The sequence below is a fragment of the Numenius arquata genome, chromosome 3 (assembly GCF_964106895.1).
Source record: "Numenius arquata chromosome 3, bNumArq3.hap1.1, whole genome shotgun sequence".
NCBI classification, from domain to species: Eukaryota; Metazoa; Chordata; class Aves; order Charadriiformes; family Scolopacidae; genus Numenius; species Numenius arquata.
The window spans coordinates 40,932,957-41,188,885 of NC_133578.1; the positions used below are offsets into that span (position 1 = coordinate 40,932,957).

General features: G+C 46.1%; 5 protein-coding genes across 9 annotated transcripts; 1 reads left to right on the forward strand and 4 right to left on the reverse strand.

Annotated features, from left to right (window-relative positions):
• Positions 1-3,365: 3,365 nt before the first annotated feature.
• RBM44 (RNA binding motif protein 44) lies at positions 3,366-12,142 on the reverse strand. The gene is made up of 13 exons (XM_074145847.1): positions 10,646-12,142; positions 10,474-10,532; positions 9,086-9,262; positions 8,200-8,374; positions 8,094-8,119; positions 7,054-7,126; positions 6,650-6,752; positions 6,183-6,314; positions 5,437-5,510; positions 5,262-5,335; positions 4,547-4,943; positions 3,628-3,773; positions 3,366-3,513 (listed from the first exon to the last, which is right to left on the reverse strand). Exons 1-13 carry the CDS (start codon positions 12,140-12,142, stop codon positions 3,366-3,368), a joined length of 3,081 nt encoding a protein of 1,026 aa, XP_074001948.1.
• A 3,311-nt stretch (positions 12,143-15,453) lies between these two features.
• On the reverse strand, positions 15,454-152,681 carry LRRFIP1 (LRR binding FLII interacting protein 1). 5 transcript variants are annotated; one of them, XM_074145088.1, is made up of 26 exons: positions 152,501-152,681; positions 94,555-94,641; positions 84,329-84,346; positions 80,154-80,201; positions 78,553-78,597; positions 77,969-78,019; positions 72,818-72,850; positions 71,620-71,667; positions 67,862-67,918; positions 63,013-63,093; positions 61,690-61,734; positions 60,567-60,632; positions 56,125-56,202; positions 42,593-42,625; positions 41,311-41,436; positions 39,878-39,949; positions 36,860-37,030; positions 35,893-35,985; positions 35,311-35,403; positions 34,052-34,144; positions 33,421-33,562; positions 23,694-23,740; positions 22,633-22,750; positions 22,106-22,185; positions 21,351-21,455; positions 15,454-18,440 (listed from the first exon to the last, which is right to left on the reverse strand). In XM_074145088.1, exons 1-26 carry the CDS (start codon positions 152,588-152,590, stop codon positions 18,330-18,332), a joined length of 2,031 nt encoding a protein of 676 aa, XP_074001189.1. In that variant the 5' UTR covers positions 152,591-152,681; the 3' UTR covers positions 15,454-18,329. The 5 variants fall into 5 exon arrangements, with proteins under 5 accessions (XP_074001189.1, XP_074001190.1, XP_074001191.1 ...); XM_074145089.1 differs by lacking the exon at positions 61,690-61,734; XM_074145090.1 differs by lacking the exons at positions 77,969-78,019; positions 78,553-78,597; positions 80,154-80,201; positions 84,329-84,346 and having other exon boundaries at positions 152,501-152,668.
• A 25,953-nt stretch (positions 152,682-178,634) lies between these two features.
• On the forward strand, positions 178,635-187,394 carry RAB17 (RAB17, member RAS oncogene family). The gene is given in 6 exon segments (XM_074146082.1): positions 178,635-178,791; positions 180,153-180,304; positions 180,742-180,867; positions 181,016-181,109; positions 187,169-187,230; positions 187,233-187,394. Coding segments are annotated over 6 exon segments (753 nt in total).
• On the reverse strand, positions 183,577-184,172 carry PRLH (prolactin releasing hormone). The gene is made up of 2 exons (XM_074145830.1): positions 184,073-184,172; positions 183,577-183,749 (listed from the first exon to the last, which is right to left on the reverse strand). Exons 1-2 carry the CDS (start codon positions 184,170-184,172, stop codon positions 183,577-183,579), a joined length of 273 nt encoding a protein of 90 aa, XP_074001931.1.
• A 1,781-nt stretch (positions 187,395-189,175) lies between the features above and the next one.
• Positions 189,176-217,150, reverse strand: MLPH (melanophilin). Its single transcript, XM_074146081.1, has 17 exons — positions 217,041-217,150; positions 212,526-212,747; positions 212,168-212,304; positions 210,208-210,246; positions 209,050-209,144; positions 207,756-207,884; positions 206,187-206,382; positions 204,737-204,897; positions 199,917-200,000; positions 197,988-198,176; positions 194,957-195,151; positions 192,145-192,300; positions 191,935-192,027; positions 191,391-191,456; positions 191,156-191,213; positions 189,620-189,717; positions 189,176-189,202 (listed from the first exon to the last, which is right to left on the reverse strand). The coding sequence occupies exons 1-17, from the start codon at positions 217,148-217,150 to the stop codon at positions 189,176-189,178; spliced, it is 2,055 nt and encodes a 684-aa protein (XP_074002182.1).
• Between the last annotated feature and the right edge of the window lie 38,779 nt (positions 217,151-255,929).

A 255,929-nucleotide genomic window follows, 5' to 3' on the forward strand; every position in this document is an offset into this window, starting at 1 on the left:
AGTATAGAATCTGCAAAACCCTTTCCAAAGGGAGATGATCGATTCTTCTTAATCGGAAAGCCATCTATATAAAAAGAAAACAAACAAACAAAAGCATCGGCTAAATTTTGCATGTACACGCTCGAATTGAAATAAAAGGAAGAGAAGCAGTTTTAGTACCTCAGAAAACCACTAGAAGCTCTAATAATTTTGCTATGTCCTGTAGAAGTATACAGAATAGTGAGGTTTCCTACCTTCGAGAATCACATGAAAGAAATTACTACAATAAAATAATAGGGTTTTATGCAGCAAATCATGCTTGGTGGTAATTTCTTTATTAATTCAATTAATTAAAAAGTTATCAAATAATCATTTAGGGGTATGTAGAATCTACACATTTCTTTATCTTTCTCAAAGGACTGTTTTAGTTATGCTTTGATAAGACTCCTCTCCATTGGTCTGTTTCTAAATTTTTACTCTGCAAATTATTCATTTCACAGAAACCTTCCTAATGTGGACATTTGATACTGATAAAATTTAAGGAAACATCCATTTTTGATGCTGCACTGAATAATTTTTATAGCATCACAAGTCCTGTTAACTGCTGCCTCCCATTAGGCTTTGAAGGTTAAGTGCACTGTTCAGGTAAATATGACAGCAGCTCACTAATGAGAATAAAAAGGACTTTCCAGTCCAAAACCTAACTTCCCATTTCTAATGAAGTTACTCCTTCAAAATCAACAAATATACAAGATCTACAAATATTCAGATGTGCAACTGTGGGTTAAGTCAGTCAAAGAAAAAAGCAAGGTTATATCGTGCTTTACTTTAAAGCTGAATTTAGATTGTTATACATTAAATACTATGAAATACACATTGACATAAAAGTATTATCTATACAACTCTGAATGTTTCATCAGCTTGGAAGAACATAAGGCTCTGAAATGGTATTTCTCGGTGGACACTTAACCCTTCAGGACAGTCTGAAGCTATAGACATACCAGAATTAGTATAGATGAACTTTGAGCAGAATCATCTTTGCTTAAATACATTACATACTTGTTTCTTACTACGGAAAGCTGAGAATTCTTTTTCCCTGTAGCTTACAAATGCCTTGGCTATTTCACAGCTCCCTCACGATGAAAATGAAAATGATTCAGATCATCATCTCTTCAGCAAAGCAACAGAAAAAAAATACCATCATAGGAACAGTTTTGAATGTAAAGCCCACACACAATTAAAAAAAAAAAAAACAAACTAAAAAAAAATAAATCCCTTGACAAGGAAAGGACCACACATTTGAGGCTGCTAAAACTTTACTAATTGAAAATACTTTCAAGTATAAGGGTTTTTTTTATAAGTTTATGTCCGAATCTGCAGTCCTGCGGAAGTCAATCAATAGGCTAATATGAAGACTTTTCTTTTTTAAATTTTATTTAGATTCATAGAGGCATCTGTAAAAGCTCACGGGTCAGTCAAATGCCAAACTAACAAACTTAGGTTACACTGATCCTTTCAGAAGGAACTCGGCCAAACACACATATTGGTTGAGATTCTTTCCCGCTCTTCCTCGCTATGGGAGGTATAATCTTATGCTGTATGTAAAATCCCATCCTATGTCTCTGTGTATTCAACGTAATCTAGAGTCAGGCTTTCTGAAGGCTTTTTCCAGTCCCTGATATTACTTCCCAGAACAACGACTGAGACAAATGGCCTATAAGCATTTATTTGTATATTTAATGCATGTAGGGAAGCTCTTCTAGCCCAGGCTTCTCCTTCATCTTAAGACTTGCTCTATTCTTAATTACACTTCAATTATGCAACACATAACAATTCTGTTCAAGTTAAGGCTGTGTTATGGTTTACTGCTGCACTACAGTAACACGTGCATAGGCACCTGACCAGGAGAATTTAGTCTGATAAGCAACATTCAGTGAGAACATTTATGTTTACCTGGACACATAAAACCCCCAGCATAAATACTGCTCGTCTTGGAAGAGCTAGTATCGATTAAAGCCAAACTAACTCCTTGACATCCTTGAAACAAGAGACCAAAATCAGAATATTTTGAGACCAAAATCAGAATATTAAGACTTTGATACAGTTTTGGGAAGAAACTGTACAGGAGGATAAATATCATACAACTGGACAGATTGTGTTTGTGGGCAAAAGCGAAGCTGGAGCACTGCTAACAATCACAGAATCACATGGGGTTGAAAGGGACCTCTGGAGATTATCTAGTCCAACCCCCCTGCCAAAGCAGGTCCACCCAGAGCAGGTCCCACAGGAACGTGTCCAGGTAGGTTTGGAATGTCTCCAGAGAAGGAGACTCCACCACCTCCCTGGGCAGCCTCTTCCAGGGCTCTGCCACCCTCACAGGAAAGAAGTTCCTCCTCATGTTTAGGTGGAACTTCTTCTATTCAAGTTTGTGCCCATTTCCTCTTGTCCTGTCCCTGGCCACCACTGAAAAAAGACCGGCCTCATCCTCTTGACACCCTCCCTTTAAGTATTTATAGGCATTGATCAGATCCCCCCTTAGCCTTCTCTTCTCCAGACTAGAAAGACCCAAGTCCCTCAGCCTCTCCTCATAAGGGAGATGCTCCAGGCCCCTCATCATCTCTGTAGCCCTCTGCTGTACCCTCTCCAGCAGTTCCCTGTCCTTCTTGAACTGGGGAGCCCAGAATTGGACACAGTACTCCAAGAATGCACAGGACAGTGTGAGAAACCTGGCAGTGGCACCGCCAGCAGCCTTAAAGCAAGCAGAATACCAAGCTTAGTAGGAGACTGCAACAAGTGCCAACTCAAGGATGTCTCCTACAGGGAAACATATGTATACCCCCTTGAATTCCGGGCCGTGGTTTTAGCATGTTCAGCTTGCTGCAGCATCCTGCTGAATTCAGTGCTCTGTCATCACACAAGATATCCTTTAACATGGAAAAACTAGAAGACATACAATCTTACTCGGTTAGATTTCTAGTCCAGAACTGAATTTCATACATCTGACAAAAATAATCAATTTTTAAACCAAAATTGAACCTATGCTGGAATTTCTTTCTGAGCTGCTACACAAGGACTGGCCATTAGGTGTCACCTTTGTCGAGAATATGTATGATGACGCGCTCCACTAAACTAACCAAGATTTATGGAAACTGCATTATTGATATACTGGAATTTGTATTATAGAGCGCATAGACCTAGCAAGCTATCTGTTTACAGATGTTCTGTAAAACAGCTAACAATCCTTACAAACTATTGTTTCAGTGGATTCATTCAGGTACTTCTTGCAGAGCTTTATACCGAGTTACTTACTAATCTAGTCAGGCTACACAGCTACACAAATTCAAGTGGGTTTATTTCCATGTATTTCTGTAGGCTAGAATACTCACTTATTTACATTGCTTTTCCCACTCACAACTGGGGGTCGATTTCTTTAGAATTACAGAGGTCCTTTTCACAATTGTATTGATGGACAAGCCACTTAGGATACCTTTGTTATTTTTCCTCACCTCCAGCAAAGCATCCACAATTCTGTCTCTGTACGAATAAAAGAAAGAAATGCTTACATCACATTTTGCGCAACACATTTAGTTACCACGGATATTGGATCCATTACAAATCAGGGCAGAAATGAAATCCAAATACTGTCACCTGCTAGCCTCTGGATGAATTTCTTGAAGTTTCTTCATTAATTTGGTAAAGCTGCTCAAGTTCAATGTATGGGGAGAAATAAAGGCATCGTATGAATTAGTGGAGAAAGGAGCAGAGGTTTGGGGCCAAAAATTTTCTCCAGTATCCTAGAATTGCATCAAAATAAGCAAAAAGTGAATGGGCAAGTAATACCATAAACCTTTACTACTACAAATATACCTGTTACAGAAACAAAAAAAAAAAGAGAGATAGAGACTCAGATCAGTAAGTTATTCTAATACAGCCAGTCATATTATTCAATCTGTAAATTAGAAATAGAACTACTACATGCATTTATGTGTAACGGACAGTCCTGCTACATTAAATGACATCCATTTTATATTTCCCAAAGCAGTAGCATGCTTAAAGTGAGAACTCCAAAGATAGCATATTTATATAGTCATGAGAGCAACAGCAGCAATTACTAACTTTGCCTTATCCTCCAAGACCCAACCTGAGCAATTACAAAAAGAATGTATTTATACATATGATGTTTCTTTAGATTTATATTTAAAACCCAGGAGTTTCCCTTCTAATATCCTAAAAACTTCCTGTGTAAAATCACAAAATGTTCATGTAAAAAAAGTGTTAAAAGTGGAAACTCCCAAGAGGAGAAAAACGTGACGAAAAATCCAGTGCAAATGGCTGGGTTCCCAACTGGCTTAGGATTAAGAAAAAAAGATGGAGTATGGCAATTTGATGCAGGGGCAAATAAACAGTGCTCTCACTTTTCTGCAGCACGCCAGAAATTTATTACTGACTCATAACATGTTTTCCTATCCTAACATCATTCTATATATACTATATGTAGCGTGTTAGGGAACGAGAACTTTTGAGGCTCTTTATCTGTCATATAAGAGCCTTAGTAATAGTTATTCACCGTTTGATTAACTCGGAGCAAAAAATGTACCGAATCTTCAGCAGATGATTTCAGTCCAGGGCACTTTGTTTCTGAAGGTACTTTCACACAGCAAGAAGTTTTTGAAGAAGTTACGGGAAGGAGATGCGTTTTCTCAGAATCAGAGGTGGCATCAGGTGCTTTCACAGACTTAGAAGCTGAAGTGAGCAGCTTATCTTGATCATTTCTTTGACAGTTATCAACAGGTTGGATTTCATGCCAAAGCTTATTTGTAAGTATTTGGGAAACCAAAGATTTGTTCTCTGATGAATTATTCACAAGTTCAACACTTATCGTTTTTCCGTTTATTTTTTTCTGGTCCATTTCCTCTACAGCTAACTTTGCTTTATTAGTCTCCTTAAAGCAAAGGAATGCATATCTAAGATACAGAACAAAAAAAAAAATAAAAAAAAAAGGAAACTAAGTAAAACACAAATTACTATCAGTAAGAATAAATAATGGTTCTCATCTTTCAAATATTAACTGTATTTCAATTAAACTCAACAGAAAATTTCAGACTGCTTAAGTTCTCCTAAGATGAGAAGCTGCCTGGAATGACAAGTTTTGGTCAACCTATCTGTACCTACATTAATTACTGAAGCAAAATTAAAATAAATTAATAACTCTCTCCTCTCTCCTGTAATTCTCATAGTTTGACATCAAAAAAATCTGAAACAGGTAAAACATATTAACATACCTGTGGTTGCCAGAATCCACACAGGTAAGAATATCAGAAATCTCATACTTCTGGAAATGTGATCTTAAATCACCCTACAAAATAGAAGCATATTTTGGTTGCAAAAATATAGTATGAAAGAATTCAGAAAAGAGGCAAGTCATTAATACTACTATGTGAATAAGAACAGGCTTACCTCTGACACTGAGGAACTTAGGCCACCAACACGAATAAAAGAACACTCATTTCCACTCTCCGTTATCTTCACTTCTAATAATAAGTGTAAGAAAGCAGCGTTAGTAACTATTCCTGTTTCAGTTCAAGCTAACATTTTCTCTGTAGATTTCGGAAAACATAGACAGAAAGCCTTTAAAAAACCCCCAAGCGAATGAAGAGTACCTTCTAACAGAAAAGGAGAGCATCCTGAGAAGTGGAACAGTTCAGTTTGTGAAATCTCCTTTCCCTGTGTACTTCCTGAGGTTTGAAGAGGCAGAGGAGGTACAAATCAGAGAGAACGCTGCTCTGAACTAACAGGTACCAGTGCTAAAGCACAGATAGCGTACTGCAAGTCCCAACCACGGAGCACTGAGACTTCTAACCGTGCCCACCACTGACACCCAAGCCTCCAAACACTGACCATTTCCAGTTAAGCCTTAAGAAACCAGTATGAGGAAAAAGCAGAAAGAGGAAGAGAGAAAGAGAAAGATTTCAAGCTACATGATTTACTAAATTGTTTAACATAGGTAAAGTTTTCAAGGAAAAACGTGGATGAAAATAACCAAATATCTGTACAAGCATTCACTGCAAGGCAGTGGAAAAGTAAGTCTGAAAACCCAGCTAGCATTTTTTCCAAGTTTACTTATGCTTGTTGAAGGAAAAGAATACTCAAATAATAAACAAACACCATTAGTAGGTATGGCAGCTTAAATCACATGACCTCACCTCTTAAATCAACTGTGTCTTGTTTTTCTTGTTGCTTTTTTGTTTCTTTGGATATCACAGAAAAATCTGCTACCGTCAAGTCCTCTTTAGCATCAAACCAATATTCATTCCCTTCTTCATTTTTCACGCAGCCTTAACAGTTGAAATAAATTTCAGTGTGTTAAAATTCAGACTGTGATATGTCATATGAATGAATATAAAATTTTTTGAGGCTTCCATCTACCTACGTGATTTGGTACCATGTTATGAAGAAGAGATGACACACACTAGTTTTCGTTTTTGATTTAAGTAGCAAATTTTTTTTCAAGATATGAAGTATAACATGGGGCTGATATAACATTAAGCATTCTTTCACAGAAAGGAAAGTTGAGTATTGACATACGTGTCTTCCACATGGTTTGGGTTTTTTTTTCCAACAACTTAACTAACAAGTAATGTAATATTTGTACTAGGAGCAGATCGCTTACCACGTTCCGCATCCTGATCTTTACATTGTTCTTCAAATGTCTTGGAGGAAGCAGAGTCACTTGGCTGACTGCTGTCAGTTAAACACACGGTCTGTGGATTGTCCTATAAATGCATTTCAGTTATACCATAGCACTTGCACCTGATTATACATTATCTTGCTGAGCTTCAGAATATTAAACAGGTAAATTTTAAAAAGTTAACCTACCGATCGCCTTCAAGAACCCCCAAGTTATTTTATTTTGAAAGGGCGATAAAAATTTTGCTCACATCAGCTGCATTTGCAATTACTGGCAGAGAATCTCGGTTTGAGCCCTGAAGACTGCGATTGTATTTGCATATACCTAAGAGAAGACTAGGTTTTACAACATAACATCTAGGAAACTCAGTAATGAAGAAGTCCTACCACGCTGAAAGAAATTTTCCTTTCTTGCAGTTTTGGTGCTTCAAAGTCAGCTTTTCTTGTGCCTGAAACAGAGCTAAAACGGATCCAAGAATTTCATACAAAATACGGCACAACAATTTTAAATTCTACAATGACACCAAGTACTCTGAAATATTAATTTAAATATTTCCAAAAACTCACAGTAAAATAAATAAAATGTACTTAATAAAAAAAACTTTGGTTCTCATTTTAAGCTAAGATTTGAGACCTGTATATATAACCTGCTTATAAAAGCATTGGTTGCAACCTGAAACATAAAACTACATTCTAGGTTTATGTTAGGTTTTTTCCTTTATGCCTAGATGGCTTTCTGTGTGATGTTTCAATATATGTTTTTACAATTGGAAATCTCTGTGCATTTTTTTTTTTTTTAGTAATTTTACTAGCGCTTAACAAGAAATTTGAAAAAGATCTCTAGTTGTTTACCCGATGCAGTAAAAACTTATTGCCAAATTTGTTTTAATCTTCACTTTACATAAAGTAACTGGACATGGTTCTTGAGCATGCAGTAGCATACATCTGCCTGAAACATGAAATTATGTTTCTATCATTCTTCATAACTGAATGACAATCTTAGCAGAACAGCTGTTTATATGCCTCATATTATCTTTGTTGGCAGCAAAGTCTTTCTGTTTTGGTGGGGGGGTTTTGTGGCGGTTTTTTGTTTGTTTGTTTTGTTTTTAAAGACAGAGCATTAAGACTAGAAACAAAGATTTTAGTAGTGATAGTAGTGAACCAGGAAAATTACCTGTAAATTGAAAACTTTTGCTATAAAGATAGTAAAAATACAACGGCATAGTTTGCACATTTAAACACTACAGAGTAAAAATCTCTTTGAAATAAAACCACCGTACCCAAAGTGCTATGCTAGTCTTTCAGCTGAACAGTTTTGCAGCAACAAGATACATCCTGAAATAAAGACATTCTAAGTTTAATATATTTTAAATTCACTTCTCATTTACTTTGAACTTTAATAAACACCACAAACGAGGACTACTTACTTATAGTACAGATCATCTCTGAACAACTGTCAAAAGAGAAAAGATTTGCATTAATTTTCTGAAGAAAACCTTCTATATTAAAAACAAAAAGCAATTAAGAAATTACCTTGCATGGGACATAAGAAGAGGAGATTTGGAACAACTTCATCTCAACTGATAGTGGTGGAAGTGCATTTAAAGGTACACCATTTTTTATTTTCATTCTCATAGTGTTGTAATTCTTTTTTAGCTCTTCCAAAACCAACATGAGAGATGAACCTAAGGCAGCATTTCCATTACATCTGTCAAAATACATATAAGAACATAAGATCAGACATTTCATTTATCTTACTGCTTCCAGAACTGCCCAAACATTTTACAGCGCTTCAGGATTCCTCCACATCGCACAAGAAGAGGAGCTCACCCCTAATGCACAGGGGAGCTCTTTGGAGCCATACTCTGCTTGACAGCATTACGAGGTGCTCTCCTGAACCCCCTCCTTAGCTATGGAGCAGACACTGCAGCGATGAGGTTTTGTACCTACCCATGGCACAGCAAAGCATTCAGAGGCATGACTTCTTGGCTGAATTCCAGGTTCGTTACAGGGCATACGCTTTATCAGATAGAGACTCTGCAATCGCCACCCCCTTCCTGCCTCACCTCTTAACAACTCCGTACCTCTTCTCTTCCTCCTTTACAGCCTCCTTCCCAGCTCCCCCTCTTTGCACCTTGTCCATCCCTGAACAGATTCTCCGTACTATTCCTTCTGTACTTTTCCTCCTGTACAGAAGGGCATTCCTGGAAACACTTTTTTGCTAGGTCTGACTGTTACAGAAAATGTTAAGCTGAAAATAATACTTACTAATAGTTAAGGTAACGTAAACCCTTTTGGACAACAATGCTAACTATAAATACTATTACAAGCTATGGATTGAATACATTGGTAGCATATAGCAATTAATGCCTTTTAACCAAGTTACCAATTTCATTTCAAAGGACATTAGAATACGTGCCTGCTAAAACACGTGTTTTCCTCCAAAGCCAGCTTGTAAATCTTCAAGCAGTGCCGATAGCACATCTGATAATGAGCGTTAAGAATCTGCAGTTCTGCTTCAATCGCTCTCTGCAGGAGTTTTTGACAGTCGCTTGATGCAGAATTCTTCACAGCCTGTTTGTCAAGGTGTACCAGCCTTTAAAATAAGATAATAATAATAATAATAATCATCATCATCATCTTGAAGCCCTTGAACAGTCATTATGTTTTATTTTGAAACAAATAGCTTTCCAAAAGCTATTTCTGATACAATTTAAGGGAAAAAGAAAGAAAAAAGAAATCAGTTCCTCCTATTTACTACACAGGAAAAAGGATGTCTCACAGTGCCTTTCACGTTTTAATCAGCCTTAACTGAGAGGTGGAAACTCTATGAGCACCATAATAATTTCTATCTAAGAAGTGCAGTTGTAAGAACAAAAAGAAACTTAGCAACTCTCTTGATCTACAGACAAAATAATTTTGTTTTCACACTCCCCAAATCTTAAGTTTGAAAGGATCTCTGGAAGTCTGCAGCACAAACCACTGTTCAAAGCAGGGCTGACTTCAAAATTAGCTCGAGGTCTTATCCAGTCCAGCTTTGTTGTTGGATTTGGGTTTTTTTTTTGTTTTGTTTTAAATCTCCAAGAAAGGAGACTGTACCATCTCTCCGACACTGTTACAATACTACTCTCACTTAGTATTTCCCTCACTGTAACTGCTGTCTCTAGCCCTTCCAAAACACACCTCTGCAAATAATTTAACTCTGTCTTCTGGAAAACCCACACCTTGATTGCCAAGAACTGCAGGGAGGTTCCCTACCTCCCCAACCTTTCCTTCTCCGGACTGACCAAACCCAGTTCCCTCAGCTCTCCCCACGCACCAGGTCCTCCACCAGCTCCCCTCACCACCTCCATGGTCCTCTGGTGGACCTTCCCCAGTCTGCCGATCTCTTTCTTGCACTGCAAGGCTTACAGCTGGAGATACCTTTCCAGATGCAACCTCAGGAGCACCAAACCGAGAATGAACACTTCCCTCTATCTGCTGGCTGCACTTTTGCTAATGCAGCCCCAGGATGCGGCTTCCCTTCTTCCCTATATAGGAGCCCTGCTGACTTACACTCAACTTGTTCTTGGCCAGTCTGCAACTGCAGACCAAGCCTGCTTTGGTTTTTGTTCAACTTCAGGAGTTCTTCAGCTCATTCTTCTCACTTGTCCAGGTCTGTCTGAAAGGAAACCTCCACCACAGGAGCCGCTACCCAGCAATCTTTCAGTACCATCAGTTTTGCTAAGTCAGAGACAACTTTCAATCATGAAAAAAATATCTTATCCAGCATCTAGAATTCCAAACCAAGAACAATTCATGACCCACCTGTCAGCACTTATCTTTAAATCGCTGCTACAAAACTCATTTTTTGATTCCTGCTGTTCCTAAACAAAAAACATTTTAAGAAGTTACACATTTCTGAGCAACTTTAAGTTAAAAAAAGGCCTATATCTCAACATTATTTAGTTGGTTGCGGGTTTTTTTGGGGGGGAATTACCTGAATTTGTGAACTTCTTTCAGCTGTTGCAGTATTGCCACCTGAGTGTTCTTCCACTGTGTCAGTAAGCTGTGAACGCATTTTCTCTGTGCTACCTGCCCCACATGACCAGTCCGTATTGCAAGCCACATCTGCGCAGGTTTCACGGTGCCATTCCACAGGTCGAGATTTGTTCATCATTGTTATCTCTGTATTAATAGCCCTGGAGGAGAGACAAACCTGAGCACTGGTGCTCCTGCTTGTCATAAAGCAAGCTCTAAAATCAGAACTTGCATCAACAGCCTGGTTAACTGTAGAGTCACTGGCAACACTTTTCAAGGTTTCACGATGCTCCAACCCTGAGTTCAGACAGCTGGTATTTCCATGTGAGGATTTATCTGCAACTTCTTCCCCAAAAACGGGATTCTTGCTAGTGAGAATTTCAGAGAGTGGAAGCTGGGTTTCGGCATCCTTTGCAGTGCAGCTGGCACCACACACGCACACACCCGATTCTTCACAACTGTAGAAACTGGAGTCCTCCGCACATTCACAAAATTGCATGGCTACTGCCGGGGCCCTTGCCCTTCGTGACAGTAAAGGATTGTCTCGCTTCGCTGACATGCTGCGAACGTGTCCGTCGTTCTTTCCAGACACTTCTTCACTTGTAGCCGTTTTGGGTGGCAGCGTGCTGTCCATCAGTGGGATGTCTTTCACCTCTCCATTTTCTAAACTGTCACGTACAAGCAGATCTGGACAGACCTTTTCTTTACTCCTGCAAAAATGACTTTCCTGTATACTTCCACAGACAATACCACGATACTCTGTGTGCTCTTCCTGACGATCACAAGTCATGCCATTGCAATCCGGCAGAGACAGAGAGTCCTGAAGCAGGTGGGGAAGCTCTGGCATAGCTGCTTCTGGGTAGGTTTGGTCACCTACTCCACACTCAGAAGCAGGAGACCAACCTTCTGAAACGTCAATGAGGTTTTTATCCTTTGTCACTCCACCCCCTGAAACTTCCTGAACTGGATCTATCAGATTTAAGGTTTCGATTCCTATGGTTTCCCTTTGCTCTGAAAACTCACATGAGCTATTCCTATCGTCAAAATCTTGCTCGTGAGCACTGATGTATTCCAGCTGTGAATCTTCACCTGAATGGCTTTGTCTGCAATCATCACACACCCCACAATTAGAGTGTGTATTGTCACATACCCTTCCCAACGTATCAGCTTCTTTCTTGCTTTCATCGAACCCTGTGCAGCAAATTCTCATTCTCTTTTTATTATACATTTCAATATCTGCATCCAAAGATGAATTTAAATAAGGTAAGCTTTCCTCTGACAACTTTAATTCTGAAACATTGACAGAATGTGCCTGGCCAAAACCAGAGGGGTTAGCTCCTGCTGCAACATCTCCCACAAGCACGTGCTCAGCTTCCTCAGAGTAAGAAAAAAGACGCGAGGTCTGACTGAAGCATCTTCTTTTGCTTTTAACATCGCTGCTTTTTTCAAATTCCATGGTACAAACACTAAGTTCTCCTCTGAAGAAATCCACCACTCACTTCCACTGCAAACTCTCAAAGTCATCAGCTTGTCTCTTCCTATCAGCTTCTCCCCTTAATAAAAATTAAGAGAAGATCAAGATACTCCATGGTAGACAAAAGGACACGACTGTTTAAAAAACTGTTTAATTAAACAACTTATTTTTACCTACTGCATGCTAGTATAGAAGCTAAGAATTATACGGTACATTCTCAAAGAAACCCTAAGAGCTCAAGGAAGTTTGTTGAAATCACACAAGCAAGAACGGCAAATTCTTTTAATCGAGTAAAAGCACCCCCAGAGACCAACCAATCCTATTTTCTTACACTCTCGGGCAAAGTTTCCATCCTCTTACCACTTAAGCATTCCTTGCCTGAATCATCAGAACCCCTGTTGATATGCAGCGAGCTAATGTAAATACATTCTATGCTAAGTCCATGACAGCACACGAGGTGTTCCGATGTGTGTACTGACTCTGCGAGTTAGGATGCTGATGGTCATGGATTCAGTGACCACAAACTGACCTCACATCATTCCTGATCGTATACCGGCCTGTAAGCACTCCTTGCCACAGAAAGCTTACAGCTTCTTTATCCATTACCAATATATTTACTGTAGGGAATATCCTTTAGTTCAGAGCTATAAAAAAAAATAAATTTAAAACTACTTAAATGAGTGAAGAGGTAGACTTAAAGCTCTGGGCATCCCAAGAACTAAAAACCCTTCGGGTGTCAGACAGAGGGGGAAATGGAAGCACGTTCCTTTTAATTCTGGGGAAACAAGAGGAAATGGCTATCAAACGCAGAACTGTATGAAAACCTGAGAATCTTCCAGAAAGCCTAAATCATAGGGGGAAACGGGAAGGTGGTTTCTTAGATCAGAGTGCTTCTTTTCGCAATGCGCCAAACCAAAGCAGCACACCTGCTCTGGACTCACGACAAACCTAGTTTCATAGCAAGCATGAACGAGAAGCAGAGAAAAAACAGGCAGGGATGTAAGACACTCTTTATGAAGATTGTTTCTTCTAAGCAGTTGCCAGTTCTTCTCTGCCTTCCCCCAGAAGCTTATGAAGAAGAGGCATACGTAGAAACATTCGACATATTTCTCAGCTACGTATGCTTTCTGAACTACTTAAATGAAACATAACAATTTTGTTACAGTCACCGGTCTCTAGCCCAATTATAATCTTGCGTAAAGCACAGCAAATTGCAATCCTGCCCGGAACTCTTTGCCCTGGGATGGCGTGAAGACAAACCAACAGGCCCAAGGTTTACATGCTTGTAAAGACATAAGTCGTTGTGGTTCATCCTCCAGAGGAAGCTGGAAGTTCCAGCTTGGTGAAACACAGCCCATAAGGAACCAAGCAAAGTACCGAAGCGAGAAACAGGCTGCTGGTACAGCACGAGGGGAGACTGGAAACTCAGGCCCGTTTCTTGGCTACCGCTCTGCCCGTTCCAGATACGGCGGGTCACACCGTTTGTATCTGCACAGGAAGGTTTGCAGAACGGACCCCTAAGAGGTAACTTCATGACAGCCCTTCCTCGCAAGGAAAAATGGCTGGTTTCTTGAATCTGCATCCGCTGATTCTCGGCCACTAGGGATCATCATTAAAATGAGATCATTTAAAAATCACTTAATAAAAAAATCATTTAAATCATTTAACAGAAGCCATCAATAGAAGCCAGTCACCCTCCAAAAAAACCTTACCGTGATCTCATTATACGCTTCTACAGTTACGTTTAACAAACGCTAGCTGTCTTACTACACTAACTTGCCTTCCTAACTGAAGCTTTGAGCAACTGCATCTGTGAAATTAAAAACCTTGCCATAATGCTACCAAAGTGCATCTCAGATGCCTACACACAAATTACAACATATATATCACAGAGAAGTGATTTTTTTTGCCCCATTTTTTTTTTTTCTTTCCTTAAGAAACTAGAGCCACGATAGCTGTAGGCATGCCCTGCATAAATAACCACCACCTTTTTGTGACTACTACTGGCGCTACTAGATACTTAAGAACAGCCAAGCCGGTTAGAAACCGGCACTGATGTTAGAGCACAGCTTTCACCACAGCGGAGCCCCCGGAGGGGCGGGGTGGGGGGGGGAAGGGGAAAGCCCTCAGAGCAGCCCAGCGCGCCCGCTCGCCCAAGGGGCATCGCCAAGCGGGCAACCGCAGCTCACACCGGCCCCCACCCGGCCCCAGGGATGGCCGATCAACCTTCCTGCCGCCCAAACGAAGCCGCCTCCCTGCCTCCCGGAACGCCTTCGCCACAGGTCGGCCCGCCGACGGCCTCCGCACCGACCGGGCCAGGCGGCAACGGCTCCACCGAGCACGCGCTCAACGGCCGCCAGCCGCCCCTCCCCACCCCTGCCTCCTGCCCATTGGCTGCGGTGGGAGGCGCTCGAGCGCCTGATTGGCCGGCGCGGCGCCCGCGCCAACGGCGTCCTGCCCCTAATCCCACCCCCGCCCCCCCCTCCGTCGACGCTCAGCGGCCGCCATGTCACCTCAGCGGGGTGCCTTCTGCCTCCCTCACGGCGCTTAGCAAGAAAAGCCCGAACCGCAGCCTGCGGCGGACAGCAGCGTGTCTTCGTGTTAGAGTTAGTGAAGTCTATCGGCAGCTGGAAGGCTTTCAAAAGCTGAAGGGGTGTATTCAAGGTAATGGAGAGAAACGCAGTGAAGCGGGGCATGTTACCTCATAAACACCAGTTTCTGCTATGGAGGTTACCGGTCGTAAATCTACGCGTTATAAGTTTGTTCTGGGCCTCACTCCTTTTGAACACATACGTGTAGAGTTCTTAATTCAGTGTGCAAAACATGTCTTGGCTGCCTACAACAAACTAAACCCCAAACCCATGTAATTCATTGTTTAGAGCTCTTAAAAAAGCAGAGACAAGCACTAACCCCCTCCCCAGTGTATTTCATATAAGCGGCTGCTGTGTGAAAACACCCATGATCAGCGGAAGATGAAATTCAGTACTAAAACTGACAGGTTTTTGATGAACCTAGTTGCCTCTTGTGAGGGATTCTTCCAGGAAGAGGAGCTATTGGGCTACCTGTATGTTCACCACAAATACTTTTTTAAATAGAGGATTAATCCCATTAGCAGTACCGTTGAAGTTTCTCCTGATGGGAGGCTGTCCCCAAGTGCACCCTACCATTAGGATTGTTAACATTCAGGGATATGCCTCACACCAGTGCCCTTTGTACATTTTACAACCAGTTTTGCTCACATCTGTGTGTCTACAGTAATGTATCAGAAAGGAAAATGAGCCCGTTACACCGGTATCATCCAAAAAGTCTGTATTTTCCAAGAGAACTTCGACCAGTAACATCATCATGACAGACCACTCCATAAAAACTACCCCAACAAGTGACATTTTTATTGGCGAGTTCTGCTAATGGATTTCCCTTTCCACGCTTGTATCTCCAAACAGGTTTGATGTAAAAAACAAAACAATTCAGGTAACATTCCATTTTGCAAACAATAAAATTATTTAACACTTAAAAAAGAAAACAATAGCAGTTTTAAATACAAATTCTAGGAAATCTCGTCCTGGTTCCCCCACCAGGAGCCGTTCCTCGCCACGGTACCACCACCTCGGCTCCGCTCTGCCTCAGCGGGTACCAAGGCTCTCCCATTTGGAGCTCAAATTAAAAGGATGGGGCATGTGCTAGCATTACCATTCCAAGCCCTGTTGTTGTACATTCTTCACAGGAAAACATAAAAACAGTTTGCAGTAAGCCACCCGGTACTTCCTTTATTCTAAAGCTAAGTCATACTGAAAGTTGGGTTGGGGAGGGGAGGGAGGAAATGTGGCTTCAACATTCAGCTACTTTAATCACACACAAAGATTTCTACTAAGAGCATATCCAGGTCGAAATACACATCTGATTTCTGTCATGAGGTTAATGCTTAATGGGTTGTGAGATGCAAATCTACTTCGAAATAATAAACACATCACTTCTTCATGAGCAAAGTTATTATTTTTAGCCTTTTGGACCAGTGCGTAGTTGCTGGGTTGTTTCTCATGAATCTTGCTGGGAGAGACAGTTTTCACCCCTACCACATATAAAAAGATGACCTGGTGGCAATCACACACACCTTGTCATCAGTTAGGAAGCTGTTGTATTTAGCACGCTTGTTTGCATTCTAAAAAAATTTCTTAGTTTATTCCTTAGGCCTCAGAGGCTTTGTACACCAGAAATTACACAAGTCAACCACAGAAAATTGCAAATTTGTATCCACAGCAATTTTGAGGTATTCCACAAGAAACCTGGCTCTGCACCTGAATGTTCCTCTCAAAAACCGAAAAAAGAGAAAAAGAACCCAAAGCCCTAGCTGGAGTGGACATTTCATTTCAATGATTCCTTTAATCCCCACGTTCCACCACATCTGATCAACAAGGACATATTTATTTCCCCACGGGCACAAAAAAAAAACCTTCATCCTTTTCCCTATGGGCACAAAAAAAAAAGAAAAACCTTCTTCATCCTTTTCCTGGAATATTAATTTCAGTACTTCGTTCCTAAATTCCCAAGTGCACTCAGATGAAGAGAAAGGTGTTATTATCTAGCCAAACCAGAGAAACACATTCAGACACTGTTTTTTGGTTAATTTAATTTGTGAAGGTGCTCTAAGAAGATACCAGCGATCCCCTGAACATCAAAAATAGCAGCGGTTCATACTCTAAACTCCAGTCTGCGAGGAAGAGGCTGGGGAAAGATCGGGACTGGAGAGGCTGAAGACCAAGTTAAGAAGAAATGGTCTCCTGGGTCTGGATTTGGCTTGATAGAACCGTATCTAATGAGGCAGTCAGCATCGACAGAAGGTTGCTCCTGTCCAACAGGAGATGCTGTTTCATAGCGTGAGGAGGTTCCTAAGGGACTGGTTGCCTGCCTTACTCACGAGCTTTTTGATTAGGGCTGAAGTGGGAAGGGCAGCTTTATTCTTCAGGTAACTGCTGTTCTCCTTTGAGTAGTACATTCAGAACAATTTCCAATAAACCAGAGTTGTAGTGCTAGCTGTGTATAATAAACCGCCTGCGACATTTTTATCGGTTAGGTTATTTTTCATGAAAAGTGGAAAACCTTTACAGTGACCTCAGCAGGAAACAATTTGCTACTTCTGTATTTGTAGAAAAACCATAGGCAGGAATATTTTCTAAAGTGCTTCTTTACTTATCAGTTACTTCTTTAAAAATTAGATTGGCATTTTGTAACGGCGTAGTTTCCTAGCAGTTCATGGACCAGTAGATAGTTTCTGATGTAGAAAACCCATTACGTACTTTGTTTAAGCAAATGACACTTGCTTTGACAAATGCACCAAAGTGAGTGATCTAAGTGCAAAACCCACCATTTCTTAAAACACGGCCTTATGCTGGTTTATTAATGCAACTTTACATCCTTTAAAAGTAGTTTACTTCAATTCCAAGAGCAAGGATTAAATAATACAAGTTGAAAATTCAATGAAGCTATTGCCTATTTACCCTGAAATAAAATAGTCTTATGATTCAACTGGTGCAAAAATCCCTCCAAACACCTTTGTTTTATTGGCAAAGTCATTTAAGGTCACTTTTGCTTCCAAGACCATCTTCTTCCATGGTTTCCACTGAAGGAGTTTTGCTTTGTAATGGCTTGTGGTTCCACAGTGATTTGTAAATGAAAAACCTACTACGAATAACTCTACCGGAGTCACTAAATTACAGATACTGTCATGAGAAAGTCCAAAACTTACAGTGTTTTGTTTGTTTGTTTTAAATTTTCAGCAAGACACAAAATTCCAGTCCAGTTAAAGAGTTTTCTTTGAATACCATTTTAAATGGCAATAAATGGCTGCTGTGCCTTCTGGATGGAGAACTTAACGCGACGCCCGACGTGCTTCTTACATGGTAGGCAGATATCGTACTTCAAATGTACCCAAAGAACGGTGTAGAAGGGCTCCCGCAGGCACAGCCATTTGGATCAGCTACTCCTAGGTATATAGTGCAGTAGGTTTGAATCTGCGGAGAGAGAACCACAGCTGGGTGGCACGTAGCAAATGTTGGGGTTGTCTGTTCTCAGAAGGCATGACACAAAGCATCCCGGACAGCAAGAGACAGAAGCATCTGCAACGTTGTTCTGATTCTGTCAAGTAGTCATAGCTTCCATCGGGAGGTGGCAGTTATTGCTGAGACAGTAAAGCACTCCGGTTGGCTTTCATCTTCTCCAAGCGTTTCACTAGATGACCATTGCTGACTTCAAGCTCTTCTGTTTTATCCAACGCTGAACGCAACTGAAGGAAGGAAGCAGAAAAAAAAACACCACCACATGACACTCATGCTTTCCCTTTCCAAAGATAAAGCAAGGTTTGTAGTTACCAACACTAACTGGCCCATAGTGCTGGAATTTGCCTCTCTCCATCATTTATCAACAATCCTGGTCAACAGGGGAGGTACCAGATGACTGGAGGGTGGCTAACGTGATGTCCATCTACAAGAAGGGCCGGAAGGAGGATCCGGGAAACTACAGGCCTGTCAGCCTGACCTCGGTACTGAGAAAGATCATGGAGAGGACCATCTTGAGTGAGCTCTCACAGCAAGTGCAGGGCAGCCAAGGGATCAGGGCCAGCCAGCATGGGTTTACAAAAGGGAGGTCCTGCTTAACCAACTTGATCTTTCTATGACCATGTGACCCACCTTCTAGATGGGGGGAAGGCTGTGGATGTTGTCTACCTGGACTTTGGTAAGGCATTTGACACCATCCCTCACAGCGTTCTCCTGGAGAAGCTGACGAATCATGGCATAGACAAGTGTATTCTTCACTGGGTAAAAAAACTGGCTGGATGGCCGTGCCCAGAGAGTTGTGATTAATGGGGTGAAATCCAGTTGGTGGCCGGTCACCAGCGGTGTCCCTCAGGGCTCAGTTTTGGGGTCAGTCTTGTTTAATATCTTTATTGATGATCTGGATGAGGGGATTGAGTGCACCCTCAGTAAGTTTGCAGAAGACACCGAACTAGGTGGGAGTGTTGATCTGCTTGAGGGTAGGAAAGCTCTACAGAGGGACCTGGACAGGTTGGATGGATGGGCCAAGGCCAATGGGATGAGGTTCAGTAAGGCCAAGTGCTGGGTCCTACATTTTGGTCACCACAACCCCAGGCAACGCTACAGGCTTGGGGAAGAGTAGCTGGAAAGTGGCCCAGCAGAAAAGGACCTGGGGGTGTTGGTGGACAGCCGGCTTAACATGAGCCAGCAGTGTGCCCAGGTGGCCAAGAAGGCCAACAGCATCCTGGCTTGTATCAGGAGTAGCGTGGCCAGCAGGAGTAGGGAAGTGATGGTGCTTCTGTACTCAGCACTGGTGAGGCCTCACTTCAAGTACTGTGTCCAGTTCTGGGCCCCTCACTACAAGAAGGACATTGAGCTGCTGGAGCGTGTCCAGAGGAGAGCCACCAAGCTGGTGAGGGGTCTAGAGAACAAGTCATAGGAGGAGAGGCTGAGGGAACTGGGCATGTTTAGTTTGGAGAAGAGGAGGCTGAGGGGAGACCTCATTGCCCTCTACAACTCCTGAAAGGAGGTTGTAGAGAGGTGGGTGTTGGCCTCTTCTCCCAAGGGAATAATGACAGGACCAGAGGAAATGGTCTGAAGTTGGGGCAGGGGAGGTTTAGATTAGATATCAGGAAGAATGACTTTACTGAGAGGGTGGTCAGGCACTGGAACAGCCTGCCCAGGGAGGTGGTGGAGTCACCATCCCTGGAGGTATTTCAGAAGCAAGTAGATGTGGCACTTCAGGGCATGCTCTAGTGGCCAAGATTGTAGGGGGTTTTTTTGTGTGTGTGTGTATGGTTGGACTCGGTGATCTCAGAGGTCCTTTCCAACCATGACGATTCTGTGATTCTGTAATTTCACTACAAGATAAAGCAGTTGCAAATTCCTATTAGCGGAGTTAAAAGTAAATGTTTCGTAAATGCCTGTGCTGTTGCTTTGATGTTTTCTAAGCACAGTGCCAAGAATCCAAGGTATTTATAGAATGTTGAACAAAAGGCTCAGAGTTTGCCTCAACTTCAGAGGCACAGATACTCAGAGGTGACTGCTGGGTGACATATGTCTATCTCGCTGCCTGGCTTTTACGTTTCTGGTTCCCGGAACTACATCCACAGCCATGACTCTGGTGCCTTAGTTTTCTATAAAACCCACCACAGGATGGAGGTAAGGAGAGAGAGGCGGGCTGCAGAGAGCAATATTTATAGGCAGTAGAGCAGAAGGAGAATTTAGAAAAAGCAAAGAGCCACACTGGAAAAAAAAAACAACTCGGTAGGTAGGTGTGAAAGAAGCTGACAAACATATTGAAGCTGGTTGTAGCAGCTACTTGGAGAGAACATGAAGGTTGGTAAGACAAATGAGGTCAAAATTACAGACAGCTTGAAGATGCAGTGTTTTAAGAGAGAGAAACGTAAAGAGAGTCTGCAGCTGGACACATTACAGCAAACAGGCACCATTGGATTGACAGAGCAAGAGAAACAGACTCAATACCAATGATTTGCATACATTTGGCACTCAAGTTTAGACTCAGAAACTTGAAAGTTTAGAGCCTCATTCCTGGTAAGGTGCGGTGCTGTGCTTAAATAATGAAGCGCCCAAATTAACCTTACAGCAGCATTTCCATCTTTCTACTGCTATAATTTCCAAATCATATGTTCTAACGAGATGAGTGATTTGTATTTCCAAACCCAGAATTTGTAACCCCTGAAGCAACGAGCCTTCAGGTACAACAAAGGACAAGGGCAGCAAAGTAGAAATGGGAATTCTTCAGCTTAATGAATGTCAAACCACACGAACATTTGCAGCTGCGAAGTAGCGTGCGAACCTGAGCATTTGAAGGCTGGTTCTAGATTCAAGTTGTACAAGTAGAACTTGAGTTTGCTCCAGAGAACCAACTTTGGTACAAAGCAAGGCATCACAAGTCAGTTTAGGAAGGAACAGTGAAAAGGCAGTGGGAGTTGGCAGTTGTTAACTGTTACTCCACTTTGAGTGCTGGAAGTTTGGTTAAACATTTAGAACGAATAACTAGAGCAATTTTAAAAAGTAGATGTTTACTCTTTGCTCTGTCAAGAAGGGTAGTTCCTCCTCTAAAATGCACCAGACAGGTCTCCCCCGCTGTGGTGCGGGCTGACTGCTGGCCTATGACAGTTTGCTAAATTTAGAGTTACCTCTCTCTGTAGTTTGCGTTTCTCTGCTTTCAGTTCATCTTCTACTCTTTCAGCATTTTCAGCAGCAGTTTTGTATCGGGCTACCTGACCTTCCAGTCGTATTACCTGAGGTGAAGGCAAATTTTTTGAATTAAAAGCTGTAACAAGAAGTTACTCTGAAGCTTTACTCTTCCGCTAGTAGTTAAGAAATAACCAGAGAGATGTTCTCTTCTCTTTAATAAAGGCCTATTTTGAGGAGAAAACAACATATATATATACAGCAGGGAAGCCTAGCCGTAGTAACTTACTCCCGACCTGACCTTTCATACATATCCATATTTAATATGCTTCCAGCAACAAAAAAAAAAAGTCCATTGACTAAATTTATCTTAGCAAGAGTATTGCTGACATACTGTGGACAAGAGCAAACAGTCAAAACTGAAAAGTCTCGTATAAAATGCATATACACTGCATCATATGCCAGGAGCCATTTAAAAATTGTATCCTGAATAGCTCAGTAAGTGCTCTCTATATACATTTGCCTTTGAACGTTCTTCCTTCAGTAAAAATGCATAATGTATTCACTCTTCCCGTACATAAATGAAAGCATTTTAGTCTTTATGACTTAAGTGCAGTAGCCCTGATGCTCAAACACTTCTGCTTCTTATTTTAAGGGAAAATCACAGTAATCATGATTTCATTCACCATATAACAAACTGCACTTTCTGTTCGCATTCTCACCACGTTTAAACAAACAGAACAAGCCAAAAACTTACGTTCTGCTCCAATGCTGTTATCTCTTGCTCAGACTTTGCTAGTTTAAATTTGAGATCACTGATCTGTCTGTTGGCATCTCCTAAAAGAATTGCAGATTTATCAGGGATGTCAGAACAAGCATTAACAGTGTCTAACTAAAGTCCGTCATAAAATTTCCAGGCTACAGGAATCTACTTGGGGCAGCGGTAGAGTAGCAAGTACTCTCTGTCAAAAAAAGCGCTCAGCAGATGGGCGCTATTCCCACTCTCACCTGATTCCCTTCTGACCACTCTGAAAGCAGAATTAAATCAGGAACTCACCCCAGCTCTCCTGGGGAACGTAAGGGAGATTTCCAACTGCAATCTTGCTCAAACAAAGGATAATCATTCCCTCACCTCTAGTAGAGGTGCACGGCTGGCTCCCAGTTTGAAGCTCCCTTAGAACCGAAGGCTCCTTTTTACTTAGAGCCATGTAGTTATTGTACTGATACGTTTTCTTGCTCACATGCAGGACACAAAAGTTCTCTTAAAATCAAAATGTAGCTCACTTTGGAGGTCAATCATGTGCATATCTGTCCCGTTTTCTAGAACTTCATCTTCTGACTGTGTATTTTCCATCTTGCCATTCTTTTGCTTTTCTTCCAGTTGTCCCTTTAATTTTTTAACCTGAAGGACACAAAATAATCAGTTATTAAAATACGGGAAAATTGTGGCTTAGTTCTCAAATTCACTCAAGTATTACAAAACAGAATATTATCTTTTTTAAACCTAAACTCCAAAAAAAATTCTTTTGTTACAAAATAATTTCCAAGAAATTCTTTTGGCAAATGACTCATCAGTGCTTATGCACAAGTTCAGGACCAACCATACCAATTGGAAGAAGACTATTTTATTGGAAAAGCCATAAATGTTCTGTAAGCACATTCAGGTAAAACACCTTAAAACCAAAAACCCTGTGTGGCTGTGTATAAAGTCTCAAGGCAAAAGATATAATCCATAGGTGAAAGCATAGAGCAACCTGCACAGAAACAGATCAGCTGAAATTTTTCTAATAAGCTTTATATCTGCTATGGAATATCACAGTACCAGCAATAATTACTTTAATTCGTATTTACTCATCTATTGCAATTCCTCCAGCATTTCTTTTCAAATGGCCCACTGCCCACAGACCTAGCAATCGGGAAGGCTTACTCTTGGAGATAAAATTTGCTCTTCCCTTGGGCTTGGCCAATCTGAAGTATTATTTCTCACAAACAATCACGGAGTTTTAGGTGACTGAGGAGAGCAATCCGCAATACCCTGAGCGCTCCGTGTGACTGGTTAGCAACATGGAACACACACACGGCGTCCTATCTTTCTTTTCTTCCCCTACATCCTGAGTTAACACGCAGGATAAATGTTTCAGAGGAAGAATAAAGTGGCAAGCAATGCTGTAATTCCTCAGCAAGAGCAACCCAGCACACATTCTGAAAGGCAACGGCACTGCTGTTCTATACCCTGCGTTAGGGCTATTTTTATTTTTTTATTTTTTTATTTTTTTTTTTTAAATCTCTACTATTCTTAACACAGATTTAGTAAACACACAGCATTTCAGTTTTCCTGGGATTACCTGGTCTAGTAAGGATTCTCGTTCATCAATGAGTTTTTTCAGCCTGTCTGAAAGAGAAAACTGAAAGTTCAGTGCTGATTTGATTAAGCCGCACATTTCAGAGTGCATCTGATAAAAGACTGAACCATTAAGGTTAGTGAAACTAATGATGAAGGTAGTTATGCACGTACCACAGGAAATGAGGCCACAGACAGGACTGGGAAGGGGCTGCAGCCAGGGGAGGTTATGGCATTCTCACAGAACATGCTTGTCACGGCAGTAGCAGCACCCAGCTGCATGCAAAGAGGCTAATCTTCTACCTTAGGTTAGCATGCAAGAACTCTAGGGTCAAACACAACTGCAACACAAAAATCTCACAGATCTTTACAGTTTAACGTAATGAAAATACTATAAACACCTGTAATAATCACAGCTAAGCACATTCTCAGCACTTTAAATCTTCACTTCTTTTACTAAACAGCATGGCAATAACATTTTGTGTTATCTCCAGGATTATGACCAGAAAAAACATTTGCCCATTAACTTATTTTTGTTTCAAACGCAGCAGCCTGGTAAAACACTCTTTTTCTCTTTAATCCTTCACAGTCAGTTCTCCTGGTCAAACATCAAGCAGATGATGGGCAACCTGGACCAACTGTTGTGTCACGCTTGAACTCGGAAGTGCTACAGGTCAGCATATGGATATATGTGTGGCATTGACTAATAAAGTGCACGCTACAGAGTGAGACAACCGGAAAAAAAGAAATAGAAGTAAGTAGACAAATCACTGGGGTTTTTTCTTCCCTATTAAGGGATGTAAAACATGAAAGCATTTTAGCAGGTACTCACAGATTTTCTTATCGCTAAAATTACTTTACCTCATTCATTAACAACCTTAGTTTGTTCAGGTACACACCTCAACAGAAGTAAACTGGAACACAGGATTCAAATATTTTTATTAGAAGAGGATGTAATGACCTCAGACAGGCCTTACTCCTTAAGTTTGACACGTATGCTTACTGCAGAGCTCAAGTCCACATTTAATGTCTGGCCTGTTAAGTAAGTAGTTAAAATCCAAACATCACTCAAGAAAATGCACTTGCTGTAAACCTAAGGAAAGCAATTGACAAGTTTCAGATAAATGGCTGCTGGGCTTTAATGGGGTAAATTCTGTCGATAGACTTAAGTATTTTTAAAAAATCTTTAAAAATATCAACACTGTAGTCCCCATTTATTGTGAAAACCTGAACAGGCCAAAGTCTTGTGGTTCACCATTTTTTCTTGTTAACACACAAAATGAAGGGAATAAAGAGTCTACATTGAATCAAATCATGGGGAAGACTAAAGTTTTCAAATGAAAGTCCCTCTCTATGGCAAACGTGCACAGTCCATTAGCTAGTAATAATGTGGTAAGTCATTCCCCTCCTGGGTATACATTCTAGAGCACGGAATAAAACCTTTACCTTGGCTTCTGATGCAATACCCAAATACAGATCTTAAAGCGACATCCCCGTTCAGCAGTTCTATGCATTCATTTTGAACCTCTTCCAGTCCTATCCTTTTTATTTAGCCATTTGTAACACTCAACATTGTTACACCTGAGCGCTGACTTGAAAAAACAAAATAAAACAAAATAAAACAAAAACAACAAACAAACCACATTTTTGTAAGCTATCAAGAGTAACAAAAATTTACAAGTATAAACCCCTTCAAAATAATAAAACAATTTCACATGTCTATATAGGAAGGAAAAGAAGCTTAAGACGGAAGTTCTGTAAAAGATGAAAGAAAGGGAAGAAAAATAAAGGTTGATGAAGAAAGCAAGGATGCCAAACAATAAAAGAAAGGTCAGAGATATTCAGACCTCTAGACAGCGTTGGGAGTCACGTGTCAGCAAAGATCAAGAAATGAAGTTACTAAGCTCTGGAAAGAGAACAAGGACTGATACAGAAGGAAACCTCTAAACCACTACAAAATTAGCCCAAGCTCATTGACTCCAAACGGGCCAAATAATCCACCTTGAGCCTGAAAACAGCTCAGTGATGCACACAGCTAGGTAACTTTCATTAGCACAACCACTGCTGAGGGCTGAAATATGCCTGCCTGAAGAAAAGGACACCTCCTTCAGTTTCCAGTAAGGAAGCACGTCAGCTTCTCCCAATCCCCTTCCCTGCAAAATGGATGTTAGCATTTCAGAATGAGCCTTCAAATCTCATCTCACCATCAGTTTTCTCTTCCCTCATTTCGGACATCTGCGCACCCCAGTGGGACAGATGACATGCCAGCAAGAGCACAAAAAAAAATAAATTAGTTTGCTAAAATTGCCATGTATGTAGAAAGGTTTTCTGCATGTATAGATGAAGGTCTCTTAGGTTTCACTTATCTTAAAACCCCATACTAACACAGAAGACTTACTTTAGCTTTAACAGATGTCTTTGCAGAGCCACCTTGTTTTTGCATTTAGGAGAAAGTTTTCCAACAAGTCAAGGGTCTGAGGACCTTGAGAAACAAGTGAGCAGAAAAAAGCCATCTACTGAATTAGGACATGAAGCAGCTAATTACAATTCTCATCTGTAACAGCCATTATCCTTATTTCAAATATGAAGATACTACAACGAATAATAGGAGTGTACCATTCAACTCAAATTTAACTTGAGGAGCTTAAAGGAGAGCTGATGTGAGGAGGTGGGCCCCCTGGGAAGGCCTGGGAGAGAGCACGATGGACTGGGGGTGGTTACCAGCGTCTTCTGCTGTTGTACAGGTCTATCTGTAAGTCAAATAACTATTCTCATTACCTTGGTAACACAGTTGACTCAAGGTGCTGCTTCAGTGGCACAGTTGACCGATCATCTCCTAATGACAGGAGGACTGTTCTTTTCCATAATAAAGGAAATATTGACCAAGACCTTTCGCTATTACTCGCTGAATAGGGAAAAAACCGAATGTTTCTTCAGCTACTGCTTTTGAAAAGCATTTCAGGCTAGGTCTGAATTTGCAGCAGTGCACAAACCTGGGCTACAGGCTACATGCGCCAGTAGGGACTGAACAGCAAACCCAGTATTTGGGTTCATGGAGCATTTGGATCCTTGAAGCTATTTTGAAAGACACAAGTCTTACACGCTGAGAGTGGTGCTCACTGCAGCACACACCAGCAGACTGTTACTGCTCAAACAAAACAGGTAACGTAATAGCACCAAATACAAATCTTGATGTCAGTTCATCTCATGATTTCTTGGTTTCATGTTAAACTTCATGAAAAGACCCATTTTGATATTTTGCTGTCTTTGAAAGTCAAAACCCACGAAAGGGACAAGCTAGATCTTTTCTTGTATGTGTTAGATGTTGCAGGAAAAATGCCCAAACCAGTTTTCAATTGTGTAACTTTACGAAAGATTCATTTTCTAGGGAATTCCTCCTGAGACACTGTCCTCTCCTTCTCTCTTATGGCACACATTTCACTCAAATGCTAGTTGGCATATAATATTTATTAAATTTGGAATATAGATCTAGCAGTTCCCTGTATCTTCAAGATGATTTATCCCTCCATATGTATATACTCAAGCAAAAACCAAGGAGGTAAAGAACAGCATGACCTTCTCCTCCACGGTACTTGCCCAATTCCAGCAGTCAGGGACCAGCTGCCAATGGAGGTACCAAGCAGCTAATGTTCAAGAATGGATTTATAGTACATCAGCGATTCTTCATTGCCTGATCACGTTCCTGCTCCTTTCCTAGTTTCACTGACGGCTGGCTAGTTACTGTGGGATAAAAGCTGGTACATGGACAGTTAGTTAAGACTAGAGTCGTCATTATTTCTTCTTCTGTGACTTCGCTTTAAAAAAGAATTCTGTCACGGATGCTTTGTTTTCGGAAGTGGAAAAGCTAGTTAAACACAGCTCACCATTAATTCCCTCAACCATCCAGAAGGATTTCTGTTAGAAACAAACTTGTACAAAAAATACAGGAAATGCTGGCATGTGCTCTAATTTAACTCAGAGTTGTTTACAGATCCATCCACGAGTATAGATGAAGCCCGGTAAGCACATTTAAGTATATATTTAAGTGTATTTAACATTTAAATATACATTTAAAATACTTTCAAGATTAAATCATATATTACTGTTGCTAGACAAATCTTTAAATAAACACTGCTACATAGTAAGAAGGATTGCTTTAAGATCTGTGACTCTTTAGATTAGCATTTAGTGTAAACCCTTAAGAAGAACAACTGCTAATACTTACAGAAACCACACTGGAACTGTTGTTAAGTTGGAGAGAAGCCATATGAAAAGAGTTACAGGTTTACAGTCCTGTTGGAGGTTTACAGTCAAGGTTGCCATCACATATTAAAGGTCCTCAAACACCAAGGATGCCCGTTCCTAATAAGCCAGCTCCTTCTAGCTATGTAGCCCAACGCAATAAATTTAACAAAGCTGCAGAAAAGTGTTTTTTGAAATTATATAGATTTAAATAAATATTTATGCAGGTTTATAAACAGTGCTCTGGACAGGCAATTTAAAGGTATAAAATATGTTTATTTCAATTATATACAGCTCAGTACATTTTGATATACATCTTGAAATTTTGCAGTCTGTCTGTACTCCATCAACTTTGTAACATCAACACAAATACAGCCTTCCACAGTGCCCCTAGCCCCCTCCCAGCTCCTCAACTTGCACTCCCTTGGGACATTCATTGCTTAAACCAACTTTAAATGAATTTTTAAGTATGCAAAACATACTCTTCCTCCCAAGCACTAGCAAAAATGCAAGATGAATTATACCAACCAATGGAGAGTCTAATTTATGCCAGCAATTCAAAGCAATCCAGCTTTTCAAAAAGGCATGGGGAATAGCATACAGAACAACAATTGTCTTTGGTCTGATATCCAACAAGAATTAAGACATGCAAAGTTGTCCTCTTTCCAGAAAGGAAGAGGTAAGAATTTTTCAGAGATAAAAACATTCCTTCAGAATCATAGTTTGCAAAAAACAATGTGGTAAGGAAGTGCAATTTTAAACAAAAAAACTTCTTGGAAAAATAGATCTTTTATATATTCATAGCTAGACAGTACTTCTTAGCAAACCTAAGCACACATTACAGTGTGTATTGACACTTTTTTCAGAAAAAAATAAAAAAACCAACCATGTGAGACATGGTCTAAAAGGCCTGTCATGGTGCAAAGTGCCTAGATGAAGTAAACATGTATACATTTATTCCTTTCAGCAAATTAAGACCTGTATGTTGCACTTCCTTCGAACTGTATATTGTTCTTCCAAAGTGTTTAGACTAAGTATATTCACAGTGTTCTAACTATATTTTGGAATGTGACCATATTAGAAATACACAGAAGGTGGAATGAAAATATCTTTTTTTTTTCCATAGTAAAAAAAATAGTAATTACAATAATAAATTGGTTCCTAAGCTTTAATGATTCAGAAAGAAGTTCCAACATCAGACCAGTGTTGCTGATCTAGAGTTCCTTCATGAAGTGTTAATGTACTTACTGCAGATCTAATGCACGTAAGTACACAAAGGTCCAATACACGTAAGTACATTCAAGATACCTATCTAGGCTAGAAAAAAAAGAATTTCCTATAGAAATTCCTCAGTAGCAGTTACCCACGCTAAAAGTACTTTAATTGCAAGATAGTCTGAACAGTCGATTTGTGAAGCTTGCTCTTTTGGTGATAAACTTCAAACCTGAGACACAGCACAACCCACGCAGGATTTCTTGTGGCTAGGTACATCAGTGAATAACTTAATACTTGCATCGTTATCACTTACATAACATTGTATTATGATGAGAGCTACCTATAAAGAAAAAAAACTTTAAGAATATTCTTAAGGTATGATGTATTGTGCAAAGTGCATGTTTCTGTATTAGGACTGATCAAATGGCATGTAACTCGTGTAGTCTTGAGATTTTGAATTTATGATATCGTACAGTCATCTCTGGATTTACCCTTACCCCTTCTACCACCCTGCAAATCCTCCTTGCTTTCATCCCGGTTATTGCCAGCACTTTCCAAATCCTGTTCTGAAACATCTTCATCCAGTATTTTTTCCGTTTTATTAGAATCTGATGCTTTGATTTCATCTTCCGTCACGTCAGTCTTCTCATCTGTTTTCCATGATGCTTCCCCTTGCAAGCTGCCTGTTTCTTCAGGCTCGTCTCCCTTTTTATGCTGCAAGCTGTCATCTTCAGTCAAGGCATCTCTGGTTTCTGTTTTGCCTGTTCTTTCTCCAGCTTTGTCTGTTTGGGCAGCTTTTCCAACAGCACCATTTGCTCCACCACCACCTTCTTTCTCTGTATCAGCTTTGTCTCCATCACATTTTTCATCAGTTTCTAGTATCTGTTTTGACTCTTCATCAAAATCAAATGCATCACCATCATCTTCCAGTCTTTCCTCTGCTTGACCCTCCAATTTAACTTGTTCACTAACATTTTCATCCTGCTCAGCTTTCTGTGCCAGGGAATTATTTGCAGCTTCCTCAGAAGCAAATCCACCACCATTGTGACCTGCAAGCTCTAACCCTTGCTCATCTTCTGCCAGTGTTTCTTTATCGACTTTGTTTTCAGCAGTTACACTAACATCTACAGTTGCCTCCTCTTTAGATTCACCTTCCTCTTGTTTAACTACATCTTGCGCTTGACCTTCTAAATCAGTATTTTTTTCTCCCACTTTATCACTTATTGTTTCCTCACTACACTGAACTGTTTTAGCTTCCACCTTTGCCTGTATGTCTTCTACCCGTTCTGTCCTGCTTTCCTCTCCTTTCCCGGACTCATCCCCTGTTTCCAATTTGGACTCCTTAATTTTGTCATCTAAAACACTTGGGTCTAAACTGGTTTCCTGAGTTGTCACCTCTTTCACAACACCTGTGTCTGGCTCTGCCTGCTGCAGCACACTTCCTTTTACCTCCGTAATACAGCCTACAGCCTCCACAGATGCCTTATCTTGCTCGCCTGCTTCTGCAGAATCTGAACACATCTCCAGCTCTTCTAATAATACTTCCTTCTGCCCATCCTTCTCAGCCATAGAATTTTCAAGTTCAGCTTTATCTTGCATATTTCGTTCCTCTGATGATGCCGGAGCACTGTCCTCTGAAGAAACTGGTTGGATGTGTGCCTGATCGCCTCCACATTCCTTTTCACTTGTATCTGCTGGGACACCACTTTCACGTGACTCTGCCCCCTCCAAACCCACAGACTCCGTTTCCCTCACCTGACCCTGAACTGTGTTCCCAACCTCATTTTCTTCTTCAGCGCTATCACCTCCTGTTTTATCAATTCTGCCATCAGTGCAGTCTTTGCTTTCAACAAGCTCTTCCTCCAAGACATTTTTAACCTTCTCCTCAGCACTTTCTTCTGAGCGCTGGAGTCCCTCAACATGACTCTCCGCATTTATCTCTTCACTACACAAGCCTGCTACCGTAACCTCTGGTAGCCCTGCCTGGGTACAAACCAACTCACAGCTCTCACTCGCAACGTCGGCTTCCTGATCCGTTTCATGACTGCTTGGGCCATGGCTAGTTGTAAGATCCTCTCGTTCTTCCCGTTCAGACGCAGCTTCTTCCCATTCATGCTCTGTACCTAAGACACTAGGCATTTCCTGAGGAGTCTCAAAAGTCTGATGACCCTGCAGAGATCCCACCTCGAAGTCCTGATTCGGCCTTGCATTTAAATCGTGGTGTTCAGCCTCTGTACTAACAGGCTGTTGGACTGCTGTGCCTGTGGACTCGGTCTCCTTTCTCAAATCATCCGTGTCACTATCATCATTTGAAGCAGCGCTCCCTGATACATGTTCGGTAAGGCTTTGAATTTGTTCTGTAAACCTACTACCTGGTAACATCGCTGTTGACAGGGCATCACATTCTTCAACCATATTTTCTGCCTCTGCATTTTCATCAGCATGCAATGTCTGTACTTCCTGCTCCTCAGACTCCTCTTTGTGTTCCTCACGCTCAGTATTCTGCAAGATTTCTCTTTTCCCCACATCCTCCAAAATCTCATTTTTCATGTCCACTTCATTGGCTTTGCCTAAAAGACCATTGAGAAAGTTGAAGGGACCACACCATAGCACTGACCTCCCCACTTAAAACCCGAAAGAGAATGAATCAAAGAATAGGTTAAGAAAAGATCAGCTTTTGCCAATTACGTGAGGCAAAGCAGCAATTGAATTAGTAAGGGTCCGGGGTTTTTGATCAGTGAAATTCACCACCACCCTTTCAAAGCAAGAAGTCTCTGGTGCTGGCTTGTGTTTTGTAAAGTAAAATATTTATGCTCTTGGCTGTGTGAATTACAGCTTTTGTAGATGAGAACAACTGTTTCAAGCAGTGCAATTCAACAGTAATACTTGCAGATGTAACACTAACAGTAAAGAGATTATTCTCTCAGCAATATTATCTCCAACTTTAACCCTAACGCTACTCTATGCATGCAAGAGTGTGTCTGATGCCATTATGATGAAGTAATCAAAGATTATTCAGTAATATTTTACTCCTAAGTATCATAAACAGGCATAATCAGTGTATAAGACAAACACTGAATGTAAAATCTGTTTGGCAAGCAAGTGGTTCAGCTCTTTAACATTACCAACACGGACCAAAGCTCAGGCACTTACTGCCCCTTACAGCCACTTCATCCAGCCAAAGGGATGGGGACTTCGGTGGTTTTGGTTGTGCGTGTGTGTGTCTCTAACAGTTTTCCTTCAACTTATATTTAGAAGCAACAGGTATTAGAACAACAGTGTTTGTGGTTTCAGCAGTTAGCTTTTGGGTCTACGTTGTACCTATTTCCAAAAAAAAAAAAAAAACCAAACCAAAAAACCCCAAAGCAAACAAAACCCAAAAACCAGAATAAGAAGAGATAGAAAACACGTTACATTTAAAAATACACCCTTACCTTGGTTTTGGTGTTCCATATTGTTTCCACACAAAAACTGAGTGAGGAAAAAGCAGCCAACAGCTAACAGCAAGATCGCTTGCAATCGCAATAGTTGGCTGCCTGTTGCTATTTATTAGTATGTTCATTTAGAACAAAAACAACAGAAAAATCTATTATTTCCTTACTTTCCACTAGTGTAATGGTCCTCTGAGAGGCCATTCATCACACCTGCGTAAGAGCAAAGTTTTTGCCACCCAGATTTCCCCTTCCTAATACTATCCGTCTCAGAGTTATCTTCTTTGAATTTACCAATGGTAATCCTGTTACGGCAAGTAAAAATGTTGAAGTGTTAATATGTAACGGTCAATAGTACTAGATACCAAGAACAACGAATTCCTACATTTGTGTGTTTTAACAGCGCCCAGCACTGTTGTTCAGCAGACACTTCGAGTTCTCAGGTATATAAACGAACCAACATAGAAGTTCTTTATAGATTTTTGCTGATTCTTTAAGACATGTGCTGAATAGTATTCAACAACAGTAGGATTATTCTGGGACAATTTTCAAATTCAGGGTTTAAATAGTAATCTAAATGATTGCTACTTATCTGTAATGTCATATTTGTATTCTTGTCCTTTGACTCCTTGAATGGGAAATGAAGTCTGCCTTTGCGGGAAACTGCACAACATACTTGAAGTGGTAAATAAATATTAAGCAGAAAAATGCATAGGAAGTGATTTGACAAGTAGCATGCTGCGTGATGTGTTAATTGTCCTACTAACAAACGCCCAAACTCCAAGCAAAGATGAATGAATGGACAGACAGACAGACAGATGGGAAAGGATATACAGCACTTACCTAGCATCGCCTCGCCTCCTGGCTTTAAAGCCTGAGTCGTGCCTGGAACATTTTTAGAAGAATCCAAGTGGCCTTCGTTATCAAGAATGTCTGATGTCTCCCCATTGGTGGCTACGTCAGAGTCTGGGATTATTCCATGTTTCTGTGGAGAAGCAAAAGAAATGCTTTAGAGCCTGCTGCTCAGAAAGGGGAGGACAGTTCAGGCGTTCTTGTCCTTGACATTCCGAATAAACAATTGCTTCAATCCTTCCATTAAAAATGGCTGGAAGTCAGAAAAGAGCACAGAGTATTACAGTTCTCAGTTTAGCCATTATGACGGAAAGCATGTCATCCCAGCTTTTTTTTTTTTTTTTTTTTAAAAAAAAACAAACCAACATAAATCTGCTGTGCAAAATGTTCCTCAGAGAAGCATCTCCTACAAAAGCAACTGCTTAATCCTACAGGCTATACTGAGGGCTCACTGTCAATATTAGGGGGAAAGACCTTATATCGAAAAATCCCTGAAATGGCAACTTATAGGCAACGTGAAAAGAGAATTCTTGCTATTAAGCTAGATTCAAATTTTCTGCCAAATGAACAGGAGTAAAGAGCCAGCAGTTAAATAGAAATGTCTTTTATTCCTCTTTCATACCTTCAGTTGCTCCTTCAGCACAACCACTTCATCTCTAAGGTCATCCCGCTCACTCCTTATGGAATCAAAGAAATCTTTCTGCCTCTCTAATGCCTGAGTTCCCAACACAGAGAGAGGGCGAGGAGGTGTGAAGAAAGGAAGGGAGACAAGTAAAGACCATGAAAAGCAAGTGTAAAGAAAAATGAGCAAATTTAAGATATTCAGAGATTCATGGAAGTGGCACGTATGAAAAAGGTAAAGTTTACAGATTAAAGGACCAGTTTACATACACACAGCTAAACTTCAAATCCAAGAAATGCACAGCTTATTCAATAACCAGGCATTCCTACTAAAGACATTCAGAGCCCAATTCTTCATTAGGGATCCTGCAAATGAGGATCCACTTTTCATTGTTACCTGCTAGACAAGTTAATTCATATCTATTACTTCAGCGTGCACATTGAAGACATAATGCAATTCCCACGTGTTAACAGAACGGCACGAAAGCAGCACATTTTACTAGTCTTTTTATTCCATGGGTTACCCTCATGGGTGCAGTACATTTCAATTAATTTGAAAGCTGAAAAATAAGTCACCTTTAAGACTGGGATGTACCACGTGCAAACGCATATTTTGCTACTCAACCCCCCCCAAGTATTCCTATATAAATACTCAAATAGAACAGTAACAAAAAAATCTGGAAATTTTGAGTTTCAAATTCCTACAAGTTACGGGTCATTGCAACCATAGGCAAATTGTTAGATTTCTTTCTCCTTCTATATTCAGGAAGTCTTTCAGTGCTCATCATTAAAAAAGAAAGACATGCTTTTATTTAAGAGTGGGTGTCCATTTGGCTTTGATAGAGGCTGGTGGGAAGGGATTAGAAGAAAGGGAGGGTTAGAGAATTTCATCCCAATAGCCCATAAATAGCTCTATTGCTTTTGTATTACACTCCAGTTTCTGCTCAGTCTGCAGATTAAATCTGAATAAGCAAAAATTCAGTGCTGATGGAATTGCATTATAAATAGCACTTCCTTTCTCAATATGGCAAATATAAATGGTGCACCACAGCAAATAAATTACCCTAGGTTTTCAAGTCAAACCAGCTGCTAATTTTTTCTTGGATTTTATGATACTGCTAGTTCACTGGTTATATAGCAAGACAGCCACACCAAGCAAAGTCGCTAAGAGGATTTTATTCATGAGGTTTTGCAAAAGCAGGATCAGCTGGACAATGACGGTGCCACTCTGAACACATTTCAGGAGTTGACAAGTCCTACCCCTATTTTTTTGTCTTTCCATTCTATTGTCTCCTGAAGATCAGAAATTTCCCTGACATAGTTCTGCTGTTTCTTTTGCAGCTGTTGGATTTCCTGAGAGACGGGAGCAAAACAAGAAGACAGAAAGCAGGTAACAGGTTAACAAAGAAGGTCAAGATTACAGTGATGCCAAAGAATGAAAAAAGTCAGGCGCTAAAGAGTATCTACACGCACAGTTTCTAACATCTCAGCTAAACCTACGCTCCTGAAGACAATCTTACTGTCCATAAGATGACTTGCAACAAAGTTAGACACTTTCATCAGTGTTCCCCTGCTTCTCTACAAACAGCTGTATGAAACACAGCTTATTTCATGTTACAGACAAGGCAAAAAAGGAGTCCAGATTCAGATAATACCCACAGAAGTACTATTTCTACTAGTCAGCTCTGAACCTGTTTGGCCTGAAACACCGGTATTTCTTCAGGTGAGAAACTTGAGTAGGGAATAAAATTCTCCGCGCCTCACCTTCTACACTCCTACTGCGAACTGGGAACACACCAGTCAAAGAAGTCATTAAAAAAAAAAAAAAAAAAAGTTACTTACTGCAAGCATTTCTTCTCTTTGCTTCAAAGCCTCTTTGATTTCCATGAACTGAAACTGCAATATGCTATGAGCGTGCTTCTCCCTCTCAAATTCCTATGAATAATGAAATGACATATTTATCAATCAAAAATAGCATCCCATGAAAAAAGAGAAAATAAGCCTAAACACAAAGAAAATGCTTACTGCAATGCAATGCTTGAATATTCCTCTAATCACATTTCCACAAGAATACCATTTTTCCAAAAAACTATTATTCCATGCAATCTAGAAGTGACAGGCATCATTTAGCCAGTTTTGTAAGTTGAGCAGCAGGCTGGCAGTGAATACCCTCTTACACTCAAATCCTGCAGACTTCACAGATGAATGGATGAGAATTTAACCTACTCTTTCCCCGTTCCTGTGTACTAAAAGTTAGCTAGACGTTGTGGGCTTTAAAAAAAAAAAAATACACCGTGTCTTCCAGGAGCTATATGTTTTGAAGTAACACTACAGTCAAATGCTCCAAGCTAAACAGCCAGTTCTGAAGAGCTAACACAAGCCACAGCTTTAGTATTTAACACCAACTCACTAGCTCTCAGATGGTAAATTCATATAAAACTTAATTCAACGCTCAACCATGTAGCTGCCTTAACTATATAAACTGCACACCTCTGAACAAGCACTCTGAATTTACTTTAAAGAAGGAATATAAAAAGACGTGATAATATTAATGCACCCTTACCACACAAAACATTTCTTCACTTCTTCAGAAATTGCTTTGTAAGACAGAAACTTAGGGAAGATGCCCGTTTGTATGATCACAACCACATAATATGCTGCTATTCCACTTGCTTTAACAGTAACTAAAATGATAACTTCTTTAAAATCTTGAATAGTAATTTGGTTGCCACCCCCAAGAGGTCTCTGCGACATCCCCTCTCCCCCCTTTCTTTCCCTGTTAAATAACAGGCCATAGCTATATACATACTTTACTTTTTTCTTCATATTGCCGCCTGGATTCTGCCAGCTGTTCTTCTAACTCTAAGAGCGCATCCTTTAGGGTATCTACTTGGTACATGAAATTTGTTTTTTCATTGTCTAGTTGAGCATTCGACACCATAGCCTTTTTATATTTCTCTTCAACTTCGGCTAGAGAGTCCTGCAAAGAAGCAGCAACCGCAGTCAGAGTCAGTTATAAAGGATACTTTGCCAAGCAAGACCTTCAACAAGAAAATTAAGCATTAACCACAAGCGTGCTGAGTAGTCCTAGGGGAACCGGTGCTAATCATGTGCTAGAGAGGCTTACCAGCTGTCCCAAGGCGAGCGTAACTTCCCCTGCGTTCCCACCAGACGGCTGTTTACAAGTAAGGAACCTTACCTCAGGACAGATAAAACGTTCCCTGTTTGTTCTCTGCTGCTTCAGCTTCTGCTTTCTCAGAGTTTTCTCCCTTCTCCCTCCTCCCCCTGTGCCTGCACGTTGGCAGCTCAAAGCAACTGCTGAAGATGACAAGTTGGAATTTTTTTTTTTTTTTTTAAAGGTAAACTGGCCCTGATTTAACATCATTTTAGATGATCTTAGGGCCTTAATTTAAAGGCAGTTTGACAGCCTCTTCACAAAAGTTTCAGGGATCCTTGCAGTGTGGGAACCACTAAATACACTGACTCAGGACTTAGAATTTGTCATGAAAAGGCTGCAGCTTTTGTGATGTGATGCATCATTTTTCATGAGGTTTCCTATATCAGATCCCTTCTTTACTCTACAGGACACAATTCCCAGGGGCTGAAAAACCTCTGCTATCAACTTGACCTGAATATAAGATACTGAGGTATTTATAGCGACAGATGACGGCAAAATAAAGATCAGGATCATTTTCCACGTTGCGCAGTCAAACTTTGCAGTATTTACTACAGAAATAAAATGAGTTACTTTAACAAAACAGTGCAAATATGCAAACAAGGAAGGCACTCATGTCAACATTTTAATTTATAGATAAAGCATTTTCTCTCAGAACTTAATCCTAATAATTACACCTAAAGCACAGGCGAGGTTCATATACTTCCCTTCTCATTCAGTCAATGGAACTGGGGATGGTAACGGTGAGATGATGACAAAATTTAAGTTTGAACCAGCTTAGTTTACATTTCTATTGACAAATGAGAGAATGCGTCTTTAAGGCCATAAATCTGCACAGTTCCAAACATAAACTGTGTTTTGGTGCACTTTCCAGCCCAAGGATGAGAAATACCCAGGAAAGGAAAGCAGCCAGGATTTGGAAACAGCGGTAGAATTAAACCTCAGGAATTAGCTGGAAAGGAAGTATATGCAAGTGAGAAGTTATCTGCTGCACCATTCCTTCCGCATGCAATGTTGTGTTTTCTTAGCGTCAAACAGTGCGGCTCAGGCATAAATCACCACAAAAGGCAGTCTAAGGGACACAAATTGAAAAACAACCTACATTTTTTATGCAGCGTGATTATTTTGCTACACCTGCTGCACAGTGATCAGGGAGAAAGAAAAAACCAACCAGTTAGGTTTTACAGAAAAAGGGCCAAACTACTCTTTTTCCATTAAGAACTCACAGAATCACATGGGGTTGGAAGGGACCTCTGGAGATCATCTAGTCCAACCCCCTGCCAACGCAGGTCCACCCAGAGAAGGCTACACAGGAACATGTCCAGGCAGGGTTGGAATGTCTCCAGAGAAGGAGACTCCACCATCTCCCTGGGCAGCCTCTTCCAGGGCTCTGCCACCCTCACAGGAAAGAAGTTCCTCCTCATGTTTAGGTGGAACTTCTTACATTCAAGTTTGTGCCCATTTCCTCTTGTCCTGTCCCTGGGCACCACTGAAAAAAGACCGGCCCCATCCTCCTGACACCCTCCCTTGAAGTATTTATAAGCATTGATCAGATCCCCCCTCAGCCTTCTCTTCTCCAGACTAAAAAGACCCAAGTCCCTCAGCCTCTCCTCATAAGAGAAATGCTCCAGGCCCCTCATCATCTTTGTAGCCCTCTGCTGTACCCTCTCCAGCAGTTCCCTGTCCTTGAACTGGGGAGCCCAGAACTGGACCCAGTGCTCCAGATGGGGCCTCACCAGGGCAGAGCAGAGGGGGAGGATGACCTCTCTCGACCTGCTGGTCACACTCTTCCTGATGCACCCCAGGATGCCATTGGCCTTCTTGGCCAAATCACTTAAGATGGCAGCATCTTCACCTGTTACAGCATTGAGCTGAAGACACAGTCAGCAATTTATGCCGATAAATGTTGCATTCTATGCCTGGATGTCTATATATATATTTGCAAGACTGCCTTTTCCAAAAAAAATGCAGCTCATGTTGCTGCTTACTTAGGAGGTGGTGGTATGCAGATGCACCAGTTAGTTGTTGCACCAGAATTCGTTTATGGCTTCGTGAAAGTGGTAAGGACCTCTTTTGTCCCAACTGAACTGCTGCGAGCGTTCATTCTTCACGTAACAAGCTTTGTTACGTGAAGGTTCGTTACAAGAATTGTTTAAGGGTGTCTTCTGTGATCTAGACGTGCAACCAAAACGACAGTCACCACCTCTTATCCACAATCTTCCAGAGGTATGCTGGATCTTATCAAAACAAAAGCATACAAATTTTTAAATTCCAATTTTTCATAGCACTGTAGGTCATGAGTTTTAGTTCATCTGCCAATACTGAGAGGCTTCCTAGATTAGGAAACTATTAAAAAGAAAAAAAAACCTAATTATTTTAATTTGCTAGCCAAGTGATTGATTACCTTCTCAAAACAGCAAAGACAACATGCAATAGTAATCAGCAGCCTTCCAGTTAACGGTCGGAAGCGTTTCTCACCACAATCAACGGAGATCAGAAAAGACACTTCTCCAGTTAATGAAATGCTTTTCACACATTTTACACCCCCTCCCAGAAGGAAGCATGCAAGGTCAGTTCTAGGTCTCACGCGGCCTCTCTGAACGTTTAGCTGGTGTTAATGATCACACTCCCCAGTCTGCAGCAAACCAGTACCTTCATTTCTTTCAGTCCCTGCATGTATTTGCCTTCTACATCCTGAATCTGGTCCTTTAACTCATAGATATCCTGAGGGAAACGGTGAGAAAGGTGAATGATGCCACTGAAACTAACGGGCAGAAGCGCAGCTGAGGGGGAAAAGCAGGTATCCAAAATTCTCATTTAAATATTTCTACCGCACAGGTTAAAGGGTCTGATCCTAACCTGAAGCCTTGCCAGACATTGACATTTCTTGGTTAGAAATTTATGCTAATTGTGCTGCTCTTGACTGGAAAAAAAAAAATTAAGTCTTCAACGTTAAGGACAAGATGCAGACCCAACTTCAAAGCCTCCAACAACTACATGCCCCAGCCATACGGCCCGTGTCTGTCCCTTTCGGTGATTATCACCCTCTTTGAGGAATTCTGGTATTAAGGGCTGCCAAAGCAAGCCTGAAACACGGGCTGTACTAGAGACGTAGAAAAGCCTGTATGAAAACCATCCCTCATACTGAATTTACCTCTAAGTCCTTCCTCACAGCCTCTCTCCCTCTTTTGTCCTTGGTCACCAGTAAATGGCTACCTTTCAGTCGTTTTACAGTGCTGAAACTGGCACAGACCTGCTTGTATCCGAGTTCCTAATACAAATCCCAGATGTTTTAACTGGCTGTGATTTCAGAACAGTTATATGCATGAAAGTTAACAGAACTCAGATTCCACATTTTAAGATAGCCTTCAGATTGGAGCATTAAAAGAAAAAAAAAAACAAAACAGATTACAAAATCCAATTTAGCAACAGACTAGCACTCGATACGAAGACTGGATTGCAGAGCTATTTGCTATTCAAAGGTGTCTGACTTCACAGAATCCCGAATTAGATGCCAAAATACCGCCCCCTCCCCAATTCAGCATCCAGTAAGTGCAGTGCTTTATTTCAATCCTCCTACCAGTGTGCTATATTGGGTCCATTTCCTATTTCTTTAGGTTAGGATGAGATGCGGCTGTTACGATCAGTCTGATTCGATGTCATACGCCACGGAACTTCACCCAAATATTCCTGCAATACACACTAGCTTCCCAGCAGCATCTCTCTAATAAAGCTATTTACTTTTCGTTTACGGCACACAATTAATTTTGTCAGAACTGCCAAAAGGGGGAGACAAGACAGTTTCTTTTTTGGAAAGAAGTCTAAATCATATTTAATAATATCCTTTAGGTAATATTAATCTATTTAACAATAATGCAGGGGACAGTCCTAATTAGTATTAGCCTGTCAGTCCCAATTCTTACTGCTAATTTCTATCATCACTAATGGGAACACCAGCACTGCTTTCAAGTAATCTTACAGTTTATTAATTTATCAAGTGCAAGGCATAAAAAAAATCTGATCAAAAGAGCCACGGCTAAGAGACAGAGTCCTAACAATTTATGCTGATTTTAAGTATTTCTTACCTTAATTTCTCTAATAGATGCCTCCGTGTCAGCTGAGATAGATGTATCTCCACTGCCTCTTCGTGAAGAAGTCCCACCCAGAGAAGCTAAAGTAGCTGCTGATAAACTTGAAACAGTACGTGCTCCCTACAATAACACACAGTTAAAAATGGTTTAATTTTCTTTTCTAGATACATCATGGGTTTGTAGTTTGGTTTTGTGGGGGTGCTTTTTGTTTGTTTTTGTTGTTTTTTGGTTTAGGTTTTTTGTTTTTTTTTAAATACACACATTACACCAACCCTTGCATTTCTAAATTAATCAAATTAAATTAAAATGTAACTCTGTAAGAAGGAAAAAAAAAATCAAAATACCAAAATTTAACACGGGGAAACTAACATGAAAAGGCTGATGAATCATAGAATGAATCATAGAATGGTTAGAGTTGGAAGGGACCTTAAAGCTCATCCAGTTCCAACCCCCCTGCCATGGGCAGGGACACCTCCACTAGAGCAGGTTGCTCAAAGCCCCATCCAGCCTGGCCTTGAACACTTCCAGGGATGGGGCAGCCACAGCTTCCCTGGGCAACCTGTTCCTGTGTCTCACCACCCTCACAGGAAAGAATTTCCTCCGAATGTCTAACCTAAATCTCCCCTCTTCCAATTGAAAACCATTACCCCTTGTCCTGTCACTACAGATGTATTTGAACGCAAATACATACATATGATCAGATGTATTTAAACACAATTGAAATAGGAGTTTGCACGGCTTAGCTTCTAACTCTTAATTCTAAATTAGACGAAGTCTTTAGGGGCTAGTATCATCTTGCCAGATATTTTTTCAAAACTTGTAATCATACATTTTGTGGATGCTTTTGACTATCCCTCAAGCTCCTCTCATTGCATTTATTGATTCTGCAGCAGTAGCCACATTAACTGTTTTAGTGTAGTGACGGTTCTGCATTAAGCCAGTTTCTCGCTACTGCAGTATCCATCTCTTTTTTTATTTATTTATACGTAATACCATCATTAAAATCTAATAAACAAAATCAGTATCCAAGTGGCTTAGCCTAAAGCAGTTTCAGCGAACTGTTATTGAAGGCCAACTACTTAACCTCTGAATAACCACAGAGGTTTAAAAGTTTATCTTTAAAAAAAATGTAGTAGTAGAAAGCTCCATTAATTCAAAGTTTTGCCCCACAGGGAATTTTCTAGAAGACTTCTGCACAGTCACTGCGAGTTCTACCTACCAAAAAGAACATGAAAAAAGGTGTTATTGGCGGAATAACTCAGAAGATCCTTCTTACCTTCTCGAAGTCTTTTTCTGGCCTTTCCTCAATCTGTAAAACAAAGATATAGAAAGAAACGTTATATAATAAAGGAGAAGCGAAGGCAGTAAGGTATCAGAAAGGGAATTCTTAAACGTGTAGAAGGCTTCATTAGCAATTTCTGTCCACTCAAAAAGCAGCCAGCTCGCTCAGAACAGCACTGTCCTTGCTGGCATGTCAGGACACAAGGCTGGAGAATTCACCTCAAATTTCTAAGCAGTAGGTAATGGAGTGGAACACACTTATAAAAAAACCCCAACAATTTAGTCTATTAAATAAGACAGGGGAATACTTTTTTCCACATTCTACATCACAGCGTTTCAAACACGAAGATGGCGCTTGATCTATGAGCTAACAAAGCTAGAATACAAAATGCTACACGGGCATGAGCTTCAAGCCCCAGATGTTTTTCTCTGGACATAAAACCAGCTTTATGCAACAGCTGTGCTGACATACGCAGCTACTCCTATTTACTTTAGAACAATTTAAAAATACGCTTCCTATATGGACCCCAAATAGAAATTCACTTAAGTAAGAGATTACGTTTTTAAATCGAAACATCAATAGATTTCCAGACCAAGACAGTTTCTTGACGTTACATTTTTTAATAGACCATATCTAAAAAAAAAGGGCTAGCTCTGTAGCCTGCCAGCACATCCTCACCCATTCCAAAAAACAAGGTACCAAGGCAGACTTGAAGGACTGTACTGTGTCTGCACCGCTCCCGTAAGAATGGGGAAAAAAAAGGGGGAAAAAAAAGAAAAAGAAAAAAAAGAAATCTAAAGCTTAAAACCCCTGACAAGTATACTCCGCTCAAGACAAAAGGCGACTGTGTCTTCAAAGATCCAAGTAAGGCTGAGACTACAAAAACCTGACACTCAAGTCAAATATCAGGGACCAGTTCAAAGTCTAAATAAATAGCTTTTTTTATGGTTTCAGTACTGCACTGGAATTTACTAATTCAGAAGAGAGATCCTGCACTAAAACTAGTCTAGAAGAAACAAAACAGAGCCAAGGTCACATTTAGGAGTACGGAAAATTACCACGGATACAGAGAGCTTAAATGCTTAAAACAAAGTTATAGACCAAAACCCACATACAACATGAGCAGATTTTTTTTTTTTTTTTCCCTTGATAGGAACCATCCTATCAACTTTTTCCTGCTCTGAAACCAAACAAAATATGAGTGGTGTTCCGCAGGGGTCGGTACTGGGACCAGTACTATTTAACATCTTTGTCGGTGACATGGACAGTGGGATAGAGTGCACCCTCAGCAAGTTTGCTGATGACACCAAGCTCGGTGGCGCAGTTGACACGCTGGAGGGAAGGGATGCCATCCAGAGGGACCTAGACAGGCTGGAGAGGTGGGCTCGTGCAAATTGCATGAAGTTCAACCAAGCCAAGTGCAGGGTCCTGCACCTGGGACGTGGCAACCCCAGGCACAAATACAAGTTGGGTGGAGAATGGCCGGAGAGCAGCCCCGAGGAGAAGGACTTGGGAGTGCTTATGGATGAGAAGCTCAACATGAGCAGGCAGTGTGCACTGGCAGCCCAGAAAGCCAACCGTGTCCTGGGCTGCATCAGGAGAAGTGTGGCCAGCAGGTCTCGCGAGGTGATTCTGCCCCTCTACTCTGCGCTCGTGAGACCCCACCTGGAGTACTGTGTCCAGCTTTGGAGTCCTCAACACAGAAAGGATAGGGACCTGTTGGAACGGGTCCAGCAGAGGGCCACGAGGATGATCAGAGGGATGGAGCACCTCTCCTATGAAGACAGACTGAGAGAGCTGGGGTTGTTCAGCCTGGAGAAGAGAAGGCTCCGGGGAGACCTTATAACAGCCTATCAATACCTGAAGGGAGCCTACAGAAGAGCTGAAGAGGGACTCTTTGTCAGGAAGAGTGATGACAGGACAAGGGGCAATGGTTTTAAATTGGAAGAGAAGAGATTTAGATTAGATATAAGGAAGAAATTCTTTACAGTGAGGGTGGTGAGGCACTGGAACAGATTGCCCAGGGAAGTTGTGGATGCCCCATCCCTGGAAGTGTTCAAGGCCAGGCTGGATGGGGCTTTGAGCAACCTGCTCTAGTGAGAGGTGTCCCTGCCCATGGCAGGGGGGTTGGAACTAGATGATCTTTAAGGTCCTTTCCAACTCTAACCATTCTATGATTCTATGATTCTATGATTGTATACACGCTCCCAAGAGCGGAAATTTAAAATCAAGTGTTTCATCGTTATTCATGTTGCTACTCAGAGGGGGGGGAAGCGCGTTTCACAACAGAATCTTTTTATAAGTACCTCCATCTAAAACGGAATTCAGTTTAAAAAGAAGCGAATGAAAGGAAAAGCTCAGCAGAACTCAAGAAGTCCAGAAGATGTTAACTTCTTCTGGGAACGTGCACCACCACAGCCAAGATCGTTTCCCGAAAGACTTCTAGAATATTAATGGCTTCCCCAGATCAAGAGCCTAAGAGCCAAAGGGAATAGTGTTTTTTTAAATGGCTGGAAAAAAAAAAAAAAATAGGAGAGATCCGATTCAGGGGAAGCTCAGGGATAGCTGAGGTTAACTTTGTAAGTTTAATTGAAAACACACTCAAAAACTACAGCTCTTTCCAATCAGTTCACATTTCAATTTTTCTTTGAATTACACACGTCAATGTGTGGATGATCCCACACATTATTTTTCATATTACCTATGGTATCCAGAGGAAAAAAATCCCAGAACAGAAAGGTACCTATTACAAATCAGCTTTTTACACTGACAACACATATCGTATCATAAATTCCCTATGACTAGCACTAAGAAAATTTAAGGCTTGGTCTTTTACCGAGAGTAAAATAAGCCAGACTTAAAGAACCAGATACGAACTGTGCAAAGACATTGAATACACAAAGTACTTGGGGAGGAGGGGGAATTATCTCTGCATTCGGATGCAGTAAGAGAAGGTCACTAATGAAGGCAGACACTTCACTTCAGACCCAGTAAACAAGGAGGACTGACTTTTGCAAATAGCCTATTATTATTTTCATGCCAGACAGTTCCAAGTGGTGTACTGGCAGCCTTCTAGCCCAGGCAAACACTATGCTGTTGTTTTTCAAGACAGCTGTGACGCTGTAAATATTGGTGTGCTACCAAAGATTAGTATATATCCACACACCCCCCTAAATCTGTCTCCGGAAACGCGTATAGAGCCTTTCGCAAAGCCTACCTTAGGGGTTCAGGGCAACTCAAAAATAATATTCTCCCTAAGCCATTCGCAGAATGCCCTCTGCTTTCTGAAAAAAAAAAATGTGCAACCTGTTTTTAGTAAGATAAAGGAAGGAGCAAATCTCGGTACTGTTTTAATGATACATCACATCTCAAATAAAAGCTTCCATTTACAAAGAGGGAAATGTTGAAGACAATGTGCTGAGAGACGCACACGGTGGACATTTCTGCCCGGCACACTCATAACCACACCTGTGAAGCTTCCCACACATTCAGTGCAAAACAATCCTTAGTAATTCTCCGGGGTGGCCTAATCTTTAATAGTTAGAGCTGTTCAGTACCTTCTAAAATCGGGGTGGTTTAAAAAAAATAATACAAAAACCCAGGCTTTTCGAATCACCCAAAACCCCAGGGTGATCGCTAGGGCATCACCCTAGCGATGCCCTCATCCACGCATCCGTTTGGAGCCATGAACGGAATACTCCTCAAAAACAGTAATTACCGCCACCAGTTTATTTAAATATTAACATTTAAAAATTTAATATGTTTTGAGAAAAGCCAGTTCCTCGTTTTAACGTAGTAGCCTCTCATTACAAAGATGCCTTCTGCTACACAACACTTTTCTAAGCAAAAAGTTAAGTCTGAAATGAGCAGCAATGAATTTTATGGTTAGGTGGCAGTGACAGACCAAAAAGCTGTCTTGTAGAAAAAGAGAAGTCTATTTTAGATGAATATTTATAGAGTTTTCATTCTGCTCATCTTTAGATTAATATATTCACAGTATCACTCCTTTAGGCATCCTGGCTTGTATTAGAAATAGCGTGACCAGCAGAAGCAGGGAGGCGATTGTCCCCCTGTACTCGGCACTGGTGAGGCCACACCTGGAGTATTGTGTCCAGTTTTGGGCACCTCAATACAAGAGAGATATCGAGGTGCTGGAGCGGGTACAGAGGAGGGCAATGAAGCTGGGGAAGGGCCTGGAAAACAAATCATATGAAGAGCGGCTGAAGGAGCTGGGACTGTTTAGTTTGAGGAAGAGGAGGCTGAGGGGAGACCTCATCACTCTCTACAACTACTTGAAAGGACACTGTAGAGAGGTTGCTGCTGGTCTCTTCGCACAGGTAACTAATGACAGAACGAGAGGGAATGGCTTCAAGCTCCAACAGGGTAGGTTTAGACTGAACATTAGGAAAGAATTTTTCACAGAAAGAGTGGTTGGGCATTGGAATAGGCTGCCCAGGGAGGTGGTTGAGTCACCATCCCTGGATGAGTTTAAGAGCCGTTTAGATGTGGTGTTGGGGGATATGGTGTAGGGGAGAACTTTGTAGAGTAGGGTAGATGGTTGGACTCGATGATCCCAAGGGTCTCTTCCAACCTAGACGATTCTATGATTCTATGTATCATGCTTTCCAACAGCACTCAGCCACCAGAGGGAACTCCAGGTTCTCAGCTTCCACCCGGTCCCCGACAAGCCCTTTGGCGTTTGATCCAGTAAGAAAATCAAACGGAGAAAGTTCAGGAAAAAAAAAATAATAAATGCTTATTTTTATTGGAAGTTGCACAAAATTCTCGCCCCAAAATACTTGCCTTCCGTATTATCATTCAATAAAGAATACTGAAATGATTAAACAGACTGCAAACAACCTCTCCTCCTTCACAGTACTATACTCAGAATAGCCCTTCATACAAATATACTGGTTTTGGGACTTTTCCACATGAAAATAAAAAGGACTAAGAGAGAATACTTACTGGCAGAGGACATCTAAAGACGAATTCACCTAATGATACTAGAACTGTAATTTCTAGAACATTATACCATTTTTCATTTCCACAAGGGTATGAGTCTATCTCCAATCGCAGATTACCTTCCTATTCACCAACAATTTGAGCAATTTGGACTTGAGTGCGTAAAAAAAACAAAAAGGCAGAAAAAGGAAGTAATTTTCCAAGGAACTCCAGCACGCACATCATTGTTTTGGCAAGGGGAATAGGTTGCTCTCTGCAAAATAAATACAACGGGATCAGAGTTCAGCCTCTTCTGACAGCAATTTCGGAATAAATCCAGAGCCGTGTTACAAAAATGTCAGCAATATCAGAGGCTTACCGCAGCTGGAGACTTAAGAAGAGCAAAATTATCCCACAAGTCTATATATGGATATAGTGCCTTTTTTTTTTTTTCGTAAGATAATAAAAACATTTTAGTATAACGTTTGAAAAAGTATTTCTCAGTATTCCCCACTCAGCTAGCACGTTAACCCTTGAAGTTCCGCCACCAGTGAGCCTCCAAGCCAAAACTGTAGCCCCCCCCCCCAGCCCTGTAACATTCATCCAACAAGAGGACTCTCAAAAGACCTACTGAGGAGAGCAGGGACCCAGGGACAGTTAAGCATTACACACCAGATGCAAGTAAAGAGAAAAAAATTACTCAGGTCTTTAAATCAATGGGGGGATCGGGGAATTAGGCACAATTTCCAGCTTCCAGCCTACTCAACAAGGGGGGAGAAGAAGGGAAATTTGACAAAACGGTTGCAGTTGGGTAGCAACTGAGAACAATTTCGGTGGGTTCAGTACGTGGTTGTCAGGGCTCAGCTCCGTCTCTAAGATCGTGCAACTTAGATCAACTTCCTCATGTGGTTTTTTTTCTACTTTGATTTAATTAAGGTAATTTCCTGCTCTTAAAGTGGTACAGCACAGTTTGAAATGGAAATACGGCCCACACTGAAAAAAATAAAATAAAATCTTGCATTAGGTAGTGCTGAACACAGGAGGTACCTACAAAACCTGGAATTAAAACCCAAGAACTCCTCAATCATAGAATTATAGAATCATAGAATCGTCTAGGTTGGAAGAGACCCTTGGGATCATCGAGTCCAACCATCTACCCTACTCCACAAAGTTCTCCCCTACACCATATCCCCCAACACCACATCTAAATGGTTCTTAAACACATCCAGGGATGGTGACTCAACCACCTCCCTGGGCAGCCTGTTCCAATGCCCAACCACTCTTTCTGTGAAAAATTCTTTCCTAATGTTCAGTCTAAACCTACCCTGTTGGAGCTTGAAGCCGTTCCCTCTTGTTCTATCGCTATTTGCTTGTGAGAAGAGACCAGCACCAACCTCTCTACAGTGTCCTTTCAAGTACTTCTAGAGAGTGATGAGGTCACCCCTCAGCCTCCTCTTCCTCAAACTAAACAGTCCCAGCTCCCTCAATCGTTCTTCGTACGATTTATTCTCCAGGCCCTTCCCCAGCTTCATTGCCCTCCTCTGCACTCGCTCCAGCACCTCGATATCTCTCTTGTATTGAGGTGCCCAAAACTGGACACAATACTCCAGGTGTGGCCTCACCAGTGCCGAGTACAGGGGGACAATCACCTCCCTACTTCTGCTGGTCATGCTATTTCTAATACAAGCCAGGATGCCATTGGCTTTCTTGGCCACCTGGGCACACTGCCGGCTCATATTCAGCCACTTGTCAATTAGAACCCTCAGGTCTCTTTCCTCCAGGCAGCTTTCCAGCCACACTTCCCCAAGCCTGTACCGATGCATGGGGTTGCTGTGGCCCAAGTGCAGAACCTGGCACTTGCCCTTGTTGAAACTCATACCATTGATGTTGGCCCAATGATTCAATCTATCTAAGTCTCTCTGTAGAGCTTCCCTAAATCAGTACAACCCCCTCCTACAATCCCCATCTTACCAGGCTGATCAGCTGTGCTGCGGCAGGCAGTAACACAGAGCATCCCTGCGTGTTTTTCCAGTGAGGAGGCACCTTAACACCAGCATTTAGCAAGAAGTCAGCAAGGGAAAAAATCACTGCTGAACTTTGTCAGGTCTAAAGTGGGTTTGTCAGAAGTATCTCCGCTCAGGAATGAGCGTTATGCCAAACATCATTGCTTAAACAAACTTATCTGTCTCTGAAATGCAAGTTAGCACTGCAGCAAATCCCCACCCCGGAGGGACTGAAAGCACACCCAGACTGTCAGTGGCTGGGCTACCACACAAGGTACAAGCCTATGGATGGGCTGAGGCCAATGGGATGAGGTCCAACAAGGCCAAGTGTCGGGTCCTGCCCTTGGGTCACACCAACCCCCTGCAGCGCTACAGGCTTGGGGCAGAGTGGCTGGAGCTGCCCGGCAGAAAAGGACCTGGGGGTGTTGGTCGACTGTGGGCTGAACATGAGGCAGCAGTGTGCCCAGGTGGCCAAGGAGGCCACCAGCATCCTGGCCTGCATCAGGAACAGCGTGGGGAGTAGGACTCGGGAGGTGATGGTCCCCCTGTACCGGGCACTGGTGAGGCCCCACCTCGAGGGCTGTGTCCAGTTTTGGGCCCCTCACTACAAAAAAAGACACTGAGGGGCTGGAGTGGGTCCAGAGTAGGGCAACGGAGCTGGTGAGGGGTCTGGAGAACAAGTCTTATGAGGAGAGGCTGAGGGAGCTGGGGGTGTTCAGCCTGGAGGAAAGGAGGCTGACGGGAGACCTTCTTGATCCCTACAACTCCCTGAAAGGAGGGTGTAGAGAGGTGAGGGTCGGTCTCTTCTCCCAAGGAACAAGTGATAGGACAAGAGGAAATGTCCTCAAGTTGTGCCAGGGGAGGCTCAGATTGGGTATCAGGAAAAGTTTTTACATGGAAAGGGTTATCAAGCCTTGGGATGGGCTGCCCAGGGAAGTGGTTGAGGTTCCATCCCTGGAGGTACTGAAAAGACGGGCTGACGTGGTGCTCAGTAACATGGTTTAGTGATGGGTTGTTGTGGGGTTTTTTTGGGGTTTTGTTTTGGTTTGTTTTGTTTTTTTTTTTATCAGAGTTAGGCTGATGGTTGGACTAGATGATCTAAAAGGTCCCTTCCAACCTAGACGATTCTATGATTCTAAGAAGGGAGAGAGTTAATATGAAAGATCATCTTCTCCGGGTAGCAAAACATGCCCTCTCTTATCGTTTTCCCTTCCTTTGCTCAGAAAGCCTTCAGATAAATACTACTGCGTTCTCTTTTGAATGTATAAATAGCTGCTTGTCACTAGTAATTTATTAATTTTAAAAAAAGAAAAAAAGTCCCAGCAATTCATATTGAAAAGCCCATCTCAGACAAAGCACGCCACTAGCTCAGGCACGAGATTTACCGCCATCTGTGCAGATGGGCCCGATGTTTGCTCTCAGCAGTCTTAAGACGTGTACTTTATATCACGTATTAATTCCTTCCTATTCCACGACACATTTGCCTATCTGCAGCAAATGCAAGGAGAGCAAACAATAATTACTAGCGGGGGCGAGGGGGAAAAACGTTAACGAAAAATAATCAAACAGCAAGCTCCGTGCAGATATATTGAGTTCTTAAAAATGCATGCGAAGAAAAATATTCCCATGTTGCGTTTAAGCATCTCCCCGGCTTTTACCGCGTTACAAACACGGTAACACAACTGAGAACAGCCACGCTGTGCGCAGCAGGAGAACTGCTGTCGCTTTTTGCTCGCTGTTTAACGAACAGCGATAGAAACGAACTTCTGAGAAAAGATTTTAGGGCTGCAGTAACGAGATACTGTAGGCTTTAATTCAGAGTTAAATGGAATCATTCCCTGCTCTCAATATGTAATTTCTCACGATAGTTAGTCAGGCTTGGGAACAGTTCCATTTTGGTTTTCTGCCTAATAATGCCCATAATCATAAGAAAATCATATTTAACTTCAGTGTTAAGCACTCATGATTACAGTACACGGATTTTGTAAACTATCACACTCAAGTGATGTAAACAGCTGGAAATTCAGTTTTTCAACCCAACAGGTACTCCCCTTTCCTTCCTCCTCCGCCAGCCATTTAAAAAGTCAACTTGGAAGCAAATCTTTACGTGTGTAAATGCCGGAATAGATATAAAGCAGAATCAAGAAAGCACCTCTCTCGACACATTAAGGCATGGAACAACTCAGTTTTGGGGGTAGGTAATACTAAAATAGTTTGGACATAGACTATGGATATAGCCAAAAATGACCACTTCTTTTCTTCTCCTAAGTTATCACCATCGTCCAAGGAGGTTTTTATTCTTCCTTTAGGAAGTCCAAGCAGGTGACATTTTGGGAATGCACGAGCGGAAGCGATACACTGCTAAGCCCGCTGAAAGACAGGGCTGTGTTTCAGCATCTTTACTGCCAAGATCAAGTACACAACTGGAAAAGTAGGGCCTGGAAAACAAATCATATGAAGAGCGGCTGAAGGAGCTGGGACTGTTTAGTTTGAGGAAGAGGAGGCTGAAGGGAGACCTCATCACTCTCTACAACTACTTGAAAGGACACTGTAGAGAGGTTGCTGCTGGTCTCTTCGCACAGGTAATTAATGACAGAACGAGAGGGAATGGCTTCGAGCTCCAACAGGGTAGGTTTAGACTGAACATCAGGAAAGAATTTTTCACAGAAAGAGTGGTCGGGCATTGGAACAGGCTGCCCAGGGAGGTGGTTGAGTCACCATCCTTGGATGTGTTTAAGAGCCGTTTAGATGTGGTGTTGGGGGATATGGTGTAGGGGAGAACTTTGTAGAGTAGGGTAGATGGTTGGACTCGATGATCCCAAGGGTCTCTTCCAACCTGAATAATTCTGTGATTCTATGAAATGTTATCAAAATGCCTCCACTCCTCTATTAGCAAAAGGCAAGGCAAGTGATTCCTTACTGTGAGTTACATGAAAAGGTGTTGTCAGTTTAATACAGGGGGGAAAAAAGGAAAAAAAAATAAATAATCACAAGGTGCTGCTGCATTGAGCCCGTGTATTAATTAGAACTTTTAAGAGCAGCACTACCCTGTTCACAGGGCTTGTACTAGCTCGCGTTAGGAGAAGTAAAGCCCCTGCACTGGGGCCTTTTCGATCCACTACGGCGTTAACTCTCAGCTCTTCAAGGCCATGGAAATAACAGCAGCTCTTTATGCCCTGCAATAAACCACTAATCAAAAAAAAAAAAAAAAAAAAAAAAAGCAAAAAAGAAAAAAAAGTGCCTGTTCTCTCCTTGCAGAGCAGACTCAGCTTGGCACCTCTCCAGCGGCAGCGCTGACACAGATAACCAGCCCCTTGCATACAAACAGTCCGAAGTGTAAGCAAAGAATTAAAAGACAAAAAAACCCCCCAACAATCCCCTGTAGCTCCCAGGAGGGGCAAGCTGCATTCTGTGATGACCGTAAGCGACTTGCGTGAATGATTCGGCCTGCGTACTAAACCCACGTAATGTAAACCAACATCAACGTATGGGAACCCAGTTCTTACACTTAAAGAACTTTAATGGAATCCCTGGTTATTGTGATTATTTTCTGCTTTGGGGATAATTGAAATTCAGTTTGCAAAGCCATTTAAGAACTATTACTAATGTAAGATATATACTGCAAAAACGCATAGCTCAAAGACTCAGGCTCAGGGACTGATTAAAATACTGATTTATTTATAGGTCACCAGCTGCCATACATTGTCTGATGAAAATCCTTTTTTTTTCCTTAGTGAAAAAAATAAAATCATCATTTTAGAAAGTAGATGTACCTCTGTCTTTCAGAAACGCCAACACTTTAGAGCACATAGCTCTATCACTTCCATTTGCTTTCGTTCCAGCCAGCTTATTCAGCTCTTTCTCACTTAGGAGAGGGCTCACTGGATGATCAAAAGACTCACCTATTCCTTGCCTGATGACAAGAAGCAACCCTGCAGGGAGAGTTCAGGCACCTTTCACCACTGGGATGCAGACCTACTGCAGTGTCTTAACTCCAGGAGAAAACCCCCAGAGCACACAGGTTTTCAAATCGCAGGCTGCGTTTGAAGGGGGAACCAGCACGATGGGGGTCACCAGATACAAAGCCATTCCCTACTGCAGACTACGTGCGTTTACTGAAGAGGAACACTCCAAACGTTCACAGAATCATTCCGGTTGGAAAAGACCCTTGGGATCATCGAGTCCAACCATCATGTTACAGCTTGCTGTGTTACATGCCGCGGTAGCTTCTTCAACTATCCAGATAACCCTTTTTAGTTAGTCCTTAAGGAAGCATTTACAGCACCTAGGTTTCGTCTCCTCAGCAAAGCAAGGAAGGCAATAGAATGTTATGGCTAGAGGAACACATTGTATGCGTTAATTTATGGTGCTGTCACCCTCCTCATCACTTCCTATCTTGGGGACAAGGGCAAAGAAACAGACGTCATCTACCTGGACTTAGGCAAAGCGTTTGACGCTGTCCCGCATGACATCCTGGTCTCAAAATTGGAAAGTTATGGGTTGGATGCATGGACCACTCGGTGGATAAGGAACTGGCTGGATGGCCACACTCAAAGGGTTGTGGTCAATGGTCCAATGTCCAATTGGCGGCCAGTGGTGAGTGGAGTTCCTCAGGGGTCGGTACTGGGACCAGTGCTGTTCAACATCTTTGTCGGAGACATGGACAGTGGGATAGAGTGCACCCTCAGCAAGTTTGCCGATGACACCAAGCTCGGTGGCATGATCAACATGCTGGAGGGAAGGGATGCCATCCAGAGGGACCTGGACAGGCTTGAGAGGTGGGATCATGCAAACCTCATGAAGTTCAACCAGGCCAAGTGCAGGGTCCTGCACCTGGGACGTAGCAATCCCAGGCACAAATACAGGTTGGGCGGAGAATGGCTGGAGAGCAGCCCTGAGGAGAAGGACTTGGGGGTGTTGGTGGATGAGAAGCTCAACATGAGCTGGCAGTGCGCACTGGCAGCCCAGAAAGCCAACCGCATCCTGGGCTGCATCAAGAGAAGTGTGGCCAGCAGGTCATGGGAGGTAATTCTACCCCTCCACTCTGTGCTCATGAGACCCCACCTGCAATACTGCGTCCAGCTCTGGAGTCCTCAACACAGGAAGGACAGGGACCTGTTGGAACGGGTCCAGAGGAGGGCCATGAAGATGATGAGAGGGATGGAGCACCTCCCCTATGAAGACAGGCTGAGAGAGCTGGGGTTGTTCAGCCTGGAGAAGAGAAGGCTCTGGGGAGACCTCATAGCAGCCTTCCAATATCTGAAGGGAGCCTACAGGAGAGCCGGAGAGGGACTCTCTGTCAGGAAGTGTAGCGACAGGACAACGGGTAATGGTTTTAAATTGGAAGAGGGGAGATTTAGATTAGATATTAGGAGGAAATTCTTTCCTGTGAGGGTGGTGAGGCACTGGAACAGGTTGCCCAGGGAGGTTGTGGATGCCCCATCCCTGGAAGTGTTCAAGGCCAGGCTGGATGGGGCTTTGAGCAACCTGCTCTAGTGGAGGTGTCCCTGCCCATGGCAGGGGGGTTGGAACTGGATGATCTTTAAGGTCCCTTCCAACTCTAACCATTCTGTGATTCTATGATGTGGTGGGTAATAATACGTGGCAGGTCCAAAAAAACCCGAGCACATTAAAACATCACTAGGAGGAACGCTTCCATGAAGCAAAGCCAGTTTGTCAAAACTCAGTGCAACATTTCAAAACTCGCTCTCCTTGGAAGATGAATTCTGTTATAGACCAGTTTACCGTAAGCTGCACATTTCCTCTAAGAGACACGGTACTGCACTCTGCTACTGTCACCACGCTATCAGGGCTTGCTCTCAAATTAGCCAGGAAAGATGTTCAGAGTTGGGAACAGCTAGATGGAACAATCGCAAAGAGAAAGCAGAAATACGCCATTGAAAAAAATAGAAGACATTTACTTTTTATCTGTAAAAAGCAGGGGGAAAAGTCTTGTGTTGGCAAAGTACAGTCACAGGGGCTGGATAAGCCTTTCGCATTTGAGCGCTGTTCAGCCGTAACTACTTGGGAATTCATGATGCTAGACACGCCGGGAACACGTAATCCTCCCAGCACTACACCATGCTAAAGACTCTGCAGGGCCTGGTAATCCACAGTCCAACAAATACGTTCCAATCCGACCTCTGGATAGGCCTGCAGCTTTGCAGCAACACGCCACCAAAATACTGCTGAATGGAGAGATGCTGAACTACTTGAATGCTACAGTAAGATTTCGGGTCCCCTGGTTTTAATAACCAAAGGAGACGCAGCACTAGCATCAACAACCCAGTCTTTTCACCATACACTTGCCAATGTGCTTTACACCTGACTTAAGAAATTTGGCATCGTTACATGAGTCCAAAGTGTGCTTCTATTGTAAAAACACGTGCATCTGCATATAAGCTACTTGGATTTTGTAATTTCTCATCTGATTCACTCCTTTGTCCTAAGCATTGCCAAGATGGTCCAATTAATACCATAAGAAACTGTCTCACGAGGGACAGTGACTTCTTAGTACAAAAGAGACTTTGAAGAACACAGGAATTAAACAGTTTAGGGATAAAGAAAAATAGAAGAGCTCACCACTGGACTGGCCCGAGCAGAGCTGGCTCTTGAAGATGCCCGAGATCCCGAACCAAGGTAGCAGCTGTACTCAGAAGGCTGCCGCAGGTAAAGCAAGAACAGCAAGGGGAGAAAAGAGAAAAGCGTTAGAATTGGGAAGGGAAGCAAGAGAGGATTTAGAGCACTACATCTGAAACCAGTTACAAAAATGGTTACATGCAGCTGGACAAAGGAATAGCAGTGAAAGTCAGAGAAAAGACGCCTCAACTTTTCATTTAAAAATTAAGGAAGCAGTAATTCCAGCTCACGGACCAAGTAGAGTTTTGATTCCATTCTTAGAATGACAGAATACTAATGATTTATCTATATATATTAAGATACCAGTCACAAATAAACAACTCTTGGTCTCTACACAACAGGCTCAATCCTACTACTCCTGAAGAGCTCTGAGGTTCTCTGGTGAGCTTTCTTCCCACGTTTCCAACATTGTGCACCTATAAAATGAATTCACGCTCCACAGGCCAAAGCAAGAAACATCCATCTATGCGGTGATTAATGTAAAAACTGAGACCATCTCAGAGACCGAGAACCTGCAGTTCCAGCACCTGCAGTCCTCATCTCCTGCCAAAGCAAGTATTTCGGTCTTTCTGAAAAAGCAACCATCTAAGCAGTGATGCAGAACAGGCAGGGCTGACTTGTTGCTGACAAGGACAAAGAACGCGTCTAAGGCTGTTTTATTTCCAGAGGTTATCACGGAGCGGAAGCAGAGAATGGGAATGAAAGTTTAGAGTGTCAGGGAAACAATTAAAAATTATTCTGGAAATGTGTTTTAGAATTATTCCCTCTATTTTCACAGATTTCAGAGCAGCAGCTTCACACTCAATCTTGTATTTAGATGCACTTTATAGAAAGACACGTAAGCATATATCAAAAGGGAGCTTTTGATACATTCATAACAGGGAGGAATTAAACTCGAGGTTTACCTGACGTTGTCTTTTTCCTATTGCTACTACCTTCAAGGCCGCTGAAGGCAGCCTTTGTGAAGAGGCCTTGCAGTCCATCAAACCTCTCGTGCAGAAGCCTGTACCGACATGAGGGCAGAGGCAGTTCAGGGACAGGAACAAGCATGAGGAACTGCTCTTCTCAGCAGCTCAGGCTGTGCTGCTGCTGACCTTTACGAGTTTATTTTATAGGCGCTTAAAGACTGTTTCCCAGGTGTAAAACCACTGAAGTCTAAAGAATTATCCTAGTTTTGAGATGCATGTATTCTGTTGGTTTTGGTTGTTGTTTTTTTTTTTTTTTAAATTTTTTTTGAAGGTTTCTTTTATTAAGTGTCCCGGTTTGGAGTAAAACCGAACCAATTTTCTGTTCTGTAACTTTACATCCTAGCTCGGCCTCCTCTAACTCTCTGAAATTAACGGCACATTGTGGAGAAAACTGCTCGTTCTCAGAGTGATAAGACCCATGTTTGTGCTCCGTGCCAAGGGATGGTGAGCAGGGAGGCCCTTGCTTATCCTTATTGCTGTAACAACCAAGGGCAGCCAATTTCCTTATTTGCCCCCTTAGAGGGTGGGAAACGGAAAAAACATAGAGGGGTCACATCGGTGGGGAGGAGGGGACAGGAGAGGTGACCCAAACCTGACCAACTGGGGTATTCCATCCCATCTGCCCCACGCTCAGTGTAAAAGCTGAGGGATCAAAGGGTCAGCCCCTTCCCGCGATGGCCGATGTCCAGAGAGGACTCTGTCTGTCCGTCTGCCTTTGATCCCGATCCATGTGTTCCTGACTCCAGAGCTGGAATCCGGTTCCCATCCGTCGCTGAGTCCAGTCTGGGACTTCCCCAGTGCCTGCCGGTGACGTGACTGTCATCCTGGGAGCTTGACACGGTTTTGTATATATTGTATCTATTTCATTATCTTCTTCTTTATTTTTATTTTAATATTAATTCTTCATTAAAGTAGTTTAGTTCCTTCTAAACTTCTGAATCTCCTTATCTCTTTCTCCTCCTCTCTCCTCTTTTGTGGGGGGAGAAGGGGAGGGAAGGACCATCTGTCGGTCTGGTTTTGGTAAATTCGGCTGAAACCATGACATTAAGTTACCTGCCCACTACAGGAATCCGCTGGATTCCTCAGCTACAGAGCAGCCAGGTCTTCACCGAGCTATTGGAGGAATGTTTCAGCATCATTAGTCACGCTAACGAACCGGCACAGGATTAAATGAAAATCAAGCTTACAGTGCTAATAAATGATAAGAGGGTAAGCTGGAAATAACCTCAGCTACAGTACAACCATAAGCTTAGTTACTAACCACAAAGCATTACATTCCAAGGTACCACTGCCCTTAGCAAGCCCCTGAAGCAGGGCAGGACGTGACCGAGCCGTGTCCTCGGATGCCTTACGTGAAGCGACACCGGCTCCGTGCACCTGAACTACTGAGCTTCATTTCAGACATGAGGATACGCAAAATTTAGAACTGTGTTGAAAGTACTTGCAAACTGTGTGCAATCACAGCCACTTAAAGTTCTAAATTAAAAGCAAAAAGCACTCTCGTAAATATTTAGATTTTGTTTTCTTATTAAGTAGTTCTGGCAGAGAAGCCTTGCACCATCGCTAGTGTTTCACGTTTAACATAAGAAGGGACGTAGAATAAACTTGAAACACGTGTCGAGGAAGAAGTATTAACTACTGATGAATCTCATCCGAATGTTTCACAGGACCTACTTATTCCATAGTTGTTCTCCGTGTATCGCAGGGCAGAATATGGAAGCAAGTGCCGCTTGCTCAGCCCAGACCAAGCAAGGCCAGTTTCAGCCTGGCCCCATGCGTTCACCTGCCATCTGATCATCCAAAAACCATCCTTTGGGGACAGCCACCCAAATGGCACACCCTCTGTGTGTTAAAAGCGCTACGAGGCTCAGAGATGTGGAAATAACCACCAATAACTCAGCAGCTGTGACAAGGCCGTTCGTTCCCTTTGAGGCAAAAAAGCTTCACACTTTTAACTCTCTCATCACTCCAGGCCACCGTGCAACAGAAACTGGGAAGGCTGGGCTACACACAGGCTTCCAAATACCTGTGGCACAGGGTGGGATGGGATGGAGGAAGGAGAACGAGCATCCGAGTTTTATTCAGCGTTCCCTGCTCAAGCAATTAACAGTGGCTGAAAGGTGTTTGGGCTCGGAGTCCACTGTAAAATGACTTCTCCCAAGAGAAGAAGTGTTATCTTCCGGACCCCCGAGAGGCTTATCTCCAACAAATGAAGACATCCCATACAGACGAAAGGGCTACAACCAGCTCAGCACAGCCTCACCGGCAAGTTCACCGATTTGCAGGCTGCCGAACAGATAAGTACCGATGAATTTTCCAAGGCAGCCAAATGAAAACAAGGCAGAAATGTGAAACAAAAAGCAACCTGGAACTTAACGTCAGTAGCAGCGAGATGCACAGCCCAACCAGTGAATCAGTGCGACTGCAAGAGGATGCATCGCCCTTTAAAGACTAACAAGCACTTAGGAAGCATTCTTAAAAGCTTTGTTTCCTTCTCCAAGCTAGTAAAATTGTAACTTTTAATGTTAAATTAACATCAATGCTTTGTCTTGAGGCTTTTTTCTGTTCAGGTCTTGGGTTACGTTTTTTGTTTGTTGGGTTTTTTTGAGGGGTTTGGTTTGGGTTTTTTGGTGGTTTTTTCCCCTCTTCTAATCAGCAAAGGAGTTCAGAGGCAGAATAAGCACTGGGTCCACAGAGCACAATTTAAAAATCAAACCAGACCGGTTTATTTTTTCCCCAGCAGTTACAACAGCAGAAGATGTACTGCCCGGCCCAGACACCACCATGACACAGAGACCCCATCTGAGAAGAGGTGAAGGCATTTTCTGCCTTCCGATCTGTAAACCAAATCCTGCAGCCTCTCTTTTTTGAAAGGAAAGCATTTATATTATCATTCCTCATATTGTCTCCCCCCAAAAAGTGACAGAGCCCTCCACTCACAGGAGCATGTGTTTTGAAAACGTTGTCACAAGTTGCCTGAGACACAGGGAATTGATTTTATTGATTTATTAGAAAGCCCTGTTTTATTCTCAGTTTTCAGAAGAAGAATTAAGTCTCAGTGAGGGAAGGGGCTTTACGTACCGTCTTTCCAAGGTGTTTTATCTGCAAACCAAGTGCAAGGTAGAGCTGAATCCCCCTTGCCGTAGGGGAGGCGAGTGCCCCGCGCCAGGCTCTCTTGGTGATAGCCAAAGCTGGTCTGCCTGAGGCCAGGCATTGTAAGAGCAGATAAATCACCACTTATTATTTCACGGAAGCTCACGGAAACAGTGCTCGTACTTTTGCCTACAGCAGCAGGCTGTGAATCTCACACAGTCCATCTTAAATGTTCCTCAGCCCCGAAAAGGCTGTGTTTGGGTACACACAGGTTACTGGGGGGGGCAGAGACAAGACAACAAGGAAATGCAGAAAACATCTTACAGCACGAGAACTAGAGGCACTATACCGACGACTCCCACTGTAAACGCTCTCGTCATACACAGACGCCTACAATTAAAAGACAGAGTCAGAACAGGACCGGCAGACCTAGTTTCTCATTTTGGTTCTGAAGCATTGCAAAATCACAAGGTGCAGGGCCGAAGGACATCGGGGAACGAGCAGAATGTGCAAGGGCAGGGACATCTCCTGTACACAACCACAAGCAACATGCAAGGGAAGATCTAACACAACCCGAAGTCAAGTGAGCTGGCAAACGCCACGAGGGACGTGCAGAATCCAACATCCACCCTCCCCAGTCCATCACACGGTCATGCACTTCTAACCTTCCTCCCAATCACCACTTCAACAGGTTATGCTGCCTTCCAACAAAATGGCTACATCAATTCTGAAGTTGTTGGAATCTGGTTTGTTTAACTTTCATTTCTGGTGCTGGCAAAATATTGGGGTAGAAAAGTGCCCACACTTAGGCCCGATAAGTTTCACTTACCGGCCAGTTTACCAAATTAATAAAAAAGGAGCAAGATGCATATTGTAAGACTCTGGCTCCAGTTTAGCATATAAATGTCTGGCTCAGAAAACACAGGAAAATACCTTTACAAGCATTGAGAATAAAATTTGAGAAAAGCTCGTTTTGAAGGGAGTTTTTTTTTGGGAGTTGGACTAGATGATCTTTATGGTCCCTTCCAACTCTAAAAATTCAGTGAAAAAAATTCAGTGAAGGTTAAAGAAGAAGAGTGGAAGTTGGCTACAAAAGTTTTTTAAATAGAGTTTTGTTAGCTGTTTCACAACCAGAAAGAATTGATGTTGCCTCTCTCTGGCCCGCTCCCGCACGTTGTAGCTAATACACCGCAACCAAGACAGCCGTCTCCATCCAGAGAGAAAGCCGTGGCAGCATCCCAACCCCACGAGCAGCGGTTGCACAGTTCTGAGGGGAATAAAAGGAAGGATCAGCAAATCCAGGTCCATACAAACAGCATTGCACACGTGCATTCAGGTGAATCAGACGCCGGAGTGTGAAATAACTACACGGAGGTGAGAGACAACGTATGCATGGCTGAAGGAGCGTGGCTTCAGTATTTGTGTTTAGGGCATTAGTACAACAAACCCTGTAACTTCTGGCTGGCAGGGCATCGCTGTACAGCAAGGAGGGCTGAGGAAGACAAGCACAAAACTTTTTTTGCATAGAAAATGAAACATAAAAAGAGGCGCCTACAGCAGAATTAACCATCTTGATAAGAGATTAGGGTCATAAACTACAACAGAAGGAAACCCAGTAGAGAGAATATTAGTCATCTGCGCCATAAAAGCATTAAATCTCAGTTCCCAAAGATTAAGAATACAAAGCAGACACGTGCATTTCCTACAGGAAGGGAGGACACGACAGTATGCAAAAGCAAAACAGCATAATTTAATTTTAGGTTGTTAAGTTGTTATTGTCTTGCACACACTTGTGTATAGCAGCCAGAAAGGGTGTTTCTCCTCTCTTCAACCACAGCCAGAAAAAGAGCTACACACAAAAACCAGAAGTGTTTTAAGATATACATTTTAAGTGTTCCAACACAGCAATATTATCATCTCTTTTGTGTTATTTCGTTATTAAACAAAAACGCAGAGAAAACCCAAATAATCCGGGACAAAATTATGAGTACTTAAGTCAGAGCACCACAAAACAAATTATTTTCCTGTCAGTCACCATCGTCCACAAGATGCAGCAGTTAAGTTCAGAGAGCGCACACTGCATCCAGCATAACGAGGCAGAAGAGGTACCCCAGCAGCGATCCCCAGCTCACGGACAAACGTGCTGCTGCCAAGTCACCCCGCTCATCTGCAGTGTCCCCATCACCGGCCACCACGAAGCAGCGGGCGATGTCCTCCTGCTGCCGTCCGTGGGGCAGGGCTGGCTGGGGACCACTGCTGGAGCACTGCTTCGCTAGCGCCGGGCTGGCTGGGCTCTGGCCACACACAGAGGACAATCCAACCTCTTGGGTTATTTGGAAGCTTCAGCGATTTTTCTTCTAGCAGTCTGCAAATTACTTGCTTGTAATTTCATTTTACGCAGATGCATTTTAAGCTTTCTAGACCGACGAAGTCAGCAGAGAGTTGCCTCAAATAGAATAGCGAGCTTCATTTAATTAAGATTTCCCTTATTTTTCCAGACCAATTGAGGCCAAAAGCAAACAAAAGAACTGTAGGAAAGGGAGGAGCAGCAAAGGAAAACTAATTGTGCTCATTTTAAAACAGCTTTCCATTACTCACTCCATTCTTAAAAGGTCTGTTTTGGTTTTGTTTTGTTTTTTTTAAGTTTCACTACAAAGAGCTACAGAGGCTCTTGAGAATTGGTCCAAATTCATTCCTAAGTACAAGAGGTTGTATTATCCAAACGAAGTCAGAACAAGTCCAGGCCAGGTAAAGCCAGAGGGCAACAGACCCAGTTTCCATTTTGGGAAGAAGGTTGAGATGTGGAAGCATAGCCGCTGTTGTGAAGACCCAGATCAGAGTAGTACGAAGCCTGCATTAATAACAAACAAAAAAAAAAAACCAGCCTTGATAACTCAAGCTTTGTAACATGAAGGACTTTCTAAATTCCTTTAAATGGGAAGCAAAAAGTAAGTTAGGTGATTACAAATAGCAAGGAGTCAAAGTGGTCAGAGACGCAAAAAGAAGAGAGAACTGCATTAAGGAAACTGCATTAAAGAGATGAGAATGTGTGAAAATTGCGTGCCCTTTCCATTTGTAAGGCAGAGATATTTTTTTTAAACAAACAAAAGGCCCTTCCTCTATCCCTACAGCATCTTACGCACAGAATACCCGTTTGGTTAATTTTCCACTGAAAAGGCTTTAAACCCTGACATTCTCTCCTCCCTTCTCACTGCTGTGACCCAGTGTGACGGTAAGTACGCTGCCAGGACGTGGTTTCTACGGGACTTGGGAGATGGACCACATTTCCAAACGTCTGCAAATCATCCGCCTAAAGTTTCACCCTAACCCTAGTTAAACGAAGCCGTATTTATCAACACACTTCCAACTTCTGTCAAACAGAACAGATAACATCTGTTTTACCAGACGCCGGAGGTGTTAGCTTCCAGGCTCAAACTCAGAATAAACGGCTGCATCACAGCTTCATACCTAAAAATCCAGTCTCCTGCCTTAAAGGATTTATTACTTTGCACGCGCAGAAGACAGCGTGGATTGCCACTGCCCATCAAGCACTGGAAAAACACATTGGTCAGAGAGTAGGTCACCGTCTCTAGGAATTCTTGAGGGGTTTATTATGCCCTGTGAGCTAAACCCACGAGAGATGCAGGAGGAGGCATCAGGACAGCTCTGCTGGCAGCCAGACAGCAAAGCCGGGCACCTACTGGGGTGCACCCGTCAGGAGAAGCGAGCAGCCCACTGTCAGATACGGGCAAGACTGAAGGCAAAGAAAATTCTTCTGTAAGAAGTGAGAGCGTCTAAACTAAACACCTCCTTTTCTGCAGCTGCCCACCTGGAATCTCAGCGCCAACCTCGCGCTTTGGGTCCACCTGTTTGAGTTTCCCCAAGAAGGGGGCAGATCTTAATTCAATTCCCAAGTTATCTAGTGTGACATACGCCACTGGAGCTCAGCTTTTTCTGCTGCCCTGCATTATCCGTGAGGATTTCTGCTGCACAAAAGCTGGCACACAGGGCTCGCCAGGGGACAGGAAGGCTGACGGCAGTAGGATATTTATAATGCTGAGTGGATCTCACTATTTTGGCTTCCCAAAACCTCCAGGAACAAGCAGCAATGTATCATAAACAACTTAAGTTGTTATAAACAGGTTTGTTTTTTTTTTTTTTTTAACGTGCAGGGATACTCGAATTTGCAAATCAAGGTCTGTTCTCAACGCAGATTGGAAATCCGTAATACAAGACATTATGCATCTTCCGGAGCCAAAGGAACCAAGAAAATAAGAGGCGTACTAGGATGACTTCGCATTTCCCTTGTTTTCAGAAAAACGTCAGCCTAAAATCACATCTGAAAAGTGATAAAATAGTCACTCTGCCAGGCCAGGGACAGACGCAGCCCCGAGAGAGAGCACCCAGCCACCCCGACCCCGTGCAGGCCCGCGTGGGAGCGAGCGTGTGAGCCAGCGGGCAGGGCCGAGAGAGGAAAGGCTGCCTCCCCCGGCGCCTACCCAACCTGGGCAGCCCATCCCAAGCCTTGATAACCCTTCCCGTGTAAAAAATTTTTCATAATATCCAATCTGAACCTCCCCTGGCACAACTTGAGGACATTTCCTCTTGTCCTATCACTTGATCCTTGGGAGAAGAGACTGACCCCCACCTCTCTACACCCTCCTTTCAGGGAGTTGTAGGGATCAAGAAGGTCCCCCCTCAGCCTCCTTTTCTCCAGGCTGAACACCCCCAGCTCCCTCAGCCTCTCCTCACAAGACTTGTTCTCCAGACCCCTCACCAGCTCCGTTGCCCTTCTCTGGACCCACTCCAGCCCCTCAGTGTCTTTTTTGTGGTGAGGGGCCCAAAAAACTGGACACAGCCCTCAAGGTGGGGCCTCACCAGTGCCCGGTACAGGGGGACCATCACCTCCCGAGTCCTACTCCCCACGCTGTTCCTGACACAGGCCAGGATGCTGGTGGCCTCCTTGGCCACCTGGGCACACTGCTGGCTCATGTTCAGCCCACAGTCGACCAACACCCCCAGGTCCTTTTCTGCCGGGCAGCTCCAGCCACTCTGCCCCAAGCCTGGAGCGCTGCGTGGGGTTGGTGTGACCCAAGGGCAGGACCCGACACTTGGCCTTGTTGAACCTCATCCCGTTGGCCTCAGCCCATTGATCCAACCTGTCCAGATCCCTCTGCAAAGCCTTTCTACCCTCAAGGTTTCCCATGGGTGCGTGCACGCTGGGGGGAATGGTTGTTCTGAAAGGCCTCCACACATCTCCCTTTTTTGCTATACTCCAGAGCTCTCCTTTCCCAGCTGTCCTCCAGACATTTCTCATGGTGGCCTAGACAACCAAGATACTCTGCTTTTAGTAGTCAGCAACTACTCAGCTTTCTTACAAGCCCTAATTAATCCTTGCATCATCACTATAAATGAAGGAGGTGTTAGCTCCATTTACAAATGGAGGAGCCGCAGCAAATTAAACCTGTTTGATCTTGACACTGGACTTCTGTCACTGGGGGCAAACAGATCTCTGGAGAAGACAACCACGGGTATATACCGAGGGGTAGATCGTTGTCCGGCCTCAAAAATTCTCAAACCCTTTCTGCTTCATTCTGCCCGAATGCCTGTACAGTAAGGCTTTAACTGAAAAGAAAACTGAACCCACAGAACCCAGTTTAAAGGAATGACTTTCATTCCCACCTAGAGAGCTCGTAATCCGCCGTTACCTAGGCACACGGCATTATTCATTTTTAAGGAGTCTATAAGCAAAACGCGCAAAGGCTGATCTCCATGTGGAGATTGCTCCGTTTTGCGACTTAAAACTGGACACCTATTGCGGGGAAAAAAAAAAAAAAAAAAATATCTATTTTATCAGCAGCATCATGGCTTCCTTGCTGACCTGAAGAACTCTGCCTCTTCTGAGGTTTTCACTGTCACTTTCCCAATCTTTACGGTTAGGTTTGGGGTTTTTGAAGAGAGCATCCCTAAAGGTGAATGCCAGCCAGGCCGTCACCACCTGGCTTGGTGTTTCAGCTACTGTAAGTCACCCCCAAACTCCCACCCTCCTTCTAAATAATGAAGAATTTAACTACACTTAGTAATGAAGACAGCAAGGAACTAATGACATCGCTGTAATTATGCTCTACATGCACTAAACTTCCATGCTATGAACCCCAACACCAAAATGCTTTTAAATTATTTAAATGGAAGCCAACCAACTTCTTTCCCCTAGATGACTTTCTTAACAGATATTTTGCTCTTCCTGCAGTACTTACAGCTCTGGAGTATGTTCACTAAGGAATAAGAACATAATTTGTCAGAAGCACTACATAATAAAGTTCCTTGAACTTGTCAAACAGTTCAGCACGAGTGCCAGCAACAGGACATACTGTTTTCTTAACAGTTCAAGCAACAGTATTTCATTTTCTCTTATTCACATATACCAGCTGAATGCATAGAACCATATGGAAGCAAAAAGTTAAAATGGACATAAAATAGAAGGTCCCACTTCACTATTTAGACAAGCACCTGCTTAAGTTCATGCTTCCAAACTCACTGAAGTCTACCTGATGTTTAGCACGACGTATTGCTCAAACACTTCACTAAATGGAGTCTTAAAAGTAGTTTATTTTTCCCCTAAACATAGAGCTTTAGTCTGCATACCGCTAAATTTCTTTAGAAGTCTCGGTAGCATAAAGATCAACAGGCTCTGAGCTTTTGTCTGACTTTGTTAAGATAAAGGCAGGGAAAAAAAAAAATCCCAAACAGTTCCCCTCCCTGCCTCCCAAAGAGGCTCTGCTTGAGACAATACCTTTAAATAATTAGCACAAACCCCAATATTTAACAAAGCAGGACAATTAATTCCTATAATTGACACAGAACACTCGTGCTGGAACAGAAGGGAACATCGTGACCCACTAAACACACAACGGAGTTAATAAGTAAGCTTTTTTTGACAAGAACTCTTCTAGAAATAAAAGTACATCAATGGTAAGTAGCTCAGTAGTAACACTTGCGCTGGCTGTTCACATCCGGAGGGGTTTCCAGAAATCCTAGGACACAGTTTATAACAGAAAAAAAAAAAAACAAAAACCAAAACAAACACAAAACCAAACAAGAACCAACGTTTAGTGAAGCAAACTTCAAATAAACAACATACATTTCGGGAAAATTCAAAACCCAAAGTCCACGTTACTTATGCAAATCTCAAGCCCCAGACTAAAAATCTAGGCGAAGCTTGGGAGTTTCAGTGTTAGAGCACAACGTGAACAGATCTGCACAGGTTGGAAAACAATCGTTCTATTGTCCCAGCACACGGAAATCCTCTGTGCCAGGTGACACCAAACTATTTCTTGTCACAATTTAGCTTTTACCCAATTTTGTTTACAAGTTAAGCAGCTCTGGCTTCCAAGTTCTACTTGTAACAAATGCAAAGACTTCCCTTCCCACTCATGGCCTAATTTTTTATTATTTTTTTAAGACAGTTTATTGCTGCACCTCCGTGTCTGACAAACTGCAAAACCCACAACACACAAGACAGGAAAAACCTGCTTTACCACCGAAAAGAATTTGCTAATTAGCTTTAAGCCTATTAAGTAGAGCAATAGATTTTATAGCAATATAAATCATCTACTAACCCTGCTAGATTTTCTACTCTGGGATGATCCGTACACGTCTTCCTCGTAACCATTGGTCTGTTATGGAAGGAAAGGAAAAAGAAAAAAGGGGAGAAAAAAAAATTGACACAGACCCAAAAGGGAATTTTTAGCAGAAGTCATCACTTTGGAAAAGCAAAGGCAGAGAGAGAACTTTTCAAAGGAACAGGAGAAGTGCAGGATTAGGTCATGATTTCAAACACGAGGACATGAACATTTGTGTGTCTGTCAGTATCTGTACATCAGCCAAAAATGTCAAGGATACTCCTGCTTGCCTTTTCTGACCCCTTTTTCTTTTTTTTTTTTCTTTTAAGAAACACTTTTGCTTCCCCTATTATTGCTGCACTACAGCACCTGTCTCTTCAAACACTCTGCGAAGGGAACACAGGACAATAAGGGGACACCAGGGATGAGAGACTACAATAAAAGAAATTTATCACTGTAGTTATTTATACCTCTGGCAGGTAAGAAATTAAAAAGCAGAAAATTATAGAAAAAAAACTTAATTTTAAGTTTATATTTGAGAAATTCTGTTTAGTAAACACACAATGCTGTATGAAATATCTTCTTTTTAGCTTTCCCCAATTACATCAAAATTAAACCCAGGCAGTGACCATCTGCCACATCCCACTCTTTCGGCTGGCAGTCCAAAGACTAATCAGAGATTTCAGTTGGTTCAGCTGTCCTCCATCACGCTCAATAGCCTGCCCTGTTGTTATTAAGATGTTTTCTCTCAAAGGAGAAAAAACAAACAGGCTCAGAACAAGCATTTCACGAGCAGGGTGAGATGCTTCAAAGTCCCTACGGCAGCAGGGTCAGGGATAAAATAAAACGATCGCTACAGTGCAGTTTTCAGTCTGGAGACATGGTGTCGAAGAAAAGAGGATGGACCCAAAAGCGACCTCAATTGATACTCTCAAAAACTCAGATTTCTCAAGCAATTCGATATTCTGGCATCACTTCACAACAAGGCCTGAAATACTGAAAATGAGGAAGCACTCTGTGCATTTGCAGTGGGTTTTGTTAGCAGAAATTTAAATAGAATATCTATTCAAATTAAGTTTTTTAAAACCAAGTTTTAATGCGCTCCATAAACGAAAACCCACTAAACCCAATCTGAACCAATTTCCAAGCAATATATTTATCATATACTATACAGTGGCTTCCATGAAAAATTAAACAAACTGATAGAAACCAGTTTAGACCCAAGCTGGTAAAGCAGCTTCTGGGAAAAGCTTAAGATTCTCTACTGAAACATGATATTATCACCACAAATGGAAGGCCAACATCCAGTTTCTTTTTTCAGGAAGAGCTGATTTTAAATACTGCTACAGCCTTCTCACACAGCTTGGCTTCTTTCCAGTTTTTACTTTTTTTTCTTTTTTTTCTTCAGCCTCCTTGAATTTCTCTAACAAGATTAACAAGAATGATTAAAATGAATCTTCAGCAACTGAAGCCAACGCTCCAGCTGCAGCCTCAACAGCCCTGTGCAGACCAACTACCTCTCCTGCCCCTTTCATTACTACACTGAGGAATTAAATATGCCTTTTTCCAGCAATATAACATTGACTAAACATAACCTCAGATCATCATCCGAACCGTTCCTGTGCAGAATCCTTTACTTTGTAATAGCATATTTCATCCCCCCCCCCGCCAAGTGTTGTATTCCTCATTTATTTTTACTATTATTCAGTTTTGACAAGTTGTCTCCTATTCATCATCAATATTTTTATTCTAACCTCATGTGAAACAACCTTCACTTCCTTTACTTAAGACAGCTGTGCAACACAGACTCCTGGAGAACTGTTTTCCCCTTTAGAAAAAGATTCATAGATTCATAGATTGGTCCAGGCCAGAAGGGACCTCCAAAGGTCATCTAGTCCGACCTCCCCGCAGTCAGCAGGGACACCCCCAACTAGACCGGGTTGCCCAAGGCCTCGTTGAGCTTCACCTTGAATATCTCAAGGGAAGGGGCCTCAACCACCTCCCTGGGCAACCTGTTCCAGTGTTCCACCACCCTCAGAGTAAAGAAAATGATGATGCTGTCTTAGATGGGAATAGACCAGATGAGAGCCTTTCCAGCTGCCTCATTCTCTAACAGTTATTTTTCAACTAACCGTGCATTTCTTCTATAAGAACTAGATCTTGCCCAAGGTTTCGCATAATGTCATGTAGAGACACACCAAGAGCCGAGTTATAGTCACGTCTAATGCTTTTCCTATATGCCCTTAAATAATTAGCCTGCTTAGGGAAATTATGTTGAATTGAGATGATTTGTTTTCCACACATCCAGGTTAACTGTTCACTTTATATTTCAGGCACTTCTAAGTGTATTTGTTTAATTTGCCCTGTATCTTTCAGAATTCAAACTGAAGCCCAGGTCATTTCCCTTTTGTCACTATGACCGATCCTCTCCAGAAACCTTTCCAGCAGGTATTTTTGAAGGCAAATACTCCAGACAACTCTTGAAGGACACAGTCAGTTTTATCAGATCTTGTTGATCTTTGTTCCATGTCACATTACCATGCTAAGTATCCGATCGTAACCTTCACGAAAACTAGAACAAATAAAATTGCATACTGGGGAAGCTAAAATATTCAGATTTTACTTGTTCTCCTTTCATGTGCGATTGACCCTATTCTTTCCTGTATTTTCCTCTTGCTTCTAATGGATGCAGAAAACTTTCTCGTTGTCATTATGCCCGTTTATACTTGTAACATTTTTTAACTTTACACTGTGTCTAATGCTACTCCTTCAGCCTTTTCTCAATCCCGCATCCAACTTCCACTTCTCAGAAAATTCTCTGCCGATTTCCAGTGTGCTGAAGAAGCCGAAGCCAGCCTGGCAATCTCTTTTTGCCATCAGTAGCCTTCCCTCTGCAGCAGCAGTACACCGCTTCGCCCTCTCTCGTGTAATCTTTCCCTCCCTGGAATTGCTCCCCATGAGACTCACTTAAAATCCTGGCTGTGTGGAAAGCGCATTACCCTTTACCTTCCATCCAGGTCTGGCTTTGCGATGCTCTAAGTAGTGCCTTATTTCTACAGGTGCCAGTAAGGCATTGATACTATGCAGAAAAGTATGAAAGATGCAGCCTTTACTACATATATATATATATATATATATTCTACCAGCATTACCTATTCTGGGTAATGTTGATCTGGGTAATGTTAAAGCTCAAGTTAGGTTTTGAGTTTTTCCAAGATGCTCTTTATCTACAACACTAATGGAAGCGGTTTGGATTATGCCACGTTTTGCAGATGAAGTGATGCCCAGGGACTCTTTGTCAGGAAGTGTAGTGACAGGACGAGGGGTAATGGTTTTACATTGGAAGAGGGGAGATTTAGATTAGATATCACGAAGAAATTCTTTCCTGGGAGGGTGGTGAGACACTGGAACAGGTTGCCCAGGGAAGTTGTGGATGCCCCATCCCTGGAGGTGTTCAAGGCCAGGCTGGATGGGGCTTTGAGCAACCTGCTCTAGTGGAGGTGTCCCTGCCCATGGCAGGGGGGTTGGAACTTGATGATCTTTAAGGTCCCTTCCAACTCTAACCATTCTATGATTCCATGATTCTATAATTCTATTCTCACAGACCCAACAAATCCTGATAGTTACACCACCGTATCCTTGACATGAGGCTGGTGAGCTCTTACAGCCAACACATTTGCACGTATTCTTTGTCCTATCCCAGGGGTTTTTGTAGGCAAAAAAAAAAAAGGCTGCGAGACGGTCAAGATACATACTGCTTTGGAGTAGTTCTTCTTTTTGGTCCTCTCATTCTCTAATCCAGCCTGCAGTGAGATTAAGAATGCAGGATGAAAAAAGATCAATAGTTACGCGCACCCGTCCGTAGCCAGGCATGCATATCAACATGCAAAACCATCAGTCCAATTTCCCTCTAGCTCTACACAACACGGCTCAGTAAGCACACATGAAAAAAAAAAACCAACAAAAAACAAACAAAACATAAATCAAATCTCAAAGTCAAATGACTGGTTATCAAAGGATATTGTTAAAAGTGATGATAGTGCTGTTAAATTTAGTAGCCACAGTTAAAATCGTTCACGCTTGCTGGGCTGTCGATTAAAAGAGCCACCAGCTGTCTATACTTGCTACATCGATACATCCACGCAAAAATCCAAATGCGTTTGAACTATTTCTGTATATAGGTCACTCACAAATAGATATATTGCATTCCTAATTTGAAACAGCGCAGGGAACACAGGAGAGCAAAAAAAAAAAAAAAAAATCTAGAGTCCGTAAACCCGCTCTCCGCAGTTTGCTTTCTGCGGAAAACACCTCTCTCTCTGAGACACCTCTATTTCAACACAGCTGAAATAGTAACAGTACAAAGAAAGTTTTTAAATGGATTTTAAAGTCCCAATCTTCATTCTCCCTTCCGTGCCCTTTCTATCTGTCCAAGAGTCAGCTTTATCTCAATGTGTTCAATGCAAATACTTGCTCTCATCCTATTATCACCTATAGAGTTTGATTTTATCCTCCCAAAGAAAAGGTAACGGCTCGAAACACAAGAGGCAGCGTATTTGTCCTGTTACCTTTGCTAGATCTACTCGGAGTGAGTTTGTGAGAATTTTATTCCTTGCCAGATTTATGCTAAAATAAAACCAGACACGCGGTCTGTTCATTATTTGACCAGGTAACAGGGAAAGCCTGTTACGGGAAAGAAAAGCTGTTCTGCTCTGTCCTGTGGTAACTACTGAACTAAACCTAGCTTAGATCTCTCTAATCATTCAGCGCTTTTCAGCTGAACTGCATCAGAGTGGCAGGCGAGGGAAGTAGCATCTTTGCATCACAGACCACGGACCGCCTCAGCATCACTTTAGACCATCCCTTATCTCAGATCAGCTCTCACAACTGATGTTAGTCTCTTCTTCGTGGTTAGTTTTTAAACACACACTGCAACTCGCAGACTATTCTCACCACTGGGCAGGAGCTGGCATATTCCAACTGAGACTGTAAAGGCATGAGAGGAAAGAAAAATCAGAATGCAAAGGAAAACACTGAAGTGAGTTATGGCAATCAACAGAAGAATCCCCCAAAACAAAAGAAACCAACCAAACGACAACAACAAAAACAAACACAACAGGCAGAGAGATGTAAATCCCAACTAAAGAATTTGACAACGCAGGACCTCTTGCACAAAGCCAGAAGTCAGGAACTTTGGAGCAAACAAAACAAGGAAAATGCACAGACTCCATCACGAGCAATTAATCGCCCAGAAATATTTCATTCATGCTGGATGGTCTCGGACTAGAGTGAGCCAGCTGAGAAGTGAGAAAATGAGGACACTTGCAGTGGAAGAGAGACTGAAGAGACGCTCCAGTGTCTCTAACACAGGATAATGTTCAGGATGAGCCACAGAAAAGCTATCAGAGATGCCCCTTCATCGCAGCTGGAGGGGCAGGAGGCTGAGGTATACTCAAGCTAACCTTGTATCAACACAGTGGGCCGCTGTTTACAGTACAGTCACAGCTGTAGAACTTAAATCAATTTGCTACCCTGGTCTAATCAGCACCTCAGGGGGTTTTGCAATCCATATTGATGGTTGTTCTGCCAGAAGCATCCAAGCTACCTCCCCAAAAGCTACCTCAGCAGATCTCTGGTGCCTGCAGTTCAGATATCCGCTTAGAAAACATTCCAGGAGAAAATGCAAAAACTCACACAGCTTAGGTGGGTAGTAAAGTTTTAGCATGAAGTAAGTTTCTGTTATTGGCTCATTTCATTGAAAAATTCCTGTACCCAAAAGGAGCATCGCTTCAAAGAGCAACCCCTCAGGTCATCAACCCCTCACAGTGCAGTGAGCCTGAGCGCCAAAGATGCGAGATCCATTTTCAGACAATGAAAAGTCTTATACAAAATAAATAAATTAAATAAATAAACAAAAAAAATAAAAACAGATGAGTATACTAGGTGATTCTACCCCTCTACTGGTGATTCTACCCCTCTACTCTGTGCTCGTGAGACCCCACCTGCAATACTGTGTCCAGCTTTGGAGTCCTCAACACAGGAAGGATGTGGACCTGTTGGAACGGGTTCAGAGGAGGGCCACGAAGATGATGAGAGGGCTGGAGCACCTCCCCTATGAAGACAGGCTGAGAGAGCTGGGGTTGTTCAGCCTGGAGAAGAGAAGGCTCCGGGGAGACCTCATAGCAGCCTTCCAATATCTGAAGGGAGCCTACAGGAGAGCCGGAGAGGGACTCTTTGTCAGGAAGTGTAGTGACAGGACAAGGGGTAATGGTTTTAAATTGGAAGAGGGGAGATTTAGATTAGATATTAGGAGGAAATTCTTTCCTGTGAGGGTGGTGAGGCACTGGAACAGGTTGCCCAGGGAAGTTGTGGATGCCCCATCCCTGGAAGTGTTCAAGGCCAGGCTGGATGGGGCTTTGAGCAACCTGGTCTAGTGGAGGTGTCCCTGCCCATGGCAGGGGGGTTGGAACTGGATGATCTTTAAGGTCCCTTCCAACTCTAACCATTCTATGATTCTAGTTCTCTGACTAGTTTTATAAACCCTTGGTGGACACAAGGTGACGAGTTTTAGTGTTTTCTTCATGCTAAAACAGCTCAGAAACCAAACTGTGAATTCTAGTCCTCAGAGGTAATTTTTGTTCGGTGGTGGTGGTGGTTCATTTTTTTTTGTTTTGTTTTGAACACACAGCAACAGCTAAACCTTCAGAAATAGTCAAAGACAGGTGTGGTCAAACTACTAAAATCATCTGCTACAAACCCACACTAAGAAAATGATCAATGGTCAATTCATTGTGAGAAAAGCAACTAAAAGGCGTCTAAGGGTAAAACACTGAACTTGCAGGTTTACTTTCTTCTACAATCCCAGTGACACTTGGATCAGGGAAGGAAGTTCTGTCAAAACTCTTTTCCTGTGCATGCCCAAGTGTCTGCTTACGCAAGAATATTCACCCAGTGCTACTTTACGAGGCCAGGAGGGAGTCTGTGCAACATCACTAGAAATACCAGGGTGAAAAAGCTTCAACCGGATCCTTCTGTCAGAAAAGGACATTCTTTGCAGAGATATGAGGTATTTATGGGCCATCCAGCTGGAGACCGTTGTTCACCAGACCAGCAGTGGTTATTGCAGCCTGAAGGCGTGCTGGCAGCCCATGGTTTTTACCCCTTTTTTGAGGGGTAAAAAACAAGTCAGAAAAACTTCTTCTCAAGAAATGGTGGGGAAACAGAATGGAAGGCCTCTGCTATTTAAATATATAACAATGAAACGCAAGGATCATGTTACAAAACCCCACCAAGAGGAATCAGCAGTGGATTTCCATGAACAAAGGTGTTTCAGATGAAGAGGGCTCCTGCTATAAATACAGTGCCTCTTGCCACATCAAGGGGCACGCAGTTACAGCCACGGTTGAACCGCCTATTTGTATCATAATCACCTCCTAAATAGAAAGAATTGACATTTCAACTGACCTAGAGATTTTTTTTCCCCTCCAAAAGAAGCTTTCATAAACATGCCCAAGTTTAACTCTAAGTAAAATAAACATTGGTTTTCACGTTCAGCTGTGAAGATTAGCTTTTCTTCGTTGAATCTTTGGAGCTTTAAGGCATCTTCTAGCTTGGGAAAGCAATTGAATAAGTTTGCAATCTTAAAAGATTTTAACAGCATTTCATAAGTAGTAATAAGTATTCCACTAAAAAAGGAACAAGGCAACGCTCAATTTTAAGTACATCTGATGCTACCTTACAGTGAACTCCGTTAGGAATCATTGAGCAGACTCTGCAGCAGGATTTTTTTTATTATTTTTTTTTTTCTTCTTTATTTTCCAGAACTCTTCTAGAGGCATATGAGTTGTTTCACTCAATTCTGTTCTTTGGGGGATATTTGGTCAGGGAAAAAAAAAAAAAAAAAAAAAAAAGGTAGCTTTAGCCTAGATAATTATTAGCAAGTTTTTTAAGGAGGAAAAAAAAAATTAAATTATGACATGAAATATCCAAGAAGCCAGAAACCAAGGATTATAAATTAAGATCTTGCTATGAATGATACAGGTCTTGCTTGTTCTCTAAAAATAGAATTGATCATCCAGTTTAACCACGTAACTAGCACCACTGATGAGTTAGGAACAACATCAGTAGAAGAACAAACAAACTGTTTTTTTCTCAAACACAACTGGTTTAGGCACAAATGACTCCGTAACATGAACTAGCTGCAGCTGATTCGAGGACTGCCGAGAGCTCCCTCCACAGTGCTGCTGGAGATGGGTTTCAGTTTTGTGGTTATCTGAAAGCTTCTCCGTAGGTCTCGGAAGCAGCGCATTCTGCTCGTCTTCCGAAGACTATCGACACGTGCTGAGACAACAGCATTAGATGTTCAGTGCTCAGCTGCTTAAACTACCCTCACAATTACAAGAGCTGATTGTGTCTGTGCTAGAACGGAGTTCAGATTTGTCCACACATGGTATTACCTGGACAAATACTGTAGGGATATTTTGAGAGAAAGCTTTTTGGAGCACCCTGTCCCCCCACAAAACTCAAGCCTGCAGATGGAATTTCAAATATCTCTAAAGCAGTTTTAAGGAGAGCATCCACCTGCAATTCTAAAGCACAAAAGATTTATTTCTACTGATAATTTGCTTTTGGTTTCCTGAGCTCATGAAACATTGATCACAGAGTAAGACAACACTTCCTCTTCCCAAATTCTCGGTATCAGTGATGAAGCAGGGCAGCTTACAGGGTGCATATAAGAAATAGCTGCAGATACCACTGTTTTGGCTGAGTACTTTCTGCAACAGTAACGGTGAACAGCATTTACCAGAAAGGTTTCTATAGAGTCACACGCTCTGCTTGTGCTCCTACATAGTGCACACAAATCTAACAATTCCCCTGGTTAAAAGAATTCAGGCCTGTAACCAGCGGCGTCCCCCAGGGGTCAATACTCGGTCCAGTTTCATTCAACATATTTATCAACAACCTGGACGAGGGGACAGAGTGTACCCTCAGCAAGTTCTCTGATGATACCAAACTGGGAGGGCTGGCCAACACTCCAGAGGGCTCTGCTGCCATCCAGTGTGACCTGGACAGGCTGGAGAGCTGGGCAGAGAAGAACCTAATGAGGTTCAACAAGGGCAAGCGTAGGGTCCTGCACCTGGGGAGGAAGAATGCCAGCAGACACCAATATAGGTTAGGGGTGGATCTTCTGGAAAGCACTACTGAGGAGAAGGATCTGGGGGTCCTGGTGGATAGTAAACTATCCATGAGCCAGCAATGTGCCCTTGTGGCCAAGAGGGCCAATGGGATCCTGGGCTGTGTAGGGAAGAGTGTGGCCAGTAGGTGGACGGAGGTCATTCTCCCCCTCTACTCTGCACTGGTGAGGCCACACCTGGAATACTGCATCCAGTTCTGGGCTCCCCAGTTCAAGAGAGACAGGGAACTACTGCAGAGTTCCAGTAGTAGGGCAACTAAGACGATTAAGGGATTGGAGCATCTCCCTGATGAGGAAAGGCTGAGAGAGCTGGGGCTCGTTAGCCTGGAGAAGAGAAGGCTGAGGCTTACCAATGCTTATCAATGCTTTATTGATTTAATTTATTATTATTTCACCTTATCAATGCTTTAAGTATCTAAAGGGATATCTGAGGGAGGATGGAGCCGACTCTTTTCAGTGATTCCCAGTGACAGGACGAGGGGCAACGGGCACAAGCTGGAACATAGGAAGTTCCATTCAAATATGAGGAAGAACTTCTTTCTGGTGAGGGTGACAGAGCACTGGAACAGGCTGCCCAGGGAGGTGGTGGAGTCCCCTTCTCTGGAGATCTTCAAGACCCTCCTGGATGCCGTCCTGAGTGATGTGCTCTGGGCAATCCTGCTTTAGCAGGGGAGTTGGACTAGATGATCTCTAGAGCTCCCTTCCAACTCTGACAGTTCCCTGATTCTGTGAATTATTGATCTACATGCACTTTAACAAAACAAAACTAAACCCCATATGCATTGAACATGGAAGATGGTAAGACCTTGGAAGGATGACGTTACCAGAGTACTGTAAGCAGTCTGGTGGTACAGGAGACAGCAGCATCAGTACACACACACATGCACACTGAAGTTGTACAATTTACCAACCCTCAGGCTTCCACGGCTACCCACTGACATGTGCTCATCTTCATCCGAAGCCTATCAAAAGAAAGTATAAAGACAAGAAAACCATGAAAAGAACACAAGTAACACAGGCAGTGAGGTAAATGCAGATGGCTCTGATGGGACAGAAGTAAAGAAAAGACTTACAAAATAAATGTCTTTAAAAAAGAACTGCATTAGAACTATAAGCAGAAAGTAAACCCTGCCCAAGAAACACTGACGAGCATTTAACTACAGGATGAATGACAAGCTTACTTGGGTGTTTTCTGCTCTATGCTCTCGGCCCATGGTCTGAATAAACGAACGTTAAACGCTCCTAGCAGGTTATTTCCCCACCTTCCACCCCCTGCCTCCCTTTATTCTAGCACATTTGCAAAACTCCCCGGAGTGACTGGGGAGAGGGTAGAGAATTCAGGAAGTGGCTTTGGGGTTTTCACTCAGCTGAGGCGGGGAGGGAGGGGAGAAAGCTTGTTTTGTTTTTTTCTTCTAAAAAGGAACTGCCTCATATATGTCTGTTTTCTTAATTTTAAATGTCTAGCTATAAATAAAGAGCAAAAGCAGATACTAACCGAGGCATTTCTTCGGGCTCTACGGGAATAACGCTCACTGTCTTCCTACCAAGGCAGCAGAGAAAAACAAAGAGCGAAGCGTTGAAAAGACAGATACACCGGAGCGCTTTCAGAAAGACACAGTGAAACTTCAGCAATGCTTAGGAATCAGTTAAGGTTAAACCAAATAACGGAAGGTGACACCCTGTCTAGTCAGAAAAATCCTTTTTTCCCCTTACTCGTGACCCCAACTTTCTTCCCCTCCGTTTCATTCTGCTACACATGTTCATTATTTTTACAGAAAAATGTACACAGTGACGACTTTATCTCAAAAAAGTGTTTCAAGGGCATCTCTCTGTATCTGGTAATCAATATACTTACAGTGCTTTTGTCATTAAGCTTTCCAGTTTGCAGTCCTTCAAAATAAATCTCAAAAATCTTCTATCTGAAATGATGTGGAAGAGCAATGGTCTCTCTCTAGTTAATATTCCAGAGGGGGAGAGCCTGGCCCCTTCTTCCAGATGAAAAGCAGCTGTGCTTTGCTGACAGCCTCTGTGACACACAGCATCACTGCCTGTTGCAGGCCAAAGGCTGCCTTAATGCTGGAAATGCTATAGGATCTATTAGGTTTCACCAAACTGATTTTACACAGAATTTAGAAACAGCGATAGAAAGTTTTCAACATTGTAGTTAATGGTTCTCACAGGTGAGCTGATTTCTGAGCAAGGGAATTGTTAACAAGGTGGAGCTAAGCTCACCAAGCAAGGATTTGAAGAGACTTAGTAACTTATCCATGAGATTGGAGCATCGTGGGTGGATGGTTGGTCCATACGACTTTCAAGAAGGCATAGAACAAACCAGCATTTATGCCGATTAATTATCAAGGGCCAAGGAAGTCAGGGAGTTTGACTTCCACGCTGGAAGTCAACTGTTCAAGTTTGCCTTTTTCAGTGTGAGCTACTCAGCTTGTAGGGCAAGACCATAAACAACTGTTTTCATCTGGTACGTTTACAAAATCAGTTATGTTTGAAAGACATTTGAATTTGAAGCCAATGTCTTCCAGCCCTTTAGCAACCTCTTCAGCTTACACTATGGGTGTTAAAACAGTCCGAAGTTGCTAATGGCCAAGTCCGTATCTGGTATCATCTCCACTGGCTTAGCAAATAGTAAAATCCAGGAGGTTGCATTATTGGAAAAAGCAAGCATTGCCACAGCAGCAGCAATAATGCATCTGAACAGCGCCCAGAAAGAAGCATGAATAAAACTTGCCCAAAATTTAACTGAAGACAGATTTGAGAAGACTCAAGTTGTAACAAAATCCACAAGAAGTAAAAATGAGTAAATATATTCCTTGTATCACAAGTGGATTTAATGGGTCTACATGCTAAGTTAATCTTCAAGCAATAGTGTGGAGACAGAGGCGTGTAACCAAACCCTTGCCAGTTTTAAGCTGACCATAAGTCACGTTTCATCTACTGATGTGGACTTCAATAATCCTTGTGATAAGTGCAATTCACTTTTCCAATATGTGAAAATACCTACTTGGAAGGATTTCAAACTCTACGAACTATACAAAAACTTCAACACGTAGAAGTTGTTTAGCTACGTTGATCAAGGCCTACCATCCATTGCTCGATGTCTCCCCATTTAGTATCCAGACCATAATATTTCTACAGACAGAAAAGGGAAAAAACAGAATTTAGATGAGAAAGGCAAACACAGAACGTTTAAAGACATGCAGTGCCAGGTTTTGGCCGAGCCACACAACTCCACACACACACACACATAGACAAGCGAGGGAAAAGCTGCGCCCAGTGCCACCAGAGCAACGAGTGCCACTGGGAAAAGCTGCCCGGCAAGGGGAAAAAGGGGTGTTTGGGGTACAGCTGGGGTACTGGACAGCTTCTCCTTTCTCAGCAGTGGAAAAAAACCCAAACAAACCAGTGCTGTGGGGACAGGAGCAAGGAGCGTTAATGAGTCTTGAATTCCTGACCCATTTAAGTCAAGTCTCATTACACGGGAGCCAAACGCAGAACACTTTCAGGATAAAAAAAAATAAAAATAATGCTGTCAAATCATGTTTACCGTATAGATTCGTCAAACCGGGAAGACAAGTTGAATGCAATACAGCTAATCTCAGTGCTGTATTCTTTATTTGCTGTATTCAGAAATCCCCAGAGCTCCTTTTCAAGAGCACTACACTTCAACCGTCCTGACCAGCGGTGGTATCACCGACAAGGAGAGAAGAGCAGACAAGACTGGAAAGCTCTCTGCGTATCAGTACCAAACGCCACGGCTTTTCCTCAGTACACTGCCTCTTCTGAACCGTTTCGCGGCTCTTAATTTCTTTGCATGACATTGGGAACTTCCCAATGAACTTGCATTCCCACCAGACAGCAAGTTGTTCAAAGATCCGTAAGTTTTATAGGGCTTTTCTTTCTCCCCAAACAAGCGCGTCGCATCTAGTCTCGGGAATTTTGCCTTTACAACCACAATGTTGTATGTGACCATATGTGACCATAATGTTCCTGCGCGAAGAAAAAATCACCGGCCTAAAGCACAGGAATCGGCAAATGGAAATCCTGCTTAAAGAAGAATAATATGTATTTTAGAAAAGGATTTAGATTGTGTGCTTTGAGGTTCACGTATTTGTGGAAAAAACAAGCCTGTACTCGCCACCTTTCCTAGAGGCCTGAGGAGGCAGGAATAGTCAAAACCTTAGGTAACAATCAAAAAAAAAGAGAAACCTGTTCTGTATTATACTCTGCATTTAGCACTCGCTCAATGGTATTCATGTAATTTTACTTTCACCCTTAAAACCTCATTCACTATTCGTTAATAAACTAGATCAAGCAGCTGCAAGTACTTCGATAACTGTATCAGTTTATTCCCACTTCAGAGTTCTTCCTCATTAAACGACAAAGTTATTTTCGTGTTAAGGTCATCTTCATTTCCATCTTAACAGCTCTGGAGAGAAGACTGTTACGAAGTAGAACAGGCAGCAGGGTGCTCAACTGCACATCCCGGATAGCCCCAACTGTACAAGGACCTTGAAATGCTGTCAGTTTTGGGGTCAAATGGGGAAAAGGAGGAGCTCGCAGCAATCCCCTTGATTAGGAAAAATATTAGAAAATAAGTTTTCAGGCCAGTAATTTGAAAACAGGAAATAAATTCACTGCGTTGCAGATTTAAATAGTATGCAAACGTCTCTCCGGAACAAGGAGGAGAAACAACGGTTCAACAAGCTCTTCAACCACATCCCTGTGAGAACAGGAAAGCATTCCCTTCTGCTTTCCCTGCAAATCATCTCAGCCTATGTTCAAACACGCCTAATACCCCTATACGATGCCTAGCCAAACTGCACACGAGCGAAGCATTTCCCTCGAACTACATGAAATTAGAGTGAACGACATGAACCGTTGTTTCTTCCGGCATTACACGCTTCCTCACAAATGCTCAGGCTAATTCCTTCCAGGCAGAAGGCGTAACACGTACGACAGCCCGTTTTAAAATTAACTTTTTTAAAATTAACATCGCATCCTGAAAATGACCCCTGAAAACTGTATGAACTCTAGCTGGTCAGGATTGTGTACAAGATCAGAACCTACAAATTATATGCTTTGTAGTAAATCAGGTCAGGTAAGGTCTTATTAGGGGCTTGCTTTCCCCCCGGAGATGCATTACATTTTCTAACACTGGAAACCAATTTAGGAAAAAAACACTTATGAAAAGGGAGAATTCCTGTTCTCACACGTAGGAAGGATCCATAAACACGCTAATATTTTTTTTAAGGTCTGCTGCTTCCTTTTCCTGCTCTCTGCTCTCCTTACTTTCCGACCTAAGCTTCTGAATTCGGTTTTGCAAAAGGGAGATAAGGAAATACCCCTTACAAGACTTATTATTTCACGAGTTAAGTTCCACTTACCGTCTTTTCCTCCACCAGTTAAAGTTACATAGCCACATGCTTAATACCCCCACAAGAAAAATGTTAATGAATGCAATTGCCTTGAGGCTATTTTTAATGTGTAATCTTTTAAACGGCACATCTCCCATTGGACTGAACTGGCACCATTTGAGGCCTCAGGTGTGTTCGTCCCCTCGGTCACTTCCCATTTCTTTCTCTACGGTGACTCTTCTGCTCTGGACTGAATGGCCGAATGGGTTAAAGGAAGAAATGGTGCTTAGCCATTCATTTGCTTTTTAGTTAAGAGGCTTTCGCCAGACTCAAGTTCCCTTCTACCCCGAAAAGTGATATTACAATTAAATAATTAATGATGTTAATACCATTGAGAGAGAATTCCAGATCAGATTTGCTCGCTAAGTGTCAGTGAAACTGCTAGACTTGCCAACTCGCCAGGGGATGTTGTGAGGCTAACCCACTTATCTTCTCATCCATGTCAGGACACCAACAGTAAACAACCTCCTCGTCTCCCATGGGGCTGCGTTTGTACCAGAAGATTAAATTAGTTCCTATAAAGGAGATTGATAACGAGCCTGTTGATCCACGGGCAGATGTTAAAATTTTGAGTCGCTCAGTCCGCAGTCAACTCCCCAGACAAAACCACGAGTTAAGATATATTTGTTGTCAAATTGATGGGGTCAGGATTAAAAACCAGTGCACATGATTTGAGTGGCTATCTTCACAGACAGATGCACTTATAGAGAAGAACAGCATTTCCAAGAAGCACATGCACTTGTAGGGCAAGCGAGTGAAACGTGCAGTTAAGGCTGCTGGAGTGCCAGAAGCAAAACCAAACAGGCTGTGGCTTTAGGACGCGTTTATCATTCGGCAAGCAATAAAAATATCTCGGGAAAAGAGGAAATGTTCAATAAGGTAGAAAACGGCAGGCTTGAAGACAGCTTCCTCCCTCCCTGCAAAATCTCTTTGGAGCTATTTCTCTTTCTAGGTGCCACACGGTTCACATGCTGGAAGTACAGAGCAACCAGATATTGTAACGCAGAACCCAAAACTGTTGTTACGCAGCAAGTGACCTCAATTAGAGCTATTATCATGATCATCATCTTTGCCATCATTTGAAATTATGAAAAAGAAACTGACTTTTAAAATGAGGTGAGAGAGGATTAAACAACATAAAAGCATTTCTAATGCTTCGGTCACATTGGAAGAATTTTCACTGAATTTCACTGAATTTTTTAGAGTTGGAAGGGACCATAAAGATCATCTAGTCCAACTCCCCTGCCGAAGCAGGATTGCCCAGAGCATGTCAGAGCATGTTACTCAGGACTGCATCCAGGCAGGTCTTGAAGATCTCCAGGCCATGCAGTTTATTTACGAAAACATTATAAATTCCAACACAGCATCCCCGATTTGCTTCAGTGACCTTCTGCTACCAAAGTCATCTGAAAGCCATTCTTCCCACTGTCACCCCTTAAGTGCTTGCCCAGCCTGAACCATTTGCAGCAATACCCTTGGCCTTCAACACGTCTGTCTGTCTGGATCTTGGTGACACAGGGAGCAACCACGCTCTCCTGCGATGGCTGGTTTGCCAAATTACTCTTCCGCCCATTGCTTATTCTTTGCCAAACAGTCTGTAGAAAAAATTATATTAAGTGCCTGACCACACACATTTTACACGGGTCGTCTTCCCCCACTCCTCTTTATTATCCACCGCACAAGACTATAGAAGGGAAGGAGGGAATGGCACGGAAATACAAAGCCTGGGGTGCATCTTCCGTTCCTAAAGAAGTTTTGGGTTTTTTTTTCCTGAAACGCTAGCAAGGCTCGCAACGTGGGAACACACGCATGCAAACAAGAATGAAAGAGCGCAAGCCCTACCTTCTGAACTTGATAGATCTAGGGGAAAAGGGAAAGGAAAGAAACAAGGCAACAAAAGCTAGCGTGAATGAATCAATAGCAACACAATGGTCCGTAGTTTATTCTAAAGGGAAAAAAAAGTAAATCATTCGTACACACTATATACAGCAAAACACAAATACAAAAAAGTGCACATTGAAGTCCTGTTGAGTTAGGCAGAATGAAAGCAGTGTTTACATTCCAGGCCCTCTCCGAGCGCCCAGCTAAGACAGCATTTCCCGTTTTCATACCCCTTCGGCTCTTGGAGCCACACGCAACGTTTGCTCCCCAGACATTGCACCAGACCAGAGCCTAACCCAGCCGTGAGCCAGGACCTCTCACTTTTTTTAATCCCCATCCTTCAAAGTAATAGATGCCCAAACATTCACCCAGGATGACAGTTGTGCATCTACCATCACAACAAAAGAGAGGTTGGTAGCTGGTCTCTTCTCACAGGTAATTAGCGACAGAACAAGAGGGAATGGCTTCAAGCTCCAACAGGGTAGGTTTAGACTGGACATTAGGAAGAAATTCTTCACAGTGAGAGTGATCAGACACTGGAACAGGCTGCCCAGGGAGGTGGTTGAGTCACCATCCCTGGATGAGTTTAAGAGTCGCTTAGATGTGGTGTTGGGGGATATGGTGTAGGGAAGAACTTTGTAGAGTAGGGTTGATAGTTGGACTTGATGATCCCAAGGGTCCTTTCCAACCTGAATAAATCTATGAAAAGCAACAGGCAGTAACTACAGAAAATCTATTCTTCTTTTAAAGACAAATTTTGTCCTTAGCTGACAAAGCACAGCTACAAAAGCATCAATGCTATCCATCTTTTACCCATGTATAGCACAGCATCAGATCGTTAAAAGTCTCTGAAAATTTCTTGCACATATATTGCCAGCATTGGAGGATCTCTGGAGGTTGCTTTTTCAATTTTTAATGTTTCCATGGAGTCTCACACCATTTGCAGGCCCTAATAAATGCACTGCTGACTCTACAAAGTTGTTCCATAGCCTTGAACCATTTTAATAACACACAAAAGCATTACAGCCACTCTAATACATCTGAATTTTGCTTACGTGGAGAACCACCCTTGACTGATCGGCTTTGTAAATCCACGTGGTAACAGAAAACATGGTTGGGTTTCTTTTTTTTTTTTTTTTCTTGCATCTTTCCTAGCATTTCTAAAGTAAGAAATGCTTCTTGTTCAAAAACATGTAACCAGCTACACAAATCCAGAAGGAAATTGCAGCTTCATTCTCCCCAGCTGTCTGCTGAACACCCAGCTTTGTATCTGTAGGAAACATATCACAGCTCTGGTCTGGAAGCCCACAGCTGCCTTACTGCTTATCTTCCTAGATAAGTACTGATGCTGAATAAACACCACCCCCGGCAGCCCTCTGCTCTGCGAGTCCAACCCAGGGGGAACGGTACATTGCTCTGACACCAATCTTCAGCTGGTCAGCAGGCAGCAGGGTAGTCAGTCTCCCATGTTTTGGGATATAATCAGTGGATTCTTGCCATGTATTGCTCTTCTGGGCCACCCCAGGTGAACCCAGATCCCAATCACAGGATCACAGAATCTTCATGGTTGGAAGGGGCCTTTGAGATCAAGTCCAACCATACACACACACAAAAAAAACCAACCAAAAACCAACCCAACCCAACCATCTCAGGCACTAGAGCATGCCCTGAAGTGCCAGGTCTACATGATTTTCTTAAATACCTCCAGGGATGGCGACTCCACCACCTCCCTGGGCAGGCTGTTCCAGTGCCTGACCACCCTCTCAGTAAAGTCATTCTTCCTGATATCTAATCTAAACCTCCCCTGCCCCAACTTCAGACCATTTCCTCTGGTCCTGTCATTATTCCCTTGGGAGAAGAGGCCAACACCCACCTCTCTACAACCTCCTTTCAGGGAGTTGTAGAGGGCAACGAGGTCTCCCCTCAGCCTTCTCTTCTCCAAACTGAACATGCCCAGTTCCCTCAGCCTCTCCTCCTATGACTTGTTCTCTAGACCCCTCACCAGCTTGGTGGCTCTCCTCTGGACACGCTCCAGCAGCTCAATGTCCTTCTTGTGGTGAGGGGCCCAGAACTGAACACAGCACTCGAGGTGAGGCCTCACCAGTGCCAACTACAGAGGCACCATCACTTCCCTGGTCCTGCTGGCCACGCTATTCCTGATACAGGCCAGGATGCCTGGTTCTCAACAACTTTTTTGCCTCAGTCTTCACTGGCAACCCCTTTCCTCCTAGCTCCCATGTTGATGGCCCACAAGTCAGTGACCAAGGTGACAAAGTTCCTCCCACTGTAAGTGAAGACATAGTACGTGATCAACTGAGGAACATGAAAATATACAAGTCCATGGGACCTGATGAAATACACCCCAGAGTCCTGAAGGAACTAGCTGATGTAGTTGCCAAGCCACTTTCCATGATATTTGAAAAGTCGTGGTGGTCAGGTGAAGTCCCTGCAGACTAGAAGAGAGGAAACATCACACCCATTTTTAAAAAGGGTAGAAAGGAGGACCCTGGGAACTACCAACCTGTCAGCCTCACCTCCGTGCCTGGGAAGATCATGGAACAGATCCTTCTAGATGCCATGCTTGAGCACACAGAGGACACGGAGATGATTCAAGACAGGCAGCATGGCTTTACTAGGGGCAGGTCCCGCCTGAGTAACCTAGTGGCCTTCTATGACAGAGTGACTAGGTCAATAGATAAGGGACGACCTATGGACGTGATCTATCTGGACCTTCAGTAAGGCTTTTGACACAGTCCCTCACAACATCCTGCTTGCCAAATTGGAGGGATACGGATCTGATGGGTGGACTGTTCAGTGGATAAGGAATTGGCTGGATGGTCACACCCAGAGGGTGGTACTCAATGGCTTGAAGTCCAGATGGAGAGCAGTGACAAGTGGTGTCCCCTCAAGGGTCCGTGCTGGGACCGGTACTGTTTAACATTTTTATCAATGACAGACAGAGGGATTGAGAGCACCATCAGCAAGTTTGCAGATGACACCAAGCTGTGGGCTGTTGTCGATACACCAGAGGAACAGGATGTCATCCAGAGGGACCTGGACAGGCTGGAGAGGTGGGCCCAGAGGAACCTCATGAGGTTCAACAAAAGCAAGTGCAGGGTTCTGCACCTGGGAAGAAACAATCCTCAGTATAAATACAGACTGGGGGATGAGGTATTAGAAAGCAGCCCTGAGGAAAGGGACTTGGGGGTGCTGATGGACGAGAAGCTGGACATGAGCAGGCAATGTGCACTTGCAGCCCAGAAGGCCAATCACATCCTGGGCTGCATCAAAAGAAGTGTTGCCAGCAGATGCAGAGAGGTGATTCTACCCCTCTACTCTGCTGAGACCTCCCCTGGAGTACTGTGTGCAGGTCTGGAGCCCTCAATATAGAAAGGATATGGACCTGATGGAGCAGGTCCAGAGAAGGGCCACTAAAATGGTCAGGGGGTTGGAGCACCTCTGCTACGAGGACAGGCTGAGGGAGCTGGGGTTGTTCAGCCTGGAGAAGAGGAGGCTCCGGGGAGACCTCATAGCGGCCTTCCAGTACCTGAGGGGGGCCTACAGGAAGCCTGGGGAGGATCTATTTACAAAGGCCTGCAGTGACAGGACGAGGGGCAACGGTTTTAAGTTGGAGAAGGGGAGGATTTAGATTGGATACTAGGAAAAAGTTCTTTACTCTGAGGGTGGTGGAACACTGGAACAGGTTGCCCAGGGAGGTGGTTGAGGCCCCTTCCCTTGAGATATTCAAGGTGAAGCTCAACGAGGCCTTGGGCAACCTCATCTAGTTGGGGGTGTCCCTGCTGACTGCGGGGAGGTCGGACTAGATGACCTTTGGAGGTCCCTTCCAGCCTGGACCAATCTATGAATCTATGCTGTTGGCCTTCTTGGCCACCTGGGCACACTGCTGGCTCATGTTAAGCTGGCTGTCCACCAACACCCCCAGGTCCTGTTCTGCTGGGCAGCTTTCCAGACACTCTCCCCCGAGCCTGTAGCGCTGCCTGGGGAAATGCTGGGAAGCAGAGCATACTTCTTTCAGGCATTGCCCCCATGGCCTGATCGGGTTCCCCTTCGTGATCGTGAAGGACAACTGCAGAATCCAGCTTAACAACTCAGAAGCATTAATTCCTATTCCTACAAGTGCATGGGGGATAACGGAGGCCCGCATTTGAAGCTAGCATTCCCACACACTAATCACCTCGCTTTCCTTTTACTAAGAAAACCTTGAAGAGAAGAATGAACTAAACCCTCTCACAGTTCCCAAGACTGCATACTGACTCTGACCTTTCCCTTCTCCGTTGCATACACAGAGCCCCTTTCATCCGTGTATAGAAGCCAACCACCACCGGTTCTGATGTGGCGATTACCATGTAGGTATTAAAGCTTTAACTTTCCCAATGTCATTGTTTCACCCATGCTTTGGAAGCAACACCATGGAAGTCTTGCTTTCCGAACCCCAATGCTTCAGGCTCGGCATGGCGAGTGTTCCTGTTGAGCACAAAGCAAGAGACAGGAGAGGTCTTGCATCCAGGACCCAGGTTGCCAATGGGTAAGATAACAAGAAGGCCCTTGTCCAGGGCCAGACACGGCGGAGGGCGGTGGAGAGGGACACGGGGACAAAGCCAAGTGCGTCACTGTAACCCTTCCAACTTTTTATGAAACCTGGAATTTTTTTGGCCAATCGTCAGCTAACTGGCATTACAACAGCTCTGCTCCGAAGTCACTTATCTCTCATCAGTGTGCTGTCCCAGCTTAGACGGCATGTTACAGGAAAAAAAAAAAAAAATCAAACACCCTTAAGCAATAATCTCTATTGCAGGAATGCCCCCCACAAAGAGCTTAACATACTCGACAGATATCTAAGCAATCAAATGCCTTAAATAGCACTTTCCTGTACTACAATATGACACCCAAAAAAAAAAAAAAGTGTTTTGTCCACAGTATTAGCAGCAGACAGCTTTCCTGGTTTTCTCATCATACGAGGTTTCCCACAGAAGTAAAGTCTTTCTTAGAAATAACTTTTGAACAGCACAGAACAAGCCAGTGAAGCATGTTGAGATGGCAGCAGAAGGCAGAAATCCTGCTAAAAACACCTTCAACATTGCCCCTCTTCAAATTTTCCTGTGAATCTTCACACTGGTTGTAGAAGAAAGATACAGCTTAACCAACAGAAACCTCCTTAATTTCTTCCCTGCGTACGCTAACACCAAGTTTAATAGTCAGCCTCTCCCCTCCCTTTCAAGCCATGAGAATTCTGCTTTTCTCCACTTTTTCCTGCGCTGCCTGGGATTTTAAACAGCTTCGAACAATCTTGAATGCCAGCTGTGCCACGGGACCCGCTGGCACCAAATCCTAGGAAGGGAAGAAGAGGCTTAAGTCACAGTCAAAAGGATGGGCGAGCACATCAAGAGTGTTTGCGAGTCTTTTGCCCACATTAACTTGGCTTTAGTACATTTAGTAATTTTACTATATGCTCAAGGAACTGACATAGGGAAAAAAAAAAGAAACCCACAACAGAAAGTACTGGTAACGCACTTTATTCCCAAGAAATACGAATATGAAGGAGGAAGAGTACGTGCAAATGAATATGCTGGTACAGAACAAATTTACAAAACAGCAAAGCCAAGTTTTGTGCTGTGTCCTTAAAGCGAGAGCTGAAAACGAAGCTAGGAGACAAAGCACAATGCTCTTGCATTGAGCTAAACATACAGGCTCACCTGCTGCGTGAACTGGCAAGCAAGAATCTTGTCTTGCAGATTAAGGAGTGGGAGGAGATCATTCTCTTTTCACTCCAGGCACTAATATCAGCTTAAGTTGTGGTCTCCAAGTGCCAGTCCTCGAAAAGACATTTAAAGTCTTGCCAGCAGAACACACAGAAGGTACTCCTACATAAAACGTTCTCTGCAATTAGCCCTAATGCTGCAGCTTTTATGTGTCTTGAAACATCGCTGTTAAATATTTCTTGGGAAAAAAGGCTTTAGAAAAAAAAAAAAAACAACCCACAGAAAAAAATTCTTCTCTCCATTTTACCTGGTAGCCTCACAAGAATTAACAATTTGTCACTCAGAAAAACTGAGTCGACAACTCCCGACTTGCTCTTCTGCATGAATTAAAAATAAATATCTGGATGCACACAAGCGTTTGTCTCAGGACCAAACATGTGTCTACAGTACGAGCCAAAGGGACCAGCTTTAGAGCCTGCAACTGTAAAGCCAAATGTTTAAAGACCATGGCAGCACGATACGGTAAAAAACACAGGACCCATCACTGCTCCGACTCCCACCAGCTGGGTGGGTACCAGCGGTATGGAAACAGGCAAGGGAGCGAGCATCATCTGTTACAATCGTCCTTTCAGCTTAGAACATGCATTGGCACTGCCATTGCCTCACATGAGAGCCCTCCTCTACTGACTTACTATACAAGGACGCATACCAGAAGAACCTACCGTGACCTCCAGATTAATTATTTACACCTTTGGTGGATAACAACAGCAAAGCAGCACAGAATAATAAATCAGAAACATTCAAACAGTTACATTTATTAGACCTGTGCCCTTCTTAGAGTCTCCCAGGAACCCCTTCTCTGCTAAATATGTAAATATTTATATACATAAATATACACACCTATATATGATCCAAAACTGACCACTACCCTCATCTTCATAAATCAGCATACATCAGATGACTATTCTTGTGCTAATTTTCTTTCTTCAGCTTCAGAAAACAATTTACCTAGGCTACTTTCCTGTTAAACTTGTAGTCCTTACCTTCCTCTCCTTGGGAAAAAAACTAAAACCCAAACCCCACGACCACCCACAGCGGCACACTTATCCTTCTTTCTGCTGCCAGGTGATGAGACGATACCTGGAACACCACCTGCAATCCTGCCCCACCACAGCGCAGGGCAGCAACTTTCCCACGTCTCGCACTGCAACTCAGAGAGTGTCTTCTTCCAAAAGCCCATCTATTTCCGCCGTATAATTTCTCCAACTATGGTTCTACTACAGCAGCATGTTGCTTCACATTAAAGTTTCCAGAAGAAGTCTTAAAAGTCACCTTATATATTCAACCACTACTAAAGCTGTCCCTCCCAGCACACAGCCACGAGATGAACAGTAGTGGCCACGGGCAAGATGTACAACAGCCTAGGCAAGGGGGCTGAGCCCCCACCTGTGCAGCAAACACGGTCACCACCATCTAAAGCCAAGCTCTCCACCGTGAGCTTCTTGTCGCGTGCTCCTTCGGAAAAGGATCTTACCCGTACTGTGGCTGATGAGAAATACAATTTTAAATTTCCAAAGGAATAGACTACGCAACAATTTCTGCCGCCAATTGCGTGTGCTACATGAAATGATTTCTGCCAGAAGAAGAGCTCGGGATGATGCCGTGTAGCCCTCACCGTTTACCGATGAGCTTTACTACACAGCTGTGACTAATTAATCTTTGGTGTACTCTTCACGTATGGCCAGCCTACAGAACCAGCACAGGGCGTTTTAATGGCTTTCTGATGAAGAGGCAGCTCATTTTACCTACAGCAGCATTCGTAAGATACAGAACAGAAAGAAAAAATTAAAAAAAAAAACCTCTCAGACACCTGGTGCTTTTGCATTGACATTTCTTTTGTTGTGGCAAGCAGAATGTTAGTTAAAACATGTACGTAGACTCACGATGCAAAAGTCAACCAACCATTTTAAAATGAGGAAAATGAAGCACATTAAGAAATGGCGTTAATACTAGATGGTGGGCAGACGAGAAGCCAATTTCCAGCCCAAATCCAAATCATGAAAACACCCTACTTCACTGCTAGCAAGAGCTATACTGCCACGCTTAACAGCTTGTGATGGTAACATCTGGAAACTTTTAACCCAAACCAACAACATAAATATATTCTCAAGTAATCCACACTCCACGAGAAGCCTGTAAGGGCATGTACACTGCTTTAAGCATGAACAAGTACACACACATGCAATAAATTGATTTATTGCTTTAACCCCTGAAACTGGCTCTGAAAAGCCTTCTGAAGTAGTAAAGCAAGTGCTTTAAGTTCTGGTTGTTCAACATGGCAAGAGTGGGAATGTGCTGTTTATTTCTCTGAAAAGGAAAATGAAGATAGCAGACAACAAGCTGTACAGACACCAGTATCACAGGACGTTCTCCTCCAAGGAAGGGCTAGGTGCCAAATCTCTCACGTTGACCGCTGCTTGGGATTTTCTGTATTTGTTTACTTTTATTATATCTGCAAGGTACTTGAGGCAATGAAAAACTTCCTGCAGCCATCCTTACCAACTCTACCTTCCACCTGGGGGCTGAGATCAAGCTATTTGAAAAAAATTACAGAATATCCAAGCTTGCGAAGTATTAAATAAATGCATAGTCACATTCTGTAATTTATGCCAATGAATTACAAAACAGATTGTAGTGGATATGTGGCTTAGTTTTCACTGAATTTAGTATTTCAGAGCCACATCCTGTACCATGCAATTTCTCTCTATACAAAGACGTTTTCACAGATTTTCAGATCGCTAGCTCTTCAGTTATTAACTGCACAAGCACGCACACGGGCTTTAGCTTTCATACCAAAATTTCAGTTTGCTAGGACACCCTTTGCAGCATCAGCTTTTAATCTTCAAGGGGGTCATCAGATGCACCAAAGTTATCTGCAAATTAGATGGTAACACCACTGTCAGGAGCCATGACACCCATATTTACTTTGCTGCCCAAACAAAACACCCAGTGGTTGTTTACCGTGGATCTCCCAAAGGCTGCTTGGCGAGTCCCATCACTCAGGCTGTAGGCACAGCAGGAAGCTTGACAGTACCGACACTTATCTGCACTCCAGACCTTCCAACTGCGGTCCCGGTTGCAAGAAACATCCTTCAAAAAGCAGCAGCTGGAGCAGTAAGAAGTTCCTCTCTTCCACAAGCACTGTGCTCACAGCAACGCTCCTCCGCAGCTCTTACTCCTGGGGCGTTTGCAGGTACATCTAACCCTGCCGTGGCTACAGGGAGCTAAGACACATCCAGACGTGCCGCAACTAGACGAGACACTCCGGCACACAGCTGAGCACGGGCAAACTGCCCAAGTGCTTCTTTTGCAGGCGGATTACTGCAGCCTGCACCGGCACTATTCCACTACCACGTCCCAATTCACCGTTTAAAAGTGAAACTGAATCCTGCTCTGCACCCTAAAGCACAGATGTACATTTATTCTTACTACGTGTTCCCATACCCTGCCCCCAAAACTTCTTACTTCTTCCCTTTCCTTCAAAATCTATTTGAGAAAATTAAATTATGAGTGCTGTTACACCTATCCCGCTGTCTTACTAAATGCACATCAACACATGCAAGTTTTAAGCCATTCTGTTCTCTATCACTGGTTTGGTCCACCTGTGCCAACCCATGCTTACAGCCCCATTCTAATAGCACTGCTTTAGCTTCCAGACCTTCAAAATGCTGCTCTCTGTTTCTTGGAGCAGAGAGAACAGCATTTAGTACAGCGCCTACCTATCAAACACAACAGGAGCAGAACAAGCCTTTCTGGTCTCAACAATCATTCCTAGACTGGAAACCCACCAGCTCCCACACGCTGACGTGCAGAAGCACGGTAAATTTGATGGTATACAACAACTAGCTCTTCCAGATTTTGGAAAAGACCACACCAGGCGTTTAATCCAAACACTTTGGGGAAAGTAATGTTTTGCCAAATTCAGTTTCTATCATTGCTTCTGCCAACAGCAAATCATCATTTTTACAAGCAGGGGCGACCACAACGCCAGCTTCACAGCAATGAAGCAAGACAACTTGCCAGCGAAGAGACATACAAGGGGCCGAGAGTCTGCCATATTCATTAGATTCCTAACGAAGTGATAAGAATCCATCCCCCCAGTGCACACGGAAACAAACTGTACACTTCAAAGTGTATTATTAAACAATGATTACAAAGTCACCCCCAGCGTTTTCTGTGAATAATTATACTGACTTCACCAAGATAAAACTGTTGCTACAATCCCAATTTTTTTTTCCAGGCTACGTCCCACAATCCCACAAACTGAGCCGCATTAGCTCCACACGAACTATTAACATTTCAGACAAACACAGATTAACCCTTTGTTCCAGAACCTCAGATTACATACGTAAATATTCAGGAAAAGATGATGATGAAACACCCCCCCCCCCCAAGCCTTGGTCATACCTCTTTCTGCTGCCTCTCCAGTTCTTTCATGCGGATCTCCCGTGCCTCTGCCCGCGCCGCTCGCTTCGCTGCCAGTCTTGCTTCAGCCTGCAAAAAGGAACACAGCAACGAAATAAAAAGCTGGACAATTCTTCCTGAAACACACCGGTTAAGCAGGGGAAAAAAAAAAAAAAAAAAAAAGGAGATGAGACTCGGCAGGACTGTAAACTCCTCTGTAGGAGTTAATTCCCTACTGCAAGTCCTGGCCCTGCCTTCTGTAACTTGTTATGCTTCACAGGCGGGTAATACACCCTTGTGTAGGCACTACCCTCAGTTAGCAGTGGTGTTTAATTACTATTTGTGTGGATAGAGAGGAAACAGCAAGATTTATTGAAGAAAGGCAGGTTTTGCTCTCCCCCACCCCCCACCCCCTGCGGCGCAGGTTATTTTTCACCGGTGAATGAATTTGACCAACAGTAAACACATTACAGGCCATTTTTCCTTAACCGCTGACACTGCACTCAACATCCATGGGCACAGCAGCCAGGTAAGCACTGCTGTTCAGCAGGACTATGCACCGCTAGGGCTGAAACCATCCAGGCCGGGGAGCAGGGAACCTGAGAAAAAACGCGCAAACTCAATTAAAAAGTCTCCAGACGTCCATATTCAAGTCCAAACCTCTCCGGTGTGGCCGCCCGCCAAGAAGGGGCCCTCTCGGGAGAACTACAGAGCTTCCTCGCTTCAGCCCAGGTGGAGATGCTATACAGTAATATTTTAATATTCTGCTTTTAATCGCGGCCAAAACCAGTTAGTCGTATGGGGGGGGGAGAAGTGGAGGGAAATAAAAGTAAAATTAGCTTGAGCTAGGTACGGTGCGACTGCAAGGAGCTCACCCTGCGGAATCCAGAATAGCTCAGCAGGGAGCAGAAGGCATTGCTCAGCTAGACAGCCTGGTGGTACACCCAGCTCCTCTGCTTCCGAAACCTTTTACTGGAAGTACAGCATGCAATTCAGCAGGGGAAAAAACGCAATAATACCAAATCACAGAATCTTCATGGTTGGAAGGGACCTCTGAGATCATCGAGTCCAACCATACACTAACAAAAAAAAAAACCCCAACAATCTTGGCCACTAGTACATGCCCTGAAGTGCCACATCTATACTTTTCTTGAATACCTCCAGGGATGGTGACTCCACCACCTCCCTGGGCAGGCTGTTCCAGTGCCTGACCACCCTCTCAGTAAAGTCATTCTTCCTAATATCTAATCTAAACCTCCCCTGCCCCAACTTCAGACCATTTCCTCTGGTCCTGTCATCATTCCCTTGGGAGAAGAGGCCAGCACCCAACTCTCTACACCCTCCTTTCAGGGAGTTGTAGAGGGCAACGAGGTCTCCCCTCAGCCTCCTCTTCTCCAAACTGAACATGCCCAGTTCCCTCAGCCTCTCCTCCTATGACTTGTTCTCCAGACCCCTCACCAGCTTGGTGGCTCTCCTCTGGACACGCTCCAGCAGCTCAATGTCCTTCTTGTAGTGAAGGGTATACAGAAGGATAGAGAAAATCAGAACACCAACACTTTCACCGGCACTTGTAAACAGAAGGAAAACCAGAAAAACCAAAAAGTGTAATTTCTTTTCCCTTCTGTAAGTATATTCGCCGCTCAAACTTGGCAGAAAAGGGCCACAACCTTCGAAACCACAGAACATGGAAAAAAAAGCCGAAAAAGGAGTAGGGTGGATGAAACTTTCAGTTAACGGAAAAGACAAATGAAAACCAAGCACAAGCTGGTGTATGGGAGGACCAGGAGCCCTGTAGTGCTCCAGATCTTAAGTCCTCACCAACAGTAACGAAATCCAAAATACACAGTCACGAGGCTGATATTTGAGTCTGCAGCATCCACCTTCTACAAAACCCCACCACAAACAGCCCCAGTCCCTAAATACTGCTGTCATTCAGTCACCGACAGCCTCCCCCCTTTTCCTGCTTTGCCCCTCCAACTTGAGCTGGTAGGCAGGCAGCACCCTGTTGTGCAAATATGGTCTCTCTAAATGAGCCAAATTTTCAATTCTTGCAACACAGACAACTTCAGCCTGAAAGAAAATTACTTGTAACAACAGAAAAACCTTCTCAGAGGGTAAAAAATGCCCATGGCAGAAAGAGCAGAAGGTTGGTAGTGTGCAGAGCACTGCTGTCTTTAGTCCGTTGCCCGAGTTTTGGGGTCAGTTCTGTGTCCAGTCCTCTTCAATATATTCATCAATGACCTGGATGAAGGGATGGAAGGTACCCTCAGCAAGTTTGCTGACGACACAAAACTGGGAGGGGTGGCCAACACACCAGAAGGCTGTACTGCCATACGGCGAGACCTGGACAGGCTGGAGAGTTGGGCAGAGAGGAACCTCATGAAATTCAACAAGGACAAGTGTAGGGTGCTGCACCTGGGGAGGAATAACCCCATGCACCAGTACAGGCTGGGGGCTGACCTGCTGGAGAGCAGCTCTGAGGATAAAGACCTAGGAGTCCTGGTGGACAACAGGATGACCATGAGCCAGCAATGTGCCCTTGTGGCCAAGAAGGCCAACGGCATTCTGGGGTGTATCAGGAAGAGTGTGACCAGCAGGTCGAGAGAGGTCATCCTCCCCCTCTGCTCTGCCCTGGTGAGGCCCCATCTGGAGCACTGGGTCCAGTTCTGGGCTCCCCAGTTCAAGAAGGACTGGAAACTGCTGGAGAGGGTACAGCAGAGGGCTACAAAGATGATGAGGGGCCTGGAGCATCTCTCTTATGAGGAGAGGCTGAGGGACTTGGGTCTTTTTAGTCTGGAGAAGAGAAGGCTGAGGGGGGATCTGATCAATGCCTATAAATACTTAAAGGGAGGGTGTCAAGAGGATGGGGCCGGTCTTTTTTCAGTGGTGCCCAGGGACAGGACAAGAGGAAATGGGCACAAACTTGAATAGAAGAAGTTCCACCTAAACATGAGGAGGAACTTCTTTCCTGTGAGGGTGGCAGAGCCCTGGAACAGGCTGCCCAGGGAGGTGGTGGAGTCTCCTTCTCTGGAGACATTCCAGCCCCACCTGGACACATTCCTGTGCAACCTGCTCTGGGTGGACCTGCACTGGCAGGGGGGTTGGACTTGATGATCTCCAGAGGTCCCTTCCAACCCCATGTGATTCTGTAACTAGGTAACCGTGGAGAGAAACTGCAAAATGCACCCGCAGCCTCATACCCGGAGCAGACCCCCATGCTCGCACCCCAAAAATCCTCTCCTCTCGTCATCTCGTAGGGTGCTGTTACTTACGGAGCCAAGCGATGGCAGGCTCCAGGCTGCGGGCACGTACCACCACAAGCGTTTTCAAGGGACCGTGGCTTCAACAGCACTTACCAACCTGAAGCAGCTTGTCCAAAAATAAAAAACAAAACAAAAAAACCAAACCTAACCAACCCCACAGCCCTGCTGCTGGGCAAATAACTAGGCAGAACCCCTGCCAGGCAGCATTATGATTTCCCTGACATGTTTGAAATGGTTTATGGCACCCACTATTTATACAGCGTTTATACAAGCTGCGAGATGTACACTAAAAGGCAAGAAGTGACAGTACCAGAACAACTATAATATGGACTTGACATAACCCATTTCTCTATAGCTGAAAATGAGCTGCGGAACCTCCAGAAGCACCGCTTCCCCGGGGAAGGGGAATCTTGCTCCGAGGACTCCAGCTCATTAACGATTTTTTGCGGGGGGAGAGAGAGGGGGAACAGGAGACACAGCTTTAGACAACACCTTCGACTCCTAGTGGTTTAGAGATACGTTCCCTCACCCTGACGCGCACACTGTAAAGCAGCCTTAAGAAACAGCACAAAAATCCAAAGTAAACAAAAAAAACTTAACTCTGTACATATATTTAAAACCTGCACCTGACCTGGGTGAGGAACAACAGCAGTGCAAACAATTAGCTGTATTTTTCTCCTACGGAAAACAAAGGACCCTAAAATCTCCATAAGCAAAATCACACCAAACAGCACAGAACCCTGCGTATTAACTCCCCACCTGCCAGAAAAAGACAGAACAAGATTATTTTGAGGTTAAAATTATTGCAGATACCGTCCTTACGAATTTCAATAACCAGCTGAGCTTTCATGCTAGAAGAACTCTATGCCTGTACGGGAAATTCAGACATTGTGCTTAACACACATAAGTAGCTCTCCTCCTGTTTTCCTTGTACGATATAGGGCCAAAGGATTTACATGCTTGCTAGCTACGCTGCAGAATTCTATCTCCTCCAGAAGTGCACACTGAAATGAAGCAACGTCAAAAATGGAAGGGGGGAGGAAGGAGAAGAAAAAAAAAAAATTAAAAAAAAAAGAAAAAAAAAAGAGTTTAGCAAGTAATTCTCAAGCCTTCCTGAGAAACGAGGCTTGCCAGTTCCCTAGATACCGATACCAACTGCAATAAGTTAAATTAATTTTCCTTTGTGCAACGTCCTAGTAAATGACAGGTTGCATGTACGATACGTTTCAGTTTTAAGCGTCAATCCAAGGGGTGTCTCTAATTCATTCCATTTCAGCTTCGCAGTCCTCCACCTGCTCACGCAAAGCCAATTTGCAAGCCTTTAAGATATACAAGAAAAAGAAAACCACATTTTCCCTTACTATCTTTGATTAACAATGGCTTACATCTTGCAACGAGCATATATTTTATTTATGACATTTTTCTTTCCATGACCACATGGCTCTTCAGCATTAAGTAACTTCCAATACAAACAAGAGAAACAATATATTCCGGATTCTTTTAAACAGCTTTTTAACCTTTAAGTTAAAAATCTGCCATTAGCACATACTGGTCCCTTTGTAAGAAGCCAACAATTTGTTGTTCCACCCAGAGCACTAGTATTTTAAAGCAATTCATTTTTATCACATCAAAACAACGAATGACAGAATTGTTCAGGCTGAAAGGGACCTTGGGGGGGTCTCCAGTCCACCCACCTGCTCAAAGCAGGGTCAGCATCAAATTCAGACCACGTTGCTCAGGGCTTTTGTCCAAGTTGGCTCTTGAAAACCTCCAAGGCTGGTGGCTCCACAGCCTTCCCAGACTCCTCCTTTGATGCCTGATCATCTTCACCTCCTCACAGTGAGTTGTTTCCCCCCTTCCGTCTTCCGCCCCCCCATCACGTCAGAACCTCTTAAGCTCTCTTTTAAGTTAAAACCCACCTTCTCATCCTCCCTCCCTGCACCCCCAATAAGGAGCCTGGCTCTCGGCTTCTCAGTAACCTTATCTTGTATGTTGGAAGGCTGCTGTTAATTCCTACCTTAAGGTCTGGTATTCTGCATCAAATACTGTCAGCAAACTGGCTGTTACATTACAAAACGTGGTCACAAGAGTGTCTGGGTGCTATCTGGGTGATTACACAACTATTTTCATCGTGGTTCCCAACAAAAACCACCAGCACGCTTATGCTGGACAAAGGTGGTTTGTAAGAAACAGGCCATCCTTCCCTAAAGGGTTGTCAAACCCACAGCAAAATGAGACTATGGGTGACAAGAAAGAGGCAAGAAAAACAAATTCTCAGCTCAACGGTCTGATCGATACGATAAGCAATGGTCTCTGATGGTATCAGTGATATGAAACAGCATTGCCGTAATGATTAAGCACGGCCCAAACACTTCCATGAAATAAAGTTTTATTTCATTTCCTCGCATAAGGTTGGTTAGGAAAGATTTAACCTGCTCCTACTCGTCATCCATCTCCCTTTGGCACTGCAACAAAACAGGACCACTAGAGTCCATGGGAGGGTAACTCAGAGCTCCTGAGTATTCACAGGTCCCCAGGAAAGTCCTCACGTGACAAAGAGCAAAAACAGTCCCCCGGTTGCACAAGTCCAATATCTTGTCTCAGTGTTCCCAAACCCCACTCACCCGAGGCTACGCACGAGCCTTCGGAGGGCGTTCCCCAACACGGCAGAAATGTATGACGCTATAATCAAGTTGGTCATTAAACGACCAGCCTGTGCCCTTCATAATCCTGTGTCTACCCTGCTTTAATTGATAGAGTTACTTAACCCAAAGGAGAGTTTTTGGTATTCTGTAGGTGGCACTGGTGACAAGCCAGGCCCTGCTCATGAGCTTAGAGGAAGTACATCAAATCAGGGCAAGGACTGAACCCACACCCAACCACACCTAATTGTGTACCATTTCAGAAGTCCAACTGAAAATCTGGTAGCAAGCCTAACGTCCAGCAAATTCTGCAACAAGTGTGGGAGACAATACGTACGAATCCTGGGCTGCATCAAGAGAAGCGTGGCCAGCAGGTCACGGGAGGTGATTCTGACCCTCTACTCTGCGCTTGTGAGACCCCACCTGGAGTACTGTGTCCAGCTTTGGAGTCCTCAACACAGGAAGGACAGGGACCTATTGGAACGGGTCCAGAGGAGGGCCACAAAGATGATCAGAGGGATGGAGCACCTCCCCTATTAAGACAGGCTGAGAGAGCTGGGGTTGTTCAGCCTGGAGAAGAGAAGGCTCCGGGGAGACCTCACAGCAGCCTTCCAATATCTGAAGGGAGCCTACAGGAGAGCCGGAGAGGGACTCTTTGTCAGGAGATGCAGTGACAGGACAAGGGGTAATGGTTTTAAATTGGAAGAGGGGAGATTTAGATTAGATATTAGGAGGAAATTCTTTCCTGTGAGGGTGGTGAGGCACTGGAACAGGTTGCCCAGGGAAGTTGTGGATGCCCCATCCCTGGAAGTGTTCAAGGCCAGGCTGGATGGGGCTTTGAGCAACCTGCTCTAGTGGAGGTGTCCCTGCCCATGGCAGGAGGGTTGGAACTCGATGATCTTTAAGGTCTCTTCCAACTCTAACCATTCTATGATTCTATGATTTTCCCCGTGGAGAAGCATAACACCTACTGACAGGGGTGGCTATCCCAACAGCAAGCCACAGGGCACGAATATTCGTAGCAGGACCTCCACTGTCATCTACAGACCTTTGGACCAATACGCGAGAGCGTCAGATTTATTATGGACCTCTTCCTCAAAAGCAGGAGCACAACTCAACTCGTCTGAGTTGGTCGAGCCACACTCTTGGAAAGTCTTGGGCTCCGGTTTTGTATTAATAGTTCTTGATTTCTTGCACACCCTGCGAACAGCAAATTTAACTTCACGTTTCTCTCTCTCTCTCTCTGCTGACTAAACCAAAACAGGCTCTGCCTGGCTGACTTCAGCCTTCATCCAGCCCCAGCGCTTGTCAAATCCCAGACCCAAGTCACCTCTAAGGGCAGCAGCAGAGACAGGCACTGGACCTTGCAAGAAACGCAGCCTGAAGATCATGAAGTCACCAATAAATTCGTACAGACTTCTGAAATTTGGACTAGAAAAGCTAAAATTAAAGCCTCGAGGTTGTCAATATAAATAACTATTCAACAGATTCACGACGAAGAAAAAAAAAAAAACAATCACTAAGATTGAAGGAAGTAATCTTAAAATCATTTAAAATTCACTAGTGACTCAGTGAGCAACACAGGCCTCAATCACAAGTGACAGATCACTGGCGAAAACAGAAGAATAAAAATATGAAGCCTAATAGCGCTCATTAAAAAGCTTTTGCAACTTCCCTTTTATGAAGCATTGCTCATCTGATAAGGAGAACCGGCAGCTTCAGCTGTACTGTGCGTGTCACACCAAAACCAAAAAGTCCTCAAGGGGCTTCTGTAAAGCCCCGTCGGCAAAACCAGAGGGGGTTTTTTGCATCACCACGCTGCTGGGATGAACATGGAAATCCCACACCAGCTGAAAAATACATGGCCTTAATTTATGTAACGTGCTCAAATACTACAGATACACACATCCTGCATTTTTGTCATTTTATTGCAGTTGCCCCGAATGATTTACAGCCTCTAAGCCTCAAAACAAGCATGCTGTTGCACTCCAAAACGCTCACTGCTTTTGTTGCTTCGCCTGCTCAGCACTCAACACCCCTGCTTAAGGGTCGTTAAAATAATAAAAAAAATCCAGTCCTACGCAGCAGTAGATCTTTATCCTGCCTTAAAAGAGTTCAGTACGCTTAGCTCTGAACAGGGGGAAAATTCAGGAGGCTGTAACCTGGTTCACTACTGAGGTACAACTGTATCTGGAAAAAAAAAATAAATATATATTTATATAAAAAAAGCCAAAGGTGATATTTGATATCAGCTGGAAAGGGTGAAAAGCATCTCCTTCTCCTGCCCTGCAGCGTGAGGCGGCGGGGAGAAGTGGGCGTAGGAGATCTGCTGCAACTGCTGAGGAAGTCGCCCCCACCATACACCCTTTTTAAACACCACTCCTCAAGAGGAGGCGAGGTCTGGTTGCACCCGTAACCCACGTACCCAGCGCGGCTGGGGCCGCCCGTAACCCACAATGGCTACGGAAGCCACGACTTCCTGGCCCCAAGCGCAGCGTGGGGGAAGCTGCGCGTTCATTACCATTTTGATGAGAGGAATTATTTAGGTGACTTCGTTAGGTAGAGGCTAATGACACACATCCTGAAGGTGCGCATTCTCAGAGCTTTTCCCTTATGGAATGTCCAAGAGTTCATTGTTCAACTGGAAACCCCAAGAAACAGCCAACAAAGGCAGGAAATTATGCTGCTTTTTTTTTTTTTGAGCAGTGAAAAATGACTATGTTGACTTGCCACATGGCAACATAGGTAAGAGTTTTCATAGAATCACAGAATCGTAGAATGGTTAGAGTTGGAAGGGACCTTAAAGATCATCGAGTTCCAACCCCCCTGCCATGGGCAGGGACACCTCCACTAGAGCAGGTTGCTCAAAGCCCCATCCAGCCTGGCCTTGAACACTTCCAGGGATGGGGCATCCACAACTTCCCTGGGCAACCTGTTCCAGTGCCTCACCACCCTCACAGGAAAGAGTTTCCTCCTAATATCTAATCTAAATCTCCCCTCTTCCAATTTAAAACCATTACCCCTTGTCCTGTCACTGCATCTCCGGACAAAGAGTTCCTCTCCGGCTCTCCTGGAGGCTCCCTTCAGATATCGGAAGGCTGCCCCGGAGCCTTCTCTTCTCCAGGCTGAACAACCCCAGCTCTCTCAGCCTGTCTTCGTAGGGGAGGTGCTCCAGCCCTCTCATCATCTTCGTGGCCCTCCGCTGGACCCGTTCCAACAGGTCCGTGTCCTTCCCGTGTTGATTTTTCACGACTGACGCCGTCCCGTCCCAATATTCTGCACGTAAAGGCTTTTCCTCGAGCGTTATACAGCCCTTCGCTCTATTTACATTAAGTCACGTGCTTCACTAGGCGAGAGAGATCTTCCACGGAATTATACTTCCAAAGAATTTAAAAGTGTATTTAGACAAGCAGCACCCCGCGTGCAGTCCTCCTGCAACATACCTGAGCAATACAGCTACAGGGTTGAAACAGCCACTGCCTTTCCCCATCTCCACTTGAGCGACCAGTGACCCGAACCGGCAAGTTCCAGGAGCTCACCAGGAGTTATCACGCGCTCCTTCGCACGGAAACGAGGAGACCTATAAATGCCTTCTATATTTAGAGGTCAAACCAAGCGCGTTTACCTGACTTTTTTTTTTTTTTTTTTTTCTTGCACCCAAGCTATTAATATAAACATACTTTGCACCGCTTACTCAGACGACAACGAGCCCGTTGAGTCACCTCAGGCTCGGCCGGTCCACGTCCTCACCTTTCTCTTTAATCCGCAACCCACGCCTCGCCTGTCTCTTCGATGCAGATGGGTCTGAAAAGGCAGCGTGTTCGTGAACCTTCGCCTACACGTAAACATAAAGATTCCCTTCTAATACCCAGGTACCGGCGCTGCCGGTTCGGCGGAGGGGCCCCTTTACGGGATGTCAAACCAGCTCCTCTCCCGTCTCCGGAGCGACAGTTTGTGTCAACGGATGACCGATCAACCCGCGAACAGCTTATGGTCACCACAGGGCTGTTTCCAAACTTCATTCGGAAAACACCTACCACCAGGTTCGGTTGGCGTGTCCGCTCCCGCACCGGAGCCAGCAGCAAGCAGCTCGCCGGTTTAGTTCCGATTTTTAGAGGAAAGCTTTCAGAAAACCCCACTCCTTTTTGAAGAACCGCCTGTCCGCCAGTGGTGGCACCAAGTGGCCTGTCGCCAGCACCAACCCCTGGCGATTACACACCCGGGACCCCAAAACACACACACACACACACCCCCCCCAGGAGCCTGGATGCCCACCAGCCGTGGCACCGGGGATGCCCGCGGTGACGGGGCAGCTGTGCCGCCAGCTGTCCCCGCTTCCCCACGGACACCCGTGGGCATGGCGCGGGTCACGGGGGGTGGTGCTGGTGGTGGTGGGGTGCCAGCACCCCCTACCCCTCCCCTTACCTGCTGCCGGGCGGCCGGGCTGAGGCAGCCGCCCTCCTCCTCCTCCTCCATGGCTCCCTCCCCTCCTTCCCGCCGCCGTCTGCCCCAGCCGCCGCAGGAAGGCGCCCGGCCCGCCCCCCCCCCCTCGCCTCTCCGCGGGGGGCGGAGCGGGGCGCTGCCGGGGGCCGGCCCAGCGCCCGGGGAGCCGGTGCGGCTGCGAGAAGGGCCGAGGAAAGCAAAAAAAATATATATAAATCACCGCCCGGCAACACACCCCCCTCACCCCCCCCCCTCCCCAGCATGTCCGCCCCCTCCGGGCAGCGCATCCCGGAGGCTCGGACCGCTGGGACATCAACGGCGTCGCTGTCGCTAATTTGCGGCAATTATCTCGGTAGGGTGGGCTGGGTTGCACGGAGCGGGGCCTGAAAACAGGTGATCCGCGGCGGGTATGCCGGGGGGGGTTTTATTCTTTTAAGAAATAGCGTTAGACTCTAAGCGATTAAATAAAAAAAAAAAAAAATACAAGAAATACAAAAATAAAAAAAAAAAAAATTAAAAAAAATAAAATAAAAAAAAAAGGAGCAGAAGAAAAGGCGGGGGGGGGGGGGGGGGGAGGAACCACCCACCCAAACTAAAGGTCTAATTGAGGTCTGAGAGTACTGCGGAAGAGCAAGCAGGAACAGCAGTTGGCCAAAAAGATGAAAATAAAAAAAAAGTAAAAATAATAAAAAAAAAATAAAAAAAAATTTTAAAAAACCCCAAAACCTATAAGCAATAAAAAAGAGCAGAAGAAAAGGCTGGGGTAAAAAAAAAAAACAACACCCAAAGAAACCCAAACCAAACACCTAATGAGGTCTGAGAGTACTGCGGGAGAGCAAGCAGGAACAGCAGTTGGACAAAAAGATGAAAATAAAAAGAAATTAAAAAATAATAAAAATTAAAAAATTAAAAATAAAAATAAAAATTTAAAAAAACCCCAAAACCTATAAGCAATAAAAAAGAGCAGAAGAAAAGGCTGGGGTAAAAAAACCCAACACCCAAATAAACCCAAACCAAACACCTAATTGAGGTCTGAGAGTACTGCGGAAGAGCAAGCAGGAACAGCAGTTGGACAAAAAAATGAAAATTAAAAAAACAACAAAAAATTAAAAAATTAAAAATTAAAAACAAAATTAAAATAAAAACAAAACAAAACCAAACCTTATAAGCAATGAAAAAAAACAAGGAGCAGAAGAAAAGGCTGGAGAAAAAAAAAAACCAAAGAAACCCAAACCAAACATCTAATCTAAAAAACTAAACACCTAATTGAGGTCTGAGAGTACTGCAGAAGAGCAAGCAGGTACAGTAGTTGGACAAAAAAATGAAAATAATAAAAAAAAACCCTAAAAAATTAAAAATTAAAACCAAAATTTAAAAATTAAAAAAACAAAACAAAACACACTATAAGCAATAAAAAAAAAAAAAAGGAGCAGAAGAAAAGACTGGGGGAAAAAATCCAAACAAACCCAAACCAAACATCTAATTGAGGTCTGGGAGTACTGCGGAAGAGCAAGCGGGAACAGTAGCTGGACAAAAAAAAAAATAAATTAAAAAAGGTGTGTGTGTGTGTGTGTGTGTGAGTTGTGTGTTTCAGAAGGTCTCTTGTGACAAGCTGGTTGAGCCTAAAGGGCTCTTAAAGGAAAGGGGGAAAAAAACCCAAAAGGATTAGAGGACACAAGTGCTTTTAAATGACACTAAGTGGGACAACACCCCAAGAACAAGGCACAGCCAGAGCAGAAACCCAGCTTCCATCGAAATCAGTGCCACCTCTTGATTCCACCTGATTTTATCCGTACCACCTCTCCATCCCCCCAGAACTCATCCCAAGCCGTGCAGACCTACCCCCCTCGCAGAGACCGGAGGGCAGGGAGGAAACCACCAGGGCAGGGACAATCACCGAGGCTGAAGCATCACGCTTTTTATCCCTTGCAACAACAATAGAAAACGAGGAGAGTCATCTCTTCCTGGCACCGGATTTTCCCCGGTTGCTGAGACAAGCAAAACAGGTCGCTCCTTAGCAACGACACCCCGCGCTGGCTTCTCCTGCCTGGTCAGCCGGCGCAGGTTGGGGAGCCCTGCAAAACCTCCACCCAGGATCTGAGCTCAGTTTTTCCATGAGCTGCCAGCCCGGTATGGAAAATCCATCTTTTCTTTTTTTCCACGCTGGCAAGAGCACACGCTGCTGTGCTGCTGACAGTATTTTAGTTAATTCGGAAGCACTGGCACTATTTTACATTCGGGGCCAATACTTCAGCTGGACGCATTGATGGTCCCCGGAACGCCAGCCACGTCCCACTGTCCCTGGAATGGTGAGACACACTTTCTTTAAACAGAATCATAGAATCATAGGATCATCTAGGTTGGAAGGGACCTTCAAGATCATCTAGTCCAACCATCAACCTAACTCTGATAAAAAAACCCCCATCACTAAACCATGTCCCCCAGCACCATGTCAACCCGTCTTTTGAACACCTCCAGGGATGGTGCCTCAACCACTTCCCTGGGCAGCCCATTCCAAGGCTTGATAACCCTTTCCATGTAAAAATTCTTCCTAATATCCAACCTGAACCTCCCCTGGCGCAACTTGAGGCCATTTCCTCTAGTCCTGTCGCCTGTGACTCGGGAGAAGAGACCGACCCCCGCCTCTCTACACCCTCCTTTCAGGTTGTATAAAAATATATGTATAAATAAAAGGCATTAGGGTTGTCCAACTTGCACCTTGGCCCTGGGAGAAACCCGGCTTAAGTGCGGGAAAGCTTTGCATTTGTAAAGTAGACTGTGGTTTTACATTAAGTAATAGAATCACAAATAAGGTTGGGTTGCAAAGACCATCTAATCCATGGGCAGGGACATCTTCCACTAGATCAGGTTGCTCAGAGCCCTGTCCAGCCTAAGGTTGAACCCCCCCCCAATGACAGGGCATCCACACCTTCTCTAGGAAACCTGTTCCAGTGTCTCACCATAAATAATTTCTTCCTAATATCTGATCTCAATATTCCCTCTTTCAGTTTAAGAACCTGTTACCCCTTGTCCTGCCACTACAGGTCCTGATAAAATGTTTCCATCATTCCTATAAGCCCCCTTTTAAGTACCCAAAGTACCCAATAAGGTCTTCAAAGCCTCTGTCTTTCATTCAACTCTAAAACCACCTGTTGGGCCAACAAGTTATTTTTTTCTCTTCATTCGTATTTTCCTTCATTACAGGGTAAATGACCCAACTTGGCTTTAAAAACCAAAAACTGTCTTAAATACACTCCAACGTGTCATGAAAATAAAGAAACTAATAGATATATAAATAATACATGTTCCTGTGGAGCAGGAACACGATCACATGCCTCAAAGGTATTGGTTTTAATTAGAAAAAGTCGGGCTTAAGCTGCTCTGAAAGTTGGTAACTGGAGATTGAAGGATACACTGGAGCCCCGTGTTCAGTTTCTCGGTGGTAAGCCTGCTAGCCAGAGGGTAGGACAAGTATGCCTGCAGAGCAAGATACGTGAAATAAGAGGGGAAAGGGAAGCCAGCCAATATAATCTGCCCAGCACACTTCATAGACAGTCAATATTCAGCCCAGATTTAAAATTACAGGCGTTTTATCTATCTTTAACAGACACCTATTTCACTCCCCTGGCATGGCTTATGCTGAAATCAAGAGCCAGGCACGCGTAACATGCTCAGGAAATGCTTTCCTATTCAGGTGGTAGGACATACAGCCCTAAGCAAGAGCCAAGAACAACAGAAACCTACAACAACTTATGGAATATACCCTGGTGTGCCCTGCAGTGGTGCTTTCTGCCCAGCTGGTTGGCTTGCCTGGGGACACAAAATAAATAAATAAATAAATAAATAAATAAAATATCTGTGAAGAAATATCTGGCACTCCTGGACTACGGGAGCTCACCCCAAGGTAGCTGGGGGCCAGGCACTGAAGCTAATGCTTCAGGAAAAAAAGGTCTTACCTTATATGTAGAAGTTTTAACTTCTACAGAAGGAAAGGAGACTGACGTTAACCGTGTGGATCTGAAGCATCGTAACAACTCAGCATGAAGAAGTACGCATACTTTCAGCTTAGCTTAAAACAGACAATTTGTTCTGGTTTTCTTGGTTAAGGAGAATTAAAGTCCCCTTACATTCAATGGCAAATGCGTACAGTTTTTGTACTATCCATCACTTGGAAGATACACCAGAGATGTGAGAACCTCCTATAAAAGGCATAAATTACTCAGGACACCCCCACACACACCTTTTTCTAATTACTTTCTAAATCAACATAGAAGCCAAGATGTTTGGTTTTGTTTGGTTTACTTGAAGCACTTCACACCTCAGGATAAATTCAAACACACAAGGGTGCTATGGACCTGTTGGGTAGGAACTGCAGGATCAGGAGGTCTTTTTAATACTCGTGAACTTCCACTTTTCTGTAATACAGAGCTGACAGCATTCAAAATACACACTTTGGCACGTCTGAATTGGTTTTATATGAAGCGAGCCTCACCCTGCTTGAATTTCCAAACAGAGCATGACAGATTTCCTAAGAACAGGAATTCTCTATATACCCACATATACACTTCTCTTCTTCCTCTCTCCTTCCTCTTCCTCCTGGCGCTCAACACTCCACTGGATCCTTCAGACACCGCTAAATAAAAAGCGAGCACGTACAGTTCTGTAACTACAGGAGCTGAGCCACAATCTAGGAAAGCCAGCGACGCATTTTACTTAATCAATTCCCAAAGCTATTTAGCATCATTAAGCTGACAGTAGTTAGCTCTGACTCCTCAACGCTTCCAACCGCTGCTATCGTAACTTGGGGGAGCGGGGCGGGGGGGGGGGCACCCACAGCACCTAGAGAACACCATCTAGAAGTGGGTATTAATTTAATCTTTTTATTTCCCACCTCAAAAATGCGGTGTACATTTAAGTCATACCTTCCCCCTGCTCGGAAAGGCATCAAGAGGATCTGGAGCTCTGCTAAATAGCATGCCTTCAGTTGCACGGGTCTTGCGTCCGCGCGTTTCCCATTTGAAAGAAAGAATTTTCCCATTTGTCGTGACACGAATTCATGGAGACACCTAAGCAGGAAGAACGTTCACGATGGAAATCCACATTAAATGCAGTACGATTAAATCCAGTTGGCATCCGGTCACGAGTGGTGCCCCCCAGGGCTCGGTACTGGGACCCGTTCTCTTTAACATCTTTATCAATGATCTGGACGAGGGGATTGAGTGCTCCCTCAGTAAGTTCGCAGATGACACTAAGTTGGGTGGGAGTGTCAACCTGCTGGAGGGTAGAAAGGCTTTGCAGAGGGATCTGGACAGGTTGGATCAATGGGCTGAGACCAACGGGATGAAGTTCAACAAGGCCAAGTGTCAGGTCCTCCACTTGGGTCACACCAACCCCACGCAGCGCTACAGGCTTGGTGCAGAGTGGCTGGAGCTGCCCAGCAGAAAAGGACCTGGGGGTGTTGGTTGACTGTGGGCTGAACATGAGGCAGCAGTGTGCCCAGGTGGCCAAGGAGGCCAACAGCATCCTGGCCTGGATCAGGAACAGTGTGGGGAGTAGGACTCGGGAGGTGATGGTCCCCCTGTACCGGGCACTGGTGAGGCCCCACCTCGAGGGCTGTGTCCAGTTTTGGGCCCCCTACCACAAAAAAGACGTTGAGGTGCTGGAGCGGGTCCAGAGAAGGGCAACGAAGCTGGTGAGGGGTCTGGAGAGCAAGTCTTGTGAGGAGAGGCTGAGGGAACTGGGGTTATTCAGCCTGGAGAAAAGAGGCTGAGGGGAGACCTTATTGCTCCCTACAACTCCCTGAAAGGAGGGTGTAGCCGGGGGGGGGTCGGTCTCTTCTCCCAAAGAACAAGTGATAGGACAAGAGGAAATGGCCTCAAGTTGCACCAGGGGAGGTTCAGGTTGGATATTAAGAAAAATTTTTTCACTGAAAGGGTTATCAGACATTGGAATGGGCTGCCCAGGGAGGTGGTTGAGGCACCATCCCTGGAAGTGTTCAAAAGACGGGTTGACGTGGTGCTGGGAGACATGGTTTAGTGATGGAGTTGCATTTTGTTGTTTTGTGGGTGTTTATTTTGGTTGGACAAGATGATCTTGAAGGTCCCTTCCAACCTAGAAGATTCTGTGATGATAAGCTGAGCATAAGAAAAACAGGTAACGAGAGTTAGAAGGAAGAAAAAAAAAGCTCAATTTTTCAGAAAATTGCAAGTTAATCTTAGGTATTTCTAAGCAGAAAAAAAAATAAATAAATTACTGTGCTTAGGACAGCAGCTCAGTTCCTGATGGCACAGGCTCCTTATCTCTCCTTGGGGAATACACCTCACCTTTGCATGCACAGAAAAGGCATACTGGCACACAACACAATGCGTTCCTCAAAAAAAAAAAAACCACCAAAAACAACAAAAAAAACACCCCAGGGGCCTAAATCCTAAAAAAAAAAAAATAATAATTAAAAAAAAAAAAATCACTTTCACAGAACTGCAACCCTCTACCCGTAACTACATCAAGGAGTTGTGTCAAAAGGAAGAGGTAAAGATCATACAGTCATCTTCGAGGTATGTTACAATCACTGACAATGCAAACAAATTCCAAGGAAGTCTGGCTTCCAGCACAGGTCACACCTAACATTATTTTCGTCTTCAAGGCGTGTGGAGCCAGAGCTACTTAAAGAGCCACAGAAGCTGGGCTTCGAGTAGGAATAAAGCAGTCAAAATTTTTACAGACAGGTTTAAACACTGAAAAAAAACCCAAAAAATGCGACATAGAGCACACCGGCTCCGGCTTGGCCCACCCAGTATTAATTCTCAAGCGGTATCAGCCTTGCAACGCTGCCGGTCACTTCCATGTGTAACTCGGCTTCTTCCATTTATCTCTAAAAAAAGAGATTCTATTGCGTGTTTCCTTGATTCTCTTCAAGTAGTATCTCTTCGAATTTCACGAAATGTCCCTCCATATCACATTTACTACTGGTCTTCCAAACAGGGGGAAGAGACAAAGCAAGTCTCATTTTCATAGAGTCATAGAATCATTCAGGTTGGAAAAGACCCTTGGGATCATCGAGTCCAACCATCGACCCTACTCTACAAAGTTCTTCCCTACACCGTATCCCCCATCCCACATCTAAGTGACTCTTAAACTCATTTGTGCAGAAAAAGGCTGCAAAGTACATCACCTTAGAAGAAAAACTTGGTTACTCAAGTTTTTTGGTTTGTGTTTTTTTCCCTCTTTTCTTTTTTTTAAGTTCGTAACCTTGTTCTTCTAATGTTCAAGAAAGTCTATAAAAATATATTAAAAAAAAAATAATCTATGGAGTAACACACATCTGAAGGCACAAAGAGAGAAGAAAACCACGTGTGCATCTCACTTCATCATACCTGTCCGCTGCGGGCACCCTGGCACCCTTGCAGCTCAGCTGGCGAAGCTCACAAAACCTTCTCGTAACCCGTAACCAAGGCAATGAACTCACAAGTATACACAACTAAGTGCTTCTTAGGAAAACAACGTCCGGTTTTCATCACCAAGACGTACTGCCAGTATCAACAGATCGTCTTCTATCGAGGGCAGGACGCGACTCGGCGAGGAGGAGGAAGGGAACTGCTGAAGCAGGCGCGGGGGCTTCTCACCGCGCTGAAGTCAGACAAAGCAAATCGTGCCGGTGGGGAAGCTTGGAGACTCTCAGGCAGCCCATACGTGGCACGTTTATCATTCGGCTCAGGGAACCCCTTCAACTTGGAAAAACCCCAAAGCAACGCCATTGTGAACGTCTGGAGATCAAATATATCAACCTGTGTCCAGCTCTGGAGTCCTCAACACAGGAAGGACAGGGACCTGTTGGAACGGGTCCAGAGGAGGGCCACAAAGATGATGAGAGGGATGGAGCACCTCCCCTATGAAGACAGGCTGAGAGACCTGGGGTTGTTCAGCCTGGAGAAGAGAAGGATCCGGGGAGACCTCATAGCAGCCTTCCAATATCTGAAGGGAGCCTACAGGAGAGCCGGAGAGGGACTCTTTGTCAGGAGATGCAGTGACAGGACAAGGGGTAATGGTTTGAAATTGGAAGAGGGGAGATTTAGATTAGATATTAGGAGGAAATTGTTTCCTGTGAGGGTGGTGAGACACTGGAAGAAGTTGCCCAGGGAAGCTGTGGATGCCCCATCCCTGGAAGTGTTCAAGGCCAGGCTGGATGGGGCTTTGAGCAACCTGCTCTAGTGGAGGTGTCCCTGCCCATGGCAGGGGGGTTGGAACTCGATGATCTTTAAGGTCCCTTCCAACTCTAACCATTCTATGATCAATGCCTCGCTACTACGGGAAAGCTTCAGCAATTTGAAATACAGGCATATGAAAAGTTACATGATCTGCCCATTTTGGAAGAGACAGATTGAAGAATAGCTCCCATAAGCCACTAAATTCCTGACCCAGTCCGTGACCTAGTCTTAGACATCTCTGTTCCTTTGCTTAATAATGAAAAAACAAAAAAAGCCATAGAATTTAAAAACATGAGACGAAAAAAAAGCTTTGGTTAGGAGCATCTCACAGAACCTGGGTATACAGATATCTGAAAAAAAAAAAAAACACCACAAAAATATATGCAAAAGAGATCCAGTAAGAGACTTTTACTTGTTAAAAAAAAAAAAACAAACCAAAAAACCACCAAACCTGCTTCTCTGCTGGTGTATCCACAACATCAGGCTTTATCATCTCCCAGGCTCTACCTCAAACCTAAGAAGCTTTAAAGAGTTAGAAGCTTCATTAACTATTTCCACCGTGAGCAGAAGTTCTGTAAACTGGAAAACCCAACAGTAATTTCAAAAAACACCACGCAGAAGGGCAGAGGTTCTGCACCTCCGTCCTACCCCCAGTAGGGGCATTATTAGGTGGGGGAATGCAAGAAATGTTTGAAAACTCTGGGAGCACCACGGTTACCTCATCAAACTCCCCGACTCAATACACGAAAAAAAGGCAGCCAACATCCAATTCACAGTACAGGCCATGTCCAAAAAAAAAATTCAGGCTTGCAGCTAAGCATAATTATGGTTTCAGCCCACATGCTTGACTACATTCACCGCAGAGAATAAACTAGTACAGCATCTTAAAACGTGCAACGCTCACACCATGCGAGCCTGCCAGACTGAAGCTTGGTGGGAAATTAAATACGTTTTTTCACGGAAAGTTTTTCTCGCAAAGGTGTTCCAAGACCGATTTTTAATTTTGTTTTTAAAGTCTCTCAGAATACCAGAGCTTTGGTTTTTTTGTTTTGTTTTTCTCCTCTTTCTATTAATTCCCAAGTGCCAGGAGCAGGGAGTACGAACAGGCAGACGCTCCCCCCTGATATGCTGTTGCGAGTTATCTGTGTTTAACGGGTCAGCATTCTTGGTCTTCTTGCTTCACATTTTGAGCCAAAGACTGGGAGGAGGAGAAGGAGGAGGAGGAGAGGAGACCCACGACTAATGAGGAATTTACACATGAACATTGTCCTCTTTGGAGAAATATTTGCTTATGTGTTTGCCAGGAAACCCATCTCAGAGATATAATTTAAGCGTGTGACCAGAGGCTGGAAAGTCTTGTTGACACAGACCTTTTCCCCCCCCCCCCCATAAAGAAGGAGAATGTTTATTCTGCAGAAGGCTGCTGTGAACAGCATGTACAGCTCTACAATTTAAGAGACAATTAGGGAGTTGAGTCCTGCTTTATAAATTAGATTGCCATAGAGTCACAAGGGGCCGCTGCTAAAAATACAGCCTAAACAATAACTGAACTCCATCATGAGCTTACATTGGGTTATCAAAGTAAATCCTGCCACAAAAAATTCATCTCAAAACACCCGTTAAAAGCGAGGTATCCTGTAACCATTTCCAGAGATCCCACCAGCAGTGGGATTATTCCTTTAGTAAATATTTGGTTGTTTGGCTTTTCTGTTGTTGGTGGTTTTTTCATTTGGATTTGTTTGTTTGGGGTTTTTTTGTGTTTTGTTTTGGTTTTGGTTTTTTGGGGTGGGTTTTTTTTATTATTTTTTTTATTTGGGGGGGTGGGTGGGTGTTGGGTGGGTGTGTTTGTGTGTATATGTGTGTGTTCTTTTAGGAAAAAGTGCCCAAAGCACACCCTTCAACTGAAACAAACCCCCTTCCATGAAGAGTTCAAAGCAGCTTCAGAGGCAAGATTCAGAAGAAAATTAGCGTGACAACTCAACATTTCTGTAGAATCCTGTAAAAACAGAGATTTTCATAAGCACTGTAGCTCCAGAGCCTGCAGAATGGGAGGATCACTGCTTACAAATAGAAAGGGAACCTAAACTCACAGTTTGTACGTATAGGGCATACCACTTGCGCTGCTATTTAGCAATAAATAACTTGTCCCCTTTTCCATACTCTGAAAAACACGAAACGGGGAGGAAAGAACAATTCCAGTGTAGGATGTTGGCTGGCAGCTCTGCAGCTTTAAATCCCAACCAATTTTCTATAGGTAGTGCATTTGGCAAAGGCCCAGCGCAGTATCAACTAACCACATTTACGTCACTTCTCCAATTGGTATTTCCTCTCAAAATAGCTCTACTCAGTAAGTGGTTGCTCCCACCAAAGAAGAATTTGGATACCACTCTACAGCTGTTATCTCAAGGAACAAAACCACCCGTTTTACACACCCTATATAATACCGCAGTCTTTAGATCAAGACTATTGCTCATATAAGAACAGTTTTGAGGGAGTCAACATCGGCCTTGGAAACAGCTGGATCACTCATTCAAGTATATGAATGGGAATTGTTGAGTTTATAATGATACCTACAAGGAAAAAATTCAACAAACCCAGTTAACTGACAGTATTAACAAATACAAACTGGAATTCCTCAAGAAAAGCATAAAAAGCTTCCCAGTATTGACTCCTGAAAGACTTACTTGCGTGAAGATGCATTCAGCAGCTTCTTCCACTTGCTTCTTTACCCGACTTCTTTATACGATAGAGAAATTTCTCTTTTACAGTGACCACACCGATCCTTTTAGTTCTCCCCCTATTAGATATGCAGTGCTTTGCGGCGACTGTTTTCCTTGTTTAAGATTTACATAAAACTGAACCTCAAAACAGGCACGGAGAATGGCTGTATTCCAGAGTGCTTTTTAAATACTGTATTTCTGTTTGATTATAGAAAAGCCTTTGCAATTAAAGTTGCATAGAGTTCACTGCAGAGCTTTAGAGACCTTAAAGCAATCTGGCTAAAAGAGGGGTAGTATGCAAACAGAGGGTACCTAAGGGAGATAAGAGCTCGTAAAACCCATCCCACAGTAAGGCTGTGGTATGTACACTTCAAAAGGCTTTAAATACTTCTGTATTTAAAAATTTGTATGTTTGGCTTTCTGAATTTCTTTGGAGAAAAAAAAAAAAACTGCTCACTTGCTATAATAGAATCATAGAAACGTCTAAGTTGGAAGGGACCTTCAAGATCATCTAGTCCAACCATCAGTTTAACTCTGATAAAAAAAAAAAAAAAAAACAAAAAACCCCATCGCTAAACCATGTCCCCCAGCACCATGTCAACCCGTCTTTTCAATACCTCCAGGGATGGCGCCTCAACCACTTCCCTGGGCAGCCCATTCCAATGTCTGATAACCCTTCCCATGTAAAAATTCCTCCTAATATCCAACCTGAACCTCCCCTGGTGCAACTTGAGGCCATTTCCTCTTGTCCTATCACTTGTTCTTTGGGAGAAGAGACCAATCCCTGCTTCTCTACACCCTCCTTTCAGGGAGTTGTAGAGAGCGAGAAGGTCCCCCTCTTCAGCCTCCTTTTCTCCAGGCTGAACACCCCCAGTTCCCTCAGCCTCTCCTCACAAGACTTGTTCTCCAGACCCCTCACCAGCTCCGTTGCCCTTCTCTGGACACACTCCAGCCCCTCAATGTCTTTTTTGTGGTAGGGGGCCCAAAACTGGACACAGCCCTCGAGGTGGGGCCTCACCAGTGCCCGGTACAGGGGGACCATCACCTCCCGAGTCCTACTCCCCACGCTGTTCCTGATCCAGGCCAGGATGCTGTTGGCCTCCTTGGCCACCTGGGCACACTGCTGGCTCAAGTTCAGCCCACAGCTGAACCAAAAAAGGCACTAGGATTATCCAGGTAGCACAAATGAATCAGGAACATCCAGAACTGGTTAATTTTTGCTTAAGCCAAATAAAAAGTGAAAGACGGAAGATTTAGTCACCACCTTAATGACCACGCATTCTTGCTAGTTTAACATCTTTGAGCAATACCACAAGTTTAAAAAAAAAAAAAGAAAAAAAAAAGAAAGAGTTAAATTCTATTTCAGACTCTTGGTGCTCAAGTACCATTCATTTTGAGGGAGGCAGCAAAGCTGCAACCAGTGCTTCCCCAGCGGGACTGGTCCACGGGCACCCAGCACATGAGAAGTTCAGCCCAGAGACTCTCAGTAAGGGAGGACACAGGCAAAATTAATTCACTAATTGGTACGTGTTACCGAAAAGCAGAACACGCTTGTCTTGACCATGCTGACAGAGAAAGCAGGCACAATAACCAAATTTGGAGCCTGCAATAAACAGCGGTATTCCATCCAGCTCCTTTACAGCATAAACACAGGTTGGGGAGGGCTCCGGGACCGCACAAATGTCAACATCATTTCGAACACGGACACAAGCAGGTTTTTTTTTTTTTTTGTTCCCAACTGGTAAAAATATTTGAAATACAAAGAGGAACTGAAATTCGGGGACTGCTACAAGCAGCATAATCTGTGGGTACCGCATTTTGGTCTCTGTTGAACTGCAAATTTCATCTGAAGAGAAGCTGGCAAATCTTGAACACAGCTCTGCACTGACAGCACATTAAGATGGGGATATAAACCTCAGCAACTGCTTAAAGCAATGCTCAAACTACAGTCAAGAGGAAAAAAAAAAAAACCCAAAAAAACAAAAAACCAGAAAACACATTTTGAAATAAAGGTTACTGATACTGTTTTAGTGACTACCCAGTCTGTGACAAGAAGTTATATAAAGCTTTAAGAATGAGCATAAATACAAGATTAAGTTTTGGGTTGTTTCTTAAATCAGGTGCACCTGCTCTCTGGTTTATTCCCCTTAAAAAATAAATTTAAAAAAAAAAAAAGCACAACCAAAAACCTGCCTTTACTTGCATCACAGTAAGAACAAAAACATTTGCAGAGAATTACGTGTCTACCAACATCACTGCACCTTCACAGAACTGCAGGCTTTGCATCCAGACAAGTTTCAGACTAATTTATTCTTTTAAGGCCAAGTAAAATGAAAATCAGAAGTTTCAGGAGACCCACTGAATATTCCCCCCATATTATATGCTCTTGAAAAAGGCACAGAAGCAGTAATAGATTTCAAATGTTATCAGATATCCAATAGCTGGAGCCACTCGGTCGGACACTAATGAAGTGTTTGGATCTTGGCTATGCAAGTTATATGGTACTGAGAAATTCTGCAAACAGGTAGCGTGAAGTAAAGAAGAGACGAGATAAAGGGGGAAAAAGTGCTGAAAATAGCTGCAGACCAAGCAAAGCCCCCCAGTGGGAAAGGCAGAAAACACTACATAGATTCAATAGATGATGAACACGGAACAAGAGAGCGTAAAAGGGAAGGGAAATAAGATCCTAGTGAAAATTAAAGATCAGGAAGGGGGGTGGGGAAAAAAAGAAAAAAAAAAAAAAGGCCTAATAAAGGCATAGAAGATGAGCACCAAAGCCTCGGTGAGCCAAGATTTAATAGCCATATTCCAGTTGCTGTACACAACAGTTCAACACCAGTGAGGTGATTGGAACTGAACAGCTTCCAATGCTAAAACAAATTGTATCATTGTTTTGAAGTGGTGCAAGACTGGAATTAGATCATGTGAACCGCTGTTATTTCAGCGTCGCACTAATGTGAGACCTTTCCATTTTGCAATAGGCCAGAACAATTTGTCTCTTGAGTTACACTGGGAAATTTTTGAAGAGCTTCAGGCCAAGAACTAGTCAGTGAAGTTGCACAGGTCTTTTGCCATCAATTAGGAGCAACTTCGAATTCCACTGTGATTTCGTTTCTTGTCCAGAGAACAGAGATTATATGTCCCTCTGGAGGAAAACAAATAAATCAGGGTTTTGAAATCTTCAGACACAACACATTACATCTAGGGATTTTACGCCAGCAGAGCAATTGAGAAACTACAAAAAATTAATCTTCCGCACAGCTACAGCATTTGTATTTATTGAGTGTACAGGAGAGCACACAGGAAGCAAAGAGAGCTCTTTTTCTTTTTTTTTTTTTTAAATTTCATTTTCAGGAGCAACTTGCATCACAGAGCAGCTCTCTGCAGACAAAAGCAACAGCCCGTGAAGTGCAACTCAGAAGCGCTGACTACGGGAGAGGAGATATGAGAGAGATCTTAATACTGCCAGCATAGCAGGCACTTGCCAAGTCTGGTACAGTTACAATACAGACTTCTCTCTGCTTTTACAAAAAAAAAAAAAAAGTAGTAAATCATACTACTTACTAATCGCACAGCATCATAAATTCTTGAAAGAACAGTAAATTAAATTTAAGAAGTGAATTAAATGCTTTTATAGATTTAGTCCTCTTGATCTAAAAGAATGTTCTCATTTGTAGAGGTATGCAGTGAAGCAAATCTTAAGGTCAACACCCCATCCAGTAGATCAGAAGAGTACTGCTGATTAATTATTCCATCTAGAAAGACCAAGAATGAACTTCAAGCTTGTTTAAATTGGCCTGAAACCCACAAGAGGGAGCAGCAATCAAGCAAAACAAACATTTTTGTGTTTCTAAAGAGACAGTACTTCATCACACAAATCTCTATTCCCAAGTGCTCAGTAGAAATGTTTAATTATCTGACTATTCAGTCATTGATGATGTGGATGAAAGTTAGCACCTTTTAACGTGACCTTTGGGATAACAAAGAGGGTAACAGACCACAGTACAAGGTATATTCCTCTGTTTTCCTACCGAGGACAGCCATCCTTTAATTACTGCCTTTACCAAATGCGTTTCAACCACCTACGTAAAGAAGCAAAACAACAAAAAGCTGCAGGGGGGTGGTATATTTAGAGTTTGTGCTAAGTTTTCAGATCCCCCCGGGTCCCCCAAAACCTCACAAATCCTACCAAACTTTATTTTGCCAGTAATTTGTATTTTGTATCCTCGCTCTTCTCTTTATCAATACTTTTGAAGATTTCCAACAAAACCTCCACAGTTTTTCTTTAAGTACCGGCCTTTCAGAAGGTAACAGCTTCTGCATTCAGCATCACTTCAACGCAGCAGGAAAAAAAAAATAATAAATGTATTTAAGAGGTTTGAAAAAGTTCACAATATTGCTTCTTGCAGGCTCCCATAAGCAAGGCTGTCATATGTTTGTAAGTGAAATAATAGAAATGAATGAGACAGCAGGGTGCTCCGCTGACAGTTAGATGGTTTGTAAGCAGGAGAACCTCAGAGCTCAAAGCAGAAGCTGAGGACTCAACCAAATGCTTATTTAGAGGCAGAACCTCCCGCATCACTTTGTCTCCTACCTCCCAGCCCAGTATTTCAGGATCTATTAATAATGTATTGCTTTTTCTTAGTTAAGACAGAGAACTGTGAAGAGAGCGCGTTCAGCTACAAATTATTGCAATAGAGAGGGGAGACTGCTGATGAGTTTTACACGAATGCTTCGAGACATGATTTTTTTTTTTCTTTCTTTTCCATCATTAGTTCTTCTTGTGGCTCCTGAAGGGTCCCCGTTGGGACTTCTTCTCATCCCACCCCATAGTTGCTGCTACTACTCTCCCTTCCCAGCTTTTCTCCCTCTGGGTTTATCCACGGTGACCTCAATAGGTATTTCACCATATGCACACACTGCTCACCTGTAAAAGAGGTTCCTGCTTTTCAGTAGGAAGCTGAATTTAATTGAAACTGTGCCTTGGATGATAAAACAATCGGGATTTTATATTCATCTGCAAAATCCCAGTGGATTGGAAGCCAATATCACACATGGAAAAAAGAAAAAAAAAAACACACCATTTTTACACGTTCTGGGGTTCTTTGGGAATAGACCTTGCACACAATACAGACTTTAATAGAAGCTCTGACTGCCCCTCATGCTTCCCTAACTTTTTAAAATTGTCTGTTATGGATGCAGGATTACTTGGAGCCACAGACATACAAAACATAACTGGTCTTAGAGGCATATCTGCCAGAGAATACGCAATTTGCTGGTAATCATTCAAGAATGTTAGTGTCAAATATCATTAATAATCACAACACAGTTTACCACTAAAGCTAGAGCAGGCTTTTAGATTATATGAAAAAAAAAAACAAACCAAAAACACCACCACATAAGGAAGTCATACACCAGAATAACACCCATTTATTTTTCTTAGCTCTGACAACAGTTCGTGATTCCTGGACTGTAACGTTTCAGAAAATACTCACAACAACTTCTCCAAAGCTCTAATGATGCTTAGAGCCATATCGCCTTGCACAGTCAGATAGTACAAGAGTTTAAACTAACTAAAATTTGGAAAGAAGACTTCAAAGCCTTCCACGGTGCCAGAAGCAATGACGCTTTAATAGGTAGCAAATCTCCACGGCTCAACAGCACCAATTAACCAGGGAAGCCAACGAAGCTCCTTGAAACTTGAGATGCTGCCTGAAAGGAAAAACATCTCTTTGAGGTCACTGAGAATTCCTTGTGACCTTTTGCAAATGCAGATAAATCCATTAGTTTGTCCCTGCTGAACTCCAAATGTCCACCTGCTCTTCCCTGGCAGTTACAGGAGGATATTGAGCCAGTGTACTTTTTACAGTTGTGAAGCACTCCTGTGTCCTGAGCAGCCTGCTGATAAAAAAAAAAAAAAAATAATAAAAAATATACACTTGCCAAGTCAATTCCAAAAAATCAAGCAGCTGAGACTCAAGGGCACGAGTAGCAAACTTATTCAGCTATGCACAGTGAGCACCAGTGAAGCAAGCAGCATTACCTGACTATTTTAAATGAATCTTCAAAAAAAAAAAAAAACCAAACAAACCCCAAAAACTAAGAATTGCTGCTGATCAAAATATTACCTAAAAAACACTGTACGAATAATTTTAAGCTAGAGCTGCTGAGAGTAGCTAGATGCAAACTGAATTATGGAAAGACTTACTTGTCTTGAAATCCAGCACAAATCTTTAGTTAGTGGGGCATTTAAAATACACTATACAGAACCTGGAGACAGTGCATGTGTCTTATGGAGTAAAACTTGTTAAGGAAGGAAAGTGTGTAAATATAGCATACAGCTTGGATAAATTCCATCTACATGTAACTGAGAACGCCTACTTTCACCTCGCAAAAGCATTTAACACTACTTTAGGTCTAGCCAATGCTGAGGAACAGACTTGTGAGCTATTTATATGCAGAGATAAAGGTGCCAAAAAAGGTTTTAAAAAACCTTGAGGCCATCAAGCCTCAGTCTATTTAGGAGATGTAGTGTTCCTGCTACACAGCCAGTTCTTCATATAGCTACTAGCAGAGAACAAGCAGAATAAAGTAAATCCCGGGAGCGATGCACTGCGTCTCTGAAAAAAACCCCACATTTAAATTAAAAAAAGACAGAATCTAGAAGTGCTGAGTATTTGGCCAGCAAATTCTGATGAGATGAATCCCACCCTTTAAGAGCAGGCACCTGTCCTCAGTGGCAGGAGGAGACTGTAGCAGTCCTATGTATATTTGCTCCTTATTAAAAAAAAAAAAAGCTAAATGCCTATTTAGCCCAAGCAGAACTTGGTATCCAAACCTGGACTTTGAAGTTTCAAGGTAAATGCTGAAGATTCATCCATTAAGAAAATAAATAATTTTTCTATAGATATTACACTATGTGTTAGTTAACAGCAGGTTTAAGATTTCCTCTAAATAAAACATGTGGAGCTGCAGGATTTTACACCATTACACAATTAATGAAACGGTCACTTCACAGCAGATAGCAGCCTCACAAAATCTCATCACCACTCCATCCATACGGAGGGGAAAAATGCTGTAGAGTTATATCATTACAAACTACACGGGGCTTTTGAAATTCTGGCAGTGTCAAGGTTAACTGAAAACAACCTTCAGTGTTCAGAGGACACTCCTCAGTTATGTTACTGGCTCAACAAGAGCCACAGTCAGCAAAATCCATTTCACTGAAAGCCCGTAACACCACGACTGGAAAAGCTGCTGGGAAAAGCAAGGCTAAATCTTCTATGGGAGAAGCTTTGCCATAAATCCAGCTATATACCAGGAATAAGCATGACGAGTAGTGCAGGGTTTGACAAAAATGCCATTATAAAACAAGAAACTGCTCTAGAAGCACGTGAGCATCTCTGAGCATTTATCAGATCACCACAACGTGGCACACTACACCTGAGAAGACACTACAGCTAATATCCTGGCAATTACCTGGACGCAAGGAAACGTTACACGCAAGAACAACTAAGCAGTATCAAAGGCACGCTTAGTAGCTAGAAATTAGGATGTCAAGTAATATTTTTAACTATACCAGATATCCCATTTTTTTTTATTTTTTTTTTAGCTGAACAGCAGGAGAAAAATCTCTCCACGGATTATTTAAGAGACAAATGAGTGCGCGGTAGCATCCTAAGGAAGCTCTACACACAGAGATATACCCGTATCTCTACATACGGAGATACGCCACAGCTCTGTAGCTATGCAAGAAATACCCAATTGCCTGCAAATTTTGAGGAATTTCGGCAATGTTTAATTCGGAAGGAGTAATAGATCGCTTCATATTAAGCGCCGATCAGGGTTTGCTTTACGGCAGGCTACATGCTGAGCACTGATACTGGACACCGGGTAAGCAGCAGCCAGGACAGCCAGATGCCACCGAGGTCCCCAGCCCAACCTGTACTCCTCACCGGCCAGACCTTCCACTCCAACCTAGGAATAAGGATCCCCCCACCCCAAATACTGCTTTGAGGGGTGGGAGGGAAGGATGCCCCTGCTCTCCCACATTTCCAAAGAGTAGCTGAGACGTGCAGTGGTTTCAGTAGGGAAGATTCAACATAACATCAGTCTTTAAGAAAAGCCTTGGGGCTGCATGCCTTCCAGTTGAGGATGCTGCAGCTCCTCTCCGTTCTGCTGCTGCCCCGCTTCCCTGCGGAGACTGAAGCCCGAGATCAGGCAGGGGCTACACTTGGACACAAGCTCCGAATCCGACAAGCCCTGCACTTCTTCCCGTACGCACTGATGGCATTTTACTTCCTGCATCAGATACAGGACCCCACTGAGCTTATCGCGGAGAGCAAAGCAAATACAGGCTTTGCGGGTAAATTGCACCCCAGCTTGACTTCGGAGGTGCCACTCATAAACACGAGTTGGAGAGCCCTGCCACTTGAATACACACTCCAAAGGATGCCGATGCCTACAAGCCCACCTCTCCAGCGGCCACTTCTGAACCAGAAATCATTTGTCATGATCTCACCTACTCTGACAGAAGGTTTTTCCCGCTAAACACACAAGCAAGCTGACTAATTTTAAAAGACTGATAGAAAACTGCCCTTAGTTTGTTCACCAGGCTCAGGTTTAACACTTCTGGAGATAAATCATCCAGATCAAGTGTAATGGAATATCACTACAGCTCTGTTGCAATGTTTACTCTTCACAGATAAGTATCTGTTTCTGTTCTCTTATTTATAAAATATCCTTTTAACTGTTCATCTTTTGGTGGCATCCAGAGACCAACTGAGATCACAACTCACCTGCCTAATGAATTGTGATGAACAATGAAGATCAAGTGTAACACTGACACCATTACTGGGTCAATAGGATCCAACTGATCCGGCTCATACCATCATCCACATCAAAATAAACTACTTAGTTGGTCAGGATTAAACACGATGTTTGCTCTATATTAGATGTTTCATGCTGGTTTGGCTTTGCTCTCCAAATGGCGTGTAGATAGCACAGCAGGTAACAGCTTTAGTATGCTGCTACTAAAATCCATTCCTCGCTTTCATGCAGACTCATGTAGCCTAAATACCCTGGAAGAAGAAAGCCTTCTGCCACAGTCATTGTATAGTTATATACTCCCACCTCCTTACAAAAAAAATAAACCATACAGTTTTTCATTCCAGCCATCTCTTCTATGAAGTATATACAAACTATTTATCATCTTTCCCTTCTTGTGTACTTTTTGCTAGTTCCATAAATTTTACATAAGTGTACTGTTGGGTGTATCGATCATTCTCCCCATATAAGAAATTGTATCTATTCGACCTTTGAAGGTTTTCTGTGGTATCGCATCAGCTGAAATAACAGCCATTCCTCACCACCACCAACCCAGATGAAAGGTTTATTTCCCCTTAATGATGTTCAGGATTGAGCTTCTGCCATGCTCTTACATTAATTTCACTGCAGCAGAAAGAACTCTAAATATCATCATCAATTGTCATCAATCCCATAAAAACCACTGATTATCATCAATCCCATAAAACCCTCTACCCAGAAGATCAATGAGGCACGCACAGCCCAGTCCACAGAGGCAGCAGCAGAACCTCAACATTTGCATGGTGAAAGCTTTGCCATTTCATAGAATCACAGAATGGTTAGAGTTGGAAGGGACCTTAAAGATCATCCAGTTCCAACCCCCCTGCCATGGGCAGGGACACCTCCACTAGAGCAGGTTGCTCAAAGCCCCATCCAGCCTGGCCTTGAACACTTCCAGGGATGAGGCAGCCACAACTTCCCTGGGCAACCTGTTCCAGTGCCTCACCACCCTCACAGGAAAGAATTTCTTCCTAATATCTAATCTAAATCTCCCCTCTTTCAATGTAAAACCATTACCCCTTGTCCTGTCACTACACTTCCTGACAAAGAGTCCCTCTCCGGCTCTCCGGTAGGCTCCCTTCAGATATTGGAAGGCTGCTGTGAGGTCTCCCTGGAGCCTTCTCTTCTCCAGGCTGAACAACCCCAGGTCTCTCAGCCTGTCTTAATAGGGGAGGTGCTCCATCCCTCTCATCATCTTCGTGGCCCTCCGCTGGACCCGTTCCAACAGGTCCACGTCCCTTCTATGTTGAGGACTCCAAAGCTGGACACAGTACTCCAGGTGGGGTCTCACGAGCGCAGAGTCGAGGGGTAGAATCACTTCCCATGACCTGCTGGCCACACTTCTCTTGATGCAGCCCAAGATGCTGTTTGGCTTTACAAGAGGAATTTACACGTTTCTCCTGTGCTGAATCCGTACCTCCTGCGCCGCTTCCCCTTTCACAGCCCGTGAGCAGGCACTGCTTGATCCGATACTCCTTAGGGCACTATCACACACTGCTAGCACATTGGCAGCAGCCACCCATCCCGCTCCACCCTCCGGAGCGACGACCGCTCCGGTCTTAACTAGATGGATAGGAAGGACAAGGGACAGATGGCAAAAGCGTCCTCACCATGTGCTGCTTTCTGTGGGAGACGCACTGCCTCACAAATCTGTTGCACTAAGAAAAAAAGCCTGACTTGCACGGCTGATGGATGCCAAGGGATATTCCTATCTGACAGCAGATTACTGTTCCCTTCACCTCTGTTCAGCTTCCAAAGTCAGGAGCAGTGGCACAGCTGACCAAAGACTCCCCGTCACTCCTTGTCCATCCACAGGCTGCCCCAAAGAGTGGGAGGGAAACGATTTCTCTGCTCATTCCCCTGTAGTATCTCAGTAAGAAGAGGGGAAAAAAAAAAAAAAAAAAAGAAGTTAAAATTGGCCATTTTTCCATCACATCCGTGCTGTGAAGTTTCCCCATGACAACGCAGCTGATTTGCACAACAGTATTTCTGTCACTAACAAAAGACAGAAAAGATCAGGAACAAAAGGAAAATTGGATAAGAAATGGGTAAAAAACCCACGACGACACCCTAGGGCTGGAAATACCTTTCCAGTGTTAAAAAATGGAGTCTGACTTACAAAGAGTACAGGCTACACAACTGGTAACGACCATGTTCTCCCAGTTCTGTGACAGTACCTGACAGAGGGGGAAGAAATGAGGCTTCGAGGTCCTGTTTATTATAAAAATCTAAGAGCTGGTCTAGTTGTGAGACTTACAAGGAGAAAACAAATTTAAGTGCTGACCTATAGTTCTAAAATTAGCTTCGTTAAATGTATTTACTACTAGCAAATGCCATTCTGATGACATGAAAGCCAAAAGAGAACTCTGGAAAGCTGTGTGCTCCTCACGGGACACATCACCCTCCAAAACTAGATTTCTTCATGTCTAGAAGGTATTGATGCTCTTCATAAATAAAACCACCCAATAATTATTTTTTAATGGGCTTTTGAATGTTGTCATAGCATCAGCAGTACCGAAGTCCCCCAGCCTTGTAGTCCCTCAGTGACATAAAGCACCAGCGCCGCTCTGAATCCAACGGAACTGCCTATAGCATTGACAACGAAAACAAGGGTTAAAGTGTCCATACAGAGGCAGAGCTCTGCTAAATACAAGTAGAATATTATATTCCTGATCTTAAAGAATTATCAGAATTGACAGCCTGTAACCAAGTTTTTCCTAATGCAGAAGCTGGATATAAAAATAGTCTTTTCTCTTTAAATCAGCCTTTCATTCTTCACAGTGACATTTAAACCTTTTATGCTACAGAGGCATTTCATCCTGAATTCAGCACAGTTCTTGTGCTTTTTATCCTTCAAATGCCTTCACCGGAACACTCAGGCCATTACAATAGATTCATACTGCACTGCCCCCAGGCATCCTCAGTCTCAGTGCCCCAAGCAACGCTCCGTCTCCACATTACTGGGCTTTCTAGGAAACTGTTTCAAAGAGAAACTGAAATAGTTGTATGTAAAAAAAAAAATATATAAAAATAAAACATTGAGAAGTTCTATTTTTTATTATTTTAAAATATAAGCACTGATTCTCTTCTTGTCACCACTGTCACTGACAATTGCTAAGACAGGATGTTATGAGAACCAACCTTTTAAATATGAACTTTTTTCCTTGGAGTTAGATACTTCTAACCAGGTTTTCAGTCTCATGGGCAGAAACCTGCAAGAGTCAATTACCTAAAGCTTTCAGAGAAGACAACATTGGGATCTATGCAATTTTCTCATCGTTAAACCTTTGGTTACTGAAAGGAGGAACCAGAGCATTGGGCTCTTGAACTCAGACCAGCCTCAAATGGGATGAAGCCACGCTGGAGAGAGGCACTCACCCACAGCATCCCATCCTAAGGTCTCCAAGGCGAGTCTTAACCACAGGACACAAAAAAAAAAAAAAAAAAACCACAGACAACTACAGAGATGAGGGCAAGCATGAGGTGATTTTGAAGTCACTGAGACTTAGATACTCAAGAAAATATTTTTGTAGGTTTGAGCATTAGATTATTTCCAGTTTGCTGGTAGCTGACAGGTTTCAAAGCATTCATGCTGCTCCAGAAGGCCTTAAGAGCAAAGTGATCTGAAGTAAAGAGTTATTAAGCTCTATTAATGCAGAGGTATTTCCAAAATATAGTATATAAAAACAGGCAGTGGCTTGATTTTTCCAAATCTATACTTATCGCAATATCAGCAAGAGCCTTGTTGATTTGAAAATCAACATATTTGAAATACCCATCAGCTATATCATTAGTAAAGCAGAGTCTAATAATGTTTTCATTTTGCGACAACTTATAAACAGACCTCTTCAACAAATTCAACAAGAGAAGAACCTTGGCACACGGTACAGTGAATTTCTAAGCCAGTTCTCCAGCGAAATCCTGGTGAATCCAGTCAAAACCCTTTTATTCTCATTCCCTTGTTCAGCATTATTTTTTATATTTAGGAACTGGCACAGTTTGTTCACACACCTGAGTGGAGTAGCTGTTTGTAATAAACAGAAGGACAGCTTCATGAAAACAACCAACCGGTTCAAGTCAGTCTCTTGCCCAGACTGTCTAAGCAGAAGATAAGATCTGTAGCTCCGGGAGCAGCAAAGTTGTTCAGTCCTAAAAAGCAAAATCTATACAGGCTAAATTCTTCATGAACACTTGACTTCACCCGAAAGAGTGTTTTTATTCTCAGCTTCAGGGCTGGAAGCGATGCAAGCATGTGTACTGCAAAAAGCTTTCCAGAAGCACAGCAATGTATTCTTGCTTCCACTAGGACAGTAACGGCACCTGCCCAAATTTCACTTCCTTCACACAGAAATAAATAAGACTCAAGCACGCTAGACACAAACAGCTCAACCAAATACAAAGGTATGAATGTGTTTTTCAACCCGTCTTCCCAATCCTTTCTATGGATGTATTATAGCCTCTCCAACACCACATTCTGCATAATTCCCACCAAGTTCCATGGGAGCAAGATTCAGGACTTGTGCAGACCCATGAGAAGATACAGTCATCTCCAAGAATTAACTGGCAATTAATTGTCTCAGCCCTTCTCCCTCAACACTGTGTGAATCTACGTACCTTTTCAGGGATGACTGTACCGCACTCCCAAGCGGAGGTGGAATAGGAAGCTCAGATCTGAGATGACAATTTATCTTGATGACTTATCAACTTTGCAGATGACATACAAATTCCATCTTGAGTTGCCAATATTAAAATACCAAAGTATAAAGTGTAAGCAAAAAGTTGAAGCTACAGTTTTATTGATGACAAAATGGATTATTATAAAAATACTATAATTTATCAGTGAAAAAAAAAAAAAAAAAAAGAATGACTGACTGTTTCCTAGTCCCTCATGCAACCAAGAGAGAAATGCAGGCAAAATGACTTTAGGAGCAATGTCACCGAAGCTTTTCCATAGTGCAGACAGAGGAATTTCAAACTTAACGTAGGACATCAACCATATGTTTTTTATGGTTAAAATCTAGGAATGAACATCCTGCATTTTGATGAGTTTAATGTCTTAACGAAACTGAAGAAACACCTAAGAAACAGGACTAGGACAGCTTTACTATCTAGAATTTTAGCACCTTCTTAATTATGCGAATCAGAAAAAGTTGTAAAATACCCTCCTTTCCTTCCTTACACAGGCTTTGTAGTGAGTAGGTGGTGATTAACTTTTCATTAAGAAAAGTGCTAGCAAACAGCCTACTCACAAACCTGCCTGGAAGACTAAGATTATTCTAACGTAAGCAAGAGTACCGCAACAGGCCAGGATCCTGATGTCCTTACAAACACTGCACAGAGAAATGGAGTATAAAAGTCTTCTCGCCAAGAAATCTCCACCAGCGAACCACCCCAAGATTAACAGGCGAGTTTCTTTTCTGCATCTCTTCCACCCTAATTGTTTCTGTAAGCATCCGACTGCAACAGCATCTTCCTTTGTATCCATACACACCTGGCAGCTAGGGATGAGTTTACAGATCCCACCAAAGGCATTAATTCCCTTCCACATTATCATTTTGAGTTTATTAAAAGCGTTCAGGCGACTAATTTATGCATTCAGACAGTCACAGATTTAAGTTCGGCCTTCCTCGTGTCAATGCTGCAATCTAAGGAGAAGCCGGTGGAATACAAAGAGCAAAAAAAAGCGATGTGAAGTTACCTAATTTGGCATACGCTTTTGGTTGAAAAGTGTCAGCTGTTGGAAGCACAAGCTGTCGGACAAACGCTTCCTCTGAAATACTATTTAGCAATGGTCATCCCGGTGCATGTGCCAGCACCGCCTTGCTCATTTCCAGAAATCTGCCTAAAACCTGAACGCTTGGGTTCACAGAATTGTTACTAATTTGAGAGGTCCTCACCGAGTGCCTAAAATTGAGTAATTCTTTTAGTTTCTAACGTGGTGGTAATAAGAGAGTTATTTTTCCATGTGCTCAGATATTTATACAGCCTTATTTTTGGTATGGTAAGTTGTTTGAGGATTTATATTCAACCTATGGCAGAGGAAAAGGAAAATATGCTACATCATACATTCCCAGAAAGCCAGCTATGGCTTTGGATGCCATACTTCACGTATTTAGACTCAGGCAGAAGTAATTTTACCTGAATAAGCTGCAGCTAAAAAAATAGCACCATTTAAGTCTTATTAACTAAGTCTAATCTAAAAATTATTTGTCTTATTTCTGTTTTATGAAGAGTGCTTTGACTTTCATTGGAATTCACCTTAAAATTAACCCACTCTGTGTTTCTTTTGTCACATTTGTCTTAGCAAGAGCTTAAAGGACAGGACATCGAGCTTCAACACCAATATATTGTCTGAATAAAACCAGAGACTCCAGAAAGAAAAATCACTTTCAATAGCAGGGAAATCCCAAATAGTAAACCACTATCATCATGACCTTTGGGGGGGGGAACAAAAAAAACCCAGGGATTTAACTACAAAATTAGTTTCAGAGATTATGAGCTGCCTCTTTCAGAAAAATGGCAGCTCCTTTATAAGCAACTACTGCTTCGCCCTCCCGTCACCCTCCATCTCTTTCCTTTTCAGGCAAAATCTCAACGTTTTAGAAACTGCTTCTGCACTAAGCAAAAAGTTATCAATCAGCCTTATTTTCGTATTCAACCTTCGCCCGCAACTCAGCGGACTGGACAACGCACAGCATCTATATCGCTCTGTAGTCACCATCAGCCCAGCAATCTGCTTTCTATTACGGACTGCGCTGCATACAGATGGAATTCATTAAAATAAGCAGTGTGGCAAAAAGCAAACCATTCACACGATAGCAGAAGGCTGCAGCTGTTGACCAACTCTGCCATCTCCAAATAACTCTCCTAACTACAGCGTGTAACACAACCCTGCCTTATTTGTTCCCCTCTCTGCCAGGGAAGGAGGGCAGGAAACACCCTCACCCTTCCCATCCAACAGGGGAAAGGGAGTAGATCAGGTTCAAAAATGACGTAAAGTAACTTATCCTTCAAGGCTTCAAAAACACAAGCAGAGATATGAGCACTGACCAGTCCTGGTATGAAAATTCTTTAATGGGGCCTCTTCGCTTGTCTGTATCTATGGAAGACTATGTAACACACTCACACTGGGAGAAGGAGGAGCAAAAAAAAAAAAAAAAAAAAAAAAAAGAAAGTGAAAGTTTGGTTTAACTTTAGAAACTGATTTGCACACCCCATCCCGTGAATCACAAGAAGCCTCGCCAAAGGTGTGGGATCTTAAAACCCATTCCTGTTGCCAAACACACAAAGTCTTCACTTTCACGAAAGATAAAGCCACTTTCAACTCAATTCCATTAAAGTTCAGTGTTGAAAAGCCAAACACCATCACAAACAGCAGCTTTAAGGATTTGACACGCTAGGACACTACAAAACTATAGTTTCACACAGATTAGGAGAGTTTATCTGAGTATTATTTTTTTTACACTCCAGAAAATCAACACTATTTACATTAGTAAGTACACCCTAGCATATTTACTATTGTGAAAATATTCTATACAGTTATTAATCTGGGTCCAGAGAAGAGCAACAAGGCTGGTGAGGGGTCTGGAGAACAAGTCTTGTGAGGAGAGGCTGAGGGAGCTGAGGTTATTCAGCCTGGAGAAAAGGAGGCTGAGGGGAGACCTTATTGCTCCCTACAACTGCCTGAAAGGAGGGTGTAGCCAGGGGGGGGTCGGTCTCTTCTCCCAAGTCACGGGCGACAGGACTAGAGGAAATGGCCTCAAGTTGCACCAGGGGAGGTTCAGGTTGGATATTAGGAAAAATTTTTTCACTGAAAGGGTTATCAGACATTGGAATGGGCTGCCCAGGGAGGTGGTTGAGGCACCATCCCTGGAGGTGTTCAAAAGACAGGTTGACGTGGTGCTGGGAGACATGGTTTAGTGATGGGGTTGCATTTTGTTGTTTGCATTTTGTTTTGTGGGTGTTTATTTTTGTCAGTTAGGTTGATGGTTGGACAAGATGATCTTGAAGGTCCCTTCCAACCTAGAAGATTCTGTGATTCTGCAATTCTGATGCACAAGGTGTGTAAAGAATACTATTTCCTCAAACTAGAAGCATCAGTAAAATTTTGCAGAAAGCTGCCACTTTCTCTTTGAGGTCTTGTTTTTATATCAGAGTTCTCCTGGAGCCTATTACTCCTCACCAACATAGACCTTAATCTTTACTTCTCTAACATGTAATTTCCTTTAATTTTATCTGGAGGATATTCCTAAGGCTATTAACATTAATTATAGGAGTCAGAAAGGTCTTTTACAGTAATTACCACTACAAATCAAAGCTCTGAGTAGTTTTTTCTGCTTATTTTTTTTAAAGAACCAATTTGATAATCTATTGTACTGAATTGCTCAGCACGATGGAGCTACTTCACTCAATACAATAAGCAGCTGAAATGGGCAAACAAACATCTTTGCGGACAAGTTTTAGCAACCAAATACAAGTTAGATATTTCCCCTCCTGTTCCAGCAAATCCCCAAATTCACTTGGAGATAGGAAATGGAGACACAATGGAGATACAACACCTTCTGGGAAAGCGTCAGAAAGAACTGATGCTACTCTTAAAGCCTTTATAGAAATCATCTTACTTCCACGTGTCTGTGCCTCAACTCACATTTTGTAGCAACTAGGAAATCTAGTTTTTTGGCTAAGGAGTTAGCCTCAAGTGACACCTGAATGACTGCAAGCTGCAGGGTCTACAGGGGGACCGCTGTAATGGGAAAAGTTGATACCGTTACCTTTGAAAAGGAGGAGAAATAGAGGGTCTTGCAGCTGCAGAGGAGGGGGGGGCCACAGGGAGATCTCAAAACCGGTATTCCAGAGGCTGGTTCAACTCTCGTCGTTAATGCACGGATTTACTGTGTCATACAGGCTTCACAAAACTATCTCACAGACCAAACTCGCAAAACTACTGCCTGGTTCCACCGTAAGGTAATATAAGTACATCTGTGAGGCAGGGAGGTGTAGTCCGAGAATCCTGCAAATGCCCTTGCCAGCTTCTGAACAGCACCAGGCATGAGGAGTCCCCCCTCCTATAGGTGTGTGAGGTTTTTTTCAGCTCCCAGCTGTCATTTTCATTGTCTTTTATGACAAAGCTCTAGCTTCAGGTGGCAAGCGGTTGCAACATAATCTTATAAAAGAAATTAGCTAAGCTTTCAGCCTGCCTACATGAAGGAAAAAGAAAAAAAACCAACTGCTATCACAGTACAAAGCTCTAATCTAATTTTTCACTGTTACTCAGCCTTTTTACCAGAAGTAAACGTAGAGGAACTTGGAGAGGCCGCTCAGAGACGTGTGCCATTTGTTACCAGCAACGGAGCTATGACCTTGCTGCCCTTTGCTCACACACACTGCCCACATCTCGCTTTGCTGCCCGGAGAGCGGGAGGAACAGATGATGCTCATGGTTCTGTTCCGGAACTTTAGCAGGACGCCTTCCTAGCTCTTCTTTTCAAAAAGACTACTGCTAAACAATCATGGTCCAAACTACAACTAGATCTCTAGTGGTCTCTAGATCACGGTCTCTACAACCAGATCAAGCGAAGAGCTGGGACGCCAAAAAGCTTGGATGGGAGGAAATGACTCCAGTCCAAGCGCAGTGATAAAAGGTCCGCTACATACAAAAGCGGCCAGAACTATCAAGAGCCTCTTGGCTTGTCCTGTTTGCTCTTTCGCCTCATTCATTAACTCGTAAGCCCTTCCCATTCTTTTCTCCGAGGTAAATATTTAAATCTATATAGTTTGAACTTGCCAAACTTCCCCCCCCCCCCCAGGGGAAACGAGGACTTCTCAAATGTGTACTGGAAAAAAAAAGATATGTTGGAGAAGCAGAAAAGCTGCCAAGCACAAAAGCTTGTTTTCTCTAGATTTTAATAATAAATCAGTACTGCTTCCAAATATATACCTTGTCTTCTAGAATACAACATCCATCGCACTAGGGAGCTCGTACTCACGGTAAGTAGGTCCAGTGCAATTCTTGCTGAACTCAGGCTGTGGTTTATAAAGTGCACTTCCATCCAATATAATCATTTTATAATAGATTTCAGATGCTAAAGACCAATACTAGATTAAAACCATCCTGACAAGGAGATAGGCGAAGGACTGCCTGCATCAAGGTTAACTTTCCGATCAATTTATCTCAATAATAATCCCTCAATTTTGGCTTCCTATCTTGCCAAATCCAGGCAGGAAAAGGCAGGTCTTCCACAAATTAAAAAGTCTTTCTCGTAGTGCTATCACTAATGCCGAAGACCCTGAACCCAAAACAGCTCCTGCAGATCTCTAATCTGTTTCAGAATGGGATTGCCAACTACCCAGCAACAGATACATGCAGAAAACCTCTACCATCTGCCTGCGACACCCGAACCGGAGAGATTGAGCCAGTTCACGTTTTGACCTACTTCATCCTGCACTCCAAAGGGGAGGGAGGAAAAAAAAACCAAACTAAAAAAAGAAAAAAAAAAAAAAAAAAACACCAAAAAGCAAAACAACACAAAAGAGACCAGTTTTTCTGCATTCAGAGAAAAGTTGTTATTTTTTCCTCTTTGAAGGGGTTAACTTTGTCATCTGATCACAAGCGTGAGTCAGAGGCAGGGAGGGGAAGAAGACTGAACTGTTAGGACAGGAAGCTCATTCCTATGACACCCGACTGAGCTAAACCACAGGCATCGCCCCAGCAGAGCTGGAAGCCCTGCCAGAGCCGGCACTGCTTCACCTCTCAAGCCATGGGAAACAGCAAGATGAGGGAAGCAACTGCTTGGGAGTTAAGAAACATGTAAAGACACACCATAACTGAGTTCTGCTCTTACCTCTAGGCTTGTCAGGCAAGACTTAAGCACTATTTTTCCCCCCATCTCTTACAGAAGGGCAACTGCTTTATTGGTACGCTGGATGGACCTTGATGGTTGGACTCAATGATCGTAAAGGTCCCTTCCAACCTGGACGATTCTGTGATTCTATGACTTACAGCATTATGCCCCCTCCCTTAATGATGGCATAACTTCCAAGGAGCTGTTAAAATCAATGCCAGTGCTTTGCTTTCAAAGATATTTCAAGGCATAAGATGCCAGCCTCCTCCTCCTTTTTGCATGATCAACGTATTTTCCCTTTTTTTCCTTTCTGAAAAAGTGTTGCAGTTGTAAAATGTGGCATTTGACTGTCCCAGAAGCACAGAGTTTCCCATGGTACTCTGCCAGGATCACTTTGTTCTTGGTTTGCGTCAATATCCAAGAGAGGAAAGTTCACTTCTCCATTTCCATTCCAGCCATAACCCTTCCCCTTGGAATTCCCAACAATGCTGTGGTAGAAAAAGCCACCAGACAACAGAGTGAAACAGGCTCTTGTAGTTTTCTGCACTTCGCTACAGTGTAACCAAAAAAACGCTAAAACTTTTTGATTTGATGAGCTGAGAATATTCCATAATGAAGACAGCTGACATGAGCACGAGATGCATGAAAATGAGAAAGTAGCTGCACAGAACATTGATTATCTTCTAAAAGCAGTAAAATTAAAAAGCATTCAAGCAAAGCAAATGCTGAGTACTTTGACATCTGACTACTGAAGCATTTGATGGTATCACCGTGATTCTCTCTCATGCCCCTGAACTAGCCCATTCCTAAAATAAGCACTGCTTGACAAATCAAAAAGGCTTCTAGGAAGCTGTGGGATATTTTCTTTGTCTTGGGGTTTCATTTTTATGTAGCATAATCTCACAGCATAAGCAGCCAAACAGGATGAGGAGATAAACCATCAGAGTGCGACTTCATTGCCCTGCTCAGACTCAGCCCTCAGTTTGGAGCTCCTTTGTTTAAGACAGAGCTTTATGCTGAAAGCTTGATTTATTTTATTATTTTTTTTTAAATGGAAAAAAAGAAGAGCGTGGTACTGAGCATTGCCAGTCATACAATCTTTCAAGGGTCTCCGCCTCTAATAAAACTTGAGAAAGCTTCTCGCAGCGTCAAACAGCAGCGGCACAGCCAGGCTCCTGGACGAACCGCCTTCGAGAACGCAGGAATCTCAGCATCTCGTTAACGAAACAAGACCCAGGAGTAAGAATCATGCATAAATAATTATTTCTGCTCTTCAGAGATAAGAAGTTCAAATTCAGCAGAATTAAGACCAGCAGCTGACGAGTAAGAGCACAGAAGCTGGCCAAGCGCCAACGCTTTAGGGAATAGAAGTATTTATTGCAGACCCCCACCCACCCTAGGTATTTTCATGCACTATAAAAATAGGCCTGGTTTAAAAACTATTGTGCAAGAAAAGTTATTTCAATTTAATTATTAAGAGAACAGGACTGTCAACAAGACCCTTACGTTATATAAAAACAAATCTCACTTTTGTACTTGCCAAGCTGTTCCCTGTATAATCAGGTCACACTTCAGACAGAATTCGCTGCAACTCTACAGAATCGGAAATCAAATCCGTTTATGCAATTGTTGTATTGGGATGAACACTACATCTTGTTGCACCCAGTCTGCCCGTATTGCTGTTGTAGAACCGAAGCAAAAGCAGATTGAAGACAGTCTGACAATAAATAAACAAGTCACATAACTACCGTATTAGACATTTCGAAAGCAAGTATAGTATTTTGAAGGAAACAACTCAGTCTATGATGTTAAATATCTGGATTACCCTTATGTGCCCTATCATACTTTGCCTCTTTTTCCTCAACAAGCAAATCCAGCCAGAGTAACCACTTACTGCATCTCAAATGGAATTCTGTCAAGCTTAGCACATTAAGAGAGTACTAGAAGTATGTTGTTTCTATATATAAACGGGCTATCTGGTTCACAGTATGCCCAAGTAATATGGTCTGCTTGACACTGAACGCAAGTTCTCCTGGGTGGGGAAAAAAAATAAGTTTTCCTTTGGACTTAGTTTCCTATGACCAAAGCACAGTAGAACGTTCTCAAAGAACAAGCCCGCGTGTAGAACAGAAACAAAAATATGAGCCGGTCTTTGGAAAGATTTGTCCCACCTACCACTTAGACTTGATTATTTCATTTCTCTAAGTTAGTAAAAGCCTTTCTTACAGCACGTCACTCAAAGCGGCAGAAATGAAGACTTGAGCACAGAAGTAGACAAAATACTTCAGGAGTTACAAGGGTATACTACACAGAGGGTTACCTGCCTACTATCTTAAGCTGCAGCATCAGACCTTGTCAGCTGCTCTTTTGCTCTTCACGGGCATCAGACCTTCCCTCAGGCGGCCTTTGCTTCCTTCTCCTCCATCTCCCCGCGTCTTTTCTTTTTTAAAAAACAACATACTAAAAACACATCCGAGAAACCTTCATGCATTCACTAATAGGAGAGTGTGGGATTTATCCGACATAGAAATAAATACACCTAAGGTTTCCACCCACCATCTAGGCGTAACACAGCTACCCACGACACAGTTTATATAAGTCTGAAGCCCTTCCCATGATGACACTTGGATTTGCAAGGCTGCTAGCCAGGATTTCCTGCAATGCCCACAGCATTAAGTCCGTGGAACTTCCTGAAATTTAGTGTCAAAAACTTGAGCAAGATTAATTTTTGCAATGACTACTGACAAAGGCTGCAGGTAGGATTTTTAACACGTCTAGTTTTCAGCATGCTTGTTCTCTGCTTCAGCACGTGTCCCTCCAGTGTTAGGGAGCACTGGCTGGTTCAACATAGCGTTGAACCATCTCATCTCCTCATCTCAGGTGCTACGTAGCATGTTCTTCTAAAGAAATCCCTTGGCAGCGTTCACGTCAGCCTTACTTTACCAGACTGCAACATGGAACTCAGTTATGTGGATGCTCCATTAACAGTATCTGATATATATCAGTTATATAGAGATATATCTCAGATATATATATATAAATATCAGTACTATTTAAAATGTTAGGGAGTCTAAATAATTCTCATTACCTACACTAAGTACTTAGGACAACAGTTTTCATCCTCAATCCTACAGCTCGTTGACAGCAGGAGGAAAATCAGTGTGTTGTGACGCCTCTCGCAGTAACATAGATGTGCAGAGTCACCTCCAAAATGTAATAAAAAAAAAATAATTGTTAAAACAAGGGTAACGCTGCAAAGCCACTCAAAAATGTGAACACTCGATACTGTTTTGAAAGAGTTATCAAATAGTTAAGTCCAAGACAACTTTTTAGTAGCGAAAAAGTTTTCATACGCACTTAGCAGCACTTTTCTTTCCCAGCTATGTATTTGAAAATAGGCATTCTTTTTCCTCATTTAAGAACCTTTTTCCCTGGAAAGAGCTGACCTAGAATTCAAGGTATTTAAAAAACAAATCACTGTTTATAGTACTTTAATCAAGTGGGATATATAAGTGGGAATAGTAACATGCAAGTATCAAGTCAGCACAAAGGGTTCAATCTTGGTTTATACAGCACTTTCAATAAGTGAGAAATATCTACAGCTACATTCATCTAATACACAAAACTATTGCCTCACACCTTACAGTTACCCTTCTATTTTCTGTCGCATAAAGTCAGAGATCAGATCTCTTCAAATAATAATTAATTAAAAAAAATCCTTAAGGCTACATTCCTGCCTGGCTTCAAGCAAATGAAAGACAAAACAGATATATATTTTTTTTTTAAGCATGTAGCATTAAGATTCAAAACTGGAGACGACCTTTAGTGCACCTTTCCATGGGTGGAATGTTCTCACCCCCACGCAGATTTAATTAAATTTAGCTCTTTAGACTGATTAGACTTAATAAAGCAATCTGGTAATAGACCAATCTGGTAATAGACCATTTTATTGTGTTTACACTATGGTGTTTTTTGGGACTACAGTATAACGGTTACAAGTCGCAAGGCACTGTTTTTCATTATTTCAACTACGCTGACTTTATATCAAATTTTAAAAAAGGACCTAGATGCATTGTAAGTGCTGGAGAAGATCAGAACTCTAGTACATAGACTGTACGAAGGACCCTACAAGAGACATCCCCAGAGGAGACTGACAATTTTTACAATAGTTCTCTTGCATATGGTAAATGCGTGTATATGTTCTATTTTTAAAATCAAAACATTATCATGTCATTCACTACTTTATACTTCTGTTAAACACTGGAACATTTGTTACCTGCGCGCAAAAAGCTTTTGGGGATAGCGAGGTGGGAAAGAGTCGCATGCAATTCTTCAAGTTGTACCACCTTCCTGTGGAGAATTCGTGCTTTTGATTAACTTAGACATTCTGCTGTAACACCCAACCTCCAGCTCTACCTCAGGCTACCTGATGGACGAGTCGGGAGACTTCAAATACAAGCTGAAATTTTTGATTCATAACATCAACCAAAGAAATGCCAAAACCTGCTTAAGCAAATCTGATTTAAGGAAAAGTGTCAATATCCAGAGAAACCACCTAAATAAAAGTCCGGTGAAAACGTCTTTTTTTGTTAGCACAGCTGTACCCTGCAGAGTATGGATAACAGCTTCTACTGCATCGTGCTTTTCCAGGTTTTCTGTCCTTTAAGCACAAATATCAAACTTCAGACATTTAGGAATAGCACTCTAACCATGTCTCTTCAGAAGAGGAGCCAAGCTCTACATTCAGTTTGCAGAAAACGCACACAGAGGAAACTTCACAGAGAAAATGTTTTAAAAATTCACAGTTCTCAAGGAATTTTAAGAGACCTGTCAAAAAATAAATACTTTAAAAAAAAGAGAGAAAGAAAAATCACACTATCATCCATATCCCACCATTACAACTAATTAATTTTTTTTTTTTTTTTAATTCCATGAAATACTCTTACCTGGCCAGTAAACAGGAGCTACCTTCTCATGCTTGCTATCATTCCACAACCCATTCCCTGGTGGGAAGAGGAATTCCCTAAGAGAGCCAGGACATGTCAAGACAATTTGCCCCAAGCAAGTCGGCACTGAACGACCCATCAGCTCAGATTAAAGCTAAAAAACCAGCATTGTTTAAGAAACGATTGGACAGCTTCCGCGTGGGGGTGGGACGGGATTACCGTATCCAAACTAGGTCTGAGCTATAACGGATTACCTGGAGAATCTGTGTCCTAACCCTTACTAACAAATGAGTTCGGTTTGAAACACGCTACCAGGCTACACGCACCTTGTTCAGTTGTGCAACAAAATGACCTTCACGGCTATTTATTGGAGTTCTTGAAATCAAAGAATGCCACTTGGAATACATCAACCCCAAGTCCTTTCTTTGCTCCCTCCTTTCCCATTTCCACCACCCCCCCCCAACAGCAATTACCACCCAGCAGATACAATTACAAATTTATCCTCAGTCTCACAGTCTATTTAGCACTCAAATTGTGTCAATCAATTAGTCCAATGTCAGGAACAGCTGTGTTTGAAAAATGGCAAGTAACAAGAAGTGGTGAGAGATAAACCAGAGGCAAAAAGCTCAGCCCTCCCAGAATCACGTTCCATCAGACGAAATTACACTGGAAACCCAATTCCCTTCAGGTTTAATACCAGCTCCTGAAGCACACCAAGCAGTCTTAGAAGCGTTATACATAAGGTTTTTATACCCGATTCCTGTATTTGCAGAGCTCATATCCAAGATAATAGGCTATATATTTTTTTTGTTTTTTGGCACACTGTATTGATTTTATAGCGGGAAGACTGAAAGAGCAGATTTGTTAAGCCAGCAGCCCCGGTAGCAGACCTCAGAGAAGCAACTCCAGGTAACACAGATCTCTGTAAGAAGCCGGCTTTTGGCATTAACAGGTTGAGCCCCTCTGAAAAAAAAAAAATAAGGATAGATGGCTGTAAGAGCATGGCTCACAACAAAACCACTGATCTTTATTTTCTGATGCTAAATTTGTAGATTGCTTTGTCAGGCAACAAGTTCTGCATTACCAGATGCCTTTCTGCCAGCCTGAAAATTGTTGTTAAGTTTGATGGCATATATTTATTCCATCAGTGATACAAAAGCATTTCACCAGCACATACAGAAAACCTTTCTTCACTTGCTCTAGTTCACCAAATAATTATTTTTTCCCAGGGTAATTAGACAAGAATACACAAATATTACTAAAAAACACTGTGTCACCCTCTATAAATAAAACACTGACATTCTGTACGTATACCAACATTATCCCTTGTATCCACACACAAGCATACTATTTCCCAGAGCCCCTAGATTCCTCCACAGTTCATGTAAAGGTTAGGTCACATCACTGTTTCAATGTACTCATTTCATATTAGGGCAGATTTAAATTTCATATTTAATAGACAATGGAATAGCATTACCTTTGGGTAACGCAAAAAAAAAAATGTCCCAAAAGCCCACTTCAATTTTCAACAGATGTTGATTCAACATATTTGTCAGCGTAAATCCTCTTAGAGCTCAGCAACACATTCAGCAAAGGAACACAATCAAGACCAGCACACACACATTTCATACGGGAGAATGGACATTTTAAAGAACGCAGCTTATGAGAAATGCACAGTCGCACAGCAAAGGAATAAGGTTGGAGACATTAAAGTTTAAACTGACTTCTTTTCTAAAGCCACGTAAAGTTCTGTCTAATATTTTCCTAGCAACCCAACTGAAAGAGCTTCAAGTTTGCAATGAGAGAGAAACAAGAAGCGATTGCACAGATTAAAAAAAAAAAAAAAAAGGTAGGTTTTTATCTTTTACTGTTTATAGCCAGTAAAAGCAAACATGATTTCATGTTTCCATGTGAAGACTGTGGTACACTGGCACCACTATAAACAGCCGTATCTGAACTATCTGAACCTAAAGCAATGTGTGTTTTAAAAGGAGAAAAAACGTGAAGCCACAAGAGTCCGACAGGAGACGGGAGCCCAGGGACTTTTCTGCATGTGAAGCACACCAAGAGCCTTCCCTTGCTCTCCTATCACCCTACTATGCTCGCTGATAAATGCTCCATAATTAGAAGACCCAAGTGGGGATGCCTGAAATCCATCTGACCTAAGGGAACAAGTTTAAAAACCTGACCCAGCTTTTAGCGTGCCAGATACTCCTGTACTCCGTTTCTGTCTGCTGGGAGAAGCTGGCAAAAGCAGACAGAAGAGACAGACTCAAATAAATTTGGTATTCAAACATGGGACTAAGGAAAGGATATTTTGGGATGTAGGAAGTACTCAAAAGAAGGCGTCAAAGAAAAAAAAAAAATTACATTTAAGTCAGATACTGGGAAAGGTCAGGAGATATGGAAGAGCAGAGACCAAGAGGGAAGAAACGTTATTCCTTTACGTTCTCTGTGCAGAGCTCCGCGTTCAAGGCATCTGTGGGATTGATTACGAGAACAGTCTGCAAAGAAATCACCAGTGGGACCGCTCAGGACAGAGGCACCAGCACTTCATTGCAGGCAATGTTAAAACACAAGTCACTGACCAACCAACCGGCTAAACCAGTAAACACACAAATAATCTGCTTTTGTGGAACTCGCTTTCAGTAAATTTTCCATTCCGGGAAAGATAAATCAATCTGACAGTAATTACATCTAAAAACTGCAAGTAATGACGTTACGGTGGGAAACACCCAACTCTGAGAACCTATTTTTGAGGAAGGCAGAAGCAGCTGGAGATACAATCTTGCTTGTTTCTTTGGTAGAAGAACACAAGTTGAATAATCCACTCTCATTCACATAAACCTTCTGACAGCAAAGAGGAAAGAAAATTGTTGCTCTGAAACTTAAATATTGCTTTTGCATTTCTTTACACGCCAATGATAACAAGCACTGCCCTACCTAATTACCAAGTATTAAAAATAGGAACACAGCAGTAGTGATGCACCTGGCAATTTTGGTTTACCAAAGGCTCCGATTTCTTGTACAGCAACATATAATACAGAAATAAAATCTAAATGTTTTCTCAAAGAGCACATGAAGCACTGAAGAACTAGAAGGCATCCACTGGAGAAAGGGAGGCTGAGGGGAGACCTCATTGCCCTCTACAACTCCCTGAAAGGAGGTTGTAGAGAGGTGGGTGTTGGCCTCTTCTCCCAAGGGAATAATGACAGGACCAGAGGAAATGGTCTGAAGTTGGGGCAGGGGAGGTTTAGATTAGATATCAGGAAGAATGACTTTACTGAGAGGGTGGTCAGGCACTGGAACAGCCTGCCCAGGGAGGTGGTGGAGTCGCCATCCCTGGAGGTGTTTAAGAAATGTGTAGACCTGGCACTTCAGGGCATGCTCTGGTGCCCGAGATTGTGGGGGTCTTTTGTGTGTGTGTGTGTGTACGGTTGGACTCTGTGATCTCAGAGGTCCTTTCCAGCCATGAAGATAGATTCTGTGATTCAGTGGTTTTGGCAAGTATAGTGCTAGGACTAAGCTGTACCACAAAAGAAACTCTCTCATCTTGCACACAAAGCAGCACGCAGGAAGGAGAAAAGGGCCGTGAAAAAACGAGCTGTGACAAACCAGCAAGGAGCTAGAAGCAATAGGAAATGAAGAGGCTTCCTCACCACATCCGAGACTGGAATACAGCTCGGATTTGGCACTATCAGATCACTTTCCCTGTTGGCTGTCTCCGGCTCCCCTCTTAAATGCTGCGGTAGTATTTAGGTGGATAAAACCATAGGCTGTGCCAAGCGACTGGCTCGCAGGCTGCAGGCAGGCAGAGAGGCAAAGCAGATGCGACTGAACAAATCCCCCTCTTCTCAGATCACACTCAGGACGTTTTACCAAAAGCACATCACCAAGCAATCAACTTTCCAGTCCTAGGTCAGAAGCTTTTAATGAGCAATTAGCTCAGATGCTCATCTTTAGTGGTACCGAACAGTATCTTAAGTCCTGAAATTAACAAAAGTTATTTCAATCTATTCAGTAGAGCTTCCAAGTCAGAATTAGTCACTCAAAGTTTTAGACCAGAGTTGTGCCATTTATATGCAATTATACTCAATACCCAAAACATCCATCTTGCCTTAACCTAGAAATAGCTAGTTTTGTTAAGACTTCATTTTTTTTTTTTTGGTGTCAATTAAAAAAAAAAAAATTATGACAATAAAATCCTTTGAAAAAGGTTGGGTTTAAGACAACCACCCCCTCTTCAGAATTCCACACCCTAAAGCAGTACAGACTATTGGAAATTCACTTACAGGAAAGCATGACACATTGAGGGGATGAACTAACAGAGAACAGGATCGCAAGCTACATGCTGTAGCGCAGGTCAGATCTATCTTGGGCACGTTGCTTCATTTAACCAGGGATACGCTCCCTTCTGCCCAGTTTTTTTGGTTTAGGCATACATCCACGTCCCAAAACAAGCGACCCTCAGTTTCGGAAGCAGTGTTAGGCAGAGTTAGCCCTGTGTCTTCTCTCTCAGAGCCCTAAACTCTCAGCTGGTTCGGACATAAAATTGCTCCTTACTCTGCCCATCAGGAAGTACTTCCCAAGCCTTGCCCTTCACACTTCATACTGCTTTGTTACGTTTGTTTAGTGGCAAAATCAGAAATCCATCCAAACACGCACAGGAAATGCCTTTGGCACCAAGTACCCTAGGTAAGGACAGCTGTCAAACCAGTACAGCAGTCAGAGTTACAGCACGTTCCTGCCAATGTGAAAGTATTCTGTGCTTTTTCCCAGCCTCCTAATACATGACTTCTGCACCCTCTGTAGCCTCAAAAAAAATCCAAAAAACAACCTAGCCCCAAAACAAAAAAAAAAAACACAAACAAAAAACCCCAGCAGCTTTTAACAACCTGACCAGACCTTCCACATGTTCATAACAGAAAATGATGTCACGTGGTCATTCAACTACCTGAAGTCATTTACACGCTGCAAGCACTGTGTGACAACTAGTTCGGTTCCTCCTAAGTAATCTGAAGGTTTTAATTACCAACAGTAAAGTATTGCCTTATTTAGTATTTATTACGCCACACCAAGCTTTAGTTAAAGCTTCTACACCCAGGACTTTTAAGAGTTGCCGTACATTTCTTGCTACCTACCAGCAACACCGGTGGTTCTCCATCCTCAAAATACCAAGAGTACCTGCCAATGAGCCCGAGCACATCAGACTACTCAATTTAAGAGATTACCGTTTCCCATTGCTAATCTCATTCTCCTGTAAGAGGTTACACTACTGACAGTGCAGAGGACAAAGAAGCATACAGTGGCTCTTCACCGGGGGCAATCTACCTTACACCATCTTACTTTTAAGCTTTTAAAACCAGAATTACAGGCAAAGATGCCAGGCTGGAAGCCAGCAATCCAACAGTAACCTTAAACCGCAGTGACGTGTGCCAGAACAACTCACCTCAGCCAGCCATGGTATGAAACGTGCATTCACCAGGAATTGGCCAACACTAACTTGCACAAAGACCAAGCTCGCCCATACAAATGCCTTCTAAAGATATGTACAAAGATACGTGTAAAGATACGTACATTTTTACCTGATGTAAATGTACATATTGGTTATTTTTCCAGCTTTAGCTGGGAAAGTTCTACAACCTACTTCTTGTTCCCTGACTGAAATTAGGTGAACAAGAAAAGGAGAGTATCTTGGGAGTAGATGGTTACGGATGACTTCCCATAAGAAGCCTCACCTTTACTGTGATGAAAGCCCAAACACCAGTTTTGTTTTGTTTTTTTTACCATGTGCAAGGCCAGCTACTCTTCTCTAGTAAACTGAATGATGAGCAAGAGCACCAGGTAACACCAGAAGCTGAGAGATCCAAGATGAAATGCCTGTGCATCTATATCCACTTTCTCTTCCCAGAATCATCTCCTGTATTTAAAAAAAAACAAAACAAAAAAAACACCAAACAAAAAAAAACCCAAAAACCCACAAAACCACACAACCTCTGAAAGCCACCTTACACCTATCTGAAGGAAATTTCAGCTTACTGCAGTCTCCCCACCTCCCATTCCAGTGGGCAACTTCTCCCCCAAAAAGTATTTCAACACAAGCTAGACAACAGCTGATATTCCAGAGCTGCTATTTTAAGGTTTGCCTATGAGTGTTTATGTCTAGCTAGACAGATTCACGGCCCCTGGCAACCTGCTGACTTGACAGGAGGGACAAATACCTTATTTCACAAGCCCAAAATGCGGTGTGGATTACGCTCCTTGAACCAAAGGATGGAAAAAACCAACACCCAAACCAGCACTGAAAGCCTCGCGAGTACACTTGAGCTCCAACTTTAGTCAGCAGCAGGCCTGGAAAAACATCCTTCTAGATGAGGTAATGATTAGTATTACATCCTGCAGACAAGTTCAGCATCTGGGCTTGCAAAGAAAAAGGCTGGGCTTCCCATGTTGTTAATCCTAACGGTAGTCTCTTGCTTGACTGAAATAGGAATCACAGCTCCTAAACAGCTGTTTCCTCGGACAGCGAGAGAACAGCTGAAGAGGACTCAGGCCAGGCATGGCCACAAAAAAAAACAGACAACTAATTATTTAAAGTCGCAATAGGCACACTGTGAGGCAGACTGTGCACTGGGATACAGGCTACAATCACCCATTTAACTCAAATGAGACGGGTCTTAAGATTTTTGTTCCACTCCTTAAACCATCCAAAGCTGCTCCTTCACGCATTTCCTTTGGGATGGATTATAAGTGAAGCCAATGCCATTTGTTGGATATATATATATAAAAAAAAAAAACATTAGGAAAAAGGAGCGTTCAATGAAGAAGAGCACATCTGCTACATAAGATCACCTCAATTTTGGAACGATTCTCAACGCCCTACTGCCAAGCATTGCCTACAGAGTCCTCCTTCCTTCCTACATTTAGGTCAACCAGGCTGAGTCAAGCCCTCCATGAGCATCCCTTGCTTTCCTAACTTTCTATTCTAGATAAGAGACCTGCAGCCAGGCAGGCTTTTTCAGATCATTTGTTCTCTTGGGCTGATACATTAACACTCATAAAGGCAGGAAGTAATGAATTTTTTAAAAATAAGTACAAGCAACTGGTGCGACATAAAACAGACTGTTTCGAAAGGTTTCTCTTGGAACATTTATCCGGCCTACAGAAGTCTCCACGCATCTCTTAAATGCCACATACTGCTCAAAAAAGTTCCACCACTATACTAATGAGGCACACAGATCTTGCATGGGCATTACTTAGTATATCCTTAGGGAAAAATCTGCTTTAAATGCCCTGGTTTGCACTACAGTTCAATAAACTTTGCATGGCTTGTGTTCCCATATATAAATATCCATTCTGCTTGTGTTAGCTTCAACTGTTACCAAATCGTTTCTATCTCTATTTATGCATGTCACCTAAATTGTTATATAAACCAGATAATTCTCCCCACAAATTATCCCCTCAGTTTAAAAGCCAGGCCTTTAGATTCCATATATAATGATCATGGCATATCTTCGCTAGTCCTGAAACTCCAATTCGGGCTTCTAAAATTACTTAGTGCCTTCTTACTGTAACCAGTAAAGCTGGCTGGCTTTACCTGCCTTTTGAGCTATTTCTCAGCTACACTTCTGCACCTTCATAGGAGTGTAACATCCCAGCTTTTGAATCAATAAGAGTGAAAGTCAATGCCCAAACTAAAAACTTCAGTGAAACAATCAAGCTTACGGTCTATAAACTGATTGTGCCAATTACTAAAAAAAAAAAAAAAAAGTAATTATCTATGCGTAAGTATTTAGTTGACAGCTTTTGAAAGGGACAGAGTGTACAAAGAGTGAATAAGCACCCCTCATAACATTACTGTCTTTAATAGTAAAAATAAAAGTTATGTTGCTTCAATTACTAACTTCAAACTAGCTACCAGCTAAAGAATTCTACTCTGTAGATTGCTGGATGAAAAAGAGAAGACTTCTAACAGAGATGACGCAAGGAACGACTGTTTTTACAAGCAGTGTAACACACATCTGTTTGCAAAACAAGGCGTAAATGACTTTCCTAATAAACCCAAGAAATTTACCTTGACCCTGTTCTTCCTCATTCAAGAAAAGAAAACCCTGCAACTAATATTATCTGCCTATAAAAGCAGTATCTCATTTACACAGATGGGAGTTCCTCATTGGATTGGCAAAATTCTTTCTGCTCATGTAACACTTGACTATTACTGTAGCTAGCAAAGAGCAGAGTGGAAGTTGGGAGGAAAAATAAAATAAAATAAAATATTCCCCCAGAAACAATGTCTCAAGTTATCACATCAAATCCATCTAATTCGAGCAGGAAGGCAGTCCCTGTAAGGTTTAGCATCCCAGGACTCTGCCTTCCCAAACCAGGCGTACCGCAGCCCGAGAGCACGGAAAGATGACCTCAGAGCACACGTACACGGTGACTGGTGGCCGTGCTGGCACAGACCTCGAGGAGTATCACACTGCTAGGCTTTGCAAACACTGCTGGCGTGTATTCACAGAGAGGAATAAAACAGCCCCAAAGTTTCCATTGACCTAAACACAGAATAATCTACTGGCGTCAACGCGAGGCTGAAAGGGGAGAAGCCCACCATCCATCAGCTTCGCTCTCCTCTGTAGGAGCTGACACCCAGAAAAAAACAACCTCAGCGACACAAGCTAGGTGCGCGGACAGCAAATCCTGAGTGGCTGTCACCTGTTCCAGTTAGAAACCGAGAACACCATGTTCTTATTTCAACTATATGCACGTATTTGCCATCCGTTTAATTGCCACGTAGGTCAGAAACCCAACAGGCAGATTTAGTGGTGCGGTACTACCCTTTCCTGATGGGCAAGGTGATCTACAGTAACCGCATCTTCTACCTCCGCTCTAAACAAAGTGATAAACTACTTGCCGCTGACCTATTTCAGAAACTGCCTCAAGCATTAAAACTTACTACTACTGCTCAACATTACTAATACTGCTCCTAAAACCCTGTCACTGCAATACGCTTCGCTTTTACAATTTCCTTCCGCTTGCTCAATACTTCCTCCTAAGACAGTTCTCCCATCCCACGGGGGCGAAGGCTGCCTTCTTCACTGCACAAGGCTCTCTTTCGGTCCACACACAAGACTGCACATACACAGCAAGACATCCTGGTTGCAAACCCCCCCCCAGAAAAAAAATAAAAAAAATTCTGCTTCAAACAGCAGGAGTTTAAGAGTCTTTACAAGTCTTAATATGTCCTTGCACACGGGTACAGCAAGAACTGTCCATTTTTTAAGACATCTGACAATTACAAAGTGCAACAACTAGAAAATGTCAAAGCGGCACGGCCCTTTTGGAGGAAAACCAAAACCAGACAAGATGCACACATTTCGATTTACTCCCAGAGATCCCCGGGTAAAAGTACCTCTATGAATAAATCTCATTTGGATGCTTTTCCAGGCTCTCATCCGAACACAGCAAAATGAGATTCTAGAATCTGCTAATAACTTGCAAGCACCTGTGGCTTCTGGATGACAAAGGAAGATCAAAGGAAAAGAGAAGAGTGAAAAACCTGCGCACAAACAACAGGTCTGTGTCTCAGCTTTGCCAACACCTGCAAGGAAGGCTGCAAGAGCCAAAATGCCAGCAACCCTTGTACCCTTCTCAACATGAAGACTCTCAGCATCTTTACCAGGAGGAGACACAAGGCTTACTTTATATTTTTAAGAGTTCTTAAGATCATAAGGAAAGTTTAATCTGGGATGCCTTGTGTGGAGAACAGACAGTTAAACAATGAAACTATTATATGTGCATAAAACCCAAGACAGAGTAACGCAAAGAGTTAAAATAATATGGGAAAATGCTGAACCTTGAACTTGGCAGTTCACAGTTTTATCACTCAAGGGAAAAGATAAAAGGCGTCCTTCTGTTGGGCTTTCTGACCAAATGGAGTTGTGCTTTAAACAATCCTCAGAAGAAAGGAAAGAAAAAAAAAAAAACCCACCAACACAAAACTACACAAAATTTAAGGCCTCAATCCAATCCACAATACAGTGAAAAGCAGTACGTAAGCTAAAGAAAAGTGAAAGGAGAGAAACATGCAACACTGAAGGACAACCTAGGCCCTCCGTTACGGATTGATGTTTCCCTTGATAAAATGACAGCACAGCCAAGGCACACTTGCGGAATTCAAACCCTCATCCCAAAGCCATTCCTAGGATGTTATCATGACTCAAACTCTAATAGACAGCACAATCCCTCTTACTTGCTATCTTATGTCCAGGACATGAGACATTCTTCTCCTCCCACCTCCAACTCCATCCCTAGCAACTTTCCTATGTTCTCTTCATACTGCCACAAAAATCGTGACTTCTGGAAACACACTAAATCACTCACACAGACATGAGTCTACTTCACGTGTTCCAAAGATGCTACAGACCACTACAAAAATGGTACACAAGACTAGTAAAGGCTTCCCATGTCAGGGCTAGTGATAACATCTGAGGTTCACAATGCTACAGCTAACTCCATCCAAAAGCCAGCTGCCACCAAATATAAGCTGCACGTCGGCATTTATCTGATACTGCTGCAACTGTGATTGAGGAAAGGAAACCAAGAGAGACTTAAATCTCTTCTAGAGGAGCCACTTATCTCGCAACCCATCTTGGGGTCAGACCACCAGGAGGCGGGGAGCAGACACACATAACCCAATCTAGGGGAAGAGGGTGGCCACCTTCAGCAGCAGCCAGCATCAGACCAGCTTAGACATGGTGGAAGAACAACCCCACAGCTGCTTGTCCGCATCTCAGGCTGGGGCTGCTCACCTCCCCCTTTGGAAGGCTGTGGGGAAAAAGGATGCAGAACAACGTGTGCCAGAAAAAAAAAAAAAAAAAAAAAAAAAAAAAAGCCAAATTCATGGAATCATGGAATTGTTGGAGTTGGAAGGGACCTTCTAGAGATCATCTAGTCCAACTCCCCTGCTAAAGCAGGATTGCCCAGAGCACATCACTCAGGACTGCATCCAGGACGGTCTTGAAGACCTCCAGAGAAGGGGACTCCACCGCCTCCCTGGGCAGCCTGTTCCAGGGCTCTGGCACCCTCACCGGAAAGAAGTTCTTCTTCATATTTGAATGGAACTTCCTATGTTCCAGTTTGTGCCCATTGCCCCTTGTCCTGTCACTGGGAATCACTGAAAAGAGTCCGGCTCCATCCTCCTTCAACCCACCCTTTAGGTACTTATAAGCATTGATAAGGTCTCCCCTCAGCCTTCTCTTCTCCAGGCTAAAGAGTCCCAGCTCCCTCAGCCTTTCAGGTCACGTCACCCTTTCATGTCATGTCATCCTATTCACCCTTGAACCAACGCACCCGTACCCAACGGGCAAGGGCAAGGAGGTAGAAAGCAACGGGCCGCCCGCTGGTTTTAACGGTCTGAAGGCAGATCAGGCACAACGCGGCGTCCAGCGAGCAGCAAGCCCAACTCAGCAGGAGGGGAGCGCGGTTCGTTCCAAGTGAGACGGCACGCTTCTGCCCACACCCAGCTGCAGCCTTCTGCTTTACGTTTTATTCGTTTATATGTATCCATAGAGCAAAAAAAAAAAAACCAACCAAAAAAAACCAAACAAACAAACAAACAAAAACCAACAAAAAAACCCCGAGCGGCCTATTTTCTGCCTCTCGGTCACTAGCACCAGACAATTAATTTCCCCCCGGCTGAGGGGCTGGAGCAGGGAGGGATTTCTGCCGGGGCTGGCGCCGCACCCCCTTTCCCCCGATACCCCCCTCTCCTCCCTCCTCCCCCCTACCCCCCCCAAGATGAACACTTCACGGGCTTCAGACCGAAGCGGTGCCCTCGCATCACAAAACAGGCCGGCACCGCTGAGGCGAAGGCGATTTTTTTATTCCTTTTCATCAACCTGCCCTTGGACGGCCGCGGTGCCGGCGGCCCGGGGGCGCCTGCGCGGCGGCTGGGGTGGGGGGGGGAAGGAAGCCGGGGGTGGGGGGGGGGGGAGGGGGGGGGTGGTGTCTCGCCGCCCGCCGCTCACCTCACGGGCGATCTGGTTGAGCGCATCGTCCTCCGCCGTCAAGCGCTCCCGGTTCGGCAGCCGCTTTCGCCCGGCCCCTTGCGTCCCCATGGCGGACCCGCTCCTTCACCGCCGCCGCCGCCACCAGCCCCGGCCCTCCCGCCGCCACCACCACCGCCGCCTCTGCCCGCTCGCCGGCGCCGGCGTGAAGAGCGGGGCCGTCACCGCCCCCCGCCCCGCGCATGCGCCTCCGCCCCCCCCCGCCCTGAGGGGACGGGCCGGGCGCCGCCTCACGCCCCTCACCGACCCCCCTGAAAGCGGGACGCGGGGCTTAGGGGGGTTTGACCTCGTTCCCCCGTCCTTTTCCGCTCGCCTCATCCCCCTTCCACCGCCGCAGCTCCCTCAGCCGTGGGCGGCCCCGCTGGGGACCCCGTCCCCGCGGCACCCGCGCCCCTGGCCGGGCACGGCCCTGAGCTTCCCGGCTTCCCCCGGTGACCTTCCCTCCCGAGGCCTCGCCTCCGCAAAGCTGAAGAAAAATTCCCTGAAATCGGGGAAACGGGCGTGGAATCCTCACCAGCTGTAAACCGGGGTGGTGGTGGTGGGGAGTTTTCTGCCAGAAATACGGGGGGAGTGGGCAAGGGACCCGTCCCCTCCTGCCCCGAACCTTCACCCGGCCCCGTAGCCCCGCGGGATCCCATCAACCGTGAATTTTCCTATTAAGTGTAAGCGGACGTGATTAATTCTAGTGTCAAATCCATCAGTGCCTAATTAATTCACGTTGACAAGGAGCATGTATTCTCTGGGATTCCTGCCACAGCCCTTGTACCTCAATTTTCACAATAATTCCTTAAATATGAATTATAAGTCTCTCAAGCTCAGGGCACCAAATGCATTACATAGATCCGTGTCTGAAAAAAAACCCACCCACCCCCTTACGGGCAAAGACCATCAAGCTGCATTTAATCTGTGCGACTTAATCCTACCATCGATTCCAACTTGGTAAAGGTAAAAGGCACCACTCTGGTCAGCCCAACGTTTACCTGGCAGTTTTTGGTCTCAAAATTGGAAAGTTATGGGTTGGATGGATGGACCACTCGGTGGATAAGGAACTGGCTGAATGGCCACACACAAAAGGTTGTGGTCAATGGTTCAATATCCAATTGGTGGCCAGTGATGAGTGGAGTTCCTCAGGGGTCGGTACTGGGACCAGTGCTGTTCAACATCTTTGTCGGAGACATGGACAGTGGGATAGAGTGCACCCTCAGCAAGTTTGCCGACAACACCAAGCTCGGTGGCATGATCAACATGCTGGAGGGAAGGGATGCCATCCAGAGGGACCTGGACAGGCTTGAGAGGTGGGCTCGTGCAAATCGCATGAAGTTCAACCAGGCCAAGTGCAGGGTCCTGCACCTGGGACGTAGCAATCCCAGGCACAAATACAGGTTGGGCGGAGAATGGCTGGAGAGCAGCCCTGAGGAGAAGGACTTGGGGGTGTTGGTGGATGAGAAGCTCAACATGAGCTGGCAGTGCACACTGGCAGCCCAGAAAGCCAACCGCATCCTGGGCTGCATCAAGAGAAGGATGGCCAGCAAGTCACAGGAGGTGGTTCTACCCCTCTACTCTGCGCTCGTGAGACCCCACCTGGAGTACTGTGTCCAGCTCTGGAGTCCTCAACACAGGAAGGACATGGACCTGTTGGAACGGGTCCAGCGGAGGGCCATGAAGATGATCAGAGGGATGGAGCACCTCCCCTATTAAGACAGGCTGAGAGAGCTGGGGTTGTTCAGCCTGGAGAAGGGAAGGCTCCAGGGAGACCTCATAGCAGCCTTCCAATATCTGAAGGGAGTCTACAGGAGAGCCGGAGAGGGACTCTTTGTCAGGAGATGTAGTGACAGGACAAGGGGTAATGGTTTTACATTGGAAGAGGGGAAATTTAGATTAGATATTAGGAGGAAATTCTTTCCTGTGAGGGTGGTGAAGAACTGGAACAGGTTGCCCAGGGAAGCTGTGGATGCCTCATCCCTGGAATTGTTTAAGGCCAGGCTGGATGGGGCTTTGAGCAACCTGCTCTAGTGGAGGTGTCCCTGCCCATGGCAGGGGGGTTGGAGCTAGATGATCTTTAAGGTCCCTTCCAACTCTAACCATTCTATGATTCTATGATTTTATGGTTTTCACATACAACCACTGAGATTTGGGTCATCCTGAAATTCAAAACCGTGTCAAACGGTTTAATATATCATCCCTTCTTCCCGTGAGGGCATGTATCAGAGCATAAAGCAACTGGTGGCTCTATTAGGAAAAGAAAAAAGACATCCCAGTTTTAGTAGAATCCCTTTTCCCCGGAGGGTATAGATGCCCTCCATCAATCCCAGGCCGGTACTTGTTCTTGAGAAACTATTTAATTCTCACTCGTTGCTTTTTATACGAGTGACATCAAGGTGCCTACTTATAGCCGGTGCCTGTGCTGAAGTGATGGTCTCTGTGTTGTTGCCGTCTGCTTTTCCACAGCCACGCTGCCTGCCAGCACCCAGCACCACACGTGGAAACGCACACCTCTGAGATGCAGAGTAGACTTCAGAGTAGATGAGTGACTGAGAGCTCCTAAGGAATTCCTCCTGATCAGCCACCCCAGCAGGTAGGTCCCTGTCCCGGTTTGAGCGACACAGGACTAATTTCTCGTCTAATGCCTGGGAAAACTGCACTTTCAGAAGACTCTAGTGTCTGAATTTGTGAAAATATTTACTTTATAGCCAGCTAAGGTATGTGGTTTTCAAGATCTCAGTGTGTTCGAGCCTTGCCAGGTGCAAGGATGAGGAGGAGCGAGACCCGGGCAGTTGACCCAAGCTGGTCAGCAGGATTATTGCATACCATGAACATCACTTTCAATATAAATTAGAAAGTTTGCTGAGGAGGTCTCTCTCTCCTGAGGAAAAGGACTTCTGAGGACTTCTGAGCACTTCTGAGGAAAAGGATCTGGGGGTTCTGGTGGATAGTAAACTATCCATGAGCCAGCAATGTGCCCTTGTGGCCAAGAGGGCCAATGGGATCCTGGGCTGTGTAGGGAAGAGTGTGGCCAGTAGGTGGAGGGAGGTCATTCTCCCCCTCTACTCTGCACTGGTGAGGCCACAACTGGAATACTGCATCCAGTTCTGGGCTCCCCAGTTCAAGAGAGACAGGGAACTACTGGAAAGAGTCCAGCAAAGGGCAACTAAGATGATTAAGGGATTGGAGCATCTCCCTGATGAGGAAAGGCTGAGAGAGCTGGGACTCTTTAGCCTGGAGAAGAGAAGGCTGAGGGGAGACCTTATTAATGCTTATAAGTATCTAAAGGGTGGGTTGAAGGAGAATGGAGCCAGACTCTTTTCAGTGATTCCCAGTGAGAGGATGAGGGGCAATGGGCACAAACTGGAACATGGGAAGTTCCATTCAAATATGAGGAAAAATTTCTTTCCGGTGAGGGTGCCAGAGCCCTGGAACAGGCTGCCCAGGGAGGTGGTGGAGTCCCCTTCTCTGGAGATCTTCAAGACCCTCCTGGATGCAGTCCTGAGTGATGTGCTCTGGGCAATCCTGCTTTAGCAGGGGAGTTGGACTAGATGATCTCTAGAAGGTCCCTTCCAACTCCAACAATTCCATGATTCCATGATTCCATGATGGCTGTGATCCTGAGAACTTCTTGCCTCGGTGCTGGACCCCTGAGCCCTTCCCTTCCTCCCAAAGCCGCAGCGCTCGCAGTATCCCACATTTGCTGTCTGTTGCCAGGAGTGCACAGCCTCCTACGGATAGATTTGGCTGACATAATCCTTGCATATTTTATATTGGTATCAGGATTGATATTGGTTCTTTAGTATTATTAATGTTAATTATTTAGTCTTATTCTATTAAATCTGTTTATATTTCAACTCTGAGGTTTCCTTGTTTTTTCTTGATTCCCCTTCCTGGGCGGGGAGGGGTCATCGGCTGATAGAATAATTGTCTAAAAGACAATATATTGTAGGTTCCTCAAACCATAACAGTCCCCTCCTCTCAGCCCTGGGATCTGCAGCCTGAACAGGAATCCCTCCACTGTTGACAGTCTTCTCCTGTTTAGCATTGCTTTCAAGAGGAAACCTGAAGCCCACCCTCTCCTTCACCCTGCCATTCCTCCAGCCGTGCTTCAATGTCGATGGCTTTCTCAGAGCAACCAAACACTCTTTTTTCTTTTTTAGACAGCATTTGGGCTGTGCATGCACTCACCACTTACATTACAGTTGTTTTGGGAACCGTGGCTCTTCTGATGACTGGGTGGTGGTATTCCATTGATACCGCTTCTTACCTCTGGGACTGTGTAACTTTACATGAAACAAATGATTATTTTGTCAGCAGAAGCAGATAGGTGAGTTCCCCACCTTACTTGGGCACTGAAAACAAGTGTGTCACATCCTGAGATTTGGCGTGAAGCTTACTCTGACCCCACACGAGTGGAAAAATAAAAGGACCTGCTCTGCAAGGCGGTGCAGGGGCCTTAAAAGCGAGCTCTGACCCTGCTACGGGGACAACGCCTTGCTGTATCTGGCTTTCCTAGATATCCTGCAGGCTTCCCTTCTTCGGCTACCTCAGCTCCAACCTCACCTCCCCAGGACCTGGCTTAGCACTATCACCCTTTCAGGCTCCGCATAACTTGTTCCCTGAGCCCTTATCCTTGCATCTGCCCTGCCCTTTGACAAATTCGGGCCAAATATGTAGGGCAGTGCCTTATTTTTAGGTCCGTGGTACCCAGGGATTTCAGCCACCTGTGCAGCTGCATCACTGTATCCATGCCAGGAATTTCCCGTTCAGTGGTGCAGTAACATTTGCATTACTACTGTTCGCCTTCCAGGCTGAAAGCCTTACAGAGGATTGGCCTTGCAGCCAAACTGGGGCTTGTCCTAGACAGGTTTACGTCCCAAAACCTACTATTGAGAGGGCTTTGACAAAAGAATGAAAGAAATAAATTAATTTTAAAAAAAAAAAAAAAAAGCAGAGAAATTGGGAGAGAAGCAGCCACTAGGTGACTACAGTCAGACTTCAAATCATGTTGAACGTGCGCTGCAGTGTAAGAAATCCTTCTTTTTTCTTGCATTCCAGACACTTGTAGTAATTTTTTTCCTTTAATATAGTCAAAATAAGCTATCTTGTTATAAAAATACTGTACATACAGAATTTGTCCAAATAAATATGAAATAATGATTCAAACACGTTAGTTTTGGCTACACTGTGAAGTGCAGGGAGTGCAGCTGAAAATGAAATCCTGAAACGTACGTTTCTTATTTTAACAAGCAACAAGAACTTGAGGCTCATTTTGTCTGAGAGTCAGGACTGTGATTAACGATACCCGGACAAGACTGAGTTTTCTCTGCCAGTTTCAAATGGTCTCTATTTTAAAGAGCGTAGTACGTACCTCATTCTCCAATATCCCATGTGCATGGAGGCTGTTTCATGCCGAGCACGCCCCGAAGAGGTGATATTCCCTCTGTGCTGCTCTTAAACCAAACCGTCTTGTGAAACCTCACTCTTGAGGGTCAGAACAAGCAATCAGCTGTTAAAACTGCTGCTGGCGTACTCCACAGACTGCTTTTACCTAATAAAATGGATGTTCTTATATTCTGTGCAGCAAAATACGATTACATCTCTATTAACAGCGAGCCCTGGGATAAGGGAATCCAGTGGCTAGCTGAAGGGGTTAAAAGAAACCACAAGGGCACCTCTCCGCTCCACCATGAGATCATGGCATCTGCCAACGCAGAAATGAAGCCTGACAGCTTTGACAAGATGGCCGTTAGTCCAAGGAGAGTGGAGCGCTTTAATACCTTGGAAAACCTACGCTCAGGAGGCCAATATTTCGTATTGTCAAGATCTGTGAAAGGAGCAGAGCTCCATTAGCATCGTAACATTTTGCAAACATAACAGCAGAGGTATCCAGCAGGGTCTGTGGATTTATTAATGGGAAAATATTACATCACAGACAAGTATGTGCTGGCGCTGAAATATTGCAGAAAAAAAACACCGGTGCAACTAAAGGGCTTGTACTTTATTAGACCTCCTAAGGAGCCCAAGAGCATCCTCTTCGCCAAATCAGACCTCCTGGGAAAAGCTTTCAGACGTTGTTGCCACATTTGAGCCATGTCAAGACAGGGCTCAGGAGACTGGTAGCGTCCATGCAGATTTTGGCCGGATAAGATTCACTAGTGTGGCTTCATTCCTTCAAGTCAGCAGAGTCGCTATTTGCATCAGCAGAGCTCTGGCACACTGGGAACCTTGCTTAGCTTCGTCGTGTCTAGCCTGGGGCTTGTAGTCACACAGCGACTCATCACAGCAAAGCCATAACTGATAACTGCCTTCCCAGGTGGTCCAGAAAAGACATCAGTGAGCTTGGATTGACCAAGGAGGATACCGTCCATAAAGCGGTGTGCTTCCAAGCCAAGCTTTAGAAGGACTGGAAAAAAAAAGTAACACCACAACAGCAGCAAATTATTATCTTTTTGCCTTTTTACCAACCGCAACTTACTTGCTATACCAAAGATGTAGTTTTTTTTCTGAAGAGGGCTTATTTGTTGTCTTCATCTTGCAAAAACTCCTCGATGACTTATTGGCCTCCTCTTGCCACCTTGGCATGTTATGAGAGATAGGTTTTCATCTGTAAATTTTTCACAGGTCACTGAAGATGCCACTTCAGGGATTTTGAGGTCTCTGAATTGGATCCCTTTCAAGGTTGAGGAAGACTCTTGCTTTGGAGGGAGTTTTTCAAAGGTTAAGCTTCAGGTTGATTTCATTTAATATTTTCATTAGTGCCCTGACACAAGTAGGGCAGCACTTATAAAATACACTGATGACACAGTGTTATGAGCATTACCAATAAAGGAGGATAAAGTCATGTGAGAATGGGAAGAGATTAAGGACTTGAGAAACAAGTAGAATGAAATCAAACAGACAGCAAATATGTCAATGACTAAATTCATGATCTCATCTGCTGTAAACGAGGAAAGACAAGGAAGTTCTGGGGTCATGAACTGGTCACAGGTTGGTTGTGTGCCACCATCACAACACAAACACCAAAGAATTACATTTAACGTTAGAGCACTTCGGGCAAGGGTCTACCAATGCAAATATTTATACCATTGCACAAACCATCCACAAGACCTTACCTAAAATGGTGGCTGCAAGTCTGCTGTTCCATGTTAAGAACTCAAACTTGCATAGCTGTAGAGAGAAAAACTCCAAGGATAAGCAGCAGGAGGACCTTTCCTGAGATGAGAAGGGGTTGGCTCGTCTAGCCAAAGGCGTCTCTTGTCTTTAAACTACTTGGGAGAAAAGGGGTGGGGATGATTCTATGTAAGGCTTAGAGCCAAGTTAGAACAAAAGCATACAGCTAAACAGGCCATATATAATTGTAGTCTGGAAATCGGAGGTTTCTTGCCAAAGTTCTGGACACGCATCCAAAAGCAATTTTTTGGGTAGCTGGGGTGAAGTATGTTAAGTCTGTGGTAAGTGCTATACTGAGAGTCTGTCTGCTTTAACAAGCACTAACCCAAACACCATGGGCTCTCTGCCCTGCCGTTAAATCTGAACATGAATATCTATCACAACTGACACTGCAGTAGCCCCAGAGAGGTTGTCCTGGCCCCACTGATTCTCCTGTTTGGAGGACGTAACCCAGCCCTCACCCAGACCAACACTGCAATCGTGCAAGCTCTCCATGACCATGTCAAGCAGGGAACGTACCTGCAACTTGCAAATGGTCACCGAGCTCACTGAAAACTGCCCATCTTGGGCTAAAAACGGGAACTCACTCAACGCTGCCTCTGTGGACCTAATCTAATTAGCGGCAGGCGTTGCAAGTGCTCAGAGTGTCTCAGTGTGAAGCAAAGTGAAGCCAGCTTCACAGCAGCTGCAGGGAGCCAAAGCTAGCCCAGGCTGCTGAATAGCAAAGGCTTATCGCTCCTGGATCACAAAGAGCCTGTTATGGTCTGCCCTTTGCTATCTGCGCTCCTACCTGCTATTCCCAGCCTGCCACAGCACCCCAGCGAGCTGCAAAATCTGGCTGTTTCTCCTCCTTTGGGTTCCCCTCTTGCCATGTAAAAAAAAGCTAAGTTTTAAGAGAGCCCCCGGCTATTTGCAGAAGAAAATACATCATACATCTCTTCCACCTAGCCTAAAAACACTCCTTGTTTCCTACCTCAAGTGTTATGGGGATAAAACCCATTCCAGGCCGTGGGATGCTTGGGTATTACAGTGACAAGACCTGCATATCCCCCGCCTTTTCTTCCCAGAGCCTGGGCTGAAGGCAGGGAAGAGATCAATATACATAATTAATTTGGGAATAGAGCCTCTACATCTGCCCAAAAAAATAGTCTGAACTACTCAGTCCTTCAGCCAGACAAAATCAGGATGGCTTTGGTGAAAACAATGCATTACATCAGCTGAAGCAGCTGAGGAACTGGCTCTGCATCTCCTTGGGATTAATATATCAAAGCATTCCTCCTGCCACTGTGGCGGTGTCCTCGCCCTCTGACAGCACGTAGACACGAGAGCGAGGTATCCCATGGCCTCGCTACAAGGGCTCGACGCTGCCTGCTTATTTGATTTTCTCTGAGGTTTGTCTGCTCCATGCTGTGTGGCCTCATCCACTCCCATCCCAAATGTTGCAGAGCTAAGCTGAGCCATATTTTCCAATCAGGCCCTCCAGGTTTTCTTAAACTCCAGTTGTTTTGGACCATGGTAAAACATAGCCGCAACACATGGTCTAAAAACAACCATTTGTTTGTAGAAGACCAAGTGCTTGCACTAATTAGTCATACTGTTCTGTAAAATGTCATATGAACATCATTTTGGAGAAGCTTATGTGAAACCACATCACAGTTTAACTCCCTGAGTTGGAGCGGAAGAGGGGGAAGGAGGTGCCGTTTGTTGTCCCTGTGGAAATCCATCCAGATTCACCCAAAGTGCAAATCGGAGGCAAAACATCCCTTTTCTCAAGCACAGCAGAACTCAACCATGCTCTACTTCTCACCGTCTTTCATGCTTGTCAGGGAAGAGATATTTTCCACTCCCCTATTTTACAGCAAAATGAGAAAATGCCACATCTGTTCTCAGGGAATGGTTCCAGCCGCTCCACATCAGACAGAATCACATGGGGTTGGAAGGGACCTCTGGAGATCATCAAGTCCAACCCCCCTGCCAAAGCAGGTCCACCCAGAGCAGGTCCCACAGGAACGTGTTCAGGCGGGTTTGGAATGTCTCCAGAGAAGGAGACTCCACCACCTCCCTGGGCAGCCTCTTCCAGGGCTCTGTCACCCTCACAGGAAAGAAGTTCCTCCTCATGTTTAGGTGGAACTTCTTACATTCAAGCTTGTGCCCGTTTCCTCTTGTCCTGTCACTGGGCACCACTGAAAAAAGACCGGCCCCGTCCTCCTGACACCCTCCCTTTAAGTATTTATAAGCATTGATCAGATCCCCCCTCAGCCTTCTCTTCTCCAGACTAAAGAGACCCAAGTCCCTCAGCCTCTCCTCACAAGAGAGATGCTCCAGGCCCCTCATCATCTTTGTAGCCCTCTGCTGTACCCTCTCCAGCAGTTGCCTGTCCTTAAAGAAGAACACCTGTGTCTGATGTCTCATGGTTCTGCATGATGAACTGAAGCTGTGCATCGCTACCCCATCTCCTGTCACCTCTCCAGCCACCCACCTACACAAAACAGCAGCAAACCGGCGGTGTCGGCTAGTAATTCCTGGTTTACCTAAAAGCCATGCCGGTGCTAAAGGATTTCAGATTCCAGCTGTGATAATCACTAGTAAGGCAGGAAGGCAGGTCATTATAGTTTCCTGAAATAAAGAAGTTTGCCTAAACCGGGAAGTGAAAGAAGATACTGGTAACAAAACATTAGAGGAAATGGAGCCAAAGAGCTTCAGATATTATAGTGTGTTAGAGTTGGTGCATCTGATTTTAAGTCATAACACGTTTTTCTGGCATCCCTGGCATTCCTGTTTTTCCATGCACAGTGACTGATGAAAGGCATGTGGAACTGAGTCATTGGCCCAGGACGCTTTCCCTGCCCTCTGCCTTGCTGTGCCACCCCCCAGCCGATTCATCCCTTAGCGACTGCACCCCGTCCCAGCCCTGCAGCGGTTACCCCGCGCTGCAATTTTCCTGAAGGCTTTTCCACAGTATTAATTATTGCGGCGCTAAAAACCTTCTGATCCTTCCCTGTAGGAATGTGAAGGAATTAGCTCCTCTGGCTCTCCATCAGCAACGAGCCAAAACAGGCAGGCAAGTGTTGTGAAATTCTCCACTGTTTAGTTTTCCTTCTGATTGTAGAAACAATTAAAAGAAGAATTTTTTTTTTTTTTTCCGAGTTGCCGCAGAACCCTTTAGTTTCAGCTGCATGTAAAAATAAAGAAATAAATAAAGCACTGAGTACCCCAAACTGGACAGAATACAAAACGTGCGCTTGCATCTAGAAACCACCAACTTCCATAGCCAGCTAAATGGCTTGTCAAGGAGCAGGCTGGAAATATATGCCAGAGGCAGGAACAGAATGGCCTCAGCCACAAGTCTCTGCTTTTCCTTTCTTTTGCCTCCTGCCTTTCCTAGCTGTGCATTTCCCAAAGGACGGCTACACGATCTATAGCTACTTATTGCAGGGCTTCCAGCCTTAAGCCACGTAGGGCTGGGCGCTGTTAGAAGGAGGCATCTCCCCAGGGTTTGACAGACACTGCCTTTGTTGCCCAACCTCAGTTTCTACAGAAGTTTTCATCCTCCCTGACCTCGTAGCTGTAGTGGCAGAGGGCAAACACAGGAAAGACACTTCCCTGCGGTGGCCTCTTTTGGGGTGGTTACTAGTTTAAGTTTCTGAAACATCCTGGGCGCATTAGTGGCTCAGTTCGACTAATTAGAAATTCCCAAAATAATTTTTAATACATTTTTCAATTATAAAAGGAGCTGCTCTAGGTAACAGCAGATAATGGTTACCCCCTTGAGACATCTTCATTCCTTCCTAGTTTATTGGCAACAGTTGACTCATTTCACCTCTGCGTAACGCTGACTGCTTTACTACTCTTCCAGCAGTGGCTGGTGTAAAATGAGGTTGCTCAGGCTCATACTGATGAAATAATTTCTATTCTTGTGCTTTTACAGGCCATGCCTGTAACACCCAGTCCGTGGGACTGAGAACGAGCTGAAACCCAGCCAAACGTTTAGACGTGACCTTAAAAATCAAGACTACAATGCGGCCACCAGTCTTCTGCAAGGCACGGAGAGGCCAAACCTGTCATAAAATGCCCTACAACCACATCTGTACTATACAGCCAAAAGCTGGGTGGGGGCTTCAGGGAAAATAAAGTTACACACACACCCATAGGAGCTTTCCAAGTCTGTGCTAGACAGCATTACTTAAATATTTCTCTTTCCAAGCACCAGCAAACCGTCTTCAGTTGCATTCATTACCACTGTCTCACAAACACCGACAGATGAAACACTTCTGGGGGAGATTACCGAGCTGGGAGCAACTTTTGGCTGTCAGTGAGCTCCTCTGTAGCCCTTCGCGTAGAAAGGTACCGCCTACAGCTATTTTTAACCAAATTTCCTACGGGAACATGTGTGATCACTCTGTAAGCGCGCGCCAGTCCCAGACTAAGAGCTTCAGCCAGCTGGCGAGCTGCCACCAAGTTTATCGGAGAGGTCAAGGTCCATCCCAAACTCGATATCCCCACTAGCAAAAAGAGCAGGACACGGAGCTCACGGTAGGTACCCGAACGTGCGTGTGGAAGAGAGCGGTTAAGTGCTTTAATCATATAAAGCGCTGCACGACCTGCACCTTGTTAGATAATCATAGAATCATAGAATCATTCAGGTTGGAAAAGACCCTGGGATCATCGAGTCCAACCATCTACCCTACTCTACAAAGTTCTCCCCTACACCATATCCCCCAACGCCACATCTAAACGGCTCTTAAACACATCTGGGGATGGTGACTCAACCACCTCCCTGGGCAGCCTGTTCCAGTGTCTGATCACTCTTTCTGTGAAGAATTTCTTCCTAATGTTCAGTCTAAACCTACCCTGTTGCAGGTTGAAGCCATTCCCTCTCGTTCTATCGCTATTTGCTTGTGAGAAGAGACCAGCACCAACCTCTCTACAGTGTCCTTTCAAGTAGTTGTAGAGAGTGATGAGGTCTCCCCTCAGTCTCCTCTTCCTCAAACTAAACAGTCCCAGCTCCCTCAATCGTTCTTCATACGATTTATTCTCCAGGCCCTTCCCCAGCTTCGTTGCCCTCCTCTGTACCCGCTCCAGCACCTCGATATCTCTCTTGTATTGAGGTGCCCAAAACTGGACACAATACTCCAGGTGTGGCCTCACCAGTGCCGAGTACAGGGGGACAATCACCTCCCTACTTCTGCTGGCCACACTATTTCTAATACAAGCCAGGATGCCATTGGCTTTCTTGGCCACCTGGGCACACTGCTGGCTCATACTCAGCCGCTTGTCAATTAGAACCGCCAAGTCCTTTTCCGCCAGGCAGCTTTCCAGCCACACTTCCCCAAGCCTGTACCAATGCATGGGGTTGTTGTGGCCCAAGTGCAGGATCTGGCACTTGGTCTTGTTGAAGCTCATACCATTAATGTTGGCCCATCGATCCAACCTACCCAAGTCTCTCTGTAGAGCCTCCCTGTTCTCATAATGATGTCTCTCATTTCACAGAACTGTTTCCTTCGTTTCCATACCCTTCAGGAGCTGGCTCTCCCTTGGGATGGTCAGGTACCCGAGCTAGAGGCAAAGGTCTCTGTGTTGCAGGTAAGGTGGGCTGGACTTGTGGAGGGGGTCCTTCTGGCCCAGGTCTGCTGAGAAAAACAGAACATGAAGTTTGGGATAAGCAAAGTGTTAGATCCATACATTTTTACTAGAGAAAGCCACATGTACCTTTCACAAAAGCTGTGATTTACTTATTAGACATACGGCAAGAGCCACTCCGTGCACAAATAGGGGACTATTTTTCATCCCCCTTTCCACCCCACCCCCAGCACCTGCAGCAGGGGCTGATCATAGCAACTCTCAAGCAAGTTTTGAAAAATCTCCTATAAGTCGCAAGGGATGGGGACTAGCAGATAACCAGCGCGGGCAGGCAGGTGCCAGCAACAGTCCCTGGCCAGAGCATGGCTCCTCTCAAGAGTAAGGAGGTGTGTGGCAGACATTCCCCACCTCAGCACATCCCTGTGCTTCAAGGCTATTTATTGTGGCCCATCAAGTGTAATTTCAAAGGTGTAAACAATATTACCTGTCTCGTCAGAGGGGGAGCAGGCAACGCTGTAGGAAAGCCTTTCTTGTGGTTCACACTTGTACTCTTTTTGTAATTTAATCCCGCTATACTTAAAATGTTTATTGTAGTCAGTAGTTATTTTCCCTCCTCGGTCTTTAACACATGCTAATGTTCACCATCACTTTTCATCTGGGATCCATTAATATTAAACTTGTTTAATGTTTCCAAGCCAATCTCTGGAGTGTTTTAGTGATGTTAATAATTAATACAGGAAGACTAGCATTTTAGAAGCCTGGAGCAGTTCACGGCAGGCTCGGATTCGAGCCTCAGTGTAAATGATCTGTTCCTCATTACAACTCCACCAATCTTCAAAATACTTCGTAACTCTCTACCAGTGCAACGGTGAGGAGTCCAATCTTTTTTCATTAACAAAGGCACAGCCCTTCCTCCTCTCAAAGCTGACAGAGCAATCTTTTAAGGCTCCGTTGCAGCGGTGACAAACCTTGCCTCTGTGATCATGAGAGGGCTACCCTGGGTCTTCAGGCTACCGTGGATCTTCGGGCTTCAGGCGTTGGCTTCTAGTTCATCTTGTTGCATCGGTTCATGACATTACTGCAGGCTTCCTTTTTTGGAAACAGCAAAGACCAGGATGGTTAGAAAAAACATTTCCATTCCACGCCAGGCCTCTGTGATTAACCGTGTGTTTTCTATGAGAACCGTCATGCGAACAAGGTATTACGTGTTTAACAGCACAGGCACGGCAAGCAGTTTTGAGAACATCATTTGTTGTGGCCGCTGGATGGACCCAATTATTTTGAATTCATTTTGCTTATCGCGGTTTCAGGTGTTTCTTTTTGAAACAAAATAGACTTTTAAAAATAGAAGGGCCTCAGCTTATTTTCGAGGCTTTGTGTCTCCTGGCTGCTGCCCAAGGGCTGGGTTGGCTCGCTCAGTGAGAAGCAGCTTGCCCACCTCTCTCAAAGTTGGCCGGGGACTCCCCGGAGCAACACTCTGCATTTCGGAGTCCTGCTCAAAGGAGCACAGCGTGGAGAGCTGCTCTGCAAGAGCAGGGTCAGGACTACAGGTGAACTTTGATCCACGAGTTCGTTTATAGCAATACCAGCTAAACCAAAATAGCTATGTCCCAAAAGCAAGGCATGCTATATACGCTCTCACACAAGTGACTGGTTCCTTTGAAGCTGGCGGTGCAGAAACAAGTTGTCTGTCCTACAGCTGGTCCAGGAGCCAAAATCACTTAGGCAAGGTCACAATGAAAGCCACATTTCTATGACCGTTAATTCAGGGCTCTGCATGCCCATTGCCAGCTGTCTAAATCTGGCCATAACCTCACTTCTGTCCAGCTAGCCAGAGCTCACAATAGACACCGAATTGGCTTTCCAGCAGCATCAGGATGATGGGTGACACTCTTGGAAAGCCTGGCAATACAGAGGCAGCCCATCAGAGCCTATATATAGGGCAGTCTGCAACAGCAGAGGCTTTACACCAGGTCAGCAGTGGCCCGCGGCCACCATGGGCTCCCAACGCAGCCCAGAGCCCTAAAGCCACCAGACCACGGCACAAGGACAACAGCAGGATTCAGAAGCTATCATGTATGCACCCCATACTTTCTAAAATGCCTGCATACGTATGCACCTGCGTTGTAGATAGGTGGCTTTCTGAAAAAGCAAACAAGGACTTCAGGCCACCATGTCTAGTGAGCTCCTACTGCTCTATCCCTGTTGCGGCAGCTTCAATCTCTACAGGTGTAACTTTAAAGCAGCTCTAGCAAACCCCAGATTCTGGTCGAGGCCAGAAAAGTTTCACAAAGCCCTTCCCATGTAAATAACACATTTTTTTCTGCTCCTCCACATCCCCCGGCAGCAGCAGGAAAAAAGACCCAGCATTTTCTTCAGAGAGCAAAAGACACAGTTGGGCAGCAGTGCTCACGGTATAATCCAGGCAGCTGAAACACACTTGGGTGCTTGTGGCTGTTCCTTGTCAGATGTGGTGGGTTGAGACCCTGGCTGGATGGCAGGTGTCCACCAAAGCCACTCAATATCACTCTCCTCCTCAGCTGGACAGGGGAGAGAAAATATCACGGAAGGCTCATGGGCTGAGATAAGGACAAGGAGAGATCACTCAGCAATTGCTGTCGCGGGCAAAACAGACTCAACTTGGGGAAATTAATATAACTTACTACCAATCAAAATCAGAGTAGCGTAATGAGAAATAAAATAAAAATCTTAAAACACCTTCCTCCCATCCCTCCCACCTTCCCAGGCTCAACTTCACTTCTGATTTCTCTGTCTCCTCCCCCCGAGCAGCACAGGGGGACAGGGAATGGGGGTTGTGGTCAGTTCATCACACGCTGTTTCTGCCGCTCTTTCCTCCTCAGGGGGAGGACTCCTCACGCTGCTGCTCTGCCCCAGAGTGGGGTCCCTCCCACGGGAGAGAGTTTGCCACAAACTTCTCCAACATGAGTCCTTCTCGTGGGCTACAGTTCTTCATGAACTGCTCCAGCGGGGGTCCTTTCCGCCGGGTGCAGTCCTTCAGGAACCGACCGCTCCAGCATAGGTCCCCTGTGGGGTCACACATCCTGCCAACAAATCTGCTCCAGTGTTGGGCTCCATGGGTCTACAGGTCCTGCCAGGAGCCTGGTCCAACACAGGCTTCCCATAAGGTCACAGCCTCCTTCAGGTGCATCCACCTGCTCCAGCATGGGGTCCTCCATGGGCTGCAGGTGGATATCTGCTCCACTCTTAATTCTCCATGGGCTGCAGATGGACAGCCTGCCTCACCATGGTCTTCACCACGGGCTGCAGGGGAACCTCTGCGCTGGCCCCTGGAGCATCTCCTCACTCTCCTTCTTCACTGACCTTGACATCTCAGGAGTTGTTTCTCTCACATATTCTCACTTCTCTCTCCAGCTGCAATTGGGTTTTTTCCCCCCTTCTTAAATACGTTATCACGGAGGTGCTACCACCACTGCTGATGGTCTCGGCCTTGGCCACTGATGGGTCTGTCTTGGAGCCAGCTGGCATTGGCTCTGTCACACAGAGAGGAAGCTTCTAGCAGCTTCTCACAGAAGCCACCCTTGAAGCCCTCCTGCTACCAGAACCTTGTCACACAAACCCAATACATCAGACCTGCCAAATTTAGGAGTGAGGTCACAGTCACCTGTCCCCATGTGAAATGGTACAGCAGTACTGCAACATGAGAAGAAAACAAGAGCTTGGAGGTGCCCAAGCATAAACAATGCCCAGCTGAGCAGGGCTGCCGAGACCACAGCCGTACTCTTGAAACACGCTAAATGAGAAGAAGTGGGAGCATTTCAGATGAAAACTGACCCATCAGGAACAACTTCAAGGCATTTAAGGACCTCGGGGGTCCAAAAATGCTAAAGCTGGGGCTAAGCAGTTAACGCTTTCTGAGGAATACAAGGTTCTGGTGTTGGTTCAGCAGTATGGGAGCCCCCATGGAGATCCGACCTCCTGCACTGGGCTGCCTGGACAGACCACACCAGGGAACACATGTAAACCGAGTGGACGAACCAGGGGGAGTGGGAGAAACAAGTCAGGGGAGACAAAATAACTCTTCCCACAGGCAAAGAGCAGACAAATGGCAAAGCTGAGGTTTCACTCTTTGTTTTCAGCTCAGGGTAGTGCCCTTCTCACTAGACCTTGCTGCCTTTTCCACCCAACCGGTCTTCCTTAAGCAGGGGATGATTTACAGTGCTCATATCAATGAGCTAACGCTTTCTCACAGCACTCAGAGTCAGGAGGAGCCGAGTGCTACACAACCCCTGAGAAAGAGCTCCCCACGAGCTGTGCTCAGAGAGACTGTGTCCTTGTGCCTCCTTTTACTCAGAAAAAGAGGGAAGGGGAGGCAACCTTCCCAAAGTTACACAGCAGGCAGAGCCAGAAACTCGAGGTTATTGGAATTGTTCTTGCACGTCTAGGAGTTTTATTTTGACCTGTTCTGGCATTCCTGCGCGCTACTGTGTCGCCATTTCCTTCACAGTTAAAAATCAAAGAGCGAGGCTGAGGTGGAGCAGTGGGGGAAGGTCTACAAGGGGGTTCCAGGTGCTCAGATCATGCCTTGCTGGCCTGGAGTGTTTGATCCATTGCGGCCAGACCTGTCCTACAGATTCTTGTGGCGTAATTACATCGGGCAAGCGTAAGATTAAATGCAATCCCTAATCTCAGAAAAACAACCAATGCCCGGGTTTTACCTGTAAAGGTTGTTTCAGGTAAGGAACCGTTCAACTGAGCAGGCGCATCCCTAGCTTTGTGCGGGTCACTCCTGGCGCCACCCGATTTAGACGTGGCCCGAGTCCTTATTTGCAAACCACTTGCTGGTGAAGAAGGTCTGATCCTCAGCATCCAGGACAGCAAGATATCTGCGTGCTCAAGAAACGGGCAAGCAGACCAAGATAGTGCAAAAAAAGTGCAAAAATCTCTGGCTTCCTGACACTGCAACGGCATTTATCCCAAAGGCTGACATCCTGGTTGGTTGGAGAATAGAGCCCACCCAAAGAACAGCAGGCTGTCCAGATGCAGTTCTGGGCAGGAGAGCTCAGCCCATCTCTCTCCTCACCCTCGCTGACTGGTGTCTGTGTGGTTGCCCGGTTCAGAAATGAGACTCGGGAGCAGAAGTCCCTGTTATCTTAAATCCTTGATGAGCTGTGCCCTCTAGTGGGGTCTGGCTCACCAGGAGCTGGAGAAGGGCCCGTCCAGGAGGCAGATGTCCCAGCCCACGCAAGGGGAAAGCTCCCCTGGGCTCCAGAGGACTCAAGGGCATTTACATCGTCCAGGCCATAGTGCTTTGTGCAGGCATCTCGTTTACACCATCTCCTTTTATAAAAGCCGTTAACAAAGGCATCTGAGACATAACATCTGCTTGGACGGGTATGAAAATAAGAGCACATGAGGTGGCTGCTTATCGCAGCAACGCAAATTGGAAATGAAGTTTCTCCTGAGCAGCTGCAAAGCAATCCTTTCATAAGGCTTCAAAGCCTTCCAGCCAAGACTGAGGGCCTTGTTTTCTGCTAATAATTAGCTGCTTCGTTTAGGAGCATGATGTTACCATGGCTTGTAGGTCCAAAGCAGTGGGTAAACGGGAGCCGACTGCCTTTCAGAAGAGAAGGCTCCGGGGAGACCTCATAGCAGCCTTCCAATATCTGAAGGGAGCCTACAGGAGAGCCGGAGAGGGACTCTTTGTCAGGAAGTGTAGTGACAGGACAAGGGGTAATGGTTTTAAATTGGAAGAGGAGAGATTTAGATTAGATATTAGGAAGAAATTCTTTCCTGTGAGGGTGGTGAGACGCTGGAACAGGTTGCCCAGGGAAGTTGTGGCTGCCCCATCCCTGGAAGTGTTCAAGGCCAGGCTGGATGGGGCTTTGAGCAACCTGCTCTAGTGGAGGTGTCCCTGCCCATGGCAGGGGGGTTGGAACTGGATGATCTTTAAGGTCCCTTCCAACTCTAACCATTCTATGATTCTGCGATCGCTCACTGCTGCGGGTAAGACGCTCAAACAGTATAAGCACGAGATCCTTGCAGATGGGGGTTACATACCTCCAAAAATCAAAACGAATATTGATGGTCATCTGCATTCCTGGGCCAATAGGCATCCTAAATGTACTGGGACAGTCCAGGTTTGTCAGAGGTTTACGTTTTCACAATGGAAAGTGTCTTGCAGCAATCCCAGCCTAAGGTACTCATGCCCCAAGCCCTTCCCAAACCCTGAAAGACCTTCCTACCCCTCCACTGTGCCAACACCACTGTTCCTGGGGTCACACAGGGACTCCCACCGAGGAACTAATGTACCCAAAGCCCTGGAAGAAAATAAGGCTTTAAGCCAGCTCATTTCACACCATAGCCTTGTGAAACAGGTTATGGGAGAGGGACGGGAGCACCTAAACTGCTTCTGTGCTGAAAAAATTATACCAGCCTCAGACAGTTTGAGTTCTCATAGGGTTGTTTGGAGTATCTTCAAAAGATCCCCAAATCCTGTTCTAACCTCTGTAGAGCTGATGGAATGGGACCTGGGAAGGTAATGCTTTCCTTCCCTCTGGCAAAAAAAGCTGCGTGCGGGGTAAGATCTGTTCTCAGACTGGAGATACGTGTGTGTACTCCAGCCACTTTAGCTGTGACGGTGTAAATCTGTGCATGGACATATTCCCAAATGAAGGGAAATATGCTCTCGTGTGGCTCGCGGGCCAAAACTTCTCATGGTGGTTAAACTCGGTGAGGGCACCGCTCCTGTATGACATCCGTGCAGCTGTAAATGGTGTTTTGTCGTAGAAATGGGAAGTAATCAAGCCGTAGCAGTCAGGCCTTGAAGTCACAAGACATGCTCTTCATTTCAAAATGGGGATGACGTGTTTTTAAGCTTGCTTGTAGGACTCCTGCTTTTCACCCTGCTCCCTATAACTACTAGGACTGGATTTTGTGAAGTCAGTTTCACTTCCTGAAAACTTTAGGAGCTCTTACTTGAAGGAAAGACATTGACTATGACAAGATGGGTAACAGAAATACAAAACCTGTGTTAATTTAGATTTCTATTATCAGATCTCCCCGTTCTCCATCCGGACCTGTTATCCAAATACATTCATACGCTGTGATTTCTCTCTCAAGATATTAAAGCTTTAACAAGAGCAGCCTTCTTCAAAGCACCAAGCCCCAGCTGCCTCTGGTAAGTAGCTATTACCTTAATTAAAAGGCAGTAAAAGCCCCAGTGCTCAGTTTTCGCTCGCTTTGCACCTCCTCAGCTCCCCTGCTGAAGCGCTTTGCAAGAGAAGACCGACGTGCTGTTGGTAAACAAACCACGCTCCCGAAAACAAAATCGCTTTGCAAATCCTGGGGCCAAGTTATCCGAGTCCTTATCTTGGCACCCGACCGAAGCCAAGGCTAACGTGCGTCAGCAGAAATTGCCATGCTATAAAACCCAGAGGCGGCCAGATCCCCGGCACGCCATGGCTCCAGCCCACCCTTCACCCAGCCCTCCCTGACCCTCACACCCCCATGGCAGGGTACGGGCTGCTTTTGCTCCCTGTGCCCCTGGTAGCCGGGCTGGCCTCGGGCACCCACCCTGGGGGGGGAAAAACCCACCTACCCACCCGTTCATCCATCTGTCGAAACCCACCACCGAACCCCAGCACGGGGAGTGGGGTGGGAGGAAGGGAGAGAAGATGGAAGGATGGAAGGAGGGAGCGTGGGGGGGCATATCCACCATCCCTGCTCGGCGTGACGGCAGCCCTGCGGTCCCGCCTTGCCTGGCTCACTGCTGGGTCTAAGGTTCACTGATCTCCGGTCGCCTCTCACCTTTGACACCGCTCCACAAGGAGCCGCCGGGTGGTTTCGCTTCTATCTGTCCCCCGGCACGGAGAGGCTTGGGCAGCCGGACGGGGCCATCACCCTGACACCCCCCGACACCACGGACCAGAGCGCTGAGAGGAGAGCAAGGCTTCGGGAAGGTAATGGCATCCTCCAGCAGGGGATTCCCCGCTGGGCAAGCTCCAGCCCCGACCCACCACCTCTGAGGTGCCTTTCCCAGCAAAACTCCCGGGACTCTTACCCTCCCACCGGGAAGCAGCCCCCCGCATTCCAGCAGGGAGGGCGGCAGCATCCTCAGAGGCTCCCTGCCCAAGAGAAGAGATTTCAGGAAGATTTAGGAAGCCTTCTGCCCTACCCCCATCCTCTTGGGAAGCCAAAGAGCTGCTGTGGAGCTCTTAGCAGAGCACTTGGTCTCAACCCACATCCCAGAGCAGTCTGGGGTCATTCATTGCTGCCTTATTTCCCCGACCTGCTCCGGCTGCACAGCTGATGACCCTTATTCTGTTCTCCTCAGCTTTGAGGAAGGCTGATTGCATCGAGAAAGCAGCACTATGTAAATCTAACGCCGTTTACGCATTAAGTCTTTGCAGTTGGGATTTTCGTATCCCCTGGTAACCTTGGCTTAAGCGAACTTTCCAAGGGGCTCTGCTCTTACACCAGCAGGAGCTTTAGCAGGGAGGAGGCGGCTCCCAAAAGCAGAGGAGTGCTTTGAGATGAATACTAGGAGGGAATTGGGGAGGGAAAAACAAACAAATAAATAAATAAAAAATCTAGATCTGAAAGAACCTAAAAACATCGTGTCCAAAAGTTGCAGGGCTGGATACTGCAGACTTACACAGGTAACACTGGGGTCCTGGTTTGTCCGAGGAGATATTAACTGGGGTTCTCCTTCACTGCTGCACCCCTGCAGAAACTCAGCAAATGTCTTTAACGGTTTTAGGATCTTCTTAGAGCTTGTGGTTTAAAAAAGCTTAGACATCAGTTAGACATCATTAGACTTAAACATCATTAATTTCCCAGGAAGTTAAAGGGAGTCTTAAATAACACTTCTCAGTGGCTCCATCCCCAAAGGCTTTCATTTCTTTTCTTTTTTTACTGTTTTTTCTTTGGAAATAAAAAGCTTATCCCTTGACAAGAAATATAGCAGGATCCCCCTTCCCCAGGTTAAAAATACTACAGAGATACTAATTTATGAGTGGCAGAAGCCAAGCCCTTGCTGTTGCATTCCTGCTCAAATATCTGCTCTGCTACCTCACGTTTCTGGTTTTTATTACGAGTGTTTATGCCCCCAAAACAATGAGTTTGAAAGGATGATCCTTAGATGAAGTCCACTTTCCTGCTAATTATAAACAACTGAGTCACCCTCATAAACAGATTTGTCAGGTTCCTTCTTGGAAACAGTGAGGGCAGGAAGTTCGAGTCCCTTCTCCTGTACCCAGCAGATTACCTTTAAGTTGATTTATATTAAACCAGTGGGGTCCGTAGGGGAGGCTGGTTAATGCTGGTCAAAGCTGCCTCCACGTACTCACCCATTGCCCACGGGAAAGAGAGAGGAGACATCGAGATGGGGGAACGGGGCTGGCTGGCTGAGAACACAATTTCCTGGCTACGACGACGCTTAATCCTCCATTAGGAACTGAGAAATGATCCGCGTCGCAGCCGTTTCAGGACTCACCTTCTAGGTAAGTGTAATATCAGGCAAGCCTGCCCCAAATATCCGCTGCTAGACACAGCTGTCACAAAATATTAAGCTGTATCTGGAGACTAAATCCACTGACAGGATTTTTTTTACAGTTGATTGAAGAGAAATGCTGGTCTAGACTAATCTCCGGCTCTTTGTGTTGAATCTGAGCAGGTTCGGCTTTCCCTGCCCCTCGGCGCGGCTTCTAGGCACAGGGGCAGGGTATGTAACACCTCGGCTGTTCCCCAGGCTGCTCCCCAAGTTGCTGAGTTATTCTTTACCAGGATTCAAACTAAGAAAGCCTGAAATCCGGTCCCAGTTCAGGTTACACCTCAGCCTTTCGAAGCCTTCATGGGAAAATTTGCTAAAGCCATCTTGCACAGAGGCATCGGTGACTTCTTCAGGGTTTTGAGTTTGCAGTGAGATAAATCAAACTTACTCGAGTTACGCTGACAGACGCTTTCTGGCACGCAGGTGCACTCTGCTGGGGCTTAATTCACAGAAATCGCCGGGAAAGTTGCTTTAAATGTTTCTCCCGGAGATGTTGAGTCGGTCGCAGCCCAGGGAAGTCAGGGAGGTTTCCTGAACGAGGAAGAATGAGTTCTCTCTGCTACATTGGCAGCGCAGGCTGAAAGAAGAGGGATGCTGTTTGCTGTGAGGCAGCGGCACCCTTATCCGCACCCAGAGCGGCATCCTGGATTTCCAGAGTTGACTGTAACCTTAAGCTGGGTCTCACGGACAGGCTCTTCCCCAGGGCAGGGAGCAGCAGAAGCAGAAGGGTGACTACCAGCCACATGAGATGTCTGGAGGGGTTTTCCCCATGGTCCCTTAGCCAGTGAGCACGTGGTTTTACTCCATACACTCCTTTTTCAACAAAAAAAAAAGGAAAAAAGAACAGAGTTTCCCCTAAATCCTATTTTCCATTGAATCAAAACAAAGCCACTTGTTTTGCTTCCTTGCCGTTCTCCTTGGGTTAAAAGGGGGATGCACTTTCTGCCTCTTAAAATGGGAAAGAAATTGTTTCAAATTAGCTTTGGCAAAACTCCCCATCTCTAATAGGTGCTTGCTAGCATGAAAAGTTTGCAAGGAGATTTCTACCATTCCAGTAATTCACAGGTGAGCTTTGTTCCAGTGTCAATACAATCTTCCAGGGTTAAACAGAAAGCAGCGGGGTGAAATAATGAGAAATTTAGTTTAGTATAGACCACCTTGGGTGGTTTCATGCAACTTGCTTCCCTAGAGAGTTTTATGGCATATTACCTATGGTAGCCAATGCAACTGCCCAGAAAGGATAGCAGTCTTATTTCCAGGCCTTCAAAGAGGCAAATGTATGTAATTAATACCATAAGGAGCACTTTTACACTGTGCCACAGGATCTATATTTTTCCTGCTTAAAAAAAATATAACCCACCCCTAACTAGCTGTTCTGCACAAACTGCAATCCTGCTCTTCATCACTGGGCTGCATGAGCTGGGGGAGAAGATGGCTTTTAAGGGGACGAAAGCTTTTTCATCCCCTTAAAAGACAGGGGATCCCCTGGCTTTTAAGGGGATGGAAACTCATCTCACGTAGAAGAACAACCACTCACATCTACAGATACGGCTCAGCCAGCACCGAGGAATGCTTTTAATGACAGCCTGCTTTGATAACAGCTCAGGGAAGGCAGAAGAATTAAAGGTCTGGAGGCTGCCAGATTGCAGGGGGAAGACAGGCAAAATGAAGGTGATACACGGGATGAGCAGCGCGCAGGCACAAGAGGCTTTTGTCAGATGAGGGAGCTCTAGAAACCTTCCTGGGCTGGGAGCTACATTGTTAGCACTGCTGTTAGGTGTCTTTTTAAAGGTACTTCTTGCTCACCTGCAAGTCCTGCACACCAAACTCCTGCGAGCTCCAGGTAAAAGTTGCACTAATTGCACCAAATCTTCATTATAAGTTTCGTAGGTCCCTGCTCTCTGGGCTGACCAGGGCTTGCTTCGAAAGCACCCCACTCCAGCCATGTGCACCCCAGCATGGGAGGGTCTTCCTGCAATGGTGGTGAGAGGGTCAGGACACACAGACAGGGACCAGCAGCAAGACACGAACATTTCAGCATCCTTCACGAGGCTCCTCTGCTACCTTTGGTATATAAGGAGGCACATCCCATCTCTGCACACAGCAGTTAATGAGCTTGCTGGTGGCATATTTCTGCTTTGCTGCTGCATGTGGGGTTGGATAAAGGCATGCAAGGTCATCTCATGCCCTCTCCTGCTCAGTTCAACACCCTGTGACCTTTCATCTCCAAGCTCTGCATGAACCTCCCTCTCTCCTGCATAGCTCTCCATGGGAGCTGAGTCTATTTGGAGGAGGACCTCTGTAAGGAGGAGCCAGGGCAAAGCTTTGCCTAGCTGCAAGATGGCATTATTCACGGCACCGACAGTTCCCACCAGCAGTGGGCCAGTGTCACTTCCTTGAGCTCAAGGCTGGAAGAAGGGGACACATGCCATCCAGGAGGGCTCACACCGACTGTTCATAGATTCATAGATTGGTCCAGGCCAGAAGGGACCTCCAAAGGTCATCTAGTCCGTCCTCCCCGCAGTCAGCAGGGACACCCCCAACTAGACCGGGTTGCCCAGGGCCTCGTCGAGCTTCACCTTGAATATCTCAAGGGAGGGGGCCTCAACCACCTCCCTGGGCAACCTGTTCCAGTGTTCCACCACCCTCAGAGTAAAGAACTTTTTCCTAATATCCAATCTAAATCTCCCCTTCTCCAACTTAAAACCGTTGCCCCTCGTCCTGTCACTGCAGGCCCTTGTAAACAGACCCTCCCCAGCCTTCCTGTAGGCCCCCCTCAGGTACTGGAAGGCCGCTATGAGGTCTCCCCGGAGCCTCCTCTTCTCCAGGCTGAACAACCCCAGCTCCCTCAGCCAGTCCTCGTAGCAGAGGTGCTCCAACCCCCTGATCATTTTAGTGGCCCTCCTCTGGACCCTCTCCATCAGGTCCATGTCCTTTCTATATTGAGGGCTCCAGACTTCCTCCATTCCCTTCCCAGGGTATGGCCAACCTTCTACGGTAGCTCTCTTCGAGTGAGGTTTGAGGCAACCACTCTGCCGTGCTCTCCCACCATCCCTGGTCACCGCGCAGTGTGGTGATGTACCCCCCTGAGCAACGCAGAGTCATAGTCTGTGGTGCAATGGTCACAAGGGCATGAGACTTCACAGGCTTGGTCTGTCTGGGGTTTCTTAATCTGCAGTATGGGATCATGTGCCGTCTGCTCTGTGTGGTGCCGTCCTCAGGGGTGCTTGGGTCAGGTCCTTATACTCCTGCTTTTTCAGCGTGGCAAGCAACATGCTGACTCGAAGCGGTGCTGCCACAAATCCTTGACAATGACAAGGCTCTTGAGGTGCCTTGCCATTCCCTAGCCAGCGTCCTTAGCAAGCTGGTAGCGGCATTGCCTTCACTCCTGCCTGAGCTCACCTCCAGCCTGACTTAGGCTCCCCTAGTATAACCTCAGTCTAAGCTCTTCACCAGGACTTTGGGGAAGGAGACATGCTCAAGAGTAAAGCACAGCCATAAGTGATGCCCCTCTGCCATTAGCTTTCTCCAGTATGTCCTTGCTTTAAAGGAGATGCCACCAGTCTAATCTTGTGTACATCCAAGAAAGCTTCTTGCATCCAGTTTCTTCCTAAAGATCTCCACCCTGTGGTCATAACTGACAGTGGCAGGTGGCTTGACGTATTAAATTTGATTCAGGATATCAATGGTTTTATTCTAGCCTATTTTGAGGTCAAACCCCACCTGCCTGGCTGCCGCTGGTCAGGACCTGATGCAGGAGGCTCAGCTGATGGACCTGGGATCACTGCAGACGTGTTTTGAACAGAGTTGGTTTCCTTGCAGAGCATGGCACAGAAAGCAATTCCAGACACCTCCTCGGAGGGAACTCGTCCCACCTACATGCACAAGGTGGTTCTGCTGGGGAGCACATCCGTGGGAAAATCAAGCCTGGCCTACCGATATGTGAAAAATGACTTCAAGGAGTCGCTGCCAACCGTGGGATGTGAGTGGCTTCAAAAGCTTTAGGGCCCTTCCTTGCGGCGGGGTGGGATGCAGGAGAACAGGTTAGTATATCCTGCAGTAGCACAGACCCACTCTTGAAAATGATACGGATGTGCCCCAGAGCCAGACCTCCCCCATCACCGTCACCCTCCCATCTCTGCAGCCCATTTCCCTCAGCACCAGCCCGTAAGGAGAGCCACGTCCAAATTGCACAGGTTTTGTTTAGCGCTGCTTTTTGGAGGCAGATGCGCAGCGAAACGAGTGAAACCTGAAGTCCAAACTGTGCGGCCCCACCTGCCCTACGCACGCATGGTCCTGTGCTGCCCTCACAGCTATTTGGACACCCCAGGAGAGTCTCTCCTGGACACATGCCGCCCCAGCCTCAACGTCCCACTGGAGTGAGGAGGTTCTGGCTGGGGTACAAGTGGGCAGGACAGTCCAGGAAGTGGTGGCCAGCTGTGGCAGGAACCCCCCCTAGCTCTGCCCGATGGTAGGCTCGCAGCAGCGTCTCGTTCCTCTAGCCTACCTGCAAACCCCAGCGCCAGGCTGCAAAATGCACACTCTGCCCCACTGGCAAAGTGGGGGGGAAGCGTCTGCCCCCACGCATCCCGTCCTGACGAGCCATGCTGAACAACCCGCAGCCACAGGCGGGCCACGTGCACGCTCATGCTTTGGGGAGAACCATCTGGAGAGCTTCGAGAGCCCTGCTCCCTCTACAACTTCCCTCGGGCCAACACGCCTGCTGGGATCAAGCTGCCTCCCCTGTACATTCACTTCAGCACAGCTTCCTACAGCACCTAGACATTATAGGTGTTCATTTTACATGATTATACCTGGGTTTTGCCGTAAGAAGGCACAGCAGACACAGATGTTGTGGTCTCACCTGGAACCTGAAGAGGCAGCTGGTGGAGGAGAGTGAGGCGCTGTGGACCTGCTTCCCTTGTCCCTCTACCTTGGCTCTGGCTGGTCCACAAGTGGCCGTCTGCTCCCTTGGAGCAGGGATGGAGGCTCCCCTCCATTGGGAACACTTTTCGGTGGATATCCCTATTCACAGGTCTGACCCACCGGCAAGGTGGAGGTGGCTCTCTGGGGGCTATTCTGCAAAGCTCAGAGCTGTCTGACATCAAAACTGGTGTGCATCCACCCAGATCTGCTGCCGGGAAGGGCTCCCAGCCTGTGACAGGCTGCCCTGCCCTGCAGCACGCCGTCCCATTAATGGTGCCAGTGCTTATGAGAAACCCATCCCAATTTTTGCATTAGAGCATTGTTACAGGTCTTTGGGGTGGGTTTGACCTCACAGCAGCAGATCTGAGCTCTCTGCTCTTGCTGCAAGTCAACATGCACCTTGCATCTTACTTGCAGGCTCCTTCTTCACACAGACGCTCAACCTGGAGGTAGCCACCATCAAGTTTGAGATCTGGGACACAGCAGGTCAGGAGAAGTACCACAGCGTCTGCCACCTCTACTACCGGGGCGCCCACGCTGCTCTCCTCGTTTACGACATCACTAAGAAGGTAAGGCAGGGGATGATGATCCCATCTGTGCCGAAACTAAGCCATGCTGCAGCAGCACTGGTGGGGCAGAAGCGTCCGGATGATGGTGTTTGTCCTTGGTAGAGCAGAGAGCAGTACATGAGCACCTCCTGAGAAGATGAATGTCCCACCTGGGACATTCCAGGGGCTGTCCCTGCCCACGCAGAACCGTGCCACCATACCAGGGACAATTTCTGCTGCCATGCAGGAAGGGTACACCCCATCCAAGGCCGATTCATCCCTAAGGGTGTTTGAGGGCCAGTGACCTGTTTGCCTGCCAGAGAGGGCAATCAAAGCCTCCCCACCACATCTCTTCCACTCCCTTTGGTTTAGTGCCACCCACCCAGCTTTGTTATACCTGAGACAAAGGGATCAAATCAAAATCGGGTCACTGAGTGGCTTTGTCTCCATCTCTCCAGGAAACACTCAACAGAGCAAAGCTGTGGCTGAGGGAGCTGGAGAAGGAATTCCTTCCTGATGAAATTGTCATTGCTTTGGTGGGCAACAAGATGGACCTTGCTGCTGAGCGAGAAGTTGCCACCGAGGTGAGCATCTGTGGTGAGGTCCCAGGCCCCCTCATCACCTCCTTGCCAGCAAGTAGTGGGATTCAGCAAAGCTGAGAATTTAAAAGGCTTTCAGATGCCTTCAAAGTGGGCAGAGGCTGGGGGAATAACTCCGCTTGTCTCCACCTAGGAGGGGGAAGAGTTTGCAAGGACCAAAGGCATTCTCTTCATGGAGACGTCTGCAAAATCCAACCACCAAGTAAATGACATCTTTATGGCCATAGGTGAGTTGTGTGATGGCTGTAGGTGACAGCAGAGGCAGGTGAACCACAGGTCCCAAACCTCTGCTTCAACGCCTTCTCCCCTGCAAAGTTGGCTCCCTTCATTGCTTGTGCTTGCCACTGGGATCTTCTTCCCAGCTGGTCCAGCCTGTGCCACACCTGGCAGCTGCAAGGGTCACAGCCACAGCAGTCCATGGTTCCTGTGAAGTGTGCCACGCTTGTTAGGGCAGAAGGATGGACAGATCCATCCCAGGATGCTCCAACATCAGAGATGGATTTCAGGCTCTCATCCAAAGCTACAATTTTCTTTTGCTTTAGTATCTAATCTAGGTGTAACGGCGTCCCCAGCATAACTGTTCAGTAGAGACCTAACACGGTCACTGTGGGATGGTACTGGTGGCCATCAGTGACTCCCCTGGGGTGGGACAGGACAGCCATCACATCCCATCCCACCAGCAGGAGAACTGAACCCTTTCTCACCTTGTGTTTCTTTCTAGCCCAAGAGCTCCTGCAGCGGGAACAAGAGAAGGCATCTGCCTTGTCCCTGCATGGGAGGTCAACAGTTGACCTGGGGGAGAGTGGGGTGAGGACGAGGTGCTGCCAGTTCTGAGGTGGACAGCTCTGGACCTCAGGCTGCACTGCCAGCAGCTGCTGGATGAGGTCTCCAAGAGGATCAACGACAATGCTGGGAGATGCAGAACTACAGGGGCAGCTCAGCCCAACCACCCTCCTCCTCGGAGCAAGGTCAGAGCCTGCCCTGGGGGCACAGGACTTTTTCAATTCTCCAGCACTGGCTTCCTCAGGGAGGTAAATCCTGGGGGGGGGTTCTTCCACCAACTCTCTTCTTCCAGAGAGGAGCATGACACTGGCACTGCTGCCACCAGCCCTGACTGGTGACAGCCCCTGCCCCAGCTGCATGTCAGCTCTTCCGTGTGCTTTCCCATCCAAAAAGGGAGGATTTAACTTTCGGGATCGAAGCAGGTACGTCCTGGTGGCTTTATCCCCAGGCTGCAAATAAAGAGAATATTGCCCTAAAGGCGTTGGGTCACTGATACAAGAGCCAGGTCTGGGGCCAAAGCAAATGCCAGGCACCACCGTACCCTGTGTGCAAGGCCTCCCCTTTTTGCATTGTGGGTTACGCTATCGGAGCATGGCTTGGCTGGAAGAGGACAAGGTGGGACCTGTGCTGAGGGGCACCATGAGGCTACCACAGCCTTCACCGGCTACCATACCAACACAGCCCGGCAGGAGCCAGTCGAAGTTGCAAGGAGGAAAGAGGTGTTGCTTTTACAGAGAAGGATGCTCTCTCACCTCCTCCATCCCCAGAGCACCAGGGTTGTCTCCAAAAGCATGCTGGTACCCAGCAAATCCAGGGGGTGTTGGGCTGAGGAGATATACTGCCCTTTCCAGGCCAGCTGCAGCAACACCAGCATGGCCACAGGTGGTGGCCACCACCACTCATCCTGTCCACAGGGCAATGCAGCTGCTGGGTTTTTGAGACATACCTTGACAGAGATGCCAGGGGCAGGGCTCGGCCAGGCTGAGCTTGGCCACGAGGCAGCAGACACCCGTCAAGATGCTCCCCACGTTGAGGAGGGGGCCACAGCACCCTTTGCCCAGGTTTGTCAGGCTAGACCCTGCCCCAGGGACCACCTCCAGCACCCCACACCAGCCAGGAGCACCCACCTGTGATGCTTCCCCGGGGCTGAGAGGTCCCAGGACAGGACAGGAGCTCCTTCCCAGCAAGAAAGAAAACCTGCTGCCTTCTCCTGCCTAAATCCCCTTCCTCAGGGCAGCTGGGAGGCAGGGGTGCTGATTGCCACTCATCCCCCCATCTGGTCCCTACCTCCCAAGATTAACCCTTCTCATCCCAAACAGCCCCAGAGTCCCAATGCTGGGCCAGGAGATGCAGGCAGGGATGCAGAGAGCTGGGGGGCACCCTCCCCTGTGCCTCCCTTGCCCCTAAACTGGAGAGTGGAGAAAATGATCTGCCTGGGTGTCAGAGCTCGTGAAGGGACATCTGGGGACATGGAGCAACATGGATGGGGCCCCACGTGCTCCCCAAATATTTCTGACCTGGGCCACAGAAATTGGGTGGCTACTTCTGACACTCCCACCATGGAAATGAAGGTGTCAGTGTCACCCATGGGTGCTGCCATGCTGCGGGGACCCAAGGGATGCACCTGGGAAAGGGGGCCTCCGGGGCTTGTTTTTGGGGTGTTTTGGGGGGGGGATAAACATGCCGTATCATGCAGGGAGGGAAGTGCTGCTGCGCTGCACACACTGCTGGGGCAGGCTGCAAAACTGCGGCAAGACCAGCAATTTTTGGGGGTCGCCCACCCACCCCCCCCCCCCCCACCAATTCCCTCCAACCCCCTGGGGCCCCCCCCCCCCCCCCCGCTGCATTTTGAAGCAGAGAGGCTAGGACACAGGGGCTGAGAGGAGAAAGACTTTTATTGTCGGCTTCAGCTCAGGAGCTCCGCTCCTCCCGGAAGGGCTGGGGGTGAGGGCGGGAGGGGGCGCAGGCTGGCTGCCGGCCAGCCCCCCCGGGATGGATGCCCTCGCCCAGGGCTCGCCGTCGCCCGAACCGTCCCACCGGCCTGATCCCACGTCCCGTGTACCAGGAGGGGTCGATGTCTGGATCTGTCAAGCAAAAGCCAAGGCACCATCAGGGAGCGATGTGTGTGTGTGTGGGGGGGGACACGGGACTGGGGATGACATGGTGTTGCACCCATGGGTTGGGGGGCACGATGAACCCCAGGGGAGTGGGAGAAGGGGCTGGGGAGGGAGGTTTAAAAGCTGTTGCAAAGGATGTTTCAAAGCAAACCTTTGCTTCTGCATAGTGACCCCACCACCACCCCTTGCCTTCCCCCATGAAGCTGAGTCTGGGGATGCGGAAGGGTGCTGGAGGGTGTGTGTGTGTGTGTGTGTTGGCTGGGGGAGTCCCTTACTCATGCTCTCCTTACTCCTGATTTCCATGGAGCGCTCGCGGATGTGGCCGCGGGCGATGGGCAGGGTCAGGCAGGCGAGCAGCAGGCACAGGAGGCAGGCGGCTCCCAGCTTCATCCCCGACGCTCTCTTTCTCCGGCTGTAGCCACTTGGCCTCGAAGCCTCTCCCGCTCCCCGGCGCTTCCCGCTGCTGCCACCAAGACGGCAGCTTCCTCCGCGGCTGTGGGAGCAAAGGCCACGTTGGGCTGTGGCAGAGACACCCCGCTTGGGTTTTGCTGGGTTAAACCTCGCAAGGTGAGAGCCCCATCAGGAGGAGAAGGCTGCAATGGAGGGTTACGGGGCTGCCACCCCCATCACAGCATCTCCAGGCTGGCTGTTCTGCAAAGGGCACAGGGCAGACCGACCGAAGCCTGGCTGTTTTTGCTGAGGGCTGGTACCTCTGGGGAAAACATCCCCTGCGAACACGAGTTGTACAAACGTCATGCTAATTAAAATAGGTTTTTTGTCCTAGCCTAGCACCTTAGGCCAGGCCAGGACCCCCAGCATGACCATGGTGGTGGGACCCCGCAGCCCAGGAGATGGGGAGAGGGGCCGTTGCCGAAATGTGAGGCTGGATGCTGCCAGATGCTGGGTGATGGAAGGACCGCAGCCACATCTGCGCCCTTGGCACCCACCTCGGGATCTGACTGCCAAAATGATCACCTGGGAGCACCCCATGTAACACGCTTTATGGCACCGAGGCGATGAGCGGGACCATGCAGGGCAGGCTGAGCGATGGGCTTAATCAACCAGGGAGCAGGGCAAGGGGCAGAAGCAGGAGAGCCAGGTTAAGCAGGACATGGCGGAGATGCAGCGGCAGCTTTACGCCCAGGGACTTTTCACAGAATCACGGAATCACAGAATGGTTAGAGTTGGAAGGTACCTTAAAGATCATCGAGTTCCAACCCCCCTGCCATGGGCAGGGACACCTCCCACCAGACCAGGTTGCTCAAAGCCCCATCCAGCCTGGCCTTGAACACCTCCAGGGATGGGGCATCCACAGCTTCCCTGGGCAACCTGTTCCAGTGCCTCACCACCCTCACTGTAAAGAATTTCTTCCTAATATCTAATCTAAATCTCCCCTCTTCCAATTTAAAACCATTACCCCTTGTCCTGTCACTACATTTCCTGACAAAGAGTCCCTCTCCGACTCTCCTGTAGGCTCCCTTCAGATATTGGAAGGCTGCTATGAGGTCTCCCTGGAGCCTTCTCCTCTCCAGGCTTTGCAAAGGAGAAGTTTGCAGCGTGCCAGGCAGGAGCCAGCCTGGGCTCCTGAGAGCTGAGGGTTGCTGTGGCCGCCGACTATTTACCAACCCCCTTATGGAAGCCCCCCCCGCCCCCAGCCAGCTGTACAGGCACCAGGACACGCGCACGGAGGCAAAGCTGTTCTTGGGAGGAAATTATCCAGCAGCAAAAGCATCAGGAGAGGGAGAAAAAAAGCGGTGCTCGCCCCTGCCGGGGCTGTACTTACCACGGCGCAGCAAGGTGAGGTGCCTGGCTGCCGTCCACGCTGAACCCCAGCAGCTGCCGTCTGAGCCGGAGTCCCCTCCAGCCGCCGTTTTTATGGCTGGTTTCCTGCTGATGTCAGAGGCGAGGCCCCGCAGGGACCAAGGCAGGGCATCTCCCCTCCCTGCTGTCCCCTCTCATCAAATCAGCACAGGGATTTTCATGACTCAGAAGGGACCAGCATTTTATCTTCCGCTGGCCGAGGCGGATAGCTTGGAACACGGTAATCCCTGTCCTCGAGCCGGTGTTATTTCGGATAAGGGGAAGTTTTCGGCTCCATCACCCCACTTGCAGGGAGCCCCTTGCCCAATGCCCACTGCAGGGGGGGGGTTGGTGGGTAACGCTGCCCTGAATGCCAGGGTCCTGCTGCCACAATCCTGCTTCACCGCAGGAATTATGCTGGGTGCCACCACCCTTTCTCCTTCAACACCACTCCCCACTTCCCTCCCCCCCCCCCCCCCCAAAAAAAAAAGGCTGCTTTAAGGAAACCAGAAAATTAAATACAGAGAAGAGGGGAAGGTGACTTGTTGGGTCACACCGGCTGGCAGGAGCAGGCTCATCCCCGCAGAGAAAAGGCTTCAAACCTCCCATTTTAAATGGGCTAAACCACCCCCAGGTAAAGGTTTCTGATGATGTTTGTTCTGCCAGATGCAATGCTGGAGGAGCCAGCTCGGGTCCTCAGCACCGGGGGGGGCTGGTCGGGATCCAAACACACATCCATTCCCAGGCAAAACTGGAATTACTGAGGCTTTGAGGAATATCCCCAAACAAGGATGTCTCTGTGTTGGCAAGATGGTGAAGACACTGTCCCTAGTGGGGTGTGGGTAGGGGGAAGGGGGTCTGTTTGCCACCCCGGTGTGGGGCTGGCATTGCCCTGGGACAGATCTCCGTATCGTGCTAGGGCTGGCTCTGGTGCCTGAGCACAGCCAGTGTTGGGGGGGTGGTCACAGAAGCAGCATGGGACAGAGGGTGGTGGCTGCAGGGGGGCATCAAAGGCAGGGAAAAGGATGAACAGAGAAGAAAAAACTCCCGTCGGCCAAAGAAACCCAGACCCTGGGCTCAGCAGGGCTCTCTCACCTTCAAGTTTGTTGCTAGTATTTAATACAGATTTAAAGCAACCTCTCAATGTGGGCTTGTGTTTCGGGTGGTTTCGGCTCCCAAGTTTGCTCCTGGGTTTCCATGCAAGTTGGAACGGTGCATTTCAGAGTCAGCCCTTCCTTACCCCCACACCGCGCATCCCCTTCACCTGGCTGGCCCCACCGCTGCGTACCGCTGACCCACGCTCTTCCCCCCACCTACGTCTCTGTGACCCGCATCTGACAAGTCAGATTGCCATCCCCTTCATCACCATCTCTCCCTGTTCTGCTTTGGTGCTGCTGATTCGGCTCCTGCCTGCTTTCACCTGCCTAGTTTTAAAGCGAGGTGCACCATGAGAGGATGGGGAGAGAAAGGAACACCTTTGCTCAAGCCAGCTGAAAGAACAGGCACTGCGAAACGGGTCCTAGGTTCTGGACACAAAGTTGGCTTTATTGAATGATTTAGTATACATGTATATATTATCTACACAGGCAGACGGGTCAGGAAACCAGCAAATAACAACGTGGGTGACTACAGCCTGAACGACACCTTTGAGTTTGCAGTGCTGAGGCTCACCGCAGGGACTTCTTCACGGGGTCAAGCATCCGAGCAGTTGCGTGGAAGGACTTGAGTTACAGCTGAAACCGGTTACAGCAAGAGGTGCAGCTGGGGTGAAGGCTGAATCCTGACACCAGAAGGGTGGGCGCAAACCCGTAGCGTTGCCCAGATCTTGGTGGAGCTGCCTTCTGCTAGCCTAGCGCCGAGGCCGGCTGAGCAGCAAGCTATGCACCCGGCCATGCCATGGTGTCTGGGGGAGTTTCTACAATGGCAGTGGTTTGCACTTACCCTTTTTAACTTCAGGACAGAAGGATTCAATTTTAAAATATGAAACTGCTTTTTTTTTTTTTTTTCCCCAGCTGGGAAGCCCAGATTATGGACTTATAAGTCTGTTCTGGGATGACCGCGGGACTGATTTCTAGGCAGTGAGCAGTCTCTACTACTACCAAAGCCAAACGTACGTGTTACTTGCGTGAGAATTCACACTACCGCCCATAATTAAAGTGGTTTTAGTTCAGATTCACAGGAATAGCCTAAAATAGTCCAGTCTGAGTGGCCATTGATGGGAAACTGCCAACACCGCTGTGGCCGCGAGCAATCCTCCCCACATTGCCTGCTGTAGCGGGAGGTAGGTGGGGGCTATAAAGGACAGGGACCAGCGGGTACCAAGTAAAATTTTTTACCATGAACTTCCTCCAAAGTTTCCTGCAAGAGAAAGCTACCCTCTCCTGGTCCTGATGTCCTGGGCAAGGGTATGGAGCCAGGCACTGATCCACCGGGATCAATGGATGTGGAGAATTAAATGCTGGAGAAAAACAAACAGCTTGGGGGTTCTGGAGGAGGGCGTTTCCAATGCTGCTTGCACCTGGCAGGAGCCCTGGGCCACCGCAGCCCCCAGAGGCCATCACAGCCCCTCCAAAGTATCATATGGTCCTACCAGATCCTACAACCCCATCATCAGGGACAGGGGACATGCTCATCCACAAAGCACCTCTTGGCATGGGCTGACTCCTCCAGAGAAGTACCCATGCTCTGCTTGCGACAGTACTTCTGAATTTGCTGGTATAACCTTGTAGGGAGAAGGGGACATCTTTGAGAGCTGGAAAAACAACCCAATCTTCAACAAGCCCTCTGGCCTTTCTTGCACCTTTCTTGCCACTGCTTCCCGCAAGCCTCGCCTCGCTCATGTCCCCAGATGGTCACAGCTGCTCTAGGCACAGTGGCGAGAAGCCCCAGTGGGTGTTCGCATAGCTTCATGCGAAGATCTGTTGGCCAAGTGCTTGCTGGGAGGGAGCCAGTGCTGCTCTCCCCCTGCTTTGCTGCTCAGGGAAGGGAAGCAACGCTCCAAGGGACATCGCAGGGAGTCGGGACCAGCACTGGGATGCAAATCCCAGCCTGGAATGCCTGGGTCCCTGCTTTGCCTGGGGTACCCCAAGGGCATCCCACGCCTGCTGTCAGCTCCTGTCCCCACTCAGCACCAGCCTGGACAGGCCCTGACAGCGATGAGATGACTGTGGCAGATGACACTGGCCTTTTGTCAAGGTCTGGGACCGGCTTTTGCCAAGTGAGGGCCATGTGACTACCCCGAGTTCTCACGCTGGAAAGCCACACTGATGCCCAGCTCCCCCCAGGGAGGTCACTCCCATTCTGCGGTCCTCTGGTCCCCTTGGTTGACCCAGTACCAAAGAGCTGCCCAAAGCTGTGGTGTCATGTCTGCATTGTCCCATGACAGCCCCTGGCCATGTGTCCACCCCACAGTGCCTCTCTCCTCTCCCCAGCAGCTCCCAGCTCATGGCCTTTGGCTTCCCTCCTGTCCAGAGTTTCAGGGAGAGACGGGCACGGGAAGAAGGAAGAGCAAGCACTGGGGGGAAGGCAGCGAGGCTTTGTGCTGAGGTCTTGTATCATCAGTGAAATGCGGTGGCAGGAGGGTCCCCCTCTCCTCAAGACAGGTGGGTCATCACAGGCTTCTGCAAGGCACCAGAGGGAGAAAACTCAGCTCACTGCCATGCCCATACCACCTTGAGCCACCTCTGCCACGCCAGGTGACAAAGCCAGCATGCTTACGGTCCCTTCCAGCTACTACTGCGTGGAGTGAGGACCTGCCCCATCCCACAGGCCATGCGGGCATTGGGAATTCAAAAAATTTACATCTTGTTTGGTCCCCCCATCCTGGGGCTTGCGACATCCCAGACCTCAGGGGGTGATGCCCATATATATATGTGCCTGCCCTCACCAGCCAGCGTGGTGAGACCAATGCTGAGAGCCTGGGGCTCCACCAGCTCGAGGGGAGGATGGGGAGAGGCAGGTCCCTCTGTGCACACCCAGGGAGTCAGGTCCCACGCGGAGCCCAGGTCAGCCACCCTCTCAGGTGGTTGGGTTCATACCGCAAAGAGCCGCTCCACTCTCCTGTTCTTTCCGTTGGGGTTTCTCTGTGTCAGGGAGCCACGATAAACCGAGTTGCGGTCAAAGGAGTCATCAAGACCTGTCGTGAAAGAAGACAGATGGGCAGCAGGTCCTCATCCACCTTGCTAGAGGTTTCAGTTACCTACCAAGCCATTTGGGTTTTGTTATCCCCTGGTTACTGTGGTTTTGGATGCATGATTGCACTTCTCTCTCCACGAGGGTGGTGGGAAGCCCTTTGACAACAGGGAGGCAAAAGCTGCTGCTACTTGTGTTTTCCAGAGCACCGTGTGAGCTGGGTCAGCCTGCCAGTGGTCAACTGCCAAGACCTCTGTTCTGGAAACCTCCATGGTACAACAAAAGCCTAGGCTGTGAGGATCTCTCACCTCCAAAGGCTTCGACCCTGTCTTGAACTACTAAGTGATCTCTCCTTCTCTGCCATCAACCTCCACCAGCTGCACCTTTGCGGGCCCAGCTTTGCAAGTAATTGACCTATGGGGAGGGTGGTCAGGAGACCGAGTCGCCCCATCACCCAGCCCAGGCAGAGGGGATTAGGCTCGCCTGGTGACGTCCGTCCTGATCGTACATCCCTCTATCTCCTCGTGGAGCTGACGTGTCCCCTGGGCTGCCTTTATCTGCCTGCCCTTCACAGGAAGGAGAGTAGATGAACCCTCCTTAGCACAAGGAGAAGGGACCTTTCCACCTGCCTGCCTCAGCTTGGCAAAAGGGACTGTTAATTGACTGCACACAGAGGGGAAACACGATTCCTTGTCTGCATTAAATGATCTTTCCCCTCTTCCTTCCCTTCATCTTCCATTTTCTGGAAGGAGAGTTATTCTTTCTGCCTGTCAGCTTATGAAGCAAGATAAGAGAGAAATAGAAAAGTAATTTCCTAATGGGTCTTACTGATACCGGTCAGGATGAAACTTTTCCAGTGATTGCCCCCTGACACACAAGCTACTGTGCCAAGTTTCAGGTCACCATCTATTTTGAAGCACTCCCAAGCTGCCATTTGTGATAGCTTGGATGTGGAAGGCCTCTTGCTTCCCACCAGAGACCAGCGGCTGAGGTAGGCAGCCACCAGGGCCAAGGATACCTTCCCCAAGATGACCAAGCAAGGAAGAAATTGCTATCAGAAGAGATGATGGTCTTAGGCAAGACTTTGTGGTCTAACACCCAATGGGATGTCACAAATGAAGTAATGCAGATGTCTCCCGGATCTCTGGGGTGGCAGAAGGCAGAGAAATTCCTGGTTTTTGGAGGACTGAGCCAACTCAGCCTGACCTCCGCTCTCCCATCACTGTCCCCTATCCTGCCAGCTGCCTCCTGCTTTCTAAGTTATCCACCACAGAAGGGGTTTCCCCTGCGGGTGACCTAAGAGGAGGGCATGAGCATAGGGAAGGGGAACCCCCAATGCAGATACACAACTGGATGCAGAGAGAGAGGACTGAGCATCCCTCAAATCCCAGCCCATCCACCCACATGTCCCCACCTCCCGTGGGCAGAGCCGCGGTCCTTACTGGTGATTTCGATGGGACTGTTGAACTTCCTCCTGAACCCTTGCAATCCGGGCATCACCTGCAAGAGAAGGGGAGCAGCCTGCTGTGGGGAAGGGGATGGGAGGCCAGAGGTCCCCTCGGGGACCACCACTTCAAAAGCAGCTCCCTGGAGACCCTGGTCGTCCCCAGGTTTAATGCTGTGCCACACGCACACTGGGAAGGTGCACTAGCCAGCACAGTTAAAATATATACTCACTTTGACGTCATCCAAAGACTCCCCTGGACTGCTGCTGGTGGGAGCAGGAGAGTAGAGGCAGGCAGCCTGCGGGCAGAGGAAAGGCAGAGGATTCTCTGGGGGTGCAAAGGAGGCAGACGACTTGGTCGGCCTTTCTTTGCATTTTCACCTCTTTTGTTTAGCCTGGGCTGATCCTAAGGTGAGCAGAAGAGGCAGTGCGCTGCCACGGTAGCAACTCTGCCTGATGGACTGTGATTATAAAAATCAGTATGGGAACACAGGAATCCAGGCTGTGGTGCATGCGGCAGCCCTGTGTGCCCTTCTGGCAGCCCTGGGGAGAGCACTAGTCCCTAAATAAGAAATCCTCCTTCGATGCTTGTGAGGAATCAGCATTGTCCCCCATCCTCAGTGAGATCACTGCTCATGGAGCCTTGGGGCAGAGTACCAGGCAGCAGGGAGGGAGCTCAGGGAGCCCTTCGCAGCGCCCAGGGACAGCAGCAACAACCTGGGGGTGCACATGCATCTCGGGGCTGGGACCTCTCATACCACCTATCTCCATGCTCACCTGCCCAGTCGACTTCTTCCTTGCTTTTTCCACCGACTTCACTGTCAGCCCTGCGGCGGACAGAGCCGCAATTCGAGATTCGATGTCTGAGATCTTTAGAGGGAGGAAAAAAAAACCATACAGATGGAGGCCGAAGGAGCCACCACCGGCTTTGTTTGCCATCACTAGCCAGGGGTCTGGGCAAAGCAGCTCTCACAGCCAAGCCCTCACCTCGCTCTCTGCCTGTTGCACCTGAGCAGCTGCCGAGGCCACTTTGTCCTCCAGCTCCGATAGCTCTGAGTCAGTAGTGCCGCTGTGCTGAGCCCCCTCCTCAAGCTCCTTCAGGGTCTTCTCAAGCCGGTAGGTCTTCCCAGCGGTCAGGTACACCTGAAACATAAGAAACACACTGCTGAATTAATCTCCCTTGAGTTCTTCTTTCCTGGTGTGACTACAGCCCCAGATGCAAACAGCTCCTGACACAATTTTATGACTCGTGCCCTTGTGGCCAAGAAGGCCAATGGCATCCTGGGGTGTATCAGGAAGGCTGTGACCAGCAGGTCGAGAGAGAGGTCATCCTCCCCCTCTGCTCTGCCCTGGTGAGGCCCCATCTGGAGCACTGGGTCCAGTTCTGGGCTCCCCAGTTCAAGAAGGACAGGGAACTGCTGGAGAGGGTACAGCAGAGGGCTACAAAGATGATGAGGGGCCTGGAGCATCTCTCTTATGAGGAGAGGCTGAGGGACTTGGGTCTTTTTAGTCTGGAGGAGACTGAGGGGGGATCTGATCAACGCCTATAAATACTTAAAGGGTGGGTGTCAAGAGGATGGGGCCGGTCTTTTTTCAGTGGTGGCCAGGGATAGGACAAGAGGAAATGGGCACAAACTTGAACATAAGAAGTTCCACCTAAACATGAGGAGGAACTTCTTTCCTGTGAGGGTGGCAGAGCCCTGGAAGAGGCTGCCCAGGGAGGTGGTGGAGTCTCCTTCTCTGGAGACATTCCAAACCCAATTGGACAAGTTCCTGTGCAACCTGCTCTGGGTGGACCTGCTTTGTCAGGGGGATTGGACTTGAAGACCTCCGGAGGTTCCTTCCAACCCCATGTGATTCCGTGATTCTGTGACTGCTGCTTTGCCTTGCAGCACTGACAGTACCAATCGGCTCTGGCAGGGCTTTTCATCTCATTTCCTCCTTTCCCCAGGCTTTTCGAGAGCAATTACCGATGGGCTGAAGTGGTAAAAGGCTCAATGGGAACACAGAAAGGACCAAAACTTGGTGACCTACTTGAGCAGCATCAGCATCTTCATGCTGCGCGCTCAGAGGGGAGAAAGGTACCTGCAAACAAGCGCAGGCTGCCATGTCCCATGGTGGGAAGGAGCAAGCCGGGAAGGAGACTGGCTGGCTCTCCAAATCTGCTCAGTCTGTGCCGCTGAGTTTCCTGGGTGCAGGGTTCAGGATCTGGGAGTTTGGCCCTGGGCAGTTAACCAACCTGACCCCTGCAAAAGGCAGCTTTGCCGGAGTGCTGACTGGGGATGCATAGTACCTACAGGAAGCAACATGTTACCTTTGCCGCCTAGATAAGAAGGGTAAAAGGATCTACACCAATATAACCACTGATTTTACTGTCACTTGCCTCCTCCTGGGATACTACAAGGATGTGAGTCCAAGCAAGGCAATTTAGGATGTTGGTATGCAACCACATAAAGTGACCAGATGGGTTGTGGCTACCGTTTCGCTGAATGACCCCCAAATCTTGGTACTACTAAAGCAATTCCTGCTCCTCTGGTCCTCACCACTTTTCCTGGGCTGGCTATTGCAGCAACTGCCTGGCACGAGCCCCCTGCATGCAGCGAAGTACTGAGCATCTACCCAAATCACCTCCCATAGCTCCCACACACCCTGAGGCTGTAACCGATTACAAACCAAAGGTGCTATCTGTCAAGCCACTCAACCTGTGTCGTCACAGGCACACAATTTGTTGTTGGGCCATCAAACTCTCCCAGTGCCCCCCCCGGGGCTGGTGGCATCCCTCAGAGAGCAGAGCAGGGAGCCAGCCATGACTCAGCCCGGCCCCCAAAGGATCTACCCACTGCCTTGCACCGCTGACGACAGAAGCACTGAAGCCTGAAGTTCACATCCTTCCCAGCCCCACGCCCTCTCCTGGGAGAGGGGTAACCTCAAAACCTTCACCCAGCCACCCCTCTCCCCCCTGGGATGCTGCATTTGGCCAGAAACCAGCCAGGTGGTACAGTTTCTGAGCACACTCTGCTCCCAGCAGCTCCCTGCTTTTGTGTATAAGCTTTCCCTGATGAGCTATGAGCCACAGAGTGTGCTATAAAACCCTGCTCCCCATCACAGGACGTTTCTGACAGCGAAACCCAACCACCCAGATGGAGATGTGACTCTTTGCCCCAGCTTTGAACTGTTTCTTTGCAGCTTGGTAAATGGCACTGCGGATGCCATCCATTTCCCATGGGGAATCGATTCACACAGGTTTACAGCAGCTAAAAAAATCATCGGTGCTTCACACAGTCACAGAAACCCAGCAGAGGATTATGCTCTAGACGTAAACTTATCACCTACATGAGCCCGTCAGCCCCAGGCACGAGTCAGCCTTAGCAGACAGATAGGTCACGTTACCCTTGTTCATAAAAGCCTTGATGAGAAGCAGTGCGGAAGAGAAGTGGGAAAAAAGCTTTTCCTGCAGCTGGAGCCCAGGACTGCTGAAGTCCAGCAAAGCAACGTTACAGCAAGCTGGGGACTGCGCTTGTTCCCTTTCCCTGGCACTCACCCAGGGGGAACCAGGGACCAGGGCAAGGGAAGCCACAAGACAGAGCATCCACACTTGCTGCTGTGCCATTTCCCTTGTAAGACAGCCCTGGCCACCGCCGGACAAGATCAGACTCTTTAATCCCTCTGTGGTGCCCATCCCTTTAATGCTGAACTACCCACTAACAAGAAATTTTGGGGGGTGGTGGTGGTGGTGTTCCTCTGTATTCCCACCCCCCTGATTCCCTCCCTGCTTGCAGAAAGCTCTCGTGAACCTTACGTTTTCTTCAAGCTCACGGTACGCTTCGGCCACCTCTTTCCTGTCTCCCAGGCTGGGAAGCTGCCCTTCGGGGAGGGCGCAGCCACTGTTGCACTGGCTCTCTCCGTGCAACGACTCACACACTGCTTTCTCCGTGGCGTTTATGGCTGTCAGTACTTTGGCCGTGATTTCGCTCAAAGCCTTAGCTGATGACCTCTGCAAATGCCCAGCACAGCCAAAGCGGAGGGTGGGAGCCGGGGGGAAAAAAAAATAAGGACGTTATTTTAATGTGGTGTACAAAACAGCGCGAGTCGGGGGCAAAAGGGGCATCAGACCTTCAGAAGCTGGAAAAAGATGGAGAAGCAATAATTAAAGGGCTTACGCTGTTCCTGAAGGGCTCTCCACTGGAGATGGATGCGTGGCTAAAGCAGAGCTTTGATCTCAGCCCGTGCTTTCTGGAGGATGGCTGTGACAAAAGAAGTCATCTCAAAAGGCTTGGAAAAGAAGTTATCAAGGGATGCGTTGCTCGCTGGAAGCAGTGCCACCAGAGCTGTCTGACAGTAGCAGCACCTGGCCACCTGAAGGCCACTCAGTTACTCAGCAGTTAAGGTCTAATTGCAGCATATTGCTTTACACTTCAGCAGGCCTGATGCAAATAACTCTTTAAGTTTGTGGCAAAAAAAAAAAAATCCAGCCCATAAAATTATTGTATTGCCACACTGCCAGAACTTGGGACTAATGTCCCCTTCCCACCCCAATGAGCACTGATGGCAATAACGCTCCTACGTGCTGCCTTTTGCTTGATAAGGCACTAAGCACATGTTAAAATAGACTCAAGAAACTCATCATCTCTCTCTCAACTGATAATTCCCTAGAAACCAAGGAGATAGGTGTGATATATGCACTGGCGACAAAGACAAACAGTTGTGTTTACGACTGCACGTATTTCCAGGCAAGCCATCCTGCAGAGAACCAGCTAACTCAGTCCAGCTGATATTTTTATCATTTTATGGTGCCTTCATGGTACAGCAGAGGTTTTTTTTTCGCATTTTCCATTTGGAGCATGTGCTTTCATCGCCATGTTCCCCAGTTAGAAGACTTCCTCCTGAGAGGAGAGGAGACTCGCATGAAAACAAACTCAGAATCGTGCAAAATCCAATTCGGGATCTGGTGCAAGTATAAGGAAAGTTGCTGTTAAAAAAATCCACGCTGACACTACAGCCTTTAACCAAGGCTGGTCCATCTACAGATCACTGCAGGCATTTCTAACTCAATACTGCAAGAAGGTATTGGACACTTTTGAGTGTTACCGCAACGCAAAAAGCTAAATTTTGCTTCACTTCTCAGATTGGGTTTTGCTTGGGTTTGGTTTTGAGCTGTTGCAACCCAACTGGGTCTCTCTTTGCTCAGGAGCTGTCGTATAGCTCCCGTGTTACCTGCCTGCATGACCCCACTGAGAGACAACCACCATGCCTGTATCCTCCCTGTTTTAGTCATAGAAAGTAGCAAATCTAGAGAATCTAGGCTTAATTTTATGAGAATCAAGCAGCTCATGCTGACACCCCACTAACATCTCTTCGTTCCTCAATGCAGGTCATGGTTTGAGCCTTTCTACTGCAGGTGAGGCACAGGGATTGAGTCACCTTGGCTTGGAGAGTTACCAGTTATCATCCACGCTGCAATTAGCTGGGAATGGTTACGAAGAAGATGCTCATCATTCAACCCATGAGGAGTAGTTCAGCCTGGCTGTGGCAATCATCTAAAAGCAGCTTTTGGGAAAAAGCAGGCAGTAAAGTAGGCTTTTGGTAAGGATGCAGCACACCGCTGACCCAGAGACAGTAAGAGCACAGCAAATGGTACAAAAACCCCTGAGGGAAACTGGTCCTGGGAACAGTTAATTGCTCTAATCCTGCGATTTTACATAGAGCCGTGGAGACTCATCCCTGAGACAGGCTCACTTAAACGTGTACACGCAGCCACGCTCTCCAAGCCCAGCAGCAGCTGGGTTTTGCCTTGCGAGGCTGAGGAGCAAAAGCGCATTAAGGAGAGACCTCGTGGCACCATGGAAGTCTCCACAGCCTTGGATGAAAGGAAGTCTGCAGAAGAGGAGAGGGGCAGCGCCGCCCCCCGCTCGCTCCCTTCTCCATGCTTGCCAGCGATGGATGTGTCAGCAGACCCACACGTACCTCATCCACTGCCACGGCAGAAGGGAGGGGGATGAACAAATAAGCCATTAGAGTCCCAAAAAGGAACGCTTGGGACCAGTGCCTCTGTCAGCTCTCGCTCTCCAGCCAGGGAAGTGACTGCCCTGCAAGGCTGCACACAAACGAACGCCCTGCCATGGGGATACGTTGAGGAAAAGCAGATCTCCAAAACGCACCCAGCAGGCAGGGGGATAAATCAGAGCTGTGCCGAGCCACGGGGGTGAGGGACTCTCTGGGGTGATGGGAATGCTGTGATCCCTCCTCCTCTCCCTGACCCATGTCTCCGCGGATCACCCGCCGCTGAGCAGGGGACAGGAGCCAGCACAGTGCTCTAAGTAAAGGAGATGTTGAACTAGCAGAGTGAAGGCAGGACCAGGGATTTTGGGAGTCCCTTGCCTAGCACAGGAGCACTAACAAGTCTGAAGAGACATTTTGGGTTGTAACAGGTGCCTGACAAAGGCTGCCAGTACTAAATCATCACCGAGCTCTTCTCCCACCCCAGAACTCTCCTCCCTGTAATGACATGCAGATCCTGAGACAACTCTTCTAAGCAGATGTGCCTCTCCCTGACAGGCCTGCAAGACCTTTAAGAGACTTTACTTTTGACTCTTGGATGAGACTAGGAGAGCCTACAAGGACAGAGGTCCAGGTCCAACACTCTGGGACTTCCCCATCCCTTGACACCCCATTTAAGCAGGCAGCTGAGCCAGACAGCCCTGGGAGGCATCAAGGTGGAGGTGTTGGACAGAACAGGAGATGCATTATCACAGTGTAAGCTATAAGCCACTGAGAGCAGAAGGAACTGCAGATGGAGATAAGAACAGTATGGGTGGAAGGACACAGATTACCTTTCGAGCATCTCTGGCCACGTCATCACTGGAGCAACTTATCTCTGGTTTCTTCACTCTCTTTTCTTCACGATCCTCTTCTTCAGAAGAGACTTCTTTGTCACTGATGTTGCTGGCTAACTCCTCCAGCTTCCTCTTCAACTCCTCCTCCTCGACATCAGGATCAAGTTGGGACTCTGGGGCTGGAGACTGAAGGAGCAGAAGAAGGGAATTGTGTAAGAGTCCCCTGGGGTGGACAATGGGGTATGGGGTCCAGAGACAGTCACCAAGACTGGCCAGTGGAGGAGCTTAAGAAGTGCTCCACAGATGGACTTTGCAAAGGGGACTTTGAGACCTCTCTCTGCACCCATTTTTACAAGGGGAGGTCAGACCACCCAGGGAAGCAGCAGAGCCCAGTGAACTTGCACTCCAGCTCCATGCCAAGGATTACAAACTCTTGGTCTAAATTATCTCCCACCCATTTTCTTGTTTTTCTTTGGGAGAAATTGCCTTTTCCCCTCCTTAAAAAGACGTGCATGGGGAATCTGGGGCCAAAAATCACCATACTTTCATTAAGAACCACGCTGCTCTAAGAGCAGAGATCACAGCAACCCAAAGACATGGTCCACCTAGCTAAGGGAAGCAGCCACATGAACCTCAGCTCCCTGAGGTAGCTTTCAGAGCGTCTAGGTAATCTTACTTGTGATAAGAAAGCACACAGCACATTTTCCTGTAGGATAGATGGCATATTTCCTCCTGGCCCTGTTATTAGGTGCAATTCATGTTACCTGGAGAAGCATCCTTTAAACTCCCAGGCGCTGGAAGGGATCTCCAGCAGTTACCGAACTCACTGTCCCTTGCGTTAAGACAGGAATACAATTACCTGTGTCATACCTGATGGGTTTTCGTCTAAGCTGTTCTTCACAACCTTGAACAACGGCACCTGAAGCAGGCAATCTTTCTCCCAGGCAACCTATTCCTGGGCTCTGCTATCCTTTCTGCTGGAAAGCGCTGCTTAATAGTTAACCTCAGCCTGTCCCACAGCAGTTTAGACCCCTTGCCTCTACTCTGATCTGCCCTAGACATAGAAATAAAGCATGGGAACCTGCAACGTGCTCATCTCCTACCCCCTTGGTCAGATTTACTGACATACACACTGAATAATTACAAACACGGCCGTGCCCGTTAACGAATTTTAGAAAAAAGAAGAAACTGCATTGTTTCATCTGTGCCTAGGGTACTTCTCCGTAATTATCATTGTCCATTCTCCCGAGCCGTCAGCTGCCAGAGCAGCTCATGCTGGTGGGTTCACACGAAGGAAAAGAAGGGTACCTAGTCTAAAATTAGAAACCCCAAATCAACATTAAGCGATCTAAGTATTCACAGATTCTACATCGCTGCCCAGCTCTAATTTAATTTAGTTGTTTTCTTTCAAGCTTGATGAAGTGGTAAGACAAGGGCAGCTCAGAAGAAATACGGAAATCCTTCTAGACTCAGATCTTATAGTCACAATAACCAGGTTGCTTTCCCATATGTGCTAATTGATTCTCTTTAACAATTTCAAATGAGCCATCACAGCTCTGCCGATGTACCAACACCTACTTAACAATACTCCTGAAATTAGCCTTCCATAAAAAATTAAATTGAAACCCAGTTTTCCTTGTGCAGAAGGGGCAAGGAAGGCACTAGCTTGCACGAGGGCCCATAGGCACAGGTTAAATTTGCTCCTGTTTCTGTCCTGCTATGCAATGTTCTCTAAAGCTCTCCATCACCTGAAACTATAGAATAGCCTCCAAGGCCAAAACAGAGGATTGAACAAGAGTCTTTTTGTCTATCTGGCTTTCTCCCCACAATGCCAGCTGTTTCAGAACATTGATGACAAGGGGAAGGGACCGTCACAGCCCATGCTCTCTCCCTGCAGAGAGAGATTCCCTGGCTTTGCCTGGTTACCTCATTAGACTGCACCAGGATTTTTTCCTCCAAGCGGTTCAGCATGCGTTCGATTGCAGACATACGTTTGCTGAGCTCATGAATCTGGAGATAAGGAGAGAGAAAGAGAAAAGGAGTAGAGAACAGACCAGCCACTGCTGCCAGGGCAGTGAGAAAACAGTGCAACCAGCAGAAGAAAGCAAGCAGCAAGACACCGCCACCATGGGCCGAGTTAAAAGACATTAAAAATAACGTCTTAGAAAATGGCCCTGGGTACCCTGAAGAGCTCCAGGAGGTGCACAGCCTCTCCTCGAACCTGGAAAACTCAAAGCAATGCTGAATACTCAGCACACCGCAATTCTCACCAAAGCAGCATCGGTAGCTTTGATACAGTGAACATAAAACCACATCACCGGCTCCGTTGTGTCACTTGTGCAGACGAAAGCATCAGGCTGTAACAAAGCCATCCACCTTGCCATCATTCACATGCTGCCCCACATTCAAGTCAACAGCAGTGTTCTCTTCCTACTAACATGTTTTTCAAGCAGCTACTGCCCCATCACCACCCTGCTAATACAGTGCTGGAAAGGAAGAAGGTAAGAATTTGCCATGAAAAATTCCAGAATAGAAAAAGTAAAATTGAAGGTTTTCTGCAACGCGCTTCAACCTTTTCTGACTTCTACATGCATTGATTTACCAAGATGCTTGGCCCTCCTATCTCACTCACTCACTCTTCCAAGTAGAGAAAAAGAGGCGGGAAGGAAAAAGGGAAGGGAAGGAAAAAGGGAAGGGAAGGAAAAAGGGAAGGGAAGGAAAAAGGGAAGGGAAGGAAAAAGGGAAGGGAAGGAAAAAGGGAAGGGAAGGAAAAAGGGAAGGGAAGGAAAAAGGGAAGGGAAGGAAAAAGGGAAGGGAAGGAAAAAGGGAAGGGAAGGGAAGGAAAAAGGGAAGGGAAGGAAAAAGGGAAGGGAAGATCAAAGAGAAGTTGCTCAAGCGACAAGAAAAACTTTTGTGGTTAAATCACTGAAAACATAAAAGGAAGCTTTTTTTTTTCTTCTTTTAGAAATTGTCATTTTGCTTTCTTATTTTTTAAAAAAAGTCTTTCTCCTTTGATCCAAACAAACAAAACACAAATGATGAGAAATATCGCCCATTTTATACAGACAAAACACTGCCTCCTACATCACTCCGTTCTGAGTGGCTGCCTCCCATTCAAAGGGGAATGAGCAGCAAATGCAGCAAGTAAATGCACTAACAAAGAGATGTGAGGGCTTGGCTTTGTTTTTATAGCCTTTCCATCCTCTCACTTAGTTTTCGTGCTTCCTAGTGTTCAATTAATTAGATCCTCACAACGGCTTGGAGAGATTGCATCTGCTTAAGGGAAGATGAATATAAAAACCTGACACTCCGGAGAGCGGAGCGCTGTAATTACCGTCCCGAGCTCAATGCATCTTTAAGCAGCATTAAACCCGTAGGCAGGAAGCAATCCAATCCATCTCTAAGTGGTTTCTCCGTACGGTTTAAGGCCTGACTGTTGCATCGCTCCTGGTGACAATGAGAAGTCTGTGATGGGCCATCAGCTTCAGAGGAAGAGACGGTGATGAACAGAGCTCTCGGCACCACTATGCCACCGTAATACAGAGGTTCAGAGAGGTGAGAGCATAATGCATGGTTTGCTGTTGACAGGCTACATGGGTAGGAGGCAAGGACCTTGCTTTAGTTCTCCTTCCCGAGCAAGGCTGGTTTTAAAGCACGGTGGTCACCCCATTAGGGCTCATCCTCATCAGGGGCTGGATTGCCCTGCGCTGCTCTCTGCAAGATAAAGGCTAGCAAATGCTGCCGTGTATTAAAACATTCAAAGCAAAGAAACTTAAAGCACAGCCCATAAGGAGGACATCATTTAGGGCAAACTATCACTTGCTGCTGGGGAGGGAAGACAGGTTACTCTAGCAGAGGTGCTGCCTCCAGTCTCCCAAATACCCAAGACCTCCAACAGAAGCTTTACATAAAGAGGAGCCACATGGCATCAAAGCTTCAGGAATCCAGGACCACTGAGCTCCCTTGGGGTATAGCAGATGGGCTTTTGGGGAGAAACTTGGTAAATTGATGCTATTCTTTGTGGCTTGGCCCTGTTCCTACCTGACTTCTAAAGACCTAAAGGCAAAGACCTGTACAGTTACCAACTCAGGGCCTCTTTTCACGTCTCATCAAGTTTAAGAGCTTTTTTTAAGAGCGCTTTTTTTTTTTCTAGCACCTTCAGCTCCTGGAGTCACAGGGCAAGGGAACAGCCCTCTGCTTTTGTTACTGAAAAAGTTAATTTTCTTGTGTTTGGGACTGAACACAGTATTCTTTCCAGAATTAAAGCAAAAGCAATTTTCAGATCAAACATATTTTGGCAAACTTGCACCTAAGGCAGTTTTAGGAAAGAGGGTTAAAGTGATGCAGGGCAAAGAGCTGAGCTCTCCAACTCTTGAAGCTTCCAGATGCCAACAAGGTGTCTACCAGGAAAACATTGCTTTTGTTGCCAGGCTATAGGATTCAATACAGGGTTAATAAATGCGTTTCTGGACCCTACACCCCACAGGCCAACACCCTGAATCGCCAGAGGGCACAGCCTCTCAGAAGTGCAGCACCAGGGTAACCAGTTGTATTTGGCCATCCTCTCTGTGCCCTGGGATGTCCCATGACGGGCTGGGATGCCCCAGAAGCCCTGATGATGGTTACATGACGTACCCTGGAAATGCCTATAAGCTGCTCAAGAGGCACCACTTTGCTGCTCAGGACAATGCAGCCCGCTGCTCTCTGTCCCAAATCCCCCCCAGCCTGTCTCTTCCCTCGTGCCAGTCTCAGCCCCTCCATCTCCTCCAACCTCAGGATGAGAGGACGGACACCGGCCTCTTGTGAAACTATTCCAGCCCTGCCAATGCAATAGAGCTGGCTAGCACCAAAGCTTGGGCGTTCTTGCCTTCTCTCTTCTTTGGGCTTGTATCTGGCCTCTCCTTGGCCAACAGCGGCAGTGATGCACGCCTGCATTGTTCTGAAGTTAATGGTCCAGCAGAGAGCCGGGTCTTTGCCTGCTAGTTGAGGAGAAGGCTCTGTGGGAGCGTGGTTGCTAGCTGTAAACCCATCAGCAGCACAAAGGGCAGGAAGGATGAAGAGCTATTTAAGCTAATGAACAATGCTGGCGTAAGAGCAAATGGGGTTAAATTGGGAGTGAGAAGATGTCTTGTAACCATTAGGGTGACAAGGCTCCACAGCAGCCTTCATACTGGTGTGATGGAGCAAACCACAAAGCATGCCAGACTGCCCTGAAGCGAGACCTTGCCTGGCTGATGAAGGAAGTAATCTGAAGCACTGGTACGAATTTTGCCCCGTTTCCCCCCTGCAAAGCATGGTGCACATTTCGTGCCTAATGTACCATGGCCTCATTAAGGATAACCAGTCCAGGGTCCTTCCGTTTACCACTGACCGAAAAAGGAATGGCATTTACTAATTAAAACATGTTCCAAGAGGAGTAAAAGGCAAAGGAAAGGTTTCCCTACACAGGCACGTGAAGTGTGGTGCTGAGGGATGGTTGTGGTTATAGATTCCCCCACTGATTACCCAAAGGGGTCCAGGATATGCAAAATTAGCAGCTGTAAGCAGAAACAAGCAGCAGGCTCTCCCTGTGTCTCTGTGGAGTCAAACATCACCGCACATTTTGCAGCTTAAGAGGTCTGAGGGGTGCTTTTTACCATTCCCACCACCCACCACTTGCAAAGGTGGCATCAGGAACTGCAGGTCCTTGTTCGACAATTAAAACACAAGCTTGCGGCCTTTTTGACACCCTTCTCTAGACTGTTCCCCCTATTATCATCGTTCAGGAGAGAAACAAGACAGGTCGTCTCGACCCAGTAGTACTGGGGCAGGAACACTGCACGCTGCAAAGGGAGAAAAGGATCTCGATGTTTATTAAATATCCCTCTCCAAACCTTTGTCTGATCATAAAGCACCAGCACATTTGATTGAAGAAAGCCTTTTTGGGGACACAGGAAACCATGGGTAACTCACATTAATAAGGACAGGCTGGGAAGCAGTGAAGGCAGGCTTGTCACTGCGACAGCAGCGTGGGTAGAGTAAAGCACCAGAGCCTGATTTTCTCTTTGCCACAGGCGTAAACGCAGAAGGGCTGGAAGAAGGACCTGGGAGAAGCAGCGCAAAGACCCAGAGTACTTCTGCATCATCCTAATGGTGCAGAGAAAAGTCTATTCTTCCTCAGCTGAATAAATGACAGAGCCTTAAACGCACCTTCCCGGGTCTCAGCCCTGCTCCCATTTCACAACCACTTTGGCAGGTCCCTCACAACACGGAGGACAGGACATGGCCTGGGCATTCATCTTGCTGGTCCTACACAACCGTGATGTGACACCTAGATGAGCCACCTAGTAGGTCATCCCACAGGCCCACTGTAGTGCTCTGGCAATGCAAAATGGCTACACCCTCAGCTTCTTCAGTTCCTGAGCTGAAGAGGAAGAGGGGTCTTGAGCCCACAGGGACCTGATATCCACACTTGGATCACTCTTGGATCTGCACATGGGAAGCATGGGCACCAAACCACCCCTGCACAGAAAGGGCAATGATTGCGTGGATACCTAGGGCACACCAGCTTTTCTGCTTGTGCTCGACATCCATCCTGGCTGGGAAACTGACTACTGTGGTTGCACCCCAGTTTGCCATCACTGCTTCTCTTCTCCTCTGAACCAGATGGCACCATCCTGCACCTCACAGGTAACAAGCATCATTTATGGCAAGAGAGGCTTGGCCACGGACTTGGTCTCAAAAGATGTTTAACAGCTGTTTGGTACCTGATTCCCGGAGTGGCTGACGTTATCCTGCGAGGAGGCTCTGCTCCGGCGTTTTGTGTGATGGGGCGGGCAGGCAGGGAACTGGGCTCCCTTCACATCCTCATCAGAGGTGTCCATATCTGCCGAGTACCGGCACTGGGGCTGCTCGTTCCAGGGGCTGCCTTTGGAGAGAGAAGGCTTCAGCGCAAAGGCACAAGACATTCATACCCTTGAATTCCTTCCTGGACATTGGACCTTAAGACAAGCAAACAATGAGGCATTCTTCAAATCACATTTCCTATCCTTTGGCAGGAGATGCTCCTGCAAGACAGACCAAGGTTAAGGACGGCTGTGCTGGGCCATGCTGCAGCTCCATCCACTGTGGCTGCACAGCACCTAGCTCAGCAGGGTCCCACACAGTGCTGCTGAGATAAGGGTGGCCCCAAGGAGCGTTGTCGGGGCTCTCACATGCCCCAAACAGCCAGGCCACTCACCAAAACCTGCTATTGCCTTCCCAGTTTTGTTGGAGCCCTTTCATGAATTCACCTTTGATGAATTGTCCGGGTGCTGGAATATGTTTAGCTCACCTAGAGAGGTACCATTCTAGTACGGAGCATTTAAAAGAGCAGAAAGTCTCCTTTTTAAAGGAGAATTTCAAATGAGAAAAAAAAAAACAAAAAACCAAACCACCAAACAATGAGAGAAAATGGAATTAACAAGCCAGAGGGTCCTGGTGCTCTGTTGCCCCACAGGGGCTCAGAGTGGGAATTTAAACAGCGCACAGTAAGGTTTACCCAGCGTTTCCTAGTGCCCTGAAAGTGCAACCAAGCAGTCGGGGACCCAGAAGGATATATTCTACAGCTGCACTTGCACAAGCCAGTGTCCAACCCTGCTGGCTCTGCTATCACAGCAGGAAAAACAGTAGTAGTAAAAGGCAAATTCTGCACCCTCATTTGCTAGGATGTTTATAGACTCACAAAACTACGGACCCTGTAGCTACTTAGCAATCCCCAGCGCCTGCCTCCAGTTCTCAACCAGTCTCACTCCAGGTCAAGTCCCCTTAAAACTGTAAGCTTTCTGCACCCACACCATCCTTTGGCAAGGAGTTCAACTGATCTGTTACTGCTTGTAGGAGGAAACCCATCCTGTTGTTTCTAGTAGCGTCGTTTGGTTGTATCTAGTTTCTACCCTGACCTCTAGATATGAAAAGGATGCACATCTTAAGAGCAACCCCTCTGGCTTTGAGAAATTAGTTTGTTGGGAACAAGACCAGGCCATTACAAACAACTGTCTCCAGCCGATTCCTTCATGAGAAAAACCCCACACTTTCGCAGATGAGTATTTTGTCTTGGCACTCAAGCTTTTTAGTGGCTTTGAGGTTGTTCAAAAAAATATAGACATGATCATATTGGTCCAAGTCTTGCAGCCAGTTCTCCTGAGATACAAGAGGAGCCTGACCAGAGACACCTACCAGGTTTTGCATTTCTTTCTAGGCTTCTTCTCCGTGAATTGACGGTAAGCCGAACCTCTGTGCTGAAGTGCTGCTCCGGAGGGCTCACGCCTGGTCCCTGTTCCTGCAAGATGTGGTGGAAGACCAGATCTGCCTCTGTAATCCTGGACTCCTTCTGGGAGGCACCTTCAGCTGAGTTGGGGAAATCTGGGAAGGACTGAGAGACAAGGATTGCTGCTGAGCGGCTGCCCACAGGGTCTCCCTGTCTCTCCTGACCTTCACTAATAGCTTCTAGCTTTATGCTCCAATACATGCACGGATTGACCTTTTGTAATGACAATTTCCGATAATCCATTTTAAAGCCCAATTTATCTTGCCGATGAACCCTTAGCAATACTTCACATCACTACCAGGGGGCACTGTTAATTTTTACAAGAACTCAGAGCAGCGTCCCTTCAGCTAAGCTACAAAAAGCTCTAGTCTTTTAAAACACCATACCCTTTGGCTTATTCAAACAACGCCCACCTCCTGCCCCTCGAATAATCTGCAACTGATAAATCTAATTTGGATGATTGTGGCAGAGGCCAGCCCTCCCTAGACTCGTGCTGAATTCTGTTGCATAAAGATGAGCTTAGATAAAAAGGAATGAATCTACTTGTTCGCTCAAAATTCTTATCAATTTACATGGAATGGCACGTATTGTTTTTGGCTTTTTTTTTTTTCCCAAAGCCTTTGCTACACATCTCAGACAGCCTAGTTCTACCCAGGGGTAGGGTTTAAAGTTTAAAACTGCTTCCTTTTTTTTTTTTTTTTTTTTTTTTTTTAAAGCAAAATTTCAACAGGAAAGGCAAACAGAAGCAGCCCAAAAAGCTTGATCTGAAGCATCTCAGGCTGAAAGCCTTTTAGCTCCTCAGAGCTGAAAGCTGGGAATGGCAGTCCCCAAGGCCTTGCTGGGATCATGGGGAGCAGCTCACCGCAGTTGATGGTGCTAGAGCTGCCTGTGGGTCCTGCCCCTGGTCAGGGGCTCCAAACACTAAGACACATATAGTCTCCTATATATAAATAACCAGTATTCATGCAGTTTTTGTTCCTTCCCACATTCTCCCCTCTGACTGATGGTGACCCCCACCCTGCAGGTGCCAACCCTGCAGTCACACTGGCTCTGCAGGATTCATCTTCTCAATTGGGGAAGGGTGGTGCGTCCCCAGTGCCACCGCATGGCAAAACCAGCCCCAAACTGGATGGGATGTTGTGAGAGAAGTCTGGTTTAATTTTGTCCCTCGAGTACTGAACCTCCAAAAGCCTGCTGGGTATTAGGGTGTCCCAGAGCCTTGGGGCAACACAAGAAAACTGTTGTCTGCAGAGAGCCTCTTGATGTCTCATCTTACCACTCATCCTTGCTTCAGTCAGGTGTCCTACTTCTGACTCAGCCTGAGGCAGAGGACTCGAAATGGGAGAAGAGGTAGCAAGCGGGGTCATGGGGATCAAGGATCAGCACCATCACGTCTCAACACCAGCTGAAGGTGGAGGCAGCAGAGGTAGCAAGGAGGAAGAAAAGAGGAAAGGAACCCCCCAGCACCCTCCCAATACCTGGAAAGCATCCGGGCTGCTGGCTGCCGGAGAGAGCTGCATAGACGGGCGGCGAGACTGAGCAGAGTACTCTGAGTCCAGTTCAAAATCAAAGGGATGGACAGACAGCAGGCGCTTTGTCTTGCGCATCTTAGCGTAGGAAGTACAAGAAAGGAAAATTCACCATAAAACACGGTTGGCCTTGAAGAAAGGGGGAGAGAGGGTCCTTCTCTCCCTAGTTTGCCTGAGTCTGCACAGCCCAAAGCAAGGCTCCTGCTTTTTGCAGAGAGAATTTGTGTCCGATGTTGTCCCTGCTTGCAGGGAGCCAGGTATATAGGACAGTGTGTGCTTATGCTGGAGTCAAGGAAAAGTGGGTTCCAGATTTCCACAGTCTCTGGCTCAGAACTGTGGCTATGAGCAGTGAGAATTTCACTGAATTTCACTGAATTTTTAGAGTTGGAAGGGACCATAAAGATCATCTAGTCCAACTCCCCTGCTGAAGCAGGATTGCCCAGAGCATGAAGCTCTCTCCTGGTTTATAAAGGCACTATGGGAAAGCTGAGCCAGGTTACAGCTCAGAGAGAGATCCAGGAGGTGCTTTTGAGTACTGAGGCATCTCCCTATCTTCAGAGAAAGGATGCTGTGGGCAGATCTCCCCAGATATTTGGGAGGCCATTCTTGGGGCAGGAGCAGCTTGTACAAGGCTCTACGACTTCAGAAGCAGATCAAAATGAGTTACCAAGTGTGCAAAATGCAGCACATGCCCGTAGCCGCAGCCTGAGATGGTATGTATGTATGTAACAGCACGTATGTAGCTATACCAGCATTTCAAACACACCGGCAGGTTTCACACATGCTTCAAGAATAAATACACTTTTCCCATCAGGCTTCTTAATCTGCATTTCAATCTGTACACATCGTCCCAGAAAAAAAACCCCAGGAGATAAAAATCAATGAACTCAGCTGTGCTTTGCTATTCTACCAGGTATCTCTTCTTCTAGTAAAAAAAAAACTGGTGGGTTCTCTCATCCGGGTAGGTGCTGGGACATTTATATTAATTAGGGACTTCCATACTCTCAGGAGTGCATCTTTTATTCCAGAGGGCAAGTATCTTTGATTTTACTGGCTTGGTTGTTTCTATGCAAACTGGGAGAGGGGCTTGTCTCAGAGAAGGAAAACAGAGAGAAAGGCCCCATTTTGAACATGACACAGAAAGCCACCCCCATCACCAGCACCGCCACCACTACCCACGGCTGGCCAGCAGCAGCTGAGGGCACAAAGTGAGGCAGAAGGGAACACCCTACAAAACGCTTACTCTGCTGTAGCACTCTGCTTCAGCTCCACAAAGGACGTCATCTTTGTCATCGCTGTCATCCCCAATGCCACCACTGGTGAGGAGCTGGCATTCACCTGGAGGGGAGACAATGGCACGCTGTGTATGGGCAGCTCCTGCACCGCAATCCTGCAGGAGGTAAGTCCCCACCACGGTGGTCACCCCAGTGCACCTGTAGGTGAGGCCATCCTTCTTATATGGAGTGAAAAGGGCCTCCCCACGTTTTTTTTTTTTCTTTTTGGTTTTTTTTTGGCACACCACACCACGGCCATTAGGTTGCACAAGTAAAGCAAAGGGGACAAAGGATGGGAAACGGATGGGAACATCTTAAGGTAGCCTCAGTGCTGCAGCTGGCAAGCAGCGAGCACAGTCTAAGGTCTGTAGAGTAGAAGCTCTTTGGGGTGCAGTTCCCAGGCGTCACTGGAAACACCCACTCTTAGCACTTGATCTTGCAAAAGCTTGGCTGGCCTCTCATCGCTTCCCCTTCCAGCTGTTCACCACCACAGATGTCAAAGTCACCGCAGGAAGATGAAGGACACCTGCACCACAGAGAGCACCCCGAGGTCCACCTGGGTGACTCCAGTGTCTGAAGGCACTACAGCTCAGCCCAAGATGGTTCTGCCTCCACTACTCACAGCTGCCCTCAGCCAGTTCCGCTATCTATCAGTGACCCATTCCTTTCTGGGTCCCTGTCTCTGTGCCCAGATCACTGTCAAGCCCAGCAGTACACTGGGAACAGCACAAATGCCAGACTGAGTCCAAAGTCAAAATTAGGTAGAGCAAACCCTTCCTGCAAGGGCTCCTAAGGAAAGCAACCTGAAGTCCCAAATTAAGCAGGTCCTGAAGAATATGGCCAGCTTTAAGTGTATGATGTAGGTGCATTGAGATGACGAGTACTTGCAAGCTTCAAGTTTAGCATGTAACTAAGGGTCCTGTTGTATCTGAGTCTACCTTTGGAGACCCCAGGTGTAGCACAGTGTACGAGATGAGCACTACAGTCCACCTCCACCACAGTGCCGAGATGTCCTCCCTGGTCCAGCCATACCAAACTGTGCTGGAGTGCCCATAGCCAGAGGGTGTGAAGACATTGGAAACCTCTCTTGAACTGTAAGCCACATGCTGCAATTCTTTTTTACTTACTGTTAATGTCTGGCAGGCTGTAAACTCTATCATGAAGACCTAAATGAAAAGAAAAACAGTGGGAAAAATAAGCAAGCACATTTTCTCCAGGTACCTTGCAGAGAACAAGCCTCAGAGCTATGGTTAACTGGAATTCTCATTCTCTAGCTATCACAAGACACAATCATCAAAAAGGCTCTTTAGAGAGAACAAAACAGGCACTTGGAGACAGGACTTGACTTTTAAAAGTCAAAGAGCTTATTGCCACCGCTTGATGCAGCACACCTGGGAGGGCAGCAGCAGGGGAAGGCACAGCCAATGGCAGATGGCCGCGCTAAATGCAACGGTCTCATGTAATTCTGCTGTACCTCCTGCAACCAGAGATATGTCCCAGGAGGAGATGCTTGCTTGCTCAAGGGTCAAGCCAATTCACTGGTGTTAATGAAGTAATAACAACAAAATCACCTCTTTCTGAAAAAGACATCAGCTTCTCAATTTAAAGAAACCTAAAGCACTGTTATCCTCACGCTTGGTTTGTTTTTTTTGTTTTTTTTTTTTTTTCTCAGATTGTCCTTTCTGCGTGGTCTGATGCACTTTCAGATTGAACACAACATAAATTGTCTCTCAGCCCATTAATTTTTATAGTCAGTGCGACTACTCTCTATGCTCTTTCTGATATTTCTGCCATGAGTGGTCTGGATAAAAGAATGATTGGGTCAGCTGAATCAGCTCATGTCTATGATATTTGCGCAAACATTTCTGTGGCTCGTCAAGACAGGAATAAAATCCACACTGGTTTTCAGAAGCAATAGGCAAAGCAGTGCAGGAGCTGTACGAGTGCCAACTAGCAACTACTCAATAAATAATACTATATTAACGGCTTTCAGTATATATTTATGCGCTGTTGGACCAATCTCAGAAACACCGAAGATCCATAAACTCTGAAGAACATAGCTATGATGACAGCTAACTTGCTAATTTTGGTACAGTTTTGTCAGTGCCAGAGCATCATCAGATTGGCTATAAAAATCATTAGATCATGGGAAAAAAATGAGTGCTGGCTTTATCCAGGCAGCTGGATGTTTTGGACCTGCAGGTTAAACTTGGGTTAATTTCACAAGCTCTCCCTTGTGATGAAAAGAGCTAAAAGAATCACAGAACCTCAGAATCACATGAGGTTGGAAGGGACCTCTGGAGATCATCAAGTCCAACCCCCCTGCCAAAGCAGGTCCACCCAGAGCAGGTTGCACAGGAACTTGTCCAATTGGGTTTGGAATGTCTCCAGAGAAGGAGACTCCACCATCTCCCTGGGCAGCCTGTTCCAGGGCTCTGCCACCCTCACAGGAAAGAAGTTCCTCCTCGTGTTTAGGTGAAACTTCTTACATTCAAGTTTGTGCCCATTTCCTCTTGTCCTGTCCCTGGCCACCACTGAAAAAAGACTGGCCCCATCCTCTTGACACCCACCCTTTAAGTATTTATAGGTGTTGATCAGATCCTCCCTCAGCCTTCTCTTCTCCAGACTAAAAAGACCCAAGTCCCTCAGCCTCTCCTCATAAGAGAGATGCTCCAGGCCCCTCATCATCTTTGTAGCCCTCTGCTGTACCCTCTCCAGCAGTTGCTTGTCCTTCAAAAAGAAAGAAAAACAAGAGCTGTAGCTCTTACATACTTATGAACTGCAGGACACGAGACTTTTAAAACTAAGCACAAGACATTCTCAAGTCTGTGCTAAAACCTTAAACCTTAACAGAGGAAAAAAAAATCCACAGCAGAAAAAAAATTCCAAAGCTCTGCTGCTCCCAGTATGAACACGCTGCTTCAAACCTCTGCTTCCTCCCCAAAATGTTTTGCACAATCTCAAAACCACATGGCACTCAGAGCGGCATCGACGCCGATGTTCCTCCCTTGGTGCACATCCCAAGATGGTGCTGCACGGACACCCCATGCACAGCGGGGCAGGAGAAGCCCTGGTGCTCCTCCTCACCTAGAAACGCGGAGTTCACCCCCTGCCCAGGCTGCAGCCTGCCGTAGAGGGACTGCAGCACTTTGGCGCTTCCAAACCTCTTGAAACGGGACCGCACGTGCTCGTAGTACCACTCCAGGGAACCGATCTTCACGATCCTGCCCAAAGAGAGGATGCACATCCAGGTGAGCCAGCCCAGCCACGCTCATGGGGTCCCGACCCTCACCCAGAAACCGTCTCCAACAAAAACACAGCCTTTTTTCTAACCAGCATAACTGGTTTCTAGCCAGCATAAAGAGATGCTGAGTTGGGGCGACTCTTCTTGAGCCTCAGCCCCAAGGCTCACCTTGCCCCTCACCCTCCATCACAGCAGTGTTACCTGGAGAGTCGGCAGGGATCGCAGACCCAGCCTTGCTCCTTCTTGTTGTAGCGGCTGCAGTTCTTGCAGGTGTAGAAGTGGCAATCCAAGCACTGCCGCTTGCTGTTCAGCAGGAACTTGAAGGGCTGGAGGCAGTGGACGCAGTGGGTTTCGTTGAGGTGGGACTGATTCGTCAGAAACTCTCTCTTGCTGCTCTCCTGGTCGATCTTGCATTTCAGCTCCCTGCAGAAAACATCCCAAAACACAGAAACTTGGTTTTGTTAGCGTTTCACTGCAAACTCTCACGTGGCAAACCCCATCACACCTCCATCATTTCAGGAACAATTTTCCAGGGAAGATGCAGAGTCCCGCAGCTTGTGGAAACAGCTGTAGGGCAAAGCTAACAAATAACATATCACAAGTTAAATGAGCTGAGCAAAGAAGGCGGCTCCAGATTCAGGGCAGGTTTGCTGTGCATTAGGATCTGCCACTGTTAAAGTTAAGATTAGATTTGGTTGTGTCAACACCTGTCCCATTTGCTTCAACAGGGTAATAATCATAAATCCCAGGAACCTCAGGAGAGCGACTCCTGAAGTCTCATCTGCATCCCAACACGATCTCTGAGCCTGAAGTCCATCTGGGAATTAAAAGCTTTCTAGAATTCTCAGTTTTAAAAAAGCAATCAGAGTGAAAAGGATTAAAAAGGGTTTTGATCTAGCCCTTCAGTGCTAAATTCAGCACAGAATTGTATTAAGGACAGAAGGGATGTGCAATGGGGCTGTTCAAAGGACAGCAGCTGGAGGAAATGCTCATGACAGTCCTGTGAAAACGAGACCAACATGAGTGCTTTCCAAGAGCACCTTCTTGTGGTGGTCGATCACTTCAGGCTTTCTTTGCTATCCAGACCTGGCTGTTGGAGCAGGTCCCCACACGGGAAGGTGCCTGTGTGAGGCCAAACCCCGAGTGACAGCCATGGAGAGCCAAAAAGCCTGCCGAGCTGGTGGGGGCCTGCTGACCTACCCGAAGGCTTTCTATTTGTTCCCCATGCCACACATTATTACGGAATCACAGAATCACATGGGGTTGGAAGGGACCTCTGAAGGTCATCAAGTCCAATCCCCCTGCCAAAGCAGGTCCACCCAGAACAGGTTGCACAGGAACGTGTCCAGGTGGGTTTGGAATGTCTCCAGAGAAGGAGACTCCACCATCTCCCTGGGCAGCCTGTTCCAGGGCTCTGCCACCCTCAAAGTAAAGAAATTCCTCCTCATGTTTAGGTGGAACTTCTTACATTCAAGTTTGTGCCCATTTCCTCTTGTCCTGTCACTGGGCACCACTGACACACTACCTCAGGTATGTTTGCCTTTGGGGCTATGGCTAAGCAGCAATGTTTGACTTGTAGGGAAGGTCCTAGGAGGCTGTTTTCTGTCTGGGCAGTGTTAGGAAGCTACATTTTCCACAGCAGAAGTCAACCTGGGCCAAAAAAATCTCAAGTGATCATGTTTGGAGGCTGCTTCAGGAACACAGAGTGGATCACAAGGTTTCTGGTGATGCTCCTGGTGCCCCCCAGCCACCAGGGAGACGGACTGACGCCAGGGTGACTGCAGGAGGAGCCTTGCTGGCGTGGCAGCGCGGTGCAGGGACGCCCATGGGAGCAGTGATGTGGCTGGTGGTGGGAACGACGTGAATATAAATCTAGCTAATCTCTGTTTAACCAAATCAGTGTACACATTAGGGATCAGCTCTTGGTTTTTTTTCCTCCGGTGGGAGACTTTTCTTGCCAGCTCACTGCCAGCACACCAGGCTGCATTCGCTCTTACACTGGAGTGACACCAACTTGCATCAACTGAGGATCTCAGACGTGGTAAAATCAGTATGAAGAGTGAACTGGGCAGCTAGGTTTTATATTCAGCTATTCAACCATCCTAGCAGTGTTTCTAATGACCTAGTACGAATGTTCAGCAGTAAATTTATATGTGGCTACTAAAACCAAACCTCCAAAGAGAAAACCCTTGGGTTGGGCTCAGTGCTCCCTTTCCGCTCCTGTGCTAAGGCTGTTTCCAGCAGGATCTGATCTTTCACTGGACTGCTTTTTCTGGTTGCCAGAGAGCAGTTGGATTCCTTCACCTCCCCTCCCTCACCCACGAGACCTGCTGAAGGAAGGACAAGTCTCAGACAAACCAGTTTAAAACCCGCAGGAACCACATGCCTCTTGTCTCCTCCTGCCAGCAGGAGCACAAGCCCCAGCCCTTTCCCTGCTCTGCTCACGGCAGAATAAATCAATGGTGGTAGGATGCCAAACTGCAGTGGGCTTGGTCCAGCTGAGCTCCAGGAGAGATGCAGGGAGCCGTACGGGGTTGCTGGCATGGATATTTATGGAAGGAAGCAGGGAGAGCCCCCATAAAGTGGCCATTATTTAAGGCCTCAGGCAAAGCATTACCCTCGCATGGCTGTGCAGTTTCTGGCCAGCTGAAGCCTTTGTCCATTGTTGGGGAACAGCTTCTGCCAAAAAGAAAATGCAGCAGAAAGAGAAGAAAAAGATCAAGGCAGGGAGGGGGGGGAACATTTCTTCAAGGCTTGCAGGTTGAGACAAGCCCAGTGAATAGAAAAGCAAATGAATAGAAAAGCAAATGAGGGTGGTCAGAGCATAGGGTGGACGGCTGCAGGGTCTCCCGTAACTTCACATCATGTCCCAGCTTGTTACAGGCAGAAAAGGCTCACATAGCTCCGTGTCCGGCGTGCAGGAGCGTGGCAGGTTTTCCCAGACTGGTGGTCTGGTCTGTGCCAGGTATTACAGAAACACCCAATGTACGGCCTTAACTGAGCCTGCGGAGAGAGGCAATCAAGCCTCAGCCCACATATCATGCTCTGCCCTTGATACTCGGGCGGTTACAGGCAGCTCTCTGCAAAGCAGGATTAAACAACAATTTTTTTTAAAAAAAACAACCAACCATGGCTGCTGGGACAGAGGGAAAGCTCCTTAGGGAGAGAGCAGCTGGGGGTAGAAGCACCCTGAAACTTTCCCCCTATCTTGCACCTCCCATACCATGGCATTCAATCTGGGAGCCTCCTGAGCACCACAGTGGACCCAGACAAGCCAGTCTGGCGCCAAGGCCAAGTAGGTAAAGAATTCACCTCACCCACTGCTTTGCTGCAGGGCACAGCAATGTGGGTCGCCACCTCCCTCCTCCAGGCAGAGCTCAGATCCATCACAAGGGAGGCATTCACCCTTTCCGGGGTGATAATTTTTTTAAACACCCTTCTGATCTCCATCCTGCACTTCAGAGGTACCAGAAGAGGAAGGCAGTAGTTGATGATAGTGAATTATCTCTGCCTCCCACACAGGCTGGTTTTCTTAAGCAAAAAAAAAAAAAATAATCAGGAGGTTCAAAAATATATGACTGAGAGCTTCTCATGACTAATGGTGTAAATGGAGACGGTCCCACGCAGCCTTGCATGGATGCCCATGACGGCAAGCTTTTGGGGGATGCTTCGACAACTCAGATGTAGATATTCCAAATGAAGGACAACTCTCACCCCTCACCTTCCCTTTGGATCTGATAGAGGAATCAATGAGCTCCTGGTCCCCGGGCATCACCGTGCCATCGGCACCAGCCCTGGCTCACACAATTCAGAGGAAGAAGGGTATGAGGGCTCAGTGGGAGCGCAGCACTGTCCATCCCCGGCCTGGGGGCACGGGCCATTCCCTTGGAATAATATTGAGAACTCGGCCAGACTCTGAACAGGGACGCTGCAGCTCCTTGATATAAAGTTAAGAAATTATTAAGTTCAACATCTGACTTAGTTAATGAACAAGGCCTAAACCCCATGATTTCTCATGCTCAAAATTTAGCCTAATCCCACTGAACAGATTTTAAACAGCACTTTTGTCAAATGCCTTGTTAATAAGAACTTGGAAGTTACATCCATATGCTGCTCCAGTGATTTTCAACCTTTTCCCAATCTGTGGCCCCCTAAAACTTTCCCAGGATGTCACAGCCCCCTGTATAACATATTTAAGGCTACTACAGTAGGTTTACTACTCCTCGCAGTTATTTTTGCAGGATCCTTCAGGAGTCTGTGGACTTCCAGGACACACGGAATCACTGAGCACCCTTCCTGTCCTAAATGCACAAGAACCATCACGTGAGACAAAAGCAAGGGAGCCAAATCCCATCCTTTGCTCCTAGGTGAGGTCTCTCCATGAGAGCCACGCCAGCGTAAAGCCCCACAGAGGCATTTCCTGAACAGGGGCCAGACATTTGTCTCCACAAACCATTGTGGTGACACCGATCTGCATCACTGCCAACGGCATGGTGCCAGTTTGCACCTTTGCAGCCCCGATGCGTCACCTTCCTGCCGATAACGTAATCTATTAACCGCTGTGTTTGAGTTTCACACCCGGGTTCCTGGCTGTTCCTCCCTGCCCGCACCCTCAACGCGCCGCTTTATTCCTACAACCCATACGAAGCAGGACCCGCGGGGATCCACTGCTGCGGCTTGCTTACACCCAACCTCGCGGACCAGAGAGATACTCACTCCAGCCGTTCCTCCTCTTTTTTCCGCAGGTCAAAGTCCCGTTGAACGACTTCCCAAACGTGCTTGGCCTCCTCGTCGGTTAGCTTGGAGAGGTCCAGCTTCCTCCCCATCTCGCCCCAGCGAGTCGAACCCCGTCCCGTTACTTGCCACTCCGAGCGCCTGCTCTCCCGCACCCTGGGATGCTGGCGGAAAGGGAAGAGCTCAGCCCCACCTCTGGGGCTGCCCATATAAAACGGGCAGGGGCAGAGCTGCAGGCAGGCCAGCCGGCTCCTGGCAGCACTGTAGCCGTTCTGCCGGGCGAGCTCGCCCGCAGAGCCGGGTGGCGAGCTGGACTGGCACGGTGCCTATCGGCTTGCGGCGAGTCCCCGTCGGGCAGCCCCTGCCTTTCCCCCGGGGTCCTGCCCCAGAGCTGCAGGCAGCTCCCAGACCTCGTCCTGCAGCTCCCAGACCTCGTCCTCCCGGCTTGGGGTTAAAGGAGATGTTTACTCTTCGGCGGAGCTGCCTGCTTTATGCAGGGTTGTGCGAATCAAAGGAAACCTTCAAACACCTCCCCATCAGGGGGAAGGCAGGCCACGGGGTTTGGGAGGGCTCTGAGCATCCCCGGGAGGAGCAGCTGTGCCTGCACACCCAGGGGGTCCCGGCTCCATCACACTGGGTCTTTCCCCACCACCACCAGCCTCTGCTCCTCTGCTGCTCACTCCCTGGCTCTTTCTTCTGTGTCTGATCTCATCAAGTCATTTCGCGCCCCCCCGCCCCCAACAGCTTTCTAAGGAACAATCAAGAGCATCTGGCTGTCCCTCAGGAGTCCCCTCCACACCGAGGACTGGCCCCTGGCATTTGCTAACCACTGTCACAGTGACTCGGGAGGCTGCCCTTTGCTTGTGGCGAACAGCTTAATTAGGACACAATGCTCCCCTCACTTACAGTTAGCAAGAAAAGATAGTTTTGACAGGATTTTGAGAAAAATGCTAAACACATCACGTACCCAAAGGGATATATATTGCAATAATCCAACTACCAAAACTGTTCTCTTGCTCAGCAAAACACTCTCTATGTGCCTAAACAGGAATTTCCCAGACCTTGGATATTAAAAGAAACCTGTTTATCTTCTTCATCAGGACAAATATTGATACTAACCACACTTTTTTGTTTTTTCCCCTGACAGGTATCTGAACAGGGAGTAAGATGGCAAGACAAAAGAGGAAAACTATTCTGCCTGGCGGGACTAGCCTCCCTGCTGCCCAGACCACTGCGCTTGCCCGTGGGCACAGGGAATTATCCACCCCAGTAACCCACTTGAAACAAAGATTAGATTAAACTCTATGAACAGAGCCACAAAAGAATTTCCAATCCCAACTTGGATGAAACTTGTGCAGAAAAGGTGATGATCACGGATGCGATGTTGAGCTTGGAGATCAGGAATGCACGATCTTCGCTGCAAGCCAGAAATTGATTTCTAGCTCCTCTTCCAGCGGAGATGCGGTCCCGGCTAAAGCAATTAGTTTATTGGCAGGAGCCAGACATCAGTTGAACTGCTCCTTACGTAAGCGTATTTGAGCACCCGTGTGCACCCCACTGAATCCAAAGAGCGGAGGGGGTCAATAGACACTAATTAACATCACAACGAGACCCTGTTCTGGGACCTGTCAGTACAATCATGCCAGGAGCTCCAATACTGGGGTCTGTGCCACCCAGATAGGAATATTTTCTTTTCTGAAAGGATAGGGAGGTTGTATAAAATCAGGAAGATTTGGCCTGCTGTGCAATGAAAATGGGAAAAGTACAAATGCTCAGCAGTGCCAATGCCCCCCCCCCTCCAAATGCTTGTTTAGCCAGAAAACCACCGCGTGGGAAATGTCCCATGTTCAGGCCCACCGAATAAATTTCAAGTATTATGTTGGCCTGGGAACTGAGTCTCTTTAGGGAAACTCTCCTCCCCAGATCGGTGGTGCACATACCAGCAAAGAAAGACTTTTATTTTTTCCCTCTTTCAAAGCAGTTTGTTGAATTTTGTAGCAGTTCAGACCCAGTAACCACCAGCTTCCAGCAGTCCTCTGCTTTGAGAAGGACAATTAATACTGCCTGCTCACAGCTCTTTCCCCCATCATGCAACCACAAATAAAGGCTCCCAAATCTTATGAACTCATGCCAAAGAAAAAAAAAAAAAAACAAACAAACCCAGAGCCACTCACCCAGACACTATCACATGTCAGAGGGCCAGATGATGAAGTTCACCAGTGCCTGTGGCGACCACGTGTGCGTGGGGGTGGAAGTTAGGAGCAGGGATGCAAAGATCACAGCCAGTTATGTGTTTCCTATTAGCTGGAGGGTCAAATGGACCTCAAGTCCAGTTGAGCTGGGGGTCCGGGCACCTGGGTGGCAAAATAGGAGAGAGATGTGTTACAAGCTAAACCTCCCCTGGGAAACCAGGTATGCATGGGACTCGGTCTTGATTTCTGATTTTCAGCCTTGCCGGATGAAAAAAGAATGGGATTTCTGGGTATCTTCTTTAAGAGAAACATGCCCTTCTAGATGCAAGGCCACTCTTTTAAAAATAATATTCGCCTGAGCTGTTATCTTTGCAGTTCTTGGTAATCTTTTGTAAGACAACTGTGAACTGATATACAGGAGAAGTGGCCTGGATCTTCTCCAGCTGTCCATTTTGCAGTTTTTTTTCTGATAACTGGAAGTAAACCCATAAGCAGAGTTCAACAAAAATGACGGATGAAGACACTATTCAGTAGCGTCTTCAGAGGAGTTTCAAAAAGCCAAGTGGAGTCAGACCAGGAGCATCCACCAGCAGCTCCAGCCCATCTCCAAGCCACAGGCAGAGAGGACACAAGACCTTATTCACAGGAGCGTAGTAAAAGCAGGGCAGCTCGAACAAACAAGGCAGCTGTAAACATATTGGTGCTGACCAGCCTTTGCTGCTGGAAGAGGCAATTTCACGGATGCCTCTGCCTCTCCCACCATCCCCCTGCAATCATCTCCAAGTCATGAGATGTCTTAGGGCTGGGATGGCATTCCTTCTCCCTTCAGCTTCTTGGCAGTTTTACAAAGACCTCTTATCATCCCCATCGTGCTGGAGCGGAACAAACAGGACAAAGAAGGGACGTACAACGCTGCTGCTATTTCTGTACATGATCCGTGAGGGATCGTTACGGGGTTTATCTATTGATACAGCTGTTTAATTATGTTACAGCATGACCCCATCTCATTTGGAATGACCCCAACGGCCTCACTTAAAGAAAATGGCCATTCAACATTCATTGTCATGGACAATGATGCCCTGACATCTGTTGCAATTAGAAAACTACCATCAGAAAAGACTTGAAAAAAAAGTTTGTGGAGTATCATTTATAGGGTTGAAGCTGTAAGGACATTTTTCTTAACCTTGTGAATGTGACGGAGCTTTAGTCTGGATGATGGCACAGTAGGTTATGTGCTCTCTCCCTTCTCTTATCTACCCCAATTTTTCTAACATGGATCTAATCATATTTTTGATGCATTATGCCACAAGTCTACTGTCAGCCTGACGTGAGGAGCACTGCATCTTTGTCTTGTTTACAGTGAGGACAATGCACCATAACCTGATCCAAGTTCACCATACTGCCCTAATGTCGCTCACAGCCTTTATGTTGCCCTTTGTAGGCGACCGCCTTATGTCGCTCTTTACATTGGAATATAGTCCCACGTATCGGGAATTATTTCCACTTTCCTCGCCCATTTTACTAACAAGAGAAAGACTGGACCATCCCTATTCTGTTTCCAGTTTGCCTTTGGAAAGGAGCAAATGTCACAACCTCTATTCATCAATTAGTGCCTTAATAATAAGAGAAACCCAGATACTTGCCTACCAAGAAGCTAGCTGGGAAAGTTCCCACCAGAAATTAAGGTTTTTCACAGGAACAGGATTTCCCCTTGCAAGCTAGGTTAGCTTGGTCCTGTGGGAATGCATCATTTGCAGTGATCAAAAATGTAATTCAAGTATCTGCCTTTGGGCAGGTGGTAAAATACTTGGCAGAGGCCATCACCATCTACAGCTTGTAGGAATTACAAAGGTAAACAGTAGCTGAACAAACACGAGTAAATCCCTACACAATCAATATGAATTCAAGCTCACTTCCAACACAGGTGTCCTAATGGATTACGTCCTATTGCAACCCAGCAGCAACGGATGAAAACAGAGACTGGTTTGGGCTATGTGGGCTGTGGAGACCACGCAAATCCCACCCACAGTCTGGGAGATGTGATTTGAGAAACGCCTTCAGGGTCAGCACCTGGGTCCCACTAAAGTTTATCACTGATGTTAACATGGATGTAGGAGTTATGCCAGAAACAAACAGTTCAATACATATTAAATACAACATGTTGATGGATTGGGCCAAGAGTGCTTCGATACTTCAAAGATCACAAGAGTTAGGATGGAGGAAGCTGCTCATTAGACAGGCCAGTCCATTCCCACTCCTCTACAGCTAGTGACAAGGGCATTGATTCCCTGTCCTTCCCAGTGCTCCACAAAGAGACCAGGCCAGATCACGACGGTCAGGTTTCTACCCCTTCTCTCTGGAGACTATGTCCTAACCTATCTCAGAGGGCCGGACTTCAACCCACGTGTTCAAATACCCTGCATTGCAATAGCCTAGGACAGTCTGAGGACTCCTCAGTTGTCACTGGCAGAGGTGGAGGTCTTTGCAAACAGTTCAAACACATCATAGGCCATAGCAATCTTGCACCAGGCAGGGGATGGACCACCTGCACTACTCTAGGGTAGTCCCATCTCGTTTGCAGTAAAACCTAGAGTTTTTCTGGCACCATTTTGACAATGATGAAGTGGAACTTTTGCTGCAGACATCAAACTCAAGCAATCCCAGCACATGCCCGAGAGGGTCATCCTGACAATTTCGATTCCCCGCGCCCCCACCCTGGTTTAAATTTTAAATGTGATTATGCTCTGCCTGGGATTTCAGCCTGCAGTGAGGGCTTGGATTAACACTATCCATATGGAAAGCAATGCTGTGGAAGGGGCTGGGGACTTCACCAGTTACAGGGGAAACAGCCCGAGCATCTGTGAAGACACGGAGAAGATCAGAGTTATTGAGTAAGGGCACTAACTGGATGTACCCGTTCAGACAATTAGCAGGGTCAAAAGTGAAACACACACAGCTTTAGAGATCTAACCGCCCGAGAAACGAAGCAGCTTGTGCGTGCCTAGGGTGCTTGCCCCAGGCTGTCTGAAGGCACAGGCTGCCGTCGCCAAACTCATTCCTGCTTTGCTAAAGCCCAGCGAGGTCTCTACCATGACGAGAGGCTGATATCACTGCAAAGAAGAAACAGACCCCAGAGATCTGTCCTTTGCTACTGCCTGTCTGCTTGCAAAGAGATGATGTTGGGGAGACAGTGTAATGAAACAGATGATAACAAAGGACTCAACTTGTCTAAAGGACAGCAAAGGCAAATCCCTGGAGATAGTGGAGATCCGCAGGTGTTAAAAATAGGAAAAAATGAAGACTAAAAACAGCTTGGAAAAGGCTTTGTAGCTGGAAACAGGAAAAGCAGACCATTCCCACCAGAGGGAAACCCCAAACCATAAACCCTCCTGGAGGTCTTGTTGGTTGCCCACACAAGCAATCACAGCTGGCTTTTGCTTTTTAACTCACTCAAGGTGGTGATCAGGACAAAGAACCAGGAAGGGGCTCAACATCTTCCTCAATTTCACTGAATTTCACTGAATTTTTAGAGTTGGAAGGGACCATAAAGATCATCTAGTCCAACTCCCCTGCCAAAGCAGGATTGCCCAGAGCATGTCAGAGCATGTCACTCAGGACTGCATCCAGGAGGGTCTTGAAAATCTCCAAAGAAGGGGACTCCATGACCTCCCTGGGCAGCCTGTTCCAGGGCTCTGGCACCCTCACCAGAAAGAAGTTTCTTCTCATATTTGAGTGGAACCTCCTATGTTCCAGCTTGTGCCCGTTGCCCCTCGTCCTGTCACTGGGAACCACTGAAAAGAGTCTGGCTCCCTCCTCCTTCAACCCACCCTTTAGATACTTATAAGCATTGATAAGGTCTCCCCTCAGCCTTCTCTTCTCCAGGCTAAAGAGTCCCAGCTCTCTCAGCCTTTCTTCATAAGGGAGATGCTCCAATCCTTGAATCATCCTCGTTGCCCTTCGCTGGACTCTTTCCAGTAGTTCCCTGTCCCTCTTGAATTGGAGAGCCCAAAACTGGATGCAGTATTTCAGTTGTGGTCTCACCAGTGCAGAGTAGAGGGGGAGAATGACTTCCCTCCACCTACTAGCCACACTCTTCCCTATGCAGCCCAGGATTCCATTGGCCTTCCTGGCCACAAGAGCACACTGCTTGCTCATTGTCATTTTGCTGTCTGCCAGGACCCCTAGGTCTTTCTCTTCAGAACTTGACTCCAGCAGGTCCACACCTAACCTATATTGGTGCCTAACATTCTTCTTCCCCAGGTGCAGGACCCTACACTTTTCCCTGTTGAACCTCATGAGGTTCTTCCTTGCCCAGCTCTCCAGCCGATCCAGGTCTCTCTGGATGGCAGCACGGCCCTCCAGGGTGTCAGCCACCCCTCCCAGTTTGGTGTCATCAGCAAACTTGCTAAGGATACACTTGGTCCCCTCGTCCAGATCGCTGATGAATATGTTGAACAGGACTGGACCAAGTATTGACCCCCGGGGGACACTGCTGGTTACAGGCCTCCAGCTTGACCCTGCTCCATTAATCATTACCCTTTGGGTCCTGTCACACAGCCAGTTCTCAATCCGCCTCACTGTCCCCTCATCCAGCCCACACTTCCTTAGTTTCCCAATGAGGATGCTATGGGAGACTGTGTCAAAAGCCTTGCTGAAGTCAAGGTAGATGACATCTGCTGCCCTCCCCTCATCCAACCAACCCGTTATAGCATCATAGAAAGCTATCAGATTGGTCAAACATGATTTACCCTTGGTAAACCCATGTTGCCCACTTCCAATAACCCCCCGCTCTTCAACTTGTTTGGAGATGACATCTAGAATGAGTCTCTCCATTACCTTCCCAGGGGTGGAGGTGAGACTAACTGGTCTGTAGTTCCCAGGGTCCTCCTTCTTGCCCTTTTTGAAGACTGGAGTGATGTTGGCCTTCGTCCAGTCTTCAGGCACCTCTCCTGTTCTCCATGACCTTTCAAAGATGATAAAGAGTGGCCCAGCGATAACATCTGCCAGCTCTCTCAGCACTCGTGGGTGCATCCCATCAGGGCCCATGGACTTATGAATGTCCAATTTGGCCAAGTGGTCCCGAACCTGGTCCTCCTCTACTGGAGGAAAAACTTCCTCTCTCCATACCCTCCCCCTTGCCTCCAAGGCCAGAGATTCATGAGGGACAGCCTTAGCAGTGAAGACTGAAGAAAAGAAGGCATTCAGCAACTCTGCTTTCTCTGTGTCTTCCACCACTAGGGTGCCCACCTCATTCATCAGTGGGCCCACATTATCCCTAATCTTTCTTTTACTGTTTACATACCGAAAAAACCCCTTTTTGTTATTCTTAACTGTAGTGGCCAAGATGAGCTCGGCTTGAGCCTTGGCCCTTCTAATTTTCCCCCTGCATATGTTCACCGCTTCCTGGTATTTCTCCTTGCCTGCCAGGCTCCTTTTCCAAAGATCATAAACCTTCTTTTTGTTCCTGAGCTCCAGTCAAAGCTCTCTATTTAGCCAGGCTGGTCTTCTTCCCTTCCTGCTTGTTTTTTGGGATTTGGGTATGGCTCTTTCCTGGGCTTTTAAGAATGCCTCCTTGAAGTACGACCAGCCTTCCTGGGCACCTTTGCCCTTCAGGACTGTCTCCCAAGGGACACTTTCAACCATGCTCCTGAAGAGGCCAAAGTCTGCCCTTCGGAAGTCCAAGGTGGCAGTTTTGCTGGCCCCCCTCCTTGCTTCAGCAAGAATTGAAAATTGTATCATTTCATGATCACTCTGTCCAAGACGACCTCCAACGTTTACATCCCCTGCAAGACCTTCTGAGTTAACTATCAGCAGGTCCAGTAGGGCACTTTCCCTAGTTGGTTCTCTCACCAGCTGCGTTAGGAAGTTGTCTTCCATGCACTCTAAGAATCTCCAGGACTGTTGCCTCTCTGCTGTGTTATATTTCCAGCAGATATCTGGGAAGTTGAAGTCCCCCATGAGTACAAGGGGGAGTGATCGTGAGGCCTCTGCCAGCTGCTTATAGAATATTTCATCTGCCTTTATATCCTGGTCTGGGAGTCTATAACAAATTCCCACCACGATGTCTGCCTTATTGGTCTTCCCCTTAATTCTTATCCACAGACACTCAACGCTGTCATCGTGCATATTGCTAAGTTTGAGGCATACAATACTGCTCTTAACATAAAGGGCCACCCCACCACCTCTCTTTCCTTGCCTGTCCCTTCTGAAAAGTTGGTAACCATCAATCACAGCGCTCCAGTTATGTGAGTCCTCCCACCACGTTTCTGTGATGGCAACTAGATCATAGTTTTCTTGCTGTATGATGGCCTCCAGCTCCTCCTGTTTGTTACCCACACTGCGTGCATTCATGTAGATACGCTTCAGCTGGGCTAATCGTCCCACTATTTTTCTGGGAGGGCAAGCACTAATTCCCACCTGTCCACGTGCAGACTTTTCTGCAGTTACCATCTTATCACTACTCATGTCTTCACTGCCACATGTGTCCCTCTCTCCCTCATCAACTGCCACAACAGGCCGCAAGGCCTTGCTGGCACCTTTACCTACCAGCACTGGCACGCTACTCCCGGGCACCACTTTAGTAACCCTGGTTCCAACCCCATCCCCCTTCAAATCTAGTTTAAAGCTCTCTCAATGAGCCCTGCTAATTCTTGTCCCAATATCCTTTTTCCCCTTTGGGTTAGGCTTCCCCCACCTGCTGCCAGTATGCCTGGTGACCTGTAGATCTGCCCGTGATCAAAGAATCCAATGTCCTGCTGTTTACACCAGTCTTTCGGCCGAGTTGCTCTTTTGATTCTTCCTATTTATCCCCCCATCCATCCCTGTGATTGGTGGGATAGAAGAGAACACCACTTGTGCTCCTGATCCCTCGACCAGTCATGAAGTCCCTTTTCATTGCCTTTAGGCTTCTGGTGGCTACCTCATCATTGCCCACTTGAAATATCAGTAGTGGGTAATAACCTGAGGGCTGAACCAGGGAGTGAATTTCCCTCTGTATATCCTTAATCCTGGCTCCAGGGAGGCAGATGACTTCCCTGTGGGACGGGTCTGGTCTACAGATCGGGCCCTCTGTTCCACTCAGAAGGGAGTCACCTATTACAATCACCTTTCTTTTCTTCTTAGTTGATGAGGTCCTGAGGCATGGGGGTGGGTGACTAGTCCTGGGTGCCTCACTGGGTAGATCGTCCTCTTCGTTCTCATTTACCTCATCCCCAAAATCCAGAACTCCAAACCTATTATGCAGATGTAACTGGGAAGGTGAGGGAGGCTGTTGGGGGTTCCGCTTGCCTCTCCGAGGAAGGACCAGCCTCCATTCCCCCTTTCTATTAAGTCCCCTCTCTCTGCCCGGTGACAGGGCAGGAGGGGATCACCTACTTTTATTAGAGCCTCTTCTTGCTGCCTTTGCCTCAGGGTACGGCTCCACCAGTCTATTTCACTTTCACATTCTCTAATGCTTCTTAACCTTTCCACCTCTTCTCTCAGCTCCACCACCTGCCTGAGCAGGTCGTTTCTCTGCTCGCATGGCACACAGTGGGTGTCTCTGGGTCCCTGTGGTACCACAGCCAGGCTCAGGCATTCGGTGCAGCCGGGGCCCTGTACGGCCGCGTTCCGGCGCGGGAGCTCGGTCTGAGTTCCCACATTCTTCTTCACAGGGGCTTTGGGGCGTTTCGTCGCCATTTCCTCTCCTGAGCCCGAACGGACCGTTCCCCCTCAGACTCTCCCTCTTTGTCCTGCGCACGAGCCCCACACGCTCTGCGCACGTGCGCCTGCGCCCTAACGTACCCGCCCTCGCACTCACCTGCGCCCGGCACGCGCTCTGCCCCTGCTGCGGCTGCAGCCGCTTTTAAATTTGCCGCGGCTCGCCCGGCCCGCCCCCAGCCCCGTCAGCCTCGCGGCTCCCTCGCGAGATTCCCGACTCGCTTCGGGTCTCTCCGCTCTCCCTCGGCTTCTCCGTCTCCGGGAAGCCTCCTCTCCGTCTCGATCTAAATCAAATTTAAATCCGCAGCGCTCACCGCTGCCGCTGTCGCTCTCCGCGTGGTCAGTGAAAGCCTCCAAGCCCCAGAAAGGCAGAGGACCCCAACACAGATCCCACGGATTAAACCACAGCCTCTCCAAGGCCAGGTGAGATGGTTTCCGCTCCAGAAATCGCTGTGTACCCCGAGTGCTCTTACCTCACCGAATGGGGGGTCTGGGGCGCGTGGGAACCCGGACTGAAGCTGGCTTGGGTTCTGCCTCCCAAGGGATGCTCCTGGGCACCGGGTTGAAATAAAGTCGATCTCCTTTTGCCTTGAGTATTTAAACACTGGAAACAGCAACCAAGTGGTTGCGAGTCGACAGAAAGAGTGATCTAACACGAAAATCCTAAAATCTAAATCCCTTTTACCCTAAAACCTTGAAAACAACACATTTCTCAGCCCCCCCCCACCCCCTGGAGGAGCACGATTTTCACTGAATTTCACTGAATTTTTTTTTTAGAGTTGGAAGGGACCATATAGATCATCTAGTCCAACTCCCCTGCCGAAGCAGGATTGCTTAGAGAATGCTACTCAGGACTGCATCCAGGCAGGTCTTGAAAATCTCCAAAGAAGGGGACTCCACACCCTCCCTGGGCAGCCTGTTCCAGGGCTCTGGCACCCTCACCGTGAAGAAATTCTTTCTCATATTTGAGTGGAACCTCCTATGTTCCAACTTGTGCCCGTTGCCCCTTGTCCTGTCACTGGGAACCACTGAAAAGAGTCTGGCTCCCTCTTCCTTCAACCCACCCTTGAGATACTTATAAGCATTGATAAGGTCTCCCCTCAGCCTTCTCTTCTCCAGGCTAAAGAGTCCCAGCTCTCTTAGCCTTTCTTCATAAGGGAGATGCTCCAATCCCTTAATCATCCTCGTTGCCCTTCGCTGGACTCTTTCCAGTAGTTCCCTGTCCCTCTTGAATTGGGGAGCCCAGAACTGGATGCAATACTCCAGTTGTGGCCTCACCAGTGCAGAGTAGAGGGGGAGAATGACTTCCCTCCACCTACTGGCCACACTCTTCCCTATGCAGCCCAGGATTCCATTGGCCTTCCTGGCCACAAGAGCACACTGCTTGCTCATTGTCATTTTGCTGTCTGCCAGGACTCCCAGATCTTTCTCTTCGGAGCTTGGCTTCAGCAGGTCCACGCCTAACCCATATTGGTGCCTGACATAATACATAATACGATATCACGTAGCAGAGGGGTAGAGGTAAGCTACACTTGGCACCTGACCAGGAGGAGCCCGTGACTTTCTGAACTATTAAGCAGAAAATAAGTGTATTTGACCCATAGAGCCACCACCGGGGAACAGGGCTGGAGCTTGGAAACCCACGACACACCCCCCCCCCAGAGGAGGCAGAGGCCAGTCACTGCTGCTGAAAAGCAGCTTGGCACACCTCTGCCTGATAAGGGGTGTTATAGTTTAAAATAAAAAAGACTAAGTCCGAAATAGATTCACTAAATATTTATTAAGGTAGGAAAGCAAAAACAGCGCTGGGCGGCCGGGGAGTCATAGCTCCACCAAAGGCTCGCAGACTCAAGCAAACTGAACATCTCTTTTTATCCTCACAGAGGTCGGGTTCGACATCTTCAGTACGCCCCTCTGCTTCTTCTGTTATCTTTACTCCATCTGGTCTGTCTTGCTTCAAAGCGGTTTCAAGGCAATGTTGGTTGTAAATTAGTTTACACCCTTCCCCTTCTGCACGATTAATTAGTTACAAAGTTAAAACAGGGATAACATTGGGGTTAAGCTTATCTTGTAAAAACAGGACATTCCCATACGGTTTAGTAATATAATATTGTGGACGTCTCTTCTTGTTAGGGAGTTCTCAAGACTGCCACAATAAATTACAATCCAGCTTCAGGGGAGTTTTGCAGGTGGTGGTGGCATAATTAGCTTGTGCCATCTCTTACATGCATTTGGTTAATACAAAGATAAACATTCGCTTACATGGACACATTTTGATAGCATTGCAGTTTGTGTAAGTCAGGACTTTCTTACACTATGTACAACAGAAATGGACAATCCTAAGATTTGATCAGCAACAAATCTTCCTCAGTTATCCATTACAAGGGGAAATAACGCTCAAGGGTTAATAGCAGGGCCATTGCTTGGCTTAAACTGTGTATCTGTAGCCTAAAGCCATTGCCAAGGTGTTTAGGCAAAGAAAGGATGTGTTGAAACTCATAAAGTGGTCACATCGGCCTCGGCCTCGCTGGGAGGTGAGGGAACAATTGGTATTCTCAGTTGTCCTGACGGAGCGATCATCTGGTTTCCCAACCCCGTGGCCTGGAGCAACACATTAACATTAAAATCGAGAGGTACACAGCGAGGAAGACATAGGGCCTTCATCCCCGAGACCCCTGCCCAGGACCACCAGGAGACACCGCGCCTGTGCAGCTGGAAGGAGTTAAAGGCGGAGGCTATGGAAATGATTTCTCGGAACTCATTGTAATAAAGACCCCTTTTCAGGGAAAGGTTATGGATACGTATAGGCGCCCCTTGAATATGTAAGATTTGATTGTATAAATCCTAAGCTAACTGCCGCGGTGGGTATGCACGATTTTGGTGGGGCGACCCCCCGTGCTGCCCGGTGCCGAATAAACATACCTACTTTACAGCCTCACAGGTTGTGGAGTCTGCTTTCCGCACGTCATGCCAACCTTGCCAAGGTGCCCTAATGGCAAAACCCTCCTTCCCTCACCCCGTTTATCAGCCTTATTTATTTTTTGTCCTTCGTAGAGACTGAGAGTTGTGCTGAGCTCATCTGTGAGGTCTGTACAGGCTCATTGAGCCCGAGTCACTGGCTGCGGGTGGGTGCCCACGCTGCGGGATGTTTTCAGACTCCTGCTCTGTTTGTTTTCAACAAACATTTAAATGCAATGTGAGGCAGCGCTTTGGCACTCCTAGACCTGCCCAGGTGCCTCCTGCTCAGAGATGTCTCTGCCTTTACTCCAAGCAAGGGTGTGAAGCATGAAGGCATGTCTCAGGCTGGAGAAAGCTTGGGCGGGAGTACGATGGGGCAAATGCGGGCATGGAAATGAAGGCACAGAGCCCAGGAGATGGGCCCCGAGGCTAGGGACAGGTGGATGGGCAATGCCTTTGTCTTAGCCCCGAGGCATGCAGCTCCACAAATGTCCAGCTGGAACCCGTTCCCTCCATAACCAAGTTGCTTTTTTACCATTGTCCATGCTACTTGCTGTGGCTTGGGTTTGGACCAATCAGCCGAGACCCTGCAGAAGCTCCCTCTGATGGTTTGACCTCAAAGGGGACCTGCTCCATTCTTGCCACCCAGCTCTGGGCACCTCCTGGTCGTTCTTGCCCTGGCAGCCCTCCCCACTCCAGTCTTCCCGTGCTTTTCGGCAGCGCCTTTCTTTGCTCTCAAGCTGAGTGGTTTGGGCACCAGCCACAGAATTTGTTTTGAGCTGCAGCTTGTTTCCAGCCCACCGACCCGCCCTAGGCTCTATTTTGAAGCTCCAGCTTCCAGGAGGCTCCCTGGTCACTCCTGAAGCTGTCCCAGTGCTTCCTTGCCCTCCTTGTTCAAGATGCGAGATGCCTTCAAGCTAGAAAAGACAGAGCATGTTGCTTTTCTCCCCACCAGACACGACCCTGGAGGGATGGGAAGAACTGGTGGGAGGCAGACAGCAGCCTCGGCGCCGTGCAAGCGCTCCCAGCAAGGTCGCCTAAGGAGAGCCTCGCCGGTCGATCCGCTCTCTAATGAGTTTCCATGGGTCTGTCTCTCCACCGTACCGCCAGCGAGCACCATTATTCCTGGCCTCTTTTGAATGTGCCATCCCCATTGCCTCGCTGGGATGAAGTGGCCACTAGCCAGGGCTCAGAGCAGGCAGGGGGAGGGAAGGCGGAGTTGTTCTTCCAAATACAAAGAGGCTACAGAGGGGGAAGGGTGACGAAAGAATCCTCCTTGCAATTATCCGCTCCCTGAATCTGGAAAGCTCCTTGACTTGGCATGACTCCCTAGGGTGATGCAGGGAAAGGCAGGGAGCATCCCAAAGCCCAGGCACCCGCCATCCCTGGGGATGCGACAGCCCAGAGGGCTGCTCCCTGCTGATCTACCAAGTTAACGAGTGTCTGATGAGCAGGTTCAAGCTAGGATCCGGCTCCTGTGCTTCTCGTCACCGTTCCTGCCTGTCTGCTGCTCCAGGCCACAGAGCCTCGTCCTTTTTCCGGTCGCTCACAGCCTACCCCTGCAGGCGACCGCACCGGGGTGCTGCTTGCCCAGCTGCAGCTGGAGCCACTTGCGTCACTGCAGGATGCACACATTATATAATATTACATATATTTTTTTATATATATATATATATATGATGCACTGGTAGTGCAACCTAGCATCCTTGGAGACTTACCAGCCCCTGAGGCTCTGCGTTGCTGGGCATGGCTTTTGGGCTGGGGCAGGGATGGCTGTGCCTGAGCAGATCTGGCTGGGTCACAGAGGGGCTGTAGAAGGTGCCAGGGGGCAAAGCTGGACTCTGCCTGCCCCTCCTGTTTGTGCCAGCTTGAGCCTGAGACTGCCAGCCTGCTGCAGTGCAGCCTTGGTGGTGGAAATACTGAGGGATGAGGTCATTTATCTGAGCATCACCCACAAAAGCTCCCATCTCAGCAGCAGCTTTGCACTGAGGTCCCCCAGCTCAGGTCCTGGTCTACCCTCTCTGTAGTACCTCTGCCGTCCCATCCATGTGGGAAGGGCAGGAGGCTTTTGTCTCCGCCAGACTTTAGGTGCTTCCTACTCTGTGAAATGCCAGCCGCCCCTCTGAAGCCTCGGCGAGCCTCGTCACCTCCCCATACCCATACAAGCCCCCAGCAATGCCAGGCCTTGGCTCCACAGAGGTAAACATGGACCTGGCAGCTCGCACAGCACCGAGCAGGCCATGGAAACAAGCTTGCATGAAACATCGCCCCGGCAAAGCTCTGTAAACCACACAAACCACTCGTGACACGCTGGCTCCCCAGGATACAGCCCATCTCGCTCAGCTGCTGGAGATGCTCGGATAAGTCATCTGCTTATCAACACCCTCTTGTTACACCCGGTAATAAATCATAGAATCGTCTAGGTTGGAAGAGACCCTTGGGATCATCGAGTCCAACCATCTGCCCTACTCTTACAAAGTTCTCCCCTATACTAAAACATAAGCTGCTTTGCTTTTCCTTCCAGCTGTTGAGGCAGTCTGAGTGAGGAAGCTGGAGGGGAAACCAGAAGCCTGGCTGTGTGTGTGTGTGGTTTTGGGTATGAGTCCTGTCCCCCCCATCTTTCCCCTTACCCTGTCTGAACTACCAAGTCCACTTCACCCCAGGAATAACAGTGGCAGTGAAAACAGGCTGGCGAAGGAAAGGCATTTGTGGCATGGTTTGAAATGGCAGCCTGGTGGTTTTTGTTTTTTTTTTTTTTCAAAGGGAGATGCAAAATTGAAGCATTTAACTTCTGGTGGCTTGAAAAGGGCATGGCTTGCCTGATCTGGAGAGGGGAGCTACTACTCAGAAATACTCTGGCTGGAGGGGTAAAGGGTGGTCTGCGGGACATGATGGAGTTAGCAGGCTACATCATGGATGACTCTAGGCATGAGAAGAAGCATCAACGCAGTGAGCAGTGGGAGAGACAGAGTTGCCTTGCCACGGTCCTTGAATTGGTAGGAAAAGGGAAACTTTTTAGCCCATCCCAGCCAGAAAGAGTGTTCCACTTCATAAAAGAAAAACAACCCTCCGTGTACCTGTAGCTGTGGTTTCCTCCCTTACCGGCATTTCTGATAAAGCTCCAGCCAGAGCCAGGCTCACTTCTTACAGCTCTTTCCAGTGGAATTCAGATTTCATCCTGGGGTGCACCCAGGGCCGGGGACATGGTGGGTACCTGATGTTAGAAGGGCCCCAATGAACCTTGATTGGGGAACCTTATGGGTGCAGCAGCCAAAATATGACCAGCCCCAAATCCTTTCTTGTTTTGCAAGCTCCCAACAACAACAAAAGCATTGGGCTGCACATCACCCTGCTTGGCATGTCCTTTCTGGGCACCCAGCAAAACATTGCTTGAGCTAAGAAAGCATAATCCCCATGCAGGGTGTTTCCAGTTCTGCTGGAGGCTAGAGCTGAAGCCCCCCCGTCCCCCCCCAACAGTTGCTGGTGCAGACCCAGCGCTGAAAGATGCAGTTTGGGGAGCCCGTGCAGCCGGGGATGCTCCACTGGAGAGAGCAGTTTCCTTGTGCCACCTTGTGGAGTCCAGCAAAAAATACAGGCAGCAAGCACGGGAAGTTGGCCACGTGAAAAGGGACTTTTTTTTTATATAAAAAAAGAGTTGTTGCTTTGCAAAAGCAGCTCTCTTCCTGCTGCTCCCAAGCCAAGCGCTCTGGTTTCTGATCTGTACATTAACCCCAAGAGAACCATCCATCCCTAATGCTCATCTTGATGCCTTGCCATTCACCCTCTCCTGGTTGCGAGCCCAGCAGTGAGAATAGCTATCTGTCAAGTATATTAACCCCTCCATCACCTCAAATGATACCTCAAGGCTGGAGGTGTTTGCCTCAGCTCTGGATGCTGAAGACACCTCCCCCCCACCCCTTTACTCCGTTCAGAGAAAGCAAATTTGGGCCGTGACCCAAAGGTGGAAGCCTCCAAAGCATCACTCAAACAAGCTCTGGGCCAGGAGTACAGTGTTTGTGCCCCACATCGGACACCACCAAACAGCTCTGCCTGCCTTCTTCCTGTCAACCAGACCTAGGACCTCCTTTCCAGAAGGCCTCTCTAGAAACCCCCCACTTTGCAACCTCAGGCAACCACAGTCTCCGGCTATGACGCCCAGGAGCAGCTCAGCCTGGCCTCCTGAGCTCAGGCACATTCTGTGTGCTCCACTGCCCCAGCTTGGAGACATAATCCTGGGATTTTTGTGTGTAACTGAAGACACTGAGTGTTTCTCTTTCATAAACAAGTTTTTCACAGCTCTCTTGCCAGGTACTCTCAAGGGAGAGGTGTCCTCCCCACCCATCCAAAAGCTTAAACCACAGAAAAGAAACAAACACTATATCTAAGATTCCCTCTTATTTTATTTTTTTTTACCTTTGGAAAGCTCTCCCAGCCTCTAGGGAGGGCTTACAATTGCTTTTTTCTCCTCCCTGTTCCTTCTCTTGGTAGAAAAGGAAAATCCAGCTGCTATCCCATGACTGGTGAAGTCCAGCCAGGGTTGGCCTCTTACAGGGGGGAAAAAAACCAACAAATCTCCTCCTCTCTCTCTGATATTTCTCATCCTAGTTGAATACAAGCTAAACTGGCATTTCTGTGAAGAGTTTCAGGTCGTTTACGTAAAAATCGCACCTGCTGTTAAATACCAAAGAAGATTTGATGCTTGTTTGCTGTAGAACTAGACTCCTCTGCATCCTCCTCCTGTAAATACCCCATGCCCTACCGGAGTTAAAAACCTATGGCCACCTTTGTTTTGATTCCTGTGGGCCACCAGTTTGTGATATGGAAATACTCAGTTGGGTGGGGAGGCAGCAGCTTTTTCCCCTTCTCTTTGTGCCATTGACCTCTTTGGCCTTGTCCTTTGGACTGAGATCCCCTGGGGACCAAAGTAATTTCCCACCCTATGTGCGTATAGCACCCTGCACAGCCTTGACCCAAAACAGTGCTCCTGGGCTCCACCAAAGCACAGCTAGAGGAAACCACTACCTCTGAGGCACTCCTCGATACAGGACCTTGTATCTCTATAGCCATATAGGTCAGCTTAAAGCCACACAATGCACCCCAAACCCCCAAAACATCACAAAAACCAGCAACCTTTGGGAGCTGTTGGACACAGAGGCGGTCCCTGAACACCCTCTGAGCTTGTTCCCTTTCCTGGGGGTTTTATCCAGCTTCCAGGATGATGACATATGTGCAGGGAGAGCATCCCCCTGCCAGGTATCCAGTTACTGCATCATCTCGCCTGAAACAGTCCTCCCACTCTTAAGGCATTGGCCAGACCAGCCCTTCCAAGGGAGGTGAAGCGTCAGCGCCCTGCAGACATCCCCGCTGCCGGCTCCAAGACACAGGTCTCGGCGGGGGATTATTTCACATACAATGGCTTTTCATTCAGCCCGCGAGTGTTTAATCCGATCCAGGGACTCGCAGAGCAGAGAACTGGCAAAACTAGATGACCAGATGTTTTTGGAGGAGGCCTGCGCTCCTCTGTGGCACAGCGAGGCGGATGTTAGTGGCAGCCTGCTTGAGAATATAGATCAATAGAGAAATTAGTGAGAACACGCTGCTGTCAGCAAGAGCAATGTACATGCTGTACTCCGTACATCACTGCACGTTCCTGCTCCACCAAAGCCTCCCTGCTGCAGAACAGAGGAGGTCAAATTACTCAAACCAGTGCTTCAGATCCACAAAAATCCTTCGGTGTTAGCTCCACAGCAGGTTGCTCTCTGCCCCAGCACCTTTCCTTGAACCGGGGGTACCAGCTGGTATTTTTATGCCTGTTCAGTGCCAGGGTTTGGAGGTGAAGAGGGAGCAGGATGCTCTGCAAGGCTCTTGTGGCATCCTGGGCTGGATCATGAGCTGTCATACCCATGAGCAGATCTCCTTGGTCTGGGCATCACGTAAATGCCCTGCCAGAGCTCACTTTCTGGCATGTATGCACAAACTGGGGGAAAATGGCAATTTGGAGAAACTGATGGAGAGCCTCAGATCCCAGTGCTGCAGCCTGGGCTGTGCTTTTGCAGGATACGGTCTTTTCCATCACGTTTGAGCCACCAAGGTGCATCCCCTGTACTGAAGAAGCCTTCAGCTAAAGACAGGTTATTAGCTACAGTCTAATCATATATTCACCCCCAGGAGGATGCTGGCATAGCCAGCCGTCACTAGGTCCATCCTTACATCGTTAGCATCCAAAATGCTGTTGTCACCAGCGAAGGTGCCCTCGCTGAGGCAGAAGGTTAGGGACAGCCCAGTGGAGGTGGTGCTGAGACCGGCAGGAGGAGCTGGAGCAGGTGGGGCATATGGGGGATTTTAATCTCCTTCCTTCACAACCCGTCAGCAGGGTGCTCGTCTCACCCCCTCCCAGAGATAGCTGCAAGTTGCTTTCTTTTTCTTTATGTTTGTCTTCAACGTGCTTTTGGGTCAGAAAGGGCCATGCATTAAGGCTTAAGCCCTAGCCTGCCAGCAGCATTTAGTTCAGAGTGGATAATGCTTCCCTTTCAGGCAGAAAAAAAGGGACCACAATCACCCAATATATAGCACAATTATTTTCTGGCTGGTGACAACTTCACCTCGAATCAGCACGGCAAGAAAGGTTTGGGATAGGCACCCAAAATAGGGGTGCACTCACCTTGAGTGAGTAGCAAAGTTGGCCCTGCCATGAGGCTTCCTCAAAGCTGGGTGTGAGGACAAGCTCCGCTCATCTCCAAAGCCACTTCTGGGGTGGAGAGCCTAGGATGAGGTTAGCCAGAGGATCAGGCATCTCTGGAGGCTTGTGTTTGAGGGCAATGAATTCATTTAACTTTTACCTTCATATCTGACTCACTCTAGGAATCATTTTTGGGACAGCTGGCAACCTACCAGCATTTCACTTTCTTGGGGGGACTGACCAAAACAGTAACTCACCGCACACCTGTCCTCGTTGCCACTACCTGTACCTTTTCCTTGCAAACAAAGCAAAAGCTGGGGAGGTCCATCACCCCGCTGTGCCTGCCACCGCCTCTCTGCCAAAGCTGCTCCCACGTTGACAGCAGGCAGCAAGAGGAAACTCATCCTCCGTGCGAGATGCTGCTGGCATGAGACTCCGCAAAGCAAAACCACGAGTTGGTTTTGCTGGATACGAGTCTTTCTAATTCAAGAACAATAAGTTCGATGGATTGCGGAATCGAAGCTGCAAGTGCCAGAGGACAAAAAAAAAAAAAAAATTTAAAAAAAAAAAATCTTCAAACGTATTAGATTGCTCTGAAGGCAGGGAGAAAGCCTAATGCAGATTAACTATGATTTGGGAGAATCCAACCCCCCTGCCATGGGCAGGGACATCTCCACTAGAGCAGGTTGCTCAAAGCCCCATCCAGCCTGGCCTTGAACACTTCCAGGGATGGGGCATCCACAACTTCCCTGGGCAACCTGTTCCAGTGTCTCACCACCCTCACAGGAAAGAATTTCTTTCTGGTATCTAATCTACATCTCCCCTCTTCCAACTTAAAACTGTTACCCCTTGTCCTGTCACTACACTTCCAGGACAAAGAGTCCCTCTCCGGCTCTCCTGTAGGCTCCCTTCAGATATTGGAAGGCTGCTATAAGTTCTCCCTGGAGCCTTCTCTTCTCCAGGCTGAACAACCCCAGCCTGTCTCTCAGCCTGTCTTCATAGGGGAGGTGCTCCATCCCTCTCATCATCTTCGTGGCCCTCTGCTGGACCCATTCCAACAGGTCCACATCCTTCCTGTGCTGAGGACTCCAAAGCTGGACACAGTAGTCCAGGTGGGGTCTCACGAGCGCAGAGTAGAGGGGTAGAATCACCTCCCACGACCTGCTGGCCACCCTTCTCTTGATGCAGCCCAGGATTCGGTTGGCTTACTGGGCTGCCAGTGTGCACTGCCGGCTCATGTTGAGCTTCTCATCCACCAACACCCCCAAGTCCTTCTCCTCAGGGCTGCTCTCCAGCCATTCTCCGCCCAACCTGTATTTGTGCCTGGGATTGCCACGTCCCAGGTGCAGGACCCTGCACTTGGCCTGGTTGAGGTTTGCATGATCCCACCTCTCAAGCCTGTCCAGGTCCCTCTGGATGGCATCCCTTCTCTCTAGTGTGTCAACAGCACCATACAGTTTGGCATCATCAGCAAACTTGCTGAGGGTGCACTCAATCCCAGGGTGCACTCTATCCCACTGTCTGTGTCGCCAACAAAGATGTTAAACAGCACTGGTCCCAGTACCGACCCCTGTGGAACGCTACTCGGACATTGAGCCATTGACCACAACCCTTTGAATGCAGCCATCCAGAAATGGAAAAGCAGAGTGGAAAATGGAAATGGAAAAGCAGAGTTTTGACTGCTCCATCTTTTTACCGAAACAAAGCATTACCTGGTGGAAGGTGGACAACCCCCAGCATATTCACCTTCAATACAGCTCCACGTCATCCCCACTTTGAAAATTCACACTAAAACCATCTCTGCCTGAAGACAGACTGAGACTGGGACAAGATAACGGAGGTTACATATATCTGGAGGGGGTTGAATTAGACTATTTGCTCACAAGAGGATAAAACATCCCTTGTGAAAGCTGATCAGCCTCTATACGCTCAAAGACTCCAGCCTCTTAGCTTTGGAGAACAGGTACAGATGAAAGGACCAGCGCTGGGCTAGACTCTGCCGTTGCTGGGGGAAGGCTTGCCTTTGCGGGCAAACCCTTGGGGTGATGGCACAGAGTGCTTTGGGAGTAAGAAATTAGGAGAGAGCATCATTTGCCACAGCCTCCCCCTCTCCAGACAGCCTCCTCCCTAGGAGTGGTGATGTGCTACCCCACAGGGAAGGGACCAGCGTGCCTGGCCATGTTATTTATGGACAGAACAATTCCACCAGGCTTTGCTGGCACTCAGGCTCACTCCTCCCGAGTTTTAGTTGTGTATATGCTCAGCCCCATAAAAATCAGCCCCATTCCAGCTTGCTTGTAGTTGACAAGTACCTTGCTGCTAGGTAGTGCAGAGATTTATTTTTCTTTTTTTAAGGACAAGCATTCTGTTCTTCTGCCTTGAGGAAATGATGCAATTTTCACGTGTCCCCGCCGCAGAACGAATGAATGAGACGTTTGACGGAGGAGGCATTAGTAAGGCTGGCAAGCCTGCTGGCTCTGGGTTTTATAAGGAGCGCTGAAGGCTTTTTTTCCACTCATTTCTGCCATGAGCAGTTGGAAAGGGTGATAAACAGCAACGGTAACCACACAAAGCCATCCCCACCTCTTCCTGCCCCAGGGTAGGTTGATCTTTCACATCCAGGGACATCTCCAGCCCAGGGGAAGCAGCAGGGCCCTGGCGCTGCAGGTGCTGGCAGAAGGAGGCAATTGCCCAAAGAGATGCCTAAACTTGGGGGAAGGTTCATTGCTGCAGAGGTTGCCCAGTAACTGGGAGATGTTTCCAGCGGCAGCAAGGAGGATAATAGCCTCCTGAGCCTCTGCAGTCAATGTTTGCTCCCCAAAACTGAGCTACGGGACAAAAAGACTCAAGACTCACTTCTTCCTTTGGCTGTGCAAAACCAGCCTGGCTTCCTCAGTGGGGAAAAATTGAATAAAAAAATAAAAAGAAGCAACAAACAACAAATCCACCTGCCAAACTTATGAACTTCAGCAAAACAGCATTCTTCTCCTCAGGCAAATAATTTATTAAAGCTTTTTTTTTTTTTTTAACCCTTGGTACCTAGATTTTAAGTGGGGCTTATATCTGGTCATTTGTGCAGCTTTATCAGATTAATTTTGTTTTTTTTCCCACCCGTGTCAGACCTTAATTTGGTATTGAAGTTAATTCCACTTGCTTACTGGTTTGCATTTGATTCTGTGTGAGTAACCTGACAGTGCTGAGGAACTTATATCTGATTAAAGAAAAACTATCTGATTAAAGATTGAGATTGTGTCTGCATCTCTGATGCAGCTCGTGCAGAAAACTATGTTGCTCTGAAAATTGCCCAAACCAGCCAGAAATGCACCCATGCTTCAGCTGAGTTTCTAGATGGATTTGGGCAAAGGCCTTAGCTTTTTAGCTTCCCAAGGAGTTCCAGCCATTTACAGGGGAAAATTCAGCATCTCCCAAATGATGCCTCATCAGCTCTACCCAAAACAGTGAATGGCACCGTGGAAACACCACAGTTTTACCTCCTTGTTAGAAACTCAGTATCTCCAGATGCCTCAGACACAAACATCTCAAGCACAAGTTGTTCCATATGCTTGGTGCAAATCACAGACAAGCCCCTGAGGAATAAATACATACCGACCGCATACATGCTATTTCCTGGGGCTTTTTTTTTTTTTTTCAACGCCAGTTCCAAACAAAACAGCTACAATGTGGACACGCTGTTTATATCAGCTCCCCATCAAATGACAGGATGTTTATAAGGGAGAGAGCAAGATTAAATAGCCTGGACCCCTGTGCCCACCCAGCAGGACTCCCTGGCATGAGGAGCCCAGTGTCACCCAGCTGGGGACAGCAAGCATCCCCCCATGGAGGAGAACAGGCGAAACAAGTGCATCCCACCCTGGGGTACCTTTAGCAACAGCATTGCCAGGATGCTCCCCAGTGTGAGGATGCTCAGTAACTAACGCTACTTTTTGTTATCACCAGGAAATATGGTGTCACCCTCTATGTTGCAGCAGATCTGTGGCGCCCTGGGGAGCAGCAGCCACCTCTTCCCACCACAACCCTCCCCAGGCTTTGCTGCCAGCACCCTGCCAGCTCCTGCTTACACCCTCAGGAAAGAAAATACATGTCCTATATTAAGGCTCAAGAGACCAGACAGGGACTTTCAGGTGTGGGATGAAGCCAAAGGGGTTAAGCCCAGAAAGGAAAACAAGAAGCTGTATGATGTGAGAGATGGAGAGGGGAATGGGGATCCAACCTCAAATCCACGGGATGACCTTGAGCAAAATGTGTTGTTTTTTTTTCCCCTCCCCTTAATTCACAGCTCTTCTCAATTCAGGGGAGTGGTTCAATTTTCATAGCCGAATTAAGCCTGTTTAACTTAGCACCGGCTCCAAAGTTTAAAAAGAAGCAGTGTTTCTGGCAGATCATCTGGCAGGAAAACATGGTGAGGTCTGATTAAGGACCTGGTGCCCCAGGGAAGAAGCAGCAGCCCTGGTAAGATCACGATCCCCGTGGGGTGTTTGAGACTCCAGGATTGCTGCTCCCCTGGCTTTGTTCTCACCTTGCCTGCAAGCAAGAGCTGTTTGTGGAAAGCTCTATTTATCATGGAAAAACCCACATGGGCAAGGTAAAAATATATATTCTTATTCCTTTAATAGGGTGTCCTGGTTCCAGCAGGGATAGGGTTAATTCTCCCCAGGGTCTAGCAGGGACACAGGTATTACATGCCATGTGAGCCACCTATAGCCAGGATATATATATATCTATATACATTAGCACAGAGCTTTTCAGTTCCAGTGCTGTCTCTCCCTCTTAGCATAACACACTATTTTTTCTCATTTATTACTGGTGCAGAATCACCACAGGTTTCCAACAACCTGGCTACAGCAAGCCCTCAGGTCTTCTCCCCTCTGTATCTTCCCGACTAACATAGCACTCATTCATGGGTATAAATAATTCCCTATAATTCCTCTTTGGCTCATCTGCCATTACATCATCCCGCCGGCGTGGGCAGTATTTCTGGCTTCTCCCCAACTCCAGCTCTTTTCAAGCCACCTCACTTCTCCCCCTGGTTATTAGTAACAGTCGTTTCCATCACAAAATGAGAAATTTCATTGAACCGTTGAAATCGAGCCCATTTCAAACCGCTTTTTTGTGCGGCACAGGACTTTGAAGTTGCCACAGGACATGGAATCACAGAATGGTTAGAGTTGGAAGGGACCTTAAAGATCATTGAGTTCCAACCCCCCTGCCATGGGCAGGGACACTTCCACTAGAGCAGGTTGCTCAAAGCCCCATCCAGCCTGGCCTTGAACACCTCCAGGGATGGAACATCCACAACTTCCCTGGGCAACCTGTTCCAGCGTCTCACCACCCCCATAGTGAAAGATTTCTTCCTAATATCTAATCTGAATCTATCTTCTTTTGGTTTAAAACCATTAGTCCTCATCCTATCACTGCACTCCCTGATGGAGGCCAAGACTTTGAAAGACTGTTTGATCTCCTTCTGCAAGGCATCACCTGGAAGTATCTAATGCAAGAAAACAGGAGTAACACAAAGCAATGGCTGGCGAGGTCTACACTGGCCAAATTGCATCTCGCATGTGCTCCCCAAGTTACCTTTTATTCTGAAAAAGAGCTCAGCTTGCATCTTTCCTGGAAGCTGAGCATCACGGTTCACATTACAGTTTACTGACCTGCAAGCTGTGCGCTGTGTTAGAGGGGAAATTATTCACATTATTTACATATTTGAGAGTAGTTTGTTCCTTGTCATTGCAACGCTGGAAAGCGCTTCCAGCAGAAGGGCTTTCTGCAGGATACAGTTGGTCGGGGCTCCAAGTTTCTGCATTTGAGTTTCAATCTCTCCTAAAGGCCATAGAAACGCAGATTAAGAGTATATACACTCAGATAATACATGCAGCCCTGGGGTAAGTTTGATTTTACTGCTGCTTCTGAGGGTTAGCCTGTTGCTGTGATTTATTAGCAGTTTGGCTCAGTTGGAAATGTTGCAGTAAAACAGGCGACCTTTTAAGAAGTCACTGATTTATCAACAGCAAAATGTTTTCTAGCATACAGAGAAATTTTAAAGAGCTTTGGCTTGAGGAATAAAAAAAGACGCAGAGAGCAATACATTTCAATAACTCTGATGATAATATATATATTAATAAATAATAATATTAAGAAAAATAACTCCTAATAAGCCCCACTAGGTGAAGCTTTTATTTCACCTTTGGTTTTAAATGATAACACTTAAGAGGGAAGAAAGGAAGGAAACCACTTTTCAATTAACCTTAAACAATTTCTTCTCCCGGGAAGGGCTGTTCCTCCTGTCACATGGGAGATGCCGAAATTTCCAGTTTCACTCTTAAGGCTTTTCCTGCTATTGCTTTTCAGAATTGTAGGAAGCAAGATTAAAAGACCCCAAACTGTGCCCAGCTCCATAAGACAGCTCTTTCCCCTGCAGCAGTTGCACTGAGCCCCATTTTTTGCCCTTCACATAAGCTGGGGAAGCAAACCCTAATTTCTTGGAGATAAAGAGCTGAGACAGAGCAGAGAAATTACCTGTAATCATACAGCCAGTGGCAGAGAGACCACCAGCACTACGTTTGGGAATGCACTAATAGCCGACCCACCAACCTGTGCTGGGGCACAAACCTCCCTCCCCTAATGCCAATTAGAGGATGTGCCCTTGATCGCACCCAGGTTGTTGGGATGCTCATAGCATTCCCAAGGCTTTCCTAAGCCCCCTCCTAGTGCAGCCCGCCTTGAATCCGCTATCACAACTTCAGTCTCGAGGATGAGAGGAGGATTTTGCAGCAGTGTTTTAATTCCTTTGCCAGTGGCTCTTCTCTTGCCTTAATTCCCACCCTGCCTTGCCCAGCTCCCTTTCTCCCCACCCTCTCTGCACGCTCTAGAGATGCTCCTGCCCCCTGCCCATTTCAAAGTAAGAGCACGGTATTGAATGTGGCATAAAAAAACCATCAGGAGACATTTGCACAGAGGCAGACAGACAAACAGAAAGTGTAGGAGAAAACCAGAACCAAGAAAAAACTTCAGAAAATATTTCCTGGCCCACTTCCTAACCGGGGTGCTGGTGGTGGTGGGGAAGTATTTGGACGAAAGCAACGGCAAATCCTTTGGAACTAATGAAAACCATCTATTGCGACCAAAATGAAAATGCAGTCTGCAACCCTGCCCTTGTTCTGGCAGAGCAGCTCTTTGTCTTGCTTTGCAAGCAGGAGAAAGAGCTTGTTCTTTGAAACAGGGGTGGGAGATCCATGGCCGGACCCCACACCTCCAGTCTGCTGTGCTCAGTCTGGTGATGGAAAAAATAACGGAGCAACCTTTGGTTTTGGTGGCATCTGCTAATTTCAGAGTAAGCCACTGCCCCATCTTGCAGCAGCAGGTTTTATCCGAGGGAAAGAAGGTGACTGTGGGTTTGGTGGATGCCCAAGGACTCCCCGGAGGAAAAGCCAGCAGATGGTGCTCAAGGACGGAGCCAAGATGGGATGTTCCTGGGTGTCCTCACCCGTACGTGACCGGGAGCCAGCCGCTCTGTGCTTGTGTGAAACACACAGGGGAAACCCACACAACATTTCTTAAACTGGGGGTAGAAATGTCCCAGCTGAAGTGAATCCACATGCAGAAGAGCACTGCAAAATTTCACCCCTGTCTGCCTGCTTCAATGAATTTTTTTTAAGGGTCCCAAGCTGAGAGCCTTATTCCAGGGATGGGAGGACATCAAGGTCCCCTTTGCATTCGGGCGAGGAAAGAGCACACAGAGCTTTTTGTATCGTGGGTGGAAAGAGGATTCCTCAAAATGCTCTTCCTGACTCATAGCATTAATCACGTCTAGTTATTAATACACCAGGGAGGAAATCTTGCTAAACTTAGTTCCAGCTGTCTCTAGAAGTTACCAATGCGATGTGATTCAGTCTTTAACTAATTATCAGAGAGGCTTTGTTTGGTGTCTGGGGATGGAAAGATGTCACCCCTTCCCCGGGGGTTTCACTCGCACCCGGAACGTCGCAGCAGCCGGAGTAGGGACCTGCCCAGGTTCCCTGTTGCTGCCGTGGTGGATGGGGACTTTTTTTCAGTGGATCATGAACACAAAGATAGGAGGAGAAAAAAAAAAAAGCCCACCTCAAAACACCCTCAGCATCCTGGCTGGCTGCTCTCCCTCTGTGTGCCAGCTACAAAGCCCCTTTTTGGAAAGGAAAACCTTTCAGCTTGGTTAATACAGCCATAAAGGCAGTCGGATGAGAATTTGAGACCCCTTGTAGTCTCATTTAATTATTGGAGCACTTGGTAAAAGTCATTTCAATATTGAAACCATATTAAGACAAACTCTACGTCGCAAAGAAGAATAAATGTTAACTAAAAGTTAAATATGTTCCCAATGGAGCTGTGATAGGCATACACTGCAGGTCATACACTTTTTGCCAATATTGTTACATTATTTATCTCCGATCCTCTATCTTGGAGGTTTTTCACTACTGTTCTGGCGTGTCTGGAGCTTTCCTGTGTTTTGTTCTTGTTGGTTTTGCCAGTCAATTAAAAATGTTTTCCTGCGTTCCTGCATTGCCACGCAGAAAACTCTGGCTTTTGAAGGTTATCTGGACTAATGGCCATACAGATCCCAGTTGCCATTGAGCTCCTATGACCAAACCATACTGTTGTCCACTGGTGGTGGCAAACTGGAACCACTAGACCTGACTTGTTGGATGTAATTCATCATAGAATCATCGAATGGTTAGAGTTGGAAGGGACCTTAAAGATCATCGAGTTCCAACCCCCCTGCCATAGGCAGGGATGCCTCCACTAGAGCAGGTTGCTCAAAGCCCCATCCAGCCTGGCCTTGAACACTTCCAGGGATGGAACATCCACAACTTCCCTGGGCAACCTGTTCCAGTGCCTCACCACCCTCACAGGAAAGAATTTCCTCCTAATATCTAATCTAAATCTCCCCTCTTCCAATTTAAAACCATCACCCCTTGTCCTGTCACTACACTTCCTGACAGAGAGTCCCTCTCCAGGTCTCCTGTAGGCTCCCTTCAGATATTGGAAGGCTGCTATGAGGTCTCCTCGGAGCCTTCTCTTCTCCAGGCTGAACAACCCCAGCTCTCTCAGCCTGTCTTCATAGGGGAGGTGCTCCATCCCTCTCATCATCTTCGTGGCCCTCCTCTGGACCCGTTCCAACAGGTCCATGTCCTTCCTGTGTTGAGGACTCCAGAGCTGGACACAGTATTCCAGGTGGGGTCTCAGCAGAGCAGAGGGGTAGAATCACCTCCCTCGACCTGCTGGCCACCCTTCTCTTGATGCAGCCCAGGATACGAGTGCCTCTCGCATTTTTGTTGAGTGCAATTCTTGCTGAGTGCCTCATAGGGGTGACAGTAGGGCTGAGATGTGCAGGAGAGGAGATAGCCTGAAAACCCAAAGGCCGGAAAAGATGGAGGGCAGCACATTGCCTGTGCCTGCCTGCTCAGTAGGAAGCTGGCAACAGGGTGACACCACCCATGGCCACGTGCTGCTGCTTTTTGAGGTTGTCCTGGTGCCACTGCAGCATCCCAGTCGGGCTCTTCCCCTCACAAGCAAATTCAGAAAGAAAATAATTTACTTTGGACATTTCTGCCAGCGAAGTGCACTTCCATTGTATGTATTTTATCCTTTAGCAGCTGTCCCTCACCCATCTTGGCCACTGTTATATCTTTGTCATCTCTTTCCAATGGACCCTCTTTCTGCTATCCCCTGTTCATCTGCCCGCTGACACCCAGTGAGGAGCTGCAGCTCCCTTTGTCAGGCACATTTATTATTTGGGAACATCCTGCCTTTCAGCTCCAGCTTGCTGGAGGTGGGGGCGGGGGGAGGCAGGGACAGACATGACACCCTACTTTCTTTTGGGCATGAGGCTGGGGATGTTTGCGCCGGGTCCTGCTGCGAGGCTGGCGCTCCTTCTCTGCAAGCACCAAGCCAAGCATCGGTTCTAAAGTGAGCTCTTGCATCAGTTCAAGGGCTCAGCGCTTTCCTGAAGCATTCCAGCTATTTCTTTATGTGGCTAGTCTCTCAAACAGCACAAAACCTAAAGCAAACATAATAAATCCCCATTTGAAACGAAGAGAATTTGACTATTTAATTCCAGGGACACCGTCTCAGTTCCAGCCTTATATGGAACCAAACAAGGGCAAGAGACAAGAATTGATGTTTCCATACCATTATTTCTTGCAAAACACGACCCAGCCCAGACAGAAATATTTAACTTTGGCCAGTGACACGCTGTCACTCAAAGCAAAAGAATAAAATTAGCCCCCCAGATCTGCCGGAGAGGCTCTGACTGATAAAAAGCTAAAGGTATTTTTTCGCAGCGCATAGGTTTTGGAAAAAAAAAAAAAAAGAGAGAAAAAAAATATCACCAGTCAGCAACTTTCAAACTTGTACTTGAAACTTTTCACTAGGTTATGTATATATCAAGGTATTTATCCTTATGCTAAGGAGCTAATTTATAAGTTATGCTATAACATAATCCACCCCACTTCTTCCTCCCCATCGGGGCAGGTGAAAATGCCCTGTTACACGTAAATAGGAAACGGCATTAAGAAGAGACTCTCTCCTGCTGTGCTGATGCTTGTCACTGTTTTCGGGGGAGAAGCTGAGTTTTCCTGCAACCTTGAGCATCTGCAAATGGAGCCGTGCGGGAGCCCTGCGTAACTTGGTATGGTCCTTTGGCACGTCCTGGCTCCTGCAAAAACATCCCAAGTCCAGCCCTTCCTGACCAAAAGGCATAGTTAAACCAGCAGCAGCGTTTTGGAGGCAGCGGGGCCAGCACAGGAAAGGGAAGCCACACAGCACGGAGGCGTCCCTTGGAGCCGGGGGAGGACGGCGAGGGGTGGGGGGGTGGGGGTGAACTTGTGTGATGAGCAGCTCTGACCTCAGAACGCCAGCACCAACCATCTGGATCCCATTTGCGAAGCCGGATCGCCCAGCCCCTCGGCGGTCCCGCGCCAGCTGCCTCCTCCGGCCTCGCTCAGACCCGCGGCGGCTGTCTTGCAGACACCAGCACACCCCCATTTCCCTCACCCCGACCAGTGCTTGCACCCCACCGAGCAAGGCGAGCAGGGACCGGGGAAGGCTGAGCCGGGCCAGCACACCATGAAGCAAGGGTGAGAGGCGCTTCGGAGCGGAAAACCTTGGAACGGGCAACTTTTTTTTGGAGGGTTTCGCTCAGGGGTAAGTGTTGCTTTCCACACAGGAGCCCTTTGCCAGGGCTCATCGGCTGCTGTGCTACATCCCCCCTCTGCAGCAGGGTGTGTTAGTCTTTGGGGAGTTTTCAAGGAATTTTTGGACAAAACCCATCCCAGAGGGGTGTCCTCAGAGGAAAGCTACCCCCAGGCTTGCATTGTGCTTGGAAAAGCGGAGGGATGCGGCCGGTTTGCTCACACCAGGAGCCTCCTCCCTGGTGCAAGGCACCGCAGGTGCACGGGGACACTTCTGGCCCCACCAGTGCAAGGGAATTAAATTCATTCAAAAGCACCGAGTAGAATATTTCCCCTGCTGCAGTTGCGGGATGGCGTTTGCCTTTGGTGCCCTGAAGTCACTGCAGCAGCAGCAACTTGGTGGGATGGGGAGCGGGATGCCCTGGGAAGCAGTGGGGTGGGCGCCCCGAGGAGGGCACGTAGTGGTTTGAGGAGCTGCTTGGGCACAAGGAGGTGGGTGCATGAATGGGACCCTGCAAGGCATTTGGCTAAGGTGGTGTCTCGCTGCCCCTTTCCTGCTCCTGAAGCATGCTCCCAGGGCTGGGGGCTGTTTGGTAGCAGCCCTCACCCCTCCTGCCCCAAGGCGAGGTAGCATAAACTGGCCTGAGATATTTGTCAGCGTGTCCACCCCACGCAAGTCCCACTGCTGGGAATGTCCCTGCTGCTCCAGGGTGGGCCAGCATTGTCGTGGCTCCAGGGACAATCCTCACCCTCTTGTGCTCATCTGTGGAGAGGGAAGTGGCCCAAACGTCAGATATTTTTCCCCAAGGGCTCTCCAGCCTTGCACGGAGCCACCTCCCCTCTCCACAGCCCCCATCCCTGCTCCCTTCTGCCCTTCCCAGCCCTTTCCCTCCATAACCCCAGTTGCCCTTAACTCCCCAGGGCTTTGCACACAGTGATGCTCTTGCCGAGCTGGTGGCTATGACTAATCATGGAGACACCCTGCCACTGTCCCTCTTGGGTCAGCAAAGCCCTCCCTTCCCAACTGGAGCCTGGGGCAAGAAAGGGTTGAAGTCAAATTGGTTTCCTGACCAGGCAGAGGGGCCAAAACCATCTGGAGCGGAGGTGGCCAAAGCCACTCCGGTTCCAGCGGTTGCAATGGGAAACTCTCAGCTCATTTCTGGTTGCTGTGATGATTCATTTATGCTCTCAGGGGAGGAATGCTGCATTTCTCAAACTTGTGGCTTTACCCCATTACTTACTGGTTAAAAAAAAAAAAAAAAAAAAAAGAAAATCAGTATTTATGGTTGGATAATTACTGTGCTTATATAGTGCTGTTTCTGGGGCACAACCACCCAGTTTGGGAGCTTCATGGAGGCCAGGGAGATGTCTCCAGCCGCAGGCTGTTTCAGGGAGCTAGAGAACTTCTTCAAAGTCATGTAGAAATGCGGTGGCAGAGCAGAGACACAGCTATGCTTAGTGGACAGGGGAAAGGCTAGACTTCAGTAAAGCCTTTGACACTGTTTTCCACAGCATTCTCCCAGAGAAACTGGCTGGTTATGGCTGGATGGCTGAGCCCAAAAAGAGTTGTATTGGATGGAGTTAAATCTAGTTGGCAGCTGGTCACGAGTGGTGTTCCCCAGGGCTCGGTGTTGGGGCCGGGTCTCTCTAACATCATTATCAATGATCTGGGTGAGGGGATCAGGCGCACCCTCAGTAAGTTTGCAGACAACACCAAGAGGGGTGGGAGTGTTGACCTGCTGGAGGGTAGGATGGCTCTACACATGGATCTGGACAGGCTGGATCGATGGGCCGAGGCCAAGTCGCAGGTCCTGCCCTTGGGTCACAACAACCCCATGCATCGCTACAGGGGTTGAGTAGCTGGAGAGCTGCCCAGCAGAAGAATACTGGGGAATATTGGCCAATAGTGTCCTGGCTTGTATCAGAAAGACTGTGGCCAGCAGGACTAGGGAAATGATTGTCCCCCTGTACTCAGCACTGATGAGGCTGCACCTTGAATACTGTGTCCGGTTTTGGGCCCCTCACTACAGGAGGGACATTGAGGCACAGAAGCGTGTTCAGAGAAGGGCAAAGAACCTGGTGAGGGGTGCACAGAACAAATCTTAAGAGGAGCAGCTGAGGGAACCAGGATTGTTCAGCCTGGAGAAAAAGAGGCTCCTGGAGTGAGCACCTTATCGCTTTCTACAACTACCTAAAAGGACGTTGTAGAGAGGTGGGGGTCAGTCTCTTCTCCCAAGTGACAAGCAATAAGACAAGAGGAAACAGCCTCAAGTTGCACCAGGGAAGGTTTAGACTGGATATTAGGAAAAATTTCTTCACCGAAAGGGTTATTAAGCATTGCAACAGGCTGCCCAGGGAAGTGGTTGAGTCACCATCCCTGGAGGTATTTAAAAGATGTGCAGATGTGGTGCTGAGGAACATGGTTTAGTGGTGGACTTGGCAGTGCTAGGAAAGTGGTTGAACTTGATAATCCTAAAGGTCTCTTGAACCAAGATGATTCTACGGACCTCCCTGGTGCCATCCCTTGACTTTGTAGTACCAGAGATACTGACACAGCTCCCAGAGCTCAGGAAAATGAGCTTACCATCCACAACCATATACCCTCATGCCACCCTGGTTTTTGCAGGGAGGTATACCACGACCAAGGGTATGATGGCATTTCTAACACAGGGCTGCATGCTTCCTCCTGCCACCCCTTGTCATTCATTCATTCCCTTTCCATTTTTCAGCAGTCTACCCAGTTCCCTTCCAGATTTTCAAACATCTTAGCAATTTTCCACTCAAATGCATTAACTTTCCCCGATTTCAGGGTGAGCTAAACCAGCTCCCTTGACATTCCCACATGTCAAGGAGGAAAAAAAAAAAAAAAAAAAGTGTTGTTCCTCTCCTAACTTTTGCTACGTGCCTGTCTGGGAACGGGAGGGAAGGGAACATCTTATTCCTTCCATCAGTGCAAACTCGGGTAACTGCACAGTCTTGCCAGCCTTGGACTGTATTTTCCCAGCCTGGACACGTTTGATTTGTAGCAAAGGGCTGAACCTGTCCTGCGTTGGGTGTGCACGGCAGCGGGGCTGGCTGCGGGTGGCATTGCATGCGTGCTCTCCAGTGTGAATCACAGCCAGCCTCACCGCTCCGCGTGCCCATCACTTTTTCCACCTTTTAAAGTGATCTGTGTTCCACATTAAGGAGCAGATTTGTTTGGGTGGAGAGGCACTGGGAGGCTTAGGTTACTATACATAAAGAGTCATTGATCTTTGAGGGTGTTTCCTTATTTTTTTTTTTTTTAAGCAAATACTCCCTTTCCTCTTATTAACTATGCTATTTTAGTCTCAGTCTTCAGATGAAGACAACCACCAGATTTTAAGCACACTTATAAGAACAGAAATTAATGTGATTCATATCTAGCCCCCAGGGAACTTGCCCAGGTTGGATATAAATGCTACATAACTCTCTTACTCTGCTTAATGCTGGTTTTCAAAAACCGGAAAGATTTTCCACCCTTTTAGGCTTGTTTGCTGTTAATGCTCAGGTCTGCCGTTGTAGGAAGAAATGTTTTCAGGAGCAGCCCTCGACCCGACAACCCTCACCCTTCCAGTGCCATCAATGCCAGATAGCAGCAACATTAACGGAAAGCCTTCAAAAGAGCCGGTGCAAATGAAAATGGCTCCACTCAGTTCCTTGAAGCTGTGAATAAATTCCGAATCTGTCCCATACAGCTACAGTGTCTAGAAATAGCCTTGCTTCTCTGGAGGCTGTGTGGCCAGCTGATATTTTGCACTGTATGATGAAGAGGTGGCCAGGTGCCTAGAGGCTTGGGAGGCTTATGTCCCTTTTCCCTGTGAAATAGCTCAGTCACCTTTGAAAAGTCACGGCATTCAGCACCTAGGTTTCCAAATCACTGCTAGGAGTGGCTTTTGGCTAATGTTTTCGCCAGCTCAGAGCTCTTAACAGTGCAGAGAGATGTAAGGTGGGATTCATCCAGCCAAGAGAGGAGCATGCATCACCTCCAGAGGGCAATCTGTGCTATTATGGCTCCACATCAGGATTCCAGGAGCTGTTCCTTCTCCTGCTTGCTCCGTCCCACAGCCGGGGCTGCAAATAGTTGTTCTGGGTTGCCGGTGGCCACTTTCAAGTTGCTGGCAAGGCTTACAGCAGCCTCATGGCCTCACTGCTGCCTCCCAGGGACATGCATATAGCAGAGAACGGCCAAGTCAAGGGTATTTCAGGCTGAGCAGTTTGTTTGGGATTTGAGGTGCTGATGAGGCATGGGGAGATGCCCACGAAGCAAACACAGATGAAGGCAGAAGCCCCTTGGTTTTGACCCTGACATCCCCATGAAGCAAACTTTTAGAGGGTTCCAAGGATGCTCACAGCATCTCAAGGACAATGCTTTGCCTTCCCTTTGGTCCTGCCTGTTCCCCTTGCAGAAAAGCTGTTGGGACCAAGGTGCATATGCACATCTTTCTCCCAGCACAAGATGACACACCACACATACAAAAGGAATTTAGGGACACAATAGCTTTGCAGGCTTCTATCCAAGCTATTTTGGGGGGGATGCCCCTGGGGCTAGGCAGGACAATTGGGCCACATGTACTTTGGTTGAGGGCAGTGAGACATACCAAAGGTCCCTGGCTGTGCAAAGCTGCACAGGTTGCTCAAGGCCAAGCCCAAACCCAGGTCATTTGTCCCCAGAAGAGCATGCAAGTCATGGCTCTGCCTACCACAGCAACTTTGGGTCTTCTGTCCTTTCCCAAAGGCTGCTCACCTCCCTGCAGCAACAACACTGTCATGGGCAAGGAGAGCTGATGGGAACAGATTTCACAAATAAATGACTAATTCTGGATTTCCTGGTTATCACACCCCAAGAGTCAGTTCTGCCCAGCTCAGTCGTTTGGCCTTGAAGAAAAGCATCAGGCAACTACGAAACACTAGTACAGAAAACCCTTCTGATAGCCATCAGATAGCTTGAGGTGTGCTTTCTCTTACACTCCAGTAATATAGACAGCATCAGTGCCTGAAGCACTGCCCAACTAGGAGCTCAGATTAAAGAGGTATTTTGCAACAACATTAATTATTCCCTCTACCTGCCATACCTATGCATGACACATCACATTTCTATTTGCACCAAAGCCATCTACTGCCCCTCCCTCTTAAAGCCAGCCAGCCCAGCTGAGAAGCACATGTAATGAATCAAAGTGATATGTAACAGCTGTAGTAATTTTCCCCTGCCTTTTATGTTTTGCTTTTTTAAGTCTACTCATCTGCTCTGCACTTTTACAGATTTTATTTTAACTATGCTTTAGTGAAAAAACTCACCCAAATGAATGATTGCTTAGAAGGTGAACTTGAAATATCCACTCAAATAAGAATATTATGTAAAATGCCAGATTTTATGCACAGAGAAGTATGCAATAAGCAAAAAATAGCTGCTGGGAAAAATATTTAAGGAAATCACTGCATTGTGTTAGTGGTAGAAGTGATTGCCTTTTGAAAGCATTATTACTAACAGATGTATATCTTCTGATGAAATGGAGGACATACTGTAATATTAAGAGGTCACCATACACTACATTATCTCTAGACAGACATAAACCCTTCAGATTATTGAAGATTACATGAGTTAATCTTTTAGCACATGAATTATTAAGAGACTGGCTCCCCAGTTTTTGGTGCTAATTCTTAACAGTTCAGGAAAATGCTTTCCTTTTCTAAAGGCACTCAGTAATCAGGTTTTTCAGCATTCTTTTCCAGCTTGCTGTGGTTATATCAAAAGCTCCACCAGAGCTTTTACCCCCCTTTGCAGGATTGCAAGGAACGTCTCATTAGGAAAAAACCCAGGATGAAATTCCCTTATTGAAAATAAAAGTAATCCAGGAGAATAGAGTTGCAAAACAGATACTTTCCATAGTCAAGAATTAAAATGGATTATGGCATGACTTCACATCCCTGGTTTTACCCTTCAGCCCCTGCAAGATGGTGTCACCCCCAGCTTCTGTGACCAGTAGTAATTGGAGACACAAAGCAAGAACACATTGAGCAAAGCAAGTTACTGATTGCGCCTCACCAAGCCAAGTCAAGCAAGACCTACCTCCAAGCAATAAAAATCACATCATTTACTGTCTTAAACCCACTTCTCTCACTGAAGCAGAGACTCGCTGTTGGCTCAGTCAATCCAATTCTAAGCACTGCTTTAGTTCAAAACCCTCCCTAGAAACACATTACCTTCACAGAAAAGCTGCTGCCCTTGCTTCTTCTTCTCAAGTGTCATCCCCTACAGGAAGATCATCTCCTCACCCACCCTTTTCTGTAGGCACCCAACTCTTCCTCCTTTGCTAACAAAGGTGCTGGGGGCAGGGGGGAGGATATAAGGACAAACCCCTGATGAGGAACAGCTGTTGTTAAATGCTTCTCTTTTCCATAAGTTATCAGTCTGTCTCTAAGAGACATCAATCACCTCTTCCTGCCAGATTGCTGTTTCTTTCCTTCTAATAACTAATTTCACCTCCTGTGATTTTAGGGAAGCATGATGCTAAAACTCACCTCTTGTTGATGAAGAAGTCCCTCTGCTTTCATATAACTAAAAATACTACGATGGAGGCCACAGAGAAAGCTAGAAATAGATCTGGAGGCCTCTTAAAGGCTAAAACAAAAAAGGGGGAGACCAAAAAAACCAGACAATGTTTTATTGCTTGAAAAAAGTATTGTATATCCCAGCTGGCCAGATAAAATAAACCAAATCTGAGACTGGGTGTTGTTTTAATACACTGTGAAATCCAGGTTTATCTCATGGTGCCCCAAAGGCTGACTCATGACTTTCAGTTTTTTTGGATTTGCCAGGACGGAGGTACACAAAATACGGCTGGTGGCTTCTTTGCCACAAGACTCTGGGGCTAAACCATGACCTAAAGGAACCTAATGGAGGTGGGCTGAGCCCCAGCTCTTCTTGTTTGAACAGGGGCCGGGCAGTTCTTCAAAGGGTTTCAAGTCAAAGCAACCCTAAAGATGTAGCTGTAGATTCACCATTGAGTTTGGAAATCCCATTCGATGTAGAGCCCAGTTGCCCACCACTGTGAGAGGGTCATGGGGGGGTGTTGTGAGCAGAGCTTTCATAGCTCTGGGGAGACTTGCTTTTCTCTTCTCCTGCGTTTTGTGGCTGTAAACAGCCCCGTAAGTCTCTCTGCAGAGATATTTTGGTTAAAACCAAAAAAAACCCCAAATGTTTGCTTCAGTCCTGTCGTTCATTAGCTGGCAAGACATTAATTTTCACTGGTTTGTCTTGATACACTGTTTACCCCCAGCTGTTGCAAATGTGGAGGGATAGGATGCCAGCAGCTAATAAACAGGATGATAGCGTAACCTCCTGCATTTTGGATAAGAAATACTAGTATTTTTATGGCATACATTATTTTCACAGGCTGATTTTCCATAGTGTGCATTTTATTTCACATTTTTCATTCCTTGCTAGCAGCATTTTTACTCTCAATGGATGCTGCAAGGCAAGCCCTCAAAAAACTTTCAGCTCCTCTATAAACCTCTTCTGCCCAGAGGGGAGATGCTCCGGTGGGGTTGGATGGGTGGTTGTCACAAGCTGAGTGCTTTTTGCAAACCTCAGCTCTGGGAACTACAGACCTTTCTGTATTTGTGTCCTCAGGGGATGAACCTCGTAGCAAAGCTCATGGCTAAGCCAGTACCTATGGGGAAGCAGAGCCCAGTTTTCCCCTCCCCACCTGTCTTCTGGGCGAAACTTATGTTTTCTGGGAGCAAGCTGTAAACCAGGGATGCGGTCCAGCAGAGCAGGTTTGCTTCTACTGGAGGCGCTGTGAGGTTTGGCTTGGACTCTCATAGCCGGGGAGATGGATAAGTGCCAGCTAGCAAGGACGATTTTTTTTAGTCTTTTCATGAATGACAGCAATACCTCAGGGCTGCAGCAGCAGCTGCCTCTATAAATTGAGGAGCTGCCAATAACAGGGAAGACTCCTCATGTCTTAATTAATGCTGCGTGCTAGCTGCTGGCTCTGGGTGCCTATTAAATGTCTCTCCACCTGGCTTTATTATTATACACAAATCTGGGGGGAAAGGCAGGGAGTAGCTTTTGCCTGACTCATGCCATGTGGCGTTCATAAATGCCACGTGGAGCACCTGAAAATGACAATACAAA

Excerpts from the sequence above, each read along its gene's own strand:
- MLPH (XM_074146081.1), bottom strand. The coding sequence starts at position 217,150 with ATGGGGAGGAAGCTGGACCTCTCCAAGCTAACCGACGAGGAGGCCAAG. Across the intron at positions 207,885-209,049 it reads AAGCAGAGTGCTACAGCAGA|ATGCGCAAGACAAAGCGCCT; the intron begins GTAAGCGTTTTG and ends TCCTACGCTAAG. Across the intron at positions 189,203-189,619 it reads GAGTGGAGCGGCTCTTTGCG|AAGCCTGTGATGACCCACCT; the intron begins GTATGAACCCAA and ends GGTGCCTTGCAG.
- LRRFIP1 (XM_074145086.1), bottom strand. The coding sequence starts at position 152,590 with ATGGGGACGCAAGGGGCCGGGCGAAAGCGGCTGCCGAACCGGGAGCGC. Across the intron at positions 71,668-77,968 it reads GTAGCCGTGGAAGCCTGAGG|GCTGGATTAGAGAATGAGAG; the intron begins GTTGGTAAATTG and ends ATCTCACTGCAG. Across the intron at positions 60,633-61,689 it reads TGCCAGCCAGAAGTTACAGG|GCGTCTGTGTATGACGAGAG; the intron begins GTTTGTTGTACT and ends TTTTAATTGTAG.
- RBM44 (XM_074145847.1), bottom strand. The coding sequence starts at position 12,142 with ATGGAATTTGAAAAAAGCAGCGATGTTAAAAGCAAAAGAAGATGCTTC. Across the intron at positions 6,315-6,649 it reads AGATCAGGATGCGGAACGTG|GCTGCGTGAAAAATGAAGAA; the intron begins GTAAGCGATCTG and ends TCAACTGTTAAG. Across the intron at positions 3,514-3,627 it reads ATTCATCCAGAGGCTAGCAG|AGACAGAATTGTGGATGCTT; the intron begins GTGACAGTATTT and ends TTATTCGTACAG.
- PRLH (XM_074145830.1), bottom strand. The coding sequence starts at position 184,172 with ATGAAGCTGGGAGCCGCCTGCCTCCTGTGCCTGCTGCTCGCCTGCCTG. Across the intron at positions 183,750-184,072 it reads GCGCTCCATGGAAATCAGGA|ATCCAGACATCGACCCCTCC; the intron begins GTAAGGAGAGCA and ends TTTGCTTGACAG.